Source organism: Hordeum vulgare, chromosome 7H (genome assembly GCF_904849725.1).
Source record: "Hordeum vulgare subsp. vulgare chromosome 7H, MorexV3_pseudomolecules_assembly, whole genome shotgun sequence".
Classification (NCBI taxonomy): domain Eukaryota; kingdom Viridiplantae; phylum Streptophyta; class Magnoliopsida; order Poales; family Poaceae; genus Hordeum; species Hordeum vulgare.
The window spans coordinates 160,462,563-160,750,920 of NC_058524.1; the positions used below are offsets into that span (position 1 = coordinate 160,462,563).

Genomic DNA, 288,358 nt, shown 5'->3' on the forward strand with positions numbered 1-288,358 from the left:
TAGACTAAGTTCATGACAATTAAGTTCATTTAATCAAATTGAGTATGAACTCCCACTTAAATCGACATCCCTCTAGTCATCTAAGTGATACATGATCCATGTTGACTAACCCGTGCCCGATCATCACGTGAGACAGACTAGTCACCATGGTGAGCAACTTCATGCTGATCGTATTTAACCATACGACTCATGTTGACCTTTCGGTCTCTTGTATTCGAGGTCATGTCTGTACATGCTAAGCACTTCGAGTCAACCTAGGTGTTTCGCGTGTGTAAATCTGGCTTACACCCGCTGTATGCGAACATTAGAATCTATCACACCCGACCATCACGTGGTGCTTCGAGACAACGATCCTTCGCAATGGTGCACACTTAGGGGAATACGTTCTCGAAATTTTAAGAGGGATCATCTTATTATGCTACCGTCGTTCTAAGCAATAAGATGAAAAACATGATAAACATCACAATGCAATCATATAGTGACATGATATGGCCATTATCATCTTTGCTTTTTCGATCTCCATCTTCAGGCATCGCATGATAATCATTGTCACCGGCGGGACACCATGATCTCTATCATCATGATCTCCATCATTGTGTCTCCATGAAGTCGTCACGCCAACTACTACTATCACTGCTGCTATAGCTAACCGTTAGCAATGAAGTAAAAGTAGTAAGCACATGGCGTTGCATCTCATACAATAAATTAAGACAATTCCTATGGCTCCTGCCGGTTGTCATACTCATCGACATGCAAGTCGTGAAACCTATTACAATAACATGATCGTCTCATACATCATACATGCAACATCACAACTTTGGCCATATCACATCACATGTCAAACCCTGCAAAAACAAGTTAGACGTCCTCTAATTGTTGTTGCAAGTTTTACGTGGCTGATTTGGGTTTCTAGCAAGAACGCCTTCTTACCTACGTTACAGCCACAACGATGATATGCCAAAGCTATTTACCCTTCGTAAGGACCCTTTTCATCAAATCCAATCCGACTAGATTGGGAGAGACAGACACCCGCTAGCCACCTTTATGCACGGTGTGCATGTCTGTCGGTGGAACCAGTCTCACGTAAGCGTACGTGCAAGGTCGGTCCGGGCTTCTTCATCCCACAATACCGTCGGAAAAGAATAAGAGTAGTAGCGGCAAGCAATTGACAAATCATCGCCCACAACCTTTTGTGTTCTACTCGTACATAGAATCTACGCATAGAAAACCTGGTTCGGATGCCACTGTTGGGTAACGTAGCATAAATTAAAAAAATTCCTACGCATATTCAGATCTTCCTATGGAGAGACCAGCAACGAGAGAGGGGGTGAGAGCATCTTCATACCTTTGAAGATCGCTAAGCGGAAGCGTTTCTAGAACACGGTTGATGGAGTCATACTCGCGGCGATTCAGATCGCGGTGTGATTCTGATCTAGTGCCGAACCACGGCACCTCCACGTTCAACACACGTGCAACCCAATGACGTCTCCCGCACCTTGATACAACAAGGAGGAGGGAGAGGTTGGGTAAGATCTCCGGCAGCACGATGGCATGGTGTCGGTGGAGAGACGAGGTCTCCCGGCAGGGCTTCGCCAAGCACCGGTAGAGAGGAGGAGAAAGAAGAGCAGGGCTGCACCGAGGGAGAGGGAAAACTGTGTGTGAAACAACCCCAAAACCCCCACTATATATAGGAGGAGGGGAGGGGGTGCCACTCCAAGGGTTCCCACCCTAGGTGGTGCGGCAGCCCCCGAGATGGGAGGTGCGGCGGCCAGGGCAGGGGGAGGGGGTGGCGCACCCCTAGGTGGGCCTTAGGCGCACCAGCGTCTAGGGTTTCCCCCCTTCTCCACCTCCTGCACCTTGGGCTGAGTGTGGGGGGGCGCACCAGCCCACCTAGGGGCTGGTTCCCTCCCGCACTTGGCCCATCTAGCCTCCCGGGGTCGTGGCCCCCTTCCGGTGGACCCCCGGGGCCACTTCCGGTGGTCCCGGTGGTCCCGGTACGTTACCGGTGACGCCCGAAACACTTCCGGTGTCTAAAACCATCCGTCCTATATATCAATCTTTACCTCCAGACCATTTTGGAGCTCCTCGTGACGTCCGGGATCTCATCCGGGACACCGAACATCCTTCGGTAACCTTGTATAACAATTCCCTATAACCCTAGCGTCATCGAACCTTAAGTGTGTAGACCCTACAGGTTCGGGAGACAGACAGACATGACCGAGACACCTCTCCGGCCAATAACCATCAGCGGGGTCTGGATACCCATAGTGGCTCTCACTTGCTCCACGATGATCTCATCGGATGAACCACGATGTCAAGGATTCAATCAATCCTGTATACAATTCCCTTTGTCTGTCGGTAAAGAACTTGCCCGAGATTCGATCGTCGGTATACCTATACCTTGTTCAATATCATTACCGGTAAGTTTCTTTACTCGTTTCGTAGCATGTCATCGTGTGACTAACTCCTTAGTCACATTGAGCTCATGATGATGTTCTATCGAGTGGGCCCAGAGATACCTCTCCGTCACGCGGAGTGACAAATCCCGATCTCGATTCGTACCAACCCAACAGACACTTTCAGAGGTACCCGTAGTGCACCTTTATAGTCACCTAGTTACGTTGTGACGTTTGATACACCCAAAGTACTCCTACGGTATCCGGGAGTTGCACAATCTCATGGTCGAAGGAAAAGACACTTGACATTAGAAAAGCTTTAGCATATGAACAATACGATCTAGTGCTACGCTTAGGATTGGGTCTTGTCCATCACATCATTCTCTCAATGATGTGATCCCGTTATCAATGACATCCAATGCCCATGATCAGGAAACCAGGATCATCTATTGATCAACGAGCTAGCCAACTAGAGTCTTTCTAGGGACACATTGTGATCTATTTATTGACACATGTATTACTGATTCCTGTTAATACAATTATAGCATGAACAATAGACGATTATCATGAACAAGGAAATATGATAATAACCATTTTATTATTGCCTCTAGGGAATATTTCCAACAAATTCATGTTGGCATCCAAGACAAACCATTATAAGCTCCTAGCTAATTAAGCATGGCATCAGAAACTATGATCTCTAAGTTTTCATTGCAAACATGTTTCTCTCACAACAAAGCTGAATCGGGAACGATGAGCTAGTCATAGTTACAAAAACAAAATAGATTGAGTTCATACTAGCTTTTCCAGGCTCAGTCACTTCATCATATATCGTCATTATTGCCTTTCACTTGGACGACCGAATGATGTGAACAATAATAAGAGTGCTCGTGCATTGGACTAAGCTGGAATCTGCAAGCAAACACAAAGGAGAATACAAAGTCATATGGCTCTTTTAACAGATAAACATATATGCATGCGGGAGCCACTAAACATTGTAACCATGGTCTTCTACCTTGACCCCAAGAAAAAGAAAACTATTTACACGGGAAAGCTCCCAACAAGCAAAAGAAGAACAAGAAATCTTTTTGGGTTTTCTCAAACTAGACAAACACACGAGAAGAAAGCGAGAAAAAAAAATAAACTAGCATGGATGATACAGTGGCAAAGTGTGAACACCGACTATCAAAGTGAAAGTGTGAGCATGAATATAAAGTCAGTGAGAAACACGTACTTCCCCAAGCTCAGGCTTTTGGCCTAAGTTGGTCTACTCGCATGGCTGGTCCGGGCGATATCCAAAATCATAATGGGGGTTGTACGGGAGTGCGGCAGCTACCGCCTGAATAGCTGCCTCACGGAGGCGAGCAACCTTTGCCTCCCTCTCATACTCCTCTGCCTCTCCTCTGGTTATGTAATATCTCCATTTTACCTGAAAGTCAAAGAAGGCAGGAGTAGGAAGGGTAATATGGAAGACACGATGTCGGTTAAATATAAGCCGGTATAGGAGGGATTCATTATCCCTCTCAAGGAACTGATAGCGTGTCATTGCGGCACGATCAAGGAAGCTGTATGGAGCGGGGGATCTCCTTCGCGGATGGGTACTCCAAGAAAATTTGCTATGCGAGTGGCATAGATCCCACCAAAGAAATCCCCTTCATTAGTATTATTATTCAGCCTCCTTGCTATTATAGCTCCCATGTTGAAACTTCTATCACCCGTTACTGCGCTCTTGAGAATACTAAAGTCAGGTGCGCAGAGGTGACAATGCTCGATCTTGCCGTTAATGCATCTACCTATGAAGAGGGAAAAGTAATGCAAGGCAGGAAAATGAATGCTCCCCATGGTAGCCTGCGTAATATCTCTAGTTTCTCCAATAGTTATACTAGTGAAAAAAATCTCTAACCGAAGATTTAGGAGGATCATTGAGACTACCCCAATCAGGTATCTTGCAAATTCTATTGAAATCCTCTAAATCCATGGTATACGATTTGTCATAGAGATCAAACAATACAGATGTGTCACGACCAGCTAAAAATTTGAATCTACGAACAAAAGAGGCAGTGAGAGTAGTGTACTATTCACATTTATCGGAGATTAATTCTTCAAGTCCAACATTGTGAACAAGTGTATCAAACCCGTCTTTGAAACCTGCATTAATCATGAATTCATCAGAAGGCCATTCACATGGTTGTACCTGTGCGTTCCTTGGTTGGTAAGGATCGGGCTCCCGAATCGCGAGACGGGGACCCCTCTTGCTTGAGGAACCACCATGATAGTTTCTCCTGAACATCTTCCTTTTCTGAAATTTTCAGTGACTCAAAGGAAAAGTGAACAAGGCTCAACTAAACTCATAGCAACTACTCCTTCAAGTGCATATAGGCCATATCACGCATCAAAACTACATGGGACATGGAAAGTGACACTACCTTTGTTGTAATCAATAACATCCCCTGCAGTGTTTAAAAAGGGTCTTCCAAGGATGACCGCCATGGCATCATCCTCGAGAATATCCATAATAACAAAGTCTGTTAAGATAGTAACGTTAGCAACAACAACAGGAACATCCTCGCAAATGCCGATAGGGAAATCAGTTGATTTGTCGGCCATTTGCAGAGAGATTTCACTGGGTATCAACTTGTCCAATTCAAGTCTACGATAAAGAGAGAGAGGCATAACACTAACACCGACTCCAAGATCACATAAAGTAGTTATAACATAGTTGCCTTTAATGGAGCAAGGTATAGTGGGCACTCCGGGATTACCTAGTTTCTTAGGAGTTCCACCCTTGAAGGTATAATTAGCGAGCATGGTGGAAATCTCAACCTTAGGTATCCTTCTCTTATTAGTCACAATATCCTTCATGTACTTAGCATACAGAGACATTTTGAGCATATCTGTCAAACACATTTGTAGAAAGACACGTCTAATCATTTCAACAAAAGCGCTCAAAATCCTCATCATCCTTTTTCTTGGATGGTTTGGGAGGAAAGGGCATGGGTTTCTGAACCCATGGTTCCCTTTCTTTACCATGCTTCCTAGCAGTGAATTCATTCTTATCGTATCTCCTATTTTTAGGTTGTGGGTTATCAATATCAACTGGTTCAATCTCCACATCCTTATCATTGCTAGGTTGAGCATCAACATGAACACCACTATCGATATTATCATTAGGCTCATGTTCATCACCAGATTGCGTTTCGGCATCAGAAACAGAGATATCATTTGGATTCTCAGGTGCAACTGTAGCAGGGTTGCTAGCATGCAAGTTCCTATCATCTTTCTTTTTCTTTCTAGGATGACTAGGTGCACCAGTGCTAACTCCTTGAGAATATTGCTCAATTCTCTTAGGATGACCTTCAGGATACAAAGGTTCCTGGGTCATTCTACCGCCTCTAGTGACGACTCTAACAGAATTGTCATTCAACTCATTGAGCAAGTCATTTTTAGCCTTAAGTACTTGTTCTACCTGAGTAGTAACCATAGAGGCATGTTTACTCAGAAGCTTAAGATCATTGACATTTCTGTCCACACAAGCACTTAAATGACTAAGCATACGAGCATTCTGTTCCAATTGTCTGCTAACATAATCATTGAAACTCTGTTGCTTGGCAACAAAGTTATCAAATTCATCCAGGCATAAGCTAGCAGGTTTATCAAAAGGAATATCACTCTCATTGAATCTACGTAGAGAATTTACCTCTACTACGTGTATCGGGTTATCAAGACTATAGATCTCTTCGATAGGTGGTAGATTTTTGACATCTTCAGATTTAATGCCTTTCTCTTTCATAGACTTCTTAGCTTCTTGCATATCTTCAGGACTGAGGAATAGAATACCACTTTTCTTAGGAGTTGGCTTAGGAGGTGGTTCGGGAATAGTCCAAGCATTCTCATTACACAAGATGTTATTCAATAGGATCTCAGCTTGTTCCACAATTCGTTCCCTAAAAACACAACCGACACAACTATCTAGGTGGTCTCTAGAAGCATCGGTTAGTCCATTATAGAATATATCAAGTATTTCATTCTTCTCAAGAGGGTGATCAGGCAAAGCATTCAACAGCTGGACAAGCCCCCCAAGCTTGTGGGAGACTCTCTTCTTCAACTTGCGCAATGTTGTATATTTCCTGCAAGGTAGCTTGCTTCTTATGGGCAGGGAAATATTTTTCGAAGAAGTAGTAGATCATATCCTGGGGGCTACGCACACAACCAGGAGCAAGAGAAGTGAACCAAGTCTTAGCATCATCCTTTAGCGAGAAAGGAAACATCTTAAGGATATAGTAGTGGCGGATCTTTTCCTCACTCGTGAATAGGGTGGCTATATCGTGCAGTTTGGTAAGATGTGCTATGCTACGGCCACAAAAGTCCTTCCTTGGCGCTAGGAATTCTTCCTATTACTTCTCTGGTTTGCGTCGGTTTTTCCCTTGAAGAGGAAAGGGTGATGCAGCACAGGAGCAGTAAGTATTTCCCTCAGTTTGAGAACCAAGGTATCGATCCAGAAGGAGGGTCTCGTCAGGTCCACAGTACCTGCGCAAACACAAACAAGCTTGCATCCAACGCTTCAAAGGGGTTGTCAATCCCTTCAAGATTGTTTGCAAAGTGAGATCTGAAGGCGGAAAGTGCAAAGAAGTAAAAAGTGTAAGGCTGAAAATATGGTGTGGAGTAGACCCGGGGGCCATAGTGTTCACTAGAGGCTTCTCTCAAAATAGCAAATATCATGGTGGGTGAACAAATTACTGTCGAGCAATTGATAGAACCGCGCAAAGTTATGACGATATCTAAGGCAATGATCACACATATAGGCATCACGTCCGAGACAAGTAGACTGATACTTTCTACATCTACTACTATTACTCCGCACATCGACTGCTATCCAGCATGCATCTAGTGTATTGAGTTCATGACGAACAGAGTAACGCCTTAAGCAAGATGACATGATGTAGAGGGATAATCTCAAACCAATGATGAAAACCCCATCTTTTTACCCTTGATGGAAACAACACAATGCCTGCCTCGCTACCCCTTCTGTCACTGGGTGAGGTCACCGCACGGTATGAACCCAAAACCAAGCACTTCTCCCATTGCAAGAATCATAGATCTAGTTGGCTAGACAAAACCCACCACTCGAAGAGAATTACAAGGATATGAAATCATGCATAAGAGAGATCAGAAGAAACTCAAATAAGATTCATAGATAATCTGATCATAAATCCACAATTCATTGGATCTCGACAAACACACCGCAAAAGAAGATTACATCGGATAGATATCCATGAAGATCATGGAGAACTTTGTATTGAAGATCCAAGAGAGAGAAGAAGCCATCTAGTTACTAGCTATGGACCCGTAGGTCTATGGTGAACTACTCACGCATCATCGAAGAGGTCATGGTGTTGATGAAGAAGCCCTCCGTGTCCGAATCCCCCCTCCGGCAGGGCACCAGAACGTGCCCCAGATGGGATTTTGCAGAGACACAAGCTTGCGGCGGCGGAAAAGTACTTCCGATGATCTCCTGATTTTTTCGGGATTTTTAGGGAATATATTGGCGCAACACCTAGGTCAAAGGGCGCTCAGGGGGCCCACAAGCCTGTGGGCCACGGCCTATCCCCCTGGCTGCGGGGTGGGGGCTTGTGGGTCCCCTGAGGCTCCCCTATCTTGACTCTCAAGCTTCCCGATCTTCTTCCGTTACGAAAAGAATCTTTTCGGGGATTTTCTTCCGTTTGGACTCTGTTTCAAAATCTCCTCTGAAAGGGGTCAAAAACATGGAAAAAACAGGAACTGACACTTGACACTGAGTTAATAAGTTAGTCCGAGAAAATATATAAAAGGCATGCAAAACATCCAAAGTTTGACAAGATAATAGCATGAAACCATCAAAAATTATAGATACGTTGGAGACGTATCAAGCATCCCCAAGCTTAACTCTTGCTCGTCCTCAAGTAGGGAAGTGATAAATAATGAATTTTTGATGTGGAATGCTACCTAGCATAGTTGTCCTTTGCAACTTCTTTCACGTGACATGAATGTTCAGATACGTAAGATTCAAAACAATAGTTTGCTATTGGCATGAAAACAGTAATACTCGAAGCAAACTAGCAAGGTAATCATGAACTTTCAAAATAACAAGGCCAATGATAGTTATCCCTACAAAATCATATAGTCTGGCTATGCTCCATCATCCTCACACAACTAATGTAAATCATGCACAACCCCGGAATTGGCCAAGTAATTGTTTTCGCACTCTTACTTTCTCAAACTTTTTATAACAATCACGCAATACATGAGCGTGAGCCATGGATATACCACTATAGGTGGAATAGAGTGTGGTGGTGGTTGTGAGACAAAAGGGAGGAGATGGTCACATTGACTCGACATATCAAAGGGCTATGGAGATGCCCATTAATAGATATCAATGTGAATGAGTAGGGATTGCCATACAGGAGATGCACTAGAGCTATAAGTATGTGAATTCTCAAAAGGAAAACTAGTGGGTGTGCATCCAACTTGCTTGCTCACGAAGACCTAGGGCAATTTTGAGGAAGCCCGTCATTGGAATATACAAGCCAAGTTATATAATGAAGATTCCCACTAGCATATGGTAGTAACAAAGCAAGAAGCTCTCAATCATGAAGAACATGGTGATATTATGAAGCACAAGTGTGGAAAAAGATAGTAGCATTGTCCATTCTCTCTTTTTCTCTTGTTTCTCTTTTTTTTCATCTGGGCACTTCGGCCTCTTTTTTTTTCTTTTTTTCTTTTTTTATTTTTGGGCTCTTTGGTCTCTTTTTTTTATTTCCTCACATGGGACAATGCTCTAATAATGATGATCATCACACTTTTATTTACTCACAACTCAAAACTCACAATGATGACTCCATAGTAAATGCCTCCGGCAGTGTACCGGGATGTGCAACGATCTAGCATGGCGTATGACGTTGAAACATCTCGCTAGCTATCTTACGATCATGCAATGGCAATATGAGAGTGACCGCACAAGTCATGAGACGGAACGATGGGAGTTGCATGGCAATATATCTCAGAATGGCTATGAAAATGCCATAGTAGGTAGGTATGGTGGCTGTTTTGAGGAAGGCATATGGTGGGTTTGTGCACCGGCGAGAATTGCGCGGCACTAGAGAGGCTAGCAATGGTGGAAGGTGAAAGTGCATCTATACCATGGACTCACATTAGTCATGAAGAACTCACATACTTGTTGCGAAAGTTTTTATTAGTAATCGAAACAAAGTGCTTAACGCATACTCGGAGGGGAAGGGTTGGTAGGTGTTAACCATCGCGCGATCCTGACCTCAACACAAAGGATGACAATCAATAAATCAATTATGCTTCGATTTCCTAACATAGCGGTTCACCATACGTGCATGCTACGGGAATCACTAACTTCAGCACAATTATTTCTAAATTCACAACACCCTACTAACATAGCTCTTAATATTACCAAATCCACGTCTCAAAACTAATTGAGATGAATCAAAACCTCTCTTTCTACTCAATGCACATGAAGATGGAGGTTTTTGCATCCTCTTTGGGTACCTATCACATTTGGGACTACTTTCATAGCATAAGACAACTACCAAATCACGCACCGCCGTGCTCTAAAGATATAAGTGAAGCACTAGAGCAAAAGTATCTAACTCAAAAGATATAGGTGAAGCACAAAGAGCAAAAGTATCTAGCTCAAAAGATATAAGTGAAGCACTATGAGCATTCTACCAAAATCACGATGAGTGCATGTCTCTCTCTGTCAAAAAATGTGTGCAACAAGGATGATTGTGACACAACAAAAGGAAAAGACTCCTAAGATACAAGACGCTCCAAGCAAAACACATATCATGTGGTGAATAAAAATATAGCTCCAAGTAATGTTACCGATGGATTGAAGACGAAAGAGGGGATGCCTTCCCGGGGCATCCCCAAGCTTAGGCTTTTTGGTGTCCTTGAATTGGCTTGGGATGCCTTGGGCTCTTTCCACTCTTTATCTCTTTGTCCATGAGAACATTACCCAAGACTTGAAAACTTCACAACACAAAACTTAAACAGAAACTCGTGATAACATTAGCACAAGAAAACAAACTACCACTTCTTTTGGCACTATAGCAAACTTGAATTCTATCTGTATTGATGTTGGGCTACTGTATTCTCACTTTTGCATGGCTAGTACCCCCCGATACTAACCATAGTTTCATCAAAACAAGCAACCAACTAAACAAAAACAGAATCTGTCAAAAACAGACCAGTCTGTAGCAATCTGTATACTTCGTATATTTCTTGTACCTCAAAAAATCTGAAAAATTACGATGGCCTGGGAAAAAGGCATATCAAGCAGCAGAAAAAAGAATCAACTCCAAATCTCTTTCTGAATAAAAATGAAAAATCATCTCGTGAGCGAAAAGTTTCTGTCTTTTTCCAGCAGGATCAAACAACCATTACCAAGACTAGTCACAAAGGTTTTGCTTGGCTCAAACACAAAAAGAAACACAAAAAACACAATCACAACATAATTATGATGGTGTGGACGCAACAAAACATAAAGAAAAAGATAAATTCATTGGGTTGCCTCCCAACAAGCGCTATTGTTTAACGCCCTTAGCTAGGCATTGATAAATCAATGATGCTCACATAAAAGGTAAGGATTGAAACACAAAAAGAGCATCATGGAGCATATGGCTAGCACATTTAAGTCTAACCCACTTCCTATGCATAGGCATTTTATAGGAAAACAGATTGTCAAGACAACCAATAGTTACAAAATGCAAGGAAGAAGAAAGAGACAAAAGCAATCTCAACATAACGAGAGGTGATTTAGTGATATGAAAGTTTCTACCACCATATTTTCCTCTCTCATAATAATTACATGTGGGATCATATTTGAATTCAACAATGTAACTATCACATAGGATATTCTTTTCATGATCCACATGCATGCAAAGTTGACGCTCTTCAAAAATAGTGGGATTATCATCAACTAAAGTCATGACTTCTCCAAACCCACTTTCAATAATATTGCAAATATCATATTCATCATGAGGCTTAAACAAATTTTCAAAATCATAAGAAAAATCATCGCCCCACTCATGATCATTGCAACAAGTAGTGGACATCGCAAAACTAGCATGCCCAAGCTTAGGGTTTTGCATATTCTTAGCATGATTGTCACTAATAGAATTTATAGTGAAACCATTGCAATCATGCTTTTCATCCAAGGAGCCTCGTGAATCACTTCATAAATTTCTTCCTCACAATTTTAAGATTCACGCATCTCAAGCAAAACTCCACAAAGATAGTCAAGTGCACTCAACTCACTAGCAATTGGATCAACATAATTGGATCTCTTAAAGATATTAGCAAGTGGAAGAGCATCCATATCACTAGATTTTCAGCAAGCGAAGATGCAAGCATATTGAAGGCACATGACACACAAGCGAACAGAAAGCAAGCGAGAGAAAAGGGCGAACGAAAAAGGCAAACGAAAAAGGCAAATTGTGAAGTGGGGGAGAGGAAAACGAGAGGCAACTGGCAAACAAAGTAAATGCAAGAGATGAGTTTGCGACACCTACTTGGATGAGTTCTTGACTTGATCTTCCTCCCCGACAACGGTGCCAGAAATTCTTCTGCTACGGCAACAAAAGTCCTTCCTTGGCGCTAGGAATTCTTCTTGTTACTTCTCTGGTTTGCGTCGGTTTTCCCTTGAAGAGGAAAGGGTGATGCAACACAGGAGAAGTAAGTATTTCCCTCAGTTTGAGGACCAAGGTATCGATCCAGAAGGAGGGTCTCGTCAAGTCGAGAGTACCTGCGCAAACACAAACAAGCTTTCACCCAACGCTTCAAAGGGGTTGTCAATCCCTTCAAGATCGTTTGCAAAGTGAGATCTGAAGGCGGAAAGTGCAAAGAAGTAAAAAGTGTAAGGCTGAAAATATGGTGTGGAGTAGACCCGGGGGCCATAGTGTTCACTAGAGGCTTCTCTCAAAATAGCAAATATCACGGTGGGTGAACAAATTACTCTCGAGCAATTGATAGATCCGCGCAAAGTTATGACGATATCTAAGGCAATGATCATACATATAGGCATCACGTCCGAGACAAGTAGACTGATACTTTCTGCATCTACTACTATTACTCCACACATCGACCGCTATCCAGCATGCATCTAGTGTATTGAGTTCATGACGAACAGAGTAACGCCTTAAGCAAGATGACATGATGTAGAGGGATATTCTCAAACCAATTATGAAAACCCCATCTTTTTACCCTTGATGGCAACAACACGATGCGTGCCTCGCTACCCCTTCTGTCACTGGGTGAGGTCACCGCACGGTATGAACCCAAAACCAAGCACTTCTCCCATTGCAAGAATCATAGATCTAGTTGGCAAGACAAAACCCACAACTCGAAGAGAATTACAAGGATATGAAATCATGCATAAGAGAGATCAGAAGAAACTCAAATAAGATTCATAGATAATCTGATCATAAATCCACAATTCATCGGATCTCGACAAACACACCGCAAAAGAAGATTACATCGGATAGATCTCCATGAAGATCATGGAGAACTTTGTATTGAAGATCCAAGAGAGAGAAGAAGCCATCTAGTTACTAGCTATGGACCCGTAGGTCTATGGTGAACTACTCACGCATCATCGGAGAGGTCATGGTGGTGATGAAGAAGCCCTCTCTGTCCGAATCCCCCCTCCGACAGGGCACCAGAACGTGCCCCAGATGGGATCTTGCGAAGACAGAAGCTTGCGGCTGCGGAAAAGTACATTCGATGATCTCCTGATTTTTTTGGGATTTTTAGGAAATATATAGGCGCAACCCCTAGGTCAGAGGGCGCTCAGGGGGCCCACAAGCCTGTGGGCTGCGGCCTACCCCCTTGTCCGTGGGGTGGGGGCTTGTGGGTCCCCTGAGGCTTCCCTGCCTTGGCTCCCAAGCTTCCCGATCTTCTTTCGTTACGAAAAAAAATATTTTTAGGGATTTTCTTCCGTTTGGACTGTGTTTCAAAATCTCCTCTGAAAGGGGTCAAAAACATGGTAAAAAGAGGAACTAACACTTGGCACTGAGTTAATAAGTTAGTCCCAGAAAATATATAACAGGCATGCAAAACATCCAAAGTTTGACAAGATAATAGCATGAAACCATCAAAAATTATAGATACGTTGGATACGTATCATGCTACAACCATTTCAGACTCATAACTGTGAAAAGGATCAGATTCGACCAGAGTGATTAACTCAGGGTCGATAGAGAATTCATAATCCTTATCGGTCACAAAGATAGGCGAAGTAGCAAACTTCGGGTCGTATTTCATACTAGCGTTCAGAGATTTTTCTTTCCACTTGCGCAGTAAGTTCTCAACATCATAGCTATCCTTACATGCAAGAAAGTCCTCAACTATCTCTCCCTCCATAACATAACCCTCATGCATATCAGGTAATTCATATCTAGGAGAGCTAGTTCTAACAGGCGAAATAGCAGGTTCTACTTCAATAATCTCATCAGTTTCAGAAGTATCATCACATCTAGCAGCAACTCTAGCAATTTGTGCATCAAGGAATGCACCTAGTGGCAAAGAGTATCAAGCAAAACATCATCACAAGCATCATTGATAGCAGAAGCAGCATCATCAAGCACAGGCGACACATCAAAATTTCTAGAAGGAGGTGGTGTCGCAAACTTACTCATAACTGAAGGTGAATCAAGTGTAGAGCCAGATGGCAGTTCCTTACCCGTCCTCGTAGTTGAGGGCAAGACTTTAGTTTTTGGATCTCTCGGATTCCTCATAGTAATCAGCAGATGTAAATCCCAAGTGACTCAGAGAATATAGCTATGCCTCCCCGGCAACGGCGCCCGAAAATAACACGTTGACGGGAGACTATACTTGACTTGATCCTCCCCGGCAACGGCGCCAGAAAATAGTCTTGATAACCCACAAGTATAGTGGATCGCAATAGTTTTCGAGGGTAGAGTATTCAACCCAAATTTATTGATTCGACACAAGGGGAAGCCAAAGAATATTATCAAGTATTAGCAGTTCAGTTGTCAATTCAACCACACCTGAAAGATATAGTATCTGGAGCAAAGTATCAATAGCAAAGTAGTGTGATAGCAACAGTAGCAACGGTAACGAGTAGCAATAGTGACAACAGTAGTGACAGAGTAACAGTAGCAGCAACGACAACAATAGCGACAACAATGACAGCAGTAGCGACAAAGTAACGTAGCAAGGACCAATAGGAAAAGCTCGTAGGCATTGGATCGGTGATGGATGATTATGTCGGATGATATTCATCATGCAACAGTTATAACACGGAGAGATACGTAACTAGCTCCAGTTCGTCAATGTAATGTCGACATGCATTTCGTATATAGTCATACGTGTTTAGGGAAAACAACTTGTATGACATCTATTGTCCATCCCTCCTATGGCAGCAGGGTCCTAATGGAAACTACAGGATATTAAGGTTCTCCTTTTAATAGAGAACCGGAACAACGCATTAGCACTTAGTGAATACATGAACTCCTCATACTATGGTCATCTCCGGGAGTTGTTCCGGCTATTGTCACTCCGGGGTTGCCGTGTCATAACACATAGTAGGTGACTACAACTTGCAAGATAGGATCAAGAACACACATATATTGATGACAACATAATAGGTTCAGATCTGAAATCATGGCACTCGGGCCCTAGTGACAAGCATTAAGCATGGCAAAGTAGTAGCAACATCAATCTCAGAACATAGTGGATACTAGGGATCAATCCCCATCAAAACTAACTCGATTACATGATGGATCTCATCCAACCCATCACCGTCCAGCAAGCCTATGATGAGATTACTCACGAACGGTGAAGAGCATCATGGAATTGGCGATGAAGGAAGGTTGGTGATGACGATGGCGACGATCTCCCCTCTCCAGAGCCCGGAACGGACTCTAGATCTTCCCTCTAGAGGAAGAACAGGAGGTGGCGGCGCCTCCCTATTGTAAAACGCGATGAACACTTCTCCTTGATTTTTTTCGGACGAAAGGGACTAAATAGAGCTGGAGTTGGAGGCGGTGGAGCTTCGTGGGCCCCACAAGCCTGCTAGGCGCGGCCAGGGGGGCCGCGCCTGGTGGGCTTGTGGGCTCCACGCTCCAGTCCTCCGGTTGATTCTTGCGCCAGTATTTTTTATATATTCCACAAAAAAATCCTTGTAAATTTCCAGGTCATTCCGAGAACTTTTATTTCTGCGCAAAAACAACACCATGGCAATTCTGCTGAAAATAGCGTTAGTCCGGGTTAGTTCCATTCAAATCATGCAAATTAGAGTACAAAACAAGGGCAAAAGAGTTTGGAAAAGTAGATACGACGGAGACGTATCAGCGACCTACTCATCTTCACCAGCGAGCATGACGACAAGCACAACCAGCGCAAGCTCGTACTGGAGGTCAACGCCATCATCCCGCCGGTCCCATAGTACTTGCACTGGTCGGACAAGCCCATCACCTGGGCCTACGAGGACCATCCGATGCCAACGCCAGGCGGCTACGTGTTGGTCTTGGATCCCACCTTTGTATCCCGACGGTGCACGTGCCGCTTCATGCGGGTGCTCATCGATGGCGGTAGCAGCATCAACATCCTCTACCGTGACACCATGGAGAATCTCAACATTCTGGTGTCCGAGCTCCTGCCGACTCGGATGGTGTTCCATGACATCGTGCCCGACCACTCTTGCTTGCCGATTGGCAAGGTCCGGCTGGATGTGTTGTTCCGCTCACCGAAGAACTTCCGTCGCGAGCCAATATGGTTCGAGGTCGTCAACCTCACCAGCTCCTACAAGGCCATTGTGGGCCGGTTGGCCCTGGACAAGTTCATGGCGGTCCCGCACTACGCCTACCTAAAGATGAAGCTGCCAGACCCGCACAGATCATAACCGTTGCCGGCAACTACAAGAAGTCAACTGAGTGTGCTCTGGCCGTCTGCAAGTTGGGACGAGTTGCTCGTCATTGTCGAGGAGCGGCGACAGATCGACCGGCTCGTGGCCCTTGCTGGCGAGCCGGCTACCATCCTCGAGCCAAAATAGAAGCAGCCGACTGCGGAGCCCCAGTTCCAGCAGGCCAGTGGCAAGGACACCAAGAAGGTCCCTCTCGACCCGGCTGACCCCACCGGTAAGTACATCCTTGTGGGGCCGGCCTCAGCGACAAATAGGAAAGCGAGCTCGTCGACTTCCTCCGTGGGAATCGGAATATCTTTGCATGGTCCCCAAAGGACATGCCAGGGGTCTCAAGGAAGTTCGCCGAGCACTTTCTCCATGTCCGGCCAGACGCAAAACCATTCAGGTAACCCGTGCGCCACTTCTCAGAGGAGAAGCGGAAAACCATCGGTGAAGAAGTTGCTCGGCTGCTGGCAGTCGGCTTCATCATGGAAGTCTTCCACCCGGACTGGTTGTCAAACCCCGTCGTGGTGCTGAAGAAGAATAAGACTTGGCACATGTGTATCGACTACACGAGCCTAAACAAGGTATGCCCCAAGGATTCATTCGTTGTGCCCTGTATCGATCAGGTGATCGACTTGACGACCGGTTGCGAGCTGTTGTCCTTCTTGGACGCCTATTCAAGCTACCACCAGATCAAGCTAAATCCAGCTGATCAGCTGAAAACAGCTTTCATCACACCCTTCGGGGTGTTTTGCTATACGATGACGTTGGGCCGAAAAACGCCGGTGCCACGTTCCAGCGCTGCATGCAGCGATGCCTATACAAGCAGCCTGGCCGCAATGTACACGTCTACGTAGACGACGTCGTGGTTAAGACCAAAGAAAGCCGCACCCTCCTGGACGATCTCAAAGAAATGTTTGCGAGCCTGCGCGAGTTCGAGATCTGGCTAAACCCGGAAAAGTGCGTATTCAGCGTACCAGCCGGCCAGCTCCTTAGTTTAGTCGTTTCTGAACGAGGGATCGAGGCAAACCCAGAGAAGATTCGGGCTATTGAGCGAATGGACCAGTCGACTGACTTGGCCGACATCCAGAAGGTCACCGGCTGCCTCGCCTCGCTCAACCGCTTCATCAGCCGACTGGGAGAGAAGGCCCTCCTACTCTACGACCTGCTCAAGAAGGAAGACAACTTCATCTAGAGCGACAAAGCCGACGGGGCCATGCGCGACCTCAAGCACGCGCTGACCACTGCGCCGATGCTGGCCGCGCCGGCAGACAAAGAGCCGATGCTGCTCTACATTACGGCAACCAGCCACGTCGTCAACATCATCATGGCCGTCAAGTGCTCGGAGCCAGGCCAAGCCCGTCCAATCCAGCGATCGGTCTACTACCTGAGCGAGGTGCTGTCCGCCTCCAAGCAAAACTACACGCACTACCAGAATATGTGCTATGGTGTATTCCTGGCGGCCCGGAAGCTCAAGCCCTACTTCCAGGAACACCCGGTCATGGTAGTAAGCACCACTCCCCTTGGGGACATAATGGGCAACCGGGACATGGATGGCCGCATCGCCAAGTGGGCCCTCCAGCTGGCCGACCACGACATCAAGTACAAGTCCCACACCACCGTCAAGTCGCAAGCCTTGGCGGACTTCCTCGTCGACTGGGCAGAAATGGAGTACCTGTCGCCGCCTCCCGACTGCACCCATTGGAGCACGCACTTCGACGGCCCGAAGATGCCCACCGGCCTTGGAGTCGGCATCATTCTCTCCTCCCCAAAGGGGACTGGCTGCAGTACGTCCTGCGGATCCACTTCCCTGCATCGAGCAACATGGTGGAATACGAAGCGCTACCCACGGCCTCCGGCTGGCCAGGGAGACCGGCGTCCGGCGCATCCTCTACTTCGGCGACTCCGACCTGGTGGTGCAACAAGTCACTCGCGAATGGGACGCCAGAGATGCAAAAATGGCTAGCTATCGCTTCCTGGTCCAGCACCTAACCAGTGGTGTTGAGGGCTGTGAGTTCCACCACATACTTCGAGCCGCCAACAAGGCCGCCGACACGCTCGCAAAGATTGGCTCCATCAGGCAGCCCATCCCAGCTGGCGTGTCCTTGGAGCACCTGCGCAAGCCCTCCATCACACCTTCTCTAGAGTACGAGTACACCTTCATTCCGGCAGACCCGGGGGCTGCCAACGCTGATTCGGGGACTACCGGCACCCCACCGGCTGGGACTCTAGTCGCCCTGCCGCCTGCCCCAGCCGGCTCGGGGTTGCCGTCCCTCCCTCGGGGCCCCTCCCGCCCGACTCGGGAATTGTGGCAGCCCGTCAGCCGCCAACTGCCCCCGCCCCAACATACCCAGCCATGACGGTCGTGTTAACGGTGGTCACGGCCCCGTCCTAGGCGCAACCTTTCCTCGAGTACCTCGAAAGTGACACCCTACCTGCCAACGAGGTCGAGGCCCGACAGATCCAAAGGCGTTCCTCCGCCTACACCATCATCAACAACGAGCTCGTCAAGCGTAGCGTGTCTGGAGTTTTCCAGCGCCACGTCGAGGCAGATAAAGGCCGCGAGATCCTCCTTGAGGTCCACCAGGGCGAGTGCGGACACCATGCTGCCTCACTCTCCCTCATGGCCAAGGCATTCCGCCATGGGTTCTAGTGGTCATCTGCTGTGAAGGACGCCAAGGAACTAGTCGACAAGTGCAAATATCCCTTTGGCACACGTAATGTATGGATCAGATTAGACAAATAACTGAGCTTATTTATGTTTCTTAGATCCAATACCCCAAAAAAGGATGTTTCATAGAGCCAATGAATGAGTGAAAGATCATTTAAAAAAGATGTGTCCATTGGTCTGTCTAAACCAAAAGTATGAAGGTCCATCAATGAAAAACATACCGGCCTCCAGTTAACCGTAATGGTTGGGCATCCCAGAAGTACATACACTACTACTTGCTAACATTAACGTTGCCAGGTAAATGAGAGTAAGAAATATGACGCACCTCCAATATCCCAACTGTACTACAGTAATGATTATAATGAATGAAACATGCAGCTGGGATGCTTTAAATGGTGCGATGCTTTCATGATTTGAATATGGCCATGGATAAACGTGCACATAAAGAATCCAATCGAGCTTGTATACTCTTGAGGCTTCTTTCCTATGAAACACTCACACATAAGCTTCGGGAACAAAAAACTAAAATCCAATAAGTATTACACTGGGAAACCTAAGTATTCATTGCTGATCGCAAGCAACACCAAAAGTTCACTCACCCCTCAAGGAATACATACATATCTACACACTTAGTAGGAGTTATGAATCATAAATTGCACCATGACACTTAGGTAGGAGTTATGAATCAGAAATTGCACCATGGCATACTAATTGGTATTAGAAAATAAGAACTCCCTTTGCTCAGCAAATTGACTATCCCTAAACAAACATGCATGTCATGTCATATTAATGAGCTATAGCCATTAAATAGACTAGCTCGTTGATCAAAGATGGTTAAGGTTTCCTAACCGTAGACATGAGTTGTCATTTGATAACGGGGTCACATCATTAGGAGAATGATGTGATGGACAAGATCCAACCGTAAGCATAGCATTTGATCATATCACCTAGTTTACTGCTACTCCTTTCTTCATGTCAAGTATCTATTCCTAAGACCATGAGATCATGCAACTCCGTGACATCATAGGAATGCCTTGTGTGCATCAAACATCACTTCATAACTAGGTGATCATAAAGGTGCTCTAAAGGTATATCCGAGGGTGTGTGTTGGGTTGGCATGGACCAAGACTGGGATTTGTCACTCCATATGATGGAGAGGTATCTATGGTCCCTCTTGGTAATACAACATCACAAGAATCTTGCAAACAATGGTACTATGGAGTTAGTCACGGGATCTTGTATTACAGAATGAGTAAAGAGACTTGTGTGTAACGAGATTGCACTAGGTATGGAGATATCGATGATTGAATCTCGGGCAAGTAACATACCGCTTGTCGGGCCCGTGGGATCAGGGGTACCCAGGCCCATCGGGTTGTGGCCCCAAGAACGACGTGCTACACAAGACTGGCTCGGCCCATCGGCAAGCCAAGCGAGCAAGACCCTCGCGAGGGCCCTTGCCTCGTGAGGCAAGAGTCTGAGGATCATCGCCAAAGACCACGAGAGGGCGCTCGCTGCGAGGCCGTGTGATGGGGATACCCTTGAGGCTCTCGCAGGGCGAGCTCGTCAAGGGAGACTTGACGAGGGTCTCATAACCTTGTGCCTTCTTGTGGGTAATGCAGGTTGCGCAAGCGGCGCAGGAGCAGTGCCAGCGGGCATGGACAGGGGGATTTCCACTTTCATGCTAAGGAAGCGGGGCCACCCGGTGGGCTCCTAAATCAACCCCCAAAGGTTTTGTCATCGGTGCACGATGACTATCGCTGGGGGCTCGGTAGGATGGAGGTCACCGCCGAGGCCGCCGGCGCATCACGAAGAAGGGCTTTTGCAAGTGAAGACCAACTTTGTCAGGGTTGAGTGCAATCCTGTCCTCTTTCAAATGGCTGTTGTGGCAACCGTTCCCGCCAATGAGTTTTCCGGGAGAAGAGAACCAATGCCAGTATAAAAGAGAGGCCCGACTTCTAGAGCAGGGGACTGATACGTCTCAAACGTATCTATAATTTTTGATGGTTTCATGCTATTATCTTGTCAACTTTGGATGTTTTATGTACCTTTTATATCTTTTTTGGGACTAACTTATTAATTCAGTGCCAAGTGCCAGTTCCTGTTTTTTCTGTGTTTTTGACTCTTTTCAGATCTAATTTTGAAACGGAGTCCAAACGGAATAAAATCCCCGAAATAAATTTTTCCAGAACGGAAGAAGATCAGGGGACTTCAGGGCCAAGGCAGGAGAGCCACAGGGGGCCCACAAGCCCTGTAGCCGCCACCAGGGGGGCGGCTACCACGCTTGTGGCCTCCCTGGAGCCCCCTGCCCTAGCTCTTTCGCTTATATATTCCCTAAAATCCAGAAAAAATCAGGGCATCCACGAAAACACTTTTCCGCCACCGCAAGCTTCCGTTTCCGCGAGATCTTATCTGGAGACCCTTCCCGGTGCCCTGCCGGAGGGGACTTTGGAGTTGGAGGGCTTCTACATCAACATCATCGCCTCTCCAATGACTCGTGAGTAGTTCACTTCAGACCTACGGGTCCGTAGTTAGTAGCTAGATGGCTTCTTCTCTCTCTTGGATCTTCAATACAAAGTTCTCATGATCTTCATGGAGATCTATCCGATGTAATCCTCTTTGGCGGTGTGTTTGTCGAGATCCGATGAATTGTGGATTTGTGATCAGATTATCTAGGATATATATTTGAGTCTTTGCTGATTTCTTATATGCATGATTTGATATCCTTGTAAGTCTCTCCGAGTCTTGGGTTTTGTTTGGCCAACTAGATCTATGATTCTTGCAATGGGAGAAGTGCTTGGTTTTAGGTTCATACCGTGCGGTGACCTTTCCCAGTGACAGAAGGGGCAGCAAGGCACGCACCGTGTTGTTGCCATCAAGGTTAACAAGATGGGCTTTTATCGTAGATATGAGATTGTCCATCTACATCATGTCATCTTGCTTAAGGCATTACTCTTTCTTTTGGACTTAATACACTAGATGCATGCTGGATAGCGGTCGACGTGTGGAGTAATAGTAGAAGATGCAGAAAGTATCGGTCTACTTGTTTTGGACGTGATGCCTATAGATATAATCATTGCCTTAGATAACGTCATGACTTTGCGCGGTTCTATCAATTGCTCGACAGTAATTCGTTCACCCAGCATCTACTTGCTTTCATGAGAGAAGCCACTAGTGAACACTACGACCCCCGGGTCTATTCACAACTAGCGTTTCCACTTTTGCTTTTTTACTTTGCTTTGTTTCTTTTTTGCTTTCAGTTCTCACTTGGCAAACAATCTATAAGGGATTGACAACCCCTTCATAGCGTTGGGTGCAAGCTCTTTGTGTTTGTGCAGGTACTTGTGACAATCCTTCACTGGATCGATACCTTGGTTCTCAAAACTGAGGGAAATACTTACCGCCGCTGTGCTACATCACCCTTTCTTCTTCGAGGGAACACCAACGCAAGGCTCCAAGGAAGTCCCTAAAGGCGTAGCCGTAGCAGAAGGATTCCTGGTGCCATTGCTGAGGAGTATCAAGACAAGAATAGTCTCCCATCAACACGCTTGTTTCTTGCGCCGTTGGAAGGTCTTTTGTTGCAGTAGCAGAAGTATTTCTGGCGCCGTTGCCGAGGAAGGAGAGATCTATCCAAGTAGGTGTCGCAAACTCATCTCTTGCATTTACCCTTTTTGCCAGTTGCCTCTTGTTTTCCTCTCCCGCACTTCACATTTGCCATTTTCATTTGCCTTCCTCCTTTGCCGTTTCCTTTTTCCTTTTTGCCGGTTTTCTTGCTTGCTTGTGTGCTTGTTTGTTTGTTGAAGTCATCATGGCTGAAAACACCAAACTTTGCGACTTCTCGAGTACCAATAATAATGATTTTATTAGTACTCCGATTGCTCCCGCCACTAGTGCGGAATTATATGAAATCAACGCAGCTTTGCTGAACCTTGTTATGAAAGAGCAATTCGCTGGCCTTCCTAGTGAAGATGCCGCATCCCATCTCAATACCTTCATTGAGCTTTGCGATATGCAAAAGAAAAGAGATGTGGATAATGACGTGATTAAGTTGAAGCTTTTTTCCTTTCTCATTGCGAGATCGCGCAAAAACTTGGTTTTCTTCTTTGCCTAAAAATAGTATCGATTCTTGGGATAAGTGCAAAGATGCTTACATATCCAAGTATTTTCTGCCGGCTAAGATTATCTCCCTATGTAACGATATCATAAATTTCAAGCAACTTGATCATGAACACGTTGCACAATCTTGGGAGAGGATGAAGTTAATGATTAGAAATTGTCCCGCTCATGGCTTGAGTTTGTGGATGATTATACAAATCTTTTATGCTGGCTTGAATTTTGCTTCTCGCAACATCTTGGACTCCGCCTCGGGTGGAACATTCATGGAAATCACGTTAGGAGACTCTACAAAACTCCTAGACAATATCATGACCAACTACTCTCAGTGGCACACTGAAAGGTCACCTGCTAGGAAAAAGGTACACGCTATAGAAGAAATTACCTCGCTTAGTGCTAAGGTGGATGATACGTGTCCATCGTATCTACTTTTCCAAACTCTTTTGCCCTTGTTTTGGAATCTAATTTGCATGATTTGAATGGAACTAACCTGGACTGACGCTGTTTTCAGCAGAATTGCTTTGGTGTTATTTTTGTGCAGAAATCAAAGTTCTTAGAACGTCCTGAAAATTTACGGGGAACATTTTTGGAAAATATAAAAAATACCTGCACAAAGATCCACCTGAGGGGGTGGGCCAGTGGGCCACAAGCCCTGCCACCGCCACCCCCTTGGTGGCGGTGGGCAAGCTTGTGGGGCCCACGTGGCTCTGCCGCCCCCAATCTCAGCTCTACTGAGAACAAGTTGAGACCCTACTGAATAACGTCTTGATCAACGATAATGCTTGGACTATTCCTGAACCACCTCCTAAGCCAACTCCGAAGAAAAGAGGTATTCTATTCCTCAGTCCCGAAGATATGCAAGAAGCAAAGAAATCTATGCAAGAGAAAGGCATTAGATCTGAAGATGTCAAAAATTTACCACCTATCAAAGAGATCCATGGTCTCGATAACCCGATACAGGTAGTATAAGTGAATTCTCTGCGTAGGTTTAATGAGAGTGATATTCCTTTTGATCAACCTGCTAGCCTATGCTTTGGTGAATTTGACAACTTTGTTGCCAAACAACAGAGTTTCAATGATTATGTTAGCAGACATTTGGAACAAAGTACTCGTATGCTTAGACATTTAAGTGCTTGTGTAGACAGAAATGTCAATGATCTGAAGCTTCTGAGTAAACATGCCTCTATGGTTACTACTCAGGTAGAACAAGTACTTAAAGCTCAGAATGACTTGCTCAATGAATTAAATTACAACTCTGTCAGAGTCATTACTAGAGGAGGCAAAATGACTCAGGAACCTTTGTATCCTGAAGGTCATCCTAAGAGAATTGATCAATATTCTCAAGGAATCAATGCTAATACACCCAGTCATCCTAAGGAGAAGAAGAAGGATGATAGAAACCTACATGCCAGTTCACCAAATACTGTCACACCTGAAGAACCTAATGATATTTCTGCGTCTGATGCAGAAACACAATCTGGTGATGAACATGAACCTGGTGACAAAATGGACAGTGATGTTCATAATAATGCTCAACCTAGCAATGATGAGGATGTGGAGATTGAACCTACGGTTAATCCTGATAACCCACAACCTAAGAGATACGATAAGAATGACTTCACCGCTAGGAAGCATGGTAAAGAAAGGGAGCCATAGGTTCAGAGACCTATGCCCTTTCCTCCCAAGCCATCCAAGAAAAAGGATGATGAGGATTTTGAGCGCTTCATTGAGATGATAAGACCCATCTTTCTGCATATGTGGTTAACTGATATGCTCAAGATGTCTCCGTATGCCAAGTACATGAAAGACATCGTGACTAATAAACGGAAGATACCAGATCTTGAGATCTCCACCATGCTTGCCAATTACACTTTCAAAGGTGGAACTCCTAAGAAACTTGGTGATCCCGGAGTGCCCACTATACCTTGCTCCATTAAAGGAAACTACGTAAGAACTGCCTTATGTGACCTTGGAGCCGGCGTTAGTGTTATGCCCCTCTCTCTTTATCGTAGACTTGAATTGGATAAGTTGGCACCCACTAAAATTTCTCTACAAATGGCCGACAAATCAACTGCTTTCCCTATCGACATTTGCGGGGATGTGCATGTTGTGGTTGCTAACACCTCTATCTTAACAAACTTTGTTATCTTGGATATTCCCGAGGACGATGCCATGGCTGTCATCCTCGGAAGACCCTTTTTAAACACTGCAGGGGCTGTTATAGATTGCAACAAAGGCAATGTCACTTTCCATGTCAACGATAATGAGCACACAGTGCACTTTCCGAAGAAACGATATCAAGTATATTGCATCAATGCTATCGAAAAGACTTCATCGATTCTTATTGGGAGCTTTGAATGCCCTATTCCTCGTGTCAAGATGAAGTATGATTTGCTTGTTGGGGAGATACATATCCCCATTGAGGTGACTTAGTGGCTATTCGAAAATTCTCTGTTCTCTCTTGCGATTCGAGAAGGTTTTGTGATGAGGACTTGATCAACCCCATTGACGGATTTCTTTCGATGACCATTAAATGGATGAATCAAAGAGTAACATACCTCTGTTTTGAGCTTTCATTTTCTGTTGCTTAGAACAAAAAGGATAGATTTAGTTTAGTTTTCCTGTTTTCTGTTTTAGCGTCCTGGAGAAAAATACCTCGAAAATAAAAGTTCTCCGATGGTCGTGAAAATTTAGTATGATTTTTTCTGGAATATTTGAAAAATATTGGGCCTGAGAGCTGGCCTGGGGCCCAGACCAGTGGGCCACAAGCCCTGCTACCGCCACCCCCTGGTGGCAGCTAGCAAGCTTGTGGGGCCCACAGGGACCCCCTCCACTCATTCCAGCCCCATCCTCTTCTTCCAGCTCCAGAAAAAATTATTTCGCAGCTCAAACCCGTGTTCTTGCTCATTTGGCTGTGCTTTTCGATCTCCTTGCTCAAAGCACCATTCTCTGAACCGTTTTGGGGAAATTACTCCTTGGTAAGTGACTCCTCCATTGGTCCAATTAGTTTTTGCTCTAGTGCTTTATCCTTCGCGTATTCTTGCTACCTTGGTGACCTTGTTTTTGAGCTAGAAAGGTTGATTTTAGCTGGTCCCAAGTAGTTTTAGCGCGTGATACGATCTCTAGGCACTAGTAGGAGTGGTTGCTACAAGTTGGGTTAATCTTTATTCACTTTTCTTTCGAAGTCTCTAAAAATTTCAGATTTTTTCAGAGCTAGAAAAAGGAAAAGATGAGGAGGTTCTTGAGAGGCTCTTCAAGCCATAACCCCAAGGAGGATGAGAAGAACCACCCCAAGTACGTAGTCCCTCGAGTCACAGAAGTTCGAGCGTGCGAGTGGCCAAGTGATGAATTTTTGCGCGCCGCCGAACTTTATGAAGACTTTTATTACTTGGTGGAGAACGCAGGTCTTACTGCGTTCGTTGCAGATAAGTGCTCACAATACCTCCTCCTCACCAAGATTTTCGTTCAAAGCTTCAACTTTTATCCGAGGAAGAATCCTCCCATGGTTGAGTTCATGATATACGATGTTCCCCAGTGCACGCCACTACAGGATTTTTGCAATGTATGCAAATTACCTTATGTTGGGGATATCCGTGACCCTCGTCCACGGGACTTGGAGGATTTCATTGGTACTATTGCTCTTGGAGAGGAGAGAGGAGTGTCTCGCGCTAGAATTGCTAGCATACATTTTCCTGTGTTTCGGTACTTCTCACTATTTGTGGGAAAATGTTTGATTGGCCATGGGGAGGCTGGATCACTTAGTTCTCCAGACCTTGCGGTTTTGCGCGAAGGCCTTTATAACGATAAGGCTTATAGCCTAGGTGCTATAGTGGCCCAGCGGTTGAACACCAACCGTTCCAAGGGTGTCGTCTATGGAGGTATCTGTGCTACCCATCTTGCCAGACACTTTGAGATACCCATTAGACTGGGAGAGGAAGGAGAGATGCTTCTCCCTGAGAAATATCTGGATTATGACAGCATGGTTCGCCATGATTTTTTGGATAGAGATGCTAGTAGACGGATGATTTATAACCTGGTATTTAGTCAGGGTACTCGAGAGGCTATTACTTTGCCTGCTCCTTCTTTGTTCGATCTTCATGCAGACAGGTACACTATTATGCCCTCGGACATCTACGCATATTGGGGCTTGGCCCAACCACATGCGCCCGTGCCCGAACCACCAGTCGAGTACTAGACGCCAGTTTATTAGTGGGAGCCAGAGGAGCTCACACAGCAGTGGCATCCACAGTCTGCTCCCGAGTACCCCGGAGCTGGTGATTTCCCACCATGGGAGTAGACCAAGCTAGGCCAAAAGCCTAAGCTTGGGGGAGTACGTGTTCTCACCGACTTTACATTCATGCTTATGCTTTCACTTTGTTAGCCGGTGTTCACACTTTGCCACTGTATTATCCATGCTAGTTTATTTTCGTTTTCTTGTTTCGTGTACTTTTGAGAAAACCCAAAAAGATTTTGCTTTCTTCTTTTGCTTGTTGGGAGCTTTCCTGTGTAAATAGTTTTCTTTTTCTTTGGGTCAAGGTAGAAGATATTGGTTACAATGTTTAGTGGTTCTTGCTTGCATACCTGTTTAGCTTTCAAAGAGCCATATTACTTTGTCTTCTCCTTTGTGTTTGCCTGCAGATTCAGCTTAGTCCAATGCTCTTATTATTGTTCACATCGTTCGATCGTGCAAGTGAAAGGCAATAATGATGATATATGATGAAGTGAATGAGATTGAAAAGCTGGTATGAACTCTATCTATTTTGTTTTTGTAAATATGACTAGCTTGTCAAACCCAGATTCAGCTTTGTTGTGAGAGAACCATGTCTGCAATGACAACTTAGAGATCATAGTTTCTGATGCCATGCTTATTTAGCTGAGAGCTTATAATGGTTTGTCTTGAATGCCAACATAGATTTTGAGATGACTATGATGTAGTATGATAGGATGGTATTATCCTTTGAATGATTCAAGTGGCTTGACTTGGCGCATGTTCATGCATGTAGTTGAAACAAAATCAACATAGCCTCTATGATGTTCATGTTCATGGTGATTTATATCTTGTTCATGCTTGCATTTAATTTTAGTCAAACTCATTGCATCTTGATGACTGTTGTCGCTCTCTAGTTGGTCGCTTCCCAGTCTTCTGCTAGCCTTCACTTGTACTAAGCGGAATACTGCTTGTGCATCCACTTCCATAAACCCAAAAGTTTTTCCATGAGATTCCACCATACCTACCTATTTGCGGTATTTACCTGCCGTTCCAAGTAAATTTGCATGTGCCACTCTCTAAACCTTCAAGAAATAATCTGTTTTGCATGCCCGAACCGCTCATGTGGTGACAGGGGGCTATTGGTATCTTCCATGCTAGGAGTGTTTTCCTCGACATGTGTTTATTCACTGTCATTCACGAGAAAGGGGCTGGTAATTGGAATGCCCAGTTCCACGCTTAAATCAAAAACATAACTATAAAACAAGACTCCCCCTGGATTGATGTTACTATGGACGGTACCCGAGGATTCGGCTAGCCGTGGAGTGTGATTGATTGGTGGTGGGGGAGTTAAGACTTTACTTTTCTGTTTGGGAACCTCCTATAGCATGAGTAGCATGGAAGATATTGAGAACTCTTGGTCATTGCGTTGACAATGAAAGCATGCCACCCAAAATTATTATCTCTGTTTTCGAAGCTTGAGCTCTGGCACCTCTGCAAATCAATGCTTCCCTCTACGAAGGGCCTGTCTATTTATTTTCCTATTGAGTCATCATCCTCTTATATAAGCACCAATTAGAGAGCACCTCTGTCATTTTTATGCTTTGCTTTTGATTGATATTGAGTATGACTATGACTGGATCTTCGTTGCTATGAATTACAATGTTTAATCAGCCCTTGATCTTTGAAAGTGCTCTGCATTTATGTTTTGCGGTCTTAGAAAGAGCTAGCGAGATACCACCTATTCATATTGCTTCATGCTTGTTTTGATTGAAGTGTTGGTATCTGAAACTCATTATTATTTGCTCGTTAGCTGATTATGCCATTGATATTAGTTTACCGTGAGACCTTTGTGTCACTTGCTTATGTGGTTAACTTGTGATCTTGCTGAAATTCTGGTTATGAGTTAGACATAGTTGCAACAACAAGATCAAACAGAGTTTGTCAAAGTTTTTCTTTCTCTCTCAGTTTGTCAACTTAGTTGCTTTAGGACAAGCAAGGTTTTAAGCTTGGGGGAGTTGATACGTCTCCATCGTATCTACTTTTCCAAAGTCTTTTGCCCTTGTTCTGGAATCTAATTTGCATGATTTGAATGGAACTAACCTGGACTGACGCTGTTTTCAGTAGAATTGTCTTGGTATTATTTTTGTGCAGAAATCAAAGTTCTCCAAACGTCCTGAAAATTTACGGGGAACATTTTTGGAAAATATGAAAAATACCTGCGCAAAGATCCACCTGAGGGGGTGGGCCAGTGGGCCACAAGCCCTACCACCGCCACCCCCTTGGTGGCGGTGGGCAAGCTTGTGGGGCCCACGTGGCTCTGCCGCCCCCAATCTCAGCTCTATAAGTTCACTTTCATCCCAGAAAAAAATAAAAAGAGACCGTCGCCATATGGAGGTGCCGCCACAACATGTTCTTCATCTGGAGGGCAGATCTGGAGTCCATTTTGGGCTCCGGAGAGGGCAAATCGTCGCCATCGCCATCATCAACCTTCTTCCCTCTCCAATTCCATGAAGCTCTTCGTCGTTCATGAGTAATCTATTCGTAGCCTCGCTGGGCGGTGATGAGTAGGATGAGATCTATCATGTAATCGAGTTAGTTTTGATGGGGATTGATCCCTAGTATCCACTATGTTCTGAGATTGATGTTGCTACTACTTTGCCATGCTTAATGCTTGTCAGTAGGGCCCGAGTGCCATGATTTCAGATCTGAAATTATTATGTTGTCACCAATATATGTGTGTTTTAGATCCGATCTTGCAAGTTGTAGTTACCTACTATGTGTTATGATCCGGCAACCCCGGAGTGACAATAACCGGAACCACTCCCGGTGATGACCATAGTTTGAGGAGTTCATGTGTTCACCAAGTGCTAAAGCGTTGGTCCGGTTCTTTATTAAAGCAGAACCTTAATATCCCGTAGTTTCCTTTTGGACCCCGCTGTCACGGGAGGGATGGACAATAGATGTCATGCAGGTTCTTTTCCATAAACACGTATGACGACACACGGAATGCATGCCTACATCACATTGACGAACGGGAGCTAGCCACATATCTCTCCGTGTTATAACTGTTGCATGATGAATATCATCCAAACAAATCGCTGACCCATTGCCTACGAGTTTGTCCTACTACTGTTGTTACTTGTCTTGCTCTGCTGCTGTTACTTGTCTTGCTCTGCTGCTGTTACTTGTCTTGCTCTGCTACTGTTACTTGTCTTGCTCTGCTGCTACTGTTGCTACTACTGTCGCTTGCTACTGTTGCTACTTGCTACTACTGTCACTACTACTGTTCCTTGCCACTGCTATTACTCGTTACACTGCTGCTACCTGCTACACTCTTGATTCGCTGGTCATTGAGGGGAACTGACAATTTCCGTCAACGAGGCAACTTGGCGCCATTGATACAATCGTTAGGAATAGTCTGCCGTCAACAAATCGTTTCTGACACCGTTGTTATCATACTACTTTGCTGGTACCACTTTGCTTGCAGATACTAATCTTTCAGGTGTGGTTGAATCCGACACATTCAGCTGCTAATACTTGAGAGTATCCTCTCACCACCTATAGGCAATCAACAAATTTGGGTCGAATACTCTACCCTCAAAAACTGCTGCGAACCCACGCGCTGGTGGGCCATCAACAACATTCTTATAGTTTCGTTGCCGAGGAGTGCTAGCAGCATTCTTCTGGTGCCGTTGTAGGGGAAAGTTTGTTGTCAAAGAATCAACATTCGTCTAGCTATTGCCAGAGAGTGCCAGTCAATGGACGAGTTGATGAATTTGGTTGCTAGTAGAAATGCTCCTTTAGATCCTAATGACATGCCAGTATCTTCCTTGATTGAGAGTAGCAACGCTAGTTTGGACGTTAATTTTGTTGGTAGGAACAATTTTGGCAACAACAATTGTTTTAGAGGATACTATGTTCCTAGGTCTTTTCCTAGTAAATCCTCTAACAATTATGGAAATTCCTACAACAACACTTATGGAAATCACAACAAATTACCCTCTGATTTAGAGAGTAATACCAAAGAGTTCATCAACTCTCAAAAGATTTTCAATGCGTCCATAGAGGAAAAACTACTAAAAATAGACGATCTGGCTAAGAGCGTTGATAGGATGTCTTGTGATACTGATGCTTTGAAAGTTAGATATGCTCCTCCCAAGGTCAACTTGGATGAAACTTTAAAAGCTATGCGTGTCTCCATGAATGAGAGCAAAGAAAGAACCGCCCAAATTCGCGCTAGGCATGAATGGTTTAAAAGGGTGCGTTCTAGTGATGCAAATCACAAAGATCTTAAAGTGCTTGGTGTGACTCCTCTTGAATCTTTGTTTTCGCGTGTCAAACCTATTGATGAAGGGGCTGGATATGAATCCACTTTGGTTGAAAAACGCCCAATGATTCGGAGTCCATCTATCTTGATGATAAAGGTGTGGAGAGTGGAGTAGAAGAAATCAAAATTTTGGGTAGTAATGAAACTCCCACTTTGGATTTCAAGGAATTCAATTATGATAGTTGCTCCTTGTTTGAATGCATTTCCTTGATGCAATCCATTGCAAACTCTCCACATGCTTATAGCCAAAGCAAAGCCTTTACCGCGCATATCGTAGATGCTATGATGAAATCTCTTGAAGAGAAGCTCGAATTAGGAGTCTCTATACCTAGAAAACTTCATGATGAGTGGGAACCTACTATGAAAATCAAGATCAAAAACTATGAATGCAATGTTTGTGTGATTTGGGTGCTAGTGTTTCCGCGATTCCAAAGTCTTTATGTGATATTCTTGGTTTTCATGAGATTGAAGAGTGTTATCTTAATTTGCATCTTGCGTATTCTACTGTCAAGAAACCCATGGGAAGGATCGATGATGTTCTTATTGTTACAAATAAGAAGTATGTACCCGTGGATTTCATTGTACTTGACAAAGATTGCAATCCTTCATGTGCCATTATTCTTGGTAGACCTTTCCTAAGGACTATTGGTGCTATCATCAATATGAAGGAAGGGAATATTAGATTTCAATTTCCTCTAAAGAAGGCCATGGAGCATTTTCCTAGAAAGAAAATAAGATTGCCTTATGAATCTATGATGAGGGCTACTTGTGGTTTGAGCACCAAGGATGACTATACGTGATTCCATCGCCTTTTGCCTAGCTAAGGGCGTTAAACAATAGCGCTTGTTGGGAGGCAACCCAACGAATCTATCCTTTTTCTTTCTGTTTTGTGTTTTCCACACTTTCATAATTCTATTATGATTGTGTTTTTTGTGTTTCTTTTTACGTTTGTGCCAAGCAAAACCGTTATGATTAGTCTTGGGGATGATCGTTTGGTCATGCTGGAAAAGACAGAAACTTTCTGCTCACGAAAAGAATTTTAATTTTTTTTTCTGTAAGAGCTTTTGAGTTGATTCTTTGTGCTGATGATTTCTATGAAAATTCTTCAGACTGTCGTAATTTTGCAGAATTTTTGAAGTACGAGAAGTATACGAAGTATACAGATTGCTACAGACTGGTCGGCTGTTAACATATTCTGTTTTTGTTGTGTTAGTTGCTTATTTTGATGAAACTATGGATAGTATCGGGGGGTATTAGCCATGGAAGGTTGAAAATACAGTAACCCAACATCAACATAATTAGAATTTAACTTTGCTAGAGTACCTAAGGAAGTGGTGGTTTGCTTTCTTATACTAATGTTATCACGAGTTTCTGTTTAAGTTTGTGTTGTGAAGTTTTGAAGTTTTGGGTGAAGTTCTTATGGACAAAAAGATAAAGAGTGGCAATAGCTCAAGCTTGGGGATGCCCAAGGCACCCCAAGATGATTCAAGGATGCCATAAAAGCCTAAGCTTGGGGATACCCCGGGAAGGCATCCCCTCTTTCGTCTTCAATCCATCGGTAACGTTACTTGGGGCTATATTTTTATTCATCACATGTTATGTGTTTTGCTTGGAGCGTCTTGTATCGTAGGAGTCTTTTATTTTTTTTGTTTCACAAACATCCTTGCTGCACACCTAGAGAGAGAGACATGCACTCACCGTGATTTTGTCGAGCTTCACTTATATCCTTTGGTAGACAATTCAGCTCATATGTGCTTCACTTATATCTTTTGAGCTAGTTGATTTTGCTTTATGTGCTTCACTTATATCTTTTAGAGCACGACGGTGCATGGCTTGGTAGTTGATCTATGCTATGAAAGTAGTCTCAAAAGGGGTAGTTATCCAAAGGGATATGAAAACTTCCATCTCCATGTGCATTGAATAGTTAGAGAAGTTTGATTCATCTCAATTAGTTTTGAGTTGTGGTTGTGGTAATATTGAAGTTATGCTAGTAAGGTGTTGTGGATCTAGAAATACTTGTGTTGAAATTATTGATTCCCGTAGCATGCACGTATGGTGAACCGCTATGTGATGAAGTCTGAGCATGATTAGTCTATTGATTGTCATCCTTTGTGTGGCGGTTGGGATCCGCGATGGTTTATACCTACCAACCCTTCCCCTAGGAGTATGCGTTGAATGCTTTGTTTGGATTACTACTAAAACTTTTGCAACAAGTATATGAGTTCTTCATGACTAATGTTGAGTCCATGGTTTAGATGCACTTTCACCTTCCACCATCACTATCTTCTTAGTGCCGTGCAACTTTCGCCGGTGCACAAAACCCACCATTAGCCTCCCTCAAAACAGCCACCATACCTAACTACTATGGCTTTTTCAAAGTGCATCATTGTCATGGTACACTACCGAATGCATTCTAGATATATTGCCATGCAACTACCACCATGACATGTGCCACCACTTCTACATTGCCATTGCATGATCGTAAGATAGCTAGCATGATGTTTCCATTAATGTCTATGCCATGCTAGATCATTGTCACGGTACACTACCGAAGGCATTCCATATAGAGTCATCATTGTTCTAAGTTTTGAGTTGTAAGTGTGATGATCATCATTGATGGAGCATTGTTCCATGTGAGGAAATAAAAGAGGCCAGCCAAGCTCATATACAAAAAGAGACCAAAGATGCCCACCAAAAAAAGAGGCCAAAGAGCCCACCAAAAAAAATGAGAGAAAAAGAGAGAAGGGACAATGCTACTATCCTTCCACACTTGTGCTTATTAAGCACCATGATCTTCATGATTGAGAGTCTCTCGTTTTGTCACCACCATATAGCTAGTGGGAAATTTTCATTATATAACTTGGCTTGTATATTCCAATGATAGGCTTCCTCAAATTAGCCTTAGGTCTTCGTGAGCAAGCAAGTTGGATGCACACCCACTAGTTTTCTTTAAGAGCTTTCACATACTCTTAGCTCTAGTGCATCATTTGTATGGCAATCCCTACTCACTCACATTGATATCTATTGATGAGCATCTCCACAGCTCATTGATATCCCTAGTTAATGTGACCATCTTCTCCTTGTTTGTCTTGCAACCTCCACCACACTCCACACCACTTATAGTGCTAAAACCATGGCTCACGCTCATGTATTGCGTGAGAGTTGAAAAGGTTTGAGAAATTAAAGGTGTGAAAACAATTACTTGGCCAATACGGGGGTTGTGCATGCTTTAAATTCGTTGTGCAAGGATGATAGAGCATAGCCAGACTATATGATTTTGTAGGGAGAACTTTCGTTTGGCCTTGTTATTTTGAAAGTTCATGATTACCTTGCTAGTTTGCTTGAATTATTATTGTCTCCACTTCAATAGCAAACTATTGTTTTGAATCTAATGGATCTGAACATTCACGTCACATAAGAGGAGTTACAAAGGACATCTATGCTAGGTAGCATGAAAGCATCAAAAATTCATTCTTTATCACTTCCCTACTCGAGGACGAGCAGGAGTTAAGCTTGGGGATGCTTGATACGTCTCAAACGTATCTATAATTTTTGATGCTTTCATGCTGTTATCTTGTCAACGTTGGATGTTTTATGTACCTTTTATATCTTTTTTGAGACTAACTTATTAATTCAGTGCCAAGTGCCATTTCCTGTTTTTTCTGTGTTTTTGACTCTTTTCAGATCTGATTTTGGAACGGAGTCCAAACGGAATAAAATCCCCGAAATAATTTTTTCCAGAACGAAAGAAGATCAGGGGACTTGAGGGCCAAGGCAGGAGAGCCACAGGGGCCCCACAAGCCCTGTAGCCGCCACCGTGGGGGGCTCCCAGGCTTGTGGACTCCCTCGAGCCCCCCCCGCCCTAGCTCTTTCGCCTATATGTTCCCTAAAATCCAGAAAAAAAAACAGGGCATCCACGAAAACACTTTTCCGCCGCCGCAAGCTTCCGTTTCCGCGAGATCTCATCTGGAGACCCTTCCCGGTGCCCTGCCGGAGGGGACTTTGGAGTTGGAGGGCTTCTACATCAACATCATCGCCTCTCCAATGACTCGTGAGTAGTTCACTTCAGATCTACGGGTCCGTAGTTAGTAGGTAGATGGCTTCTTCTCTCTCTTAGATCTTCAATACAAAGTTCTCCATGATCTTCATGGAGATCTATCCGATGTAATCCTCTTTGGCGGTGTGTTTGTCGAGATCCGATGAATTGTGGATTTGTGATCAGGTTATCTATGATATATACTTGAGTCTTTGCTGATTTCTTATATGCATGATTTGATATCCTTGTAAGTCTCTTTGAGTCTTGGGTTTTGTTTGGCCAACTAGATCTATGATTCTTGCATTGGGAGAAATGCTTGGTTTTGGGTTCATACCGCGTGGTGACCTTTCCCAGTGACAGAAGGGGCAGCAAGGCATGCATCGTGTTGTTGCCATCAAAGGTAACAAGATGGGCTTTTATCGTAGATATGAGGTTGTCCATGTACATCATGTCATCTTGCTTAAGGCGTTACTCTGTTCTTTTGGACTTAATACACTAGATGCATGCTGGATAGCGGTCGACGTGTGGAGTAATAGTAGTAGATGCAGAAAGTATCAGTCTACTTGTTTTGGACGTGATGCCTATAGATATAATCATTGCCTTAGATAACGTCACGACTTTGCGCGGTTCTATCAATTGCTCAATAGTAATTCGTTCACCCACCGTCTACTTGCTTTCATGAGAGAAGCCACTAATGAACACTACGACCCCCCGAGTCTACTCACAACTATCGTTTCCACTTTCTCTTTTACTTTGATTTGTTTCTTTTTGCTTTCAGTTCTCACTTGGCAAACAATCTATAAGGGATTGACAACCCCTTCATAGTGTTGGGTGCAAGCTCTTTGTGTTTGTGCAGGTACTTGTGAGAATCTTTCACTGGATCGATACCTTGGTTCTCAAAACTAAGGGAAATACTTACCGCTGCTGTGCTACATCACCCTTTCCGCTTCGAGGGAACACCAACGCAAGGCTCCAAGGCCACGGGGGAATCCTTTGCATATTTGCCAAGGAAGTCCCTAAAGGCGTAGCCGTAGCAGAAGGATTCCTGGTGCCATTGCTGAGGAGTATCAAGACAAGAATAGTCTCCCGTCAACACGCTTGTTTCTGGCGCCGTTGGAAGGTCTTTTGTTGCAGTAGCAGGGACTCATCGGATCCCGGTCCCTAATATCTCTGCTAGGGCAAGAACCCGCCTTTGTACCCATCTTCCACCTCAAGTTATCCAGACAAGGAGGGGTAGGGTTTATACCGCAAGGTGGCCCGAACGTGGGTAAACTGCTCGCATGCTCTTGTTCGCTTTGTCGCGCCCCCCGCCGCATCTTCACCAACTTGTGTCCATGTGGGAGATGTGAACATGCAACACGCGCTGCTCATGGCGGGCGAACTGCTTTGCCATCACCCTACAAACGGAGGGTCCGACGCCTGGGCGGACCGCATCACCGAGCTCGTCGCCGTCTCTAGGAGGGCTCTGGCGCCTTACACCCCGCTTCGGCCCTGACTTGAGAGGCACGGGGCTCAGCTAGCGTTCCGCCTCCACCAACACGCACCGACCCGCTTGGTCACCAGCTCGGGGGGCTCGAGCAGGGTCTATCGGACTTCAGGCTCTGCAAAACCCTAAGGATTCGAACACTTGGGCCTGTACGAAGGTCTCTCCCTGCTTCACCTCGCCTAACCCACTATTCGATGGAAATGATGAAGGACTCACTCGATGGCGTGGGGAACATAGAACACAATAGTTTACCCAGGTTTGGGCCGCCGCGAAGTGTAAAACCCTACTCCTAGTTTTGGTGGATTGCCTCTCACGGAGGTGGTGGATGAATTAGTATAGTGTTCTTGGGCCTCCGGAGGCCGAGCGACTAGGTGTGTTGTTCTACCATCCTAATGAACTCCCTCTCAAGTATCCTACCATCTCTATTTGTAGTGGAGGCCCGGGTCCTCTTCCCTCGTAGCTTCTGTATGAAGGGATACGACATGGACCAATTTTGAAGGGGAACAAGGGAACATGCTCCCGTGCCCAAAGGTGGTCTTTTCCTGCAAAGTAACTATTTGCGCCGCAGAGATGTGCCCGTGGATGACGTTTGCCCTACTGGTGGGAGGCTGAGGCTTTGTTGCACCAGAAGGGAAACCTTTGGGAGACGCCTTTGGAAAACCTGTACGCTCCCGCCTCCTTTGCACCAAAGAGGAAACTGTCTCGTCCTGCCATCTGCTGCTCGCCTCTCCTTTCTTGGCGTCACCCTTGACTCATGAGGCCCGATGCCTCGGAATATCCGCTGCTCCGGAGGGGTCCTGAGGAGGCCCCCTCTGGGTCTTGATGCTGCTCCTCCTCATGAGGCTTGGCGCCTCACGAGGGCCTTTCCTTGAATAGTGACGGGCCCGTTGGTTAGCTCCGGTGAGGCGGGCCCACTCTGGGCCACAAGCAGGCACGTGTGGGTACCCCAAATCCCAAAACGTGACAGTAGCACCTAGGCCTGCGGCGTGCTTTGGTTGGCTTCACGACAAAGCCTCGGGGGGCCCTCCAATGCCTATGGGCCAGGCCGACGCGCGTCACGCCTCTGGTGTCTGGTCCTCCTTGTGCTCTATCTCTGTACCCCTTTATTAGGTGCCCTTCTTGTTGCTTTGGTGCCTTATTGCTTTCCTTCTTCCACACTCGCCTCTCTTCTTAAGTCCTGCAATGGCGCCCGCCGGCAAGTAGAAGCTAGAAGGGCATGGTCCGGCCCCGTCTTTTCCGCTCCTAGACTGTACCCTTTCCAAGGACGCGGATCTCGTCCCAGTGCTTCCATGGATCGTGGCCGAGTCCAGCGAGCACGGGCGAACCCTGATTTGGCCTGGCGCCGTGGAGGAGCGGCCCGCGCCTGCGACGATATACCTCTTCTTCCTTCATAGTATTTACGATGGGCTGGTGCCGCCTTTCTCTCGATTCTTCAGCACTGTCTTGGACCACTATGGGATCCCTCTTCTTCCTTCATAGTATTTACGATGGGCTGGTGCCGCCTTTCTCTCGATTCTTCAGCACTGTCTTGGACCACTATGGGATCCAAACCCTTCATCTCCAACCCAACTCCATCTTGCTTTTGTTCGTCTTTGCCTTCTACTGTGAGGCTTTCGTTGGCGTGCAGCCTTCGGTGGCCCTCCTCCGCCACTTCTTCAGTCTGCGCCTGCACGACAGCGCCCACTTGTCGGCTTGCGTTCCTTCATGGCGACCTAGAGCAGCAACGTGCTCCTGAAGGACGGGAAGAATGTGGAGAACTTAAGGCACCGCTGGGTCCTCATGTGTCTCAAGGATGCCAACCCCCGGCTGGAAGAGCCGAAGGGGTTGCCGAAGAAGACCTCCGCATGGAGCGTGGTGAAGCTCTCCGACCCTCGGGCTGTGCTCATGCTGGAGCGCTTTTCCCGTGACATCAGCGCCAAGAGGCTGACCGGGGGAATGATAGTGAAGGAGTTCCTGGCGCAGCGCTTGGTGCCCCTCCAGGCACATTCCAGGCCCCTATGGGAGTACCGGGCTGGCGGCGACGAACTCCGGCTTCGGTTCCGGGACCTTCCGTAAGGAACTTGAGCAGGGTCTTGGCGATTCTGTTGGGCGACGACCCTGGCGACCTTCCCGAAGCCCTGGGTCCACTGTATCCTCGTGACGACCGGACCGATCTGGTCGCCGCGATGCCCATCTTCAACGAGCGGGGGCTTCTCCCGGTTGAAGGCTCCAGTCCGATGGAGGTGTCATCCGGCGACACCTTCGGTGAGGGGGCCTCGGAGAAGACCGTCGATGACCGCGCGGTGAACGTGCCCCCTCCCATCTCAATTCGTCCTTTTGCATGAGCTCGAGGATGATGGCGCCACTGATGATATCTCTGCCGGGACCCCCTTGCGCCCGACCAGGGCTTCCACGGGGATTGTGCCGACTCCGCACGCCACGCGGTTTGCATGTGTGCACGCTTCCCGGAAGTTCGGGACTGAACCTTTTCCGACGCACACCGCCTCTACCGGCGAGAGAACCAAGGAGCCGACCTCGCCTCCCTCCATGGGGAGCCCCGCTTCCTCCGCCATCGCCGGGGCGGAGAAGAGGAAGAGATGGCGGGATGTCGAAGAGTAAGTTTCCTGCCGGGGCGCACCTTGTGTGTCTATTGTCCGTGCTTGGCTGATTTATTCCGTTTTTCCTGGCGCCCAGGGATGTCGTCTCCCTGGGGGCGAAGAGGAAGAAGACTGTCATCAATTCGAAGGTGGCTCTCGACGCTTCGCCTGCCCTCGTCGGCACGTCACCATCTGCGGGCGGGGTGGAGGAGGAGGCTCGTGGGGCGGCCTCCCTGGCCTCGGTCACCAAGGCCCCCGAGCGCCCGAAGCATCCTAAGGCGATCGTGGGGATGCTGCTGCCCGATGAACAGGCCCGTGAGGATCCCCAGGCTCTGAAGGTGTTGACGCCCACAACTTTGTGAAGTCTTCGGGGTCGCTTGTTCTTCGTGGCGCTGCTCCTCCGGTGGCGCCACTTGCGCCGGTGTTGGAGGCTCCTTAGGAGGGGGTCCAGAAGGCCTCGGTGCTCCCCCAAGGCATAATGGATGCGGCCTTCACCGCCCTAAATGGTGTAGCAGTTGAGATGAGGAAGGTTGACGAAGAGGTCGTGGCCGCCTGCACCGCGGGTGGGGGGCGTTGAAGGAGGCCAAGGCGGCTATCGAGTGCCGCGAAGAAGTGGAAGCCCGCGTGAACTCCCTCCAAGGGGAACATGCCAAGATCGTTGCGCAACGCCGCTCGCAGGAGGAGGAGCTTAAGGCCCGCGAGACCAAGCTCGCCGCCGGGGAGAAGGAACTGTCCGGGAAGGCAAGCCTCCTGGACACAGAATAGGGGCACTTGGAGGAGCGGGAGAAGGATGTCACCATGAGGAAGGCTCTCCTTGAGGTCCAGGAAAAAGCTCTCGCCGCGGTCGAGGAAAGAAAGGCCGACAAGCTGGCTTGCTTCCCCGTTGTCGAGGTCGGGCTTCGCAAGGCGCTCCGCTCCCTCTGTCGGGACGAGTTTGACGAGCCTCTGGCCACCCTAGAGGACGGCTTTGCCGCGCTCGCGAAGGGGCTCGTCGTGGCACTGGAGGTTGTCGTCACGCAGATGGACAAGATCTTGGACAATGAGTGTCACGACCTCTTCTTCGCGGCTGCGACTCGCGTCTTCAGTCACCTTCATCTTCGTGACCCCGGGTTTGATCTGAGCTCCGTGATCATGCCGGTCCCTACCGAGGCCCCGACCGCACCGTGGAGGCAGTGAAGGGTCCTGTGGAGGCAATGGTGAGGAGGATCGCCCACGTCATGCCCCCTTTGTCTCCAGATACCGCTGGAGCCGATGACGGGGGAGATGATGCCAATGACGTCGACGACCAGCCCCCTGCGAAGGGGGTGACCGGTGGTGGATCCTCCTGATCCTTTACACTTGTTATCTTCCTGCAATGCACATCGTGCCTCGTGGAGGTGTTAAACTTATTTTCGTTTTTATGAACTCAGTCATGGACTATAATAATTGAATGCTTGAATGTTTCCCCCGCCTTATTCCTGTCATGTTTGCTCTGTTACTCTACGTTGGCAGGGCCCGCCCCGCACGTACCTTCCCGTGATTGAACCGACCGGAAACCAAGGACGGCCCAAAGGGGGAAGGGGCTACGAGCGCAGTTAGGCTCCCGAGTCGCGATGCTTAGGAGTCCCCCTTGACGCGCGAGCTGCCCTCACGAGGAGAACGTGGCGAAGATTCCAAAACTCCGAACACTTTCAACACTCCGAGTCGGCACGGCCCGCCCCGCTCGTACCTACCTGCGATTGAACCGACTGGAAACCAGGGACGACTCAAAGGGGGGAGGGGCTACGAGCGCAGTTAGGCCCCTTAGTCGCGATGCTCAGGGGTCCCCCTTGACGTGCGAGCGACTCTGATGCTCCTCATAAGAAACCGATGATATAAGACTCTCAAACTCCTTCGGCACTCTGCGTCTGTAGGGCCCGTCCCGTGCGTAGCTCCATGCAGTTGAACCGACCGGAAAAGGATGGCTCAAAAGGGAAAGGGTCTACGGGCGTAGTTCAGGCTCTTGAGTCGCGATGCTCTAGAGTCCCTCTTGACGTACGAGTGACTCCAGCGTTCTTACTATGGGATCCGAAATGATTTGTTGAGCGCACCGGGCTCTGCGTCGGCAGGGCCCGCCCTGCGTGTACCTTACCACGATTGAACCGCCCAAGGATGGCCCAAAGGGGGAAGGGGCTACGGGCACGGTTAGGCCCCTGAGTTACGATGCTTAGGGGTCCCCCTTGACGTGCGAGCGGCTCCGTACCTTCAGCTGTTTGCCCCACGCGCTGGGCAAGGGCGAAGTCGCGGGTGGACTGCGCTGATCTCCTTGCCGGCCGAGGATGTAGCCAATGATGGGCTGTGTTGATGCCAGCTGAGGGCGTAGTCATTGGTGGTCTGCATTGGTGCCAGCTGAGGGCATAGTCATTGGAGGACTATGTTGATTGCCCCTATCTATACCCAGCATGGAGCATAGGTCTTCCACTAGGCGTGGGATGGACCCCTTCGTGTCCTCTGGGGGCCCTGGGCGTATACAGCCTCGACTCATTATTACGTGAGAGTGTCACGGTGGGGGTGTATATGGGAGGTCGCGAGGACGCTATGGCCTCGCGAGTGTCCGTGCCCCCGAGGCATTGGGGCTTGATCTTCTCCCCAACACGGAGTGTAGGGCTGCCACTAGGCATGGGATGGACCCCTCCGCATCCTCGGGGGGCCCTGGGCGTATACAGCCTCGGCTCGTTATTACGTGAGAGTGTCACGGTGGGGGTGTATATGGGAGGTCGCGAGGATGCTATGGCCTCGCGAGTGTCCCTACCCCCGAGTCATTGGTGGACTGAGTTGACTTGCTTTGGGTCATTGGCAAACCCTGCCGACTTCTTCTTCTTTGGGAGCGAGGCTGCGTATGTGCATAGACAAAATTCGACCGGAGCCCCCAAGCGGGGGACCGACCGCCCGACAATATAACCAAGGCACAATGTTAGGATGCCAAACAGCTGGAATTGAACAACAAAACGATGCATAAATGAAAGTAGTAGCCGGGGAATGTACAGAGCTGGGGAGGCCACATGGCCCCGGGGTTGCCCTCAGACGGGGTGAACCAAGAAGTTACCTCGCAGCGGCCAACAAAAAGTCACGTGGCGGCCGAGACGCTGAAGTGCTGGAGGCTCCATTGTTGCTTGATCTCTTGCTCCGCGGTCGCGACCCTAACGGGTCCGCCGCCTCCCGAGGCTCAGGGCCTTCGCTTGGCCCGATCATCTCCTCCTCCTCCTCGCGGCGCCCCTGCAGGGGGGTACGAGCATGGCCTGCTAGAGCCTCTGGTAAGTGGCAGCCGCGTTCCCCAGCCCGAAGGGCACGAAAGTGTTGGCGCCCGGGTACTCTCACCGGTAGCCAGCCTGCGTAGGCCAGAAGGGGACGTGTGTTGCGGCTATGTTGGTTGAGGACACGTTGATGGAGATGCGGGGTCGGACAACCGTGCCGACGACGTTGACTGCGATAGGTGGTGCAGGACAGTCACCGCGTCGCATGGCCTGGGCCTCGCAAAGTTCTTGGATTGCTTTGATGACGGACTCACAAGAGCTGGTCGGACGTGCTGTGTAGCACGCCCTCGGGATGCGGTCGAATGTCGCCTCCGCCTCACTAATCAGGCTAGGGGCCTCCCTGGTGGGAGCCCCCAGCTCTGACCCAAGAGGAGCGCCAAGCATGCATCCCTATGCGATGGGGGGGGGGGGCAGGGCTCCGTCCCCGGGCACAGAGCCCGAAGCCCCGAGGCACTCTATGAGGAGGATCTCCTTCTTCTTGCGTGGGTCCTCGCGAGGCGGCTCGTCGTCTTCATCGTCCGAGCATTCCGCCGCCATCGCACGGTATGCTCGCTCAAGTGCACAGATGACATCCTTCTCGTGACAGGGAATGGTGATGATGCCGCCGCTCCCCGGAATCTTGAGGACATTGTATCCATGGTGGACCACTGCCATGAACTTGGCGAGCGTTGGGTACCCGAGGATGGCGTTGTATGGCAGGTGGATGTGCGCGACGTCAAAGACGATGACTTCAGTGTGGTAGTTTTAGCGCTCGCCGAAGGTGACGGCAGATGCATTTGCCCAATGGGTACGGTGGATCCCTCTGTTACCCCTGAGAAGGGCTTGGTCGGCATGAGCTGCTCATACGGCAGCTGGAGTTTCTCGAAGGTCTCGACTGAGAGGACGTTGAGCCGAGCTCCACTATCAATGAGGGTCTTGGTGACGAGGACGTTGCTCATGGTTGGGGTGCACATTATTGGGAGCTTGCCGGCCATGAACGAGTACCTAAGCTGGTCGCTTGGGTCGAAAGCAATGGTGGTCTGGGACCAGTTGAGTGGACGCATCGCTCAGGCCTCGGGAGGGCGGCATTCACTTCCCGGGCAAACTGCTTGAAGGCGCGGTTCGAGGCTGGGGTCTGGGAGCCGCCCAGGATGGAAGCCACTGCCCTGGCCTCCTGGAATCCCCCAGCCCCGTCGTCTTGCCTGTCTTCATCCCTCCTCCTGGGCTGTGGAGGCAACGGGGGCAGCCTGGCCTCCCGAGGGCGAGCCTCACGAGGTTGGCCGCGTCGCTGCCCCTCCTGAGGATTATCTCGCGAGCGGTCCTCCTCAGGCTAGCCACGCCAGGGGTCATCCTGAGACTGTTCACGCCACCTCTAATGCAGCTCGCGGTCATCCCAGCGGCCCACATTGCGACCTCCTCCGCACGCAGGGATTCTGTCGAACCGTCCGGGGCGCTTGTTGAAGTGTTCGGCATGAACCAAACGGAGTTATTGACATTCAGAGGTGTCATGGCCGCTGGTGCCATGGAAGATGCACGTCGGCCCTCCTCCGGATGGGCACTCTCCCCCTGGGGTATGCTTCACCTTAGGCTCAGCGGCAAGCACCGCCGGGGCCTTCGCTTCACCTGCTTAGCTTTGGCTTTCTTCTCTTTTGGGTCTGCCGCCTGGGGCCCGAGGAGCGATACGCGTCCTTCTTCCGCCTTGGCGCATTTTCTTGCCAAGTTGAACATCTCAAGTGCGATGCTTATTGAGTCGTTCATGGCGACCTCTTCCTTCATCTTGAGGTCGGTGACTCTGTCGAAGAAAGCCGAGATGACGGCCTCGTCCGACGCCTTGGGGATCTTGAGGCGCATGACCGTGAAACGTTGTATGAACTTGTGCGGGGTCTCTCCCTCCTGTTGTTTGACGTGCCGCATGTCGTTCATGGTGGGAGCGCGGTCGGGAGTACCGTGGAAGTTGGCGATGAAGCGCTCGCGCAGGCCATCCCAAAAGGCGATGGACGCCTTCGGGAGGTTGAGGAGCCACGAGAGTGCGCCGCCCTTGAGCGCCATCGAGAACCAGCACGCCATGACCTTGTCGCCTCCTCCTGCCGCCCTGATGCTCAGCGTGTAGAGTTGCAGGAACTCAACTGGGTCTTGGGTGCCATTGTAACGTGGGTGCAGGTCGAGGTTGAACTTGCAGGGCCACGCGACGGGGTAGAGCTCTGGGGCGATGGCGAAGCACCCCACCGGTCCAACGGGCACGTCACACGCGGGGGCTGCCGGGTCTTGTTGCTCCACAGGGTCTGCTTCGAGCGGGGCGCACTCTTGGCGTGGGATATGCAACGCCGGGGGCGCGCACATGTTGGCACGGGGCCAGGGGATCATTTGGCAGCTTGCTTCATCCCCGGGCCCTGCCCTGGGTTCACGAGGCTGGGCGCGGGGTCGTACTTCCTGCCCGGGCTCGGGGTACGCGACACGCCGCGGGGGTGGGGTGGCGTGTCTTGCTCCTCGTTGTTCGCCAGGGACGGCTGGGGCGGAAGCAAGCAGCAGAGCGCCACGGAGTCACCGGCAGCAGCGATGAGCTCCTCGATGTGGTGGAGCCAGTCGTCGTGGCGGTCTGGAGCGGGCCGGTAACGGAGCAAGTCGGTGGCCATGGCAAGCGTGTGGCGGCCGTGGAGCATCTCTGGCTGAGCGTGCGATGCCGACCTCGAAGGCCTGGCGAGCGACGACGTGGTGGTGTGGCCGTCGATCGACTCGGTCACCGGCTGGGAGGATCCTTGTTGCTCTTACGCTTCGGGGACGGTGGCAGCGTTCACCACGGGTGACGGTGACCGGCGCGCCGGCGGCACCGACGGGCGCGGTCTAGGCGATGCGTGTGGCGCGGCATTCTGTGCGAACCCGGCGAGCGTCAGCCATCGGAGCCGTGGAGCTTGGTGAGGGCGGAGCTTGGATGAAACCTCGCCACGCCCCTACCTGGCGCGCCAAATGTCGGATTTCGGGCTCCGCAAAACCCTAAGGATTTGAACACTCGGCGTGTAAGAAGGTCTCTCCCTGCTTCACCTCACAAAACCCCACTATTTGATGGAAACGATGAAGGACTCACTCAATGGCGTTGGAACACAGAACACAATAGTTTACCCAGGTTCGGGCCGCCGTGAAGCCTAAAACCCTACTTCTACTTTTGGTGGATTGCCTCTCACAGAGGTGGTGGATGAATTAGTACAGTGTTCTTGGGCCTCCGGAGGCCGAGCGACTAGGTGTGTTCTTCTACCGTCCGAATGAACTCCCTCTCTCAAGTATCCTACCCTCTCTATTTATAGCGGAGGCCCGGGTCCTCTTCCCTCGTAGCTTCGATGGGAAGAGATCCCACATCGGCCAATTTTGAAGGGGAACAAGGGAACATGCTCCCCTACCCAAAGGTGGTCTTCGCCTGCAAAGTAACTGTCCGCACTGCAGAGTCGGGCCCGTGGATGACGTTTGCCCTATTGGTGGGAGGCTGCGATTTTGTTGCACCAGAAGGGAAACCTTTGGGAGACGCCTTTGGAAAACCTATACGCTCCCGCCTCCTTTGCACAAAAGGGGAAACTGTCCCGTCCTGCCATCTGCTGCTCGCCTGTCCTTTCCTGGCGTCACCCTTGACTCCTGAGGCCTGGCCTTGCCTCGGAATATCCGCCGCTCCGGAGGGGTCCGGAGGAGGCCCCCTCCGGGTCTTGATGCTGCTCCTCCTCATGAGGCTTGTCCCCTCACGAGGGCCTTTCCTTGAACGGTGACGGCCCCGTTGGTTTGCTCCGGTGAGGCGGGCCCGCCCTGGGCCACACGCAGGCAGGTTTCGGTACCCCCAATCCCAGAACGCCGACAGGGTCTGCCTGGTGGTGTACTCCTGCCCCTCTGGGTCCCGATAACCGGATTTGGGCCGCTGCCGGGCCCCTGCAGAGGTGAGCCGGAAAGAGTAGGCGGGATGTTCTGCGCCTACCACAACACGCGCACCCACAACACGGAGGAGTGCCACGCGGTCAGGTCTTCCCCCAGCGAGTGCGCCAACCGACACCATGCCTGTGTCTGCGCCGACAGGACGGAGGGTGTCGCGACAAGCACCAATATCGCGGGCATCGCGCCCGCAGCCGGTGACCGCCTCCCTTTGCCATAGGAGGCCACGCCCGGCGCCCGCGTCAGGCCGAGCTCGAGGGCTCCCGCCTGGGAGCCACCTGGCTTGGTCAAGATGACGAGTGGGCGTTCAGGAACCATGTGGTGGCGCGCCCTAGCACGCACCCCCACGAGCCGGAAGTGTGGCGCCAAGCGCTAGGGACATAGGATTTCACCGCTCAGGACGCCAACAAGTCGCAGGAGATGCGGGTCGGGCATGCTTCGCGAGGTGTCGGGACCCCGCGGGCCCTTCAAGCCTCAGGGGCCGGTCGTCACCCCACCCGCGGGGGTAGACCTGTGTGGCATGCATCGTCCAGCGGCCTGATGCTCTTGCGGCAGCATGGCCACCACGTGACTTCTTTGGTAGTTTGAATCACGCAATTCCGAGTATTTTGTATCGCCCCAAGTGGATGTTTGCCTTAATCATAAGCTTTAGTGTCAAGCTACCGCCTTGTAACCGGACACTTCGGGTCGTATGGGGGATGATGGCCCTAGCGCTTGGGCCACGGGAGCGCTGCACCGACATACGTGTTTCCACACTAAGGAGCGGGAAACTTCAGAGAAGAACACTCTGGGGAGGCCCCATAGAGGCACCCATGTCTCTAGGCTGGGCGCTGCACGCGTGGAGGGAGCCCCTTCAGAATCTCCCATTCCCCCACGGCAGACGCCGCATGCCTGGGGAATGAGGGTGGGCCCCCCTCAAGTATGCACGTGTCTCCAGGCCCCGCGCCACTTGCTTGGGGACGGAGGATGGGATCTTGGAGTCAAACGCCCGGAAGAAGACCATGACACTCTTACGTAATAATGAGTGGGTTGTATACGCCCAGGACCCCCAAAGTGGAAGCCCACGATGAGCCGCATCATGGCCGCGGAGAGGGTCCCCTCCCATGACTAGTGGTAGTCCTCATGCTCCGTGCTAGGGAAGAAGACCGTGACACTCTCACGTAATAATGAGTGGGTTGTATATGCCAGCCCCCCCGAAGTGGAAGCCCATGACGAGCCGCGTCATGGCCGCGGAGGAGGGTCCCCTCCCACGCCTAGTGGCATTCCTCATGTTCTGCGTAGGGGAAGAAGACGAAGGAGACACCCTCTGGTCTGCATTTTTAGGCCGCTTTTAGTCTTTCGTGTCTTCGACTTGCGAACAAGCTCACCAGGCTAGCCCGTGTTGCATACGACAGTCGCACCTGTCCTTTTTAGGCTCGCAGACAATTTAGCTTTTAGTTTTCTGGTGAACGTCTTGGTTTCCTGGTTTAGTGGAGTTTCCTTGGTTTTCGGTCCTCTTACCACGCCTGAATGCAAGCCAGGACGCCCGAATGCAAGCGAGATAGCACGTACGGTTCGAAACAAGGTGTTTTCTTTGCAGGACTTCCCTCAAGGGCCTCGTGAGGCGAGCCCCGCTCGCACGAGCCTCTCGCACAAGCCGCTCGCGCGAAGAAGGCAAGCCCCTGAGTGTCGTGCCCCAGAAGCCCTCATACCTACTATCGGTGCACTAGATACTAGGGTCCCTTGTGCCCTAGACTTGTGCACGGGCATCGGCAACGCCCCCAACAGCAGTGTGCCGAGAAGACAGCAGGGAGGCAATCCGAGACCCACCAAGGTCGCGCCCTTCCCCAAGTGGGGCGTGGGATACAAGGGCTCCATACACAAGGCCCCAGCAAGCCCTCCTTGCCGGGAAGACTCCCAAGGCGCTGACAAGCACGCCCCGTCGGGAAGACTACCCGAAGATCAGCAAGACCCTGGCAAGCTTCCCTTGTCGAGAAGACTCGAGGCCCCCGGCAAGCCCTCCTTTCGGGGAAAGTATCAAAGCCTCCGGCAAACCTTCCCTATCCGGAAGGTGACCAAGTCACCCGAAGGAGGCACCACGCCAGCAAGCTGATATTCTCTCGCCAGGTGTCCCCACCAGTTTCTACCACAATCTGACCGCTCCAGCACACCCCTCGTGTGCTTGCACAAGGCCCAGGTGTCGATTCACTCGATTACGTGTCGCAACCACCTTGCGGCAGGTCAGGGACCAGACAAGGCATTTACTGCCCCTGACACCACCGAAGAAGTAGAGCGGTGAACACTGTTCACTCTACATCTCGTGAGCATACTATTGGTGACCACTTTGCCTATAAAAGGAGGCCCAAGGATCATTCTTAGAGGTTGGACTATTTGGGGATGAGAGACTCCCTTATCACCATCTAAGTTACTGTAGCAAAGTCAACCTACAGTAAGCTCACAATACAAACTAAGCAGGAGTAGGGTTTTACGCGCCAAGCGGCCCGAACATGGGTAAAAAGAACCTTGCCGGTGTTGATCGCTAGTTCCGCTCTCGACGCCATACCTCCCTCTCCCCGCCAAACGATCAGGGGACTCCTCGAGTTTCCCACAGGTGTTGGTTTTCGCCGACATCTTTGGCGTGCCAGGTAGGGGCATGGTGATGGTTGAGAGCTTCTTCGCGGATTCAAGCAAGTTCCGCATCAGACCTTGGAAGATTGGGCCCACCACTACGGTCTCTCAGAGCAAGGCGCAACAGTGGTCACTCTACTTCGCTAAAGGCCCCCCGACGGCTGCACGAGCGCACGCTAAGGGGGGACGGAGACCTCGAGCTCGAAGGTGCCAGACTGATGCACTGCTCCAGGACAGTGCGCTGCTGTCGAGGGTCTGCCTGGGGGCTCCGGCGAGGCCTCCTGCACATAATCCGGTCGACGAGCCTCCACGGAGGGCTGCATAGCCGTCGAGAATGCACCTATAGGCCCTGGAACCCACTCACGCACTCCACCCGAACGCTTTCCCCCTGGAAGCACCACGTCTTCGCCAAAGGTACGCTCGGGGGGCTCCGTGAGCACGGCCAAGAAAACAGGAAAAGGAGTTATACTCCGGCAACCCCCCCTTCTATACGACAGTCAAGAAACTGTCCGCAAATACCTTGCTGGAGGGGAGGTTGCCGGAAGAGTATAGTCTCTTGCTTGCCGGGGATCTGAGGCCCCGGCAAAACACCCAAGCGCCAGAGAGAGAAGTGCCGCGGCATGACAGATAAGTGATAAGTATTTCAGATTGAGATTTCGGAGTAGATAGGTTGTTCCCTTTCTGAAAGATCCCAAACCTTGTTTGAGAAACCAACGCGTAGATGGAACCTTGTTAGGATCACTACGCCTTAGTTCTGTTTCGAACTAGTTCAATGACCTGAACAGCCACACAGTGCCTTCACACTGTTTCAAACCTGTTTAATAGTCCAAGTGGCTACATAGCACCTTATTTTGCCTCAAGCCGTGCTCGACGATCTAATGGTTGCACTGAGTGCGGCAAGGAGCCTTGTCGGTAACTACCCCTCAAGCGAACTGCTAAGGATCAATTCCTCAAAGCACTAGCGGCAGGACAAGTCATGTCGGCAAGCGTCCGAAAGCCGCAAAAGGCATATCTTACAAGGAGAAGGATGATAAGCAAAGGAAAGAAAATTTCATTCATTTGTTTCAAACAAACGCAGACATACTACAAGAATGGTTTTTGCTACTCTAACCTATTGCACTATCTCTTGGCGATGAACGCGTTTGCCGGACAGAAGTTCAGGAAGACAAAAAGCGGCAAGGCCCCCGATGCAGCCAGTGCTGGCCCATCCTGGACCAGCATTGTGCAGCCGAGAACGGGGCCCAAAGGGACGGCGGGAATGAAGACCAGGCGTTCCCGCAGCATGCGGCATCGTCGGTTCTTCCGGCTCATCAGCCCGGGCCGAGGAGGAGGAAGACCGCAGATTGACGGTGATGGTTCGACCAACGGTCAGATCCTCGGACCCAGGCTTAGACTACCGAGGGCCTAACTCGTACTCGCCTTAGGTACCATCCGACCCGTCCTCATCGCTCCCGTACGAGGAAGGGCTGTCAGTCCCGCTTGAGCTCTCTTCACAGCAGCCGAGGCACGCACCCGAGGTCCCGTAAATCTTGTCGGAGAGCAGGTTGTCTGCCATCATCTTGAAGAGAAGAACGTTCCCATCCTAGAGGTTATGGGCACGGGCGAAGCTCTTCAACCTGCGGCCGAGGAACAGGAGCCGAGGTCCCGGCTACTCCACGGCCACGAGGACCGCGACATTGCCGCAGCCGTGCACCTGAAGCCGCAACATCGGGGCTTCTCTTCGCTCATCGCCTTGGGGAAGGCGATGGGGAGTTGAAGGCGGGTCCGGATGCGACTTTGCAGCCTCACAAGAAACTCCAACGGAGTCCTTTCAACCTGAGTCCCCGCGGGAACAAACACAGGAGAAGGCAGAGATCCTGGAGTAGCACTCCGCCTCCCTCGGCCATTGCCTCCACGGCGACTGCGGCTCCTCGCCCCTCTGCCACCATGGAAGCTCGTTCCGCCCTTCGCAGCTGCACCCCCTAAAGTTGTGGCGCTCCAGCACACCCCTCGTGCCAGCGCAAGGCCGAGGTGTCGATTCACCCGGGTACATGTCGCAACCACCATGTGGCAGGTCAAGGAACAGACAAGGCATTTACTTCCCCTGACACCACCGAAGAAGTAGAGCGGTGAACACTATTCACTGTACATCCCGTGAGCACACTGTTGGTGACCCCTTTGCCTATAAAAGGAGGCACAAGGCTCATTCTTAGAGGTTGGAACATTTGGGGATCAGAGACTCCCTAATCACCATCTAAGTTATTGTGGAAAAATCAACCTACAGTAAGCCCACAATACAAACTAAGCAGGAGCAGGGTTTTACGTGCCAAGCGGGCCGAACCTGGGTAAAAATAACCTTGCCGTTGTTGATCGCTAGTTCCGCTCTCGATGCCATACCTCCCGCTCCCTGCCAAACAATCAAGGGACTCCTCGAGTTTCCCATAGGTGTAGGTTTTCCCCGACATCTTTGGCGCGCCAGGTAGGGGGATGGAGAGGGCTGAGAGCTTCTTCGCGGATTCAAGCAAGTTCCCCGTCAGATCTTGGGAGGTGGAGCACACCACTGCGGACCCTCGAAGGAGGACGCAACAGTGGTTGCTCTACTTCACCACGGCCTCCTGGCGCGTGCGCGAACGCCCCGCTAGGAGGGCGGAGGCCTCGAGCCCGAAGGCACCAGGCAGACGCACTGCTCCAGGACAGTGAGCCGTTATTGAGGGTGTGCCTGGGGGCTTCGACGAGGCCTCAGGCGTATACTCCGACCGACCCACCTCCACGGAGAGGTGCATAACCGTCGAGAATGCACCTATGGGCCTCAGAACCCAGGCGCCCACTCCAGTCGGACACTTTCCCCCCGAAAGCATCGCGTCCTCACCAAAGGTGCGCTCGGGGGCTCCGCCAGCACAGCCAGACAAAACAGGAAAAGGAGTTATGCTCCGGCAACCCCCCTTCTATACGACATTCGAGAAACTGTCGGCAAATACCATTACCGGAGGGGAGGTTACCGGAAGAGTATAGTCTACTGCTTATCGGGGATCTGAGACCCCGAAAAAAGACCCAAGCGTCACGGGGAGAAGTATCGTGACATGACAGATAAGTGATAAATATTTCAGATTGAGATTTCAGAGTAGATATGTTGTTCCTTTTCTGGAAGAGAAACCTGTGTGTAGATGGAACCTTGTCAGGATCAGTGCACCTTACTTCTGTTTCGAACTAGTTCAACGACCTGAATGGCCACAGAGCGCGTTCTCACTATTTCGAACCGGTTCAACAGTCTAAGTGGCTACATAGCACCTTATTTCGCCTCGAGCCACGCTCGAAGATCTAATGGTTGCACTGAATGCGGCAAGGAGCCTTACCGATAACGACCCCTCAAGTGAACTACTAAGGATCCGTTCCTCAAAGTACTAGCAGCAGGACCAGTCACCCCGGCAAGCTTCTGGAAAACGCAAAAGGCATATCATACAAGCGGAAGAATCAGATGCAAATGAAACAACATTTCATTCATTTGTTTGAAACAAACTCAGACATATTACATGAATGATTTTTGCTACTCTAACCTATTACACTGTCTTTTGGCGAGGGACATGCTCCCCAGACAGAGGTTAAGGAAGACAAAAAGGCGGAGCTCGCGGCATGGTCAGGGCTAGCTCCCCCGGGACCAGCACTATGCCGACGAGAACGGCACCAGCCCCGACAAGCACTTCCCTGCCCTTTCTGGCTTAATGCCAGAGGGTAGGGCACAGGAAGTAGTGAAGGATCCGGAGCCAGCGAGCGCGCCCCCTCCCGAGACCTGAGAGCCAGCCCCCGCCCCGGTGAGGTGGCCCAAGTAGGGGGGCCGGAGAAGTTAGATCTTGTGGAGGTGCCTCCTCCTCGAACACGAGGCACCGACGCCAGCTCCAGCAAGATAACCTCGCTGGGCGGGGGAGAGGCGTGAGCGGGCCTCGATAGCAGGGCCGACGGTCAGTCGGAGCTCGGGGAGTCGTACTCCAACCTGACCCCTCGAGATCCTAACGTGCGAAGAGCGCCACTGCCGCCTATGTCCTCCTTGTCGCTATCGCTCGAGGAGGGACATTTGCGCCGCTCGAGCTCTCTTCGCAACATCCAAGATGCACACCTGAGCACCCGTAAAACTTGACGGATAGCATATTATCCTCCGCTAAATTGAAGCAGAGGATATGCCCATCCTCGAGGCTGTGGGCGCGGGCGAAGGCTTTCCAGCCCCGCCCGAGCAGCATGGAGTGGCGCTTCGGGTACTCCACGTGCACTTGCATAGCGTTGTGGGATCAGCCGTATGCCCGCAACCACAAGATAGGGGGCTTGGCAGCCTCCACCGCCCTAGCAAAAGGGTGAGGGACATGCAAATGGCCCCGTGGGATGCCGTGCAACTCCAGGACGAACTCCAGCGCCGTCCCGTCCGAGTGCCCGCCATGCCAAGGAGAAGGCGGAGATGCTTGAATAGCACTCCGCCTCCCTCGGCCACGGCCTCCGCGGAGACCGCGGCTCCTCGCCCCTCCGCCACCACGGACGCTCGTGCCGCCCTCCGCAGCTGCACCCCTGAAGCTGTGGCATGATCCGAGTGGGATCCCCTTGCTGCCCTGTCGGCCGATGGTGGCCTCCCTCGTCCCCTAGCCATGGTTAGGGGCGAGCGCCACCTGGAGCTAAGAAAGAGTCTACAAGATGCAAGCTAGGAGTGTGATACGTCCATTTTGCATCATGCTTTCATGTTGATATTTATCGCTTTATGGGCTGTTATTACACTTCACGGTACAATACTTATGCCTTTTCTCTCTTATTTTATAAGGTTTACATGAAGAGGGAGAATGCCGGCAGCTGGAATTCTGGCCTAAAAAAGGAGCAAGTTTGAGATAACTATTCCGCACAACTCCAAAAGCCGTGAAAATCAACGAGTAATTATTTTGGAATTTATAAAAAATACTGGGCAAAAGAAGTACCAGAGGGGAGCCACCAGGAGGCCACAAGCCTGCTAGGCGCGGCCTACCCCCTGGCCGCGCCTAGGGGGCTTGTGGGCTCCCTGTTGGCCCTCTGGCTCCCCTCTTTTGCTATAAGTACGGTTTCGTTCCAGAAAAAATTAGGAGGAGGCTTTCGGGAGGAGACGCCGCCGCCACGAGGCGGAACTTGAGCATAACCAATCTAGAGCTCCGGCAGGGTCGTCTTGCCGGGGAAAGTTCCCTCCCGGAGGGGGAAATCGTCGCATCATCATCACCAACACTCCTCTCATCGGAGAGGATTCATCACCATCAACATCTTCATCAGCACCATCTCATATCGAAACCCTAGTTCATCGCTTGTAACCAATCTCCGTCTCGCGACTCCGATTGGTACTTGTAAGGTTGCTAGTAGTGTTAATTACTCTTTGTAGTTGATGCTAGTTGGATTACTCGGTGGAAGATTATATGTTCAGATCCTTGATGCTATTCACTACCTCTCTGGTCATGAATATGATTGTGCTTTGTGAGTAGTCACTTTTGTTCCTGAGGACATGGGATAAGTCTTGCTATAAGTAGTCATGTGAATTTGGTATTCGTTCGATATTTTGATCCATTGTATGTTGTTTTTCCTCTAGTGGTGTTATGTGAACGTCGACTACATAATACTTCACCATTATTTGGGCCTATAGGAAGGCAGTGGGAAGTAATAAGTAGATGATGGATTGCTAGAGTGACAGAAACTTAAACCCTAGTTTATGTGTTGCTTCGTAAGGGGTTGATTTGGATCCACTAGTTTAATGCTATAGTTAGACTTTGTCTTAATTCTTCTTTCGTAGTTGCGGATGCTTGCGGGAGGGGTTAATCATAAGTGGGATGTTAGTCCAAGTAAGGGCAGCACCCAAGCACCGGTCCACCCACATATCAAACTATGAAAGTAGCGAACGCGAATCATATGAACATGATGAAAACTAGCTTGACAGAAATTCCTATGTATCCTCGGGAGCGTTTTACCTCCTATAAGAGTTTGTCCAGGCTTGTCCCTTGCTACAAAAGGGATTGGGCCATCTTGCTGCACCTTTGTTGCTATCGCTACTTGTTACTTGCTACTTGCTATGAATCATCTTATCACACAACTATCTGTTACCGATAATTTCAGTGCTTGCAGAGGATACCTTGCTGAAAACCACTTGTTAGATCCTTCTGCTCCTCGTTGGGTTCTACACTCTTACTTATCGAATGGACTACGATAGATCCCCTACACTTGTGCGTCATCAAGACTCTTTTCTGGCGCCGTTGCCGGGGAGTGAAGCGCCTTTGGTAAGTGGAATTTGGTAAGGAAACATTTATATAGTGTGCTGAAATTTATAGTCACTTGTCACTATGGAAACTAATACTTTGAGGAGCTTGTTCAGGGTATCTTCTCCTGGAACGGAAGCACAAGGAGTTGCTCCTCAAGCTTCTGCACCTACTGAAAATATTTGTTATGAAATCCCTTCGGGTATGCTAGAGAAACTGTTGGCTAATCCTTTTACAGGAGATGGAACATCACATCCCGACTTGCATCCAATCTATGTAGATGAAGTTTGTGGTTTATTTAAGCTTGCAGGTTTGCCCGAGGATGAGGTCAATAAGAAGGTCTTTCCCTAATCTTTTGGGGATAAAGCATTGACATGGTATAGGCTATGTGATGATACTGGATCATGGAACTACAACCGATTGAAATTAGAATTGCATCAAAAGTTTTATCCTATGCATCTGGTACATCGTGATCGTAATTATATTTATAATTTTTGGCCTTGTGACAGAGAAAGTATCACTCAAGCTTGGGGGAGGCTTAAATCAATGTTATATTCATGCCCCAACCATGAGCTCTCGAGATAAATTATCATTCATAACTTCTATGCTCGGCTTCCTCATGATAATTGCACTATGCTTGACACCCCCTGAGCAAATTAGAGTTGAACCTAGCATTGCTATTATCAAAGATCTCCTGTCCGACAATGTTGATGGCCATGATATTCACTTCTGTGAAGATGCTGCTAGAATTGCTAAACCTCATGCTAGAGACAAACATAGGCCTGTTGTTGGCACGCCTGCTGTTTCTATTAAGATAGGAGATCATTGTTATCATGGTTTGTGTGACGTGGGTGCTAGTGTTAGTGCAATACGTCAATATTTATATGATGAAATTAAAGACGAGATTGCACCTGTCGAGATGGAACCTATTGATGTCACTATTCAGCTTGCCAATAGAGATACTATCTGTCCTTTGGGAATTGTTAGATATGTTGAAGTCTCGTGTGGTAAAACTAAGTATCCTGCTGATTTTCTAGTTCTTGCTACCACACAAGATATCTTTTGTCCCATCATATTTGGTAGACCTTTTCTCAATACTGTCAATGCTCATATTGATTGTGAGAAGCAAACTGTCACTGTTGGCTTTGAAGGTGTGTCACATGAGTTCAATTTCTCCAAGTTTGGTAGACAACCTCATGAAAAAGAGTTGCCTAGTAAGGATGAAATTATTTCTCTAGCTTCTATTGTTGTGCCTCCTACTGATCCTTTAGAGCAGTACTTGCTTGAGCATGAAAATGATATGCATATGGATGAAAGGAATGAGATAGATAGAGTTATCTTTGAACAACATCCTATCCTTAAGAATAATTTGCCTGTTGAACTGCTTGGAGATCCACCCCCACCAAAGGGTGATCCTGTGTTTGAGCTTAAACAGTTGCCTGATACTCTTAAGTATGCTTATCTTGATGAAAAAGAGATATATCCTGTTATTATTAGTGCTAGCCTTTGAGAGCATGAAGAAAAGAAATTATTGAAAACTCCGAGGAAGCACCGTGCTGCTATTGGATATACTCTTCATGATCTTAAGGGAATTAGTCCCACTCTATGCCAGCACAAAATTAAAACCGATCCTGATTCCAAACCAGTTGTTGATCATCAACGGAGATTAAATCCTAAGATGAAAGAGGTAGTAAGATAAGAAATACTAAAGCTCCTGGAAGCATGTATTATCTATCCTGTTGCTCATAGTGATTTGGTAAGTCCGGTGCATTACGTCCCTAAGAAGGGAGGTATTATCGTTGTCCCTAATGATAAGGATGAATTGATCCCACAGAGGATTATTACTGGCTATAGGATGGTTATTGATTTTAGGAAATTGAATAAAGCCACCAGGAAAGATCATTACCCCTTGACTTTTATTGACCAAATGCTAGAAAGATTGTCTAAACACACACACTTCTGCTTTCTGGATGGTTATTCTGGTTTCTCCCAAATACCTGTTGCACAATCTGACCAGGAGAAAACCACTTTTACCAGCCCTTTCGGTACCTTTTCTTACAGACGTATGCCGTTTGGCTTATGTAATGCACCTGCTACCTTTCAAAGATGCATGATGGCTATATTCTATGACTTTTGTGAAAAGATTGTTGAGGTTTTCATGGATGACTTCTCTGTTTATGGGTCTTCTTTTGATGATTTCCTCAGCAACCTTGATCGGGTTTTGCAGAGATTTAAAGACACCAACCTTGTCGTGAATTGGGAGAAGTGCCACTTTATGGTTAATGAAGGCATCGTCTTAGGACATAAAATTTCTGAAAGAGGTATTGAAGTCGATAAGGCTAAAGTCGATGCGATTGAGAAAATGCCATGCCCTACAGATATCAAAGGTATAAGAAGTTTCCTTGGTCAGGTTGGTTTCTATAGAAGGTTCATTAAGGACTTTTCTAGGATTTCTAGGCCTCTTACCAATCTCTTGCAAAAGGATATTCCTTTTGTTTTTGACGATGATTGTGAGGAAGCCTTCGAAATACTTAAGAAGGCCTTGATAACTGCACCTATTGTTCAACCACCTGATTGGAGCTTACCTTTTGAAATTATGTGTGATGCTAGTGATTATGCTGTGGGTGCTGTCCTTGGACCAAGAGTTGATAAGATGTTGAATGTTATTCACTATGCTAGTAAAACTCTAGACAGTGCCCAAAGAAACTATGCTACTACGGAAAAGGAATTTTTAGCAGTCGTGTTTGCATGTGAAAAGTTCAGATCTTACATAGTTGATTCCAAGGTTACTATTCACACTGATCATGCTGCTATTAAGTACCTCATGGAAAATAAAGATGCTAAACCTAGACTCATCAGATGGGTTCTCTTGCTAAAAGAATTTGATTTGCATGTTGTTGATAGGAAGGGTGCTGAGAACCCCATAGCAGATAACTTTTCTAGGTTGGAGAATGTTCTTGATGAGCAATTGAATGTCATCAATGCTTCACGTACTACACCATGGTATGCTGATTATGCAAATTATATCGTTGCCAAATATATACCACCTAGTTTCACATACCAGCAAAAGAAGAAATTATTCTTTGATTTGAGACATTACTTTTGGGATGATCCTCACCTTTATAAGGAAGGAGTAGATGGTGTTATTAGACGTTGTGTACCTGAGCATGAACAGGGACAAATCCTACAGAAGTGTCACTCCGAGGCTTATGGAGGACACCATGCGGGAGATAGAACTGCACACAAGGTATTGCAATCAGGTTTCTATTGGCCCACTCTCTTCAAGGATGCCCGTAAGTTTGTCTTGTCTTGTGAAGAATGTCAAAGAATAGGTAATACCAGTAAATGCCTATGAATTATTCACTTGTCATTGAACCATTTGATGTTTGGGGTTTTGATTATATGGGACCTTTTCCAAAGTCCAACACGTATACTCATATCCTAGTTGATGTTGATTACGTTACTAAGTGGGTAGAAGCTATCCCAACTAGTAGTGCTGATCACAACACCTCTATTAGGATGCTTAAAGAAGTTATTTTCCCTAGATTTGGAGTCCCTAGATATCTAATGACTGATGGTGGTTCACATTTCATTCATGGTGCTTTCCATAAAACGCTTGCTAAGTACGATGTCAATCATAGAATTGCATCTCCCTATCATCCTCAGTCCAGTGGTCAAGTAGAGCTAAGCAATAGAGAGATTAAACTAATTCTGCAAAAGACTGTTAATAGGTCTAGAAAGAATTGGTCTAAGAAGCTTGATGATGCATTATGGGCTTATAGAACTGCTTATAAGAATCCCATGGGCATGTCTCCGTACAAAAAGGTTTACGGTAAAGCATGTCATTTATCTCTTGAGCTAGAACATAAGGCTTATTGGGCAATCAAAGAGCTCAACTTTGATTTCAAACTTGCTGGTGAGAAGAGGTTATTTGATATTAGCTCACTCGATGAACTCAGGCATATGAGAATGCCAAGTTGTTCAAAGAAAAAGTTAAGAGGTGGTATGATAAAAGGATACAAAAATGTGAGTTCAATGTAGGTGATTATGTCTTGCTATACAATTCTCGTTTACGTTTTTTTGCAGGCAAGCTTCTCTCCAAGTGGGAAGGTCCTTACATTGTTGAGGAAGTATATCGTTTCGGTGCCATCAAGATCAACAACACGGAAGGTAATTTTCTGAGAGTGATAAATGGGCAAAGAATCAAGCATTATATCTCAGGTACTCCCATAAATGTTAAAAGCAATATTATCAATACCATAACTCCGGAGGAGTACATAAGGGATATTTATCAGCCTGTTTCAGACTCCGAAAACAAAGAGGTATGTGATTCGGTAAGTAAACCGACTCCAAAACTTTTCTAGTAGGAATTTTTCTCTGTTTTGGAATTTTTAGAAAAATAGAAAAAATTTAAAGTAGTCCGGAAAGCGCACGAGGAGGCCTACCCCCTGGCCGTGCCTAGGTGGCTTGTGGGAACCTCGTGTGCCTCCCAGACCCCATTTTCTTGCGGAGTACTCCTTCTGGTCGGGAAAAATTCATTATATGTTCTCCCGAAAGGTCTGACCCTCGTATGCGCAAATATCCTGCGTTTTTGTTTCGAGCCTGTTTCTGCCGCAGATTTAGAGCAAGATGTCTTCTCAAGATTCAGAGGGGGAGAGCTATGTGGCCGATTACCTTGCTAACCCCAAGGTCTATGGGGATTTGGATCATTATGGTTGGACCACTGATGAGGAAGAAGATTATGATCCCAAGGGAAAGGAAGGAACAAGTTCCAATGAAGAGGAGTCTCCTCTACCCCAATCTGGAAACACACATGTGGGGTTCAAGAAGTCAAGCCTCCCTGACTCAAGGAAGAAGCCTAATATTTTGTTTATCCCTTCTCGTATTTTGTAGGAGAGTAAGCAAGAATTATGCCAAAGGGTGTTGAGGCTTGAAGAGGAAATTAACTATCTGAAGGATCAGAATTTTGTGCTCAAGAGGAAATTAAACAGGTTCAAGACCTCTACAACAACTCCACCACCATCACCTTCAAAGGAAGACAACTAAGCACGGGTAGGGGCAATCCCCTTGGCTTGTGCCAAGCTTGGGGGAGTTGCCCCGGTATCGTATCACCATCACATCTTTTGCCTTTACCTTTTTCTTAGTTCGTTCCTATTAGGTTTTATCTTTTTCTAGTAGAATAAAGTTCTTAGTGTTCTAGGCTTGAGTTTTGCTTTGTGTCACTCTCAATGTATTCGAGCTCGTGACTTATATAATAAAGAGTGTTTTAGTTGAGGGCCTTGCCTCATGCCATGATCTGAAGAACAAAAGCATGAAAGATCATGTAATGATCTTATGGGAAGTGATGGCTTCACATATAAAAGAATGTTGATTGAAACTTGTTGTGGGGGACAAACGTAGACCTTGGTCATTGTTGCAATTAATAGGAAGTAATAAAGAAGGAGAGGTTCACATATAAATATATCATCTTTGACACCGTTTATGAATGTGAATGCTCATTAAACTATTACATGCTTAGAAGTAGATGTTGGACAAGGAAGACAATAATGAATTATGTTTGCTTGGTTCCGAACAATGTTATATGACTAGAGATCCCTTAGCATATGACGATTTCTTCCACCTCATATCAGCCCAAACTTCCGCACTAAGTAGAGATACTACTTGTGCATCCATAAACCTTCAACCTAGTTTTGCCATGAGAGTCCACCATACCTACCTATGGATTGAAGAAGATCCCTCAAGTAAGTTGTCATCGGTGCAAGCAATAAGAATTGCTCCCTAAATATGTTTGATCTATTAGTGTGTGGAAAATAAGCTTTGTATGAACCTGTGATGAGGAAGACATAAAGCGACAGACTGCATAATAAAGTTCTTTATCACATGAGGCAATATAAAGTGACGTCCCTCCACATTAAGAGATCACACATCCAAACCTCAAAAGCGCATGACAACCTCTGCTTCCCTCTGGGAAGGGCCTATCTTGTACCTTTACTTTTTGTCCTTAAAAGACTCATGGTGATCGACACCAATCCCTTATTTTGCCTTTATCTTGGCTAACGTCATATGCTAGGGAAAGATCTATATTCATATGTCAACTTGGAAGTAAGTATTCATGAATTATTATTGTTGACATTACTCTTGAGGTAAGTAGTTGGGACGCGAAACTATAAGCCCCTATCTTTCTGTGTGTCCAACTGAAACTTTGATTTCATGAGTACCACGTTAGTTTTAGCAATTGTAGAAGAGGAAGGATGATTGAGTATGTGGATTTATTTTACAAACTCTTATTTGACTCCTTCCGACGTTATGATAAATTGCAATTGCTTCAATGACTAAAGGCTATTGGTTGTTAATTCTCAATAAGATTCTTGATCCATACTTTACTTTGTGAAGGAATTATCACTTTAGCATAAGATATTATATGATGATATTGATGTTCTGATTATGATCATGATGCATGTATGTCCATATCTTGTTTTGTCGACACCTCTATCTCTAACATGTGAGCATATTTATTGATCTCGGCTTTCGCTTGAGGACAAGCGAGGTCTAAGTTTGGGGGAGTTGATACGTCCATTTTGCATCATGCTTTCATGTTGATATTTATCGCTTTATGGGCTGTTATTACACTTCACGGTACAATACTTATGCCTTTTCTCTCTTATTTTATAAGGTTTACATGAAGAGGGAGAATGCCGGCAGCTGGAATTCTGGCCTGAAAAATGAGCAAGTTTGAGATACCTATTGTGCGCAACTCCAAAAGCAGTGAAAATCAACGAGGAATCATTTTGGAATTTATCAAAAATTATGGGCAAAAGAAGTACCAGAGGGGAGACACCAGGAGGCCACAGGCCTGCTAGGCACAACCTACCCCCCTGGCCGCGCCTAGGGGGCTTGTGGGCTCCCTGTTGGCCCTCTAGCTCCCCTCTTTTGCTATAAGGAGGGTTTTGTTCCAGAAAAAATCAGGAGTAGGCTTTCGGGAGGAGACGCCGCCGCCACGAGGCGGAACATGAGCAGAACCAATCTAGAGCTCCGGTAGGGTCGTCCTGCGGGGAAACTTCCCTCCCGGAGGGGGAAATCGTCGCCATCGTCATCAGCAACACGCCTTTCATCGGAGAGGACTCATCACCATCTAAATCTTCATCAGCACCATCTCATCTCCAAACCCTAGTTCATCGCTAGTAACCAATCTCCATCTCGCGACTCTGATTGGTACTTGTAAGGTTGCTAGTAGTGTTAATTACTCTTTGTAGTTGATGCTAGTTGGATTACTCGGTGGAAGATTATATGTTCAGATCCTTGATGCTATTCACTACCTCTTTGGTCATGAATATGATTATGCTTTGTGAGTAGTCACTTTTGTTCCTGAGGACATGGGATAAGTCTTGCTATAAGTAGTCATGTGAATTTGGTATTCGTTCGATATTTTGATGCGTTGTATGTTGTTTTTCCTCTAGTGCTGTTATGTCAACGTCGACTACATAACACTTCACCATTATTTGGGCCTAGAGGAAGGCATTGGGAAGTAATAAGTAGATGATGGGTTGCTAGAGTGACAAAAGCTTAAACCCTAGTTTATGCGTTGCTTCGTAAGGGGCTCATTTGGATCCACTAGTTTAATGCTATGGTTAGACTTTGTCTTAATTCTTCTTTCATAGTTGCGGATGCTTGCGGGAAGGGTTAATCATAAGTGGGATGTTTGTCCAAGTAAGGGCAGCACCCAAGCACCGGTCCACCCACATATCAAACTATCAAAGTAGCGAACGCGAATCATATGAACATGCTAAAAACTAGCTTGATAGAAATTCCCATGTGTCCTCGGGAGCGCTTTACCTCCTATAAGAGTTTGTCCAGGCTTGTCCCTTGCTACAAAAGGGATTGTTCCATCTTGCTGCACCTTTGTTGCTATCGCTACTTGTTATTTGCTACTTGCTACGAATCATCTTATCACACAACTATCTGTTACCGATAATTTCAGTGCTTGTAGAGAATACCTTGTTGAAAACCACTTGTCAGATCCTTCTGCTCCTCGTTGGGTTCGACACTCTTATTTATCGAAAGGACTACGATAGATGCCCTACACTTGTGGGTCATCAGAGTGGTGGATGTTCCAGGAGCTGATGGATGAGAAAAACCCCCTTGCAAACGCCCAAATTTATAAAGCAAGGCGCAGGGGGCTAGCTCCTCTCACTCTAGAAACTGCCGCCCATCTCGCCCTGTGACCCGTGATCACGGGCGAACAGGGAAACGCCCTGTTGCACTATTCCATGCGGGGGCGGGCCCTGCCACGACTGCGGACATTATGGCCATGAACGCCACTTGCCTAACCTTTACAACACATGCCTCACACATGGTAGTAATGCGTCGGGAGGTGGGGAGGCTATTATGCGCCCACTTCTCCACCTCGCGCGTTCAATGCGCGACGTGGAGAAGGGCCGCCTGCAACGGCTCCAAGACTACAAAGTTCCCTGCTAGGGAAGCCCGTGCACTACTTTGGGCCTGGCCTAGCTACGCCCCACATGCATGCATGGCCCAGGCCGAGGGGCTCATGTCGGTGCACTAGAGATTGGGGTCCCTTTTGCCCCAGACTTGTGCACGGGCATCGACAACGCCCCCGGCAGCAGTGTGCCGTGAATACAGCAGGGAGGCAAGCCGAGACCCGCCAAGGTCACGCCCTTACCTCGCCAAGCGAGGCGTGGGATACAAGGACAACAAACACAAGGCCCCGGCAAACCCTCCTTGCCGGGAAAACTCCCAAGGCCCCGGTAGGCATGCTCCGCCGGGAAGACTACCCGAAGATCAGGAAGACCCCCGCAAGCTTCCCTTGCTAGGAAGACTCGAGGCCCCCGGAAATCCCTCCTTGCCGGAAAAGTATCCAAGCCTCTGGCAATCCTTCCTTGCCGGGATGTGACCAAGTCACCCGAAGGAGGCACCAGGCCAGCAAGCTCATGTTCGCTGGCCAGGTGTCCCCACCAGTTTCTACCACAATCCGACCGCTCCAGCACACCCCTCGTGTGCCAGCACAAGGCCCACGTGTCGATTCACCCGAGTACGTGTCGCAACCACCTTGCGGCAGGTCAGGGACCAGACAAGGCATTTACTACACCTCACACCACCGAAGAAGTAGAGCGGTGAACATTGTTCACTTTACATCGCGTGAGCACACTGTTGGTGACCCCTTTGCCTATAAAAGGAGGCCCAAGGCTCATTCTTAGAGGTTGGACTATTTGGGGATCAGAGACTCCCTAATCACCATCTAAGTTACTCTAGCAAAATCAACCTACAATAAGCCCGAAATACAAACTAAGCAGGAGTAGGGTTTTACGCGCCAAGCGGCCCAAACCCGGGTAAAAAGAACCTTGTCGGTGTTGATCGCTAGTTCCGCCCCCGACGCCATACCTCCCTCTCCCCGCCAAACGATTAAGGGACTCCTCAAGTTTCCCATAGGTGTTGGTTTTCCCCGATGCCTACGCTCGGGGGCTCGGCCTTAACGCCACGAAGCGTCGGGATGACCAGGGAAGAGGAGCAAGCTCAACAGGGAGTACCAAGGAGAAGTTTATTTTCTACCCAAAATAGCGTTCAAATCTATTTGAGACGTGAGGACATAACTACTTTTACACGCCCCCACGGGGACAACATGTTGCACTACAGGAAAAATAAGGCGACACAAAAGAAGTATGGTCGGGCTCCCGAAGCACCACCGCCATGCGGGTGGGGCAGGGACCTCATGAGGGCATTAGCCATGCGGGGCTCGCACAAGCAACCATCATCGTGGGATTTACGGCGCATCTATGGGGCCGCATCGAGAGGCTACCACTGAGGGCTTCGTGGGGGAGGAAGCCAAGGGAACGAGAGGCTAGACGATGCTCGAGGATGTCCGACTCCGAGGAGCGGGTCCTGGTCCGCGGGCCCACCCTCACGCGCTACATCTTAACGGGGCTTTCAGCCGCTTCACCAAGACCTCCGGTCGCGGCCCCCTCATGCGGGGGATAAGCGTGAGCTGAAAAGCATTAGAAGTCTAGAGCAGGGCGCCTCGCGGCAGGGATTCGTGATCAAGGCATGGCACGGAGCAACAGCCTAGCCACGCGGGGCAATCTTACGGAAGAAGGAAGGTGCAGAAGGACGATGCAAGTCAAGGAGGGAAATAATGGCAGGCTCTGCAAGCAGGATTAATGTCAGCTCGTTCTCGGTAATCCCTGAGGCATTGCAGGAAGAGGAAGAGACCCGCGATCTGCCAGGCGCCACACATCGAGCCTGGACCGCACGCGATTGGGCCCGGCATCTCTTCGCCCCCTCCCATTGGGTGGTGTCGTGCACAACACGGGCCCGGGGCTACTGTTAGGCCCCTGGGACCGGGGGTACCCAGGCCCGTGTGCGTGCTGCCCCAGGCACGACGCACTACACAAGACTAGCTCGGCCCATCGGCAAGCCAAATTGGGAAGACCCTCGTGAGGGCCCTTGCCTCTCAAGGCAAGCATCTGAGGATCATCGCCAAGGACCACGAGAGTGTCCTCACTGCGAGGACGCATCTTGGGGCCACCCTGAGGATCTCGCGGGGGAGCTTGTCAAGGGAAACTTGACGAGGGTCTCATAACCCTGTGCATTATCGTGGGTGACGCAGGTTGCGCACGCGGCGCACGAGCAATGCCAGCGGGCATGGATAGGGGGATCTCCACTTCTGTGCTAAGGAAGCAGGGACAGCTGGTGGGCTCCCAAAGCAACCCCAAAGGTTTCCTGCTCGGTGCAAGAGGACTACGGTTCGGGGCTCGATAGGATAGAGGTCACCCCCGATCCCACCAGTGCGTCATGAAGAAGGGCTTTTGTAGGCCAAGACCACCTTTGTTAGGACAGACTGCAGTCCTATCCCCTCTCAAATGGCCGTTGTCACAACCATTCTCGCCAATGTGTTTTCGGGGCAAAGAGGACCAAGGCCAGTATAAGATAGAGGCCCGACCTCTGTAGTAGGGGACTCATCGGATCCCTATCCCCAGTATCTCCACTAGGGCAAGAACCCGCCTTTGTACCCATCTTCCACCGCAAGTTACCGAAACAAGCAGGAGTAGGGTTTTACACCGCAAGGTGGCCCAAACCTGGGTAAACTGCTCGTGTGCTCTTGTTTGCTTTCCTTAGTTCGAGCCACCAGAGGGTTGCCGTGGAGTTGGGAGATAGTAAGAGAGTGAGCGCACCCTAGAGTTTGAACATTTTCTTGGGTCTATGGAGCCCCGACTCCGACACTGCTGGACAAAGGGGACTGAGTATGTGATTGATTGAATCCTTAGCATTGTGGTTCGATCGATAAATACCTTCGTGGAATATGTAGGAACAAATATGGGCATCCAGGTCCCGGTATTGGTTATTGACCGGAGAGGTGTCTCGTTCATGTCCACATGATTCTTGAACCCGTAGGGTCCGCATGCTTAACGTTCGGTGACAATATAATATTATTGGGTTATGTATGTTTGTGAACGATTGTTTTTCGGAGTCCTGGATGAGATCCCGGACATCATGAGGAGCTTCGGAGGTAAATATCTATATATGGGAAGTCATATTTTCACTACTGGAATTTTTTTGGGTTTTGCGAGTATTGTACCGGGAAGCTTCTAGAAGGTTTGAGAAACTTCCGGAGGAGTTCGAAAGTCCACCAAGTGTCCTACCACGTCCCAAGGGTTTGCATGAGCTATGGGGAGATGCCGTGACCTTATTGGGCTAGGCGCACAAGTCCCTTAAGGCCCATGCGGTAGGGAAAGGTGGAAAGCCCACCTTTGTATGGAAGGGAAGGAGGAGGACCAGGATTCCACCTCCTGCACCTTGGGTGCGCCACTAGGGCTTGGAGGGGCTTTCGACCATGCCCCTACACCTATATATAGAGGAGAGAGGGGGGGTTCCCCAAGAGGATACACCAAGCCCTTGGCACCCCTCCCTCTCCCGGTACTTCGTAGCTCCTCCGTCCTTGTTCCACTAGCTCTTGGCGAAACATGCTGAACTAGCTCCGCCACCACCTCCACCACGCCGTTGTTCTCGATGAGAACCCATCTACTACTCGTCCCTGACTCGCTGGATCGACAAGGCGGAGACGTCACCGAGATGCACATGTGCTGAACGCAGAGGTGTCGTTCGTTCGGTGCTTGATCGAGATGGATTACAATTGGGTCATGAAGAGTACGACTGCATCGATGCGTAATATACAATTCTGCTTAACGGTCTACAAGGGTACATAGAGACACTCTCCCCCTCTCATTGTGATGCATCTCCATGGATAGATCTTGTGTGCGTGTAGGAATTTTTTTGTTTCCCATGCAACGTTCCCCAACACATGTTTCCACCCATGTTGGGTAAAAGTACCCCTCGTCGTGTCCTCCAAGTGTGTAGACACCTTCGTAAACAGGTCTCGATTCTACACATGTTGTAGAGACGACCATAAATAGAGCATATCGGTACATGTGTAGATAACCTACACAAGAGAAGTACTTTTATCGTTAAATACCTTATCATTTCTACATAGCCAAAGCGACCAAATAATGACAAGTGGTCCCACCATGAGAAGAATTCTAAACTTGTGATCTATCCCACGTAACCACTTGCCAAATATATTAGTAACACTACGTGGAGGATACAAGCTAGAAGCTACTTGGATGACTGACCATATAGAACGAGCTAATTTGCAACAGAAAACCAAGTGTTTTATTGTTTTTTCATGATGACAAAAAACATATTGCTACTCTTAATAAGGTTGTCCTTTGTATGAATGACTCCTCAACAAAGATACCATGTGAATATTTTATTCTTAAGCAGTATCTTCATCTTCCAAATCATCTTAGTATTATCAAATGACACATCTGACTAGATCAGAGCACTATACATAGAGTCCACCATGAATTTACCATTCACATGTAGGTTCCAATGAAATTCATCGGCTCATTGCGACAGTTCTACTATGGATAGTTTTAGTAACAAAGTGTTCCACGATACAAGTGTGGGACCAATTAAATCTCTTTTGAATGTCACATTAGGCAGAAAGGATTCCACAACCATGGTGATAGTATCACCCTTGTGACGTACAATATTGTATTGAGCCGGATATTGTTCTAAGAGTGTAGCATTGCCTAGCCATTTATCCTCCCAAAACCTAATTTCCGATCCGCCTTTAATAGCGAAGGATCCATAGTGTAAGAAGTGTTTCTTCATAGCCATTAGACCAGCCGAAAAGTGTGAGCCCCCAGGATTCCAATATACCTCTGAACATACCTTTGAGCCCACGTATTTTCTTCTTATAAGTGTATTCCATACACCATTTTCTATAGCAGTTTAAATAGCCATTTGCCAAGGAGGGCAATCTTTTTAACCTCAAGGTCATGAATACTTAGACCTCCTTGGTCTTTGGGACAGAAAACCACACTCCATTTAGCCAGTCGATATTTCTTTTTCTCACTATCTCCCTACCAAAAGAATCTTGATCAGAAATAATCCAATCTATGTAAGACGCCTTTATGTAGTTGGAAGAAAGAAATCATATATAGTACCATATTACTTAGCACTAAATTTATGAGGAGCAATCTTCCACCCACAGATGGCAATTTACCTTACCAACTGCTTAACCTTTTTTGTAGTCTCTCCTCAACATGTTTTCATTCAGCATTTGTGAGTATCCCATAAAGTATCGGTATCCCCAAATAACTGATCGAAAACTAGCCTAACCCAGATCCAAACAAGTCAGCATATAGGTGGGCCTAGTCTTGGGCCTCGCCAAAACAAAATAATTCATTTTTATGGAAATTTATTTTTAGAACTGAGAATTGCTCGAATGCTGATAGAATTAATTCCAGATTCCTCGCTTTCTCTAGGTCATGCTCCATAAAGAGAACTGTATCATCGGCATATTGCAGGATGGAAAGTAAATGAACCAAAATATGATTAACTACCCTGTCAATTTGACCATGAGCCTTTGCGTGCTCAATCATGATAGCTAACATGTCAACCATTATATTAAATAACATGGGCGATAATGAGTCACCTTGTGTGAATCCCTTCTTCGTTTGGAAGTAATACCACTGTCATCATTGACGTTCATGGCCACAATACCTCCGGAAATGAAGCTATGGATCAGAGCGCGCCATTCTACACAGAAGCTTTTCATTCCAAGATTTTTTTGAAGAAAAGACCACTTGAATTTATCATAAGCTTTCTCGAAATCAATTTTGAGGACTACCCCATTCAACTTCTTCCGATGTAGTTCATGAACCGTTTCATGAAGGACTACCACCCCATATAGGATGTTCCTACCATTCATGAAAGTTGTCCGGGAAGGGCGTACCATATGATCAACCACCAAATTTAGCCTCATCATCGCAACTTTCATGAAGATTTTAAAACTAACATTAAGGCGGAAGATAGGTCTATATTGTTGTATCCTTTCTACCGCATGAACCTTCGATAATAAAACTATCTCACCGAAGTATAGGCGAAACAATTCTAGTTGTCCGACATGGAGGTGGTCAAAAAAATCTAGAAGGTCTGGTTCGATAACCTCCCAGAAGCTTTGATAGAACTGAGCTGGCAAACCGTCTAGACACGGGGCTTTGTTGTGTTCCATTAGGAAAAATGCCTTCTTTACCTCTTCCTCAGAGGAAGGAGCAGTGAGAAGGTTATTTTCCTCAATAGAAACCTGGGAAATATTGTCTATTCGGGACTCAACCATCGATAAGTTACCCTCTTCTCGAGCCCCAAACAGACTTTTTTAATAATTTCTAATATACGATTTAAGTTGCTCATGACCTTCAATCGTACTTTCTTCCGGTGTCTCCCATTGGCTACACCATGGAAGTATCTGAATCGCCTTTGGGAATAAATTGAGAGTTTGAATGTTGGTACCATTTGAGTTCCTCTTCTCTCCGAAGTCGATCTATCTGTGTATTCAATTAACTCTTGATTTCAATTTCGTCTTCAGATAGCGGCCGCACCTCTACCGGAGCTTCTAAATACTCTATAATAGTTGTCAGTCAAATCTTCTCATTTTTTTAGGATACCCACAGTATGCCTAGCCCAACCACTCATGAATTTATGTATTGCACGTATTTTGTTATTCCATTTGTGCATTGGAGTAATCCCGACAACAGGTTTCTCCAACACCTCCTTACCATATCATGAAAGCCATCACGAAGCAGCCAACCAAGTTCGAACTTCAACTTGTATCTACTTTGTGGTCGTGGCTAACTAGTGGTTATAAGGATGGGGGCATGGTTTTAGAGAGCCTCGACACGAGGTAATGGCTCTCTCGACACGAGGTCATGCACGCACGAAAACCATAGGGAATTTAGATTCCCATCCGGTATCCATTAGCACATGATCTAATTTCTCGTACGTTGGTTCGAGAAGACTGTTCGTCCAAGTGAGCTGTCTTCGAGTCCTCAAAACCTCTCACAAATCAAGACTGTCTATAATAACATAAAAAGCCAATGATTATCAAAACTACCCCGATTTTTCTTGTTTGGGAATCTTAGGAAATTTAAATCACAACCTATTAAAATAGGATAGGGGTTATCTTTCGCGAGCTTCACCAACTCCCGAAGAAAGTCGATCTTGAATTTGTGAGGATTTGTTTAAGGTTTTGTGTTATCGATGTAATCTCGGATGAGATTCTGAACTTTGTTGGTTAAATTTCAGCGGAAACGTTATCCCTCAAAATAAAAACAAAAAAACACCTACGTAAACTTTCGTAGCAAACTCTACACTAGTGCAGAAAAGCCTAGATATAGCATGGCAAAAAAGGCTTTGCTCGCGTGTTACCCCTACGTCACGAATATCGCGCCATTGTTAAAAAATACTGGTGGCGGTGGGTCCTACTTTAGTAGTATTCTACGAGCTGATGGCGTGTCACGTAGGCAACGCCACCACTATAATCGTTCGCCTAGTGGCGTTGAATGTACATTGCACGCCAGGAATATTGTGTACATCCAAAAAACTCCCAGCATGTAACATTTACCATTAGCATTGCACACGAGGAACTAGTCTAATAAAACAATGCATTCCAGTTAATAATAAGTGCCAAGCTCACAAGTAGGTATTAATGACAATCCTCACAAACACGAACATATTTAACAAGGAGTTCATTTCGCACGAGAAAACTATATATAACATACTTAAAGGAGGTCGATAATGATAATCATCCTTAAGTCATGGCATGGGGTGTTCGTGATAGTGACTAAGACGGCTTGTCCAACACGGAGATTCTTGCGAGTGAGGAAGTTGCTCCACCCAGACGCACTAAAGATAGTGCACCCGTCCGTGTGCACTACATAAGCACAGGTGGTGACGGAGCCCCTTGTAGTTAGGCGTAGGCCAGCAATGCCTAGTTCATCCGGCTCTATGCCACAGCTCACACATAGAATCTTAGGTAATTTCTGGAAAAAAAACATGATGATCATGTAACATTACTACACTATAAGCATATCATCATATTAATATATGTACTAAGCATATCATCAAATTCTACATTCAGCATATCATCACATTAATAAATACTAAGGATATCAGATTACTATAGTAATAAGTAGCATACCATGACATGACGGTTAACCATCGTCCATGTTAGGCAAGCCACGAATGGCATCCTGACGTAGGCATCATGACGGGGTTGTACATTAGGGGGAGGCCTATAGACGTGCTTTGCAAGGCCCACCTAAGGCCCTGTATGGACATCATTGTCCTACAAGTCACCGATGTAGTCACGACCTCACTCGGGACAACATTCCCTCACTCGGCTTACATGAAGTCATTTGGATCGCCTTATGTTAGTCCGACGCACCTTGGCACTCGGACCACAACAAGACGATGGCACCAAAGAGGCTGCAATGGCTAAGGACTTAAACTATCACATGAAGTGCAGTGAAGACCTGCGTTACCAGTAATGCCATAAATTATAGCTACCATTTCTAGTAACCCCCTTATTTATTAGCATTAACTGCCTTCTAATGAAGCTTAGCCGGTCGTGGCACACTCTATATAAGCCACTCACAGGCTCCTACTTAAGGGTTCAACATCGTGTAATATAAGATACCCCATAAGAAAACATCAGCCTCAGGGCTCGAGATGTAGGGCTGTTACCACTCCCAAGTGGACCCCGACCTCGTACATCCGAGTGTATCCACTTTGCTTAGTTAGGCTTCGCCCCTTCGTTCGTACCCCTGGTACTAATGTCAGGGTCATTCCCATGACAGCTGGCACCCACCATGGGGCTGCGCATTTAGCAAATCCGATGTTGTTGGATTTTTTACCTTTTCCATCAACATGATGACACTCGGCGGAGAGATCATTGCTACTTCTTGAGCTTGCGTTGGTTTTCCCTTGAAGAGGAAAGGGTGATGTAGCGAAGTAGATAAGTATTTCCCTCAGTTTGTTGAGAACCAAGGTATCAATCGAGTAGGAGGAACAAGAAGGCCCCAATCGTAGTACCTACACGAATAATCAAACTCTTGCACCCAACGCTAAAAAGGGGTTGCCAATCCCTTCGGAGTTGTTTGCAAGGATGAGATCTGATAGAGATAGATATAAAAGATTGTGGAAACAAAAGTAAATAAATTGTAGCAAGATATTTTTGGTATTTTTGGTTTATCGATCTGAAAGTATAATATGGAAAATAGACCCGAGGGCCGTAGGTTTCACTAGAGGCTTCTCTCATAAAGGAAAATAATGCGGTGGCTGAAGAAATTACTGTCGAGCAATTGATAGAAAAGCAAATAATTATGAAGATATCCAAGTCAATGATTATGCATATAGGCATCACGTCCGTGTCAAGTAGACCGAAACGATTTTGCATCTACTACTATTACTCCACACATCGACCGACTCCTACCTGCATCTAGAGTATTAAGTTCATGAAGAACAGAGTAATGCATTAAGTAAGATGACATGATGTAGAGGGATAAACTCGAGCGATATGATGAAAAAACCCATCTTTTTATCCTTGATGGCAACAATACAATACGTGCCTCGCTACCCCTACTATGTCACTGGGTGAGGACACTGCAAGATTGAACCCAAAACTAAGCACTTCTCCCATTGGAAGAATTACCAATCTAGTTGGCCAAACCAAGCCAATAACTCGAAGAGACTTGCTAATATATGATATCATGCATATAAGAATTCAAAAGAGATTCAAATAATATTCATAGATAATCAGAACATAAACTCACAATTCATCGGATCTCGGCAAACACACCGCAAAAGAGTATTACATCAGATAGATCTCCATGGAGATCATGAAGAACATGGTATTGAAGATGAAAGAGAGAGAAGAAGCCATCTAGCTACTAGCTATGGACCCATATTTCTATGGTGAACTACTCACGCATCATCGGAGGGGCAATGGAGTTAATGTACATGCCCTCCGTGATCAATTCCCTCTCTGACAGATTACCAGAAAAGGCTCCCACATTGGATCTCACGGGAACAGAGGCTCCTGGCGGCGGAAAAGTATTTTTGTGGCTCTGTTTTGCAATGGGGGGATATTTGGGAATTTATAGGCCGAAGAACAGAGACTCCTGGCAGGTGCCCTGCTCCCTACTCCAAGTCTTCTGCATTTCTTCTGGTCCAAGAAATATCATTCCGGAGATTTTATTTCGTTTGGACTCCGTTTAATATCCCTTATCTGCAATACTCAAAAACATGGAAAAAACAGACACTTTCACTAGGCTCTAGATTAATAGGTTAGTCTCAAAAATAATATAAAACAACATATTAATGCATATAAAACATCCAAAATAGATAATATAATAGCATGGAACAATAAAAAATTATAGATATGTTGGAAACATGTCCATCCTCTTCTGTCCCCTCAGCTTCATCATCGACGACTCAACGTGGTTGCAGGATGTGCCACTGGATACCACCACCCTCCCTACTCGAGGTACGTCGCATTAGAACGCATTTACGCACGGAGTCCTCATCCGACAGCCATCGATGTCGTACCACTTGGTGCCCCCACTCCCCGCTGCAGCTCATCGCAAGCGCTCCGGGCGCTCGTGGTTGTAGCGATGGATCAAACACGCCATGGCCCACGAGGCCATCTCGGGCACGTGGCTATGCTCAGTTCTGATGAGCCCATCGTCAGTCTTTTTCCGTCATAGGGCAACAAATCACAAGGCGACTCTGACTGCGAAAGATGTGCAGGCTCCGCTGAGGTTTTGATGGCCAACACGAACAGAGGAGGCGACCCCGGTTTCACCATGGAGAACTCTCCCGAGTGTGATGGTGGAGAGCGTCGCCGCAGCGACGGCAACCACCATGTTCTGCAGCCACTCACAGAGCAGTAGCAGGAGGAACTTCGGCGGAGGAGCAAACACGCTCTCCTCACTCCCATCACCGGGAACACCCCGGAAGAGATCATGATGGAGAACGCGCACCTGGCCAATCTGGATGAGCGCAAGCGACTCGAGCGACTCCAGCAGTCACTCGACGCTCGGGCCGTGAGGGAACAACCAAGTTCCAGCCGCATCCATCATCACTTATTCATGAACAACCGCCCGTGGCACATGGAGGTGATGGAGATGCCTTTGTTGAACCTGGCCACTGCCACTTGGATCACTGATTCCATTCAGCCGAGTGACACAGCGGTCGGGGAAGGCATCCGACAGATCCAAGCTCTGTTGAAGACTGCCTTGCAGCCGAATCGTGTGGTGTTGCAATCGTGGAATTGCATCCACAACAGGTCCGTCCAGGCGGACACAGTGCAGTCGGATCATAGCCCGCACAAGCTGGGAAGACACCGTAGGTCTCCTCCTCTTCCGAGAGGCCCACATGGGGACCGGAGGCGGGATCGTCAGGTCCGAAGCAGAACACCTCCTCCGAGGAGTGGTTCACTCGGCCGCCGACCGCATGACCGCAAGCCAAGCCCCAATCGCCATTGGGGTAATGGGGACGACAGCTATCAGGCCCCTTAGTTCAATGCAAGGTCTATAATCACGCAGAACGTGGTTGACCGGTCACGAGCTGGCTGAGGGGGTATCTGGCCTTGAATGCTTCAGCCGACACATCCGAGAGACGAACATCCCCTACAATTACCAATTGGCCACATGGACCGGCAAGTTCAACAGTGAGTCCAAACCAGATACCTGGCTGGAGGACTACCGAGTGGCCTTCTAGATAGGTGGCAGCGACAATGTCGCAATGAAGCATCTGCCCCTTATGTTAGAGGGGTCGGCGAGGGCGTCGCTCAATCAGCTTCCCCCAGTAACATCCATAGCTGGGGTAACCTTGCCCGAGTGTTCGTCAAGACCTTGGAGGGCTCCTACAAGCGTCTAGGCGGTTTGACAGAGCTGCAACGCTGTGTACAGAAGATCAAAGAGACTCTTAGGGAATACATCCAGTGGTGGACCACACTGCACAACACGGTAGAGAATGTCACCGAGCATCAGGCCGTGTGCACTTTCAAAGCAGGCACTCGGTATCGGGAGCTCATCCTCAAGTTTGGTATATCGGGGGATCTGTCCCTCAGTCAGGCCATGGAAATCGCCAATCGATATGCGAATGGAAAAGAAGAAGACAACCTCCTCAGTGGTGAAGGCCGAGCTAGCGAAGCCCCCAGTCGGGCAACGGAGGGAAAAACAGATGTGAAAGGGCAAACCATGAGGCAAAGCCGAAGTAGTTGGTGTCCCAGGGAAGAGCCAAAACAAGCCCAAGAAGAAGAAAAAAGATTGGGCAGGCAAGAAGAAGGCCGAGTCCAAGAGCAGCCTTTTGGACCAGCCGTGTCTAATTCACGCTAGGAGGGATGAAGACGGGGAGACCATCCCCATCAAGCACACGGCTCGAGATTGCCGCCTGCTCCAGAAGGAGATGGGCGGAGAACCCTCCGGGGACAAATAAGATGAGGACAACCAAGAGGATGCCTCCTGGTATCCGAACATCGAGGGGATCCTCATGATGTTTGCTGATGCCGAGAGCAAGAGTCGATTGAAAGTTATCAATCAAGAAGTGAACATGGCGGCCCTGGCTGTCACGATACCTCGATTGGGCGAAGACACCCATCACATTTGACCAATTGGATCACCCGGCCAAAATTGCCACCCCTGGGAGGCAGACATTGGTGGTCGATCCAGCGGTCAATAGGTTCCGACTGCGGAAAGTCCTCATGGATGGTGGCACTAGCCTTAACATCATATATGTTGATACTCTCAAAGCTATGGACATTCCGTTGTCCCGGCTGAGCAACAGGATCATGCAGTTTCATGGGGTCATCCCTAGAAAGAAGGCCGAATCACTCGGCCAGATCACCCTGAATGTCGTATTCGGCGGCGAGAAGAATTACCGAAAGGAGAGGTTGACCTTCGAAGTGGTCGACTTTCGAAGCGCCTATCACGCCATCCTTGGTAGGCCCGTCTATGCACATTTCATGGCCCGAACATGTTACGTGTATCTTAAGCTTAAGATGCCAGGGCCGAAAGGCGTGCTCACAGTGACTGGCAGTTGGAAGGTCACCGAGGAGTGCCTCCAACAAGGTTCTAGGATCGCCAATGAGTAGGTCCTCGCTGCCGGGCTCAATGGGTACAAGAAGGCGGTGGATTCCGCTGACCTGCTCAAGTCGAAACAGCCGGTGACTGAGTCCTCCTTTCAATCGGCAGGTGAGACAAAGCAAGTCAACATCCATCCCACTGATACAAGTGCTTCTCCGACGAAAATTTCCACTTCACTCAGATAGAAATAGGAAGCCGAGCTCATCTAGTTCCTCCATGAGAACTGGGATATCTTCGCATGAAAGCTGTCTGACATGCGGGGGGTCCCAGGGAACTGGCTAAGCACCGCCTCTGAGTGGACCCAAAGGTCAAGCCCGTCAAGGAACACCTGCACTGCTCCTCCGTGGAGAAGTGTAAGGCGATTGGCGAGGAGATCGCCCGGCTCCTAGCTGTCGAGATCATCTGTGAGGTTTACCATTCCGAGTGGTTGGCGAATGTGGTCATGGTGCCAAAGAAGAAAAATTCACTCCAAATGTGTATCGACTTCAAGCATCTCAATCATGCCTGCCCAAAGGACCACTTCCCACTACCTCGCATATATCAAATAGTAGATTCGACTGCCAGATGTGAACGCCCGTCGTTCCTAGATGCATACTCAAGGTACCACGAGATACGAATGTATGGGCCTGATGAAATAAAAACGGCCTTCATCACCCCGTTCAAGTGTTTTTGCTACATCACGATGCCATTTGGCCTCAAGATTAGAATGTTGGGGCGACTTTCCAGCGCATGATCCAAAAGTGCTTACAAGAACAGATCATCGGGAATGTCGAAGCGTACACGGACGGCATCGTGGTCAAGTCCAGGAAAGGTTTTGTCCTTCTGGCCGACCTCGCCGAAACCTTTGCGATCCTCCGATGCTTCGGGATTAAGCTCAGTCCAGCACCTTTGGTGTTCCGACTGGAAAGCTACTCGGTTTCCTCATTTCTGAACAGGGTATCAATGCCAATCCCGTCAAGATTGGTTCCATCGTCCAAATGAGCCGACTGGAGCGCATCCATGATGTGCAAAGGCTTTCGGGTTGCCTCGCAGCCTTGAGCCGCTTCCTCTCAAGACTTGGCGAGAAGGCTCTACCTCTTTATCGATTGATGAAGAAATCCGACAGATTCGAGTGAAAGAACGAGGCGCAGGTCGCATTCAACTAACTTGAAGCTCTGCTTTCCACGTAGCCGGTGTTAGCCGCTCCGAGCAGCCAGGAGCCCTTGCTCCTGTACATTGCTGCCACTAGCCAACTGGTTAGCACCGTACTCACTGTAGAGCATGAGGAAGCGGGCAAAGTGCACAAGGTTCAAAGGCCCATTTACTACATCTTCGAGGTACTAACCCCCTCAAAGCAAAGGTATCCGCACTACTAGAAGCTGGTTTATGGGATCTACCTGATAGTAAAGAAGGTAGTCCACTATTTCCAAGTTCACTGGGTCACTGTCATCAGTGATGCCCCCTGGTTGAAATCCTTCACAATCGGGACGCTACTGGTCGAGTGGCCAAATGGGCGATTGAGCTCCTCCCACTTGACATCAAATTTTAAGCCAAGAAGGCAATCAAGTCTCAGGCCTTGGTAGACTTCCTGGACGAGTGGATAGAGCAAGAGAAACCGGCTCCGGGCATCCCCGAGCATTGGACCATGTTCTTCGATGGATAAAAAATGCTTCATTGGCTCAGGGGCTGGGGTGGTTCTCGTTTCCCCAGGGGAGACCAAGTGAACTATGTGCTTCGATTCATCCAACAACGAGGCCGAGTACGAGGCCCTCCTGTACGGGCTCCGCATGGCCATCTCACTCGGCATTCCCGTTTGATGGTCTATGGTGACTCTAATATCATTGTCAATCAAGTAATGAAGTAATGGGACATTCAAAGCACAACAATGACACTCTACTCCAGCGCAGTCACGAAACTGGAGAGTTTTTTGAAGGGTTGGAACTACACGTCATGCCCCGAGCCAAGAATCAAGCGGCTGATGACTTGGCACAAATCATTTCCACTCAGAAGGTCGTTCCGAAGGGTGTGTTCCTCGAAAATTTACGCGCCACCTTAGTCAAGGAAGATCCCTTCATCGAAGAGCCCCCACAAGCAATCGGTCCGTATAATCCGATTGAGATCAACGTCTTGGTCATGGTCAATCTCGTCCACGAGGTGTTGGTCATCACGCCAAAATGAACACAATCTTATCTAGCTTACTTGCTCCAGCAAGAGCTCCCCGAAGATGAAGAGGAAGCCCGCCAAATCGTTTGGCAGTCTAAAGCTTTCGAAGTCTTTGGATACAAATTATACAAGAAGAGTTTTACATGAGTCACTCAAAAATGCATTTCCCCACAGGAAGGACTACAGATCGTGCACGAGATCCACTCGGGAACCTGTGGACATCATGCGTCCTCTCGGACCCTGGTGGCCAAGGCTTTCCGAGCAGGTTTTTATTGGCCCCGAGCCAATGAGGCAGGAAAAGACTTGGTCGATCATGGGGTTGTACATTAGGGGTAGGCCTACGGACCTGGCTCCTTAGGCCTACCTAGGACCCCTTACGGACACCAGTGTCCTTAAAGTCACTTGTACAACCTCCACCCCACTCGATTCAGCAATCGTCACTCTACCTGCCTGGAGTCACTCCGACCACCTTGTGTCAGTCGGACGCATCTTGGCACTCGGACCGCAGCAAGGTGAAGGCACCAAAGAGGCTACAACGGCTAAGGACTTAAGCCATCACATGAAGTGCAGGGAAGACTCATGTTACAAGTAACGCCAAGGGTTAAAGCTGTTGTTTCTAGTAACTTCCCTTTTTATTAGCAATAATTGCCTTGTAATGAAGCTCGGTCGGTCGTGGCAGCAACTATATAAGCCACTCCCGGGCTCCAGCTCAAGGTTTCAACACTTTGTAATCTTTGGCACCCCCATAAGAAAACATCACCCTCAAGGCTCAAGACGTAGGACTGTTACCCTTCCGAGTGGGGCTTGAACTCGTACATCTGCTGCGCCTAGTTAGACTTCTCCCCGTCGTTCGTACCCATAGGTACTATTGTCAGGGTCATTCCCACGATAGTTGGAGCCCACCGTGGGGTTGCGCGTCTAGAAAATCTGGCTAAGTTGGAGATTTATCGCATTTTTGTCAACATGATGACACTCGGCGGAGAGATCCTCTTCGATTCCCTCAGCTTCATTGTCGACTACTCGGCGTGGCTGCAGGATGCGCCACTGGACACCGACGCCCTCCCCGCACGAGGTACGTCGCATTTTAGCGCAATCATGCACGGAGTCCTGATCCCACAACCATCGGTGTCTTATCACTCGGCACCCCCACGTCCCACTGCTGTTCGCCGCAAGCGCTCTAGGCGCTCGCGGATGCAGCAGTGGATCAAACACGCCATGGCCAACCAGGCCATCTCCGGACAGGTGGCCATGCTCAGGTCTAATGAGCCTGTCGTCAACCTCTTCCCTTCGTTGAACGAGGAGTCACTCGGCGACTCCGGCTGCAACAACAGCAAGGGTGCAACTGAGATCCTGATGGCCGACACCAACCGGGGAGGCAACACTCGTTACACCGCGTAGAATTCTCCCGAGCATGACGGCGGAGAGCGTCGCCACGATGACGACAACCACCACATTTCGCAGCCACTCATCAAGTAGCAGCGGGAGGAACTCTAGCAGAGGAGCGATCAAGTCCTCCACACCACCATCACCGGGAACACCCCAGAGGAAACCGCGCTGGAGAACGCGTGACTGGCCAATCTGGCCGAGCACGAGCGCTTCGAGCGACTCCAACGTTCGCTCGATGCTCGGGCCGCGAGGGACCAACTGAGCTCCAGTCGCAGTCACAGCTAGTCGTTTCCAAACAACCGCCCGCGACATATCGAGGTGATGCGGACTCCTCTGCTGAACCTGGATGTCGTCACTCAAATCGTTGATTCCATTCAACCGAGTGACAACACGGTCGGGGAAGGCATTCGGCAGATTCAGGCTCTGCTGAAGATGGGCATGCAGCAAAATTTCATAGTGTCCCAATCACGGCAGCGCATTCACAGCAAGTCCGTCCAGGTGGATACCATGCACTCAGCTCATAGCCCGCACATGCACAGACGACGCCAAAGGTCTCCTCCTCCTCTGAGAGGCCCACAAGGAGACAGGAGGGAGGGTCATCGGGACTGAAGCAGGTCACCCCCTTAGGGGAATGGCTCACTCGGTCGTCGTCCTCACGACCGTAGGCCAAGCCCCAATCAACGTCGGGTAATGAGGGTGGTGATGACCCACAAGTATAGGGGATCAACCGTAGTCCTTTCGATAAGTAAGAGTGTCGAACCCAACGAGGAGCAGAAGTCTCTCATAAACGGTTTTCCGCAAGATAATAACTGCAAGCACTGAAAGTAGCCGTAACAAGTGATGGTGTAGTAAGGTGAAACATAGCAAGCGAAAGGTAACATGTAAAAAGTAGTAGCAACAGTGCAGAAAGTGGCCCAATCCCTTTTGTAGCAAGCGACAAGCCTGAACAAAGTCTTATAGGAGGAAAAACGCTCCCGAGGAGACACGGGAATTTCTGTCATGCTAGTTTCATCATGTTCATATGATTCACGTTTGTTACTTTGATAGTTTGATATGTGGGTGGACCGGCGCTTGGGTACTGCCCTTACTTGGACAAGTGTCCCACTTATGATTAACCTCTCTCGCAAGCATCCGCAACTACAAAAGAAGAATTAAGACAACGTCTAACCATAGCATTAAACTAGTGGATCCAAATCAGCCCCTTACGAAGCAGCGCATAGACTGGGCTTTAAGCTTCTGTCACTCCAGCAACCCATCATCTACTTACTACTCCCCAATGCCTTCCTCTAGGCCCAAATATGGTGAACTGTTATGTAGTCGACGTTCACATAACACCACTAGAGGAAAAGACAACATACATCATATCAAAATACTGAACGAATATCAAATTCACATGACTATTATCATCATGACTTATCCCATGTCCTCGGGAACAAAAGTAACTACTCACAAAGCATAATCATAATCATGATCAGAGGTGTAATGAATAGCATCAAGGATCTGAACATAAACTCTTCCACCAAGTAATCCAACTAGCATCAACTACAAAGAGTAATCAACACTACTAGCAACCGTACAAGTAACAATCGGAGTCGTGAGACGGAGATTGATTACAAGAGATGAACTAGGGATTGGAGAGGAGATGGTGCTGATGAAGATGCCTCCCCTCCGATGAGAGGAGTGTTGGTGATGACGATGGTGACGATTTCCCCCTCCGAGAGGGATGTTTCCCCGACAGGATCGTCCTGTCGGATCTCTAGATTGGATCTGCTCAAGTTCCGCCTCGTGGCGGCGGCGAAACCACGAAAAAGCTCCCGAATGATTTTTTCTCGCACGGAACCCTTCATATAGCAAAAGAGGGGGCTAGTGGGCCGTCAGGGAGCCCACAAGCTTGCCCTCCGCCACCAGGGGGGTGGCGGTGGCATGGCTTGTGGCGCCCTGGCAGGCCCCCTCTGGTACTTCTTTCGACGAGTATTTTTTATATAATCCCAAAAAAATCGACGTAACTTTTCAGGGCATTTGGAGATGTGCAGAATAGTGGACTAAGATTTGCTCCTTTTCAAGTCCAGAATTCCTGCTGCCTGAATTCTCCCTCTTCAAATAAACCTTGGAAAATAAGAGAGAAAAGGCATAAATATGGTACCACAAAGTAATAAAACAGCCCATAAAGCAATAAATATCAACATGAAAGCATGATGCAAAATGGACGTATCAGGCGGCCACTACCGGGCCCCCGACTTCAACGCTCGGTCTATTATCATGCACCACGTGATTGATCGATCGCGAGCTGGCTAGGGAGTGTCTGGCCTCGAGTGCTTTGGCCGAAATATCCTCCAACTACCGGCTCACCACGGGGATCGATAAATTCAAAGGCGAGTCGAAGCCAGAGAGCCTGTTGGAAGACTACAGCATCCACAGCTGGGGCGATCTCGTCTGAGTGTTCGTCAAGACCTTCGAGGGCATGTACAAGTGCCCACGCGGCCTGACGGAGCTGCAACATTGTCTCCAGAAGAGCAACAAGACTCTCAGGGAGTACATCCAATGATGGACCACACTCCACAACACCGTTGAGAACGTCACCAAGCACCAGGCGGTGTGCGCTTTCAAAGCGGGTACTTGGTATCGATAGCTCATCGTCAAGTTTGGCTGATCAGGGGACCTATCCCTCGGTAGGGCCATGGAGATCGCCAATCGGTACTCGAATGGAGAAGAAGGAGACCGACTCCGCCGCGGCAAAGGCCGAGCCAGCAAAACCCCTCAGTCGGACAAAGCTGGGAAGAAGCAGAAGCGAAGAGGTAATCCGTTAGGTAAATCCAAAGTAGTTGTTGTCCCAGGCAGGGCCAAAATAAATCCAAAAATAAGAGGACTGGGCTGGCCAAAAGAGAGCCGAGTCAAAGAGCAGCTTATTGGACCAGCCATGTCCAATTCATTCTCGCAAAGACGAGGAGGGGGAGACTATTCCCTCCGAGCACACAACTCACGACTGTCGTTTGCTCCGGACAGAGAGCCCTCTGGGGACAAGGAGGATGAGGATGATCCTGCGGATGCCTCCAGGTATCCCAACATTCAGGCGGCCCTCATGATCTATGTGGACATCGAGAGAAAGTGCCAATTGAAAGTTATCAATCGGGAGGTGAACATGGCAGCCCCGGTTGTCACAAAGTACCTCAACTAGGCAAAGACGCTCGTCACCTTCGATCAGTCGGACCACCCCGCCAACATAGCCACCCCCGGGAGGCAGGTGTTGGTGGTCGATCCCGTAGTCAACGGGTTCCGACTGCGGAAAGTTCTCATGGACGAAGGCAGCGGACTCAACATCATCTACGTGGACACTCTCAAGAACATGGACATCCCGTTGTCATGGCTGAGCAAGAGTAACATGCAGTTCCACGGGGTCATCCCCGGGAATAAAGCCAAGTCACTCGGCCAGATCATTCCGAGCGTCGTATTCGGCAGCGAGATATTTTTTCGCAAGGAGAGGTTTACCTTCGAAGTGGTCGATTTTTTGCAGCGCCTATCACGCCATCCTGGGTAGGCCCACCTACGCACGTCTCATGGCACGCCCATGTTATGTATATCTTAAACTTAAGATGACAGGGCCGAAAGGCGTGATCACGGTGACTGGCATTCAGAAGGTTGCTGAAGAGTGCCTCCAGCAAGGCTCTAGGATCGCCAACGAGCAAGCCCTCGCAGCCGAGCTTGATGGGTACAAGAAGGCGGTGGACGTTGCAGATCTTATCAAGTCGAAGCGGGCAGCTACTGAATCCGCCTTTCAGTCGGCCGGCAAGAGGAAGCAGGTTCACGTCCACCCAACCGATCTGAATGCTGCTACGACCAACATCTCCACCTCACTCGGAGAGAAATAGGAAGCCAAGCTCATCCAGTTCCTCCATGAGAACTGGGACATCTACGCATGGAAGCCGTCTCACATGCCAAGGGTTCCCAGGGAGTTGGCTGAGCATCGCCTCCGAGTGGATCTGAAGTTCAAGCCCGTCAAGGAACACCTGCGCCACTCCTTCTTGGAGAAGCGTAGGGCAATCGGCGAGGAAATCGCTCGGCTCTGAGCTGCTGAGTTCATCCGCGAGGTCTACCACTCCGAGTGGTTCGCGAACGTGGTCCTGGTGCCAAAGAAGAACAATTCACTCCGAATGTGTATTGACTTCAAGCACCTCAATCGGGCCTGCCCGAAGGACGACTTCTCTCTGCCTCGCATAGATCAAATCATAGATTCCACTCCTGGATGTGAATGTCTGTCGTTCCTGGATGCATACTCCGGGTACCACTAGATCCAAGTGTATGGACCTAATGAAATAAAGACAGCCTTCATCACGATGCCAAGCTAGATCCGTGCGACTGTTGTGTTGTCTCACTATCTGAACGCCAGCTACCGTATGATTATATCCTTCGTTGAGGAGTTGTCTCGTGTCCAAGCGGCACTTGCTGCCGCGACTTCAGTGCCACCTTCACCTCAACCTATCTTTCCACCTCTATATCCACCACCAGTTCCACCTCCACCCAGGTCCGATATTCCTTCTAGCTCTACGGTGCCACCAGGCTCTTCGTCTAGCAGCCGTCGTGAGACTCCCATGGAGTAGGCCTCACTCCTAGCCACTCCAACTGCTCCGATGCTGAGGCGTCATGCTCCTTCTTCCCCGGAAGGAGAACCGTCCCAGCAGCGTCGTCGTGTTTCCTTGGATCCGGAGGATAAGATCCATATCATCAGTTCTGACTCCGACTCAGGATCAGATGACGAGGAGTCTTCAGTCTATCAGTGTTCGTGCCATCCGCGCCACTAGGGTAGAGGCTGGAGTTGTTGAGCATGCATCTTTGCATATGTCAACTGCCATATGAGCAGTCTAACCATGATATTCCCCCTATTTGCTTGCCATGTATAATGTTCGGTTATCTTGTATAATTATGTTGTTTGCTTATTCGCTTCTCTCGCGTACTCTCTTCTGGTGTTTTATGACTATGCTTCCCTTATGAATGTTGCTCATTGATTCGGTATTTTGCAATGGGAACAAATTTAGGATGAAGAGAAGTTATAGCCAAGGCAGTGATGGAACCCCCATCCGTCGATCCGCCAGACAGGCAGGACAACAACCAAAAGATTTGCCACCTCCACCACCCCAAGCACTGACCACTGATCATATTAGGAGAATGTTTGAGGAAAAGAGGAACCAGGATCTTATGGAATTCCTGAAAAGCATGTAGGCTATGGTGGTTCAGAATCACAACCATAATGGGACACGTTCCAAGTTGTCTGACTTTCAGCGCACTATGCCACCCAACTTTGGTCAAGCTGTGGATCCTATAGAAGCTGACGACTGGCTGAGGACCATTGAAAAGAAGCTAGACATAGCCCGTTGCGAGGAATCAGATAAGGTTCCTTTTGCCACTCACTACTTAGAAGGGCCAGCAGCTATATGGTGGGATAACACAAAGGCAACATGGCCCTCTGGAGAAGATATTTCCTGGCAAAAGTTCAAGGAGGCATTCCGCAAATATCATATCCCTACAAGCATAATGAAGGTGAAGCAAAGGGAGTTCATTTCTCTTACAAAAGGAAATATGTCTGTGGCGGAGTATGTGAACAAATTCAACAATCTGGCACGGTACTCTACCTATGACGTATCCACTGAGGAAAGGAAGATAGATCGGTTCCTAGGAGGACAGAATCACACTCTACGTTGTCAGCTCTGTATGCTGGATTTTCCGGACTTTCAAACCTTAGTGAACAAGCCTTTCATAGCCGAACGGGAGCATAAGACCGGATATGATGACCGCAAGCGGAAGTTTGAACCCAAGAAGGACAATAGGGAACAGATTGTGCAGAAGCCACGTACATGGCAGTCAGGCCCATCTGAATACAAGCCTACCTGGAGCAATGGGAACAACAACAATAAGACAGTGAATTAGAACAATACCTTCGGCAGACAGCCGGTGCTAGAGGATTGTCACCGCAATAACACTTGCTTCACTTGCGGCCAAAGTGGACACTACTCCAAGCAGTGCCCCGCCAACAATGGGAAGACATCCTTTGACGTCCAGACATAGGTCAACACCATTGGATGTCGCCCTAACATAACTTTAGCCATGGACGCATCCATCATATCTCCGCCGAGGAAGCCTGCGAAGCTCCAGAAGTTGTCCTCGGTATGTTCTCTATTAACGACATACCCGTAGTAATTTTATTTGATTTTGGGGCTTCCCACTCGTTTATTTCGCGGAGTTTTGCCACCTTGCACAAATTTTCTTCTTCGATTTTGGACAAGATCATGGTGGTACAATCCCTTGGCTCCCTGCTCAGAACAAATCTCATATACAAAGATCTGGAAATTTTGATACATGGAGTTAAGTTTCCAGCTGCACTCATTGCTATTGAATCTTTGGGATTGAATGTAATACTGGGGATGGACTAGTTGACACCCCATCAGGTGTGGATCAACTGTGCCACCAGAAAAGTGATGTTGGTTAACCCGGCAGGACAAACAATCCAATTTCTTGCCAGTAAGATGATGTCAAGGAAAGGAACGGCATACCAGGCTAACGACACGGATATGAACTTGATTCCGGTAGTATGCGAATTTCTGGATGTATCTCCCAAGGAATTACCAGGAATGCCACCTGACCAGGAATTGGAGTTTGCAATCGAAGTAGTCCCTGGTACCGCTCCAATTTACAAGAAATACTACCGTATGCCAGGTCCAGAGTTGGCAAAACTAAAGCAACAGTTGGACGAATTGTTGCAAAAAGGGTATATTCGCCCAAGCATCTCGCCCTGGGGATCACCGGTACTATTTGTCTAGAAGAAGGATGGAAGTCTGCGAATGTGCATAGACTATCGTCAGCTGAATGAGGTCACTATCAAGAATAAGTACCTGCTCCCTCGCATTGTCGAATTGTTCGACCAGTTAAATGGAGCACGGGTATTCTCCAAGATTGACCTCAGAATCGGGTATCATCAGATGAAAATCAGAAAGGAAGATATACCCAAGACAGCTTTCACCACCCGATATGGACTGTATGAGTTTATGGTCATGTCATTTGGACTGACAAATACTCCATCCTATTTCATGAGCATGATGAACAAGGTTTTCATGGATTTCTTGGACAAATTTGGGGTGGTGTTCTTCGATGATATCCTGATATATTCCAAGAATGAAGAGGAGCACAAGCAACACCTGTGTGCTATCTTGGAAAGGTTAAGAACCCATCGGTTGTACGCCAAGTTCAGTAAGTGCGAATTTTGGCTAAAAGAGGTGGGATTTCTGGGGCACATCCTGTCCGAACAAGGTGTAGCCGTCGACCCCAGCAAGGTAACAACAATATTAAATTGGAAGACACCGGTCTTGGTGACCAAAGTCTGTAGCTTCCTGGGATTTGCAGGCTACTACCGTCGTTTCATGGAAGGCTTCTCCAAAATAGCTAAGCCGCTGACGGAATTGCTCAAGAAAAATGAAAGATCCGTCTGGACGAAAGAGTGTGACAACGGTTTTCTGGAGCTGAAGACAAGGCTAACGACAACACATGTCCTAGTCCTTCCAAACATCCACAAGAGCTTTGATATTTACTATGATGCCTACAAACGAGGAATCGGCTCCGTACTAATGTAGGAAGGAAGGGTTGTAGCGTATGCATCCCGACAGCTACGACCTCATGAAGAAAACTACCCCACGCATGACTTGGAATTAGCAGCCATAGTTCATGCATTGAAGATTTGGAGGCGTTACCTTATCGGACAACGTTGCGAAATATACACGGACCATAAAAGTCTCAAGTATATTTTCACCCAACCTGACCTGAATCTCAAGCAGCGAAGATGGCTTGAACTAGTCAAGGACTATGACATTGGGATTAACTATCATCCGGGTAAAGCTAATGTAGTCGCGGACGCTCTTAGCAAAAAGCCAGGCACTGTGAATGCACGAATGGGAAGTATGAATCCAAGGCTACAAGAAGAATTCACCGACCTCAACATGGTGCTATGTGTGCCCAACTACCCCGGATACGTTGGAAATTACCCCCACCCTTGTGGAATAAATTAAGAAGGCCCAAGAGCTAGATGAAGGGATCAAAAAAATCAAGGAGTTGATTCCGAAAGGGAAGGCCAAGTCCTTCCGCGTAGATGACCAAGGCATCTTATGGTTTGAGAAACGGATATGTGTGCCCGACCAGAATAACCTGAGGCAGCAAATACTTAGGGAAGCCCATGATTCCGCATACTCGATCCACCCGGGAGGCACAAAGATGTACCAAAATTTGAGAGAGACGTTTTAGTGGCCAGGAATGCGAAGGGACATAGCATACTATGTCACCTGTTGTGACATCTGCAACAAGGTCAAAGCGGAACACGAGAAACCCGCTAGGCTACTACAACCTTTACCGGTTCCCTAGTGGAAGTGAGACGACATATGCATGGACTTCATTGTTGGACTACCCAAGTCAGCAAGAGGCAATGATGCTATCTGGGTCGTTGTGGATACACTCACGAAAGTAGCCCACTTTATCCCGGTAAAGACCACTTTCAACTCAAATCAGCTGGCACAACTTCACATCTCCCAGATAGTCAGCCTTCATGGAGTACCCAAGTCTATCACCTCAGATAGAGGCTCCCTATTCACCTCGACATTCTGGGTACGACTACATCAAGCTTTGGGAACCATGCTGAAGCATAGCACGGCGTACCATCCACAGACCGATGGACAGACAGAGAGAGTGAACCAGATACTGGAGGTTATGCTTCGGTCATGTGCTCTTACCCATGGACCCAAATGGCAAGATAGCCTACCCTATGCAGAATTCTCCTACAACAACAGCTACCAGACGAGTTTGAAGATGTCACCGTTTGAGGCACTATACGGGCAAAAGTGCCGCACCCCATTGAACTGGTCCCAAACAAGAGATAGTTGTATCTTTGGCACGGTCTTGATGCTGGAGGATGAGAGACAGGTCAAGGACATTCAGGAGCGCCTTCGGGCAGCCAAGTCCTGTCAAAAGAGCTACTATGACCCAAAACACCGAGAAGTGACTTTTGAGCCAAGAGAATATGCGTACCTCCGAGTAACCCCCATGAAAGGAGTAAAGAGGTTTCATACGCGGGGAAAGCTTGCACCAAGATATATCGGTCCCTTTCGAGTGATCGCTAGAAGCGGCAGAGTGACATATCAGTTAGAATTACCATCAGAGTTATCAGATGTGCACGATGTCTTCCACATCTCACAGTTAAGGAAGTGCATTGCACCACCGATTAAGCAGGCATATACGAGTGAGCTAGAACTAGCTAAGGATCTGACCTATGAAGAGAAACCTGTCAAGATCTTGGATGAGATGGAGAGGACTACTAGGAGTAAGGTACTCAAGTTTTATAAGGTACTATGGGAGGACCATATTGAGGAAGAGGCTACCTGGGAAAGAGAACATTTCTTGAGATCCGCATATCCATACTTGTTCCCTATGCAACCGAATCTCGAGGACGAGATTCATCCTAAGGGGGGTAGGTTTGTGACACCCTGATTTTTCACAACTTTTTCTTTCCAAAACCTTTTGGGTTTTACGTGCAAACCTCGTTGCTTCAAAAAAAATCAACTGATCTGGATTTGTGAATCTTTGAATCTTTTTCCAAGTAACCCAAAACCCTCATCATCTTGCCAAAACTTTTCTATACCTCTCCTGAATCAATTTTCAATATTTAGTCTTTTCCAATAAGCTCTTTTCTTTAGTTGGGGAATTATGGCATCACTAAGGGTTGTGAAGCAACCTATAGTTTGGATGATCAATAAATTCCCAAACTTTTTCCACACCTTCTTATCATCATATGGTTCCAAGATCTCCAAAAATATTCCATTGCCCAATGCAAAATTTTGCCCATAATAATTATTTCTTCTCTCGCCAGAATTGCCCCATTGTGAAGCAACCCCATTATTCCTATCCCAGAAAATTCCCAATAAATTCCCCCAAGCTCCTAGGGATCCTATATAGCCGCAATATCCAAAGATATCATCTCGTCCAGTACAAATTTTGAGCAGTAGGACCCTGTCAAGTTTCTGCTGATTTTGAACCTTTGTGAAGGAAGTACCAGCTAGGGGTGCACAATTGATCTAAAAAATTTATGGCATGTGTGCACTACCAAATAACTTCCCTCCACCAAGTTTCATCCTTAGCGGAGCATTCATGAGAGAGCCTCAAGCTCATTTCGATTCTGGACCAGAATGGTTGTTTCCAAAGGAGCTATGTCCAAATCTCCTTCAAATATCTCTAAAATTTGCCAGTTTGTAGCCCTTCCAAGGTAGATAACCCTAGACATATCCACCAGCTCCATCTCTATCTCATTTCCACCCCAGAACCTCCTCAAGATTGCTGGCAAAAGTTGTATCTGAGGCTACACTTCACAGAAGGGTGAATCTAGCCGAGCCAGTGGACTAGGTTGGCTAAGTGGACGAGGGTGGATGCTATTGACAAGGTGTGCCAGCATGCGTGGCCTCCTAGTGGCCACACCCGTGGTGAGCACGGGGCTAGCATGCCAGAGCATGCGCTCTGCGTGGCGCCCGCATCAAATCTGCTCACCCGAGCCGTCGTTCATTGTCCCCTTGTCCTTGGTGCCGACATCCTCTCTAGTGAATCTGTGGTGTGTGCCGAACCCTCTGAGTCGCCGGAGAAGGCCGCCGTCACTTCCGGCCAAGCTTCACCACGGGCAGAATAGTTGGCTTCGGCCACTTTGGTCGTCCAGAGTCATTAATGGCGTCGGACCCGCCAGTCGCTCCCCTGCCCTCCTCCATCACCTCACCTCCACGCCACGACGGCCAGCTCACCGTCCTTGCTCCAGTGGCAGGCCCGAGCCTCGCCGCTTCGGGAGAGATCGGCAGCGCTCGTTGCTGGCCTATTTAAGGCCCTGCTCAGCCTCTCCGAGCACGGCAACTCTCCTCCTCCACCTCCAATTGTCCTCCGAGGAGCGAGCCACGGCCAAGAGGCCCTCTGGCCTCGAGTCTCACCGGAGCTCCGCCGCCTGTAGCCACTTCGTCGCCAACATCCTATCACACCCTGTTTTCACTTCCAACTTTCTCTGTAATGCAAAAATCTGAGCTTGTGAATTTTTTTTCAAAACTTATGTTGTGAGTGCCATGATTGTCATTGTATGCTTGTGTTCTTGATCATGTGATTATAAAAACCATATTTCACAAGACTGAATTGTTTCCAAAAATCTTTTCTGATTTCAGATCAAGGTAAAACCCTACTTTGAGTTGCACTACATGCCCTTGATGGCAAGGAGTGTTCTTACCCATAGTTGGTGATTTGATTCTAGTACTATTTTGGTACTCCAGAACCACAAAATAATTATTTTGTGAATTATTTTTCTAATTTAATTGCATGTCCATTTTTTAGGCCAGAAATGGTATTCCTATATGGAAAAATACTTTTCTGCCTTAGAAAAATCTGTTTAAATTTGGAGATGATCACAAGGACATATATTTTCCATACATAAGATTTTTAACCCCTATTTATATTATTATTATTTGAGTAAAATCCTAAAAACCAGTCCTGTCTATTTTGACCTTTTGAAATATTTCCAAATGAAATATTCCCATATAAATCCTAGAAAATTCTAGTGGTATCCCTAAGTCATATTTGGTGTCCACATAAAGTATCACCTTGATCCAAGGTGATTAAGGACCCCAAATAACTACAAAACCCCTTTTGTCCAGATTGAAGTTAGAGCAACTCTACATAGCAAAGTTTGTCCAATGATGTTGAAACTTTGCATGAGTGCCTAATACCTCAAATGAGGGTTCCGCACCAAAAATGGGATTTGTGGGACTTGGTTTGCCCACACTCTCTTTGGAAGGAACATATCTGGTCAAATGGTGAAGTTTTCAAGTTTACAAAGCTAAACCTCTCCAATGGAGCTCAAACTTGGTGAAACCCCATGTTTTAGCACCAAACCCAATCCTGTTAAGTTGTAGAACCTGTGGTGGGGTGCAACCACCCCAAACCACTGTCGAGCACTGATGTTTGTTGTGTATCCACGGCAACGGCGCCAGAAACACGTGTGTCGACGGCACCAGGAATCCTTCAGCTGCGGCTATGCCTTAAGGGACTTCCTGGGCAAGCATGCAAAGGATTTCCCTCGTAGCCTTGGAGCCTTGCGTTAGTGTTCCCTTGAAGCGGAAAGGGTGATGTAGCACAGTAACGGTAAGTATCTCCCTCAGTTTGAGAACCAAGGTATCAATCCGGTGGAGGAGTATCTCAAGATCCTGCACAAAATAAACACAAAAGCTTGCACCCAACGCTATGAAGGGGTTGTCAATCCCTTATAGATTGTTTGCCAAGTGAGAACTGAAAGCAACAAAGTAACAAAGCAAAGTAAAAGCAGAGGTGTAAACGATGGATGTGAATAGACCCGGGGGCCGTAGTGTTTACTAGTGGCTTCTCTCATGAAAGCAAGTAGACGATGGGTGAACAAATTACTGTCGAGCAATTGATAGAACCGCGCAAAGTCGTGACGATATCTATGCAATGATTATATCTATAGGCATCACGTCCAAAACAAGTAGACCGATACTTTCTGCATCTACTATTATTACTCCACACGTCGACCGCTATCCAGCATGCATCTAGTGTATTAAGTCCATAAGAATAGAGTAACGCCTTAAGCAAGATGACATGATGTAGAGGGATAATCTCAAACCAATGATAAAAACCCCATCTTTTTACCCTTGATGGCAACTACTTGATGTGTGCCTTGCTGCCCCTACTATCACTGGGAAAGGTCACTGCACGGTAGAACCCAAAACCAAGCACTTCTCCCATTGCAAGAATCATAGATCTACTTCGCCAAACAAAACCCAAGACTCGGAGAGACTTACAAGGATATCAAATCATGCATATAAGAAATCAGCAAAGACTCAAATATATATCATAGATAATCTGATCACAAATCCAAAATTCGTCAGATCTCGACAAAAACACCACCAAAGAAGATTACATCGGATAGATCACCATGAAGATCATGGAGAACTTTGTATTGAAGATCCAAGAGAGAGAAGAAGCCATCTAGCTACTAAGTAGGGACTCGTAGGTCTGAAGTGAACTACTCACGAATCATTGGAGGGGCGATGATGATGATGAAGAAGCCCTCCAACTCCAAAGTCCCCTCCGGTAGGGCGCCGGGAAGGGTCTCCAGATGAGGTCTCGCGGAAATGGAAGCTTGCGGCAACGGAAAAGTATTTTCGAGGCTCCCCTGATTTTTTGCGGAATATTTGGGAATTTATAGGCCAAAGACCTAGGTCAGGGGGCGGCCAGGGAGGCCACAAGCCTGCCCACCGCCGCCTCCCCCCTGGTGGCGGAGTGGGGGCTTCTGGGCTCCCTAGAGCTCACTTGGCCTGGCCCAAAGGGCCCCTGATCTTCTTCCGTTCGGGAAAAAATCATTTCAGGGTTTTTCTTCCGTTTGGACTCCGTTCCAAAATCAGATCTGAAAAGAGTCAAAAACACGGAAAAACAGGAACTGGCACTTGGCACTGAATTAATAACTTAGTCCCCAAAAAGATATAAAAGGTACATAAAACAACCAAAGAAGACAAGATAACAGCGTGAAACCATCAAAAATTATATATACGTTTGAGACGTATCAAGCACCTTCTGATAGATGGGTAAAAGCCCCTCTAACGATAACAAAACCCAACCTCTTTGCCCCAAACTCTTAGATTAGGTGGCCAGTATCAATGCCCAGCCCAGTCAACTGGCCCCTCTCTGGTCCAAAGTAGAAATACCAAAATCTCCAATCTAATCTTGAGCTCAAAGCTGACAGCACCTATTTCTCTTGTCTCCCTTGACCAGCCGAAGCTCCCACGGGACTTCAACAGCTAGCCTCATCCCAGCCAGTGCCGAGGACATGCTAGACACGTCCAAAGCACCCCCAGAGCGCACCAGCATGCTATGGCATGCCAAAACTATGCTCTGGGCGCGCTACAGAGAACTCCAAGGTGGGGGCGATGCCCTCGGCCAGTTCCAGCCTCCCCCGAGGTGTCCAACTTCTTCCTCGACAACCCCTCTGCATCAGGCGACCTTCAAGCCCCCTCCTCTCCCGCGCTAGAGCTTGTGCGACACGTGCCCGCGCGCACTAGTACCGGCTAGAGTTGCGCGGCCACTGATGCTCGACTCCCCTCTCTCTCCCTCCATTGCAGTTGGTTCTGGCAGTCCAAAACCATGTCCTCAGACCGTGGTTTCGACCCCAGATCCTCTCTGCACCCCCATGCGCGCCACCGTGAGTCACTGGCGCTCCTGAGTCGGGTCACCGTCGCGGGCCTATAAATAGCCCTCCCCCTCGCTCCAGCACCCTTCAGACAGCATCGCAGCAACCTCTAGAACCTCCCTAGCCACCTCGGCAAGCCAGCAGAACCCCGGTGCTCGAGATCGACCTAGGCCCCTCCGCCTCGAAGCTCCAGTCGATCTCCGGCTACACGACAGCTCCTGCGTCCCTCTGCCCACCAAACCACTCCCCTTGACCTCAGGGAGCTTTCCCCCAACTTTCCCAAGCAAATTTGTACCCCTAGCTACCCCCTCGACCTTCGCCCGAAACTCCCCTGCCATGGCCTCCACGTCGCCGGTGAACCTGAGCCTCCCTGTCGTTGTTCCGACCACCAACAGGTAGGCGACGACGAGCCGGACCCATTTCCGTCTTCGTTGGGACCCGAGGACATCGGTAGCCAGGCCGGCATGCTCCTCCTCCTTTCTGGACACAGGTACGAGACGACCCCGACACGTGAGCCCCACCTATCGGTGGCCCAGCTCTCTCTCCCGCGCTGCCCCGCAACCGTTGACCGCAGGGGCCCGCACGTCAGGTTCAAACCTAACGGTGCACGCGCCTGGGCAGGCTAGCTGGCTGGCCTTTAGGCCGGCCCAGTCCCAGGCCAAGCCAGGCCAGGGGCTGTAGCCCTTTTTCTTTATTTTAAAAACTGGATTTTCAAAGATTTTTATGAAAAGATTTAACCAGCGTAAAAAATAATTTTTCCACTGTTATTCTTCTAAAAAATATGTAGTATTTAATAGAACCACTGCTTGAATTTTTGCAGCAACTATTCTGTTTTATAATAATAAAAAGGATTAAATTGGAATAGTTTTGCTTCTGTTTAGTCGATTTTAAAAATATTCTTTCATTGAAATCAGACGCAAATATTTTTTAAATAACAACTTAGATTTATTAGAAATAACCAACATTTTTAAAATGAGTTTGTGATCTATTTTGGAGTGAGCTATTTCTTATTTATTCTTTTGACGGCAATAGAAAACCCGTGTGATGAGGGAATCAGAGCGGAAAACCTCGAACACCCGGATACCTAGCTGACCAAGGCAAGCAGCCCTTTGACCATGACTAAGCATATGTTATATTGCATGATAGTATAGCAAGTATTTTCGTTGCATATGATCATAAGTGTCGATAAATCATTGATGTGATGTTACCGAAGGCTCCTCCGGAGCACATGCATTGAGCTTGATCCTACCACCTATGAGGATCATGCTAGTATCTCGTTTTGTTGAGATTAATATTGTCTCTTTCTTCTTCCTTGCATATGGTACTTATTGGATGTCTTGACAATTTGTTTTCCTATAAAATGCCTATGCATAGGAAGTATGTTAGACTTAGATGTGATTTTCACATGCTTTGTGATGCTCTCGTTGTGCTTCAATTCTTGTCTTTTGTGTGAGCATCATTGAATTATCAATGCCTAGCTAAGGGCGTTAAACAATAGCGCTTGTTGGGAGGTAACCCAATGAATTTATATTTGCTTTTTTACTTTCTGTTTTGTTGCGTCCACACCATCATAATTCTTTTATGATTGTGTATTTTGTGTTTCTTTTTGTGTTTGAGCCAAGTAAAACCTTTATGACTAGTTTTGGTGATGGTTGTTTGATCGTGCTGAAAAAGACAGAAACTTTTTGCTCACGAAATTATTTTTCATTCCTATCCAGAAAGAGATTTTGAGTTGATTCTTTTTTCTGCTGGTTGATATGACAATTTCCTAAATTGTCGTAATTGTTTCAAAAAAATTGAGATACCAGAAGTATACGAAGTATACAGATTGCTACAGACTGGTGTGTTTTTGACAGATTCTGTTTTTGTTGTGTTGATTGCTTATTTTGATGAAACTATGGATATTATCGGGGGTAATAGCCATGGAAAAGTGAGAATACAGTAATATGACACCAATATAAATAGAAATAAAGTTTGCTACAGTACCTAAAGAGGTGGTAGTTTGTTTTCTTGTGCTAATGATATCACGAGTTTCTGTTTAAGTTTTGTGTTGTGAAGTTTCCAAGTTTTGGGTGATGTTCTCATGGACGATGAGATAAAGAGTGGAAAGAGCTCAAGCTTGGCGATGCCCAAGGCATCCCAAGACAAATTCAAGGACACCAAAAAGCCTAAGCTTTGGGATGCCCCGGGAAGGCATCCCCTCTTTCGTCTTCAATCCATCGGTAACGTTACTTGGAGCTATATTTTTATTCACCACATGATATGTGTTTCGCTTGGAGCGTCGTGTATTATAGGATTTTTTTTATTTTTGTTGTGTCACAATCATCCTTGCTGCACACCTTTTGAGAGAGACATGCACTCATCGTAAATTTGCTAGAATACTCATTGAGCTTCGCTTATATCTTTTGAGTTAGGCAATTTAGCTCGCATGTGCTTCACTTATATCTTTTGAGCTAGAAAGTTTTCTCTAGTGCTTCACTTAGATCTTTTTAGAGCACGGCAGTGACATATTTTGGAGAAATAAGAACTCTCGATCTTCACTTATATCTTTTTGAGAGTGCTCTCTCTGAGTAACTTGGTATTTGGTTTGTGTTATGAAAGTAGTCCTAAAAGTTGAAAGGCATCCAAAGAGGATACAATAAAAACTTCCATATTCATGTGCATTGATTAGTTAGAGAAGTTTGATTCCTCTCAATTAGTTTTGAGACATGGATTTGGTAATATTAGAGTTATGTTAGTAGGGTGTTGTGAATCTAGAAATACTTGTGTTGCAGTTAGTGATTCCCGTAGCATGCATGTATGGTGAACCGCTATGTTAGGAAGTCGGAGCATAATTGATTTATTGATTGTCATCCTTTGTGTTGCGGTCGGGATCGCGCGATGGTTAACACCAACCAACCCTTCCCCTGGGAGTATGCTTTTAGCATTTTGTTTCAATTACTAATAAAACTTTCGCAATAAGTATATGAGTTCTTCATGACTAATGTGAGTCCATGGTATAGATGCACTTTCACCTTCCACCATTGCTAGCTTCTCTAGTGTCGCGCAACTTTCGCTGGTGCACAAACCCACCATATACCTTCCTCAAAACAGCCACCATACCTACCTATCATGGCCTTTTCGTAGCCATTCTGAGATACATTGCCATGCAACTCCCACCGTTCTGTCTCATGACTTGTGTCGTCACTTTCAGATTGCCATTGCATGATCGTAAGATAGCTAGTGAGATGTTTCAACGTCATACGCTAAGCTAGACCATTGCACATCCCGGTACACTGCCGGAGGCATTTCCTATAGAGTCATCATTGTTCTAAGCATTGAGCTGTAAATAAATAAAAGTGTGATGATCATAATTATTAGAGCATTGTCCCATGTGAGGAAATAAAAAATAGAAAGAGGCCAAAGAGCCCAAACAAAAAATGAGAGAAAAAGAGAGAAGGGACAATGTTACTATCTTTTTCACACTTGTGCTTCATAATAGCACCACGTTCTTCATGATTGAGAGTCTCTTGTTTTGACACTTCCATATACTAGTGGGAATCTTCATTATATAACTTGGCTTGTATATTCCAATGACGGGCTTCCTCAAAATTGCCCTAGGTCTTCGTCAGCAAGCAAGTTGGATGCACACCCACTAGTTCTCCTTTTGAGCTTTCACACACTTATAGCTCTAAGTGCATCCGTTGCATGGTAATCCCATTGACATTGATATCTATTGATGGGCATCTCCATAGCCCATTGATACGCCGAGTTGATGTGACCATCTCTTCCTTTTTGCCTCACAACCTCCACCAAACTCTGTTTCATCTATAGTGCTATATACATGGCTCAGGCTCATGTATTGTGTGAGAGTTGAAAAGGTTTGAGAAAGTAAGAGTGCGAAAACAATTACTTGGCCAATACCGGGGTTGTGCATGATTTAAATTCGTTGTGTGGGGATGATGGAGCATAGCCAAACTATATGATTTTGTAGGGATAACTTTCTTTGGCCTTGTTATTTCGAAAGTTCATGATCACCTTACTAGTTTGCTTGAAGTATTATTGTTTTCATGTCAATAGAAAAATATTGTTTTGAATCTTACGGATCTGAACATTCATGTCACATGAAAGAAGTTACAAAGGACAAACATGTTAGGTAGCATTCCACATCAAAAATTCAGTCTTTATCACTACCCTACTCGAGGACGAGCAGGAGTTAAGCTTGGGGATGCTTGATACGTCTCCAACGTATCTATAATTTTTGATGCTTCCATGCTATTATCTTGTCAAACTTTGGATGTTTTGTATGCATTTTATATCTTTTTGGGACTAACCTATTAACCCAGTGCCAAGTGCCAGTTCCTGTTTTTTCCGGGTTTTTGACCTTTTTCAGAGGAGAATATTAAATGGAGTCCAAACGGAATAAAACCTTCGAAAAGATTTTTTCCGGAACAGAAGATACGCAGGGAGCTTGGGAACCAAGGCAAAGGGCACCAGGGGAGGCCACAAACCCCCTAGCCGTAGCCTGGGGGCGCGCCTAGCAAGCTTGTGGCCCCCCGTGGCTCCTATGCCCTACTTCTTCCGCCTATAAATCCCCGAAAAATCTGAAACCACGAGAGGGAGCCATTAAAATACTTTTCTGCCGCTGCAAGCTTCTGTCTCCGCAAGATCCCATCTGGGGCACGTTCTGGTGCCCTGCCAGAGTGGGGATTCGGACACGGAGGTTTTCTTCATCAACACCATTGCCTCTACGATGATGCGTGAGTAGTTCACCAGAGACCTTCGGGTCCATAGCTAGTAGATAGATGGCTTCTTCTCTCTCTTAGATCTTCAATACAAAGTTCTCCATGATCTTCATGGAGATCTATCCGATGCAATCCTCTTTTGCGGTGTGTTCGTCCAGATCCAGTGAATTGTGGATTTATGATCAGATTATCTATGAATCTTATTTGAGTTTCTTCTGATCTCTTATATGCATGATTTCATATCCTTGTAATTCTCTTCGAGTTGTGGGTTTCGTTTGGCCAACTTGATCTACAGTTCTTCAATGGGAGAAGTGCTTGGTTTTGGGTTCATACCGTGCGGTGTCCTCACCCATGACAGAAGGGGTAGCGAGGCACGCATCATGTTGTTGCCATCAAGGGTAAAAAGATGGGGTTTATATCTATTGCATGAATTTATCCCTCTACATCATGTCATCTTGCTTAAGGCGTTACTCTGTTTGTTATGAACTCAATACACTAGATTCATGTTGGATAGCGGTCGATGTGTGGAGTAATAGTAGTAGATGCTGAAAGTATCGGTCTACTTGTCTCGGACGTGATGCCTATATGTATGATCATTGCCTTAGATATCGTCATGACTTTTTGCGGTTCTATCAATTGCTCGACAGTAATTCATTCACCCACCGTAATATTTGCTATCATGAGAGAAGCCTCTAGTGAACACTATGGCCCCCGGGTCTACTTCACATCATATTTTCAGCCCTACACTTTTACTTTGTTGCACTTTCCGCCTTCAGATCTCACCTTGCAATCAATCGTGAAGGGATTGACAACCCCTTTGTAGTGTTGGGTGCAAGTTTGCTGTTTTTGCGCACGTACTTCGGAGACTTGGCTTGATTCTCCTACTCGATTGATACCTTGGTTCTCAAACTGAGGGAAATACTTACTGCTACTGTGCTGCATCACCCTTTCCTCTTCAAGGGAAAAACCAATGCAAGCTCAAGAGGTAGCAAACCCCGATCATTCGGGCAATCAATGAATATGACCCAATCATCCTTCCCTCAATGCAAGTGGAGATCCGTCCCCGCTCGCCGATTGAGCATGCAGAGTTCAGAGCTCTCGTACACCCGACGCATGGAATCTATCTTTCCGAGAGATAGTCTATCACCGCCGACTGCGGGCATACCCGTGTGACTGCACAGTCGGAATTTGTCACTCTGGAATCCATGAAGGTTTGTCGAGATTCCGAATGACGCAGCCTCGAGCTCCAGCCCAAGAATCTATGGAGACGTCGAAGGAAGTCATTCACTCGGTCTGCAAAACCTCAACTAATTCAGGGGCTACTGATGGGGTTGTACCTTAGGGGTAGGCCTACGAACCTGCCTCCTTAGGCCTACCTAGGACCCCTTACGGACACGAGTGTCCTTAAAGTCACCGGTACATCCTCGACGTCACTCGGTTCAGCAATCGTCACTCGGCCTGCCTGGAGTCACTCAAACCACCTTGTGTGAGTCGGGCGCATCCTGGCACTCGGACCACAACAAGGTGAAGGCACCGAAGAGGCTCCAACGGCTAAGCACTTAATCCATCACATGAAGTGGAGTGAAGACTCGTGTTACCAGTAACGTCGAGGGTAAAAGCTGTCGTTTCTAGTAAATTCCCTCTTTATTAGAATTAATTGCCTTGTAATGAAGCTCGGTCGGTCATGGTAGCAACTATATAAGCCACTCCCGGGCACCAGCTCAGGGGTTCAACACTTTGTAATCTTTGGCACCCCCATAAGAAAACACCAGCCTCAGGGCTCGAGACGTAGAGCTATTACCACTTCTGAGTGGGACCTGAACTCGTACATCTGAGTGCATCCACTACGCCTAGTTAGACTTTGCCCCTTTGTTCGTACTCCTAGGTACTATTGTCAGGGTCATTCCCACGACAGTCAATCTGTGTGTTGGATGACAGTTCTATAAGAATCAACCGCACAAGCCTGCATCCATGCTGAAAACGATTCCACTCACTTGGCCATTCGCCATGTGGGGCCTCGACATGGTCGGCCCCTTGCGCATCGGGACGAGTGGATTCACCCATCTGCTAGTTGCAGTGCATAAGTTCACCAAGTGGGTCGAAGCTAAACCCATCAAAAGCTTGGATGCTACGACTACCATCAGCTTCATTCAGCAAATCATCTTCAGATTTGGAGTCCCTCATGGCATCATCGCCGACAACGGAACTAACTTCGACTCGGGGGAATTCCGCGAGATTTGTCATTCCCAAAGCACTCGGGTTAATTACGCCTCTATGGCTCACCCGCAGTCGAATGGGCAAGGGGAACGGGTGAATGGTGTGATACTTCAGGGATTGAAACCCCGACTGAAGAGAGATCTCAAATATGCTGCATGCGCATTGGTAGAAGAGCTACCATCTGTCTTGTGGGGTATGCGAACGACTCAAATTCGTTCAACTAAGTGTACCCCATTCTTCACGGTGTACGGGTCGGAAGCCTTCGTGTCGACTGACTTACATCACAACTCTCCCCGAGTGGAGTAGTACAACGAAGCTGAAGTCGAAGCAGCACACCAACATAGTTTGGATCTCCTAGAGGAAGAGAGAGAGGTGGCCCTCATTCAGTCCACATTATACTAGCAAGACCTACGATGCTACCATGACAAGCAAGTCAGGGGCCGATCGTCTCAAGAAGGGGATTTTGTCCTCTGACTGGACAACAAAACCCCTACAAACTGGCACCTCCGTTGCAAGGGCCATACACCATCTCCAAAGTCCTGCACAATGGAGCTTATCGGGTGTACAACCTCGAGGGCAACATGGAAGAGCCTAGGACCTGAAACAAAGACCTGCTCCGCAAGTTCTACACGTAGAACTTTCCTTTTTTCACTCCTGTAGTGAATTCGAATGGTTAGAAGAATAAAGTGTTTTATTTCTTAAATTATCCACAAATATTCGCTACAATGAAACACGCCCCCAGCGGGTGTAGCTGCGAATCACCTTTCGCTTAAGGTAAAACCTGCCCCGAGTGCGGACAACCTCCATGCTCGGGTGCTTAGCCTCGAACCAGCTTTCATCTAAGTTAAAATGGTTCCGAATGGGTACATGATCATCATTCGGATACCAAGATGGACATGACCATCGACAAGTTCGCAAGAACCATTGTGTCATCTTGGTAGCGAACCTGTTTTCGCCTAAGTTAAACCCTTCCCTCAGTGAGGAAAGCCCTCACGCTCAAGGGCTTAGCTTCGAACCAGCTTTCGCCTATGTTAAAGCGGTTCCGAATGAAGGCAAGACCTTCATTCGGATGCCAAGATGGACAGAACATCCATCTCTTGGTAGTGAACTTGTTTTCGCCTAAGGTAAACCCTTTCCCGAGTGGGGACAACCTCCACGCTCGGGGATTAGCTGTGAACCAGCCTTCGCCTAAGTTAAAGCGGTTTTGAATGAAGGAAAGATCTTCATTCGAACACTAAGATGAACAAAGCAATCATCCCTTAGCAGCAAATCCGTTTTCGCCTAGGGTAAAACGATGTCGAGTGAGGACAACTTCCACACCCGGGGGCTTAGCTACAAACCATCCTTTGCCTAAATCAAAAATGATCCCGAGTGAGGACAACTTCCACACTCGGGGGCATTTGTTGTGAACCAGCCTTCGCCTAAGTCAAAAATGATCCCACGTGAGGACAACTTCCACATTCGGGGGCTTAGCTGCGAACCAGCCTTCATCTAAGTCAAAAACGATCCAGAGTGAGGAAAACTTCCACACTCGGGGGCTTAGCTATGAACCAGCCTTCGCCTAAGTCAAAAATGATTCCGAGTGAGGAAAACTTCCACACTGGAGGGCTTAGATGTGAACGAACCTTCGCCTAAGTCAAAAACAAACCCGAGTGAGGACAACTTACACACTCGGGGGCATTAGCTACGAACCAGCCTTCACCTAAGTCAAAAACGATCCCGAGTGAGGACAACTTCCACACTTGGGGGCTTAGCTGCGAACGAGCCTTCGCCTAAGTCAAACATGATACCGAGTGAGGAGAACTTCCACATTCGAGGGCATTAGCTGCGAACGAGCCTTCGCCTAATTCAAAAACGACCCCGAGTGAGGTCAACTTCCACACTCGGGGACTTAGTTGTGAACCAACCTTCACCTAAGTCAAAAACGATCCCGAGTGAGGACAACTTCCACAATTGGGGGCTTAGCTGTGAACCAGCCTTCGCCTGAGTGAAAAACGATGCCGAGTGAGGACAAGTTCCACACTCGGGGGCTTAGCTGCGGACCAGCCTTCGCCTAAGTCAGAAACGATCCCGAGAGAGGACAACTTCCACACTCGGGGGCTTAGCTGCAAACCAGCCTTCGCCTTAGTCAAAAACAATCCCGAGTGAGGACAACTTCTACACTCGGGTGCTTAGCTGTGAACCAGCCTTCGCTTAAGAAAAAACAATCCCGAGTGAAGACAACTTCCACGGTCGGGGGCTTAGCTACGAACCAGCCTTCACCTAAGTCAAAAACGATCCCGAGTGAGGACAACTTCCAGACTCGGGGGCATTAGCTGCGAACCAGCCTTCGCCTAAGTTAAAAACGATACCGAGTGAGTAGAACTTCCACACTCGAGGGCATTAGCTGCAAACGATCCTTCTCCTGAGTCAAAAACGATCCCGAGTGAAGAGAACTTCCACACTCGGGGGCTTAGCTGCGAACCAGCCTTCACCTAAGTCAAAAATGATGCCCAGTGAGGACAACTTCCACACTCGGGGCCTTAGCTGCGAACCAGCCTTCGCCTAAGTCAAAAATGATGCCCAGTGAGGACAACTTCCACACTTGGGGCTCAGTTGCGAATCAGCCTTCGCCTAAGTCAAAAACGATCCCAGGTGAGGACAACTTCCACACTCAGGGGCATTAGCTGCGAACCAGCCTTTTTCTAAGTCAAAAACGATCCCGGGTGAGGACAACTTCCACACTCGGGGGCTTAACTACAAACTAGCCTTCGCCTAAGTCAAAAACGACCCCGAGTGAGGACAACTTCCACACTGGGGGCATAGCTGCGAACCAGCCTTCGTCTAAGTCAAAAATGATCCCAGGTGAGGACAACTTCCACACTCGGGGGATTAGTTGAGAACCAGCCTTCGCCTAAGTCAAAAACGATCCCGAGTGAGGACAAGTTCCACACTCGGGGGCTTAGCTGCAAACCAGCGTTCCCCTAAGTCAAAAATAATCCCGACTGTGGATAACCTCCACACGCGGGGACTCAGATGCGAACCAGCTTTCGATCGAGTAAAAGAGACCAAGCAAACAAGATCCAAACTCGAATACAGATAAACAGAATCAAGTTTAGCAAAAGGCGTGCATAGGAGAGAGCCCAAGGCCCGCTCAAAGTTTGGGGTTACATAAAACCACTCGGCATCTGATACGTCTCCAAAGTATCTATAATTTTTGATGGTTTCATGCTATTATCTTGTGAGACTTTGGATGTTTTGCATGCCTTTTATATATTTTTTGGGACTAACTTATTAACTCCGTGCCAAGTGTCAGTTCCTTTTTTTCCATGTTTTTGACCCCTTTCAAAGGAGATTTTGAAACGGAGTCCAAACGGAATAAAATACCCGAAAAGAATTATTCCGTAACGGAAGAAGATCAGTAGACTTGAGAGCCAAGGCAGGGGGCCACGGGCCCCACAAGCCCTCACCCTGCGGCCAGGGGGGAGGCCGTGGCCCACAGGCTTGTGGGCCCCCTGGACGCTGATGACCCACAAGTATAGGGGATCAATCGTAGTCCTTTCGATAAGTAAGAGTGTCGAACCCAACGAGGAGCAGAAGGCTCTGATAAACGGATTTCAGCAAGGTAATAACTGCAAGCACTGAATGTAGCGGTAACAAGTGATTGTGTAGCGAGGTGAAACGTAGCAAGCAAAGAGTAACAAGTAACAAGTAGTAGCAACGGTGCAGCAAGTGGCCCAATCTCTTTTGCAGCAAGGGACAAGCCTGAACAAAGTCTTATAGGAGGAAAAACGCTTCCGAGGACACACGGGAATTTCTGTCATGCTAGTTTCATCATGTTCATATGATTCGCGTTCGTTACTTTGATAGTTTGATATGTGGGTGTACCGGCGCTTGGGTACTGCCCTTACTTGGAAAAGCATCCCACTTATGATTAACCTGTCTCGCAAGCATCCGCAACTACAAAAGAAGAATTAAGACAAAGTCTAACCATAGCATTAAACTAGTGGATCCAAATCAGCCCCTCACGAAGCAACGCATAGACTGGGGTTTAAGCTTTTGTCACTCCAGCAACCCATCATCTACTTACTACTTCCCAATGCCTTCCTCTAGGCCCAAATATGGTGAAGTGTTATGTAGTCGACGTTCACATAACACCACTAGAGGAAAAACAACATACATCATATCAAAATACCGAACGAATATCAAATTCACATGACTATTATCAGCATGACTTATCCCATGTCCTGAGGAACAAAAGTAACTACTCACAAAACATAATCATAATCATGATCAGAGGTGTAATGAATAGCATCAAGGATCTGAACATAAACTCTTCCACCAAGTAATCCAACTAGCATCAACTACAAAGAGTAATCAACACTACTAGCAACCTTACAAGTACCAATCGGAGTTGCGAGACGAAGATTGGTTACAAGAGATGAACTAGGGATTGGAGAGGAGATGGTGCTGATGAAGATGTTTATGAAGATGCCTCCCCTCCGACGAGAGGAGTGTTGGTGATGACGATGGCGACGATTTCCCCCTCCGGGAGGGAAGTTTCCCTGGCAGGATCGTCCTGCCGGAGCTCTAGATTGGATCTGCTCAAGTTCCGCCTCGTGGCGGCGGCGAAACCACGAAAAAGCTCCCTATTGATTTTTTCCAGACCAGGATGCTTCATATAGCAAAAGAGGGGGGCTAGTGGGCTGCCAGGTAGCCCACAAGCCTGCCCTGCGCCACCAGGGGGTGGTGGCGGTGGGCAAGCTTGTGGAGCCCTGGTGGGCCCCCTCCGGTAGTTCTTTCGCCCAGTATTTTTTATATATTCTAGAAAAACTCAACGTAAATTTTCAAGGCGTTTGGAGATGTGCAGAATAGTGGACTAGGATTTTCTCCTTTTTCCAGTCCGGAATTCCAGCTGCCTGAATTCTCCCTCTTCAAATAATCCTTGCAAAATAAGAGAGAAAAGGCATAAATATGGTACCACAAGTAATATAACAGCCCAAAAAGCAATAAATGTCAACATGAAAGCATGATGCAAAATGGACGTATCAACTCCCCCAAGCTTAGACCTCGCTTGTCCTCAAGCGAAAACCAAGTTCCATAAACATGTCCACATGTTGAGGGACGAAGGTGTCGATAAAACATAATACGAACATGAGGGCATCATGATCACACATAGAACAGCAATAAATCATAAAGATTCTTATGGGAAAGTAACAATTCCTTCACAAAGCAAAGCATGAAGCAAAAAACCTTACCGAGAAGTAACCAACAATAGTCCATAGTCATCGAAGCAATTGCAATTTATCACAACGTCAGAAAGAGTCAAATAAGAGCTTGTAAGGCAAACCCACATACTCAATCATCTCTTTTGTTTTCCACAATTGTTACAACTCACGTGGTACTCATGGTGTCAAAGTTTCAGCTGGACACAGAGGAAGATAGGGGCTTATAGTTTTGCCTCCCAACGGTTTACCTCAAGGGTAAAGTCAACAACAATAAAGCATGAGTACTCAACTCCAAGTTGATATATGAATATAGATCTTTCCCAAACATGTAACGGTAGCCAAGACAAAGGCAAAAAGGGAATTGGTGAAGATCACCATGACTCTTACAAGGGTAAAAAGTAAAGGTACAAGATAGGCCCTTCGCAGGGGGAAGCAGAGGTTGTCATGCGCTTTTGAGGTTTGAATGTGTGTCCTCTTAGTGCGGAGGAACGTCACTTTATATTGCCTCCTGTGATAAAGAACTTTATTATGCAGTGTGTCGCTTTTATGTCTTCCTCACCACAGGTTCGTACAAAGCTTATTTTCCACACACTAATAGATCATACATATTAGAGAGCAATTTTTATTGCTTGCACCGATGACAACTTACTTGAAGGATCTTATTCAATCCATATGTAGGTATGGTGGACTCTCATGGCAAAACTGGTTGGAGGTTTATGGATGCACAAGTAGTATCTCTACTTGGTGCGGGAGTTTTGGCTAATATGAGGTGGAAGCAATCGTCACATGCTAAGGGATCTCTAATCATATAACATTGTTTGGAACCAAGAAAACACAATTCATTATGTTGTCTTCCTTGTCCAACATCTACTCCTAGGCATGTAATAGTTTGGTGAGTGCTCACAATTGTAAAAAGTGTCTAGGCTGATATATTTATATGTGAACATATCTTTCCTTATTACTTCTTATTAATTGCAACAATGACTAAGGTCTATGTTGATTTATTCTCAACAAGTTTCAATCATCATACGTGTCATAAGTGAAGTTATCACTTTCCATAAGATCGTCTCATGATCTTTCATGCTATCGTTCTTTTCATACTTTTGATCATGGCACAAAGCAAAGCCCTTGACTAAGAAACTCTTTATTATATATCTCGTAAGCTCGAATACATCGGGGGAGAGACAAAAGCAAAAGACTCAAACTAAAAACTAAAGACTTATTCCTCTAAGAGAAGAAATAAAAACTGAAAAGGAAAGAACTAAAACAAAGGTAAAAGCAAAAGATATAAAGGTGATACGATACCAGGGCAACTCCCCCAAGCTTGGCAGAAGCCAAGGGGATTGCCCATACCAATGCTTAGTTGTCTTCCGTTGGTGGTGATGGCGGTGTTGTTGGAGCAGTCTTGAGCTTGTCTAATTTCCACTTGAGCAAAAAGTTCTGCTCCCTTAGATCGTCATTTTCCTCCTCAAGTTTCAAAACTATATGGCAAAGCTCCTGCTTACTCTCGTGCAAGAAACGAGAAGGGATAAACAAGGTCTTAGGTTTCTTCCTATGGTCAGGGAGGCTTGACTTCTTGAACTCCACATGGGTATTTGCAGGTTGAGGTAGAGGAGCCTCCTCTTCATCGGGACTCGTTTGCTCCTTCCCTTTGGGCTCATAGTCCTCTTCCTCATGAATGGTCCAGCCATATGGTTCCAAGTCCCCATAGACCTTGGGGTTAGCAAGGTAGTCAGCCACATAGCTCTCTCCCTCTGAATCTTGAGAAGACATCTTGACCTAGATCTGCGGCAAAACAAGCTCAAAACGAAAACAGAGGAAAACTGCGCGATACGGAGATCAAAACCTTCGGGCGACTATATATTGATTTTTTCTGGGCCAGAAGGAGTCCTCCGCAAGAAAACGGAGTCCGGGAGGCACACGAGGTGCCCACAAGCTTGCCCACCGCCACCAGGGGGTAGGGGCGGTGGCAGGGCTTGTGGCCGCCTCGTTCGCTCTCCGGACTGCTTTTTATTTTTCTAATCTTCCAAAAATTCCAAAACGGAAGAAATTTCATATTGGAAAAGTATCGGAGTCCAATTTCTTCCCAAAACAGATACATCTTCGTTTTCAAGGTCTGAAATAGGCTGATAAACATCCCTTATGTACTCCTCTGGAGTTATGACATTGATGATATTGGTCTCAACATTTATGGGAGTACCAGAGATGTAATGCTTGATTCTTTGCCCATTTACCACTCTAGGAAAATTTCCTTCCGTGTTATTGATTTTGATGGCACCGGAACGATATACTTCCTCGACAACATAGGGACTGTCGTGGGTATAAGTCTGACAGTAGATGTGTAGGGTACGAAAGGATGGTAGAACCTTAGCTACGGCGAGGTTGTATGAGTTCAGGCCCCTCTACGGTGGAGGTAAAATCCCTACGTCTCAGTGCTCTTGGGAGCTTGATGTCGAGTGGAATATGGATTACAGTGAATTGCTAACCCGTGCACCAGTGGGGAAGGGCGACTTATATAGAGTGCGTTGCCCTTCACAACAGTTCGGTGCACAGGGGTGGAGTAGTGGCGATTAAATGTCTACGTTACACGTAACGTATGCCTTAAATGCTAATAAAGGTACATGAAAACGTATGACCGTTGCCCTCCAGGGGGTTACGATGTACAGAGTGGAATCCAGTCGGTAAGTTTGATACGCTTTGAATGCTCATCTCCGACTGGATGATGGAGGAATCGTCACCGACTGGATGATGGGAAGTCCTTAATTCAGTCGGAACTGACTAAGGGCCTTGTCCCTTATGAAGGGTAGTCCTTGGGTAGGAAGTATAGGGCAGGCCTATGACCCTACCCTAGGACTATAACCCCATCATTAGTCCCCGAATGGATCGGGGTTGGAACGACGAAGCGATGCTTGGGGTACTGATCCGACTGGTATGGATGCGACTTTGGCGTTGTTTGCCTCGATCCATTTTATCCTCTTGACCAATGATCCGAGTGGATATATCTGTGAAACGAATCGTCAGAGATCGAGTGCTTCCGTGGAATCTTTTGACGTGACTGGTCAACTGACAGCGGCGGATTTTCTGGGATCCTCAAATTTCGGTTGCCGCGCACTCAGCGGGGATGCCGACATCGTCATCGAGTAGTATCTGTCGCCTCGATTTCCGCGTCTTCATCTCCACCACTAATATCGCAGCAACCGGTCGGGGGATAAGATTTCGGGGCCACCTGCTAGTGACCCAGTCGAAACCTTATTTAAACCTCTCCAGCGAGGCTTTCTCGTTGCACTCGCCTGATAACTCGCACTCGCCCCGCTTCTCCCGTGGCTTCGTGCGCACCCCAAGCTCCTTCCTTCTTCTCCTCCTCCGCGGATCTGCAGCCTCCACCATGACGAAGGGGTAGACGAGCAAGCTCGAGGCACGGAAGAAGAAGAAGACGGCGGCTCCCGCTCAACGGCGACAGCGGGCACTGCCGACGGGTTGGATCCAGGGGATTTCCTCCCCTCCACGGTGATGAAGAGCGACATGCTGGAGCTGGTGGAGCAAGGCCTGATCGAGAACAAGACGTGGAGGCTGCCGGCGGAGGGCGAGACGGAGCCGGCGCCCCAGGAGGGGGAGCGCGTCTTGCTGCTCAGTCACGTGTACCGTGGCTTCTCTCTGCCTCCTCATCCCTTCTTCAGAGATATAATGAACCACTTCGGGGCGCAGCTCCACCATTTTCCTCCCAATGCAATAGCTCATCTCTCTGCTTTCGTCGTTCTTTGCGAGTGTTTTACCGGTTGTCCTCCTCATTGGGGGCTCTTTAAGCACATCTTCTCCGCTAGATCCCAAACCATCAAAAGACTTAGCCAGTCGGACGACAAAACTCATCTCCTCCAGCTCTGCGGAGGCTTAGGATTCCAGAAGAAAAGCAAAAGTAGCTATCCCGCTCTTCAGTTGTCTGAATCCGTTAGGAACTGGCAGTCGACTTGGTTCTACTGCCAGGACGTCACTTGTCCAAATGCTGCAACTGGACTGCCACCTTTTAGCCTAGACCGACCGGCTCCGCCTAGGCAGCTTGCGCTCACGAAGATGGAAAAGATCCAGATTCAGCCTCTGGTCGACGCGTTGGTAGATGTCGTCCGCAAGGGAGTCACCGGCATAGATTTGCTGGAGATTTTTCTGGGTCGGCGTATCCAGCCTTTGCAAGCTCGACACCACGCCATGTGGCACTACACGGGCCCTGAGGACTCCACTCGGACTCAACCCGAGTGCGTGACCGGGGAGGTTGTGACGGTGTGGGTCTGCAGCATCACAGGCGCTTGCGATAACCCCAGAGGAGCCCGGCGAGTGAAGCCCTTCCACGCGGACAATCCTCCTCCGAATGAGGTGAGTATAACTTGTCGAGTGCTCACAATTGTCTTAGATTTATCGCTTTTTCTTGTATCACTGTCTGACGTCTGATGTTATCGACTGTATCTCGTGCAGGCGTGGACCAACTGGTTTTCTCCCGTCTCGAACGGGAATTCGGCTGAGGAAGAGGAAGGCAGCCAGGAGGGCAGCGTGGAGAGCGTCGAGTATGTCTCCGACAGTGGGGAGACGGAGGAGGAGTCCGAAGAGGAAGAGGGGGAAGATGAGGAACAGAACTCGCCACCCCCACCACCAGAGCCTCGAACTAAGCGCCGTCACGAACCCATGACCCCATCGGCTCCTCCAGCGTCCCCGAGTGCCCCGCCAGCTCCTCCTGTGGTTCCGAGTGCCTTGCCAGCTACTCTCGTGGTTCCGAGTGCTCGGAGCACAAAGAGGACCAGGGACTCTGCTGCTGAGCCCACGGGCCAGCCTTCTAAGGTGGCCAAACCGAGTGGATCTAAGCCTCGGAAGGCTTTGCCGCGGATGAGGATCGCCGTTCTCGTTGCCTCAGCGTGAGTGTATTGTTCTCCTATCTTCTTCTAGTATCTGATTGAACTCATGCTTATTGGTCGAGTGAATTTTACTCGACAGAGCTGCCACCACCGCCACTTCTCTGCCACGCCAGGAAGACGATCCCATGGATACGGACAATGTTGCCACATCCCAGCAAGGTACGTCGTGGCGACTCCGAGAGCTTACATTATTGTTTCACGAATTCTGTCTTTGATCTTGCCCTTTTTCCTATCACATCCCTGACACCTTAAGCAAGTTAGTCTTGTGCTCATGTCTTCCTTGCATTTGCATCCAAGAATTTTCAACAAAAACAAGAAAGTGGCAAACGAAAAGCTCAAAACCCTAGCCACTACTTTAAATAAAGGAAATCTCAAACTAGTTAAAATCAATGAACCCAAAATGGCCTCAAGAAATGTTCAAACTTTCTGATAAATCATGAAAGTAAATGAGCATTGGAGAAAACTATTTTCTTGACACTTTAAGCATTTTAAATAAATGCAAAAGCTACTGGTTTCAAGTTTTAAATTTGAAATCAGAAACTTTAAATTTTCAAAAATGTTGAAAACTTTAGAAATAGTTGGAAATATTCCAACAAATATTCTAGGGTGCTTAACATAGCTTTTACAATTTATTTGGGAGTTGAAATAAATAGAAAATCAGTGAAATAGCAAAACAGAAACAAAAATAGAAAAAAAAGGGAAAAGAAGTTACCTGTCGCTCACCTGGCCCGGCCCATCTCAACTCCTGTCGTCTCCCTCCCCCGCCAGTGGGCAGCAGGAGGTGGCCGCCGCGTTCTCCGGCGCGGCCACCCACCTGTGCGCCTGCCTGGCCGCTGCCTCGCGCTGGCAAGGCCGGGGATAAGCTCCCCGAGCCCGTGGCTATCCATTCCCAACGCTAGTTCTTCCCCTCCTCTCGGATCTCTCCTCCCTCCTTCTGCCACCATTGGAGCCCGAGCAGAGCTCGAGCTCGTCGTCGTTCTAGCCGACCTCCCTTCCTTCTGAGCCGCGCATTAGCTCCGTCGCAACCCCCTGAAGCTTCCTAGCCACGAGCCCGACGCCCAGATGCAGTGAATCGACGCGCAGCAGTCGTCTTCTTCCTCGGGTCATCGAAGGTCGCCGCCGACGTTCTCCCTCTCCAGGCCGTCCCCGAGCAAGCTAGCGCCACCACTGCACTCCCCGTGAGCATGCGGTCATTTCCCCTAAGATCTCCCCGTCGATCCCCTTCTCTAGGCCTAGTTTCGCCAGAGCCCGACAAGATCCGCCGCTGCAGCTCGTCGCCGGTAGCCCTCCGGTGATCAGCTCGTCCTTCCGAGGGCACCAGCAGCTTCAGGCCGTCGCGTAGATGTTGTAGGAACTAAGAACCGTGCGTAGTTCCCTCTGTATCGATGACCTCGATGACGCCCGAACCTTGGCCGCCGCCAAGCTCGTCGCCGGCGTCATCTCCGGCCAGTTCAGCCCCATCTAAGTGCAGAAATGGAGCTGCGGGAGATGTGTCGTTCTTCTGGTGCTCTCCGCGCAGGGTTTGGCCCCCTGTGCGCCGTTTCCGAGCCCCTCCGCCGTTCTGGTGGTCGCCGGAGGCTCCCCCCCGCGAGGACGACCTCGCCGCCGGTGGATCTCGGCTGGCCTGAGCCACTGACTGGTGGGGCCAGCCTCTGGCAAGATTAAAGATAATAAAAATAAATCAGATAAGTTAATAACTCACTGACATGTGGGACCAGTAAGTTTAATCAACTAATTAAGTTTAAACCTAATCTAAAATTGACCAGAGAGACTGACCAGTGGGTCCCACTGGTCAGGTTTGACTTTCAACGGCCAGATGGACATGCTGATGTCATGCTGATGCAATAAAAGTATTTTCCAGTATAAAAATAATTCCAGAAATGTTTAAAACTTCAAAAATTAATAGAAATTAATCTGTAACTCCAATGAAAATAATTTATATATGAAAAAGTATCAGAAAAATTCAGGGAATCAAAATATGCTATTTTCAATCATGTTTGAAAAAGTTACAGAACCCTAACATGTAGAATAATAAATAAGTCAATCCTTATAATTACTTTATAAATGGAATTTGGAAAATATTGAAATTTCATTATGCTTGACATGATCAAACATTGTTATAATAACAAACCAGTACCTTAACATGACATCTCATGCATGCTAACATCAAGTTGATCTGAGCATCAGGTCGAATCAATTAAATCGGTATCCGAGAATACCTCGTTTGAATTGATATTTGAATTCAATTCAAATCAACTTCAAACCTAATACATGTTGATTATAATAGCATATCACTTTGCATTCTCATGCCATGCTCATGCATCATCTTGCTTGCATATGATTGTTATTCATTGTTGCCATTCATTTCGGTAGGCTCCGCACCCCCGGATTCCACCGAATATCCGTCTGACGGATATTGTCCCTCCTCTGAGCAACAAGGCAAGCAACCCTTTTGATCATTCCGATAATTCCCATGTTCTTGCTCCTGCACTTATTTATTGCATTAGGATCAAATGCCTCAACTGCTTTTGCCACGTTAGTTGAACCCACCTCCTTTGCATGACCTAACCTTGTCACAGTAAATAGCCGAACCTTGCAACCTAGCATACCTGGTAGTTTCTTGAGCTATGATGTGCCTTATCCTGCTATGCATGCTATGCTTAGAGTTGTGTATGGTCTGTCATCTGGGAGATGAACAAAATTGTGAGAATGTGTTCGGTAAGCAAAGGTTGTGTGTTGAACCTGACTTGGTAAAGGTACCGGTGAAAGGCTGTGTAGGAGTACATGGCGGGTTGTTTCATTGGAACCGTCCATAGGAACTGAGTTCCGTGTATGTAATCCAAGACTAGATACTACCACACGTTGGGATACTTAATTGACCCTCTCGACTTATTAATCGCTTAGTACTCGGTCCAGGAGTTGCAAGTAGTTTCTGGTGTTTATAGTAATGCTGGAGGCCGTGCATGGTGCTGACCTGAGAGGTGGGCCGTGATGCGGTAGGCAATGGCACGGTGTACCAAGTGGCACCCGGATGGTGGGCTTGGGAACCCTGCGCACATCGTTTGGGGCCGTGGCGGAAACCTCGGCCGGACTTCCGTACGGGTTACTCTCAGATAGGCGATAAACCTGGACTAGGTACTAGTGTGGTTAACGGTCGTGGCCGACTCCCTCGCTAAGCTTCCGTTTGAAGGTTGCCGAGGTGCATGACGTGCACATGGCGTTAAGTGGCGAGAGCGTGTGTGACGAAGTACACCCCTGCAGGGTTATGAACTATTCGAATAGTCGCGTCCGCGGATATGGACTACTTGGAGACATATGTTGTTCATAGATAACTTCAACGGCTACTCATAAAATTGCCAAGATAAGCGTGAGTGTCGTGGACGGCATTTCCGTATGGAGACGGAATGATTCCACGGTAGTGTATTGTTGTGGTGCTAGTGGACTCGTGTGCGAGAAATCAAGTTGTCAAAATTAGTTAAAAATGCAAGTTGTCTAGCCATGAGTCAAATGCTGGCTTTCTGCATGAAACCCCACAATACCCTTTTTGATACCTTGCATGAGTAGTTAGTTATCCTAAAGTCTTGCTGAGTACCTTTGTACTCATGTTTGCTTAAAAAAATGTTGCAGAGGTTGCTAATGACCCTAATGGAGGGTTCTTCGTAGACATCGACGACGACGAGTAGCTGGTGTCCCAGCTACGACCTGGCCCTACGTTGGATATGTAGTATAGTCAGGCCATGTGCCTTCTAGTTGACCTGTCTGTACTCAGACCCTTAATGTGTAATATTATGTGTGTGGCTCTTCCGAGCCTCTTAAATAAAGGTTGTATGTTTATGGTTATGTTGTGATGCCATCGATGTATCTATACATATCGGTATGCCATGCGTACGTGTGTCGTACTTGATATGTATGGGGTTTGATTACTTAGTCGTGAACTTTAGTAGCACTCCTTACAAGGAAATGCCCCTTTGTGATCCAATGAGCCTTGGTAGATCGCTACTGCTCCGGACACATTGGTTGACCGGCATGTGTCCTTCTTAGCTGTTGTGTCTGTCCCCTTTGAGGAAATGCCACGCGATGTAATGGAGTCCTTGTAGCTTGCTACGACTCGTCTACATTCGCTGATGACCGACACCTGCTTTGTTGGGTCATGTATGCCTGTCCTTGTGCGGTACTGCCACTTTGGTTTATGAATAGACATGTCGATCCGGGTTCTTTGACATTGGAATGCTAGCGACACTATTGCATACGTGAGTCAAAAGACGCAAACGGTCCCGGCTAAGGTAAGGCTGCAGCCGTGGAGTTAACCGTGCGTGAGACCGCAAAGGGATGCGATGTGTCACACGCTGGATTCCTATGGCTTAGGATCGGGGTCCCGACAGCGTTGGTATCAGAGCCTGATTGACTGTAGGATTACTAAGCCAAACTGTTCGAAGTTGAGTCTAGAATTGCTTTAGTTATATATAAGGGAATTGTTTGTGGAAGGGAACGTAAGACTCTTGTTCTCTTCTCAAGTTATTCTATTCTGGTCATCCTCGTCTTTTCTGCGGGAATTATGGACTAGGTTACTCATCTTCTTCTAGGCTCGTGTTTTTGATCGGTAGATCATAGGACTACGGGTCAAGAGATAGTGGGTTTCTTCTTTCCTAGGAAAAAGGAAGTAAGTTTGATGATCGGAGAGTTGAACTTGATAGTTGAGTGGTTACGCTATTCCATTTTTGGGTTGTCTCAAAATTTGTTTTTGAGCATTTACAGCCGTTATGCTGCCCAATTTTTCATTCGGAGCTCTAATGCTTTTGCATTACTCTCTATTTATAGATGTCTGGCCGTCCTTCTCGTCAGGTGGTACGTCTGACCAGGTGCATTGATGTGCCGGGTCATACGGCCATGCTGGTCAGGGTGATGTCGGTGTGCGGTTACCGCTGGTACCCCGAGTACACAGTGGAGGAGCAGTACCGAGACTTCAACCAGAGCCAGTACATCTGCACTGTTAGGGTATTTCCAGACTACCCTGGAGCTGAGAAGCCAATCCATTGGTCCTATGGGTTGGGAGTCACTGTTGACATGGCAGTACAAGATGCTGCCTATTCAATGCTGACCATTATGAGAGCGAGACATGCACTGCTGCAGAATTCAGAGTTCTGCTATGTTCCGGCCTCTCAGCCTGGTGAAGAGGGATACCTCAGTGGGGTCTATTTTGATTCTTCTATGCAGGATCCACTACTGCAGTCCACTGTTGAGATGCTAGAGAACAGAGACAGGGATGCTCGTGCTCTCCGCATGGAGCTTTATGCTACCCGTGCCCGTTTGTGGACGGCTTTGACGCAGCTGGCACCGGTAGTCCAGATAGGGTATGGAGAGATGGAGATGCTGATCCCTGTTAGGGCCCATCTTCTGGCCCACGTTGACTGGCCAGCTATAGGAGGAGTCACACCTCTTCGGGGACCCCTCTTACCACCAGTCAGGGGACCAAGGCCACATCCGTGTCCTTATGGATCCCAGGGATCTCAGGCTAGAGTGTTTCCTGATCCGCAGGTTGAGCTTCCAGGTCATGGAGGTAATCTCTATGAGATGTTCAATGCGGATGCCTGAGCTGTGAGCGGAAGGATAGTATGGTTGTAGCCGTACGTTCACAGTCCTGCGTGAATTGTGAAGTATGCCAGTAATGTGAAATGAATTCCGGAGGCCTAGATAAATAATGTATAGGAAGCTTGTAAGCCTCTGATGAGTAGTTTCATAATTTCAGTAGTTTACTCTTCGAGTAAGTTTGTACTGAACTATGTAAGGGTGTGTATGAACCATGGTGTATATATAGCAGTTGCTTGTTACCATGTTGTTCGGATATTCATTTCCGCATTCCGTGTGTTCAGTACATTCTTAATCCATAGCTAGTATTGATATGATATTGGTCTAAGCTATGATTTTGTTTGTCAGGATGGTGTTCACCGGGTTGAACCGTGCCCCTGGTCATGAGCAAGGCGAGGGTAGTCAAGCGTCGCAGGAAGACCTGCCTCATCCGCCCTCTCTGGCGGAAGTGATGCTTGAGGCAGAGAGAAACAAAAGGGAGACCAATCGACTGTTAGAGCGTATTGAGCAGAATACGGCTCGACAGCCTAGGAATGCCGCAGTGTCCCTCAATGACTTTGTGAAGCTGAATCCTCCAAAGTTTCATCATTCCGTCGATCCCCTCGACGCTGATGACTGGCTGTGCAGCATCTCACGCAAGATTCGCTCTGCGAATGTGTCTGAGGCCGACAAGGTGACCTTTGTGGCATATTTCCTGGAAGGACCCGCCAATCTGTGGTGGGAGAATTTTGAAGCTATGCGTCCCGCTGAACCAGTAGCCACATGGGCAGACTTCAGTGCAGCTTTTCGTCTGCACCATATTCCAGAGGGCCTGATGGACAGAAAGAGAGAGGAGTTCTGTGCCTTCACTCAGGGCAAGTTGTCTGTGGATGCCTATAGCCGCGAGTTCGGTAACCTCGCCGGCTATGCAACAGAGGAGGTGTCTACTGACGCCAAGAAGCAAGCAAGATTCCGTAAGGGTCTGAGCCCTGAGCTTCGTCGTGATCTGCGCCTCCATGAGTGTGCAAGCTTTCAAGCCCTGGTCAACAAAGCGATCAGTGCCGAGACTGGTCATACTGACTTCGAGGCCACAAGGAAGCACCCCCGTGACTTTGGCTCATCTTCTGGTTCCGCGTTTCCAAAACGCAGGCTGTGGGTTCCATACAGTTCTCTACCGCCAAGATACACTCCGAGGCCATCCTACATGGCGCCTCAAACGAATCAGGCCAACCCTCCAGCAAAAGCTTATGGTGGTCCAGCTAGCAATGCTGCACCACGTGCCAACCAAGTGATATGCTAAAGTGTGGAGAACCAGGGCACTATTCCCGTGAGTGTCCTCAGAATGTGGGTGCCAAGCAACCCGGAAAGTCCGTCGGGCAAGCCAAGTCAGGCAAAGCTTACTATGTGAATCCAACTCCTGCACGTGGCCGTGTGAACTATGTGTCAGCAGAAGAAGCTGTAGAGGATCCCGACGTAATGCTGGGTACGCTTCTTGTTAATCATCACCCAGCATCCGTTCTCTTTGACACTGGGTCTTCTCATTCCTTCATCTCAGAAAGTTATGCACAGTTGCATAACATGTCTTTTTGTGATATGCCAATCCCATTTGTTGTCCAAACCCCTGGTAGTAAATGGCAAACCTCTAGGATAACCTCTGACAATGAAATTCTAGTAGACAGGCTAGTTTTTCTAGCCTCATTGATAGCCTTGAAATTTTCGGATATTAATATCATCTTGGGCATGGACTGGATGTCAGCTCACTATGCCAAGATTGATACTCATTCTAGAAATGTCCAGCTTACCCATCCCTCGGGTGAGATAGTAAATGTCTCTACTCGAGTTGCCAAATGTCAACTCTATTCCTTAAATGCCAACCTTCTTCCGGAACTTGAAGACATTCCGGTAGTCCGTGACTTCCCGGATGTTTTTCCAGAGGAGCTGCTAGGAATTCCACCTGACAGAGATGTAGAGTTTGTGATAGATCTTGTTCCGGGAACTGTCCCAATAGCCAGAAGACCTTATAAGATGGCACCCCTGGAGCTAGCCGAACTTAAGAAGCAACTAGATGAGGCCTTGAACAAAGGTTTCATTCGTCCTAGCTCTTCTCCTTGGGCTTGCCCCGTCCTCTTCGTCAAGAAGAAACACGGAACGGATCGGATGGTTGTAGATTACCGACCACTTAATCTGGTCACCATAAAGAACAAGTATCCGCTCCCCAGGATCAACGATCTGTACGATCAGCTCGCTGGGTCCTCAGTCTTCTCCAAAATGGATTTGAGGTTGGGATACCATCAAATCAAGATCAAGAACGGGGACATTCCAAAAACGGCTTTTGTTACTCGTTATGGCCAATACGAGTACACCGTCATGTCCTTCGGTTTGACCAATGCCCCAGCCACCTTCTCTCGACTGATGAATTCAATCTTCATGGAGTATTTGGATAAATTCATCGTGGTATACCTCGATGATATTCTCATCTACTCGAAGAATGAACAGGAACATGCCGAGCATCTAAGGCTGGTATTGATGAAACTTCGAGAGCATCGCCTTTATGCCAAGTTTTCAAAATGTGAATTTTGGTTACCAGAAGTGACCTATCTGGGTCACGTAATCTCTGGTAAGGGTATTGCTGTCAATCCCGAGAGAGTTCAAGCTGTCCTTGATTGGACTCAACCTGAATCGGTTAAGCAAGTTAGGAGTTTTCTTGGTCTAGCGAGCTATTGTCGCCGCTTCGTCGAGAATTTCTCCAAGGTTGCAAAGCCTCTAACTGAACTCCTCAAGAAAGATAAAAAGTTCGAGTGGACACCACAGTGTGAGCATAGTTTTCAGGAACTAAAAAGACGCCTGACTTCCGCACATGTGTTGCTACCACCAGATTTTTCTAAGGACTTTGTTATCTACTGCGACGCCTCGCGACAAGGATTAGGTTGCATTCTCATGCAAGATCGTCATGTGATCGCATACGCGTCTCGACATTTGCGTCCACATGAGGATAATTATCCCACACATGACCTTGAGCTTGCAGCTGTGGTCCATGCACTAAAAACCTGGCAACATTACCTTCTGGGTAATCGTTGCGAAATATTCACTGATCACCAAAGTCTGAAATATATCTTCACCCAGCCGGATTTGAATCTCAGGCAAAGATGGTGGGTTGAGTTGATCTCGGATTACGACTTAGGGATAACTTACACCCCGGGGAAGGCCAATGTTATGGCCGATGCACTAAGTCGTAAATCTTATTGTAACAATTTGATGCTACAACAAGGTCAACCACATCTCCATGAGGACTTTCGGAAGTTGAATCTTCATATTGTTCCTCAAGGATTCCTTTCTACCCTGGTGGCGAAGCCTACTCTTAGGGATCAAATCATAGCCGTGCAGGCCTATGATAAGGGTATATCCCGGATCAAGGAGAATATTGCTAGCGGCAACGCTAGGGATTTCTCCATCAATGAGAAAGGTGTTGTGTTCTTTCAGAACCGTTTAGTGGTTCCCAAGAGCAAACGTCTGCGGCAATTGATCCTTAAGGAGGCTCATGATTCTCCTCTCACCATTCATCCCGGTAGTACTAAGATATATCAGGACCTACGCCAGAGGTTCTGGTGGACTAGGATGAAGAGAGAAATTGTTGAGTTCGTTGCTAACTGCGACGTTTGTCGTCGAGTTAAGGCAGAACATCAAAGGCCTGCTGGCACCCTTCAACCTCTAGCTATTCGTGAATGGAAATGGGATAAAGTTACCATGGATTTCATTACCGGATTTCCCAAGACCAAGAAAGGAAATAATGCTATCTTTGTGGTCATTGACCGTCTTTCCAAAGTGGCTCATTTTCTTCCTGTTCGTGAGAGTATAACAGCTAGTCAGCTAGCAGAATTATATATCTCTCGAATAGTGTCTCTTCATGGTGTTCCCCTGGAGATTAACTCGGACCGTGGGAGTATCTTTACTTCTCGCTTCTGGGAAAGTTTTCAGAATGCCATGGGGACTCACTTATCTTTTAGCACTGCTTTCCATCCCCAATCAAGTGGTCAAGTGGAAAGAGTGAATCAAATCCTAGAAGATATGCTCAAAGCTTGTGTTATATCGTTCGGTATGAATTGGGAGAAGTGCCTTCCATTTGCCGAATTCGCTTATAACAATAGTTATCAATCAAGCTTGGGCAAAGCCCCTTTTGAAGTTCTCTATGGACGAAGATGTCGAACACCTCTTAATTGGTCAGAAACCGGAGAGAGGCAACTCTTTGGCCCGGATATGATCCAGGATGCAGAAGAGCAGGTTCGCATTATTCGTGAAAAGTTGAAAACAGCCCAATCTCGTCAAAAGAGCCAATATGATCGTCATCATAAGGCTGTGACCTTTGAAGTTGACGAGAAGGCTTACCTTCGGGTTACACCTTTGAAGGGTACCCATCTTTTCGGTATCAAGGGCAAGTTGGCTCCTTGTTACATCGGTCCTTTTCGCATTCTTGCCAAACGAGGAGAAGTTGCCTACCAGTTGGAACTTCCTCCGCATCTTTCCAAGGTTCATGATGTCTTCCACGTCTCGCAACTCAGGCGTTGCTTTTCGGATCCTATCCGTGAAGTGGACCACGAAACGCTTGATCTCCAAGATAACCTTTCATACCGAGAATACCCCGTGCGTATTCTTGATCAAGCTGAGCGTACCACTCGACGTCGAAACCTCAAGTTTCTTAAAGTTCAATGGTTAAATCATTCTGAAAAGGAGGCAACTTGGGAAAGAGAGGATCGTCTCGGACTTGAGTATACTGCGTTATTCCCGACGACTTCTAAATCTCGGGACGAGATTCTTTTGAGTGGGGGTGAGTTGTCACATCCCTGACACCTTAAGCAAGTTAGTCTTGTGCTCATGTCTTCCTTGCATTTGCATCTAAGAATTTTCAACAAGAACAAGAAAGTGGCAAAGGAAAAACTCAAAACCCTAGCCACTACTTTAAATAAAGCAAATCTCAAACTAGTTAAAATCAATGAACCCAAAATGGCCTCAAGAAATGTTCAAACTTTCTGATAAATCATGAAAGTAAATGAGCATTGGAGAAAACTATTTTCTTGATACTTTAAGCATTTTAAATAAATGCAAAAGCTACTGGTTTCAAGTTTTAAATTTGAAATCAGAAACTTTAAATTTTCAAAAATGTTGAAAACTTTGGAAATAGTCGGAAATATTCCAACAAATATTCTAGGGTGCTTAACATAGCTTCTACAATCTATTTGGGAGTTGAAATAAATAGAAAATCAGTGAAATAGCAAAACAGAAACAAAAACAGAAAAAAAGGGAAAACAAGTTACCTGTCGCTCACCTGGCCCGGCCCATCTCAACTCCTGTCGTCTCCCTCCCCCGCCAGTGAGCAGCAGGAGGTGGCCGCCGCGTTCTCCGGCGCGGCCACGCACCTGTGCGCCTGCCTAGCCACTGCCTCGCGCTGGCAAGGCCGGGGATAAGCTCCCCGAGCCCGTGGCTATCCATTCCCAGCGCTAGTTCTTCCCCTCCTCTCGGATCTCTCCTCCCTCCTTCTGCCGCCATTGGAGCCCGAGCAGAGCTCGAGCTCGTCGTCGTTCTAGCCGACCTCCCTTCCTTCTGAGCCGCGCATTAGCTCCGTCGCAACCCCCTGAAGCTTCCTAGCCACGAGCCCGACGCCCAGATGCAGTGAATCGACGCGCAGCAGTCGTCTTCTTCCTCGGGTCACCGAAGGTCGCCGCCGACGTTCTCCCTCTCCAGGTCGTCCCCAAGCAAGCTAGCGCCACCACTGCACTCCCCGTGAGCATGCGGTCATTTCCCCTAAGATCTCCCCGTCGATCCCCTTCTCTAGGCCTAGTTTCGCCGGAGCCCGACAAGATCCGCCGCTGCAGCTCGTCGCCGGTAGCCCTCCGGTGATCAGCTCGTCCTTCCGAGGGCACCAGCAGCTTCAGGCCGTCGCGTAGATGTTGTAGGAACTAAGAATGGTGCGTAGTTCCCTCTGTATCGATGACCTCGATGACGCCCGAACCTTGGCCGCTGCCAAGCTCGTCGCCGGCGTCATCTCTGGCCAGTTCAGCCCCATCTAAGTGCAGAAATGGAGCTGTGGGAGATGTGTCGTTCTTCTGGTGCTCTCCGCACAGCGTTTGGCCCCCTGTGCACCGTTTCCGAGCCCCTCCGCCGTTCTGGTGGTCGCCGGAGGCTCCCCGCCGGCGAGGACGACCTCGCCGCCGGTGGATCTCGGCTGGCCTGAGCCACTGACTGGTGGGGCCAGCCTCTGGCAAGATTAAAGATAATAAAAATAAATCAGATAAGTTAATAAGTCACTGACATGTGGGACCAGTAAGTTTAATCAACTAATTAAGTTTAAACTTAATCTAAAATTGACCAGTGGTCAGGTTTGACTTTCAACGGCCAGATGGACCTACTGATGTCATGCTGATGCAATAAAAGTATTTTCCAGTATAAAAATAATTCCAGAAATGTTTAAAACTTCAAAAATTCATAGAAATTAATCTGTAACTCCAATGAAAATAATTTATATATGAAAAAGTATCAGAAAAAATCAAGGAATCAGAATATGCTATTTTCAATCATGTTTGAAAAAGTTACAGAACCCTAACATGTAGAATAATGAATAAGTCAATCCTTATAATTACTTTATAAATGGAATTTGGAAAATATTTAAATTTCATTATGCTTGACATGATCAAACATTGTTATAATAACAAACCAGTACCATAACATGACATCTCATGCATGCTAACATCAAGTTGATCTGAGCATCAGGTCGAATCAATTAAATCGGTATCCGAGAATACCTCGTTTGAATTGATATTTGAATTCAATTCAAATCAACTTCAAACCTAATACATGTTGATTATAATAGCATATCACTTTGCATTCTCATGCCATGCTCATGCATCATCTTGCTTGCATATGATTGTTATTGATTGTTGCCATTCATTTCGGTAGGCTCCGCACCCCAGGATTCCACCGAATATCCGTCTGACGGATATTGTCCCTCCTCTGAGCAACAAGGCAAGCAACCCTTTTGATCATTCCGATAATTCCCATGTTCTTGCTCCTGCACTTATTTATTGCATTAGGATCAAATGCTTCAACTGCTTTTGCCACGTTAGTTGAACCCACCTCCTTTGCATGACCTAACCTTGTCACAGTAAATAGCCGAACCTTGCAACCTAGCATACCTGGTAGTTGCTTGAGCTATGATGTGCCTTATCCTGCTATGCATGCTATGCTTAGAGTTGTGTATGGTCTGTCATCTGGGAGATAAACAGAATTGTGAGAATGTGTTCGGTAAGCAAAGGTTGTGTGTCGAACCTGACTTGGTAAAGGTACCGGTGAAAGGCTGTGTAGGAGTTCATGGCGGGTTGTTTCATTGGAACCGTCCATAGGAACTGAGTTCCGTGTATGTAATCCAAGACTAGATACTACCACACGTTGGGATACTTAATTGACCCTCTCGACTTATTAATCGCTTAGTACTCGGTCCAGGAGTTGCAAGTAGTTTCTGGTGTTTATAGTAATGCTGGAGGCCGTGCATGGTGCTGACCTGAGAGGTGGGCCGTGATGCGGTAGGCAATGGCATGGTGTACCAAGTGGCACCCGGATGGTGGGCTTGGGAACCCTGCGCACATCGTTTGGGGCCGTGGCGGAAACCTCGGCCGGACTTCCGTACGGGTTACTCTCAGATAGGCGATAAACCTAGACTAGGTACTAGTGTGGTTAACGGTCGTGGCCGACTCCCTCGCTAGGCTTCCGTTTGAAGGTTGCCGAGGTGCATGACGTGCACATGGCGTTAAGTGGCGAGAGCGTGTGTGACGAAGTACACCCCTGCAGGGTTATGAACTATTCGAATAGTCGCGTCCGCGGATATGGACTACTTGGAGACATATGTTGTTCATAGATAACTTCAACGGCTACTCATAAAATTGCCAAGATAAGCGTGAGTGTCGTGGACGGCATTTCCGTATGGAGACGGAATGATTCCACGGTAGTGTATTGTTGTGGTGCTAGTGGACTCGTGTGCGAGAAATCAAGTTGTGGTGCTAATGACCCTAATGGAGGGTTCTTCGTAGACATCGACGACGACGAGTAGCTGGTGTCCCAGCTACGACCTGGCCCTACGTTGGATCTATAGTATAGTCAGGCCATGTGCCTTCTAGTTGACCTGTCTGTACTCAGACAGTTTAAACTCTTTCGCTGGCTTGTAACTGAATGACTGCTATTACGGGTCGTGAGACCCTTAATGTGTAATATTATGTATGTGGCTCTTCCGAGCCTCTTAAATAAAGGTTGTATGTTTATGGTTATGTTGTGATGCCATCGATGTATCTATACATATCGGTATGCCATGCGTACGTGTGTCGTACTTGATATGTATGGGGTTCGATTACTTAGTCGTGAACTTTAGTAGCACTCCTTACAAGGAAATGCCCCTTTGTGATCCAATGAGCCTTGGTAGATCGCTACTGCTCCGGACACATTGGTTGACCGGCATGTGTCCTTCTTAGCTGCTGTGTTTGTCCCCTGTGGGGAAATGTCACGCGGTGTAATGGAGTCCTTGTAGCTTGCTACGACTCGTCTACATTCGCTGATGACTGACACCTGCTTTGTTGGGTCATGTATGCCTATCCTTGTGCGGTACTGCCACTTTGGTTTATGACTAGACATGTTGATCCGGGTTCTTTGACATTGGAATGCTAGCGACACTATTGCATACGTGAGTCAAAAGACGCAAACGGTCCCGGCTAAGGTAAGGCTGCAGCCGTGGAGTTAACCGTGCGTGAGACCGCAAAGGGATGTGATGTGTTACAGGGTGGATTCCTAAGGCTTAGGATCGGGGTCCCTACATTTCCTGTGATGTCACGTCGTTCGGTTGGGCTTCCTTCAGAGCTGATTCATGTGGAGGAGGACGAACAGAAGAGGTCCGAGCAAGCTGCGGTGCCTGTCCTTGAGGCTGTTCCATCTGCTACTACTCCCGCCATGGACGCGCCGCCAACCGAGACGATGTCGTCGACTGAAACGGCGCTCATCGCTGCTGAACCAACTGGAGCAGGACTTGGGATGCCCAAGGAGTCTCTTGTGGTGCCAGGTCCATCGACCATCCAGTACGACGCCCAACGCCTCCCGGAAGATCAGGTGGGAGCTGCCAAGGGGGCCATGGTGCAGGCGGAGTTGATGGCGGGTGATGCCAAGAGTGCGTACGACTCCATCGCGTCTGTGTACAAGCGAAGCTTGGAACTCCGAGACGATATCCGAGTAAGTGGGCTAGTAGGTATTTACTTTCCTCTTGTAACCCAGTGGGTGTTTAAGCAATATACTCGGATGCAGTATGATTATTTTGCAGTGGGTTCACTCTTAGTGAACCCAGTGGGTGTAGTCCCCGAGACTTCTGTCGAGTGCTTGCACCGGCAGTTGTCTTTATATACATTTTCTTTAACTTGATCAGATCAAAACTAATCTGTTTGAATGTTACCGGTGGGGGCACTCCGAGTGCACCTACTGGAAGTAGTCCCCGAGAGTAATTTTACTCAGGTCGGGTAGTAGTAGCCTCATAGGCTTGTTTTTGTTATTTAGCTCAATAGGGCGGACCTGTTTGAGCTTCATGGCAGTGGGGTCACTCTTAGTGAACCCACTGGGTGTAGTACCCGAGGCCGCTGTCGACTGCTTGCGTCGGCAGGGGTCTGAAGAACTTCGAGCTTTATTGTTTTCCTTGTTGAATTTGTCTGATCTTCTCTTCGCGCTGATTTGCAGAAGACTTGCGAGATGGTATCAGCGTACAACGCTCTGAAGGCTGAAAAGATTTAGCTTGCTGTGGAACTGGAGGCAGCTGTTCATGACTTGGCTGGTGTGAAGGGCGCTCTGGCTGAACGAGAGAAGTCCTTGGAAGAGTCCCGTGAGGCAAACAAGGCATTGGTGGCCGAAATGGATAAAATGGGGAAACAAAGAACAGAGCTGATGGGACAGATGAAGGTGATGAACAGGCGGTGCATATCACAGGAGAAGTACGTCAGTGACTGGGCAAGGAAGATGATTGCGCTTCTCGGTGGTAAGTTCTGTTTTTCCGAGTGCTTCTTGACTTTGTATTTCATGATGCGCTTACTGTCTGCTCGTCTTGTCTTTGCAGATTTTTGTATGGACGCTGAGGCTGAAGCAGCTGACATTGAGCGGTCGGTTGTTCCGAACGTTCCACTCGGCGAGGACGCCAATCGAGACATGCTCCGAGCGCACATTCGCCTTGGCAAAGTGGGACCTTTTATCGGTCATCTGAGAGAGGTCATCGGCCGAATCGACAAGGAGCTGTGGCCTGAAGACGAGTCCCGGCAGGAGATGAAAGGGTTGATGACTCGGCTGGAGGACGTCCCGAACCGAGTGCAGGCGTGGAAGAAGTCTGCTGCTTGCTGTGGTGCGGACGTGGCGATGTCACTGGTCCGAGTGCACTGCAAGGAGGCTCGCGAAGAGAAGCTGAAGGCGTTGCAAGTTGCCAACACCAAGAAGCTTCGATTCGAAGATTTCATGGAGACCTTCCTTGAGAGCGCCACTCACATCGCAAACGGGATCGACCTCGACACTTTCGTGGAGCCTGCCAGTCCCAGTGCCAGTCCTGACGACGCTTGAAAAAACTTTACCTCGGTATGCCGAGTGGTAGTTGTATCAAACTTTGGCCACTGATGTTGGCCGTCACATTCGTGGTTCGGTGTGGATAAGCTTGATCTACACCGAACTGACTATCTTTAAACCAACTTTGAATTGGAACCGAATATTTTGCTATTCCTTTGCCAAATAATTGTTGACACGATTTTGGCTCGTGGTTTTTGTTTGGCGTTTCTTGGTGAAGCCAGTGGCAAACATGCGGAGCATGTAGTTGTCAGTTTTCTTGACATCTGCATGAGCCTCAATGAGGGTCTGCTAAGTCTCCGAGTGGATCTCTAGGATACAGTCGAAGGCAATTGTTTACTTAGGCGATTCGTGATCGCAGCTAAGTCTTCGAGCGCGACTGTAAGGTCGTACTCGGAGCGAGTTGCTACTCATGTAATTGTCAGTTCTCTTGACATCTACATGAGCCTTGATGAGGGTCTGCTACTCATGTAATTGTCAGTTGTCTTGACATCTACATGAGCCCCAATGAGGGTAGTTGCTAACCTCCGAGTGAGAAAGTTTGTACTTAGGCGATTCTGGATCGCAGGTAAGTCCCCGAGTGCGACGGTTAGTGCACACTCGGAGAAAGTTTGTACTTAGACGATTCTGGATCGCAGCTAAGTCCCCGAGTGCGACGTTCAGTGCACACTCAGAGAAAGTTTGTACTTAGACGATTCTGGATCGCAGCTAAGTCTCCGAGTGCGACGGTTAGTGCACACTCGGAGAAAGTTTGTACTTAGGCGATTCTTGATCGCAGCTAAGTCTCCGAGTGTGACGTTTAGTGCACACTCGGAGAAAGTTTGTACTTAGGCGATTCTTGATCGCAGCTAAGTCCCCGAGTGCGACGTTTAGTGCACACTCGGAGAAAGTTTGTACTTAGGCGATTCTGGATCGCAGCTAAGTCTCCGAGTGCGACGTTTAGTGCACACTCGGAGAAAGTTTGTACTTAGGCGATTCTGGATCGCAGCTAAGTCCCCGAGTGCGACGTTTAGTGCACACTCGGAGAAAGTTTGTACTTAGGCGATTCTTGATCGCAGCTAAGTCCCCGAGTGCGACGTTTAGTGCACACTCGGAGAAAGTTTGGACTTAGGCGATTCTTGATCGCAGCTAAGTCCCAGAGTGCGACGTTTAGTGCACACTCGGAGAAAGTTCGTACTTAGGCGATTCTGGATCGCAGCTAAATCTCCGAGTGCGACGGTTAGTGCACACTCGGAGAAAGTTTGTACTTAGGCGATTCTTGATCGCAGCTAAGTCTCCGAGTGCGACGTTTAGTGCACACTCGAAGAAAGTTTGTACTTAGGCGATTCTTGATCGCAGCTAAGTCCCCGAGTACGACGTTTAGTGCACACTCGGAGAAAGTTTGTACTTAGGCGATTCTGGATTGCAGCTAAGTCTCCAAGTGCGGCGTTTAGTGCACACTCGGAGAAAGTTTGTACTTAGGCGATTCTGGATTGCAGCTAAGTCCCCGAGTGCGACGTTTAGTGCACAGTCGGAGAAAGTTTGTACTTAGGCGATTCTTGATCGCAGCTAAGTCCCCGAGTGCGACGTTTAGTGCACACTCGGAGAAAGTTTGTACTTAGGCGATTCTTGATCGCAGCTAAGTCCCCGAGTGCGGCGTTTAGTGCACACTCGGAGAAAGTTTGTACTTAGGCGATTCTGGATCAGAGCTAAGTCTCCGAGTGCGACATTTAGTGCACACTCGGAGAAAGTTTGTACTTAGGCGATTCTGGATCGCAGCTAAGTCCTCGAGTGCGACGTTTAGTGCACACTCGAAGAAAGTTTGTACTTAGGCGATTCTGGATCGCAGCTAAGTCCCCGAGTGCGACGTTTAGTGCACACGCGGAGAAAGTTTTTTTTTTAGACCGGAGGCTGCGAACGCGTAAGAATTTTGCATCTGCAAAAACTCAATCTGCTTTGTATTACTTCAACGATACTTGTTCTTTACATTACTTCAATCGACGGTCACGTGTAGAAGCGCTTCAAGAGATCTCCGTTCCATGCTCTCGGCTCGTCCGTTTCCCTATCGAGGTTGTAGAGTCGATATGCTCCGTTGTTTAGCACCTTGGAGATGATGAAGGGTCCTTCCCAGGCGGGAGCCAACTTGTGAGGTCTCTGCTGATCCACTCGGAGCACCAGGTCGCCTGCTTGGAATGTACGACTCCTGACGTGTCGCGCGTGAAAGCGCCGCAGATCTTGTTGATAAATGGTTGAGCGAGTCAGTGCCATCTCGCGCTCCTCCTCTAGAAGATCCACTCCGTCTTGCCTTGCTTGCTCTGCTTCAGCTTCGGAGAAGAGTTCAACTCGTGGAGCGTTGTGAAGCAAGTCACTCGAAAGGACTGCCTCTGCTCCGTAAACGAGGAAGAACGGGGATCACCCTGTAGATCTATTTGGGGTTGTGCGGAGACCCCACAGCACCGAAGGCAGCTCGGTGACCCATGCGCCGGTAGCATGTCCCACTTCTCGCAGGAGTCGAGGCTTCAAACCTTGCAGAATAAGTCCATTCGCCCGCTCTGCTTGCCCGTTTGTTTGGGGATGTGCCATAGATGCAAAATCCACTCGGATACCTTGCCCTGTACATAAACCTTTGAATCTGTCCGAGTCAAAGTTTGTGCCATTGTCAGTGATTATGCTGTGCGGTACCCCGAATCTGGAGATGATGTCCCTGACAAACTTGATGGCTGTAAGGGCGTCGAGCTTCTTGATGGGCTTGGCTTCAATCCACTTTGTGAACTTGTCGACTGCCACCAACAGATGTGTGAATCCCCCTTGGCCTGTCCTAAATGGACCGACTGTATCTAATCCCCACACTGCAAACGGCCAAACAAGAGGGATTGTCTTCAACGCAGATGTTGGCTTGTGGGACTTGTTAGAGTAGAACTGACAGCCTTCGCATCGTTCGACCATATCCTTTGCCATTTCATTCGCCTGCAACCAGAAGAAACCGGCTCTGAATGCTTTGGCGACGATTGCCCTTGAGGAGGCGTGATGACTGCAGGTTCCCGAGTGAATTTCTTCCAGGATTAACTGTCCCTCCTCAAGGGAGATGCATCGTTGAAGGACGCCTGAAACGCTTTCCTTGTACAACTGGCCATCAATGACAGTGAACGACTTTGACCTGCGGACGATCTGTCTAGCTTGGACTTCATCTTCTGGTAATTCTTGCCTCAGGATGTATGCAAAGAACGGCACAGTCCAATCGGGGATGATAGCAAGAATCTCCATGATCAAATCAACCACAGCAGGGACTTCGACTTCAGTCGGATCTGTCGAGCTCTTTGGTTGTACTAGTTCCTCTGTGAAAGGATCTTCTTTAACTGACGGAAGGTGAAGGTGCTCGAGGCAGACGTCACTCGGGACTGGTCTCCGAGTTGATCCAAGTTTCGCCAATTCATCAGTTGCTTGGTTTTTCAGTCGCGGAACATGGTGGAGTTCCAGACCTTCAAACTTTTTCTCGAGCTTCCTCATTGCGTTGCAGTATGTGGTCATGGTGGGGTTCCTTACGTCCCACTCCTTCATCACTTGATTAACTACCACATCTGAATCGCCGTAGACCATCAGGCGACGGACGCCGAGTGCGATGGCCATGCGCAATCCATAAAGGAGAGCCTCATACTCTGCCTCATTGTTGGAGGAATCGAAGTGTATCTGCAACACATACTTGAGTTTGTCACCCTTTGGCGATATGATCACAACGCCACCGCCGGAGCCATTCAACATCTTGGACCCATCGAAGAACATTGTCCAATGAGCCGACTAGATGTGGGTCGGTTGCTGTTGTTCTACCCATTCTGGTATGAAGTCAGCCAGAGCTTGAGACTTTATAGCTTTCTTGGCCTCGAACTTGATGTCGCAGTATAACATCTCCATCGCCCACTTCGCCACTCGGCCCGATGCGTCCCGATTGTGGAGGATTTCCGACAACGGAGCATCAGAAACGACAGACACCGAGTGGTCTTGGAAATAATGAGCCACCTTCTTCGCGGTCATGTAAATCCCGTAGATAAGTTTTTGATAGTGGGGATACCTCTGCTTGGAAGGGGTCAAGACTTTGGAGACATAATACACTGGCCGCTCAACCTTGTATGCTTTGCCTTCTTCTTCGCGTTCGACTGTGAGAACAGTGCAGACGACTTGATTTGTAGCCGCGATGTACAGAAGAAGGGGTTCTTTACTGAGCGGAGCAGTAAGAACCGGCTGGGTGGAAAGTAGGACTTTGAGGTCATCGAATGAGATTTGGGCTTCGTCTGTCCACTCGAAAGTATCTGATTTCTTCATGAGTCAGTACAGAGGAAGTGCCTTCTCGTTGAGTCGACTGATAAACCTGCTCAAAGCCACTAGGCAACCTGTGAGCCTTTGAACATCGTGTATTCTGACCGGCCGCTCCATTCGGACGATGGTCCCGATCTTTTCGGGGTTGACATCGATCCCTCGTTTGGAAACGAAGAAACCGAGTAACTTTCCGCTGGGAACACCGAATGAACACTTGGCTGGGTTGAGCTTGATATCGTACCTACGAAGGTTGGCAAATGTTTCTACCAAGTCAGTCAGCAGGTCGGAACCTTTGTGTGACTTGACTACGATATCATCCATATATGCCTCCACATTTCGACCGATCTGGTCAAGGAGGCATTTTTGGATCCTGCATTCTTCAAACCAAATGGCATAGTGATGTAGCTGAAGCACCCGAATGGGGGTGATGAAGGCTGTTTTTAATTCATCGGGGCCATACAGACGGATCTGATGATAGCCTGAGTAGGCATCAAGGAATTACAAACGCTCGCAACCCGCAGTCGAATCGACAATTTGATCGATGCGGGGGAGCGGGAAATGGTCTTTCGGGCAGACCTTATTGAGATGCTTGAAGTCGATGCACATTCGGAGAGACTTGTCCTTCTTGGGCACCATGACAACATTGGTGAGCCACTCGGAGTGGTGTACCTCGCGAATGAAGTTGTCTGCCAAGAGCTTAGCCACCTCTTCTCCGATTGCCTTCCTCTTGTGCGCGGCGGACCAACACAGGCGTTCTCGGACAGGCCGAGCAGCAGGATCCACATGCAGTCGGTGCTCAGCCAACTCCCTGGGTACACCTGGCATGTCAGCGGGCTTCCATGCGAAAATGTCCCAGTTCTCACGGAGGAATTGGATGAGCTCGGCTTCCTATTTAGGATCGAGGGTGGTGGATATGTTCGTCGGGGCAGCGGCGTCGTCTGTCGGGTGGATGTTGACCTTCTTCGTTTCTCCCGCCGACTGGAATGTGGATTTCGAAGCTGGCTTCTTCGAACGCATCAAGTCAGTGGGGTCGACTGTCTTCTTGTACTCGGCAAGCTCGAGGACAGCCATCTGCTGATCGGCGATCCTCGATCCCTGTTGCAGACACTCCTCGGCCCGCTGCCGATTGCCTGTGATAGTGATCACACCATTTGGGCCTGGCATCTTCAGCTTCAGGTACACGTAACACGGATGGGCCATGAAACGCGCATACGTCGAGCGGCCCAAAATCGCGTGGTACGCACTTTGGAAGTCCACCACCTCGAACGTCAGTTTTTCCTTGCGGAAGTTCTTGTCAGAGCCGAAGACGACGTCCAACGCGATCTGGCCGAGTGACTTGGCCTTTCGTCCAGGGACGACTCCATGGAACTGCATGCTGCTCTCACTAAGTTTGGACATCGGAATGCCCATCCCCTGGAGAGTGTCAGCATACAAGATGTTCAAGCCACTGCCGCCGTCCATGAGGACTTTGCGCAGTCGGACTCCTTCCACCACCGGGTCGACGACCAGGGCCTGCCTCCCTGGGGTGGGTACGTGTGCTGGATGATCCGACTGGTCAAAGGTGATTGCATTCTGAGACCATTTGAGGAACGTGGGGTTGGTCGGGGTAGCCATGTTCACCTCCCTGTTCACCAACTTCAGTCGACTCTTGATTTCAACGTCAGCAAAAATCATCAGTGTGGCATGGACTTGGGGGAACGGATCCTCCTTGTCCTCCTCATCCTGTTCATTGTCCTTTTCACTCGGCTGCCCTTCGCGGAACCCCTGGATCAGGAGGCGACATTGCCGAGTGGTATGCTTCGGAAATATGGCGTTGTCCTCTTCATCCATCTTCGTGTGGATTGGACATGGCTGGTCCAGGATGTGGTTTCCGAACTGCTTCTTCTTGGGGGTGAACTGAGCCTTCCCCTTGCCCTTGAACTTGGCATTGGTAACGGCTGCGGCCTCTGCCTGCGGAGTGGACGGAGCTTTCTGCTTCTGCTTCCGAGTGTTGTTCCCATCTCCATCGGCGACTGCTTTATGCTTGCCGCTACGAATGCGGTCCTCTTCTTCGCCATTTTCATAGCGTGCCGCTATCTCCATCATCTTGCTCATGGAGATGTCGCCTGTTCGACCGAACTTCAGGTGCAGATCTCTGTACCACACGCCTGCCTTGAAGGCGCAGACTGCTTGCTGCTCTGTGACGTTCTCCACCGTGTGGTAGAGGGTTGTCCAACGCTGGATGAAATCGCGCAGGGGCTCATTCTGCTTCTGGACACAGTGCTGGAGCTCCACGAGACCGGCGGGGCGTTTGCACGTCCCCTCGAAGGTCCTGATGAAGACTCGGGCCAGATCTGCCCAACTGTAGATGCTTGAAGGAGCCAACTAGTTCAGCCACGCTCGTGCCGAGCCGTCGAGCATCAGGGGGAGATGTTTCATGCGACCTGGTCGTCTCCACCGCCGATCTGGATTGCGACTTGGTAGTTGTCCAGCCACATTTCTGGCTTGGATTCTCCTGTAAACTTGCTGATTCCCGTCGCCAATCGGAAGTTGGGAGGGATGTCAGCCGAACGGATGGCTCGACTAAAACACTCGGGGCCAGAGACAATGGTCCTGCTTCCACTCGGACGGTCTATATCATGACCATTGCGGTGGGCCCGGCCCCTGTCGACCCTCCTCTGGGCGATATATCCTCTTGCCTCGGGCCTTGGATCATAAGTTTCACCGACCGAACGCTGATCATCATGATGTCGGGGCCCGTAGGGCCCACGCCGCGGAGGGGTGCGTGAACGGCGACGATCTTCGGGATTCATGGAACGGCTGCCTCCCCTGTGTCGCTGATGAGAACCGGGGCCGTGAACTGACCGATGCGTGTTCGCGCGAACAGAACTATTGTGGATCCTATTGTGTGACTAGGAGACCGCCGAATTTTGCTGCTGCGCCATGTGCAGCAGGGCACGGATCTGCTCGATCCCTCTGCCAGCCTCTGAATCAGTCGGCTGGAGGGAATCGGCTATCTTGGTAGCGGCAGCCAGGTTGAGGACGGGTGTGCGGAACACCTCCACGTTGCTCTGACGAGTGCGCCGACTGGCAGAACGGCGGGGCTGACAGCGAGCGCCGGATGTTTCGCCGACCTCGTGCTCGTTCCGGCCGGTTTGGCGGGGACTTTCATGGGAGTTGGTCATGTGCACTTCGGCTGCAGGCCCGCGACCCAAGTACTCGGAAGGAAACTCAGTCGGAACTGAGTCCGAGCGCTGGGACGGCGGCACAACTACAACCGACTCGAGGACCGCCACTTGTGAAGATGCGCTCTGGCGCGCTTGGGCGTGTTGCACCCAACGCTGGAGCCGCGGACGGCGAGGCCGCTTGTTGCGGCGCGTGACGGGGGCAAAGGTCGACACCGGAGCCGACTGCTGGAGAAGAAGGATGCCGCGGGTGCCGGCACGGAAGTGCGTAGCCCCGCGACTGGGGAGCGCCTCGACTTCGAGAGGAGCATCCCGAAGCCATGTCGAATCGTCGACGATGAAGGAGAGAGCGCCGAAAAGGATCTCATGACCCATGCACAAATCTCCACCGGACGACATGATGAAAAGATGTAGTCGCAAACTCGCCGAAAGTCGCTTAGACGCCTGCCCCACGGTGGGCGCCAACTGTCGTGGGTATAAGTCTGACAGTAGATGTGTAGGGTACGAAAGGATGGGCAGAGCCTTAGCTACGGCGAGGTTGTATGAGTTCAGGCCCCTCTACGGAGGAGGTAAAAGCCCTACGTCTCAGTGCTCTTGGGAGCTTGATGTCGAGTGGAATATGGATTACAGTGAATTGCTAACCCCTGCACCAGTGGGGAAGGGCGACTTATATAGAGTGCGCTGCCCTTCACAACGGTTCGGTGCACAGGGGTGGAGTAGTGGCGATTAAATGTCTACGTTACAGGTAATGTATGCCTTAAATGCTAATAAAGGTACATGAAAACGTATGACTGTTGCCCTCCAGGGGGGTGACGATGTACATAGTGGAATCCAGTCGGTAAGTTTGATACGCTCCGAATGCTCATCTCCGACTGGATGATGGAGGAATCGTCACCGACTAGATGATGGGAAGTCCTTAATTCAGTCGGAACTGACTAAGGGCCTTGTCCCTTATGAAGGGTAGTCCTTGGGTAGGACCTATAGGGCAGGCCTATGACCCTACCCTAGGACTATAACCCCATCAGGGACCTTCCCATTTAGAGAGAAGCTTGCCTGCAAAGAATCTCAAACGAGAATTGTATAGCAAGACATAATCACCTACATTGAACTCTCGTTTCTGTATTCGTTTGTCGTGCCATCTCTTAACCTTTTCCTTGAACAACCTGGCATTCTCATATGCCTAGGCTCTCCATTCATCTAACGAGCTGATATCAAACAACCGCTTCTCACCGGCAAGTTTGAAATCAAAGTTGAGCTCTTTGATTGCCCAATAAGCTTTGTGTTCCAGCTCAAGAGGTAAATGACAGGCCTTACCGTAAACCATTTTATACGGTGACATGCCCATGGGATTCTTATAAGCAGTCCTATAAGCCCATAGTGCATCGTCAAGTTTGCTAGACCAGTTCTTTCGAGATCTATTGACGGTCTTTTGTAGGATCAACTTGATCTCCTTATTACTCAACTCAACTTGACCACTAGACTAAGGATGATAAGGAGATGCAACTCTATGGTTGACATCATACTTAGCTAGCATCTTGCGGAAAACACCATGAATGAAGTGTGAACCGCCATCAGTCATCAAGTATCTAGGGACTCCAAATCTTGGGAATATGACTTCTTTAAGTATCTTAATAGAGGTGTGGTGATCAGCATTTTTAGTGGGGGTAGCTTCTACCCACTTAGTAACGTAATCCACAGCAACTAAGATGTGAGTGTACCCATAGGAACTCGGGAAGGGTCCCATATAATCAAAGCCCCAGACATCAAATGGTTCAATGACAAGTGAATAGTTCATAGGCATTTCCTGACGCTTAATGATGTTCCCTATCCTTGAAGAGAGTGGGCCAATAGAAACCTGATTGCAATACCTTATGGGCAGTTCTATCTCCAGCATGGTGTCCTCCATAGGCTTCGGAATGACACTTCTGCAGGATCTGTCCCTGTTCATGTTCAGGCACACAACGTCTAATAACACCATCTACTCCTTCCTTATAAAGGTGAGGATCATCCCAAAAGTAGTGTCTCAAATCAAAGAAGAATTTCTTCTTTTGCTGATAGGTGAAACTGGGTGGTATGTATTTGGCTACGATATAGTTTGCATAATCGGCATACCACGATGCACTAAGTGAAGTGCGGATGACATTTAATGTCTCATCAGGAAAGCTGTCATCAATAGGTAGTGGGTCATCAAGGACATTCTCTAGCCTAGACAAGTTATCTGCTACAGGGTTATCAGCACCCTTTCGGTCAACGACGTGCAAATCAAATTCATGTAGCAGGAGAACCCATCTGATCAACCTAGGCTTAGCTTCCTTCTTCTCCATGAGGTACTTAATAGCAGCATGATCAGAGTGAATAGTGACTTTGGAGCAACTATGTAAGATCTGAACTTTTCACATGCAAACACGACTGCTAAAAGTTCCTTCTCTGTAGTGGCATAGTTTCTTTGGGCACTGTCTAAAGTTTCACTAGCGTAGTGAATGACATTCAACTTCTTGTCAACTCTTTGTCCTAGAACGGCACCAACAGCATAATCACTAGCGTCACACATGATTTCAAAGAACAAGTTCCAGTCAGGTGGTTGAACAATAGGTGCGGTTATCAAAGCCTTCTTAAGTATTTCAAAGGCTTCCTCACAATCCTCATCAAAAAACAAAAGGAGCATCCTTCTGCAAGAGGTTGGTAAGAGGCCTAGAAATCTTAGGAAACTCTTTAATGGACCTTCTATAGAAACCGGCATGACCTAAGAAACTTCGTATACCTTTGATATCTGTGGGGCAAGGCATTTTTTCAATTGCATCAATCTTAGCCTTATCAACTTCAATGCCTCTCTCAGAAATTTTGTGTCCTAAGACGATACCTTCATTAACCACAAAGTGGCACTTCTCCCAATTCAAGACGAGGTTGGTTTCTTCGCATCTCTGTAAAACTCGATCAAGGTTGCTGAGGCAATCATCAAAGGAAGACCCTAAACGGAGAAGTCATCCATGAAAACCTCGACAATCTTTTCACAAAAGTCAGAGAATATAGCCATCATACATCTTTGGAAGGTGGCAGGTGCATTGCATAAGCCAAAAGGCATACGTCTATAGGCAAAGGTACCGAAAGGGCAAGTGAAAGTGGTTTTCTCTTGATCAGATTGTGCAACAGGTATCTGCGAGAAACCTGAATAACCGTCTAGAAAGCAGAAGTGTGTGTGTGTTTTGATAGCCTTTCTAGCATTTGGTCGGTGAACGACAAAGGATAATGATCTTTCCAGGTTGCCTTGTTCAGTTTCCGGAAGTCTATCACCATTCTATAGCCGGTAATAATCCTTTGTGGGATTAGTTCATCCTTATCATTAGGAACGAGGTGATACCTCCCTTCTTAGGTACGCAATGTACTGGACTTACCCAATCACTATGAGCAACAGGATAAATGATTCCTGCTTCCAGAAGCTTTAATATTTCTTTTCTAACGACCTCTTTCATCTTAGGTTTTAATCTCCTTTGATGATCAACAACTGGCTTAAAGTCAGGATCGGTTTTAATCTTGTGCTGAGATAGAGTAGGACTAATACCCTTAAGATCATCAAGAGTATATCCAATAGCAGCGCGATGCTTCCTCGGAGTTTTTGGTAACTTCTTCTCTTCACACTCTGAGAAGAGAGCACTAATAATGACAGGATATATCTCCTTCTCATCAAGATAGGCATACTTAAGAGTATCAGGCAACTATTTAAGCTCGAACACAGGATCACCCTTTGGTGGGGGAGGATCCCCAAGCAGTTCAACACGCAGATTATTCTTGAGAATAGGATATTGTTCTAAGACAATTTTATCTATCTCATCTCTTTCCTCCATATGCATATCATTTTCATGCTCAAGAAGATATTGCTCTAAAGGATCCGTAGGAGGTACGGCAATAGAGGCAAGAGCAATGATGTCATCTCTACCAGACGACTCTCTTTCATGGGGTTGTCTTCCAAACGTGGAGAAGTTAAATTCATGAGACACACCCTCGAAACTTACTGTGACAGTCTGCTTAATGCAATCAATGTGAGCATTGACAGTGTTGAGAAAGGGTCTACCAAATATGATGGGACAAAAACTATCTTGTGCAGTACTAAGGACGAGGAAATCAGTAGGATACTTCGTCTTACCACACAGGACTTCTACGTCTCTTACAATTCCCAGAGGGCGGATAGTGTCTCTATTAGCTAGCGTAATAGTGACATCAATGGGTTCTAACTCAGCAGGTGCAATCTCATCTTTGATTTCATCATATAGAGAACGGGGTATTGCACTAACACTAGCTCCCATATCACATAAACCATGGTAACAGTGATCTCCTATCTTAACAGAAACAACGGGCAGGCCAACTACAGGTCTGTGTTTGTCTTCCACGTGAGGTTTAGCAATTCTAGCGGAGTCCTCACAGAATTTGATAACATGCCCGTCTATGTCTTCGGCTAAGAGATCTTTGATAATGGCAACACTAGGTTCAACTCTAATCTCCTCAGGGGGTGCAAGTGGTCTAATCTAACCCCTACGTATCATGGTTGGAGCTTTAGAATAATCCTTTATCCTAGCATGGTATGGTGGTTTCTCAGTGTAAGCACAAGGAACAACAGGATCACTAAAAGCTATGATTTTCTCCTCAACTAGATTGGTTTTGGCTATGTTTCTTTCTATAGGAGGATGATATTTAAACCACTTCTCTTTGGGAAGATCAACATGAGCAGCAAAAGATTCACATAGAGAAGCTACTATCTCAGATTCAAGTCCATACTTAGCGCTAAAATCTCTAGAAGTGTTTGTCTCAACCAAAGATTTAACGCGATCAAACTGGAAATTCATACCTGACTCCTTACCTTCCTCCAGCTCCCAATCTTTAGAGTTGCGTTTGATTCTCTCCAATAAATTCCACTTGTGATCAATATCCTTCTTCATAAAAGAACAGGCACAAGAAATGTCAAGCATGGTACGATCTTCATGAGAAAGCCGAGCATAAAATTTTTGAGTGATGATTTCTCTCGAGAGCTCATGATTGGGGCATGAATATAGCATTGATTTAAGCCTCCCCCAAGATTGAGCTATGCTTTCCCTGTAACGAGGCCAAAAGTTATAAATAAAGTTTCGATCACGATGTACTAAATGCATAGGATAGAACTTTTGATGAAATTCCAATTTCAACGGATTGTAGCCCCATGACCCTGTATCATCACATAGCCTATACCATGTCAACGCCTTATCCTTCAAAGATAAAGGAAAGACTTTCTTCTTTACCTCATCCTCGGGCAAACCTGCAAGCTTAAATAAACCACAAACTTCATCTACATAGATTAGATGCAAGTCTGGATGTGAAGATCCATCTCCTGTGAAAGGATTAGCCAACAGTTTCTCTAGCATACCTGAAGGAATTTCATAAAAGATATTTTTAGTAGGTACCTCAGGTTGAGGAGCAACTCCTCGTGCTTCTGTTCGTGGTGAAGATACCCCGAAAAAACTCCTCAAAGGAATAATTTCCATAGTGACAAGTGACAATAAATTTCAGCACAATATATAGATGTTTCCTTACCAATTTCCACTTACCAAAGGCGCTTCACTCCCCGGAAACGGCGCCAGAAAAGAGTCTTGATGACCCACAAGTATAAGGGATCAATCGTAGTCCTTCCGATAAGTAAGAGTGTCGAACCCAACGAGGAGCAGAAGGCTCTGATAAACGGATTTCAGCAAGGTAATAACTGCAAGCACTGAAAGTAGCGGTAACAAGTGATTGTGTAGCGAGGTGAAACGTAGCAAGCAAATAGTAACAAGTAACAAGTAGTAGCAACAGTGCAGAAAGTGGCCCAATCCCTTTTGCAGCAAGGGACAAGCCTGAACAAAGTCTTATAGGAGGAAAAACGCTCCCGAGGACACACGGGAGTTTCTGTCATGCTAGTTTCATCATGTTCATAAGATTCGCGTTCGTTACTTTGATAGTTTGATATGTGGGTGGACCGGCGCTTGGGTACTGCCCTTACTTGGACAAGCATCCCACTTATGATTAACCTCTCTCGCAAGCATCCGCAACTACAAAAGAAGAATTAAGACAAAGTCTAACCATAGCATTAAACTAGTGGATCCAAATCGGCCCCTAACGAAGCAACGCATAGACTGGGGTTTAATCTTATGTCACTCCAGCAACCCATCATCTACTTACTACTTCCCAATGCCTTCCTCTAGGCCCAAATATGGTGAAGTGTTATGTAGTTGACGTTCACATAACACCACTAGAGGAAAAACAACATACATCATATCAAAATACCGAACGAATATCAAATTCACATGACTATTATCAGCATGACTTATCCCATGTCCTCAGGAACAAAAGTAACTACTCACAAAACATAATCATAATCATGATCAGAGGTGTAATGAATAGCATCAAGGATCTGAACATAAACTCTTCCACCAAGTAATCCAACTAGCATCAACTACAAAGAGTAATCAACACTACTAGCAACCTTACAAGTACCAATCGGAGTTGCGAGACGAAGATTGGTTACAAGAGATGAACTAGGGATTGGAGAGGAGATGGTGCTCATGAAGATGTTGATGAAGATGTCTCCCCTCCGACGAGAGGAGTGTTGGTGATGACGATGGCGACGATTTCCCCCTCCGGGAGGGAAGTTTCCCCGGCAGGATCGTCCTGCCGGAGCTCTAGATTGGATTTGCTCAAGTTCCGCCTCGTGGAGGCGGCGACAACACGAAAAAGCTCTATATTGATTTTTTTTTCAGACCAGGACGCTTCATATAGAAAAAGAGGGGGGCTAGTGGGCCGTCAGGCAGCCCACAAGCCTGCCCTGCGCCACCAGGGAGTGGTGGCGGTGGGCAAGCTTGTGGAGCCCTGGTGGGCCCCCTCCGGTAGTTTTTTCGCCCACTATTTTTTATATATTCCAGAAAAATCCACGTAAATTTTTAGGGCATTTGGAGATGTGCAGAATAGTGGACTAGGATTTGCTCCTTTTCCAGTCCAGAATTCCAGCTGCCTGAATTCTCCCTCTTCAAATAATCCTTGCAAAATAAGAGAGAAAAGGAATAAATATGGTACCACAAGTAATATAACAGCCCAAAAAGTAATAAATATCAACATGAAAGCATGATGCAAAATGGACGTATCAGACACCCTCTGCCCTAAGGGTTGCGCCTATATATTCCCTAAAAATCTCAAAAAATCTTGAGATCATCGAAAGTACTTTTCCGCCGCCGCAAGCTTCTGTCTCCGCAAGATCCCATCTGGGGCACGTTCTGGTGCCCTGTCAGAGGGGAGATTCGGACACGGAGGGCTTCTTCATCAACACCATGACCTCTCTGATGATGCGTGAGTAGTTCACCATAGACCTATGGGTCCATAGCTAGTAACTAGATTGCTTCTTCTCTCTCTTGGATCTTCAATACAAAGTTCTCCATGATCTTCATGGAGATCTATCCGATGTAATCTTCTTTTGCGGTGTGTTTGTCGAGATCCAATGAATTGTGGATTTATGATCTGATTATCTATGAATCTTATTTGAGTTTCTTCTGATATCTCTTATGCATGACTTCATATCCTTGCAATTATCTTCGAGTTGTGGGTTTTGTCTAGCCAACTAGATCTATGATTCTCGAAATGGGAGAAGTGCTTGGTTTTGGGTTCATACCATGCGGTGACCTAACCGAGTGACAGAAGGGGTAGCGAGGCACCCATCGTGTTGTTGCCATCAAGGGTAAAAAGATGGGGTTTTCATCATTGGTTTGAGATTATCCCTCTACAGCATGGCATCTTGCTTAGAGTGTTACTCTGTTCGTCATGAACTCAATACACTAGATGCATGCTGGATAGCGGTCGATGTGTGGAGTAATAGTAGTAGATGCATAAAGTATCGGTCTACTTGTCTCGGACGTGATGCTTATATGTATGATCATTGCCTTAGATGTCGTCATGACTTTGCGCGGTTCTATCAATTGCTCGACAGTAATTTTCTCACCCACCGTGATATTTGCTATTTTTAGAGAAGCCTCTAGTGAACACTATGGCCCCCGGGGTCTACTCCACACCATATTTTCAGCCTTATACTTTTTATTTCGCTGCACTTTCCGCCTTCAGATCTCACTTTGCAAACAATCTTGAAGGGATTGACAACCCCTTTGAAGTGTTGGGTGCAAGCTTGTTTGTGTTTGCGCAGGTACTCTCGACTTGACAAGACCCTCCTTCTGGATCGATACCTTGGTTCTCAAACTGAGGGAAATACTTACTGCTCCTGTACTGCATCACCCTTTCCTCTTCAAGGGAAATACCAACGCAAGCCGAGTCTCCGTCAACTTTTCAATTTCTGGCGTTGTTGTCTGTTGCCGTAGCAGAAGGATTTCTGGCGCCGTCGCCGGGGAGGAAGATCAAGTCAAGAACTCATCCAAGTAGGTGTCGCAAACTCATCTCTTGCATTTACTTTGTTTGCCAGTTGCCTCCCATTTTCCTCTCCCCCACTTCACCAATTTGCCTTTTTCGTTTGCCTTTTTTCGTTTGCCTTTTTCGTTCGCCCTTTTCTCTCGCTTGCTTTCTATTCGCTTGTGTGCCATGTGCCTTCAATATGCTTGCATCTTCGCTTGCTGGAAATCTAGTGATATGGATCCTCATCCACTTGCTAATCTCCTTAAGAGATCCAATTATGTTGATCCAATTTCTAGTGAATTGAGTGCACTTGACTATCTTTATGGAGTTTTGCTTGAGATGCGTGAATCTGAAAATTGTGAGGAAGAAATTTTTGAAGTGATTCTTGAGGGCTCCTTGGATGAAAAGCATGATTGCAATGGTTTCACTATAAATTTTATTAGTGACAATCATGCTAAAAATATGCAAAACCCTAAGCTTGGGGATGCTAGTTTTGCTATGTCCACTACTTGTTGCAATGATCGTGAGTGGGGCGATGATTTTTCTTATGATCTGGAAAATTTGTTTAAGCCTCATGATGAATATGATATTTGCAATATTATTGAAAGTGGGTTTGGAGAAGTCATGACTTTAGTTGATGATAATCCCACTATTTTTGAAGAGCGTCAACTTTGCATGCATGTGGATCATGAAAAGAATATCCTATGTGATAGTTACATTGTTGAATTCGAATATGATTCCACATGTAATTATTATGAGAGAGGAAAATATGGTGGTAGAAACGTTCATATCACTAAATTACCTCTCGTTATGTTGAGATTGCTATTGTCTCTTTCTTCTTCCTTGCATTTGGTAACTATTGGTTGTCTTGCCAATTTGTTTTCCTATAAAATGCATATGCAAAGAAGTATGTTAGACTTAGATATGTTTGTCACATGTTTCATGGTGCTCTCTTCGTGTCCGATTGCTATCTTTTATGTGAGCATCATTGAATTATCAATGCCTAGCTAATGGCGTTAAACAATAGCGCTTGTTGGGAGGCAACCCAATGAATTTATCTTTTTCTTTCTATTTTGTTGCGTCCACACCATCATAATTCTGTTGTGATTGTGTTTTTTGTGTTTCTTTTTGTGTTTGAGCCAAGCAAAACCTTTATGATTAGTCTTGGTAATGGTTGTTCGATCCTGCTGGAAAAAGACAAAAACTTTTCGCTCACGAGATAATTTTTCATTTTTATTCAGAAAGAGCTTTTGAGTTGATTCTTTTTGCTTCTGGTTGATATGCCTTTTTCCCAGACAGTCGTAGTTTTTCACAAGTTTTGAGGTACCATAAGTATACGAAGTATACAGATTGCTACAGACTAATATGTTTTTGATAGATTCTGTTTTTGTTGAGTTGGTTGCTTGTTTTGATGAAACTATGGTTAGTATCGGGGGGTACTAGCCATGGAAAAGTGAGAATACAGTAGCCCAACACCAATATAGATAGAATTCAAGTTTGCTAAAGTACCAAAAGAAGTGGTAGTTTGTTTTCTTGTGCTAATGTTATCACGAGTTTTTGTTTAAGTTTTGTGTTGTGAAGTTCTCAAGTTTTGGGTGATGTTCTCATGGACAAAGAGATAAGGAGTGGAAAGAGCTCAAGCTTGGGGATGCCCAAGGCATCCCAAGCCAAATTCAAGGACACCAAAAAGCCTAAGCTTGGGGATGCCCCGGGAAGGCATCCCCTCTTTCGTCTTCAATCCATCGGTAACATTACTTGCAGCTATATTTTTATTCACCACATGATATGTGTTTTGCTTGGAGCGTCTTGTATCTTAGGAGTATTTTCTTTTTGTTGTGTCACAATCATCCTTGCTGCACACCTTTTTGAGAGAGATAGACATGCACTCATCATGATTTTTGCTAGAATGCTCATAGTGCTTCACTTATATCTTTTGAGCTAGATACTTTTGATCTTTGTGCTTCACTTATATCTTTTAGAGCACGGCGGTGCGTGATTTCGTTGTTGGCTTATGCTATTAAAGTAGTCCCAAATGTGATAGGTACCCAAATAGGATGCAAAAACCTCCATCTTCATGTGCATTGAGTAGAAAGAGAAGTTTGATTCCTCTCAATTAGTTTTGAGACGTGGATTTGGTAATGTTAAGAGCTATGTTAGTAGGGTGTTGTGAATCTAGAAATACTTGTGTTGAAGTTAGTGATTCCCGTAGCATGCACGTATGGTGAACCGCTATGTTAGGAAGTCGGAGCATAATTTATCTATTGATTGTCATCCTTTGTGTTGAGGTTGGGATCGCGCGATGGTTAACACCTACCAACCCTTCCCCTAGGAGTATGCATTTAGCACTTTGTTTCGATTACTAATAAAAACTTTCGCAACAAGTATGTGAGTTCTTCATGACTAATGTGAGTCCATGGTATAGATGCACTTTCACCTTCCACCATTGCTAGCCTCTCTAGTGCCACGCAATTCTCGCCGGTGCACAAACCCACCATATGCCTTCCTCAGAAGAGCCACCATACCTACCTACTATGGCATTTTCATAGCCATTCCGAGATATATTGCCATGCAACTCCCACCGTTCCGTCTCATGACTTGTGCCGTCACTCTCATATTGCCATTGCATGATCGTAAGATAGCTAGCGAGATGTTTCAATGTCATACGCCATGCTAGATCGTTGCACATTCCGGTACACTGCCGGAGGCATTTCCTATAGAGTCATCATCATTTTGAGCTGTGAGTAAATAAAAGTGTGATGATCATCATTATTAGAGCATTGTCCCATGTGAGGAATAAAAAAAGGGAGGCAAAGAGCCCAAAAATAAATAAATAATAAAAAATAGAAAAAAGAGAAAAGAAAAAAAGAGGCCTAAGAGCCCAAATAAAAAAAGAGAGAAAAAGAGAAAAGGGACAATGCTACTATGTTTTTCCACACTTGTGCTCCATAATAGCACCATGTTCTTCATGATTGAGAGCTTCTTGCTTTGTCACTACCATATGCTAGTGGGAATCTTCATTATATAACTTGGCTTGTATATTCCAATGATGGGCTTCCTCAAAATTGCCCTAGGTCTTCGTGAGCAAGCAAGTTGGATGCACACCCACTAGTTCTCCTTTTGAGCTTTCACATACTTATAGCTCTAGTGCATCTCTTGTATGGCAATCCCTACTCATTGACATTGATATCTATTAATGGGCATCGCCATAGCCTTTTGATACGCCGAGTCAATGTGACCATCTCCTCCTTTTTGTATCACAACCATCACCACACTCTATTCCATTTATAGTGCTATATCCATGGCTCGTGCTCATGTATTGCGTGATAGTTATAAGAAGTTTGAGAAAGTAAGAGTGCGGAAACAATTACTTGGCCAATATCGGGGTTGTGCATGATTTACATTAGTTGTGTGAGGATGACGGAGCATAGCCAGACTATATGATTTTGTAGGGATAACTTTCCTTGGCCTTGTTATTTTGAAAGTTTATGATTACCTTGCTAGTTTGCTTGAAGTATTATTGTTTTCATGTCAATAGCAAACTATTGTTTTGAATCTTACGAATATGAACATTCATGCCACGTGAAAGAAGTTGCAAATGACAACTATGCTATGTAGCATTCCACATCAAAAATTCATTCTTTATCACTTCCCTACTCGAGTACGAGCACGAGTTAAGCTTGGGGATGCTTGATACGTCTCCAATGTATCTATAATTTGTGATGGTTTCATGCTATTATCTTGTCAGACTTTGGATGTTTTGCATGCCTTTTATATTTTTTTGGGAATAACTTATTAACTCAGTGCCAAGTGCCAGTTCCTGTTTTTTCCATGTTTTTGACCCCTTTCAGAGGAGATTTTGAAACAGAGTCCAAACGGAATAAAATCCCCGAAAAGAATTTTTCCGTAACAGAAGAAGATCACGAGACTTGAGAGCCAAGGCAGGGGGGCCACAGGGGCCCACAAGCCCTCACCCCGCGGCCAGGGGGGAGCTCGTGGCCCATAGGCTTGTGGGCCCCCTGGACGCCCTCTGCCCTAGGGGTTGCGCCTATATATTCCCTAAAAATCCCAAAAAAATCAGGAGATCATCGAAAGTACTTTTCCGCCGCCGCAAGCTTCTTTCTTTGCAAGATCCCATCTAGGGCACGTTCAGGTGCCCTGCCTGAGGGGAGAATAGGACACGGAGGGCTTCTTCATCAACACCATGACCTCTCCGATGATGCGTGAGTAGTTCACCATAGACCTACGGGTCCATAGCTAGTAACTAGATGGCTTCTTCTCTCTCTTGGATCTTCAATACAAAGTTCTCCATGATCTTCATGGAGATCTATCCGATGTAATCTTCTTTTGCGGTGTGTTTGTCGAGGTCCGATGAATTGTGGATTTATGATCAGATTATCTATGAATCTTATTTGAGTTTCTTCTGATCTCTCTTATGCATGATTTCATATCCTTGTAATTCTCTTCGAGTTGTGGGTTTTCTCTGGCCAACTAGATCTATGATTCTTGCAATGGGAGAAGTGCTTGGTTTTGGGTTCATACCGTGCGGTGACCTCACCAAGTGACAGAAGGCATAGCGAGGCACGCATCGTGTTGTTGCCATCAAGGGTAAAAAGATGGGGGTTTCACCATTGGTTTGAGATTATCCCTCTACATCATGTCATCTTGCTTAAAGCGTTACTCTATTCGTCGTGAACTCAATACACTAGATGCATGTTGGACAGCGGTCGATGTGTGGAGTAATAGTAGTAGATGCAGAAAGTATCGGTCTACTTGTCTCGGACGTGATGCCTATATGTATGATCATTGACTTAGATATTGTCATGACTTTGCACGGTTCTATCAATTGCTCGACAGTAATTTGTTCACCCACCGTGATATTTGCTATTTTGAGATAAGCCTCTAGTGAACACTATGGCCCCCAGGGTCTACTCCACACCATATTTTCAGCCTTATACTTTTTACTTCGTTGCACTTTCCGCCTTTAGATCTCACTTTGCAAACAATCTTGAAGGGATTGACAACCCCTTTGAAGCATTGGGTGCAAGCTTGTTTGTGTTTGCGCAGGTACTCTGGACTTGACGAGACCCTCCTTCTGGATCGATACCTTGGTTCTCAAACTGAGGGAAATACTTGTTGCTCCTGTGCTGCATCACCCTTTCCTCTTCAAGGGAAAAACCAACGCAAGCCCAGTCTCCGTCAACGTGTCAATTTCTGGCGTTGTTGTCTGTTGCCGTAGAAGCATCCCGAGGCAACTTGAAACTTAAATGTTCTTCCTCTGAGCATCACTCGGAGGCCAAAGATTCCACTGCTTCCACGAAGGTGTCAAGGTTGGTTCCTTCCGCAATCCGAGTGGCAGCTGTCATAAACATCTTCATGAAGTCTTCGAACTTGGCGCTTTTCATGTTGACGAATCGGAGACTCGTTAGCTTCTCTTCATCCACTCCCTTACAATGGATGCGGACGAACGAAAGGGCAATGTCGGCTCCGGCCCTTGTCGATGACTTTTTCCAGGATTTGAGCTCATTGGGGATGTCCTTCACATGGTTCACGATGGTCTGGCATCCTTTAGGGGCACATGTCAGGGGCTTTCTCTTGGTCTATCTCCCCAAGGGCCGACTAGAGCCCTTTGAAATAGGCCAATACATAGTCGACGCGAGCCTCCAGTCTGAGGAGAGCCAGGACAATGTTGTCCTTCAGAAGCCCCCTCTTGGGATCAAGCTCTTTCTCTATTCGTGTCGTCTCTTCTTTGGCATCAGCAGAGAAGGCTGGATTCAGTGAGAAAACAAAAGGATGAGAAACATCACTCGGAAGTTGCAAAGTGTCTATGGGGGAGCATTTGGACGCTTAACATACCTTTAAGCTTATCACAATGTTCCACGTTGAAGTCTGTAATGAACTTCTCCAGCTCAACTTTCTTGGCAGCAACCTTCTCAAATTTGGACTCCCACTTGGCATAGTGCCTCTTCAGCTCAGCAAGCTCCGCGGCACATTTCTCCTCACCAGCCTTCAGAAGCCGATTCTCTTCTTCGAGTGACCCGACCGTCCTAAGCTTGGTTTCGACCGTCTGGGTCTTCTGCTTGGCTTCCTTCCAAGACGACGCAAGCTCCTCATTCCTCTTCTTGAGGGAATCCTTCATGGTAACTAGAGAAATGGAATTCTTCAGCCTCTCAAAAAGGCGATCTCACAAGACAGCCTCAGTCGGATAGGAAAAACAACCGAAGCACGAACCAGTCGGGCAGTGAAAGCTTACCTTCAACTGTGCATTTCTCTTGCTCCAGTCGCTTATTCTTGGCTTTTTCTATATCAAGGCTCAGTCGGAGTTCCTACAACTCTTTCTCCACAGCATCATCATGGCCCCTGGGCCCACAAGCAATCTTCCATCAACAAACAGAAGTAAATAAGAATACAATATCATAACTCTAAGACTACGGTCGGCTGCTTCAGTCGACGGTAATCTCGGGGACTACACCCAGTGGGTGCACACAGCACGCCCCCACTGGAGATATAGAGGAGATAAAATGGCTCTGCACCCTACCAGCCTCTATCAAACACAAAGGAAACTGAGACTACCACCTATTGCTTCAGTCGACGGTAGTCTCGGGGACTACACCCAGTCGGTGCACTCAGTCCCTCCCCCCCCCCCACTGGAGGGATAGGGGAGAGAAAAGCGCTCCACGCCCTACTAGCCTCTATCCAATAGATAAGGAAACTCATACTACCACCGACTGCTTCAGTCGATGGTAGCCTCCGGGACTACACCCAGTGGGTGCGCTGAGGGTGCCCCCACTGAAAGCCAACACCCAGTGGGTGTGCCTCCGAGCATACCCACTCGGGACTAGATTCAGAAACAAGTATGAAACAAATGCGTATGTGAAGGACTCACCCGAATGTTCTTTGCCATGGCTTCACTCGCGTCGTATGCCTCCTTCAACTGACCATCCATCATGTCCAGCTGGGCAAAGGCCTCCTTGAACACCCCCTCCCGATCCTCCAGGGTATGGTGTAGCTGGAAGATGTTGCGGCCTTTGGGGCGAGGCGATAGAGCGGTCAATGGATCTAGTCTGAGTGACACTCTAGTCGAGGTGGTCTCCTGCACCATGGGAGTCTTGTCCTTGACAATCACTTGGTTGGGAGTCGCAGCCTGCTTCGACACTTCTCCAACTGCATAAGGGACATCAGGATCGAGTTCAATCACATTTCGCGGCTCTACACATGTTCACAAGGCATTCGAAAGGCCACTCATGTGGCTAAACCCCGAGTCCTGAATGAATCATTGGAAAAGTTCAAGGGTCACCTTTGGATGAAGTGACATCAACATCGGCCTTCCCTTTGTTAGAGGTCTTGGGTTCCAACGAAGCAGTCGAGGTATAGGTCGTGCAACAGAAACAACAAAAAATCCAATCAACACACGGTAGACATTGCTCAAGCTGGGATGGATCATTCGGCGGGAACTTACGCTGAAGCCATAGGCACGTCAACTTTGATGGACGGTAGAACGACCTTCCGGGGTTTGGAACTCATGATCTTAGGTTGCTTGGCAACCTCCTCCGACGGCGCCTCGGGCTTGCTCCGACCCCATTTGGAACTGCGAGTCGGCATCACCAACGCACTTGGCTTCACCACCATCGGAGTCCTGAAGGTTCCAGCACGGACTCCAGGGTCCTGGCGCGCCTTGGAACGGGTCTCGGGCGGAGCATCGTCGGATGGAGAAGATTCCGCCTTGTCCCCATGTTCTTCACCGCTCTCTTTCGTCTTCTCGTCATCACCGTCCTCATCTTCGTCATCCTTCGATCCCTCCGCATGCTCAGTGTCTTAGTGCTCAGTGTTGCTCTCCACATCGATGGGTGTGCGGTCAACCGCCAGAACAGAACTGGCCATCCATGTAAAAGCTTGTCGAATGACAAAATTACAAATAGGCACTAAAGCAACAAAGAAGTTCACTCGGCCCAGATGCTCGATGGCTTACCTCATTCGGCGGCACCTCCATCGAGAAAGGAGGCACCAACCTGGTGCCCTTGATATTGTCCCTCACTGGTGTGGTGGCCTTGAGTTATTTTCCAACGCCTACGACCCAATCTCCTCAGGGTGAACACGGGTTGGATCACTCGGCCCCTCATACTTCCACATTGGATGGGCTCTGGCCTGGAGGGGTGGAATCCTACGCTGAAAGAAGACTTCCAGGAAGTCCATTCCATTCACACCCTTCTGCAAGAGAGCAACTAACACTATCACCAAGATATCTACATCAGTCTTCTCCTCCTTGGACATGGTCAAGGAAGGAGCCGACTGGATTCTATCAACCGTATAGGGCGGAAGGCCAAAATGACCCTCGCCAACTGGGACGTCTTGGCAGTAGAACCAAGAATCTTGCCAGTTCTTCACCGAATCTGGAAAGTTCATCTGGGGAAGCTACTTTTGCCCCTAAGGTGTATGCCTAAACCTACATAGAGTTGGACCACATTGGTCTCCCCCACCCCCACCCCCCTCCCACCCCCCGATGAAGAGAATTTCTTCATGGTCATCACCCGACACGTGAACAAGAGCTTGAACAAACCCCAGTGTGGATAGCACCCGAGGAAGTTCTCGCAGAAGGATACAAACGCAGCTAAATATGAGACAACGTTGGGGGCAAGATGGTGAAGTTGCGCAACGAAGAAGTCAATAAACGCTCGGAAAAAGGGGTGCGGAGGCTAAGAAAAACCTATCTCTATGTGGGTGATGAGAAGCACTCGCTTGTTGTCCCAGGGGGGCGGGCTCCTGCTCGCCGTCGTTGGGTAGTCACCACCTCCCTGGAGCAATCAGGCCTTCTCTCTCCACCTCCCGCAACTGCCCCTCTGAGACTCGGGATGACATCCAGTCACCCTGCATCCAACCCCGCGGGGGAACACTGACGCTCGAAGAGGATCCACGCGATCCCTTCTTGTCCCACTCGGCCTTCGCCGTTGCTCCCTTCACCATGTCGCGCGGCAGAGGAGTCGAGGTAGGGAGTCGTCGGGGATGGCAGGCGGCTCTTGGTCTCGATGGCGAGAAGTGGAAGTGGGCATCGAAATGGACCGGATCTGAAGCTTGGTTTCCTCTCTTGTCCAACTCACGCTTTAAATACCCAATGGGAAGATGCCCCATCGAGTACTTCGCCAGCCCGAGGAAGATCCACATAATCCCGAGGATGGTGCGCACTGTAGCATGACAGCGACATCGCGCCGCTCCACTACCTCCACTAACCACATCATCGATGCATCCTTAGCTCGTGTGCGCTTCGTCAATTCAAAAGGTGGCAGAAAAACCGCTCCCCCTCATATCCCGAGTGGATTGCATATCCATGGCGTGTGACGAGGCAACCGAACGTTCTCCTCGCTTGTCCCTCCACGGGACCCCCGGTCACTTGGGTAACATAAGAAAGCGACTAGATCGCCCTTACCTCGATGCGCGTGGGATCTGTCCCATCTCACCGATTGGACATTCGGAGCTCTGATCTCATGATTTGTCTGATTCATTGAATCTATCTTTCTGAAAGATAGTCGTTCACTGCCGACTACAAACATACCAGTATGCTCGAGCATTCGGAATTCGTCGCTCTTGAATCCGTAGTGGTTTGTTGAGAGTCTGGATGACGCAGCCTCGAGCTGCAACCTTAGCGTCTCCGAAGCACCAAGGACACCTAAGGAGGTCATTCACTCGGTCTACGATACCTCAACCGATTCAGGGGCTGCAAATGGGGTTGTACATTAGGGGTAGGCCTACGGACCTGCTTCGCAAGGCCCACCTAAGGCTCCGTATGGACATAAGTGTCCTACAAGTCATCGGTGTAGTCATGACCTCACTCGATACAAAGTTCCCTCACTCGGCTTACGTGAATTCATTCGGATCGCCTTATGTCAGTCGGACGCATCCTGGCACTTGGACCACAGCAAGACGATGGTACCGAAGAGGCTGCAATGACTAAGGACTTAAACTATCACGTGAAATACAGTTAAGACCCGCGTTACCAGTAACGCCATAAGTTATAGCTGTCGTTTCTAGTAACCCCCATATTTATTAGCATTAACTCGCCTTGTAATGAAGCTCGGTCGGTTGTGGCGCACTCTATATAAGCCACTCTGAGGCTCCTGCTCAAGGGTTCAGGATCCTGTAATATCAGATACCCCATAAGAAAACATCAGCCTCAGGGATCGAGAAATAGGGTTGTTACTATAATGCCCCAAGTGTGTAGCTTACCATATTTGGAACCTACTTCATGTGGGTCCAACTTGTCATTGATATGAGAGCTTCTATGTGTTATGATTTCATGTGTCTCCTTTTTTATTCTTCCTTTGCATGCATGCATTCCCTATCATTACATGTGTGATGCCTTGTGTTCTTTGTGTTGGTGTGATCCATGATGGTGTGCATGTGATATGAGATGCTCTTGATAGTTTGTGTGAGAGTTGGAGTGGTGCATTGCTAGTAGTAAGACTATGTGGTGGTAATAGGTTTAAAAAAAAACCTTCCCTCTTCCTTTTGTAACAAGTCCAAGTTTCACTTGAGCCTACCCTGTTTTTAAAATGCCGAGGGTTTAGGATATTTCTGTGGTGAATTTGAGATGTGTATTGCTGTTTTGAATAGGTGTGCAAGTGGTGCAAATATTCACAAAACAGTTCAAACAATTCCTGTTTTGTAAATATTTAGTTGCCCCAAATATTCCTTTTATAATTTATTCAAATAGCTCACATTTTTTCATGACCAGGGATGTGCTTGTTTTATTTTTGGCTTTTATAGATTTGTCTGTGCATTCTTTTCTTCTCTGTTTTTTCCTGTAATTGGAAAGGCCCCAGGGATTTAATTCCTTCTTATGTGGTGCCTCAGGTGGACTTCCTCCCCCCTGGCAGCCCATCTCTCCTCTCCCCGTGCTCTAGAGCCCACCTGGCACGACCCTCCTCCTACCTGACGCCGTTCCACCCCCGCGCCTGCTTTGCGTCCTGCTACAGAGAGAGAGAGAGAGAGAGAGAGAGATGTCGTGAGGGCACAGACGTCGAGGCCCCCATAAAACATGGGCGTCTGTGCCCCCTCTTCCCTAGGGTTCCTCATCTCCCATCCGCCGCCGTCACTCCTTCCTCCATCTCCATCCATCTCTCCTTCTCCCCCTCAAGTAAGTCTCTGTAGCATCTAGCCAAGAGAGAGAGGAAGTTCCCGCCGGCGTCTACCCCTGCGTTCGACATTGTCCGGCACCACCGCCATGTCCAGGGGCTCGGGAGAGCGCCCCACGCTCCATTCCCGACCTTGGTGAGGCATGGGAACAACCACGTCGACGGCCCGCTCAACGCCACCGTCGTATTCCCGGCGGTCTCGCGACCTGTACCACTACTTTGGTTCGACGGGACTTCTTCAGGTCTTCTTCACCTCCGATCCGGCTTCTTCCCCTTCAGATCGCCCTCTTCTTCCTTCCCCAAGGTGAGCCGGCCTTCTCCTCCCCTCTCCCTCGAGTAGATCCGGCGAGATGACTCGCAGTGCGTCCCTGTCCCGAGCAGCAGCAGGCTTGTGTGCATGGGTGTGCTTGGGTGTGTGCTCGTGTAGTAGCAGAGCAGGGCATGGGCTAGCACCGCGGAGTAGATGTGCAGTAGTCGTAGATGGTATTCCCTCCTCGCGGTGTAGCAACAGTACCAAGAGCGCTCCGGTGATTCCCTGTCGCCGGCGACTCTGCGTGCAGAGCAGAGCACTATGTGCTCGTGGTAGTATACCTTGCTGTAGTCCCCTTCTCTGTCGAGATCCCGTGCATAGTCTAGTGGTAGAGCAGTGCTTGTGTTGTTGACAGGTCGTGGGTTCGATCCCCCCCTCGACCCCTTTTTGCTTTACTTCGGTACAGTGTAGTTTCAGCAGAGGCAGAGCAGTTTAACCTGCTAGGCTGCCCTTCTCTGTCAAGCTGGTGCAGGTTAGCAGGGTGGTAGTGTTGCAGTGTGGGTAGCAGGAGGTTCAGGGTTTGATCCCTCTTCCCCCTCCTTTTATTTTCTTTTGTTGTGTTTTATTTTTTTTCTTGTGCTGCTTTTCTTTTGTCTTGTTGTAATTGTTGTTGTGGGAAGCTTTACTCCATGAGAGTATTTTTTCACCCCTCAAAGGGAAAACAACATGTGTTCCCTAGTGAATTTGCTTCTATATATGGTGGCATGTGTGGTGTTGTATGTGTAGGCATTGTAGTGAAGAGTATGTGTGATTCTTCTTCCTTATGTGCTTTGTGAGTGTGTAACTTGTGAGTTGTGCACTAAGCCTAGTGTGGTGCATAGTGATCTTGCTAGTTTGAGAATATATGTTGGTGTAGGTTGCTTGCAAGAGGATATGCATGTGGTTCAAAGTCATATGCATGTGTGTGTGATTGCACTAGGAGTGCATGTGTAGCTATATCATGTGTAGGAGTGCATGTGTAGGATTGGGTGCATGAAGATATATGTTGCTAGATCATGTGTGTAGATGGGGTATCCATGTGGTGCAAGTGAGTAGCAATGTGGGTGTTTTCCCCATGAGCATGTTAGATGTGATGCATGTGAGTGTGTGGTGGTGTGCCAAGGCACATGGGCATGAGGTCTACCCCTCATGTGCCCCATTGATGTTGTGGTCATGTGCAAGAGCTTGTATAGGTGTAGATCTAGTGAATAGCACATGCGATGATGCACTATTCACTATATGTGATTCTATGTAGTTTTTCTTTTCTAGTTTGTGCCCATTTGTTCTATACAAGTGCATAGGTATTATATATGCTTTTGGGGTAGAATCATCCAAGGAATCCCTTGGTGAAGTCAATTTTGCCTTTGGAATATTTTCTGGAAATGAAATAATTTGTTCTATGTTTGGAGCTTGGTTCCATGAGATGTGGTGAGCCCAAGAGTTTGATTCTTGGTTGTGGTAGTTAAGGGTGACCCCCTCTACCCCATATTGGTTTTGTTTCATGCTTAGGAATTCATATGTGCAAGTGGTGCTTAGTCAAAGTAGGCATGTGGCTGAAATTCCAGATTAGTGAAAATCTGAGATTTTCACCAAGTCTGAGAATCTGTTTATATTTTCTTCTCCTGTTGATGAGCTTGTGCAGGTCCATGTATTGTGATTCAGCCTTAGCTTTCAACTGGAAAGTTGAAGCTTATGTGTTTGTATAGCTCTCTGTAAATTTTCATTCCATTTGGAGTCCTGTAGATATTGTTTTGGGTGCTGTCAAAATGCTTCAGAGCATAAACAGCTAGTGAGAATCTGGAACTTTCACTAAGTCCCTGAAATCTGATATTTTTGTCCAAGTTAGCAGCTCTGTAACTTTCTGTGTGAAACTCCTTTGCATTTTCTTTTTGCTAGTGCTTGTAGTACTCTTGGATAGCTACTACCACATATCTTATTTGGCATGTTTGGGTGGTTGTAGGTGCTTTGCATGTAGCTCTCAAAAGGCTATGATGTTGTTTATGGCAGATTGTGTAGTTTTGGTATTTTGATGATTGTGAGTGCATAGTTGATGTTGTGGTGATATTCTTTGCACCACCCCATCCATATTTGTTTGTTTTATGTCTTAGCAACCTGGAAATACCAGAGTTATGCCATTCGAGTGTGTGGTGATGTATTTGGCACGTAGCACATCATTTCTTGTTTCATTGTTTCCCGTTGATCCGTAGCTCCGTTTGTAATGTTCTTTATATGCTTTTGCATCGTTTTCACGTGACGCATCTGATCATGTCATTATCATGCATGTCAAGATAGCTTAGGGTGCAGTTCTGTCCAGGAACATGTATTTACTTCTCATGCTTGTGCTAGTGAGTAGAATAGGGATGCATGCTCATGTTCATCTCATGCATCATGTGCTTGTTGCATCTTGAGGTGCTGTTGTTCATTGGATGCTATTTTTATGTTGGGTAGCACTAGGATCGGAGAACGAGTACGTGGATTCGGGAGAGTACGTGCAGGACGAACAAGAGCAGTTCCAAGCTGAGGATATCACAGGCAAGATGATATGACCTTGATTCCATCTCTAGTCTTGTTATGCTAGATTACGTTTCCTTTGTCATATGCTCACTGCCTACCACTGAAATAATTGCCTCCTGAATTGCCATGAAACCCAAACACTTATCCCTTCCTAGCAAATCTTGAATGGCTAAGTAGGCTTTGCTCAGCTACTAATGTTAGCGTTGCTAGTTGCAGGTGCCTTGTCTCATGTGTTAGCATGAGTTTGATATCATTATGCTAAATCTGATATTTAATTAATGCACCTATATACTTGGTAAATAACGGAAGGCCTAGCCTTTTGCCGGGTTTTGTTCCGTTATTGCCGCCATAGTTACCGGCTACCGGTGTTTGATTCCATAATGATCGCTCCTAACACGTTCGGGGTTGTTATGGGGACCCCCTCGATAAATCGCGTAGTGTTAAGACCTGTCCGGCAGGACCCAACCTTGGTGTTAATTTGCTAATCACTTAATAATAATCTGCATAGGGAATGGCCTCCTCGAGGAATTTAATCAACAACCCGGGCCAGTGCTCCTCATGAGTGTTGGTCCAAACTAGAGCATTGTGCGGGGCCAACTCAGGGCAACTTGAGAGATTTCTATCAGGCCACTGTACGCGTCGCTCATCCGTCCTGTCCTGAGACTGAGATACGCGGCTCTTATCGGCGTCGTCGACACGACGGGAGGTCCTGCTAGTCTTGTCTTACCTTACCGATATATCTTGCGTATAGGAATCCCGATGAAGCTATGGTTCTCCCCAGAGTTGAGGTTTTCCTCTAAGGAATCCGACGAGATCACGAGATTCGTGATAGAGGATTACTTTGCGGCCCGTGTACGTTTGTGATGGACTAGTTGGAGCACCCCTGCAGGGTTTAATATTTCAGAAAGCCGTGCCCGCGGTTATGTGGCAACTTGGAATATTTGTTAACATCCGGTTATAGACAACTTAAACATAACTCTAATAAATTGCCAACTGTGTGCGTAACCGTGATTATCCCCTTCGAAGACCTCCCTTCGGTCGGGAACACGGCGGGGTTATGATTGACGTAAGTAGGTGTTCAGGATCACTTAGTGATCATCTATCATCGACTGCTAGAATAGACCACCTTCAATACTTGTTCTACGTAAGTTAGCCACCATATATTCTTAGGATGCTGCAACCTAAACACTCCACCTTTCCAACCCAATAACTTCACTAGGTCTGGCACCGAGGTCATAGATTGCTGAGTCCCCGTGGCTCACAGATTCCTTCACAACACCAACAGGTTCAGATACCCCCGAGATAGGTGATCCCGACGACACGCGGCTGGCATGGCAGTACGATGAGGAGAACGACCGCCTGTACGTGAACTATCCAGAAGACTGAGGCGTGGTCGTGATCATGGGCAAGCATGCAGGGTAGCATAGCCATTTCTCATGTTTTGTAGTCCGTAGCGGAACTACTTTGTTTGGATGCGTGATGTAACTCTGATATATTTATGAGATAACAGTTGAATCCCTTATTGTCATTCCTCTATTATTATGTATGTGCTATGTTACCATGTTTGCGAAACGCTTAGATGCGCTTCTTTCCAAATTCGGGGCCTCGTTCCCAAATCGGAAAGGACCGCATCTTAGTCGTTACAGTTACCCTCCCGAGTGGGGCCCGAACTCGTACATCCAAGTGTATCCACTACGCTTAGTTAGGCTTCGCCCCTCCGTTCGTACCCTTCGTACTATTGTCAGGGTCATTCCCACGACACATCACGTGGCGGAAGTTTTTCCCAAAGCGTGTCAGTTGGGCAAAGAATGTTTCATCAAGTTGCTCATCATCTTCTTCCTCATAGTTGAGATAGATAATAGCAGGCCTTGGAGTTTATGTTCTGGAGGAGAAGCTGATCAATTCACCCCCACTGAGATGCATGCGGGTGATGAAACGACCCCATTCATCTCCTTCAATCTGGGTGATATTCCGTCCCTTATTGACCTCCATAGTGTAGGGCCCCCAGGAGCGTCGAAGATGACAGTGTCTCCAGAGAGCTCACTGAAATCCAATTCCACATTGCAAGGAACCATCTATGTAAGAAAAAACCAAAAACAAACACACAATGAATTAGTGGAAATAGCAACAAAAACAAGAGCACAAACTACTAGAAAATTCATAATTTCTTACCACGAGAGGAACAAAACACGGCTGGAAGTAAATGTCGAACAACGTGGCAGTTGCAAGGCTAGTTGCGCACCTTGACTTGAACAGTCGACATGATGGTGGTTGCGCCATTCTACACAATACATATTAAAAACTAAGTATATAATCAGATTATAGACTAATGAACCGACAGATGTAACATGTATAATTCTACACTAGTGACATGTATACACAAATAAACAAAATCCACGAAGGGAGACAAATAAACAAATTATACTCAAAATGCTACATTAGGAGTTCATTTTATTTATTCCTGTGTCATTCTAGACTACACTATCAAATTAAGTTGAACTAGAATAATTAACATTCTAGACATTCAAAACATTTCTACTCAAAATGCACTATTAAATTGGATTTTACATCAGATTATCATTCAAAATTATAAACAAAAACAATTCATGGAATCAAATTTTGATTCTACATCACAAAGTAATACATTATATATATGTGCTAAAATATCTACACAAAGCAATCCTAAATCGACATATAGATGAATCTCATGCATATGGAAGGAGATGCAACAGGAGGAGATGGTGGTTGACTAGGATGGGCTTTTGCTGATGTGAGCCTAAAATGCAACGCCATAGCTAATAAAAGCCCAAATAGAAAACAGGCTACTACCTCCGTCATGGTTTAGAAGGTACAGTTAAATTTACATGCATTTTCACAATAGACAAGGTTTCAGGCACATTGCATTCACTCCTAGCATCTAATTAGTACTCTGTTGTACTACTTCTATATGCATGCGTAGTGAATGCTATTTTTTAACTCATTTCACAACCAATCAATAACCACTAGGTTCTAGAAAATTTCCATGCACGCCTTCTAAACCGTGACGGATGGAATAATTAAGTTCAATGAAAGATCAAACATAATTAAATACTCAAAATTAGAACTGTTTACAATAATCATGTCCAAAATGTAAAATAAATTGTTTGTTATTTTCTAACCAGCATATATAATTTTTAAATACTTAAAATATTAGTTTAAGTGAAAATATAATGTTTGGTGTATAATAATATGGCACGTCAACACTAATTAATTATCTACGGCATGCATAGAAACTCAACGCCACCACTATATTTCAGATGACGAGTACAGGTGGGCCAACAGATTCGTGGCATGGCCACAAGTATCCATGTCAGCACTGACCGTTTACAACTGATGTACCAATTTAGCCGACGACAACGCTATTTCAAAAAAATAGTGCTGACGTTGTATGAAAATGATGCGCCACCAACAAGAGTTGTGTCTAGTCATTTCTCCACTAATGCTATGTGGGCATGTTCGAATCCTCTCCACTCCACAACCGCAGCTCCCGGAGCGGAGGGAGTGGCAACACAATTGCACGGAGTTGCACAAACCGAGCTCCTCGTGCGGAGTGGAGTTATGAGACCTAGAGAGATTCCGAACATGCACTAGGAGCAACTCCAACGAGGTGATCCATTTCGTCTGCAACTGTCCGTTTTGGATCCGTGCGGACAAAAGTGATGGCCCAACGCGCGGACCCATTGCCAAAACGCGTCTGCTTCGCGTCCGCGTCAAGCCATTTCCGGCTCAAATTTGGGGCTGAAATGTGTGGTGCGCGTCCTCTCGGTGTCCGCCACAACTACCCGCGGTCAACATAATCAATGATGGCCGCCCTCCACGGGCCCACGCGTCAGCGACCGCGATCAACCTTTTTTATTTCGAGCGTGCGGTGGGGTTCGGCCTCATATGCTTCTAGACCCCGTCCCCATCTCACCACCTCTCTGCTCCTTCGTCGGCAACCAAACCCTAGCTAGCATCCATGGCCGGCTTCTCCACCTAAAACAAGGGTAAGTCCCCCGTCGTTCGTCCCCGCACGCACCCCCCGTCGGCATCTTCCCGTCAGCTCGTCATCGTATCAGCGTCCCGATGCACCAAGCACGGTGACACTGGGAGCACCGCATCCCGCTGTCGTATCCATACGTGACCCTTCCGCATTGTATTTTATATTTTTTATGTTTAATTAATGTAATGGGGACGCGTGGACTCTCGTCGACTATCGTAGTCGGCTTTAATGTTTAATTAATGTTTGTTTCCATTTTTAAAAATGATTGCATATTTTTTTCACGCGTCGCCAAATTACGTTGGGCCAGTGTTAGGCGCATGCGTCGATCCAAATGTGAAAGCGGATGTTCGTGTCCGCTAGAACTATCCAAACGGACAAAAAACAGATAAATCCACGCAGGTAGCGGCAACACTATTGCAAGGAGTTGCACAAACTGAGAGCATCTCCAACAGCCGCGCTTCACGCCGCGTTCAAAAAATGTGTTTGCCGCGCGCGCTTCGGCTGGTTTAGCGCGGGGATAGGCGCTAGCTCCAACGGCCGCGCTATAATGCAGCGCGCGCGCACCGCTCCAGCAGCGCCCAAAAATACAGCGCGCAGCATGCACAAACCACATATACATTTCAAAAAATAGAAGCAAAAATGATCAAATAAACAAAATAAATCAATAATAAATAGTCATTACAACTCAAACAAATAGTTTATCGTTCAATACAACAAATAATGCAATAAACACAACCAATAGTTCATGAACAATACAATGTCGAATGCAGAAATCATGCTCTTTCTCGTCCATGCCATGCCCACCACTCTTTAATCAGATCCTTCTGAAGTTCATTGTGCGTTGCGGGACGCCGAATGGCATGATAGGAGGCAACAAAACGGGCTACCCTTTCAGCCCTCCGTCGCACTTGCACGGGATGTCCCAAAAGCTCATACTGTGATTAGTCTAAATCTTGGCCACGCTCATTCTCGATGATCATGTTGTGCATGACCACACAAGCGTGCATGATGTACCAAAGCATTTTTTGATCCCAAAATCTAGCCGGTCCTCTCACAATAGCAAATTGGGATTGCAAAATCCCAAATGCTCTCTCCACATCTTTTCTAGCCGCCGCCTGAGCATTGTGGAAATCAAGATTTTTCTTACCTTCCGGCTTTTTCAACGGCTTCACGAAGGTTTGCCACTTTGGATAGATGTCATCCGCTAGATAATTGTCATAGTTGTACGTACGGCCATTTGCTACAAACTGCACCGGTGGCAACTCACCATCTGCAATCGTATTCATCAGTGGTGACCGGTTGACAACATTGATATCATTCAAAGATCCAGGCATTCCAAAGAATGCATGCCAAATCCAAGTCTCCTGATCGGCCACCGCTTCAAGGATTATAGTGGAACCCTTTCTTTGGCCGTGGAATTGCCCATGTCATGCCTTTGGACAATTCTTCCAACTCCAATGCATGCAATCTATTGAGCCAAGCATGCCAGGAAAGCCGCGAGCCTTGTTCATCGCCAATAGCCTTGCGACGTCTTCAGCAGTGGGAGATCTCAAATACTCCTCGCCAAACACTTGCACAATTTCCATTGCAAAGCGCTTGACACACATGATGGCTTGGCTCTCACCCATAGCCAAGTGATCATCAACTAGATCAGCCGGGATACCGTATGACAACATACGCAAAGCGGCTGTCACCTTCAGAAAGGTGCTATGCCCGAGCTCTCCGGTGGCATTCCTCCTTTGCTGGAAAAACTGGTCATGGCTCGCTAGTTTCTCTGCAATGCGCTTGAACAAGTCGGTGCTCATCCTAAACGGCGACGAAAATACGACTCCGGGTATGTGGGATTCTCCACGAAATAGTTCTTCATCAATCTGTTATGGGCATCAATCCTATCTCTCCTAATTTTCTCCCGATCCATAACCGAACCATCGTGCTTCGTTTTTTTATTGATATGCATAGCTAGGATCAGTGCAAGATCCTCCTCCTCTTCCATATCAAATTCTTCTTCGGAAGAATCATACGACGAACTCATCTACAATGTTCAATACTATACTATAAAAACTACAATTCAAAACATGCACCAAATTCATAAGTTTGAGCAATACATACCTTGTAGGCGTTTTGTCGAACACCTTGCGGGCGCTCTGCGGCAGCGAGCGCTTGGGCGTTGTTCCTCGGACGACGGAGGCGCACGAGGGCCGGCGGGACTAGGAGGGGGTGGGGCGGAAGTGCGGCAGCGCGACAGCACGGGGAGGCCGAGGAAGCGCTTGAACGGATGTCGGGGGACGCGGTCGGCGACGGCAGCGGAGATAGCCGGGGAAGCGCCTGGATGGTCGCCGGAGGGCGCGGGCGGCGACGGCGGCGCGGGGATAGGCCGGGGAAGCGCCTGAACGGTCGCCGGGGGGCGTGAGCGGCGGTGACGGCGCGGCCGGATGGGGGTGGAAGTGGGGAGCGAGCGCCGTTTTTGCGTTTCGGCCAGCGCGCTGAACTGCATATGCCGCGCGCGCCGTGTTGCGCGGGTGCCAAAACGGGCTATTTTGCAGCGCAGCGCTAGTTTAACGCGGCTGTTGAAGATGCTATGAGCTCCTCGCGTGGAGCGGTTTTATGAGACTGGAGAGATTCCGAACATGCACTAAGTCTAGCAAAGCTCCCGACGCGCCTCCCTGCATCCGGCAGCATCCAACAACGGCAATTGCGCCTCTCTGCTCCTTCATCGGTGACCAAATCCTAGCCAGCATCCATGGCCGGCTTCTCCGCCCAAAACAAGGGTAAGTCCCCCGTCGTCCATCCCCGCACGCTCCCCCCGTCGGCATCTTCCCGTCAGCTCGTCATCGTATCAGCGTCCCGATGCATCAAGCACAGTGGCACTGGGAGCACCACATCCCGCTGTCGTACCCATACGTGACCCTCCCGCATTGTATTTTATATTTTTTATGTTTAATTAATGTAATGGGACGCATGGATTCTCGTCGGCTATCGTAATCGGCTTTAATGTTTAATTAATGTTTGTTTTCATTTTTTAAAATGGTTGCATATTTTTTCCGTGCGTCGTCAAATTACGATGGGCCAGCGTTAGGGGCATGCGTCGATCCAAACGTGAAAGCGGATGTTCGTATCGGCCGGACCGATTTAAACGGACAAAAAAACAGATAAATCCACGCAGGTAGCGGCAACACAATTGCAAGGAGTTGCACAAACTGAGCTCCTCGCGCGGAGCGGTTTTATGAGACCTCGAGAGATTCCGAACATGCACTAAGTCTAGCAAAGCTCCCGACGCGCCTCCCTGCGTCCGGCAGCACCCAACAACGGCAGTTGCGTGGACGGCGAGCACAGCACCGCACACGAACGGCGAACCTGCCGCTGCCGAGCCACACAACACGCCATTCGCGCGCGGATCGCCGGATGTCACGCCCGGGATTATATTCTCCGGTGCCGGACGTACCATGCGATCGCACAGCTCACATCGACAACTTTTCTGTTTGGCGTCGCCGTCAATGAAACGCCTTCTGTTCAACGTGTGAGATGGAGAGTGCGCAGAATAGGCAGTCCATTTCCCGTCGAGCCGAGCCGACGACGCCTATAAGTACCTCACCTGATCGCATTCTCACTCCCAAGTACTACAAGCTCTCGACCTCTCACCTAGCGCACAACCATGGCGCGCTTCCTCGTCGCCCTGCTCGCCGCCACCGTGGTCGCGGTAATGGCCGAAGAAGCCACCGAGCAACGCCTGCATCTTCTTTGTTCTGGCAGACTGCACCTAGCTAGTACATTTTGCATGAGAGAGATCAATCGATTACAAACTGGTACTAACGGCCTGTTTCGTCTCAGGTTCAGGCTGGCGAGCAGCTGGGCCACGCGGCGCCGGCAACGGCGGAGGTGTTCTGGCGCGCCGTGCTGCCGCACTCGCCATTGCCCGACGCCGTCCTCCGTCTCCTCAAACAACCCGCAGCAGGTCCGTTTTGTATGCACGTTCCTCGTCGCCTTCCATTAACTGTATTCTCTCAAGTCTCGAGTTTGTTTGATCACCAAACACAAAAATGCATGCACGCGTGGGTGTTGAACTGCAAACAGACGCCACCGGCTTCGTCGTGAGAGACGCCGAGGACAGGCCCCCCTTCGACTACCGTGATTACAGCCGCTCCGAGTCCGATGATGAACCGAGCAAACGCACCGGCGCCACTTCCGGGGCGCGGGACTTAGATTACGACGACTACTACAGCGCCGCCGACAAACTCCGTGGCGCCGCCGCCGCTGAATACAAGGAGCCGAGCAGCAGCCTCGCTGGAAGCGGGGCGTCCACGGCTAGGGGCGGCAAGGCGGAGACGACGACGGTGTTCTTCCACGAGGAGGCGGTGCGCGTCGGCAAGAGGCTCCCATTCAACTTCCCGCCGGCGGCGCCCGCTGCTCTCGGTTTCCTGCCGCGCGAGATCGCCGATTCGGTCCCGTTCTCGACGGCCGCGCTGCCCCGCGTTCTCTCGGCATTCGGCATCGCGTCGGACTCCGCCACGGTGGCCAGCATGGAAGCGACGCTGCGCGCCTGCGAGTCGCCGACCATCGCCGGGGAGTCCAAGTTCTGCGCGACTTCGCTGGAGGCCCTGGTGGAGCGCGCCATGGGGGTGCTGGGGACCCGCGACATCAGGCCGGTGACGTCGACGTTGCCCCGCGCCGGCGCCCCGCTGCAGACGTACACGGTCCGCGCCGTGCGGCCGGTGGAGGGCGGCCCTGTCTTCGTGGGGTGCCACGACGAGGCCTACCCGTACACCGTGTACCGGTGCCACACCACCGGCCCGTCAAGGGCGTACATGGTGGAGATGGAAGGCGCGCGCGGCGGCGACGCGGTCACCATCGCCGCCGTGTGCCACACCGACACGTCCCTGTGGAACCCGGAGCACGTCTCGTTCAAGCTCCTCGGCACCAAGCCTGGCGGCACGCCGGTCTGCCACCTCATGCCGTACGGGCACATAATCTGGGCCAAGAACGTGAAGCGCTCGACGGCGTGAGCGTCCCGGCCAACTCTGCTGTCTCGCCGGAACTAAGATCGATGTACTGCTACTAGTACTATCTGTTTTCCACCTACGTATTCTGTTGTTCTTACCACCAGATGGTCACCAGAGCAGCGCTTGTAATAAAAGAACAGCTTCTGCAGAGCTGTGTTTATTTACATCTGAAATTCGTATTCAACGGCCTACATGAAACTCTGTACTTTTGCATGTTACCATGCCAAGAAATGGCTTCGTGGGCTGGTGAAGTGTGCCAATATGTAGTAGTACTAGTTTTGTTCATTTTCAAATTAAGCAAGACAACGTGTCAATACAGAGAAGGATACAGATGGCTGTTCGAATCCTATTTTTGTAAAAGGAATATGGCAGGACCCTGCCATTTGGCTAAAGAACAAAGTGACATTCTGTAGAAGAAACAGAAAGAATTTTTTCTAAGGAATATGGCAAAAAATATCTGGCTTTTGATTGGAAGGAAAACAGAAAGCGTTCTTCCAATGGTTTTGAAATTAGGTAAAGAAACAAATATAGCAAATAATGTCGTTTTCACACATTAAGATCTTTTACAAAATAGGTGGCTATCATGCCTTGCCACTCACAGATTAGAATTTCATCGTCATTGGTCCTTAACACTTCGTAGATATGGTTTGCAGTATCTATCTGAATAAGTGTAGCAGTTGACCAGAATCTACTAAGAGAACATCTCCAGTTGAACAACCAAGCTACATTTACTACGGAAAAACGGCATCAACCTCTACTAAAAACAACTGTAGTTGATCAAAATCACCTCATTAAACTGCGCATCTCATGGGTGAAACTCATGCACATACTTTTAGCAATACAGATACAGAAGGCCGTTGATATAGCAACCATCCATCAATCGATCTTCACAGACGCGAAGAGGTAGTGCACAAAGGATATTGAGGTCAAGAAGCCGATGGTTCCAGTGGCGAGCATGATCGCGAATGCCATGAGGAATGAGTAGCCGATGTAGAGCATTGCAGAGACAGGCCCGCTCAGGCTTCTGAGATCAAAGACCAAGTAGTTGATGGAGTAGAGGAACACGTAGAGAGCAACTGAGCCCGAAGCAAAAAAAGCCTTCCACCACCACCTCCAGTCCTCAACACAGAGATTCATGTATGTAAGGACAACAGATACCTCGGCGCAAACAATGACAAGCATCAGCAGGACAATCAGCAGGAAGCCAAACACATAGTAAAACCTTCCAAGCCAGATGCTCGACAGAATGAAGAACAGCTCAATAAACAGGGTTCCAAATGGCAGCGTGCCTGCTCCAAGGACCAGAAGCCATGATGGATATTTCCGTGCAGGGATCTCTCTAGGAATCTGGTTGGTGCGAACAGGGAATTCAATTTGATCTGCTCTTGTACCAAGGAAGCCACCGACAAGTGTTAACGGCACAGAGATACAGAACCACAGAGCCAGAAGGGTGAAAAATAATGATATAGGTAAAGCTCCAGTGCTCCTGCTTCCCCACAACACGAAGTTTAAGATAGTAAGGACCGTAAACATGACACCAGGGAAAAAGCAAGCAGTTAACCATGACAGTGATCTCCATCCTTCAGACGTTCCTTTAATAGTCCTCCATAGCCGAACACTGACATACCCAGCTACAATACCAAGGAATAGATAGAGAATAATCATTCCAGTTAGAAGCATTCCTCTTGAAGCTGGAGACATGAACCCAAGCGTGGAAAAAACAATCGTTACAATTGACATGCCCAGAATTTGAACTCCATCACCAATCATGATGCATAACAGCTTCGGGCAAGTTGGCTCTCTGAACACATCTCCAACAACAAGCTTCCACCCAGATAGCTCCTCATTCATCTGTGCTTGCGCTTCCTTGTCGAGCTCTTCATATGTGGTGAGATCCCTCCTGACAGTTCTCAGGAATATAATAAAGACAATTCCTGCCAAGAACAAGATGACCATGAGGGAGTTCATTATAGAGAACCAGTGGACCTTGGCACCAGCCTCCATCTTCAGATAAGCATCCCACCTAGATGGCCACCTGATGTCACTCTTCACAAACTCTACATCATAGGTAAACGTGATCCTCTCCTGTTGCCTGATCACTTGGGACATTCGAAGCTCCACCGGGCAGCTCACAGGTTCAATGTTGTCATGCATGTTAAGCTTAGAGAAATCCTCGGGGTCACGCTTCACACTGCAAGGCACAACCTCAAAACCAACAATCTGATACCCAGACATCCCCTTCTTGTCCATCTCGGAAATGACAGCAGATCCTTCTTCTCCAGTACCAATGATTTCTACATTTGTTCCTTCGTACTCATGGACCAAGACCTTAAATTTTAAATGGTTGATGATATAATCATCAGCACTACCAGCAGGAGTGTAACCAACAGGAAAGCCAGTCCACTGTACTGTGATACCATTCTGCTCAGCGAAACGCATGACAGGCAGATTGTCCAGCATCATGTTCACCTGATAAAGATCACGGGCTCGCTGCTTGAGAAGCTTTGCATCATTCTCATTAAGCCCTTTTGTGGTGCAGAGGAAGAGGGACTCATTGACATTCACACGGAACCGGTAGGGTGAGTTGTCGATCTGGTCACCCATGAGAAGCTCGCCCAGGTTCTCGGCGCTCTTCTTGATGCCGCCAGGTGGAAGACAGTATGGCAGACTGTAGTAGCTGAACGGCATCTCGGTCTCAATGGACGTGAGTGAATTAACCTTTGCCCATATATCCTCACCTTGTGAGTATGTGTGCATGTAGCTGCCAGGCAAGTAGAATGCATTGCCAGGAGACAAAGTGACTAACAGCACAGCCAACAATAACAGAGCCGGACAACAAGAACTGTGCAGCGCCCCAGCCATCTGAAGCACAAACTCTGACAAACGATCTAGAACATGTGTGAGCTATACCCTGCAAACAAAAACATTTAATTGATCACGACAATGCACAAAATGCATCCATTGCTATATTGAGATAAATCATTTATCTGGACAAAAACATCTGAAAGTTGTAATGCTAACTGCAGAAAACTAGTCATTTCCTAGAGCAAGATCATGCAAAATCCATCCATTCCCTCACAATCTGGAACAATTACATCTACAGTAGTTAACATTAAATCCCCTCAGATAAACAATAATTGACTACGTTAAGTAACTAACGCAGTAAAGCCAAACTAGAACAGTGATTTCTAAATATAGAAGCGCAAGCAGCCACTCACTGGGAGCAAAATACTGCAAAAGGTTACTAAGAAACCCTAAAATACAACCGATCTTGCCTCTAACCAGACGAACAATTCCTTCCTTACGCGCCTAAAATTGGGAAGCGCTCTGCAACCATGAAACACTTCACAGTTCACACATCGATAACAGAGCAGGCACTACAGCCCCCATGACCACGTAGTACCTACGACGAAAAACCCCGTAGATCTACAGAAAAGCGCCTAAGGAACTCGGAGATCTAGAGCAAGCAGCCGCGGGGGAACGAAATCCAGACGCTAGGCTGCAGCCCCGCGCTGCTGGTAGAGCTAGGGACGCGAATAGAAGGAGCAGGAACGGATGGAAGCGTCGAGAAGGTTCTAGAACTGCGGAGGAAGGGTACCTGACGGTGGCGCACGGGGAAGCAGCGAGGGCGGAGCTGGCGAACGGGATGGGTGGATCCGGGGAGGGGGAAATACGGGGACGAGGGCACGGAAAAAGTGGGCAAAGGGGGGTCGAGATATTTTTGGCGATGTTGGCTGGGCTGCTGCTGCATAGGATTTTCGTTTCCTGGCCGTTTCGATCGAAGAAGAAAAACTCCCCTGAAAATCTCGCACACAAAAAAAAAAAAAGACTTGTATTGGCATATATCTTCTCTCCTATGTCCTATGTGAAAAGAACTTAGGCTCTGTTTATAAGCAATGTATTTTTAGAACCTCGGTATTTCAATACTAAGGTTTTTTATACTGATGACCATAAATATTGTAGTTTATGAAACAACAGTTTTCTTAAGTATTGTGAAAACAATGACGTGTTTGGGAATCAAAGCATACAATGTTGTAACTAAATCTGAAAATGATTTCATACTTGAATCATATATGTACATGTATCTTTCAAAATCACATTTGAACCATACTCGTTAATGTCATTTTCAGCCCAACCAAAACTGAATCCACTATTTTTATCATCCAAACCAATTTAAACCCAATACATAACTATGGATTTAAACCCAATACATAACTACCGGATTGCTTCAATGCACATATGATTGCAAAAATTGACATGTTATAAAGCAAATGAGATAGAAAAGGCATAAGTGCATCTACAACAGTTTGGGAAGAAAGTTATCCTTAAGATACAATCAGCACACAACAAAGGCAAGACAATGCTCACGGCTGTAAAGCTCATTCACAAGTGTCTTAAAGCCAATTGCTTAGCTAAAACACAATCAAACAATTCCGATTTGCATGTGATGTATCCCATAATATGAAACTACATAGTGCATCGCATGCACGCGGATCAAAGATACTCGTTGTCGGCGTGTCGTTCGTTATTGCATATAACCAATGCCCATAGACTGGTTTGAACTCATAGTTTATAGCCGCTAATAACCAAGTTGTTTAAACCCATAACCAATTATACTTAAACTGGTTTATTCATATACCCAAACCAAAATCAAACTAAAAAAGTCTCAACCCAATAACACGTGAACCAATTAAATCGGAAGTAAGAACCGAACCGTTTCGCCCAGTTTTTCAATAACCATTCTCAGGTTTAGTTGTAATAGGCCACCGCTAAGACAAGTGCTTTATTGTGTTTCTCGGTTTTTTAAAAAGAGGTGTGAACCACTTTTTTAATACATCAAAAATAATATAGTTTTGTGGATAATTTAGTTTATAATACTATATTCATAAAGATTCAACTGGTGTAGCCCCAAGGGCCGGCTCACTAGCGTGTGATGGGTCGGGTCTTCAATTTGGACCTCATGATCTGTGAAACAACTGAATGTTGTAGCCCCCAAGTGTCGGATTGTCTTCCGTGCAGCAACCTGGGACTTTAGAAATTTTGATCTGAGTAGTGTAGCCCCCCAGTGCCGGGTCGATTGCTTGCGGCGACTCAAGACTTACACGTTTTTCTCCTTTGAAAATAGAACATCATATGATGTAGCCCCCAAGGGCCAGGTCATTATGTAATAATGAGCTGGGACTTTGTAGATCTATTTAGGTAAACTTGAGCAGCAATGTGTAGCCCCCAAGGACCGGTCATTATAAAAATGATGAGCCGGTTCATTCTTGAATCCATACTTGAATAAAGAGCGATATGTAACCCCGCACGACCGGTTTATCTCCTTGAGATAGTTAGGACTGTTGATGATGTGATGCTTTGAGAGAGCAGTTTGCATTAGCCCCCAAGTGTCATGGTGCATGCTTGCAGCGACATGGGACTTCCATACTTTGATGTAATCTCAATTTGAATAATGTATCCCCTAAGTGTCGGGTTGTGTGCCTGCAGCAACTCGGGACTATTCCTTCCATTGTAGAATAAAATCAAATCCACTATGTGAACTTATGATGCCTTTGTGATGCAAGAAATCCTTGACCGTGCTTGCAATGTAACCCTGCAAATATATGTTTGAGAAATCCATAAGTGTTGTAGTTTACTACAGAGCACAAGTTGAGGAAATCCAAGAGCCGGTCAATTAGAAAACCCGACATTATATGTGATAGGGCAGCTCTTTGAAAAATAATCAATTCTTCCAAGATGGCTTCAAAACCCCAATCACTTGACACTGGTTATGATAAACCATGATAAAAAAATCCAGCCATATTGGCTATCAAAGATTTATTTTCTCCTTGAGAAGTTTGTGCTTTGACCCGGTTTGAAGACCGACGTGATATGTATGTATGATGCATGATGCAATGCAGGATGATGCAGGTATATGATAGAATAGTTCTGGTTTTCTCAGAAAAGGTAACACCATAGTATGACATCAAGTTATTTTGAATAAGCCGGCTTAGTGAGACACGGTAGGGAGACGAGCTTGCAAGCCTCTAGTCATACCATAAGGTAGGTTTTTGCAATAACCTTTTATAATTTAGACTGGCGGATCAGCTCGAGTTAGGCTTCAGTGAAGCGGGTTCCATGAATGTAGCGACCCGACTCAAAACGAGTCAAGCCTCTGTGTTTCTGTGCCATCCCTGGATCAGTATGCTGGCACACACAGTACATCAATGTATATATCAAAGTGCAATCACATGTAAAAAGCGTAAAACTGATATATACCTTAAATATTTCAGCGCAAGCAGTCAAGGGAGTGGAGTCCCAATAAACACCAACGGCAAGTTGAGTGTAGACCGTAACCCTGAATCGTACTCTTACTCGTCGAAGAAAAATATCTGCAACATAAGACGTTGCAGCCGTGTAGGTCAGCATATTGAATATGCCGGCAAGTCACATATGAGAGGGGGGAAATATAATCATCTATCTCTACATGCATATATGGCAGGTGGTGTTGTAAGTTTTAGCGTAAAGCAAATTTTCTCCTACAACAAGAGGGGCTAAAAGCAAGATATTACTACGCTGTTGGTTGTTAATGAGATGGTTCCGCCAACCAGTTCTCATACCCAGGTTATCAATAATACCCACATCAAATATATATAATGGTGTTGAGAATTCTAGATAACTTCAGTTCCTTTGGCTCAAGTTGTCCATGACCGTGGACACAGCTAATCGATTAGGTTTGAGTACTCTGCAGAGTTTTGCACACGTTCCCCACAAGATTTGATCGCCTCCGTGTATGTCCTCGCACTTCAGGGTGTTTGAAGACCGGATGATCAAAACATGGTCTTTCAACGGGTCCCTCTGAATCCCTGTCGGTGCCCATCCATTCCTACCGTTCTTCTACATCTGCTAGCACCGCCTGTCCAGAGTCGCCGCGTTGTCCAACCAAGCCAGAGCCCATAATGACTTGTGGCTGTGCAGGTAAGCCTTGGGTCTTGAAAATATCCGTCCGTCTCTTTGAGCCTGGGTGAAGCTTTCTGCAAGATGTCATGGCCGTCTCCAGCATCCCGGGTCATCCACTGGTTTCTCCAGGGAGCCGATCAACCGTCCTTCACCCAGAGTTGCATTGCATCACGAGGTCTTGAAAAGTCTTGACTTAACCGGTCTTGGTTATTAAATTATTCTCGCATCACTCCTGGTAAACTCTCAACCAGAATCCCATCTACTCAAGCATAGCAATATGAAATTTGTCGTCCCGGGGCCAAGTATCGGGGTTGTTGTGTGCCTACCACATCATACTACAATCTATACTAGAATTTCCAAGTACCTACTCAGCATGCAATTGGGCATAGGATGGTAGAACTACGATGCATAAAACATAGGTGATAGTATGATCAAAGTGACTTGCCTGGTATTACTTGATGAAGATAGTCGCTCTCAAAATCCTGATAATTCTACTCGCCACACTCCGAGCAATCTATCGTAAATGAATAGCATTCAATAAACATTCATGCCAAAAAGGAAGAACCAAGAGAATATAAGAACAAAGCATGTCTTGGTACAAAATAACAACGTACTAAGGTTTAATAAAAAGGTCCTAAGTGTGTTGTAAAGTGAAGGTGCATGAATGAGATCAAAAGAGTTAATGGACGATGAACTATTGCTATATAAGCTCGACTTTCATACACTACGGGAGATGATCAAAAATATTGGGAGAACAACATGAATGTTGTTTGACAAATAGTATAAGACATAAGAATTTATTTGTAGAAAGAATTTCTTGAAATGGAGCACTACAAGCAAGTTATAGCGAATTGAAGTATGAATTAAATTTGCATTAAAAAGGTCAAGAGAAGTTGAACTGAAGTACGATGGTTATGTACAAAAATATATGACATGAGTGTTTAGGGGTGAAATGAATCAATTGAAAAGGTGGTACGATTTGCAAGATAAGATCAAATGAATGTTCGAATACAAATTTGAATCGCTCAAATTTGTAAGGTTCAAAGGTCGAAACTAATGATGCTATTGGATATAGTAGATCAATATGAGCGTGTAGAAAAAATAATTACTAGATTTGAAATAGCGGATCAAAAGATACAAATACTTCAATATAACATTGAATCGGCTTAGAACGATGTGAACACTTTTGGGCACTAATAGATAAATCTGATTTGATCAAAATTATAAGTTGAAAAGTTAAAACTAATGATACAAACGGGAAGATTACTTTGATACGAATCCGACGCAATTGGATTCATCTAAAACGGAGCTATGGATAAAAAGATATGATCAAAAGAAGTTTGAATATGAATATGAACAAATTTCGAAATTTGAAAATTTCAAAAATTTGATATGATAGGTTTACAGGATAGGTGGGATCAAGACAAAACTCTAGGCTTTGGTTTCATCTAATTCGGATAAACGAGTAAAAAGTTATGACTATTGGAAAAATCAGGGGCAAGCTGTTTTACGGAATAAAAGTGTTACGTCTAAAAGAATTCTAGTACTAATGTGGAAATACGAAGACTAATTAATATATCTAATTACTCTACCGTATACTAGTATAGGAATACTAATCTAAAAATAATAAACTACGGGAGTATAAAAAAAATACGAAGAGAAATACCTTTAGAATGCAGAGTAAGAATTAATTCCAATGAGGAGACGACTTCGAGAAATCCCGCCGAAGAGAAGAAAACATATTTTTATTTAATAAATCTAGTTAAACCAAAAGATTGATTTAACCCGAAATAGATGATTTTTGGATGCTCCTATGGATCTATATTTATAGGTGGAAGGGAGGTCTAATGGTCCATAGATAGGCAATGTGGGACTAAACATATACGTAATGTAGGCAAACTAGAAAATAAAAAGAAGAAGTGCCGCATGGACCATGGATTCGGCCAACCACATGAGTAGTACGGCCAGGCGCGGCCTTTTTTTTTTTGCGAACGAACATTTTTTTAAAAAACAGAGAACAAAAACATATAAATGAAAAAGAGAGAATATTTTATATACACATATTATATATCAAAATTTTCAGAATAAAATTTTCTAAAACATGTACATATTTTCAAAACCAAAAATAATACTTTTTTAAAAAAATATTTTTTTGCAATAACTTTAAAATGAAAAGGAATTTGAATTTCAAATAAATTGCAAATACTTAAAATTTGAATCGAGACATAGTCTCTGATTTTGGAGGGTCATTTTCCTCCTCTCGTTTGAATTTTTTTTAATCAAAGGGTTTTGAAAATATTCAAACTCAAAATTAAAAAGGATTCAAAATAGAAAATTTTGGGAAAGTCATTTTATTCCCTCTCATTTTTTTGAGAAGTTTCAAATTCCACTCAAGTTTCAATCACTCAAACAAACAAACAATCAATCTAATAATTATATTAACATTCCAAAATTTATAATTTTGGGATGTTACAATGAACCCATGATTTGTCTAATTTCCATATGATGGCTCTCACACGACACCTCAATGTTTTAACCTTGGTAAGTTCAGGGTCCACAATGGATTGACTCGACAAGAGTACACGTGGCCAATAAGGGGAGTCACTCAAACATATAGTCCAGTATAACCATCGTGATGCGGTAATTTTTCGCAAACCAAGAGGGTGAGAAAGCTAAACTCAACGAGTTGGAAGCCCCCAAGTTACCTATGATCAGGAAAAAGCCAAGCATAGGATTGCAGAAGACAATGCTATTACTGCTAAACAATCGGGGGACTAGTAGCCCCCAGATAAGTCGGCTTGATAATCCTCACCATCATTGGCGCCTATGTTTGAACCATGCATCATGGCAACTGGTCCTCTTTGGCTTGTAACACCTATGTTTGGATGGTGCGTCATGGAAGCTCATCCTCTTTGGTATTGTTTAGCGTCCATGTTTGAATGGCCACATCATGGCGTCTCATCCTCTTGGGCGACTTTTAATCACCCACCAATGAGGCAGGGCACCCATGTTTGAACGGTCGCATTACGGCGGCTCGTCCGCTTGGGCGATTTTAAATCTTTTCGCCAATGAAGCAGTAGCTCCCGGGACCGGCTTAACTTTCCCATAATGACCAGGGGTGAAAATACGTGGATGTCGCCTAGAGGGGATGAATAGGCGCTTTAAAATAATTATGGTTTAGGCTTGAACAAATGCGGAATGAAACTAACGTTTAATTTGTCAAGCACAAAACCTAAAACAACTAGGCTCACCTATGTGCACAAACAACTTATGCTAAGCAAGATAAACAACTAAGTGATAGCAAGATATATGACAAGAAATAATATGACTATCACAAAGTAAAGTGCATAAGTAAAGGGTTCGGGAAAGAGATAACTGAGGCACGCGGAGACGATGATGTATCCCCAAGATCACACCCTTGCGGATGCTAATCTCAGTTTGGAGCGGTCTCGAGGCACAATGCTCCCCAAGATGCCACTAAGGCCACCGTAATCTCCTCATGCCCTTGCACAATGCAAGATGTCGTGATTCCACTAAGGGACCCTTGAGGGCGGTCACCGAACCCGTACAAACAAGGTTTGGGCAATCTTCACAACTTAATTGGAGGCTCCCAACAACATAACGAAGCTTCACCACAATGGCATATGGCTTCGAGGTGACCACAAATGCTTGGGTCAATCTCCACAACTTAATTGGAGACCCCGACGCTTGCCCGGAGCTTTACACCACAATGACTGAGCTCCGAGGCACCACCAAGCTTCTAGGATGCCAAATCATCCACGAAGAACAATCTCTAGGGGTACCAAGTACCCAAGGGTAATAAGCTTCTCAACTTCTCACTTCCACGTATCACCATGGAGAACTCAAACCGGTGCAACTAATGCAATGGCAAGAACACACGAAGTGGTCAAGTCCCTCACACTCAAATCCCTCCACAACAACAAAAGCTATGGAGAAATATGATAGGAAGAACAAGGAGCTCACAAAGAACTCCAAGATCAAGATCCATGGGGTCCCCCTCACATAGAGGAGAAAGTGATTGGTGGAGATGTGGATCTAGATCTCCTCTCTCTTTTTCCTCAAGAACTAGCAGGAATCATTGGAGGGACCAAGAGTTAGCAAGATCTAAGAAGGTCAACAATGGGGGAAGAACACGAGCTCAACGGATGGATAAGATCCAATGGGGAAGAAGACCCCCTTTATATAGTGGGGGAAAGAATCCAGTCGTTACCCCCACTCACAGCCCGAGCAGAGCGGTACTACCGTTGCTAGGAGCGGTACTACCGCACGGTATGTTCACCAACCATCGTAGTAAAAAAAACTACTATTGTACCAACCACTCCTGAGGCAAAAGGATGCGCAAAAACTCTTACGGAGTGGTAGTAAAAAAACTACTACCGCCCACAGAGCGGTAGTAAAAAACTACTACCGCTCCAAGAGCGGTACTACCACTAGCACGTGCGGTACTATCCCTGGCCACTGAAACTGACATAACTTTCGCATACAAACTCCGAATCGAGCAAACTCAACCTTGTTGAATTCAGCATGACAAGAGCTATCCAAAAAAATATGAAAATTCCAATGATATAGAGATGTGATACCTCTTTGAATGAAGAACTTGCAAAAACTTCCAACATCAAAAACATCATAGAAGATGCATATGGACTCCGTTTTCGATGAACTCGAGCTTGTCATGAAGATGACCATAAGATCTAAAACTCACAAGGAGAAACACCAAACAAGAATCAAGATATGATGCAAGGATGCAAATGGTTCAAGCTCTCAACGAACGATACGATCAAGCTACTCACTTGAGTGCCCCCCTTGACAGTACGACAAACTATCCTACAATAGAAAAAACTATCAAGGGCAAACCTATACCTTGCACCTAGTACTCTTGAGCTAGATGATGATGATCTTGGATTTCTCAAGATGAACCACCTGCTGGGGAACGTTGCATGGGAAACAAAAAAATTCCTACGGACACGAAGACCTATCATGGTGATGTCCATCTACGAGTGGACACTGCGTACCCTTGTAGATCGCTCAGCGGGAAGCGTTAAGAAACGCGGTTGATGTAGTGGAACGTCTTCACGTCCCTCGAACCGTCCCACAAACCGTCCTGCAATCCGTCCCACGATCCGTTCCGATCTAGCCCCGAACGGACGACGCCTCCGCGTTCAGCACACGTACAGCTCGACGATGATCTCGTCCTTCTTGATCCAGCAAGCAAGACGGAGAAGTAGATGAGTTCTCCGACAGCGTGACGGTGCTCCGGTGGTGGTGATGATCTACTCCTGCAGGGCTCCGCCCGAGCTCCGCAGAAATCCGATCTAGAGGTAAAACTATGTGGAATAGCCTTGAGTTGCACCTGGCAAAGTTGTGTCTCAAAAAGCCCTAAACCACCACTATATATAGGAGGAAGGGGGAGGGGATAGCCTTGAGGCACAAGGCCTCAAGGTGCGCCGGCCTCCAGGAGGAGGAGGAGGACTCCTCCAATTCAGTTTGGGAAGGAGGAGTCCTCCTCTTCCTTCGCACCTCCCTCTTTCCTTTTTCTTTTTCTTTTTTTTGTATTTTCTTATGTGGCGCCATAGCCCTCTTGGGATAACTCCACCAGCCCAATAAGGACTTGTGGTGCCACCCTAGGGCCTTGGGATCAGTCCCGGGTGGGTGGGCCCCTCCCGGTAAGCACCCGGAACCCATTCGTCACTCCCGGTACACTGTCGGAATTGCCCGAAACTTTCCGGTGACCAAATGAAACCATCCTATATATCAATCTTCGTTTCCGGACCATTTCGGAAACCCTCGTGAAGTCCGTGATCTCATCCAGGACTCTGAACAACATTCGGTAACCACACATATAACTCAACTATACTAAAACATCATCGAACCTTGAGTGTGCAGACCGTGTGGGTTCGAGAACTATGTAGACATGACCCGAGACACTCCTCGGTCAATATCCAATAGCGGGACCTGGATGCCCATATTGGATCCTACATATTCTCCGAAGATCTTATCGGTTGAACCTCTGTGCCAAGGATTCATATAATCCCGTATGTCATTCCCTTTGTCCTTTGGTACGTTACTTGCCCGAGATTCGATCGTCGGTATACGCATACCTATTTCAATCTCGTTATCGGCAAGTCTCTTTACTCGTTCCTTAATACAAGATCTCGTGACTTACACTTAGTCACATTGCTTGCAAGGCTTGTATGTGATGTTGTATTACTGAGTGGGCCCCGAGATACCTCTCCGTCACACGAAGTGACAAATCCCAGTCTTGATCCATACTAACTCAACGGACACCTTCAGAGATACCTGTAGAGCACCTTTATAGTCACCCAGTTACGTTGTGATGTTTGATACACACAAGGTATTCCTCCGGTGCCAGTGAGTTATACGATCTCATGGTCATAGGAATAAATACTTGACACGCAGAAAACAATAGCAATAAAATGACACGATCAATATGCTATGTTCATAGTTTGGGTCTAGTCTATCACATGATTCTCCTAATGATGTGATCCAGTTATCAAGTGACAACACTTGCACATAGCCAGAAAACCTTGACTATCCTTGATCAACTGGTTAGCCAACTAGAGGCTTGCTAGGGACATTGTTTTGTCTATGTATCCACACATGTACTATGTTTTCATTCAATACAATTATAGCATGGATAATAAACGATTATCATGAACAAAAAAAATATAATAATAACTAATTTATTATTGCCTCTAGGGCATATTTCCGACAGTCTCCCACTTGCACTAGAGTCAATAATGTAGTTCACATCACTATGTGATTTTAACGAATTCAACACCCATATAATTCTGGGGTTTGGTCACGTCTTGCTTGTGAGAGAGGTTTTAGTCAATGGTCTTGAGCCTTTCAAATCCGTGTGAGCTTTACAAATCTTTATGTCATCTTATAGATGCTGCTACTACGTGCTATTCGGAAATACTCCAAATATCTACTCTACTATACGAATCCATTTTACTACTCAGAGTTTATACGGATTAGTGTCAAAGCTTGCATTGACGTAACCATTTACGACGAACTCTTTAATCACCTCCATAATCGAGAAAAATTCCTTAGTCCACTAGTTACTAAGGATAACTTTGACCGCAGTTTTAGTAATTCAATCCTGGATCACCTTTTGTACCCCTTGATAGACTCATGGCAAGGCACACATCAGGTGCGGTACACAGCTTGGCATACTTTAGAGCCTACGGCTGAGGCATAGGGGACGACCTTCGTCCTTTCTCTTCCTTCTGTCGTGGTCGGGCTTTTCAGTCTTACTCAAATTCACACCTTACAACACAGCCAAGAACTCCTTCTTTGCTGATCTATTTTGAACTCCTTCAAAAACTTGTCAAGGCATGCATTTCATTGCAAGTTCTATTAAGCGTTTAGATCTATCTCTATAGATCTTGATGCTCAATGTTCAAGTAGCTCTATCCAGGTCTTCCTTTGAAAACTCCTTTCAAACAACCCTTTATGCTTTACAGAAATTCTACATTACTTCTGATCTACAATATGTCAACCACATATACTTATCATAAATTCTATAGTGCTCCCACTCACTTCTTTGGAAATACAAGTTTCTCATAAACCTTGTACAAACCAAAAAGCTTTGATCATCTCATCAAAGCGTATATTCCAACTTCGAGATGCTTGCACCAGTCCATAGAAGGATCGCTGGAGCTTGTATACTTGTTAGCATCCTTAGGATCGACAAAACCTTCTGGTTGTATCATACAACCTTTCCTCAAGGAAACCGTCAAGGAAACAATGTTTTGATATCCTATGTGCAATATTTCATAAATAATGCAGCAACTACTAACATAATTCCAACAGACTTTTAGCATCGCTACGAGTGAGAAAGTCTCATCATAGTCAACTCTTTGAACTTGTCAGAAACATCCTTGCGACAAGTCAAGCTTTTCTTAATGGTGACTTTTCACCATCATCGTCTGTCTTCTCTTTAAAGATCCATCTTTACTTAACAGTCCTACGACCATCAAGTAGTTCTTCCAAAGTCTACACTTTATTTTCATACATGGATCCTCTCTCGGATTTCATGGCCTCCAACCATTTGTTAGAATCCGGTCCCACCATCGCTTCTCCATAGCTCGTAGGTTCATTGTTGTTCAATAACATGACCTCCAAGACAAGGTTACCGAACCACTCTCTAGCAGTACGCGACCCTATCGACCTACGAGGTTTGTAGTAACTTGATCCGAAGCTCAATGATCACCATCATCAGTTTCCACTTCAATTGGTGTAGGCGCCACAGGAACAACTTCCTGCGCCCTGCTACATACTGTTTGAAGTGACGGTTCACTAACCTCATCAAGTTTCACCACCCTCCCACTCAATTCTTTCGAGAGAAACCTTTCCTCGACAAAGGACCGTTTCTAGAAACAAACACTTCGCTTCCGGATCTGAGATAGGAGATGTACCCAGGTGTTTTGGATATCCTATGAAGATGCATTTTATCCGCTTTGGGTTCGAGCTTATCAGACAGAAACTTTTTCACATAAGCATCGCAACACCAAACTTTTAAGAAACGACAGCTTAGGTTTCTCCAAACCATAGTGGGGACTGTGTAATCTCAACGGAAATACGCGGTGCCCTATTTAAAGTGAATGCGGTTGTCTCCAATGCATAACCCATAAACGATAATGGTAATTCGATAAGAGACATGATACGTCTCCAACGTATCTATAATTTTTGATGGTTCCATGCTATTATCTTGTCAACTTTGGATGTTTTGTATGCATTTTATATATTTTTTGGGACTAACCTATTAACTCAGTGCCAAGAGCCAGTTCCTGTTTTTTTCCGTGTTTTTGACCCTTTTCACAGAAGAATATTAAACGGAGTCCAAACGGAATAAAATCTTCAGAATGATTTTTTTCGTAACAGAAGATACGCAGGGAACTAGAGAACCAAGGCAAAGGATCCCGAGGGAGGCCACAAGCCCCCTAGCCGTGGCCTGGGGGCGCCTACCAGGCTTGTGCCCCCCCGTGGCTCCTTTGCCCTACTTCTTCCGCCTATAAATTCCCTAAAAATCTGAAACCACCAGAGAGAGCCACGAAAATACTTTTCCGCCGCCGCAAGCTTCTGTCTCCACAAGATCCCATCTGGGGACCGTTCTGGTGCCCTGCCGGAGGGGGGATTCGGACATGGAGGGCTTCTTCATCAACACCATTGCCTCTCCGATGATGCGTGAGTAGTTCACCACAAACCTTCGGGTCCATAGCTAGTAGCTAGATGGCTTCTTCTCTCTCTTGGATCTTCAATACAAAGTTCTCCATGATCTTCATGGAGATCTATCCGATGTAATCTTCTTTTGCGGTATGTTTGTCAAGATCCGATGAATTGTGGATTTATGATCTGATTATCTATGAATATTATTTGAGTTTCCTCTAATCTCTTATATGCATGATTTCGTATCCTTGTAATTCTCTTCGAGTTGTGGGTTTCGTTTGGCCAACTTGATCTATAATTCTTGCAATGGGAGAAGTGCTTGGTTTTGGGTTCATACCATGCGGTTTCCTCACCCAGTGACAGAAGGGGTAGTGAGGCAAGCATCGTGTTGTTGCCATCAAGGGTAAAAAGATGGGGTTTATATCAAATGCATGGATTTATCCCTCTACATCATGTCATCTTGCTTAAGGCGTTACTCTTTTTGTTATGAACTCAATACACTAGATGCATGCTGGATAGCGGTCGATGTGTGGAGTAATAGTAGTAGATGCATAAAGTATCAGTCTACTTGTCTCGGACGTGATGCCTATATGTATGATCATTGCCTTAGATATCATCATGACTTTGCGCGGTTCTATCAATTGCTCAACAGTAATTCGTTCACCCACCGTAATACTTTTTATCATGAGAGAAGCCTCTAGTGAACACTATGGCCCCCGGGTCTACTTCACATCATATTTTCAGCTCTACACTTTTACTTTGTTGCTCTTTCCACCTTCAGATCATCATGACTTTGCGCGGTTCTATCAATTGCTCAACAATAATTCGTTCACCCACCGTAATACTTTTTATCATGAGAGAAGCCTCTAGTGAACACTATGGCCCCCGGGTCTACTTCACATCATATTTTCAGCTCTACACTTTTACTTTGTTGCTCTTTCCACCTTCAGATCTCACCTTGCAATTAATCGTGAAGGGATTGACAACCCCTTTATAGCGTTGGGTGCAAGTTTGTTTGTTTTTGCGTAGGTACATTGGTGACTTGCCTTGATATTCCTACTGGATTGATACCTTGGTTCTCAAACTGAGGGAAATACTTACTGCTACTGTGCTGCATCACCCTTTCCTCTTCAGGGGAAAAACCAACGCAAGCTCATGAGGTAGCAAGAAGAATTTCTGGCGCCATTGCCGCGGAGTATCAAGTCAAGAATAGTCTTCCTTCAACGTGTCAATTTTTGGCGCTGGGGACTATTCTAAGGGAAGCTTATCCAAGTAACTGTCGCAAACTCATCTCTTGCATTTACTTTTTTGCCTTTTGCCTCTCGTTTTCCTCTCCCCCACTGATGAAAAACAAAAAATTACAAAAATATTTGCCTTTTTCGTTCGCCCTTTTCTTTCGCTTACTTTCTGTTCGCTTGTGTGCTTGTATGCTTTATGAAGTCACCATGACTGAAAACACCAAATTGTGTGACTTCTCGAATACTAATAATAATGATTTTATTAGTACTCCGATTTCTCCCTCCACTAGTGCGGAATCATATGAAATCAATGCTGCTTTGCTGAATCTTGTTATGAAAGAGCAATTTTCCAGCCTTCCTAGTGAAGATGCCGCATCCCATCTTAATACCTTCATTGATTTATGCGATATGCAAAAGAAGAAAGATGTGGATAATGATGTGATTAAATTGAAGCTATTTCCGTTCTCATGACGAGATCGAGCAAAAACTTGGTTTTCACCTTTGCCCAAAAATAGTATTGATTCTTGGAACAAGTGTAAAGATGCTTATATATCCAAGTATTTTCCACTGGCTAAGATTATCTCTCTCCGTAATGATATCATGAATTTTAAGCAACTAGATCATGAACATGTTGCACAATCTTGGGAGAGAATGAAATTGATGATTAGAAATTGTCATGCTCATGGCTTGAGTCTTTGGATGATTATACAAATCTTTTATGCTGGTTTGAATTTTCCTTCTAGAAATATCTTGGATTCCGCCTCCGGTGGAACTCTCATGGAAATCACATTAGGAGAAGCTACAAAACTCCTAGACAATATCATAAAAAATATTCTCAATGGCACACTGAAAGGTCACCTACTAGTAAAAAAGTGCATGCTATAGAAGAAATTAACTCTTTGAGTGCTAAGATGGATGAGTTAATGAAATTGTTTGCTAGTAAAGGTGCTCCTTTAGATACAAATGATATGCCCTTGTCTTCCTTGATTGAGAATAGCAACGAAAGCTTGGATGTTAATTTTGTTGGTAGGAATAATTTTGGCAACAATAATGCTTTTAGAGGTAACTTTATTCCTAGGCCTTTTCCTAGTAATCCCTCTAATAACTTTGGCAATTACTACAACAATGCTTATGGAAATTACAATAAATTACTTTCTGATCTTGAGAGTAATATTAAAGAGTTTATCAACTCGCAAAAGATTTTCAATGCGTCCATAGAAGAAAAACTGCTCAAAATTGATGACTTGGCTAGGACCGTTGATAGAATATCTCTTGATATTGATGCTTTGAAATGGAGATGTGCTCCTCCCAAGATTAATATGGATGAAACTTTGAAATCTATGCGTGTTTCCATGAATGAGAGTATAGAAAGGACCGCCCAAATTCGTGCTAGACATGAATGGCTTAAAAGGCGTGTTCTCGTGATGAGAATCACGAAGATCTTAAAGTGCTTGGTGTGACTCCCATTGAATCCTTGTTTTCTAATGTCAATCCTAATGATGATGGGGCTGGATATAAATCCACTTTGGTTGAGAAACGCCCCAATGGTTCGGAGTCTATCTATCTTGATGCTAAAAGCACTGAAAGTGGAGTAGAGGATATCAAAACTTTGAGTAGTGATGAAATTACTACTTTGGATTTCAAGGAATTAAATTATGATAGTTGCTCTTTGATTGAATGTATTTCCTTGATGCAATCCATGCTAAACTCTCCACACGCTTATAGCCAAAATAAGGCCTTTACCGATCATATCGTTAACGCTATGATGAAATCTCTTAAAGAGAAACTTGAGTTGGAAGTTTCTATCCCTTTAAAACTTCATTATGAGTGGGAACCTACTATCAAAATCAAGATTAAAACTATGAATGCACTGCTTTGTGTGATTTGGGTGCTAGTGTTTCCGCTATTCCAAAGTCTTTATGTGATGTTCTAGGCTTTAATGAGATTGATGAGTGCTCTCTTAATTTGCATCTTGCAGATTCTACTGTTAAGAACCCTATGGGAAGGATCAATGATGTTCTTATTATTGCAAATAGGAACTATGTACCCGTAGATTTCATTGTGCTTGATATTGATTGCAATCTGACATGTCCCATCATTCTTGGTTGACCTTTCCTTAAGACTATTGGTGCTATCATCGATATGAAGGAAGGGAATATTAGATTTCAATTTCCTTTAAAGAAGGGCATGGAACACTTTCCTAGAAAGAAAATAAGTTTGCCTTATGAATCCATGACGAGGTCTACTTATGGTTTGAGCACCAAAGCCGACGATACTTGATTCTATCGCCTTATGCCTAGCTAAGGGCGTTAAACAATAGCGCTTGTTGGGAGGCAACCCAATGAATTTATCTTTGCTTTTTGCTTTCTGTTTTGTTGTGTCCACACCATCATAATTCTGTTATGATTGTGCCTTTTGTGTTTCTTTTTGTGTTTGTGCCAAGTAAAACCTTTATGACTAGTTTTGGTGATGGTTGTTTGATCTTGCTGAAAAAGACAAAAACTTTGCGCTCACGAAATTATTTTTAATTCCTATCCAGAAAGAGCTTTTGAGTTGATTCTTTTTGCTGCTGGTTGATATGCCAATTTCCCTAATTGTAATAATTGTTCAGAATTTTTGAGATACCATAAGCATACGAAGTATACAGATTTCTACAGACTGCTCTGTTTTTGACAGATTCTGTTTTTTTGTTGTGTTGATTGCTTATTTTGATGAAACTATGGATAGTATCGGGGGGTACTAGCCATGGAATAGTGAGAATACAGTAATATAACATCAATATAGATAGAAATCAAGTTTTCTACCGTACCTAAAGAGTTGGTAGTTTGTTTTCTTGTGCTAATAATATCACGAGTTTCTGTTTAAGTTTTGTGTTGTGAAGTTTTCAAGTTTTGGGTGATGTTCTCATGGACAATGGGATAAAGAGTGGAAAGATATCAATCTTGGGGATGCCCAAGGCATCCCAAGCCAAATTCAAGGACACCAAAAAGCCTAAGCTCGGGGATGCCCCGGGAAGGCATCCCCTCTTTCGTCTTCAATCCATCGGTAACGTTACTTGGAGCTATATTTTTATTCACCACATGATATGTGTTTTGCTTGGAGCATCGTGTATTATAGGAGTCTTTTATTTTGTTGTGTCACAATCATCCTTGATGCACACCTTTTTGAGAGAGACATGCACGCATCATGAATTTGCTAGAATACTCATTGAGCTTCACTTATATCTTTTGAGTTAGGCAATTTAGCTCGCATGTGCCTCACTTATATCTTTTGAGCTAGATAAATTTGCTCTAGTGCTTCACTTAGATCTTTTTAGAGCACGGCGGTGTCATATTTTGGAGAAATAAGAACTCTGGATCTTCACTTATATCTTTTTGAGAGTGCTCTCTCTGAGTAACTTGGTAGTGGGCTTGTGCTATGAAAGTAGTCCTAAAGATGATAGGCATCCAAAGAGGATATAATAAAAACTTCCATATTCATGTGCATCGATTAGTAAAGAGAAGTTTGATTCCTCTCAATTAGTTTTGAGACATGGATTTGGTAATATTAGAGTTATGTTAGTAGGGTGTTGTGAATCTAGAAATACTTGTGTTGAAGTTAGTGATTCCCGTAGCATGCACGTATGGTGAACCGCTATGTTAGGAAGTCGGAGCATAATCGATTTATTGATTGTCATCCTTTGTGTTGCGGTCAGGATTGCGTGATGGTTAACACCTACCAACCCTTCCCCTAGGAGTATGCGTTTAGCACTTTGTTTCAATTACTAATAAAACTTTCGCAATAAGTATATGAGTTCTTCATGACTAATGTGAGTCCATGGTATAGATGCACTTTCACCTTCCACCATTGCTAGCCTCTCTAGTGCCGCGCAACTTTTGTCGGTGCACAAACCCACCATATACCTTCCTCAAAACAGCCACCATACCTACCTATTATAGCATTTTCATAGCCATTCCGAGATATATTGCCATGCAACTCCCACCGTTCCGTCTCATGACTTGTGCCGTCACTTCCATATTGCCATTGCATGATCGTAAGATAGCTAGCGAGATGTTTCAACGTCATACGCTAAGCTAGATTTTTGCACATCCCGGTACACTATCGGAGGGATTTCCTTTAGAGTCATTATTGCTCTAAGTATTGAGTTGTGAGTAAATAAAAATGTGATGATCATCATTATTAGAGCATTGTCACATGTGAGGAAAAAAAGAGGCCAAAGATGCCCACCAAAAAAAATATGAAAAGAGGCCAAAGATCCCAAACAAAAAAAAGAGAGAAAAAGAGAGAAGGGACAATGCTACTATCTTTTTCCACACTCCTGCTTCACAATAGCATCATGTTCTTCATGATAGAGAGTCTCTTGTTTTGACACTTCCATATACTAGTGGGAATTTTCATTATATAACTGGGCTTGTATATTCCAATGATGGGCTTCCTCCAAATTGCCCTAGGTCTTCATGGGCAAGCAAGTTGGGTGCAAACCCACTAGTTCTCCTTTTGAGCTTTCACACACTTATAGCTCTAAGTGCATCCGTTGCATGGTAATCCCTACTCATTCACATTGATATCTATTGATGGGCATCTCCATAGCCTGTTGATACGCCGATTCGATGTGACCATCTCCTCATTTTTGCCTCACAACCTCCACCACACTCTAGTCCACCTATAATGCTATATCCATGGTTCACGCTCATGTATTGCGTGAGAGTTGAAAAAGTTTGAGAAAGTAAGAGTGCGAAAACAATTACTTGGCCAATACCGGGGTTGTGCATGATTTAAATTCGTTGTGTGGGGATGATGGAGCATAGCGAGACTATATGATTTTGTAGGGATAACTTTCTTTGGCCTTGTTATTTCGAAAGTTCATGATCACCTTGCTAGTTTGCTTGAAGTATTATTGTTTTCATGTCAATAGGAAACTATTATTTTGAATCTTACAGATCTGAACATTCATGTCACAAGAAAGAAGTTACAAAGGACAAATATGTTAGGTAGCATTCCACATCAAAAATTCAGTCTTTATCACTTCCCTACTCGAGACGAGCAGGAGTTAAGCTTGGGGATGCTTGATACGTCTCCAACGTATCTATAATTTTTTATGGTTCCATGCTATTATCTTGTCAACTTTGGATGTTTTTATGCATTTTATATCTTTTTTGGGACTAACCTATTAACTCAGTGCCAAGTGCCAGTTCCTGTTTTTTCAGTGTTTTTGACCCTTTTCAGAGAAGAATATTAAACGGAGTCCAAACGGAATAAAATCTTCGGAATGATTATTTTTGTAACAGAAGATACACAAGGAACTTGAGAACAAAGGCAAAGGATCCCGAGGGAGGCCACAAGCCCCCTAGCCGTGGCCTGGGTGGCGCCTACGAAGCTTGTGGGCCCCCCGTGGCTCCTTTGTCCTACCTCTTCTGCCTATAAATTCCCTAAAAAACTAAAACCACCAGAGAGAGCCACGAAAATACTTTTCCGCCGCCGCAAGCTTCTGTCTCTGCAAGATCCCATCTCGGGACCGTTCCGGTGCCCTGCCGGAGGGGGATTCGGACATGGAGGGCTTCTTCATCAACACCATTGCCTCTCCGATGATGTGTGAGTAGTTCACCAGAGACCTTCGGGTCCATAGCTAGTAGCTAGATGGCTTCTTCTCTCTCTTGTATCTTCAATACAAAGTTCTCCATGATCTTCATGGAGATCTATCCGATGTAATATTCTTTTGTGGTGTGTTTGTCAAGATCCGATGAATTGTGGATTTATGATCAGATTATCTATGAATATTATTTGAGTTTCCTCTTATCTCTTATATGCATGATTTCTTATCCTTGTAATTCTCTTCGAGTTGTGGGTTTCGTTTGGCCAACTTGATCTATAATTCTTGCAATGGGAGAAGTGTTTGGTTTTGGGTTCGTACCGTGCGGTGTCCTCACCCAGTGACAGAAGGGGTAGCGAGGCACGCCTCGTGTTGTTGCCATCAAGGGTAAAAAGATGGGGTTTATATCTATTGCATGAATTTATCTCTCTACATCATGTCATCTTTGTTAAGGCGTTACTCTGTTTGTTATGAACTCAATACACTAGATGCATGCTAGATAGCGGTCGATGTGTGGAGTAATAGTAGTAGATGCAGAAAGTATCGGTCTACTTGCCTCGGACGTGATGCCTATATGTATGATCATTGCCTTAGATATCATCATGACTTTGTGCGTTCTACCAATTGCTCGACAGTAATTCGTTCACCCATCGTAATACTTCCTATCATGAGAGAAGCCCCTAGTGAACACTATGGCCCCGGGGTCTACTTCACATCATATTTTCAGCTCTACACTTTTACTTTGTTGCTCTTTCCACCTTCAGATCTCACCTTGCAATTAATCGTGAAGGGATTGACAACCCCTTTATAGCGTTGGGTGTAAGTTTTTTTGTTTTTGTGCAGGTACATTGGTGACTTGCCTTGATACTCCTACTGGATTGATACCTTGGTTCTCAAACTGAGGGAAATACTTACTGCTACTGTGCTGCATCACCCTTTCCTCTTCAAGGGAAAAACCAACGCAAGCTCAAGAGGTATCAAGACATCATAGTATGAACCATATCAAATAGGTCGCGGCTATGACGTTCGGACACACCATCACGCTATGGTGTTCTAGGTGGCATGAATTGCGAAACAATTTCCACGTTGTATTAACTGTGTACCAAAACTCGCAACTCAGATATTCATCTCTATGATCATATCGTAGATAGTTTATCCTCTTGTCACGACGATCTTCACTCTGAAATAGCTTTGAACTTTTCAATTATTTCAGACTTGTGATTCATCAAGTAAATACTACTGTATCTACTCAAATAGTCAGTGAAGTAAGAACATAACGGTATCCACTGCGTGCCTCAGAACTCATTGGACTGCACACATCAAAAATGTATTGCATCCAACAAGTTATTTTCTTGTTCCATGTGGTATGATTTTGCATGTCTCAAGTGATTCAAAATCAAGTGAGTCCGAACGATCCATCTGCATGGAGTTTATTCATGCGTTTATACCAACAGGTTTGGTTTGCATGTCTCAAACGTTTCAAAAATGAGTGAGTACAAAGATCCATCAACATGGAGCTTCTTCATGCATTTTACACCAACATGACTCAAGCGACAGTGCCACAAGTAAGTGGTACTATCATTATTACTTTGTATCTTTTGGCACCAATATTATGAACATGTGTAACACTACGATCGAGATTCAATAAACCATTGAAGGTAATTATTCAAGCAAATAGAATAACCATTATTCTCTTTAAATGAATAATCGTATTGCAATAAACACGATCCAATCATGTTCATCCTCAATGCAAACACCAAATAGCAATTGTTTAGGTTTAACACCAATCCCGAAGGTAGAGGGAGCGTGCGATGTTTGATCACATCAACCTTGGAAACACTTCCAACACTTATCGTCACCTCGCCTTTAGCTAGTCTCCGTTTATTCCCTAGCTTTTATTTCGAGTTACTAATCACTTAGCAATCGAACCGGTATATAATACCCTCGTGCTACTAGGAGTACTAGTAAAGTACACATCAATATCATGTATATCAAATATACTTCTGTTGACTTCGCCAGCCTTCTCATCTACCAAGTATCTAGGGTAGCTCCGCCTTAGTGACCGTTCCCCTCATAACAAAAGCACTTAGTCTCGGGTTTGGGTTCAATCTTGGGTTTCTTCATTAGAGCAGCAACTAGTTTGCCGTTTCATGAAGTATCCTTTCTAGCCGTTGCCCTTCTTGAAACTAGTGGTTTTACTAACCATCAATAGTTGATGCTCCTTCTTGATTTCTACTTTTGCAGTGTCAAATATTGCGAATTGCTCAAGGATCATCATATCTATCCTTGATATGTTATAGTTCATCACGAAGTTCCAGTAGCTTAGTGGAAGTGAGTTTGGAGAACCATCACTATCTCATCTGAAAGATTAACTCCCACTTGATTCAAGCGATTGTTGTACTCAGACAATCTGAGTACATGCTCAACGATTGAGCTTTTCTACTTTACTTTGTAGACGAAGAATCTTGTGAGAGGTCTCACACCTCTCAACAAGGGCACGAGCATGAAATGTCAATTTCATCTCTTAGAACATCTCTTATGTTCCGTGACGTTTCAAAACGTCTTCGGCGCCTTGCTTCTAAGCCATTAAGTATTACACACTAAACTATCACGTAGTCATCAAAACGTGTATGTCACATGTTCGCAACATCCACAGACGACGCTCAAGTTGCAGCACACCGAGTGGTGCATTAAGGACATAAGCCTTCTGCGCAACAATGAGGACAATCTTCAGTTTTACGGACTCAGTCCGCAAAGTTGCTACTATCATCTTTCAACTAAATTTTCTCTAGGAACATATAAAAAATAGTAGAGCTATAGCGCAAGCTACATCATAATTCGCAAAGACCTTTTGACTATGTTAATGATAATTAGAGTTTAACTAATCAAATTACTTAATAAACTCTCACTCAAAAAGTACATTCCTCTAGTCATTTGAGTGGTACATGATCCAAATCCACTAACTCAACTTCGATCATCACGTGAGTTGAGTATAGCTTCAGTGGTAAGCATCTCTATGCTAATCATATCAACTATACGATTCATGCTCGACCTTTCAGTCTCTTGTGTTTCGAGGCCATGTCTGCACATGCTAGGCTCGTCAAGTTTAACCCGAGTGTTCCGCATGTGCAACTGTTTTGCATCCGTTGTATGTGAACGTTGAGTCTATCACACCCGATCATCACGTGGTGTCTCGAAATGACGAACTGTCACAACGGTGCACAGTCGGGGAGAACACAATTTCATCTTGAAATTTTAGTGATAGATCACCTTATAATGCTACCGTCGTTCTAAGAAAAATAAGGTGCATAAAAGGGTTAACATCACATGCAATTCATAAGCGACATGATATGGCCATCATCTTGTGCTTCTTGATCTCCATCACTTAAGCACCGACATGATCTTCTTGTCACCGGCGCCACACCATGATCTCCATCATCATTATCTCCATCAACGTGTCGCTGATGTCAATTGTTCTTCCCCTTTGCAACGGCACCAGAAGAAAGCTGTTAGAACTCTCCGGCAATCGAAACTAGAAGAATGTTGTTGACGCCCACCAACGCGTGGGATCGTAGCAGTTTTGGAGGGTAGAGTATTCGACCCAAATTTGTTGATTCGCACGATGGGAGGTGAGAGAATACTCTCAAGTATTAGCAGCTGAATTTATCAGATTCAACCACACCTCATAGATTAGTATCTGCAAGCAAAGTAGAAACAACAAAGTAGCGAGTAACGGCAGTGTAACGAGCAATAGCAACGGCAAGGAAAAGCAGTAGTGACAACAGTAGCAAGTAGCAACAGTAGCAGGCAACAGTAGTAGCAACAGTAGCAGCAGAGCAAGACAAGTAACAGCAGTAGCAACAATAGTAGCATCAGCAGAGCAAGACAAACTCGTAGGCAATGGGTCGGTGATTTGTTTGGATGATATTCATCATGCAACAACTATAACACGGAGAGATATGTGGCTAGCTCCCGTTCGTCAATGTGATGTAGGCATGCATTCCGTGTGTCGTCATACGTGCTTAGGGAAAAGAACTTGCATGACATCTATTGTCCATCCCTCCCGTGGCAGCGGGGTCCAAAAGGAAACTACGGGATATTAAGGTTCTCCTTTTAATAAAGAACCGGACCAACGCATTAGCACTTGGTGAACACATGAACTCCTCAAACTATGGTCATCACCGGGAGTGGTTCCGGTTATTGTCACTCCGGGGTTGCCGGATCATAACACATAGTAGGTAACTACAACTTGCAAGATCGGATCTAAAACACACACATATTGGTGACAACATAATAATTTCAGATCTGAAATCATGGCACTCGGGCCCTAGTGACAAGCATTAAGCATGGCAAAGTAGTAGCTACATCAATCTCAGAACATAGTGGATACTAGGGATCAATCCCCATCAAAACTAACTCGATTACATGATAGATCTCATCCTACTCATCACCGCCCAGCGAGCCTATGAATAGATTACTCACGAACGACGAAGAGCTTCATGGAATTGGAGAGGGAAGAAGGTTGATGATGACGATGGCGACGATTTCCCCTCTCCGGAGCCCAAGACGGACTCCAGATCTGCCTCCAGATGAAGAACAGGTGGTGGCAGCGCTTCCGTATTGCAAACGCGGCGAAAACTTCTCTTTTTTATTTTTTCTGGGACGAAAGTGGACTTATAGACCTGAGGTTGGGGGCGGCAGAGCCGTGTGGGCCCCACAAGCCTGCCCACTGCCACCACGGGGGGTGGTGTCGGAGCCAGGGCTTGTGGCCCACTGGCCCACCCCCTCAGGTGGAACTTGGCGCAGATATTTTTTATATTTTCCAAAACTGCTCCCCGTAGATTTTCAGGACGTTTGGAGAACATTGTTTTCTGCACAAAAATAACACCAAGGCAATTCTGCTGAAAACAACGTCAATCCAGGTTAGTTCCATTCAAATCATGCAAATTAGAGTCCAAAACTAGGGCAAAAGAGTTTGGAAAAGTAGATACGATGGAGACGTATCAACTCCCCCAAGCTTAAAACCTTGCTTGTCCTCAAGCAACTCAGTTGACAAACTGAGAGAGAAAGAAAAACTTTGACAAACTCTGTTTGATCTTATTGTTGCAACTATGTCTAACTCATAACCAGAATTTCAGCAAGAACACAAGTTAACCACATAAGCAAATGACACAAAGGTCTCACGGTAAACTAATATCAATGCCATAATCAGCTAACGAGCAAATAATAATGAGTTTCAAATACCAACACTTCAATCAAAACAAGCATGAAGCAATATGAATAGGTGGTATCTCGCTAGCTCTTTATGAGACCGCAAAACATAAATGCAGAGCACTTTCAAAGATCAAGGGCTGACTAAACATTGTAATTCATAGCAACGAAGATCCAGTCATGGTCATACTCAATATCAATCAAAAGCAAAGCATAAAAATGACAGAGGTGCTCTCTAATTGGTGCTTATATAAGAGGAGGATGACTCAACAGGAAAATAAATAGACAGGCCGTTCACAGAGGGAAGCATTGATTTGCACAGGTGCCAGAGCTCAAGCTTTGAAAACAGAGATAATAATTTTGGGTGGCATGCTTTCATTGTCAACGCAATGACCAAGAGTTCTCAATATCTTCCATGCTACTCATGCTATAGGCGGTTCCCAAACAGAAAAGTAAAGTTTTAACTCCCCCACCACCAATCAATCACACTCCACGGCTAGCAGAATCCTCGGGTACCGTCCATACTAACATTAATCCGGGGGGAGTCTTGTTGTACAGTTATGTTTTCGATTTAAGCGTGGAACTGGGCATTCCAATTACCGACCCCTTTCTCGTGAATGACAGTGAATAAACACATGTCGAGGATAACACTCCTAGCATGGAAGATACCAATAGCCCCCTGTCACCACATGAGCGGCTCGGGCATGCAAAACAGATTATTTCTTGAAGGTTTAGAGAGTGGCACATGCAAATTTACTTGGAACGGCAGGTAAATACCGCAAATAGATAGGTATGGTGGACTCTCATGGAAAAACTTTTGGGTTTCTGTAGGTGGATGCACAAGCAGTATTCCGCTTAGTACAAGTGAAGGCCAACAAAAGACTAGGAAGCGACCAACTAGAGAGTGAAGCAGTCATCAAGATGCAATGAGTTTGACTAACATTGAATGCAAGCATGAACAGGATATAAATCACCATGAACACGAACATCATAGAGGCTATGTTAATTTTATTTCAACTACATGCACGAACATGCGCCAAGTCAAGCCACTTGAAACATTCAAAGGAGAATACCATCCTATCATACTACATCATAGTCATCTCAAAATCTATGTTGGCATTCAAGACAAACCATTATAAACACTCAGGTAAATAAGCATGGATCAGAAACTATGATCTCTAAGTTGTCATTGCAAACATGGTTCTCTCACAACAAAGCTGAATCTGGGTTGACAAGCTAGTCATATTTACAAAAACAAAATAGATAGAGTTCATACCAACTTTTCAGTCTCAGTCACTTCATCAAATATCATCATTATTGCCTTTCATTTGCACGATCGAACGATGTGAACAATAATAAGAGTGCTCGTGCATTGGACTAAGCTGAATATGTAGGCAAACACAAAGGAGAAGACAAAGTAATATGGCTCTTTGAAAGCTAAACAGGTAAGCATGTAAGAACCAATAAACATTGTAACCAATATCTTCTACCTTGACCCAAAGAAAAAGAAAACTATTTACACGGGAAAGCTCCCAACGAGCAAAAGAAGAAAGAAAAATCTTTTTGGGTTTTCTCAAAAGGACACAAAACAAGAAAACAAGAAAACGAAAATAAACTAGCATGGATAATACAGTGGCAAAGTGTGAACACCGGCTAACAAAGTGAAAGCATAAGCGTGAATGTAAAGTCGGTGAGAACACGTACTCCCCCAAGATTAGGCTTTTGGCCTAGCTTGGTCTACTCCCATGGATGGTCCTGGCGAAACCCAAAATCATAATGGGTGTTATACGGGATCGCTGCAGCCACTGCCTCACAAAGTCGAGCAACAATCGCCTCCCTCTCATACTCCTCTGCCTCTCCTATGGTTATGTAGTATCTTCGTTTTACCTGAAAGTCAAAGAAAGCAGGAGCAGGAAGGGTAATATGGAAAACACGCCGCCGGTTAAATATCAAGCGGTATAGGAGGGATCCATGATCTCTCTCAAGGAACTAGTAGCGTGTTAGAGAGACACGATCAAGGTAGGCTGTACGGAGAGGAGGGTCTTCTGGACGGATGGATACTCCAAGAAAATTTGCTAAGCATGTAGCATAAACTCCACCAAAGAAATGCCCCTCACTGGCATTTTTATTCAGCCTCCTTGCTATTATAGCTCCCATATTGAAGCTCCTGTCGCCTGTTACTGCGCTCTTAAGGATACTAAGGTCGGAAGCGCATAGGTGACAATGTGCCCCCTTGCCGTTAATGCACCTACCTACGAAGAGGGCAAGGTAGTGCAAGGCAGGGAAATGTATGCTTCCTATGGTGGCTTGCGTGATATCTCTGGTTTCTCCAACAGTTATACTGGAGACAAAATCTCTGACCGAAGACTTAGAAGGATCATTAATACTACCCCCATCGGGTATCTTGCAAATCCTATTGAAATCCTCCAAATCCACGGTATAGGACTTATCGTACATATCAAACAGTATGGATGAGTCACGGCCAATTGAAAATTTAAATCTACGCACGAAAGAGGCAGTGAGCATAGCATACTGTTCACATTTATCTGAGAGGAATTCTTCTAACCCGGCATTGCGGACAAGTGTATCAAACTCATCCTTGAAACCTGCTTCGATCATGAACTCATGGGAAGGCCATTCACATGGTTGTACCGGTGCGTCCCTTAGTTGAAAAGGTTCGGGCTCCCGAAAACAGAGACGAGGACCCTTCTTACTTGAGGAACCATCATGAAACTTCCTCCTGAACATAATTTCCTTTTGCTGAAATTTTTGAAGTTCAAGAGAAAAGTGAATAAAGACCCACCACACCTTGTTGCAACTACTCCTACTAGTGCCTAGAGACCGTATCACGCGTTAAAACTACTTGGAACCAGCTAAAATCAACATTTCTAGCTCAAGAACAGGGTCACCAAGGTAGCAAGAATACGCGAAGGATAAAGCACCAGAACAAAAACTAATTGGACCAATGGAGGAGTCACTTACCAAGGAGTAATTTCCCCAAAACGGTTCAGAGAATGGTGCTTTGAGCAAGGAGATCGAAAATCACAGCCAAATGAGCAAGAACACGGGTTTGAGCTGCAAAACAATTTTTTCTGGAGGTGGAAGAAGAGGCTGAGAGCTGGAATGAGTGGAGGGGGTGCATGTGGGCCCCACAAGCTTGCACTCCGCCACCACGGGGGTAGGTGGCGGTGGTAGGGCTTGTGGCCCACTGGTCTGGCCCCCAGGCCAGCTCTCAGGCCCAAAAAATTTCAAAAATTCTAGAAAAATCATACTAAATTTTCAGGACCATCGGAGAACTTCTATTTTCGAGGTATTTTTCTCCGGGACGCTAAAACAGAAAACAGGAAAAACTAAACTAATTCTATAATTTTTCTTCTAAGCAAAAGAAAATGAAAGCTTAAAACAGAGGTATGTGACTCTTTGATTCATCCGTTTCGTGGTCATCAGAAGAAATCCGTCAATGGGATTGATCAAGTCCTCATGACAAAACCTTCTCGAATCGTAAGAGAGAACGAAGAATTTTCAAATAGCCACTAAGTCACCTCAATGGGGATATGTATCTCCCCAACAAGCAAATCATACTTCATCTTGACACGAGGAGTAGGGCATTCAAAGCTCCCAATGAGAATCGATGAAGTCTTTTCGATAACATTGATGCAATGTACTTGATATCGTTTCTTCTAAAGTGCACGGTGTGCTCATTACCGTTAACTTGGAAAGTGACATTGCCTTTGTTGCAATCTATAACAGCCCCTGCAGTGTTTCAAAAGGGTCTTCCGAGGATGACAGCCATAGCATCGTCCTCGGGAATATCCAAGATAACAAAGTCTGTTAAGATAGTGGTGTTAGCAACCACAACAGGCACATCCTCGCAAATGCCAATAGGGAAAGCAGTTGATTTGTCGGCCATCTGCAGAGAAATTTCAGTGGGTGTCAACTTATCCAACTCAAGTCGACGATAGAGAGAGAGAGAGAGCGGCATAACACTAACACCTGCTCCAAGGTCACATAAGGCAGTTCTTACGTAGTTTCCTTTAATGGAGCAAGGTATAGTGGGCACTCCGGGATCACCAAGTTTCTTAGGAGTTCCACCTTTAGAAGTGTAATTGGCAAGCATGGTGGAGATCTCAAGATCTGGTATCTTCCGTTTATTAGTCACGATATCTTTCATGTACTTGGCATACGGAGACATCTTGAGCATATCAGTTAACGGCATCTGCAGAAAGATGGGTCTTATCATGTCAACGAAGCGCTCAAAATCCTCATCATCCTTTTTCTTGGATGGCTTAGGAAGAAAGGGCATAGATCTCTGAACCCATGGCTCCCTTTCTTTACCATGCTTCTTAGCAGTGAAGTCATTCTTATCGTATCTCTTTGGTTGTGGGTTATCAGGATTAACTGTAGGTTCAATCTCCACATCCTCATCATTGCTAGGTTGAGCATTATTATGAACATCACTGTCCATATTGTCACCAGGTTCATGTTCATCACTAGATTGTGTATCTGCATCAGACGTAGAAATATCATTAGGTTCTTCAGGTGTGATCGTATTTGGTGAACTGGCATGTAGGTTTCTGTCATCCTTCTTCTTCTCCTTAGGATGACTGGGTGTATCAGCATTGATTCCTTGAGAATCTTGATCAATTCTTTTAGGATGACCTTCAGGATACAAAGGTTCCTGAGTCATTTTGCCTCCTCTAGTAATGACTCTGACAGAGTTGTTATTTAATTCGTTGAGCAGGTCATTCTGAGCTTTAAGTACTTGTTCTACCTGAGTAGTAATCATAGAGGCATGTTTACTCAGAAGCTTCAGACCGTTGACATTTCTGTCTACACAAGCACTTAAATGGCTAAGCATACGAGTACTTTGTTCCAAATGTCTGCTAACTTAATCATTGAAACTCTGTTGTTTGGCAACAAAGTTGTCAAATTCATCAAAGCATAGGCTAGCAGGTTTATCAAAAGGAATATCACTCTCATCAAACCTACGCAAAGAATTTACTTCTACTACTTGTATCGGGTTATCGAGACCATGGATCTCTTCGATAGGTGGTATATTTTTGATATCTTCAGATCTAATGCCTTTCTCTTGCATAGATTTCTTGGCTTCTTGCATATCTTCGGGACTGAGGAATAGAATACCTCTTTTCTTAGGAGTTGGCTTAGGAGGTGGTTCGGGAATTGTCCAAGCATTATCGTTGATCAAGATGTTATTCAGTAGGGTCTCAGCTTGTTCTACAGTTCGTTCCCTAAAAACACAACCGACACAACTATCTAGGTGGTCTCTAGAGGCATCGGTAAGTCCGTTATCGAGGATATCGAGTATCTCGTTCTTCTTAAGAGGGTGATCAGGCAAATCATTCTGTAGCTGGACGAGCCTCCCCCAAGCTTGTGGAAGACTCTCTTCTTGGAGTTGAGCAAAGTTGTATATTTCCTGCAAGGCAGCTTGCTTCTTATGGGCAGGTAAATATTTCTCATAGAAGTAATAGACCATCTCCTGGGGACTACTCACACATCCAGGAGCAAGAGAGGTAAACCAGGCTTTAGCATCATCCTTTAGAGAGAAAGGAAACAACTTAAGGATATAGTAGTGGCAGATCTTCTACTCATTAGTGAAAAGGGTGGCTATATCTTGTAGTTTGGAAAGATGGGCTACGACCGTCTCAGACTCATAACCGTGCAAAGGATCAGATTCGACTAGAGAGATTATCTCAGGATCGACAAATAATTTATAATCCTTATCGGTGACAAAGATAGGTGAAGTGGCAAACTTCGGGTCGTATTTCATCTTAGCTTCCCGAGATTTTTCCTTCCACTTGAGAAGTAATTTCTCAGCGTCATAGGCATCCTTACACGCAAGAAAATCCTCAGCTAAAAGAATGTTGTTGACGCCCACCAGCGCGTGGGATCATAGCAGTTTTCGAGGGTAGAGTATTCGACCCAAATTTGTTGATTCGCACGACAGGAGGTGAGAGAATACTGTCAAGTATTAGCAGCTGAATTTATCAGATTCAACCACACCTGAAAGATTAGTATCTGCAAGCAAAGTAGTAACAGCAAAGTAGCGAGTAACGGCAGTGTAACGAGCAATAGCAACGGCAAGGAAAAGCAGTAGTGACAACAGTAGCAAGTAGCAACAGTAGCAGGCAACAGTAGTAGCAACAGTAGCAGCAGAGCAAGACAAGTAACAGCAGTAGCAACAATAGTAGCATCAGCAGAGCAAGACAAACTCGTAGGCAATGGGTCGGTGATTTGTTTGGATGATATTCATCATGCAACAACTATAACACGGAGAGATATGTGGCTAGCTCCCGTTCGTCAATGTGATGTAGGCATGCATTCCGTGTGTCGTCATACGTGCTTAGGGAAAAGAACTTGCATGACATCTATTGTCCATCCCTCCCGTGGCAGCAGGGTCCAAAAGGAAACTACGGGATATTAAGGTTCTCCTTTTAATAAAGAACCGGACCAACGCATTAGCACTTGGTGAACACATGAACTCCTCAAACTATGGTCATCACCGGGAGTGGTTCCGGTTATTGTCACTCCGGGGTTGCCGGATCATAACACATAGTAGGTAACTACAACTTGCAAGATCGGATCTAAAACACACATATATTGGTGACAACATAATAATTTCAGATCTGAAATCATGGCACTCGGGCCCTAGTGACAAGCATTAAGCATGGCAAAGTAGTAGCTACATCAATCTCAAAACATAGTGGATACTAGGGATCAATCCCCATCAAAACTAACTCGATTACATGATAGATCTCATCCTACTCATCACCGCCCAGCGAGCCTACGAATAGATTACTCACGAACGACGAAGAGCTTCATGGAATTGGAGAGGGAAGAAGGTTGATGATGACGATGGCGACGATTTCCCCTCTCCGGAGCCCAAGACGGACTCCAGATCTGCCCTCCAGATGAAGAACAGGTGGTGGCGGCGCCTCCATATCGCAAACGCGGCAAAAACTTCTCTTTTTATTTTTTCTGGGACGAAACTGAACTTATAGTCCTGAGGTTGGGGGCGTCAGAGCCGTGTGGGCCCCACAAGCCCGCCCACCGCCACCAGGGTGGTGGTGGCGGAGCCAGGGCTTGTGGCCCACTGGCCCACCCCCTCAGGTGGAACTTGGCGCAAATATTTTTTATATTTTCCAAAACTGCTCCCCGTAGATTTTCAGGACGTTTGGAGAACTTTGATTTCTGCACAAAAATAACACCAAGGCAATTCTGCTGAAAACATCATCAGTCCAGGTTAGTTCCATTCAAATCATGCAAATTAGAGTCCAAAACAAGGGCAAAAGAGTTTGGAAAAGTAGATACGATGGAGACGTATCAGTCGCCATCGAGGTTGTCGTGCTATCTATGCTATTACTACTAAAGCTACGACCTAGCAATATAGTAAACGCATATGCAAACACAAACGTTAGTTTAAAGACAACCCTATGGCTATGACCTAGCAATATAGTAAACACAAACGTTAGTTTAAACACAAACGCATCTAGCACCGAACGGACGACACCTCCGCGTTCAGCACACGTACAACTCGATGATGATCTCGGCCTTCTTGATCCAGCAAGCAAGACAGAGAAGTAGATGAGTTCTCTGGCAGCGTGACGACGCTCCGGTGGTGGTGATGATCTACTCCTGCAGGGCTCCGCCCGAGCTCCGCAGAAATCCGATCTAGAGGTAAAACTATGTGGAATAGCCTTGAGTTGCACGTGGCAAAGTTGTGTCTCAAAAAGCCCTAAACCACCATTATATATAGGAGGAAGGGGCAGGGGCTAGCCTTAAACCACCGGCCGCCAGGAGGAGGAGGACTCCTCCTGCAATTCGGTTTGGGAAGGAGGAGTCCTCCTCTTCCTTCCCACCTCCCTCTTTCCTTTTTCTTGTTCTTTTCTTTTGGTATTTTCTTATGTGGCGCCATAGCCCTCTTGGGCTGACTCCACCAGCCCAATAAGGACTTGTGGCGCCATCCTAGGGCCTTGGGCTCACTCCCGGGTGGGTGGGCCCCTCCCGGTAAACACCCGGAACCCATTCGTCACTCCCGGTACGCTCCAGAATTGCCCGAAACTTTCCGATGACCAAATGAAACCATCCTATATTTCAATCCTCATTTCCGGACCATTCCAGAAACCCTCGTGAAGTCCGTGATCTCATCCGGGACTCCGAACAACATTCGGTAACCACACATATAACTCAACTATACTAAAACATCATCGAACCTTAAGTGTGCAGACCCCGCGGGTTCGAGAACTATGTACATATGACCCGAGACACTCCTCGGTCAATATCCAAAAGCGGGACCTAGATGCCCATATTGGATCCTACATATTCTTCGAAGATCTTATCGGTTGAACCTCAGTGCCAAGGATTCATATCATCCCGTATGTCATTCCCTTTGTCCTTCGGTATGTTACTTGCTCGAGATTCGATCGTCTGTATCCGCATACCTATTTCGATGTCGTTATCGGCAAGTCTCTTTACTCGTTCCGTAATACAAGATCCCGTGACTTACACTTAGTCACATTGCTTGCAAGGCTTGTGTGTGATGTTGTATTACCGAGTGGGCCCTGCTGCCTCTTGACCTTGCGTTGGTTTTTCCCTTGAAGAGGAAAGGGTGATGCAGCACAGGAGTAGTAAGTATTTCCCTCAGTTTGAGAACCAAGGTATCAATCGAGTAGGAGAATCAAGCCAAGTGTCCAGAGTACCTGCGCAAACACAAAAGAACTTGCACCCAACGCTATAAAGGGGTTGTCAATCCCTTCAAGATTGATTGCAAAGTGAGATCTGAAGGCGGAAAGTGCAACGAAGTAAAAGTGTAAGGTTGAAAATATGATGTGAAGTAGACCCGAGGGCCATAGTGTTCACTAGAGGCTTATCTCAAAATAGAAAATATTACGGTGGGTGAACAAATTAGTGTCGAGCAATTGATAGAACTGCGCAAAGTCATGACGATATCTAAGGCAATGATCATACATATAGGCATCACGTCCGAGACAAGTAGACCGATACTTTCTGCATCTTCTACTATTACTGCACACATCGACCGCTATCCAGCATGCATCTAGTGTATTGTGTTCATGACGAACAGAGTAACGCCTTACGCAAGATGATGTGATGTAGAGGGATAAACTCAAACCAATGATGTAAACCCCATCTTTTTATCCTTGATGGCAACAACATGATGCATGCCTTGCTACCCCTTTTGTCACTAGGTGAGGTCACCGCATGGTATGAACCCAAAACCAAGCAATTCTCCCATAGCAAGAATCATAGATCAAGTTGGCCAAACAAAACCCACAACTCTAAGAGAATTACAAGGATATGAAATCATGCATATAAGAGATCAGAAGAAACTCAAATAAGATTCATAGATAATCTGATCATAAATCCACAATTCATCGGATCTCAACAAACACACCGCAAAAGAAGATTACATCGGATAGATCTCCTTGAAGATCATGGAGAACTTTGTATTGAAGATCCAAGAAAGAGAAGAAGCCATTTAGCTACTAGGTATGGACCCGAAGGTCTATGGTGAACTACTCACGCATCATCGGAGAGGTCATGGTGTTGATGAAGAAGCCCTCTGTATCCGAATCCCCCTCCGGCAGGGCACCAGAACGTGCCCCAGATGGGATCTTGCGGAGACAGAAGCTTGCGGCGGCGGAAAAGTATTTTCATGGATCTCTTGTGTAGTTTTGGATTTTTGGGAATTTATAGGCTGAAGAGGTAGGGCAGACGAATCACACGGGGCTGATACATCTCAAACGTATCTATAATTTTTTATGGTTTCACGCTGTTATCTTGTCTTCTTTGTATGTTTTATGTACCTTTTTATATCTTTTTTGGGACTAACTTATTGATTCAGTGCCAAGTGCCAGTTCCTGTTTTTCCGTGTTTTTGACTCTTTTCAGATCTGATTTTGGAACGGAGTCCAAACGGAAGAAAAACCCCAAAATGATTTTTCCGAACGGAAGAAGTCCAGGGACCCTTTGGGCCAGGCCAGGTGGGCCCTAGGGAGCCCACAAGTTTCCACCCTGCCACCAGGGGGGAGGCGGCGGTGGGCAAGCTTGTGGCTTCCCTAGCCGTCTCCTGACCTAGGTCTTGCGCCTATATATTCCCAAATATTCCGCAAAAAATTAGGGGAGCCTCGAAAATACTTTTCCGCCGCCGCAAGCTTCCGTTTCCGCGAGATCTCATCTGGAGACCCTTCCCGTCACCCTGCCGGAGGAGACTTTGGAGGTGGAGGGCTTCTTCATCATCATCATCGCCCCTCCGATGACTCGTGAGTAGTTCACTTCAGACCTACGGGTCCGTAGTTAGTAGCTAGATGGCTTCTTCTCTCTCTTGGATCTTCAACACAAAGTTCTCCATGATCTTCATGGATATCTATCCGATGTAATCTTCTTTGGCGGTGTGTTTGTCGAGATCCGATGAATTGTGGACTTGTGATCAGATTATCTATGATATATATTTGAGTCTTTGCTGATTTCTTATATGCATGACTTGATATCCTTGTAAGTATCTCCGAGTCTTGGGTTTTGTTTGGCCAACTAGATCTATGATTCTTGCAATGGGAGAAGTGCTTGGTTTCGGGTTCTGCCATGTTGTGACCTTTCCCAGTGACAGTAGGGGCAGCAAGGCACACATCAAGAAGTTGCCATCAAGGGTAAAAAGATGGGGTTTTTATCATTGGTTTGAGATTATCCCTCTACATTATGTCATCTTGCTTAAGGCGTTACTCTGTTCTTATGGACTTAATACACTAGATGCATGCTGGATAGCGGTCGACGTGTGGAGTAATAGTAGTAGATGCAGACAGTATCGGTCTACTTGTTTCGGACGTGATGCCTATAGAAATAATCATTGCATAGATATCGTCACAACTCTGCACAGTTCTATCAATTGCTCGACAGTAATTTGTTCACCCACCATCTACTTGCTTTCATGAGAGAAGCCACTAGTAAACACTATGGCCCCCGGGTCTATTCACATCCATCGTTTACACCTCCGCTTTTACTCTGCTTTGTTACTTTGTTGCTTTCAGTTCTCACTTGGCAAACAATCTATAAGGGATTGACAACCCCTTCATAGCGTTGGGAGCAAGCTTTTGTGTTTGTGCAGGATCTTGAGATACTCCTCCACTGGATTGATACCTTGGTTCTCAAACTGAGGGAAATACTTACCACCGCTGTGCTACATCACCCTTTCCGCTTCGAGGGAACACCAACGCAAGGCTCCAAGGCCACGGGGGAAATCCTTTGCATACTTGCCTAGGAAGTCCCTTAAGGCATAACCGCAGCTGAAGGATTCCTGGTGCCGTTGCCGAGGAAGATCAAGACAAGAATAATCTCCCGTCAACACACCTATTTCTGGCGCCGTTGCAAGGTCTTTTGTTGCAGTAGCAGAAGTATTTCTGGCGCCATTGCCGGGGATACACAGCTGATATCACATGTATTTCTGGCGCCGTTGCCGGGTAGGAGAAATCAAGATCTATCCAAGTAGGTCTCACAAACTCTTCTCTTGCATTTACTTTTGTTGTCAATTGCCTCTCGTTTTCCTCTCCCCCACTTCACATTTGCCGTTATCATTCGCCTTTCTCCTTCGCCATTTTCTCTTGCCCTTGCCGTTTTCCTTTGCCGGTTTCTTGCTTGCTTGTGTCTTGTTTGTTTGTTGAAGACATCATGTCTGAAAACACCAAACTTTGCGACTTCTCGAGCACTAATAATAATGATTTTATTAGTACTCCGATTGCTCCTACCGCTAGTGCGGAATCGTATGAAATCAACGCAGCTTTGCCGAATCTTGTTATGAAAGAGCAATTCTCTAGATTTCCTAGTGAAGATGCCGCATCCCATCTCAATACCTTCATTGAGCTTTGTGATATGCAAAAGAAAATAGATGTGGATAATGACGTGATTAAGTTGAATTTTTTTCCTTTCTCGTTGCGAGATCGCACAAAAACTTGGTTTTCTTCTTTGCCTAAAAAATAGTATCGATTCTTGGGATAGATGCAAAGATGCTTACATATCCAAGTATTTTCCGCCGGCTAAGATAATTTCCTTACGTAACGATATCATGAATTTCAAGCAACTTGATCATGAACACGTTGCACAATCTTGGGAGAGGATGAAGCTTATGATTAGAAATTGTCCCGCTCATGGCTTGAGTTTGTGGATGATTATACAAATCTTTTACGCTGGCTTGAATTTCGCTTCTTGCAATATCTTGGACTCCGCCTCAGGTGGAACGTTCATGGAAATCACGTTAGGAGACGCTACAAAACTCCTAGACAATATCATGACCAACTACTCTGAGTGGCACACTGAACGGTCGTGTGCTAGCAAAAAGGTGCACGCTATAGAAGAAATTAACTCGCTTAGTCCTAAGATGGACGAGTTGATGAATTTGGTTGCTAGTAGAAACGCTACCGTAGATCCTAATGACATGCCACTATCTTATTTGATTGAGAGTAGAAACACTAGTTTGGACGTGAATTTTGTTGGTAGGAACAATTTTGGCAACAACAATGCTTTTAGAGGAAACTATGTTCCTAGGACTTTTCCTAGTAACTCCTCTAACAATTATGACAATTCCTATGGCAACACTTATGGAAATCACAAAAAATTACCCTCTGATTTAGAGAGTAATATCAAAGAGTTCATCAACTCTCAAAAGATTTTCAATGCGTCCATAGAGGAAAAACTACTCAAAATAGACGATTTGGCTAAGAGCGTTGATAGGATGTCTTGTGATATTGATGCTTTGAAAGTTAGATGCGCTCCTCCCAGGATCAACTTGGATGAAACTTTGAAAGCTATGCGTATCTCCATGAATGAGAGCAAAGAAAGAACCGACCAAATTCGCGCTAGACATGAATGGTTTAAAAGGGTGCGTTCTAGTGATGCAAATCACGAAGATCTTAAAGTGCTTGGTGTGTCTCCTCTTGAATATCTGTTTTCACGTGCCAAACCTACTTATGGAGGGGCTGGATATGAATCCACTTTGGTTGAAAAACGCCCCAATGATTCGGAGTCCACCTATCTTGATGATAAAGGTGTGGAGAGTAGAGTAGAAGAAGTCAAAATTTTGGGTAGTAATGAAACTCCCACTTTGGATCTCAAGGAATTCAATTATGATAATTGCTCCTTGTTTGAATGCATTTCTTTGATGCAATCCATTGCAAACTCTCCACATGCTTATAGCCAAAGCAAAACCTTTACCGCGCATATCGTAGATGCTATGATGAAATCTCTTGAAGATAAGCTCGAAGTAGAAGTCTCGATACCTAGAAAACTTCATGATGAGTGGGAACCTACTATCAAAATCAAGATCAAAAACTATGAGTGCAATGCTTTGTGTGATTTGGGTGCTAGTGTTTCCGCGATTCCAAAGTCTTTATGTGATATTCTTGGTTTTCATGAGATTGAAGAGTGTTCTCTTAATTTGCATCTTGCGGATTCTACCATCAAGAAACCCATGGGGAGGATCGATGATGTTCTTATTGTTGCAAAAAAGAACTATGTACCCGTGGATTTCATTGTACTTGACATAGATTGCAATCCTTCATGTCCCATTATTCTTGGTAGACCTTTCCTAAGGACTATTGGTGCTATCATCGATATGAAGGAAGGGAATATTAGATTTCAATTTCCCTTAAATAAGGGCATGGAGCACTTTCCTAGAAAGAAAATAAGATTGCCTTATGAATCTATGATGAAGGCTACCTATGGTTTGAGCACCAAAGATGACTATACGTGATTCCATCACTTTCGCCTAGCTAAGGGCGTTAAACAAAAGCGCTTGTTGGGAGGCAACCCAACGAACCTATCCTTTTTCTTTCTGATTTGTGTTTTCCACACTTTCATAATTCTGTTATGATTGTGTTTTTTGTGTTTCTTTTTGCGTTTGTGCCAAGCAAAACCGTTATGATTAGTCTTGAGGATGATCATTTGGTCATGCTGGAAAAGACAGAAACTTTCTGCTCACGAAAATAATTTTCATTTTTTTTCTGTAAGAGATTTTGAGTTGATTCGTTTTGCTGATGATTTCTACGCAAATTCTTCAGACTGTCGTAATTGTTCAGAATTGTTGAAGTACCAGAGGTATACGAAACATACAGATTGCTACAGACTGGTCTGATGTTAATAGATTCTGTTTTTGTTGTGTTGGTTGCTTATTTTGATGAAATTCTGGATAGTATCGGGGGGTATTAGCCATGTAATATTGAAATTACAGTAACCCAACATCAGCACAAGTAGAATTTAAGTTTGCTACAGTACCTAAGGAAGTGGTGGTTTGCTTTCTTGTACTAATGTTATCACGAGTTTCTGTTTAAGTTTCGTGTTGTGAAGTTTTTAAGTTTTGGGTGATGTTCTTATGGACAAAAAGATAAAGAGTGGCAAGAGCTCAAGCTTGGGGATGCCGAAGGCACCCCAAGAGATTCAAGGATGTCGTAAAATCCTAAGCTTGGGGATGCCCCGGGAAGGCATCCCCTCTCTCGTCTTCAATCCATCGGTAACGTTACTTGGGGCTATATTTTTATTCACCACATGTTATGTGTTTTTGCTAGGAGCGTCTTGTATCGTAGGAGTATTTTATTTTTGTTGTGTCACAATCATCCTTGCTGCACACCTAGAGAGAGATACATGCACTCACCGTGATTTTGTCGAGCTTCACTTATATCTTTTGGTAGACAATTCTGTTGGGGAACGTCGCATGGGAAAAAAAAATTCCTACGCGCACGAAGACCTATCATGGTGATGTCCATCTACGAGAGGGGATGAGTGATCTACATACCCTTGTAGATCATACAGCAGAAGCGTTAGAGAACGCGGTTGATGTAGTGGAACGTCCTCACGTCCCTCGATCCGCCCCGCGAACAATCCCGCGATCAGTCCCACGATCTAGTACCGAACGGACGGCACCTCCGCGTTCAGCACACGTACAGCTCGACGATGATCTCGGCCTTCTTGATCCAGCAAGAGAGACGGAGAGGTAGAAGAGTTCTCCGGCAGCATGACGGCGCTCCGGAGGTTGGTGATGACCTTGTCTCAGCAGGGCTCCGCCCGAGCTCCGCAGAAACGCGATCTAGAGGAAAAACCGTGGAGGTATGTGGTCGGGCAGCCGTGAGAAAGTCGTCTCAAATCAGCCCTAATTGCTCCATATATATAGGAGGAGGGAGGGGGGCCTTGCCTTGGGGTCCAAGGACCCCCAAGGAGTCGGCTGAGCCAAGGGGGGGAGGACTCCCCCCCCCAAACCGAGTTGGACTTGGTTTGGTGGGAGGAGTCCCCCTCCCTTCCCACCTCCTTCCTTTTTTTTCTTTCCTCTTGATTTTTCTTCTCTTGGCGCATTGGGCACTTGTGGGCTGTCCCACCAGCCCACTAAGGGCTGGTGTGGCTCCCCCAATGCCTATGGGCTTCCCCGGGGTGGGTTTCCCCCCCCCCCCCGGTGAACTCCCGGAACCCATTCGTCATTCCCGGTACATTCCCGGTAACTCCGAAAACCTTCCGGTAATCAAATGAGGTCATCCTATATATCAATCTTTGTTTCCGGACCATTCCGGAAACCCTCGTGACATCTGTGATCTCATCCGGGACTCCGAACAACATTCGGTAACCAACCATATAACTCAAAATACGCATAAAACAACTTCGAACCTTAAGTGTGCAGACCCTGCGGGTTCGAGAACTATGTAGACATGACCCGAGAGACTCCTCGGTCAATATCCAATAGCGGGACCTAGATGCCCATATTGGATCCTACATATTCTACGAAGATCTTATCGTTTGAACCTCAGTGCCAAGGATTCGTATAATCCCGTATGTCATTCCCTTTGTCCTTCGGTATGTTACTTGCCCGAGATTCGATCGTCAGTATCCGCATACCTATTTCAATCTCGTTTACCGGCAAGTCTCTTTACTCGTTCCGTAATACAAGATCCCGCAACTTACACTAAGTTACATTGCTTGCAAGGCTTGTGTGTGATGTTGTATTACCGAGTGGGCCCCGAGATACCTCTCCGTCATACGGAGTGACAAATCCCAGTCTTGATCCATACTAACTCAACTAACACCTTCGGAAATACCTGTAGAGCATCTTTATAGTCACCCAGTTACGTTGCGACGTTTGATACACAGAAAGCATTCCTCCGGCGTCAGTGAGTTATATGATCTCATGGTCATAGGAATAAATACTTGACACGCAGAAAACAGTAGCAACAAAATGACACGATCAACATGCTACGTCTATTAGTTTGGGTCTAGTCCATCACGTGATTCTCCCAATGACGTGATCCAGTTATCAAGCAACAACACCTTGTTCATAATCAGAAGACACTGACTATCATTGATCAACTGGCTAGCCAACTAGAGGCATGCTAGGGACGGTGTTTTGTCTATGTATCCACACATGTAAATGAGTCTTCATTCAATACAATTATAGCATGGATAATAAACTATTATCTTGATACAGGAATTATAATAATAACTATACTTTTATTATTGCCTCTAGGGCATAATTCCAACAGTCTCCCACTTGCACTAGAGTCAATAATCTAGCCCTCACATCACCATGTGAATTACATTGTAATAAATCTCACACCCATACAGTTCTGGTGTCGATCATGTTTTGGCCGTGGAAGAGGTTTAGTCAGCGGGTCTGCTACATTCAGATCCGTGTGCACCTTGCATATATTTACGTCCTCCTCCTCGACGTAGTCGCGGATGAGGTTGAAGCGTCGTTTGATGTGTCTGGTCTTCTTGTGAAACCTTGGTTCCTTTGCTAAGGCAATGGCACCAGTGTTGTCACAGAACAAGGTTATTGGATCCAGTGCACTTGGCACCACTCCAAGATCCGTCATGAACTGCTTCATCCAGACACCCTCCTTAGCCGCCTCCGAGGCAGCCATGTACTCTGCTTCACATGTAGAATCTGCTACGACGCTTTGCTTGGAACTGCACCAGCTTACCGCACCCCCATTAAGAATAAATACGTATCCGGTCTGCGACTTAGAGTCGTCCGGATCTGTGTCAAAGCTTGCATCGACGTAACCTTTTACGGCGAGCTCTTTGTCACCTCCATACACGAGAAACATCTCCTTAGTCCTTTTCAGGTACTTTAGGATATTCTTGACCGCTGTCCAGTGATCCACTCCTGGATTACTCTGGAACCTACCTGCCATACTTATGGCCAGGCTAACATCCGGTCTAGTGCACAACATTGCATACATGATAGAACCTATGGCTGAAGCATAGGGGACGGAGCGCATATGCTCTCTATCTTTATCAGTTGCTGGGCACTGAGTCTTACTCAATCTCGTACCTTGTAAAACTGGCAAGAACCCTTTCTTGGACTGTTCCATTTTGAACCTCTTCAAAACTTTATCAAGGTATGTGCTTTGTGAAAGTCCTATCACGCGTTTTGATCTATCCCTATAGATCTTAATGCCTAGAATGTAAGCAGCTTCTCCTAGGTCCTTCATAGAGAAACTTTTATTCAAGTAACCTTTTATGCTCTCCAAAAGCTCTACGTTGTTTCCAATCAGTAATATGTCATCCACATATAATATTAGAAACGCCACAGAGCTCCCACTCACTTTCTTGTAAATACAAGATTCTCCAACCACTTGTATAAACCCAAATGCTTTGATCACCTCATCAAAACGTTTGTTCCAACTCCGAGATGCTTGCACCAGTCCATAAATGGATCGCTGGAGCTTGCACACCTTGTCAGCATTTTTAGGATCGACAAAACCTTCGGGTTGCATCATATACAACTCTTCCTTAAGGAAACCGTTAAGGAACGCCGTTTTGACATCCATCTACCAGATTTCACAATCGAAAAATGCAGCTATTGCTAACATGATTCTGACGGACTTAAGCATCGCTACGGGTGAGAAAGTCTCATCGTAGTCAACTCCTGGAACTTGTGAAAAACCCTTTGCCACAAGTCGAGCTTTATAAACGGTCACATTACCGTCAGCGTCCGTCTTCTTCTTAAAGATCCATTTGTTCTGAATAGCCTTGCGGCCCTCAGGCAGTATCTCCAAAGTCCACACTTTGTTCTCATACATGGATCCTATCTCGGATTTCATGGCTTCTAGCCATTTGTTGGAATCTGGGCCCACCATTGCTTCTTCATAATTTGCAGGTTCATTGTTGTCTAAAAACATGATTGATAAGACGGGATTACCGTACCACTCTGGAGCAGCACGTGATCTCGTCGACCTGCGTGGTTCAACAGAAACTTGAACTGGAGTTTCATGATCATCATCATTAACTTCCTCCTCAATCGGCGTCGCAATGACAGAGGTTTCCCCTTGCCCTGCGCCACCATCCAGAGGGATGAGAGGTTCGACAACCTCGTCAAGTTCTATTTTCCTCCCACTCAATTCTCTCGAGAGAAACTCCTTCTCGAGAAAAGCTCCGTTTTTAGCAACAAACACTTTGCCCTCGGATTTGAGATAGAAGGTGTACCCAACTGTCTCTTTTGGGTAACCTATGAAGACGCACTTTTCCGCTTTGGGTTCCAGCTTTTCAGGCTGAAGCTTTTTGACATAAGCATCACATCCCCAAATTTTAAGAAACGACAACTTTGGCCTTTTGCCATACCACAGTTCGTATGGTGTCGTCTCAACGGATTTTGATGGTGCCCTATTTAAAGTGAATGCAGCTGTTTCTAATGCATAACCCCAAAATGATAATGGCAAATCAGTAAGAGACATCATAGATCGCACCATCTCTAACAAAGTACGATTACGACGTTCGGACACACCATTACGCTGTGGTGTTCCAGGCGGTGTTAACTGCGAAACAATTCCACATTGTCTTAAGTGAGCACCAAACTCGAAACTCAGATATTCACCCCCACGATCAGACCGTAGGAACTTGATCTTCTTGTTACGATGATTTTCCACTTCACTCTGAAATTGCTTGAACTTTGCAAATGTTTCAGACTTGTGCTTCATCAAGTAGACATAACCATATCTACTTAAATCGTCAGTGAAGGTGAGAAAATAACGATATCCGCCGCGTGCCTCTATGCTCATTGGACCACACACATTTGTATGGATGATTTCCAACAAGTCACTTGCACGCTCCATTGTTCCGGAGAACGGAGTCTTAGTCATCTTGCCCATGAGGCATGGTTCGCACGTGTCAAGTGAATCAAAGTCAAGTGACTCCAAAAGTCCATCAACATGGAGTTTCTTCATGCGCTTTACACCAATATGACCCAAACGACAGTGCCACAAAAATATGGTGCTATCATTGTTTACTCTAACTCTTTTGGTCTCGATGTTATGTATATGCGTATCGCTATCAAGATTCAATATGAACAATCCTCTCACATTCGGTGCATGACCATAAAAGATGTTACTCATAGAAATTGAACAACCATTATTCTCAGACTTAAAAGAGTAACCGTCTCGCAATAAACAAGATCCAGATATAATGTTCATGCTCAACGCAGGCACTAAATAACAATGATTTAAGTTCATCACTAATCCCGATGGTAGCTGAAGTGACACTGTGCCGACGGCGATCGCATCAACCTTGGAACCGTTTCCTACGCGCATCGTCACTTCGTCTTTCGCCAGCCTTCGTCTATTCCGCAGTTCCTGCTTCGAGTTGCAAATGTGAGCAACAGAACCGGTATCAAATACCCAGGCACTACTATGAGAGCCGGTTAAGTACACATCAATAACATGTATATCAAATATACCTGATTTTTCTTTGCCCGCCTTCTTATCTGCCAGATACTTGGGGCAATTGCGCTTCCAGTGACCCATACCCTTGCAATAGAAGCACTCTGTTTCAGGCTTAGGTCCAGCCTTGGGTTTCTTCGGCGGATTGGCAACAGGCTTGCCGCTCTTCTTCGAATTGCCCTTTTTGCCTTTGCCGTTTCTCTTGAAACTAGTGGTCTTGCTCACCATCAACACTTGATGCTCTTTACGGAGTTCAGACTCTGCGACTTTCAGCATCGCAAACAACTCGCCGGGAGACTTGTTCATCCCTTGCATGTTGTAATTCAACACAAAGCCTTTATAGCTTGGGGGCAGTGATTGAAGGATTCTGTGAGTGATAGCTTCTTGCGGGAGTTCAATCCCTAGTTCAGCTAGACGGTTTGAGTACCCAGACATTTTGAGCACATGTTCACTGACAGACGAGTTTTCCTCCATCTTGCAAGCATAGAATTTATCGGAGGTCTCATACCTCTCGATCCGGGCGTTCTTCTGAAAGATAAACTCCAACTCCTGGAACATCTCAAATGCTCCATGACGCTCAAAGCGACGTTGAAGTCCCGGTTCTAAACCATACAAGACTGCACATTGAACTATTGAGTAGTCCTCCTTACGTGCTAACCAAGCGTTCTTAACATCCTGATCAGCCGTAGCGGGTGGTTCATCTCCTAGCGCAGCATTAAGGACATAATCCTTCTTCCCAGCTTGTAAGATTAGCTTAAGATTACGAGCCCAGTCTACAAAGTTGCTTCCATCATCTTTCAACTTAGCTTTCTCTAGGAACGTATTAAAATTCAGGATGACTGTCGTGTGAGCCATGATCTACAACACAAATATATTCAAAGTGGACTTAGACTATGTTCAAGACAATTAGAGTTCAACTTAATCAAATTATATGCTAAACTCCCACTCAAAAAGTACATCTCTCTAGTCATTTGAGTGGTTCATGATCCACTTACACTATCCCAAGTCCGATCATCACGTGAGTTGAGTATAGTTTCAGTGGTAAGCATCCCTATGCTAATCATATCAACTATATGATTCACGATCGACCTTTCGGTCTCATGTGTTCCGAGGCCATGTCTGCACATGCTAGGCTCGTCAAGCTTAACCCGAGTGTTCCGCGTGCGCAACTGTTTTGCACCCGTTGTATGTGAACGTTGAGTCTATCACACCCGATCATCACGTGGTGTCTCGAAACGATGAACTGTAGCAACGGTGCACAGTCGGGGAGAACACAATTTCGTCTTGAAATTTTAGTGAGAGATCACCTCATAATGCTACCTTCGTCCTAAGCAAAATAAGGTGCATAAAAGGATTAACATCACATGCAATTCATAAGTGACATGATATGGCCATCATCACGTGCTTCTTGATCTCCATCACCAAAGCACCGGCACGATCTTCTTGTCACCGGTGCCACACCATGATCATCCATCAACGTGTTGCCATCGGGGTTTTCGTGCTACTTATGCTATTACTACTAAAGCTACATCCTAGCAAAATAGTAAACGCATCTGCAAGCACAAACGTTAGTATAAAGACAACCCGATGGCTCCTTCCGGTTGCCGTACCATCGACATGCAAGTTGATATTTCTATTACAACATGATCATCTCATACATCCAATATATCACATCACATCGTTGGCCATATCACATCACAATCATACCCTGCAAAAACAAGTTAGACGTCCTCTAATTTTGTTGTTGCATGTTTTACGTGGTGACCAAGGGTATCTAGTAGGATCGCATCTTACTTACGCAAACACCACAACGGAGATATATGAGTTGCTATTTAACCTCATCCAAGGACCTCCTCGGTCAAATCCGATTCAACTAAAGTTGGAGAAACCGTCACTTGCCAGTCATCTTTGAGCAAAGGGGGTTACTCGTAACGATGAAACCAGTCTCTCGTAAGCGTACGAGTAATGTCGGTCCAAGCCGCTTCAATCCAACAATACCGCGGAATCAAGAAAAGACTAAGGAGGGCAGCAAAGCGCACATCACCGCCCACAAAACCTTTTGTGTTCTACTCGAGAAGACATCTACGCATGAACCTAGCTCATGATGCCACTGTTGGGGAACGTCGCATGGGAAACAAAATTTTTCCTACGCGCACGAAGACCTATCATGGTGATGTCCATCTACGAGAGGGGATGAGTGATCTACGTACCCTTGTAGATCGTACAGCAGAAGCGTTAGAGAACGTGGTTGATGTAGTGGAACGTCCTCACGTCCCTCGATCCGCCCCGCGAACAATCCCGCGATCAGTCCCACGATCTAGTACCGAACGGACGGCACCTCCGCGTTCAACACACGTACAACTCGACGATGATCTCGGCCTTCTTGATCCAGCAAGAGAGACGGAGAGGTAGAAGAGTTCTCCGGCAGCGTGACGGCGCTCCGGAGGTTGGTGATGACCTTGTCTCAGCAGGGCTCTGCCCGAGCTCCGCAGAAACGCGATCTAGAGGAAAACCCGTGGAGGTATGTGGTCGGGCAGCCGTGAGAAAGTCGTCTCAAATCAGCCCTAATTGCTCCATATATATAGGAGGAGGGAGGGGGGGCCTTGCCTTGGGGTCCAAGGACCCCCAAGGAGTCGGCCGAGCCAAGGGGGGAGGACTCCCCCCCCAAACCGAGTTGGACTTGGTTTGGTGGGAGGAGTCCCCCTCCCTTCCCACCTCCTTCCTTTTTTTTCTTTCCTCTTGATTTTTCTTCTCTTGGCGCATTGGGCACTTGTGGGCTGTCCCACCAGCCCACTAAGGGCTGGTGTGGCTCCCCCAATGCCTATGGGCTTCCCCGGGGTGGGTTGCCCCCCCGGTGAACTCCCGAAACCCATTCGTCATTCCCGGTACATTCCCGGTAACTCCGAAAACCTTCCGGTAATCAAATGAGGTCATCCTATATATCAATCTTCGTTTCCGGACCATTCCGGAAACCCTCGTGACGTCCGTGATCTCATCCGGGACTCCGAACAACATTCGGTAACCAACCATATAACTCAAAATACGCATAAAACAACGTCGAACCTTAAGTGTGCAGACCCTGCGGGTTCGAGAACTATGTAGACATGACCCGAGAGACTCCTTGGTCAATATCCAATAGCGGGACCTGGATGCCCATATTGGATCCTACATATTCTATGAAGATCTTATCGTCTGAACCTCAGTGCCAAGGATTCGTATAATCCCGTATGTCATTCCCTTTGTCCTTCGGTATGTTACTTGCCCGAGATTCGATCGTCAGTATCCGCATACCTATTTCAATCTCGTTTACCGGCAAGTCTCTTTACTCGTTCCGTCATACAAGATCCCACAACTTACACTAAGTTACATTGCTTGCAAGGCTTGTGTGTGATGTTGTATTACCGAGTGGGCTCCGAGATACCTCTCCGTCATACGGAGTGACAAATCCCAGTCTTGATCCATACTAACTCAACTAACACCTTCGAAAATACCTGTAGAGCATCTTTATAGTCACCCAGTTACGTTGCGACGTTTGATACACACAAAGCATTCCTCCGGCGTCAGTGAGTTATATGATCTCATGGTCATAGGAATAACTTCTTGACACGCAGAAAACAGTAGCAACAAAATGACACGATCAACATGCTACGTCTATTAGTTTGGGTCTAGTCCATCACGTGATTCTCCCAATGACGTGATCCAGTTATCAAGCAACAACACCTTGTTCATAATCAGAAGACACTGACTATCATTGATCAACTGGCTAGCCAACTAGAGGCATGCTAGGGACGGTGTTTTGTCTATGTATCCACACATGTAAATGAGTCTTCATTCAATACAATTATAGCATGGATAATAAACTATTATCTTGATACAGGAATTATAATAATAACTATAATTTTATTATTGCCTCTAGGGCATAATTCCAACAAATTCAACTCACATGTGCTTCACTTATATCTTTTGAGCTAGATACTTTTGCTCTATGTGCTTCACTTATATCTTTTAGAGCGCAGCGGTGCGTGGCTTGGTAGTTGATCTATGCTTTGAAAGTAGTCTCAAAAGGGGTAGTTATCCAAAGGGATACGAAAACTTCCTCCTTCATGTGCATTGAATAGTTAGAGAAGTTTGATTCATCTCAATTAGTTTTGAGTTGTGGTTATGGTAATATTGAAATCATGCTAGTAAGGTGTTGTGGATCTATTAATACTTGTGTTTAAGTTAGTGATTCCCGTAGCATGCACGTATGGTGAACCTCTATGTGATGAAATCTGAGCATGATTAGTCTATTGATTGTCATCCTTTGTGTGGCGGTCGGGATCGCGCGATGGTTTATACCTACCAACCCTTCCCCTAGGAGTATGCGTTGAATGCTTTGTTTCGATTACTAATAAAACTTTTGCAACAAGTATATGAGTTCTTCATGACTAATGTTGAGTCCATGGTTTAGATGCACTTTCACCTTCCACGATCACTATCTTCTTAGTGCCGTGCAACTTTCGCCGGTGCATAAAACCCACCATTAGCCTCCCTCAAAACAGCCACCATACCTACCTACTATGGCTTTTTCAAAGTCATTCCGAGATATATTGCCATGCAACTACCACCATGATATGTGCCACCACGTCTACATTGCCTTTGCACGATCATAAGATAGCTAGCATGATGTTTCCATTGATGTCTATGCCATGCTAGATCATTGCCACGGTACACTACCGAAGGCATTCCATACAGAGTCATAATTGCTCTAAGTTTTGAGTTGAAAGTGTGATGATCATCATTATTGGAGCATTGTCCCATGTGAGGAAATAAAAGAGGCCAAAGAAGCCCATAAAAAAGAGGCCAAAGAGCCCACCAAAAAACAGAGAAAAAGAGAGAAGGGACAACGCTACCACTTTTTCCACACTTGTGCGTTTTGAGCACCATGATCTTCATGATTGAGAGTCTCTCGTTTTGTCACCACCATATAGCTAGTGGGAAATTCTCATTATATAACTTGGCTTGTATATTCCAATGATAGGCTTTCTCAAAATTGCCTTAGGTCTTCATGAGCAAGCAAGTTGGATGCACACCCACTAGTTTTCTTTAAGAGCTTTCACATACTTGTAGCTCTAGTGCATCATTTGTGTGGAAATCCCTACTCATTCACATTGATATCTATTGATGAGCATCTCCACAGCTCATTAATATGCCTAGTTAATGTGACTTTCTTCTCCTTTTTTGTCTTGCAAACTCCACCACATTCCACACCATCTATAGTGCTATAACCATGGCTCACGCTCATGTATTGCGTGAGAGTTGAAAATGTTTGAGAAAGTAAAGGTGTGAAACAATTACTTGGCCAATACCGGGGTTGTGCATGATTTAAATTCGTTGTGCAATGATGATAGAGCATAGCCAGACTATATGCTTTTGTAGGGATAACTTTCTTTTGGCCTTGTTATTTTGAAAGTTCATGATTACTTTGCTAGTTTGCCTGAATTATTATTGTTTCCACGTCAATAGCAAACTATTGTTTTGAATCTAATGGATCTGAACATTCACGTCACATAAGAGGAATTACAAAGGACACCTATGCTAGGTAGCATGAAAGCATAAAAAATTCATTCTTATCACTTCCCTACTCGAGGACGAGCAGGAGTTAAGCTTGCGGATGCTTGATACGTCTCAAACGTATCTATAATATTTGATGGTTTCACGCTGTTATCTTGTCTTCTTTGTATGTTTTATGTACCTTTTTATATCTTTTTTGGGACTAACTTATTGATTCAGTGCCAAGTGCGAGTTCCTTTTTTTCCGTGTTTTTGACTCTTTTCAGATCTGATTTTGGAACGGAGTCCAAACGGAAGAAAAACCCCGAAATGATTTTTTCCGAATGGAAGAAGTCGAGGGAGCCTTTGGGCGAGGCCAGGTGGGCCCCAGGGATCCCACAAGCTCCCACCCCGCCACCAGGGGGGAGGGGGTGGTGGGCAAGCTTGTGGCTTCCCTCGACGCCTCCTGACTTAGGTCTTGCGCCTATATATTCCCAAATATTCCGCAAAAAATAGGGGAGCCTCGAAAATACCTTTCCGCTGCCGCAAGCTTCCGTTTCCGCGAGATCTCATCTGGAGACCCTTCCCGGCACCCTGCCGGAGGGGACTTTGGAGGTGGAGGGCTTCTTCATCATCATCATCGCCCCTCCAATGACTCGTGAGTAGTTCACTTCAGACCTACGGGTCCGTAGTTAGTAGCTAGATGGCTTCTTCTCTCTCTTGGATCTTCAACACAAAGTTCTCCATGATCTTCATGGAGATCTATCCGATGTAATCTTCTTTGGCGGTGTGTTTGTCGAGATCCGATGAATTGTGGACTTGTGATCAGATTATCTATGATATATATTTGAGTCTTTGCTGATTTCTTATATCCATGATTTGATATCCTTGTAAGTCTCTCCGAGCATTGGGTTTTGTTTGGCCAACTAGATCTATGATTCTTGCAATGGGAGAAGTGCTTGGTTTTGGGTTCTGCTATGTGGTGACCTTTCCCAGTGATCAGATTATCTATGATATATATTTGAGTCTTTGCTGATTTCTTATATCCATGATTTGATATCCTTGTAAGTCTCTCCGAGCATTGGGTTTTGTTTGGCCAACTAGATCTATGATTCTTGCAATGGGAGAAGTGCTTGGTTTTGGGTTCTGCTATGTGGTGACCTTTCCCAGTGACAGTAGGGGCAGCAAGACACACATCAAGCAGTTGCCATCAAGGGTAAAAAGATGAGGTTTTTATCATTGGTTTGAGATTATCCCTCTACATCATGTCATCTTGCTTAAGGCGTTAGTCTGTTCTTATGGACTTAATACACTAGATGCATGCTGGATAGCGGTTGACGTGTGGAGTAATAGTAGTAGATGCAGACAGTATCGGTCTACTTGTTTCGGACGTGATGCCTATAGAAATAATCATTGCATAGATATTGTCACGACTCTGCATAGTTCTATCAATTGCTCGACAGTAATTTGTTCACCCACCGTCTACGTGCTTTCATGAGAGAAGCCACTAGTAAACACTACGGCCCCCGGGTCTATTCACATCCATCATTTACACCTCCGCTTTTACTTTGCTTTGTTACTTTGTTGCTTTCAGTTCTCACTTGGCAAACAATCTATAAGGGATTGACCACCCCTTCATAGCGTTGGGAGCAAGCTTTTGTGTTTGTGCAGGATCTTGAGATACTCCTCCACTGGATTGATACCTTGGTTCTCAAACTGAGGGAAATACTTACCACCACTGTGCTACATCACCCTTTCCGCTTCGAGGGAACACCAACGCAAGGCTCCAAGGCCACGGGGGAAATCCTTTGCATACTTTCCTAGGAAGTCCCTTAAGGCGTAGCCGCAGCTGAAGGATTCCTGGTGCCGTTGCCGAGGAAGATCAAGACAAGAATAATCTCCCGTCAACACGCCTATTTCTGGCACCGTTGGAAGGTCTTTTGTTGCAGTAGCAGAAGTATTTCTCGCGCCATTGTCGGGGATACACAGCTGATATCAGGGGCCCATAAGCCTGCTAACCGTGGGCTCCCTCGCCGCGCCTAGGGGGCTTGTGGCCTCCCCTGGTGGCCTGTGCCTTGGTTCTCACGCCCCTACATATCTTCAGTTCCAGAAAAAATCTTTTCGGAAGTTTTATTCCGTTTGGACACCGTTTAAAATTCTCCTCTGAAAGGGGTCAAAAACACGGAAAAACACGAACTGGCACTTGGCATGGAGTTAATAAGTTAGTCCCAAAAAATATAAAAAAGGTATACAAAACATCCAAAGTTTGACAAGATAATAGCATGGAACCATCAAAAATTATAGATACGTTGGAGACGTATCAAGCATCCCCAAGCTTAACTCCTGCTCGTCCTCGAGTAGGGAAGTGATAAATACTAAATTTTTGATGTGGAATGCTACCTAGCATAGTTGTCCTTTGTAACTTATTTCATGTGACATGAATGTTCAGATCCATAAGATTCAAAACAATAGTTTGCTATTGACATGAAAACAATAATACCTCAAGCAAACTAGCAAGGTAATCATGAACTTTCGAAATAACAAGGCCAAAGAAAGTTATCCCTACAAAATCATATAGTATGGCTATGCTCCATCATCCTCACACAACAAATTTAAATCATGCACAACCCCGGTATTGGCCAAGTAATTGTTTTCGCACTCTTACTTTCTCAAACCTTTTTCAACTCTCACGCAATACATGAGCATGAGCCATGGATATAGCACTATAGTGGAATAGAGTGTGCTGGAGGTTGTGAGACAAAAAGGAGGAGATGGTCACATTGACTCGGCGTATCAAAGGGCTATGGATACGCCCATTAATAGATATGAATGTGAATAAGTAGGGATTTCCATACAATGGATGCACTAGAGCTATAAGTATGTGAAAGCTCAAAAGGAGAACTAGTGGGTGTGCATCCAACTTGCTTGCTCATGAAGACCTAGGGCAATTTTGAGGAAGCCCATCATTGGAATATACAAGCCAAGTTATATAATAAAGATTCCCACTAGCATATGGTGCTGACAAAACAAGAGGCTCTCAATCATGAAGAACATGGTGCTATTATGAAGCACAAGTGTGGAAAGAGATAGTAGCATTGTCCCTTCTCTCTTTTTTGGGCTCTTTGGCCTCTTTCCCTATATCTCTTTTTTTGTGGGAAACTTTGGCCTCTTTTTTTTAGTTCCTCACATGGGACAATGCTCTAATAATGGTGATCATCACACTTTTATTTACTCACGGCTCAAAGCTTAGAACGATGATGACTCTATAGGGAATGCCTTCGACAGTGTACCGGGATGTGCAACGATCTAGCTTGGCATATGACGTTGAAACATCTCGCTAGCTATCTTACGATCATGCAATGTCAATATGAGAGTGACGGCACAAGTCATGAGACGGAACGGTGGGAGTTGCATGGCAATATATCACGGAATGGCTATGAAAATGCCATAGTAGGTAGGTATGGTGGCTGTTTTGAGGAAGGCATATGGTGGGTTTGTGCACCGGCGAAAATTGCGCGGCACTAGAGAGGCTAGCAAAGGTGGAAAGTGAAAGTGCATATATACCATGGACTCACATTAGTCATGAAGAACTCACATACTTGTTGCGAAAGTTTTTATTAGTAATCGAAACAAAGTGCTAAACGCATACTCCTAAGGGAAGGGTTGGTAGGTGTTAACCATCGCGTGATCCCGACCGCAACACGAAGGATGACAATCAATAGATCAATTATGCTCCGACTTCCTAACATAGTGGTTCACCATACGTGCATGTTACGGGAATCACGAACTTCAACACAAGTATTTCTAGATTCACAACACCCTACTAACATAACTCTTAATATTACCAAATCCACGTCTCAAAACTAATTGAGAGGAATCAAACTTCTCTTTCTAGTCAATGCACATGAAGATGGAAGTTTTATTGTATCCTCTTTGGGTACCTATCACCTTTGGGACTACTTTCATAGCACAAGCCAACTACCAAGTTACGCATCGCCGTGCTCTAAAAGATCTAAGTGAAGCACATAGAGCAAAATTGTCTAGCTCAAAAGATATAAGTGAAGCACAAAGAGTATTCTAGAAAATTCATGATGAGTGCGTGTATCTCTCAAAAGGTGTGCAGCAAGGATGATTGTGACACAACAAAAAGAAAAGACTCCTACGATACAAGATGCTCCAAGTAAAACACATATCATGTGGTGAATAAAAATATAGCTCCAAGTAATGTTACCGATGTATCTAAGACGAAAGAGGGGATGCCTTCCCGGGGCATTGCCAAGCTTAGGCTTTTTGGTGTCCTTGAATTTGGCTTGGGATGCCTTGGGCATCCCCAAGCTTGAGCTCTTTCCACTCTTTATCCCTTTGTGCATGAGAACATCACCCAAAACTTGAAAACTTCACAACACAAAACTTAAACAGAAACTCGTGATATCATTAGCACAAGAAAACAAACTACCACCTCTTTAGGTACTGTAGCAATCTTGATTTCTATTTATATTGGTGTTAGATTACTATATTCTCACTTTTCCATGGCTAGTACCCCCGATACTATCCATAGTTTCATCAAAACAAGCAACCAACACAACAAAAACAGAATCTGTCAAAAACAGACTAGTCTGTAGCAATTTGTATACTTATGGTACCTCAAAAATTCTGAAAACTTATGACAGCCTGGGCAAAAGGCATATCAACCAGCAGAAAAAAGAATCAACTCAAAATATCTTTCTCGATAAAAATGAACAATAATTTCGTTAGCGAAAAGTTTCTGTCTTTTTCCAGCAAGATCAAACAACCAACACCAAACTAGTCATAAAGGTTTTGCTTGGCTCAAATACAAAAAGAAACACAAAAAAACAATCATAACAGAATTATGATGGTGTGGACGCAACAAAACAGAAAGATAAAGATAAATTCATTGGGTTGCCTCCCAACAAGCGCTATTGTTTAACACCCTTAGCTAGGCATAAGGTGATGGAATCACGTATCGTCGTCTTTCGTACTCAAACCATAAGTAGCCCTCATCATGGATTCATAAGGCAATCTTATTTTCTTTCTAGGAAAATGATCCATGCCCTTCTTTAAAGGAAATTGAAACCTAATACTCCCTTCCTTCATATCGATGATAGAACCAATAGTCCTTAGGAAAGGTATACCAAGAATGATAGGGCTTGTAGGATTGCAATCAATATCAAGCACAATGAAATCCACGGGTACATAGTTCCTATTTGCAATAATAAGAACATCATTGATCCTTCCCATGGTTTTCTTGACAGTAGAATCCGCAAGATGCAAATTAAGAGAGCACTCGTCAATCTCATTAAAGCCTAGAACATTGCATAAAGACTTTGGAATCGCGGAAACACTAGCACCCAAATCACACAAAGCATTGCATTCATAGTTTTTCATTTTGATTTTGATAGTAGGTTCCCACTCATCATGAAGCTTTCTAGGAATAGAAACTTCCAACTCAAGTTTCTCTTCAAGAGATTTTATCATAGCATTGACGATATGATCGGTAAATGCCTTGTTTTGGCTATAAGCGTGTGGAGAGTTTAGCATGGACTGCATCAAGGAAATGCATTCAATCAAGGAGAAACTATCATAATTTAATTCCTTGAAATCCAAAGTAGTAGTTTCATTACTACTCAAAGTTTTGATATCTTCTACTCCACTTTCAATGCTTTTAGCATCAAGATAGATGGACTCCGAATCATTGGGGCATTTTTCAACCAGAGTAGATTCATATCCAGCCCCATCATCATTAGGTTTGACACAAGAAAACAAGGATTCAATGGGAGTCACACCAAGCACTTTAAGATCTTCGTGATTCTTATCACGAGAGCACTCCTTTTTAAGCCATTCATGCCTAGCACGAATTTGGGCGGTTCTTTCTTTGCTCTCATTCATGGAAACACGCATATCTTTCAAAGTTTCATCCATATTGATCTTGGGAGGAGCACATCTAACTTTCAAAGCATCAATATCAATAGACATTCAATCAACGCTCCTAGCCAAATCATCAATTTTGAGTAGTTTTTCCTCTATGGATGCATTGAAAATCTTTTGCGAGTTGATAAACTCTTTGATGTTACTCTCTAGATCAGAGGGTAATTTATTGTAATTTCCATGAGTATTATTGTAGGAGTTGCCAAAGTTATTAGAGGGGTTACTAGGAAAAGGCCTAGGAACATAGTTTCCTCTAAAAGCATTGTTGTTGCCAAAATTATTCCTACCAACAAAATTAACGTCCAAGCTCGCATTGCTACTCTCAATCAAGGAAGACAAGGGCATATCATTAGGATCTAAAGGAGCATCTTTACTAGCAACCAATTTCATTAACTCATCCATCTTAGCACTCAACGAGTTAATTTCTTCTATAGCGTGCACCTTCTTACTAGTAGGTGACCTTTCAGTGTGCCACTGAGAGTAGTTTGTCATGATATTGTCTAGGAGTTTTGTGGCTTCTCCTAATGTGATTTCCATGAACGTTCCACCTGAGGCGGAGTCCAAGATATTTCTACAAGCGAAATTCAAACCAGCGTAGAAGATTTGTATAATCATCCAAAGACTCAAGCCATGAGCGGGACAATTTCTAATCATCAATTTCATTCTCTCCCAAGATTGTGAAACATGTTCATGATCAAGTTTCTTAAAATTCATGATATCATTATGGAGAGAGATAATCTTAGCCGGTGGAAAATACTTGGATATATAAGCATCTTTGCACTTGTTCCAAGAATCAATACTATTTTTGGGCAAAGATGAAAACCAAGTTTTTGCTCGATCTCTCAACGAGAACGGAAAAAGCTTCAATTTAATCACATCATTATACATATCTTTCTTCTTTTGCATATTGCAAAGCTCAATGAAGGTATTAAGATGGGATGCGACATCTTCACCAGGAAGGCCAGAGAATTGTTCTTTCATGACAAGATTCAACAAAGCAGCATTGATTTCGTATGATTCCGCAATAGTGGCGGGAGTAATCGGAGTACTAATAAGAACATTATTATTAGTATTCGAGAAGTCACAAAGTTTGGTGTTTTCAGTCATGGTGACTTCATCAAGCAAACAAGCACACAAGCGAACAGAAAGCAAGTGAGAGAAAAGGGCGAACGAAAAAGGCAATTATTTTTGTAATTTTTTGTTTTTCAGAAGTGGGGGAGAGGAAAACGAGAGGCAAAAAAGGAAATGCAAGAGATGAGTTTGCCGCACTTACTTGGATGAGCTTCACCTAGAATAATCCCCGGTGCCAGAGATTGACACGTTGACGGGAAACTATTCTTTGACTTGATTCTTCCTGGCAATGGCGCCAGAAATCCTTCTGTTGCCTCTTGAGCTTGCGTTGGTTTTTTCCTTGAAGAGGAAAGGGTGATGCAGCACATGAGCAGTAAGTATTTCCCTCAGTTTGAGAACCAAGGTATCAATCCAGTAGGAGAATCAAGCCAAGTGTCCAAAGTACCTGCGCAAACACAAACGAGCTTGCACCCAACGCTATAAAGGGGTTGTCAATCCCTTCAAGATTGATTGCAAAGTGAGATCTGAAGGCGGAAAGTGCAACGAAGTAAAAGTTTAAGGCTGAAAATATGATGTGAAGTAGACCCGGGGGCCATAGTGTTCACTAGAGGCTTCTCTCAAAATAGAAAATATTACGGTGGGTGAGCAAATTACTGTTGAGCAATTGATAGAACCGCGCAAAGTCATGACGATATCTAAGGCAATGATCATACATATAGGCATCACATCCGAGACAAGTAGACCGATACTTTCTGCATCTACTACTATTACTCCCCACATCGACCGCTATCCAGCATGCATCTAGTGTATTGAGTTCATGACGAACGGAGTAACACTTTAAGAAAGATGACATGATGTAGAGGGCTAAACTCAAACCAATGATGTAAACCCCATCTTTTTACCCTTGATGGCAACAACATGATGCGTGCCTCGCTACCCCTTCTGTCACCGAGTGAGGTCACCGCACGGTATGAACCCAAAACCAAGCATTTCTCCAATTGCAAGAATCATAGATCAAGTTGGCCATACAAAACCCACAACTCGAAGAGAATTACAAGGATATGAAATCATGCATATAAGAGATCAGAAGAAACTCAAATAAGATTCATAAATAATCTGATCATAAATCCACAATTCATCGGATCTCGACAAACACACCGCAAAAGAAGATTACATCGGATAGATCTCCATGAAGATCATGGAGAACTTTGTATTGAAGATCCAAGAGAGAGAAGAAGCCATCTAGCTACTAGTTATGGACCCGACGGTCTATGATGAACTACTCACGCATCATCAAAGAGGTCATGGTGTTGATGAAGAAGCCCTCCGTATCCGAATCCCCCCTCCGGCAGGGCACCAGAACGTGCCCCAGATGGGATCTTGCGGAGACAGAAGCTTGCGGCGGCAGAAAAGTATTTTCGTGGATCTCTTGCGCAGTTTTGGATTGTTCGGGAATTTATAGGCGGAAGAGGTAGGGCAGACGAGCCACAGGAGGCCCACAAGACTGCTAGGCGCGGGGCCCCCTGGCCGGGCCTAGGGGGCTTGTGGCCTCCCCTGGTGGCCTCTGCCTTGGTTCTCACGTCCCCTGCGTATCTTTTGTTCCGAAAAAAAATCTTTTCGGAAGTTTTATTTCGTTTGGACACCGTTTAAAATTCTCTTGTGAAAGGGGTCAAAAACACGGAAAAACAGGAACTGGCACTTCACACTGAGTTAATAAGTTAGTCCCAAAAGAGATATAAAAGGCATACAAGACATCCAAAGTTTGACAAGATAATAGAATGGAACCATAAAAAATTATAGATACGTTGGAGACGTATCAGGCCCCGAGATACCTCTCCGTCACATGGAGTGAGAAATCCCAGTCTTGATCCATACTAACTCAACGGACACCTTCGGAGATACCAGTAGAGCACCTTTATAGTCACCCAGTTACGTTGTGACGTTTGATACACACAAGGTATTCCTCCGGTGCCAGTGAATTATACGATCTCATGGTCATAGGAATAAATACTTGACACGCAGAAAACAATAGCAATAAAATGACACGATCAATATGCTACGTTCATAGTTTGGGTCTAGTCTATCACATGATTCTCCTAAAGATGTGATCCAGTTATCAAGTGACAACACTTGCCCATAGCCAGAAAACCTTGATTATCCTTGATCAACTGGCTAGCCAACTAGAGGCTTTCTAGGGACATTGTTTTGTCTATGTATCCACACATGTATCTATGTTTTCATTCGATATAATTATAGCATGGATAATAAACGATTATCATGAACAGAGAAATATAATAATAACTAATTTATTATTGCCTCTAGGGCATATTTCCAACACCACCTTTCTTGATTGCTCCCCCATACTCACTATGGGTAAGCCACTCTTCAGCACATCTTCACAGGTCCATTGCCACCACAATGGACGACAAGCTTCAATCATGATATCTTCATGATGATCCACTTGAACTTGCACACCGCAATCTTGATGACGATCACCACTTGATGTCATCCTTCATAGGTTGAATGAGATCTTCCTGTTGACGCAAACCCATGGAAACACACCTAACCCCACACAGATCTCTCACGAAGACCATGGGTTAGTACACGAAGGCGTTATGGACAATGCTTACCATACCATGGGATCACTTGATTCCTCTCGGTACATCTTGTACACTTTGTGTGTTGATCATCTTGATTTATTCTCTGCTTAGTCTTGATCAACCTTGTGTCTTTATAACCAATCTTTGGATAATACTTTGAATACCACCTTGGTCATCATATAAACTCCTTGAAACCAACATATGGACTTCAAGAAGTGCCTATGGACAAATCATTCGAATATAACTTAAGGCAACCATTAGTCTATAGGGATTGTCATCAATTACCAAAACCAAATATGGAGAAATATGCTCTAACAAGGGGTTCTTGAATTCTTCAGCTCGGTTGAATCTGTCGAGCCATGTCTGTGTAGCCCCCGAGTCTTAAGTTGACTCAAGGAGACGGCTTGAGAGTGTCCATAGATTGTGACATAAGCCGGCATAAGGTTGATGGTTCAACGATGGATTTTATCCAGACTGGAGACGACGTAGTGTGTTGATGATCTTTTGTGACGCTCACCAGATGTCTTTGGCAAATATCATGGCCAAATTGAGTGCATATCCTTCGTAGCCCATGCTTTATTCTTAGGTAGTGTGGCTCCCCCGGCTCGTCCAGGGCCATTTTCCTTTTACCTTGTCGCTTGATTTGAATTACCAGCTCAACGATGGCCGGCTCAATTTGTTGCTTCACCAGGAATGTTTCCTTCATGACAAACTATTCTGTTACTTTTGATATGCTGAAGTAGATAGTATTAGCCAATGTGTCTATCCATTGAGCAACCCAGCGCAAGTGGGAGCTGGTCCATGTTTTGATGATGTTGTGTAAGACATGAATGCCATTTTTCCTTTGCTCCAATGTTGTTGCGGGAGATGGGCCGCGGGGGAAGTTTGCGTGCGTCCATTGGGCGGCTCGTAGAGGTGAGCACTGCACCAATATGTTGATGTAGACCGAACTACGGGGGTTGTGTCTTGCGTGCGTCTGTTGGGCGGCTCGTAGAAGCGAGCACTGCACCGAGGTGTTGATGGAGAACGGGCTGCGGGGATTGCGGCTTGTGCGCATCTTTTTGGCGGCTCGTAGAAGCGAGCACTGCACCGAGGTGTTGATGGAGAACGGGCCATGGGGACGGCAGCCTATGCACGTCCGTTGGGCGGCTCATCGAAGCGAGCACTACACTGATATGTTGGTTGAATGCGAGAGTTATCTGGTGATTTGGCACGGACGCAAGAATCGGTTGTGCCGCTGTAAGCCGTTTTGATCGCGCGGACATGAGAGTTGGTCGCATTATTATAAGCCATCTTGATCGCGCGGACATGAGAATTGGCCGCGTCATTGTAAGCCGTCATGATCGGCGAGTCGGCCGCGTTGGGTTGATGTAGATCGTACCGCGGGGGCGGCGGCTTGCACACTTCCCTTGAAAGATTGGCGTGGACGGATGCTGGCGCGTGATAATATTGACGCGAGCTCTATATCCATAATATTACACCACCTTTGTAGTGAGCACTTTGTCCTACGCAGGAAAATATTGCACATAAAGTAATTATTCTCAAAAAAATAAAAACTATAATGATAGAATAAATAAGATGGGTAGCACCTGGTATTTTTCACGGATGAGTGTCAGAAAATCTTCTGACATATTTGATATAAACCAGGCCGCGGGGACGGCGGCTTGCACGCATCCGTTAGGCGGCTCCAACGAGCAGACGCGAACCCGGCATGTTGATGTGGATGCGGGGGTCGGCTGCAACGTTGTAAGCGAGTGCAGACGCAGGAGTCGCACGCGGTGTTGTGAGCCGGTGCATATTTGAGCACGGACAGTAGAGCCGGCCACGGCGTTGCAGGTCGGCGTGGTCCCACAAGTCGCATGCGGCGTTGTAAGCCGGTGCGGACGTGTGAGTCGGCCGCATGTGCGACTGCTTGCATATGTGTCCGTCGAGCAGTGTGAGACGATCAAATGTCGGTGCAGAATGATGTGTCCGCGATTTAGCGTCACTTTTGTGTTAAATAATTATCATGCGTAAAAATATTACAGACCAAAGTAACTATCCTTGCAGAAAATAATATGTGCTATATAAATGGAGCAAGCAGAAAACTGATGACTTAATTCGTTTAAATGTCTGATTGTAGACGAGCTGGCTCGAGACGAGGCCGCAGCGACGAGTTGAGCCTTGGTGACGGAGGCAGGCGTGACGGGACGAGGCCATAGCGATTTGGACGTGTTCTGGGAGCAGCAATGGCGGGAGAGGCGAGCCATGATGGAGCTATGTTGGTGAGGCGAACGCGACGGAGCGAGGATGCGACGTCGAATAGGGCCGGCTCAGGGCGAGGCCAGCCATGGCGTAGGCGGCCGTCGCGGTGTGTGTGTATGCACGCATCCATTTCTAGGACGTGGCCGGCTTGGTGAATCCCTGTCCGTGTACATCTTCAGGTTGTGGCCGAATTTGGAAATTTGTGTGTCCCTGGCCACAAGGATGTCTGATTGATGTGATTTGCCCAGCGACGACCAGGCAAACGGCAGTAGCTAGCGGGTGTTCTTGTAGTAATATGAATCAATACTTTCAATATACTCCATCTGTTCTGAAATATAAGTCTTTTAATAAATTTTATTAAAGAACTATATACAAAGCAAAATGAATGAATCTATATTCTAAAATATATGAAATCTTTTGAAAGACTTATACTCCCTCCATTCCTTTATATAAGATGTATTTGTTTTTGATAAAATTTCACTATGTAAGGTGCATTTTTTGTAAATCCTTGTAATTTGCCTATTAGCCCTCTAGAAAAAGGAAAATATCTCTCTCACGATTGCGTGTATCTTTAACTGTATCAGAAAAAAGAAACTATCTCTTCCTCGATTGCGTATATCTTTTATTTTTCTAGACTCATTGATTTACTTGTCATTAACCAAAAATTTTGTCAAGGATAAATTTGTTATAACACTTCTATTATTATGTGCCTTGCTCATCGTGCCCAAAACTATACACCTTACATAAAAAAAATAGAGGAAGTATTTAAAAACGAAGGAAGTATGTATTAATACTTATCCATCAAATCCAACTTGAGTCGCTCATGCATGTTGTTGCCTCACCTTTTTCTTCTCCCTTTTTCTATTTCATCCCGACGTGGCTAGTGAGTAGCTCAACAGCAACAAGGAAACTCCACATGACTTGATCCTGTACGCGGACAGGAAAACGTGGCCACGATGGAAATAGAGTAGCGGAACAACGGCTGCCTTTAGATGATTAATGTGGCGCAGTAGATTGGGAAACACTTTGTATCTATACTTTGATAAGACTTTAGTGTCAGATCATTCGAGTGATGGAAATAGAAAAATCAGACACGTAACATTTGGCCGTTTTTTTTTTCTAATCGTCTGTTTCCACTCACGCCCGTAACCTCGAGCTCAACCCAGCTTGGTCGCCTCGCCATATCCCTTTTCCGCTCCGCCCCGCCACTCCTCGTTCTTTCCTCATCGTCGACCATCTGACCAGCTCCGCCCCCACCCTCACCCCCGCTCCTCCTTCTCTTCTCATCGTTGGACAGCCCGGACACCCCATCCTACACTCCACCAATGCTTTCCCCGGGCGAGATCGGTGATGCGCCATCCTGGCAATAGAGATTTGAGTCCTCCCTCCTCAACGCCAATTCATGGATCAGAAGTTACAAATCAGCTGCCGAAGTAGCATCGGACGGCCAGAGAACCAACAGCGGATTACAACCCTCCTCACCCACCCTACATTCAACGCGCCCATGTCGAAATCGACATATTGCACTTCTTCCATCGCTTGAGGTCCACCCCGCAAGAGTGCCAACAAAATAGCCATCACAACTCGACTACCACATCATTCGCCCAGCCCATCTCCCCATCTGACCAAGGGTTTGATTCATCTCTCTTGATACTATACATTCATGCATTGCTTGTTAATTTTGGCCTAATTGTTTTATGAAATTTGTGTGGTCTCTTTGTGTATACTTTGGTTTCTTTCGTATACATGGGCATGAAATTGGGATGTACATTCCATATTTACTATATCATCCATAATTTTCTGTGAAATTAGTATGTACATCGTATAAATAACAATACTAGTTTTTGTCCCAGTTTTGAATTTCCCTGCTTCCAAGTTACACTACTGATGTATCTAGTGCCATTTATTGGTGCTTCTACAATGTTATATTATTGCTTCGTTTGGCTAGATAAAATCTTTCATGGAAGAACATCAAATTTGTTTGTGTGATCTCTTTGTGTGGATATTTTAGTTTATTACTCTTTGTCTCGGGCCGTGAAATTATGACCTATATCCTGTAGTACGTCACTATATTATCAACAAATTTCTATGAAATTCGTATGTATAACATCATACAAATATGCCTCCCCCGGTTGGTGTCGATAAAAAAAAATCACTATCAGTTTTTCATTGTTTTGAGTGGCACTACTTATGTACCCAGTGTTATTTTTTCGTGATTCTACAATGTAATAATATTGCTTTGTTTAGCTAGATAATTGCTCACAGATGGATGAAGAGCAAATCCGTTAAATATATATATGTCCACGACACAACAGATGGATCCCCATGTTGGCCGTGAGCATATTGTCTCATTATCAACGTTTTGTTCTATATATGCTTCCAACCAGGATGTGTAATGTTGAGTTACCATATTTTCATGCTTCCCACATTTTCTCTTATTGTGTTTCACAAATAAGTTTCTTAATTCTATTGCCTTGCTTCCATACATCTGTTTTTAGCAACCATCTTCATGTCTTTTTTCATTCCCTCTATGACCGTTTCTTCATATTTGCTAACATACTGCATTTCTTACATTTTGAGTGGACATGCGACAATAAATCACGCTGAAGCAGAGGGTATGCTCAAGGGTACGCACATCACCTCCATTGGCGCCATCCACCGCGCCGCCCATGTTCCTCCAACAACACCGCCCCTGATTTGATTCTTCGTGTCATGCTTTAAACCCACCTGCACCGGCCCCACTCCTCGATGTTTCAATTTCCAATGTTCTATGCTTTCCCATAAAATCAGTCATACCGAGATAGCATATTTTCTTGTTTCATGCATATGGGGTTCCTATATCACACTTTGTGTGTTTTTTTGGTTTGTGGATTGCTTCCATACTCCATGTCTTACTTTAGAAATTTTGTTCTTGCCATTGGTATCACCATTGAAACATGCCATGCTCTCATATTATAGTACAAATATTTCTTGGTATAGGTCATTTTCTTTCAATTTTTTTTAAAAATGCTCTAATTTAGTCGCATAATTTTAACCTAAATGTTATATTCTTCATTGCTAATGTGCATATAGTACCATTTTTTGCTTCCTACCTTTGATACCGATGCATCATCCCTAACTTATAAATGCCTCTAGCAGTTGTGTGCTGGCTTCGGGGCTGATAGGTGTTGAAAAGGCAGGTATATATATGGCGGCGAAGCATTGAAAAGCATGTAGATACATGGATATACCTCATAATGAACATGGCCACACACTCATGAAGGGAAGCAGGTCTCTAGTCTTTAGGAAACATACAATATGGAAGCATTGTACTCCTTATTGAAAAAATGGAAGCATCGTACTATTGGCGACTTGAAGAAAATATGTTTTATAACCGGACGGGGCAAGGAAACAAATTTATGTTCGGTTAGGAGTAAATTAGTTTTGCGATGGAAGCACTTTTATGGTGGATGGTAGCAAAGTTTGTCTTGTGTTGGAAACATAATGAAAATATATATTTGACTCAAAATTTTCTGCATGGAAACAAATTCTTGGATGCAAAATTTTAGTATTAGATTGGAGTAAAGTTCTTGGACACAATTGTTTTAGGTCCAAGCAATTTTCAATTGCAATAGAAGCAAATTGTGTTGTTCATGGAAGCAAATTTTTATTCTATTCGGAACAAAAGTAAGATGTTCACTCGACATAGATTTCATTGCATCAAAGCGATAAAGAATTTTATATTAGAACCCTTTTTTGTTCAATATAGTTTTTCCAAGATAAACAAGTACTATGTCGAGATGAGACATTTTGACATTGTCGAGCGATGGAAGCAAAAGCACCATGGTAACTCTGTTCTAGGAAGCAAGGCTCCCAGAAGTTAATGGATAGGCATGTGTTTTGAAGCAGTTACACCAATCAGGAAATAAAAGATCAACGTTAGCCTATCAATCCTCCTTACAGATCCAACGTTCATTAGCTACTAATCCTAGGGCTATGCAGTGGTCTTACGGGACGCTAGGCATCAGTAGTGTGATGCCTAGTGGTTCCCCAGTAGATTTGACCGGGGTAGTATTGGTAGTAATCCTTCACAGCTACCTCCAACATCACGTGCATCCAATCCCGAATGGAAACATCCTTGCTAGACGCATGGAGTTGGCAAGAGGTCGTGAGACGCTCGTTTTATCAGGAAGTGATGTGAAGCCGAGCGGGGCACGATGGCGGTGGCTGTAGAGTGCCGTCCAGGGGTGCAGTAGACCAGGGCACGAGGCGAAGTAGAGCCGGTGCCAGCACAGGGCGTGGATGTGGTCGGTCGTACGGTGGATAAGAAACATCACCGAGTGGAAGCCGACCTTGGGCGCAGTAATAACAAGGTCGCTTGAGGCGATGCCTGGTCGAGGCGAGATGCGGATGGCGGCTGGTACGACGCGTGGGGATGGCGCCTCATGGCACGCGCGACGGAGTGGTGGCGAGGCAAGGCGCGGCGCAGGCGGAGGCTCGCCGACTCAAACGCGGTGTGGTAGCGTGAGTCCGGGGCGGCCTATAATTCATCCCTTCTTTTTGTTGTTTTCTGGTAGCCTTTGTCCGGTGTTCATGGATTGATGTTATTGGTGAACGTTGCATGGAAAACAAACAAAAAATCTACACACACGCAAGACCTATCCATGGTGATGATCATCTACGAGAGGGGAGATCGGATCCACATACCCTTGTAGATCGCTATGCGAAAAACGTTAAGAAACGCGGTTGATGTAGTCGAACGTCTTCGCGATCCGAATCGAAGCATCCCACGAACTCCGTCCCGCGACCTCCACGTTCAGCACACGTGCAACTCGATGACGATCTCCGCCTTCTTGATCGAGCAAGATAGACGAAGAGGTATCTGAATTCTCCGACAGCACGACGGCGTGGCGTCGGCGTGGCGTTGATGGTGGTGGAGCTACTCTGATAGGGCTTCATTGTACCATAACGAACTAGCTACGGGGTGCCACGAAGTGGTGGAGGGAGAGAGGGCTGTGCTATGGCTTGAGGTGCCAAAAGCCTCTCTCACCTCCACTATATATAGGAGGGAGGGGAGGGGTGGCGCCCTAGGGCAAAGCCGTAGGGTTCGACCAGTGCAAGAGGAGGAGGAGGAGTTGTAGCGACGCGACCTGAAACGGCCAAGTCTCTGGTGTTTCTGTACCATCCCAAGATCATGCTGGTACACACACAGTACATCAATGAATATATCGAGAGTTCAATAACACAACTTTATTAATCGAATCTCATATTGAGTACTTTATTACAATAATGATTACAATAAAGTGGATGAAGGCCAACTCATGAGATAACTAAACGAAGACTAGCGGAAGCTTCAAAAGTAGTAGAGTCCATCTGACTCCAGGGCATATCGCCGAGTGTAGACCGTGACCTCACTCCTGGTCGGAAACGTACTCTGCAACATGACACGTTGCAACCGTGTTGGTCAGCATATGGAATATGCCGGCAAGTCACAAAAGAGAGAGGTGAAAAAGTATCATCTATACTACATGCATATATGGCAGGTGGGGCTTGTAAGTTATTTTTTAGCGGAAAACAAAGTTTTCTCCTACAACAAGAGAGGGCTAAAATCAAAATATTACTACATGGTTGGTTGTTAATGAGATGGTTCCACCAACCAATTCTCATACCCAAGTTGTCAATAATACCCACATCATTAATATTATTTGTGTTGAGAATTCCAGATAGTTTCAGTTCCTTCGGCTCAAGTCGTCCATGACCGTGGACACCGCTAATCGATTAGGTTTGGGTACTTTGTAGAGTTTTGCACACGTTCCCCACAAGATTTGATCGCCTCCGTTGGAGTCCTCGCACTTCAGGGTGTTTGAGAACCGGATGATCAAAACATGGTCTTTCAACGGGTTCCTCTTAGCCTTTGTCGGTGCCCATCCAATCCTACCGTTCTTCTACATCTCGTAGCACCGCCCGTCCAGAGTCACCACGTTGTCCAACCAAGCCAGAGCCCATAATGACTTGTGGCTGTGCAGGTAAGCCTTGGGTCTTGAAGCATCCATCCATCTCTTCGCGCCTGGGTGAAGCTTTCCGAAAGATGTCATGGCGCTTCTCCATGCATCCGGGTCCTCCGCTGGTTTATCCCAGGGAGCCCATCTGAACCATCCTTCACCCAGAGGTGTATTGCATCACGAGGTCTCGAAAAGTCTTGTAATATCTTACCTTGATTATTATATTCTCACAACACTCGTGATAAACACTCAACCTTAACCCCGTCTACTAAAAGCATAGCAAAAAAATAAAATTCATCGTCCCGAGCCAAGTAACAAGGGTGATGGGCGCCTACCACATGATACTACATCAAGATCCAAATTTCCAAGTACCTACTTTGCATGCAATTGGGTGAAGAAGGTAGAGCTACAATGCATATAGAACATAGGTAAAAACATGATTAACGTGACTTGCCTTGTTGACGATTGTCGAACTCGAGCGCGTCTAAATAACAAGCTTCGCACTCCGGATAATCTAACGAAGCAAACAGTTTCACACAATAAGCATCACAATAGCAAGTGATCAAAATAGAGCTATAAACAAAAGTAGCTATATCATAAAAGAGTAAGATTGTCTTACAAGAACCAAAACAGAATCCGTTTTTCATAAAATAATGAGTTAAAATATGCCAAAAATTCTGAAATTTGACCCACTAATAAATAAGATCACTAGTGATCAGTAGCAAAAAGAGTCAATTAAAGATCTATTTTTAAACTCAAGATATAAGCAAAACAAGATTTAAACCAAATCTATTTAAATTCAAATTTTACCTTTCCAAACATGGACAAATCATATATCTACAGAAACTACATAAAATTTGTGAACCAATTCAAAAAAGAATCACCTCATTTGGATTTATAGAATAAAAGTTGTAGGCATTCTAAAATCAGGTTCAAATCTGTTTCACGAATTAAAAACAGAAAAGAGTAAAAAAAATGACGTGGCATATCCTGATTGGCTGTGGGGTGTGCACATTTTAGGCTATCTAGAGGTCGGCCGCAATATAAGAAAACCTTTCTGTTTTATAATTTGACTAACCGGAAAACCGCTGGTCTATGTCAATTACCCGAAGGGGTATGTTGGGTCTAATCTAACCCATCCAAAAGAGATATAACATTGGAAGAAGAGATAAGAGAAAAAAGTGTTGGAAATATGCCCTAGAGGCAATAATAAATTAGTTATTATTATATTTCTTAGTTCATGATAATCGTTTATTATCCATGCTATAATTGTATTGATTGGAAACACAATACTTGTGTGGATACATAGACAAAACACTGTCCCTAGTAAGCCTCTAGTTGACTAGCTCGTTGATCAAAGATGGTCAAGGTTTCCTGGCCATAGGCAAGTGTTGTCACTTGATAACGGGATCACATCATTAGGAGAATCATGTGATGGACTAGACCCAAACTAATAGACGTAGCATGTTGATCGTGTCATTTTGTTGCTACTGTTTTCTGCGTGCCAAGTATTTATTCCTATGACCATGAGATCATATAACTCACTAACACCGGAGGAATGCTTTATGTGTATCAAACGTCGCAACGTAACTGGGTGACTATAAAGATGCTCTACAGGTATCTCCGAAGGTGTTAGTTGAGTTAGTATGGATCAAGACTGGGATTTGTCACTCCGTGTGACGGAGAGGTATCTCGGGGCCCACTCGGTAATACAACATCAAACACAAGCCTTGCAAGCAATGTAACTTAGTGTAAGTTACGGGATCTTGTATTACGGAACGAGTAAAGAGACTTGCCGGTAAACGAGATTGAAATAGGTATGCGGATACTAACGATCGAATCTCGGGCAAGTAACATACCGAAGGACAAAGGGAATGACATACGGGATTATATGAATCCTTGGCACTGAGGTTCAAACGATAAGATCTTCGTAGAATATGTAGGATCCAATATGGGCATCCAGGTCCCGCTATTGGATATTGACCGAGGAGTCTCTCGGGTCATGTCTACATAGTTCTCGAACCCGCAGGGTCTGCACACTTAAGGTTCGACGTTGTTTTATGCGTATTTGAGTTATATGGTTGGTTACCGAATATTGTTCGGAGTTCCGGATGAGATCACGGACGTCACGAGGGTTTCCGGAATGGTCCGGAAACGAAGATTGATATATAGGATGACCTCATTTGGTTACCGGAAGGTTTCCGTGCATTACCGGAAAAGTTTCGGGCTCATCGGTAGTGTACCGGGAGTGCCGGGAGGGGTGCCGGGGACCATCGGGAGGGGTGTCACGCCCCAAGGGGTCTCATGGGCTATGGGAAGAGATAAACCAGCCCCTAGTGGGCTGGAATAAGTTCCCACTAAGGCCCATAAGGTTTGAGAAGGAAAAAACACAAGGTGGAAAGAGTTTCCAAGTGGGAAGGTGGAATCCTACTCCAAGTAGGATTGGAGTAGGACTCCTCCACCTCCAATTTCGGCCAAACCTTTAGGTTTTGAGGCTGCCTCCTCCCCTCCCTCCCACCTATATATACGGAGGTATTAGGGCTGATTTCAGACGACTTTTCCACGGCAGCCCGACCACATACCTCCATAGTTTTTCCTCTAGATCGCGTTTCTGCGGAGCTCGGGCGGAGCCCTGCTGAGACGAGATCATCACCAACCTCCGGAGCGCCGTCACGCTGCCGGAGAACTCTTCTACCTCTCCGTCTCTCTTGCTGGATCAAGAAGGCCGAGATCATCGTCGAGCTGTACGTGTGCTGAACGCGGAGGTGCCGTCCATTCGGTACTAGATCGTGGGACTGATCGCGGGATTGTTCGCGGGGCGGATCGAGGGACGTGAGGACGTTCCACTACATCAACCGCGATCTCTAATCGCTTCTGCTGTACGATCTACAAGGGTACGTAGATCACTCATCCCCTCTCGTAGATGGACATCACCATGATAGGTCTTCGTGCGCGTAGGAAAATTTTTGTTTCCCATGCGACGTTCCCCAACAGTGGCATCATGAGCTAGGTTCATGCGTAGATGTCTTCTCGAGTAGAACACAAAAGGTTTTGTGGGCGGTGATGTGCGTTTTGCTGCCCTCCTTAGTCTTTTCTTGATTCCGCGGTATTGTTGGATTGAAGTGGCTTGGACCGACATTACTCGTACGCTTACGAGAGACTGGTTTCATCGTGACGAGTAACCCCCTTTGCTCAAAGATGACTGGCAAGTGACGGTTTCTCCAACTTTAGTTGAACCGGATTTGACCGAGGAGGTCCTTGGATGAGGTTAAATAGCAACTCATATATCTCCGTTGTGGTGTTTGCGTAAGTAAGATGCGATCCTACTAGATACCCTTGGTCACCACGTAAAAACATGCAACAACAAAATTAGAGGACGTCTAACTTGTTTTTGCAGGGTATGATTGTGATGTGATATGGCCAATGATGTGATGTGATATATTGGATGTATGAGATGATCATGTTGTAATAGAAATATCGACTTGCACGTCGATGGTACGGCAACCGGCAGGAGCCATAGGGTTGTCTTTATACTAACATATGTGCTTGCAGATGCGTTTACTATTTTGCTAGGATGTAGCTTTAGTAGTAATAGCATAAGTAGCACGACAACCCCGATGGCAACACGTTGATGGATGATCATGGTGTGGCGCCGGTGACAAGAAGATCGTGCCGGTGCTTTGGTGATGGAGATCAAGAAGCACGTGATGATGGCCATATCATGTCACTTATGAATTGCATGTGATGTTAATCCTTTTATGCACCTTATTTTGCTTAGAACGACGGTAGCATTATGAGGTGATCTCTCACTGAAATTTCAAGACGAAATTGTGTTCTCCCCGACTGTGCACCGTTGCGACAGTTCTTCGTTTCGAGACACCACGTGATGATCGGGTGTGATAGACTCAACGTTCACATACAACGGGTGCAAAACAGTTGCACACGTGGAACACTCGGGTTAAGCTTGACGAGCCTAGCATGTGCAGACATGGCCTCGGAACACATGAGACCGAAAGGTCGAGCATGAATCGTATAGTTGATATGATTAGCATAGAGATGCTTACCACTGAAACTATTCTCGACTCACGTGATGATCGGACTTGAGATAGTGGATTTGGATCATGCACCACTCAAATGACTAGAGAGATGTACTTTTTGAGTGGGAGTTCTTAAGTAATATGATTAATTGAACTAATTATCATGAACATAGTCTAATGGTCTTTGCGAATTACGATGTAGCTTGCGCTATAGCTCTACTGTTTTTATATGTTCCTAGAGAAAATTTAGTTGAAAGTTGATAGTAGCAAACTTTGCAGACTAAGTCTGTAAAACCGAGGATTGTCCTCGTTGCTACGCAGAAGGCTTATGTCCTTAATGCACCACTCATAGTGCTACACCTCGAGCGTCGTCTGTGGATGCTATGAACATCCGACATACACGTTTCTGATGACTACACGATAGTTTAGTGCAAAATACTTAATGGCTTAGAAGCAAGGTGCCGAAAACGTTTTAAAACTTCACGGAACATAAGTGATGTTCTACAGAGATGAAATTGTGATTTCATGCTTGTGCCCTTGTTAAGAGGTACGAGACCTCCAACAAGATTCTTTGTCCACAAAGTAAAGGAGAAAAGCTCAATCGTTGAGCGTGTGCTCAGATTGTCTGAGTACGACAATCACTTGAATCAAGTGGGAGTTAATCTTCCGGATGAGATAGTGATGGCTCTCCAAAGTCACTGCCACCAAGCTGTGAGAGCTTCGTGATGAACTATAACATATCAAGGATAGATACAATGATCCTTGAGCGGTTCGCAATGTTTGACACTGTGAAAGTAGAAATCAAGAAGGAGCATCAATAGTTGATGGTTTGTAAAACCACTAAGTTTCAAGAAAGGCAAGGGCTAGAAGGGATACTTCGTGAAACGGCAAAACAGTTGCTGCACTAATGAAGAGACCCAAGATTAAACCCAAACCCGAGACTAAGTGCTTCTATAATGAGGGGAACAGTCACTGAGGCGGAGCAACTCTAGATACTTGGTAGATAAGAAGGCTGGCAAAAGTCGAAAGAAGTATATTTGATATACATGATGTTGATGTGTACTTTACTAGTACTCCTAATAGCATGAGGGTATTGGATACCGGTTCGGTTGCTAAGTGATTAGTAACACGAAATGAAAGCTATGGCATAAATGGAGACTAGCTAAAGGCGAGGTGACGATACGTGTTGGAAGTGTTTCCAAGGTTGATATGATCAAACGTCGCACGCTCCCTCTACCATCGGGATTGGTGTTAAACCTAAATAATTGTTATTTGGTGCTTGCATGAACATGATTGGATCGTGTTTATTGCAATACGATTATTCATTTAAAGAGAATAATGGTTACTCTATTTTCTTGAATAATCACCTTCAATGGTTTATTGAATCTCGATCGTAGTGTTACACATGTTCATGATATTGGTGCCAAAAGATACGAGGTAATGATGATAGTACCACTTACTTGTGGCACTGCCGCTTGAGTCATGTTGGTATAAATTGCATGAAGAGGCTCCACGCTAATGGATCTTTATACTCACTTGATTTTGAATCACTAGTGACGTGCAAATCATGCCACATGAGCAAGGCCTTGTTTTCATTGAGATGAAATAAGATAGTAACTTGTTGGAAGTAATACATTTTGATGTATGCAGTCCAATGAGTGCTGAGGCACGCAGTGGATATCATTATGTTCTTACTTCAATGACGATTTGAGTAGATACTAGAGTATTTACTTAATGAATCACAAGTCTGAAATATTGAAAAGTTCAATTCTGTTTCGGAGTGAAGTTCGTCGTAACAAGAGGATAAACTATCTACGATATGATCATAGAAATGAATATCTGAGTTACAAGTTTTGGTACGCAGTTAAGACAATGTGGAAATTGTTTCGCAGTTCATGCCACCTGGAACATCATAGTGTGATGATGTGTCTGAACGTCATAGCCATGCACTATTTGGTATGGTGAATGCTATGATGTCTCTTATCGAATTACCACTATCGTTTATGGGTTATGCATTAGAGACAACCGCATTCACTTTAAATAGGGCACCGCGTATTTCCGTTGAGATGACACAGTATAGATTGAGGTTTAGAGAAATCTAAACTGTCGTTTCTTGAAAGTTTGGGGCTTCGACACTTATGTGAAAAAGTTTCAGTCTGATAAGCTCGAACCCAAAGCGGAAAAATGCATCTTCATATGATATCCAAAACAGTTGGGTACATCTCCTATCTCAGATTCGAAAGCAAAGTGTTTGTTTCTACAAACGGATCCTTTCTCGAGGAAAAGTTTCTCTCGAAAGAATTGAGTGGGAGGGTGGTAGAACTTGATGAGGTTATTGGACCATCACTTCAACCAGTGTGTAGCAGGGCGCAGGAAGTTGTTCATGTGGCGCCTACACCAATTGAAGTGAAAGCTGATGATGGTGATCATCGAGCATCGGATCAAGTTACTACAAGCCTCGTAGGTTGACAAGGTCGCGTACTACTAGAGAGTGGTACGGTAACCCTGTCTTGGAGGTCATGTTGTTGAGCAACAGTGAACCTGCGAGTTATGGAGAAAGCAATGGTGGGCCCGGATTCCGACAAATGGCTGGAAGCCATGAAATCCGAGAGAGGATCCATGTATGAAAACAAAGTGTAGACTTTGGAAGAACTACTTGATGGTCATAGGACTATTGAGTAAAGATGGATCTTTAAAAGGAAGACAGACGATGATGGTGATAAGTCACTATTAAGGAAAGCTCGACTTGTCGCAAAGATGTTTTCGACAAGATCAAACAGTTGACTATGATGAGACTTTCTCACTCGTAGCGATGCTAAAGGTCTGTTAGAATTATGTTAGTTGTTGATGCATTATTTATGAAATATTGCACGTAGGATGTCAAAACATTGTTTTCTCGACGGTTTCCTTGAGCAAACATTGTATGTGATACAACGAGAAGGTTTTGTCGATCCTAAAGATACTAGCAAGTATGCAAGCTCCAGTGATCCTTCAATGGACTGGTGCAAGCATCTCGGAGTTGGAATATACACTTTGATGAGATGATCAAAGATTTTGGGTGTGTACAAGGTTTATGAGAAACTTGTATTTCCAAAGAAGTGAGTAGGAGCACTATAGAATTTCTGATAGGTATATGTGGTTGACATATTGTGGATCAGAAGTAACGTAGAATTTCTGTAAAGCATACAAGATTGTTTGAAAGAAGTTTTCAAAGGAGTACCTGGATTACGCTACTTGAACATTGAGCATCAAAGATCTATGGAGATAGATCGAAAACGCTTAATAGAAGTTTCAACAAGATGCATGCCTTGACAAGATTTTGAAAGAGTTCAAAATAGATCAGCAAAGAAGGAGTTCTTGGTTGCGTTGTGAGGTGTGAATTTGACTAAGACTCAAAACCCGACCACGGCAGAATAAAGAGAATAGACGAAGGTCGTCTTCTATGCCTTAGCCGTAGAATCTAAAGTATGCCATGCTGTATACCGCACCTAATGTGTGCCTTGACTCAAAGTCTGTTGAGGGTACAGAGAGTGATCCATGATTGAATCACTAGCAGCGGTCAAAATTTATCCTTAGAAACTAATGGACTAAGGAATTTTTCTTGATTATGGAGGTGGTTGAAGAGTTCGTCGTAAAGGGTTACGTCGATGTAAGCTTTGACACTAATCCGAATAACTATGAGTAGTGAAACGGATTCGTATAGTAGAGTAGATATTTGGAGCATTTCCGAATAGCATGTAGTAGCAGCATCTATAAGATGACATAAAGATTTGTAAAGAACGCACGGATCTGAAAGTTTCAGAACCGTTGACTAAAACCTCTCTCACGAGCAAGACGTGATCAGACCCCATAACTATATGGGTGTTGGATTCGTTGGACTCACATGGTGATGTGAACTAGATTATTGACTCTAGTGCAAGTGGGAGACTGTTGGAAATATGCCCTAGAGGCAATAATAAATTAGTTATTATTATATTTCTTAGTTCATGATAATCGTTTATTATCCATGCTATAATTGTATTGATTGGAAACACAATACTTGTGTGGATACATAGACAAAACACTGTCCCTAGTAAGCCTCTAGTTGACTAGCTCGTTGATCAAAGATGGTCAAGGTTTCCTGGCCATCGGCAAGTGTTGTCACTTGATAACGGGATCACATCATTAGGAGAATCATGTGATGGACTAGACCCAAACTAATAGACGTAGCATGTTGATCGTGTCATTTTGTTGCTACTGTTTTCTGCGTGCCAAGTATTTATTCCTATGACCATGAGATCATATAACTCACTAACACCGGAGGAATGCTTTGTGTGTATCAAACGTCGCAACGTAACTGGGTGACTATAAAGATGCTCTACAGGTATCTCCGAAGGTGTTAGTTGAGTTAGTATGGATCAAGACTGGGATTTGTCACTCCGTGTGACGGAGAGGTATCTCGGGGCCCACTCGGTAATACAACATCAAACACAAGCCTTGCAAGCAATGTAACTTAGTGTAAGTTACGGGATCTTGTATTACGGAACGAGTAAAGAGACTTGCCGGTAAACGAGATTGAAATAGGTATGCGGATACTAACGATCGAATCTCGGGCAAGTAACATACCGAAGGACAAAGGGAATGACATACGGGATTATATGAATCCTTGGCACTGAGGTTCAAACGATAAGATCTTCGTAGAATATGTAGGATCCAATATGGGCATCCAGGTCCCGCTATTGGATATTAACCGAGGAGTCTCTCGTGTCATGTCTACATAGTTCTCGAACCCGCAGGGTCTGCACACTTAAGGTTCGACGTTGTTTTATGCGTATTTGAGTTATATGGTTGGTTACCGAATATTGTTCGGAGTCCCGGATGAGATCACGGACGTCACGAGGGTTTCCGGAATGGTCCGGAAACGAAGATTTATATATAGGATGACCTCATTTGGTTACCGGAAGGTTTCCGTTTATTACCGGAAAAGTTTCGGGCTCATCGGTAGTGTACCGGGAGTGCCGGGAGGGGTGCCGGGGACCATCGGGAGGGGTGTCACGCCCCAAGGGGTCTCATGGGCTATGGGAAGAGATAAACCAGCCCCTAGTGGGCTGGAATAAGTTCCCACTAAGGCCCATAAGGTTTGAGAAGGAAAAAACACAAGGTGGAAAGAGTTTCCAAGTGGGAAGGTGGAATCCTACTCGAAGTAGGATTGGAGTAGGACTCCTCCACCTCCAATTTCGGCCAAACCTTTAGGTTTTGAGGCTGCCTCCTCCCCTCCCTCCCACCTATATATACGGAGGTATTAGGGCTGATTTGAGACGACTTTTCCACGGCAGCCCGACCACATACCTCCATAGTTTTTCCTCTAGATCGCGTTTCTGCGGAGCTCGGGCGGAGCCCTGCTGAGACGAGATCATCACCAACCTCCGGAGCGCCGTCACGCTGCCGGAGAACTCTTCTACCTCTCCGTCTCTCTTGCTGGATCAAGAAGGCCGAGATCATCGTCGAGCTGTACGTGTGCTGAACGCGGAGGTGCCGTCCATTCGGTACTAGATCGTGGGACTGATCGCGGGATTGTTCGCGGGGCGGATCGAGGGACGTGAGGACGTTCCACTACATCAACCGCGATCTCTAATCGCTTCTGCTATACGATCTACAAGGGTACCTAGATCACTCATCCCCTCTCGTAGATGGACATCACCATGATAGGTCTTCGTGCGCGTAGGAAAATTTTTGTTTCCCATGCGACGTTCCCCAACAAAAAGGGCATCTTACCGTTCCAGGGAAGAATAACGATGAGCTTCCTGTAGCAGCCGACGTGAAAGGTGAAGGCCGGCGGTGCTCTGGGAAGGAATGGCGGTGGGGAAGGGTGGAACCGGCAGAGGAGGGAGCGGCCGGGGCTCCAGGGGCGTCGGGCGGCTCCTGGGCGACGGGGAAGGGGCGCCTTGGCGAGCTCCTGGCTCGTGTAAACTCGGTACAGGCAGGGGAGACGGTGGGCTATGGGGTGGTGGTGTTAGGCGAGGGCACGGGAATTTTTTAGGGGAACGGAACGAGGGGATCATGGGGGTTCTTATAGGGTGGTGGGAGGTGCGGGGAGGCAGTATATCTCGCGAAATCCGGAGAGGAACCTTCCTGTGAGGTGCCTGCCATGGCCACAGAAGGAAAGCGCTGGAGGTAGAAGAAGGTAGGAATCGGGCCAGATCTAATCTCTTAATGGGCCCGGGATACAATTCCTACAATAAAAGATTTGTTTCCTATTAACTTAAAACAGGAAAGAGAGCTATAAAAGGAATTAAATCATTTCTCGAAAAATACAAGTATTATATATCAAAAATCTCAGAAAAATATTTCCCACCACGTGGACATTTTAGTTTTCACAAAATAAAAACTTATATATTTTTTAAAATCTAATAAAATCCAAATTTTGTCTTTAAAAATTTGTGGCACTATTTTCTTCTGACTTATATTTATTTTGGGGTGTCATGTTACCTCCTCTCTTTCTTGCTTGGCAAGCATATTGTGAGGAACAACCTTGTAGTTCAAAAATTGTGCCAAAATAATATTCAAACTAAAACCAAAGGGAAATTCGAATGTCACAATTGTAAAACATTCCAAATAGGAAATTTGGGATGTTACAAACCTACCCACCTTAAGACGAATCTCGCCCTCGAGATTCGGGTTGGCTAGAAAATAGGTGCGGGTGGTCTCGACGAAGATCTTCTTCCCGTTCCCAGGTGGCTTCTTCCTCGGTGTGATGGCTCCATAAGACCTTGCAAAACTTGATGATCTTGCTGCGGGTAACTTTGTTGGTAGTCTCGAGAATCTTGACGGGCTTCTCCTGATAAGTCAGATCACTGTCAAGCTATATGGCCTCTAGAGGCATCGTGTCTCTCAATGGAATATCAGCCATCTCAGCATGGCATTTCTTGAACTGGGAAACATGGAAAACATCATGAACTCCGGACAATCCTTCCGACAATTCCACCTTGTATGCAACTTCCCCTCTACGTTCAAGAATTTTGTAGGGGCCAATGAATTTGGGTGCTAACTTTCCTTTTACACCAAATCTCTTGATTCCTCGAAGTGGGGACACACGAAGGTATGCTCGGTCTCCCACTTTGTATGTTAGTTCCTTGCTTTTGCTATGAGCATAACTCTTCTGTCTGGACTGAGCTATCTTGAGTCGGTCACGAATTAGCTTGAACTTCTCTTCAGAATCTCGGATAAGGTCGGGACCAAAAAGTTTTCGGTCTCCAACACCATCCCACATCAATGGTGTTCTGCACCTCCTTCCGTACACAGCTTCGAAAGGGGCCATTTTCAGACTGGTCTGATAGCTGTTGTTGTATGAGAACTCGGCGTAAGGAAAATTGTCGTCCTAGCTAGACCCATAGTCTAGTGCGCAAGCTCTCAACATGTCCTCCAGAATCCGATTGACTCTCTCGGTCTGTCCATCGGTCTGAGGGTGAAAAGTTGTACTGAATTCCAATCTCGTTCCTAAGGTTTCGTGTAGTTGGTGCCAAAACTTAGACGTGAATTGGGTTCCTCTATCTGACACGATACTCCTCGGAACTCCATGCAGACATACGATCCTGGTCATATATATCTTGGCCAGCTTAGCACTCGTGTAGGTAGTCTTCACGGGAATGAAGTGAGCTACCTTGGTCAAACAATCGACCACTACCCAGATAGAATCATAACCTGAACGGGTCCTGGGTAATCCTGTGATGAAGTCCATACCAAGCTTCTCCCATTTCCACTCGGGTATCGGCAAAGGTTGAAGCAATCCTGCTGGCTTCTGATGCTCGGCCTTTACTCACTGACAAACATCGCATATTGCTACAAACTCGGAAATACCCTTCTTCATTCCTGTCCACCAGAAACTTTCCTTTAAGTACACATACATCTTGGTGTTGCCTGGATGTATCGAGTACGGGGAATCGTGGGCTTCCTGAAGTATCAACTTCCTGAGTTCAGGATCATTGGGCACATAGATACGGTCCTTGATGACCCACAAGTATAGGGGATCAATCGTAGTCCTTTCTATAAGTAAGAGTGTCGCACCCAACGAGGAGAAGAAGGCTCTGATAAACGGTTTTCAGCAAGGTAATAACTGCAAGCACTGAAAGTAGCGGTAACAAGTGATGGTGTAGTGAGGTGAAACGTAGCAAGCGAAAAGTAACAAGTAACAAGTAGTAGCAACTGTGCAACAAAGTGGCCCAATCCCTTTTGTATCAAGGTACAAGCCTCAACAATGTCTTATAAGAGGAAAAACGCTCCCGGGGACACACGGGAATTTCTGTCATGCTAGTTTCATCATGTTCATATGATTCACGTTCGTTACTTTGATAGTTTGATATGTGGATGGACCGGCGCTTGGGTACTGCCCTTACTTGGACAAGCATCCCACTTATGATTAACCCCTCTCGCAAGCATCCGCAACTACGAAAGAAGAATTAAGACAACGTCTAACCATAACATTAAACTAGTGGATCCAAATCAGCCCCTTATGAAGCAACGCATAGGCTGGGGTTTAAGCTTCTGTCACTCTAGCAACCATCATCTACTTACTACTCCCCAATGTCTTCCTCTAGGCCCAAATATGGTGAAGTGTTTGTAGTCGACGTTCACATAACACCACTAGAGGAAAATACAACATACATCATATCAAAATACCGAACGAATACCAAATTCACATGACTATTATTAGCATGACTTATCCCATGTCCTCAGGAACAAAAGTAACTACTCACAAAGCATAATCAGAATCATGATCAGAGGTGTAATAAATAGCATCAAGGATCTGAACATAAACTCTTCCACCAAGTAATCCAACTAGCATCAACTACAAAGAGTAATCAACACTACTAGCAACCTTACAAGTACCAATCGGAGTCGCGAGGCGGAGATTGGTTACAAGAGATGAACTAGGGTTTGGAGAGGAGATGGTGCTGATGAAGACGTTGATGGAGATGACTCCCTCCGACGAGAGGAGTGTTGGTGATGACGATGGCGACGATTTCCCCCTCTGGGAGGGAAGTTTCCCCAGCAGGATCGTCCTGCCGGAGCTCTAGATTGGATCTGCTCAAGTTCCGCCTCGTGGCGGCGGAGAAACCATGAAAAAGCTCCGTCCTGATTTTTTTCTGGACGAAACCCTTCATATAGCAAAAGAGGGGGGCCAGTGGGCCACCAGGGTGCCCACAAGCCCTATTGCCGTGGCCAGGGGGTAGGCCACTGCAAGCAGGCTTGTGGACCCCTGGTTGCTCCCCTCTCACACTTCTTTCGCCCAGTATTTTTTATATGTTCCCAAAAAAATCCACGTTGATTTTCAGGGCATTTGGAGTTGCGCAGAATAGAGGACTCAGACTTGCTCCTTTTCCAGTCCAGAATTCCTGCTGCCGGTATTCTCCCTCTTCAAATGAACCTTGCAAAATAAGAGAGAAAAGGCATAAGTAAGGTTCCACAAAGTATAATAACCGTACATAAAGCGATAAATATCAACATGAAAGCATGATGCAAAATGGACATATCAACTCCCCCAAGCTTAGACCTCGCTTGTCCTCAAGCGAAAACCAAGACCCAAAACATGTCCACATGTTTAGGGATGAAGGTGTCGATAAAACATAATATGGACATGAGGGCATCATGATCACACATAGAACAACAATACATCATAACGATTCTTATGTGAAAGTAAAAATTCCTTCACAAAGCAAAGTATGAAACAAAAACCTTACCGAGAAGTAGCCAACAACAGTCCATAGTCATTGAAGCAATTGCAATTTGTCATAACATCAGAAAGAGTCAAATAAGAACTTGTAAAGCAAATCCACATACTCAATCATCTCTTTTGTTTTCCACAATTGTTACAACTCACGTGGTACTCCTGGTATCGAAGTTTCAGTTGGACACAGAGAAAGATAGGGGCTTATAGTTTTGCCTCCCAACCATTTACCTCAAGGGTGAAGTCAACAATAATAAAGCATAAGTATTCAACTCCAAGTTTATATATGAATATAGATGTTTCCCAAGCATATGACGTTCACCAAGAAAAAGGCTAAAATAAGGAATTGGTGAAGATCACCATGACTCTTACAAGGACAAAAAGTAAAGGTACAAGATAGGCCATTCGCAGAGGGAAGCAGAGGTTGTCATGCACTTTTGAGGTTTGTATGCGTGTCCTCTTAGTGCGGAGGAACGTCACTTTATATTGCCTCCCGTGATAAAGAACTTTATTATGCAGTCTGTCGCTTTTATGTCTTCCTCATCACAGGTTCGTACAAAGCTTATTTTCCACACACTAATAGATCATACATATTAGAGAGCAATTTTTATTGCTTGCACCGATGACAACTTACTTGAGGGATCTTATTCAATCCATAGGTACGTATGGTGGACACTCATGGCAAAATTGGGTTGAAGGTTTATGGTGCACAAGTAGTATCTCTACTTGGTGCGGGAGTTTTGGCTAATATGAGGTGGAAGGAATCGTCACATGCTAAGGGATCTCTAATCATGTAACATTGTTGTGAACCAAGCAAACACAATTCATTATGTTGTCTTCCTTGTCCAACATCTACTTCTAAGCATGTAATAGTTTGGTGAGTGCTCACAATTATAGATGGTGTCTAAGATGATATATTTATATGTGATCCTCTCTTTCCATATTACTTCTTATTAATTGCAACAATGACTGGCGTCTATGTTGATCTACTCTCAACAAGTTTCAATCATCATACTTGTTATATGTGAAGCTATCACTTTCCATAGGATCATCTCATGATCTTTCATGCTATCGTTCTTTTCATATTTATGATCATGGCACAAAACGAAGCCCTTGACTAAGATACTCTTTTTTGTATAGCTCGCAAGATCAAATACATCGGGGGATACACAAGGCAAAAGACTCAAACTGAAACACTAAAGACTTATTGCACTAAGAGAAGAAATAAAACTGAAAAGGAAAGAACTAAAACAAAGGTAAAAGAAAAAGATATAAAGATGATACGATACCAGGGCAATTCCCCCAAGATTGGCATAAGCCAAGGGAGTTGCCCATACCAATGCTTAGTTGTCTTCCTTTGGTGGTGATGGTGGTGTTGTTGTTGCTTTTGATTCCAAGAGAGCTATCAATCTTTGATTTATACCTTTGAGATCTACGACATGGTTTTCCAGCAAAACAACTTCACGAGAAAGGGAAATATTACAAGCACGGGTTGTTTCACAAAACCTCAAGAGTTCAATCAAGGATGGAGACAACACGTGGAGGAAGGGTTGGAGAAAATCTACTCCTTCAACGTCTTCAATCTTGAACATAGGTTGAACTTCCTCCCTGGCTTCCGTTACTTCTACTCTTTTCAGATCAGTATCTACTTCTTCATGATCTTGAGGGAGATTATTCTCCCCAACAGATTCTTGAGACATCTTTACTCTAAATTTGCGGCAGAAACAGTCTCGAAACGAAAACACAGGAAAACTGTGCGATACGGAGATCAAAACCCTCGGGCGTATATATAATGATTTTTTCTGGACCAGAAGGAGTGCTCCGCAAGAAGACGGAGTCCGGGAGGTACACGAGGTGCCCATAAGCCCTGTTGCCGCGACCAGGGGGTAGGCCACGACAACCAAGCTTGTGGCCGCCTCGTGCGCTCTCCAGACTGCTTTTTTATTTTTCTAATTTTCCATAAATTCCAAAACGGAGAAAATTTCCTATTGGAAAAGTTTCGGAGTCCAATTACTTACCGAAACACATACCTCTTCGTTTTCAGGGTCTGAAACAGGCTGATAAATATCCCTTATGTACTCCTCTGGAGTTATGATATTGATGATATTGGTCTCAACATTTATGGGAGTACCAGAGATGTAATGCTTGATTCTTTGCCCATTTACCACTCTAGGAAAATTACCTTCTGTGTTATTGATTTTGATAGCACCAGAGCGATATACTTCCTCGACAACGTAGGGACCTTCCCATTTAGAGAGAAGCTTGCCTGCGAAGAATCTTAAACGAGAATTGTATAGCAGGACATAATCACCTACATTGAACTCTCGTTTTTGTATTCTTTTGTCGTGCCATCTCTTAACCTTTTCCTTGAACAACTTGGCATTCTCATATGCGTGGGCCCTCCATTCATCTAATGAGCTGATATCAAACAACCGCTTCTCACCGGCAAGTTTGAAATCGAAGTTGAGCTCTTTGATTGCCCAATAAGCTTTGTGTTCCAGCTCAAGAGGTAAATGACAGGCCTTACCGTAAACCATTTTATATGGCGACATGCCCATGGGATTCTTATAAGCAGTCCTATAAGCCCATAGTGCATCGTCAAGTTTGCTAGACCAATTCTTTCGAGATCTATTGACGGTCTTTTGTAAGATCAATTTGATCTCCCTATTAGTCAACTCCACTTGACCACTAGACTGAGGATGATAAGGAGATGCACCTCTATGGTTGACATCATACTTAGCGAGCATCTTGCGGAAAACACCATGAATGAAGTGTGAACCGCCATCAGTCATCAGATATCTAGGGACTCCAAATCTTGGGAAAATGACCTCTTTAAGCATCTTAATAGAGGTGTGGTGATCAGCATTTTTAGTGGGGATAGATTCTACCCACTTAGTGACATAATCCACAGAAACTAAGATGTGAGTATACCCATTGGAATTCGGGAAAGGTCCCATATAATCAAAGCCCCAGACATCAAATGGTTCAATGACAAGTGAATAGTTCATAGGCATTTCCTGGCGCTTACTGATATTCCCTATTCTTTGGCATTCGTCACAAGACAAGACAAACTTACGGGCATCTTTGAAGAGAGTGGGCCAATAGAAACCTGATTGCAATACATTATGAGCAGTTCTGTCTCCAGCATGGTGTCCTCCGTAGGCCTCAGAATGACACTTCTACAGGATCTGTCCTTGTTCATGTTCAGGCACACAACGTCTAATAACACCATCTACTCCTTCCTTATAAAGGTGAGGATCATCCCAGAAGTAGTGTCTCAAATCAAAGAAGAATTTCTTGTTTTGATGGTTGGTGAAACTGGGTGGTATGTATTTGGCTACGATATAGTTTGCGTAATCAGCATACCATGGTGCACTATGTGAAGTGCGGATGACATTCAATTGCTCATGAGGAAAGCTGTCATCAATCGCTCGTGGGTCATCAAGGACATTCTCTAGCCTAGACAAGTTATCTGCTACAGGGTTATCGGCACCCTTTCGGTCAACAACGTGCAAATCAAATTCCTGTAGCAGGAGAACCCATCTGATTAGCCTAGACTTAGCATCCATCTTCTCCATAAGGTACTTAATAGCAGCATGATCAAAGTGTATAGTGACTTTGGAGTCAACTATATAAGATCTGAACTTTTCACAAGGAAACACAACTGCTAAAAACTCCTTCTCCATTGAGGCATAGTTTCTTTGGGCAATGTCTAGAGTTTTACTAGCGTAGTGAATGACATTCAACTTCTTGTCAACTCTTTGTCCTAGAACAGCACCAACAACATAATCACTAGCATCGCACATGATTTCAAAGGGCAAGTTCCAATCAGGTGGCTGAACAATAGGTGCGGTTATCAAGGCCTTCTTAAGTATTTCGAAAGCTTCCTCACAATCCTCATCAAAAACAAAAGGAACATCCTTCTACAAGAGGTTGATAAGAGGCCTAGAAATCTTAGAGAAGTCTTTAATGAACCTTCTATAGAAGCCAGCATGACCTAGGAAACTTCGTATACCTCTGATATCTGTGGGGCAAGGCATTTTCTCAATTGCATCAACCTTAGCCTTATCAACTTCAATGCCTTTCTTAGAGATTCTGTGTCCTAAGACGATGCCTTCATTAAAAATGAAGTGGCACTTCTCCCAGTTCAAGACGAGGTTGGTATATTTGCATCTCTGTAAAACTCGATCAAGGTTGCTGAGGCAATCGTCAAAGGAAGAACCGTAAACGAAGAAATCATCCATGAAAACCTCAACAATCTTTTCACAAAAGTCAGAGAATATTGTCGTCATACATCTTTGAAAGGTGGCAGGTGCATTGCACATGCCAAAAGGCATACGTCTATAAGCAAAGGTACGGAAGGGGCAAGTGAAAGTGGTTTTCTCCTGATCAGATTGTGCAATAGGTATTTGCGAGAAACCTGAATAACCGTCTAGAAAGCAGAAGTGTGTGTGTTTAGATAGCCTTTCTAGCATTTGGTCGATAAACGACAAAGGATAATGGTCTTTCCTCGTTGCCTTGTTCAGTTTCCGGAAGTCTATCACCATCCTATAGCCAGTAATAATCCTGTGTGGGATTAGTTCATTCTTATCATTAGGAACGATGGTGATACCTCCCTTCTTAGGTGAGCAATATACTGGGCTTACCCAATCACTATGAACAACAGGATAAATGATACCTGCCTCCAGAAGCTTTAATATTTCTTTTCTCACGACCTATTTCATCCTCTGATTTAGTCTCCGTTGATGATCAGCAACTGGCTTAGAATCAGGATCGGTTTTAATCTTGTGCTGACATAGAGTGGGACTAATACCCTTTAGATCATCAAGAGTATATCCAATAGCAGCACGATGCTTCCTCAAAGTTTTTAATAACTTCTTCTCTTCGTGATTCGAGAGGTGAGCACTAATAATAACAGGATATATCTCCTTCTCATCAAGATAGGCATACTTAAGAGTATCTGGTAACTATTTTAGCTCGAACACAGGATCACCCTTTGGTGGGGGAGGATCCCCAAGCAGTTCAACAGGCAGATTATTCTTGAGAATAGGATATTGTTCTAAGACAATTTTATCTATCTCATCTCTTTCATCCATATGCATATCATTTTCATGCTCAAGAAGATATTGCTCTAAAGGATCCGTAGGAGGTATGGCAGTAGAGGCAAGAGCAATGATTTCATCCCTACCAGACGACTCTTTTTCATGTGGTTGTCTTCCAAACTTGGAGAAGTTAAATTCATGAGACACACCCTCGAAACTAACAGTGACAGTCTGTTTAATGCAATCAATGTGAGCATTGACAGTGTTGAGGAAGGGTCTAGCAAATATGATGGGGCATAAGCTATCTTGTGCAGTAGCAAGGACGAGGAAATCAGTAGGATACTTTGTCTTACCACACAGGACTTCTACGTCCCTCACAATTCCCAGAGGGCAGATAGTGTCTCTATTAGCTAGCGTAATAGTGACATCAATGGGTTCTAACTCAGCAGGTGCAATCTCATATTTGATTTCATCATATAGGGACCGGGGTATTGCACTAACACTAGCACCCATATCATATAAACCATGATAACAGTGATCCCCTATCTTGACAGAAACAACGGGCAGGCCAACTACAAGTCCGTATTTGTCTTTCGCGTGAGGCTTAGCAATTCTAGCGGAGTCCTCATAGAATTTGATAACATGCCTGTCTTTGTCTTCGGCTAAGAGATCTTTGATAATAGCAACACTGGGTTCAACTCTAATTTCCTCAGGGGGTGCAAGTGGTCTAATGTAACCCCTACGTATCACAGTTGGAGCTTTAGAATAATCCTTTTTCCTAGCAGGGTAAGGTGGTTTCTCAGCGTAGGCATAAGGAACAATAGGATCACTAAAGGCAATGACTTTATCTTCAACTAGATTGGGTTTAACTATGTTGACTTCTATAGGAGGATGATACTTAAACCACTTTTCTTTGGGAAGATCAACATGAGCAGCAAAAGATTCACATAGAGAAGCTACTATCTCAGAGTCAAGTCCAGACTTAGCGCTAAAATATCTAGAAGTGTTTGTTTCAACAAAAGATTTATGCAATCAAACTAGAAATTCATACCTGAGTCCTTACCTTCTTCAAGCTCCCAATCTTCAGAGTTACGTTTGATTCTTTCCAATAAATTCGACTTGTGGTCAATATCCTTCTTCATAAAAGAACCGGTACAATAAGTGTCAAGCATGGTACGATCTTCATGAGAAAGCCGAGCATAAAAGTTTTGAGTGATAATTTCTCTCGAGAGCTCATGATTGGGGCATGAATATAGCATTGATTTAAGCCTCCCCCAAGCTTGAGCTATGCTTTCCCTGTCATGAGGCCAAAAGTTATAGATATAATTCCGATCACGATGTACTAAATGCATAGGATAAAACTTTTGATGAAATTCCAATTTCAACCGATTGTAGTCCCATGATCCAATATCATCACATAGCCTATACCATGTCAATGACTTATCCTTTAAAGATAAAGGAAAGACTTTCTTCTTTACCTCATCCTCGGGCAAACCTGCAAGCTTAAATAAACTACAAACTTCATCTACATAGATCAGATGCAAGTCTGGATGTGATGATCCATCTTGTGTAAAAGGATTAGCCAACAGTTTCTCAAGCATACCCGAAGGAATTTCATAAAAGATATTTTCAGTAGGTACCTCAGGTTGAGGAACAACTCCTCGTGCTTCCGTTCGTGGTGAAGATACCCCGAACAAACTCCTGAAAGGAACAATTTCCATAGTGACAAGTGACAATAAATTTCAGCACAATATATGAATGTTTCCTTACCAAATTCCACTTACCAAAGGCGCTTCCCTCCCCGGCAACGGCGCCAGAAAAGAGTCTTGATGACCCACAAGTATAGGGGATCAATCGTAGTCCTTTCGATAAGTAAGAGTGTCGAACCCAACAAGGAGAAGAAGGCTCTGATAAACGGTTTTCAGCAAGGTAATAACTGTAAGCATTGAAAGTAGCGGTAACAAGTGATGGTGTAGTGAGGTGAAATGTAGCAAGCGAAAAGTAACAAGTAACAAGTAATAGAAACGGTGCAGCAAAGTGGCCCAATCCCTTTTGTAGCAAGGGACAAGCCTGAGCAAAGTCTTAGAAGAGGAAAAACGTTCCCGAGGACACACGGGAATTTCTGTCATGCTAGTTTCATCATGTTCATATGATCCGCGTTCATTACTTTGATAGTTTGATATGTGGGTGGATCGGCGCTTGGGTACTGCCCTTACTTGGACAAGCATCCCACTTATGATTAACCCCTCTCGCAAGCATCCGAAACTACGAAAGAAGAATTAAGACAACGTCTAACCATAGCATTAAACTAGTGGATCCAAATCAGCCCCTTACGAAGCAACGCATAGACTGGGGTTTAAGCTTCTGTCACTCTAGCAACCCATCATCTACTTACTACTCCCCGATGCCTTCCTCTAGGCCCAAATATGGTGAAGTTTTATGTAGACGACGTTCACATAACACCACTAGAGGAAAAGACAATATACAACATATAAAATACCAAACGAATACCAAATTCACATGAGTATTATTAGCGTGACTTATCCCATGTCCTCAGGAACAAAAGTAACTACTCACAAAGCATAATAATAATCATGATCAGAGGTGTAACGAATAGCATCAAGGATCTGAACATAAACTCTTCCACCAAGTAATCCAACTAGCATTAACTACAAAGAATAATCAACACTACTAGCAACCTTACAAGTATGAATCGGAGTCGCGAGACAGAGATTGGTTATAAGAGATGAACTAGGGTTTGGAGAGGAGATGGTGCTGATGATGATGTTGATGGAGATGACTCCCCTCCGACGAGAGGAGTGTTGGTGATGACAATGGCGACGATTTGCCCCTCCGGGAGGGAAGTTTCCCCGACAGGATCGTCCTGTCGGAGCTCTAGATTGGATCTGCTCAAGTTCCGCCTCGTGGCGGCGGAGAAACCACGAAAAAGCTCCACCCTGTTTTTTTTCCGGACGAAACCCTTCATATAGCAAAAGAGGGGGCCAGTGGGCCACCAGGGTGCCCACAAGCCCCATTGCCGCGACCAGGGGGGTAGGCCGCGACAACCAGGCTTGTGGGCCCCTGGTTGCTCCCCTCTGACACTTCTTTCGCCCAGTATTTTTTATATATTCCCGAAAAAATCCACGTTGATTTTCAGGGCATTTGGAGTTGCGCAAAATAGAGGACTCAGACTTGCTCCTTTTCTAGTCCAGAATTCTAGCTACCGGTATTCTCCCTCTTCAAATAAACCTTGCAAAATAAGAGAGAAAAGGCATAAGTAAGGTTCCACAAAGTATAATAACGGTCCATAAAATGATAAATATCAACATGAAAGCATGATGCAAAATGGACGTATCAGTCCTCAAACCATATGGTTTTGTGTTCATCCTCACGAAAACCTTTAGCCTTCCCGTCATTCATTCTTTGCTTTATCTCAGCTATCTCCTTGTCTGACTTCTGTGCTCCGCGGATTTGTTCGGTCAAGGTGGACTGAATCTCTAGCATGGCTACAAATCCTCTTGGAACTATCTCCAACTTGAGCTCTCTGAGATCTTCGGCTAACTCTTGGGGTAATCCTCCCTCTATGGGCGTGTTCACATAACTCTTACGGCTCAAGGCATTCGCTACAACATTTTCTTTCCCTGGGTGATAATGTAATCTCATGTCACAGTCCTTGATCAACTCTAGCCATCTCCTCCGTCTGAGGTTCAACTCCTTCTGCATGAAAATATATTTCAGGATCTTATGATCAGTGTAAATATCACAGCTATTTCTGATAAGGAAATGTCTCCAGGTCTTGAGAGCGTGCACTATGGCTGCTAACTCCAAATCATGTGTGGCATAGTTCAACTCATGAGTCCTTGACGTGATGTGTCACAATACACCCGAAAGTCCTTCCGATTGTTCGGCAATATCAGCACTGGGGCTGTAACCAAACGTTTCTTCAACTCTTGGAAACTGGCTTCACATTCCTCGGTCCAATTATACTTGGACTCCTTCTTCAACAACTCTATTATGGGCTTAGCAATCTTTGAGAAGTTCTCGATAAACCTCTAGTAATATCCGGCAAGTCCGAGAAAACTGCGGATCTCCTTCACTGAGGTGGGTGCTAACCATTCGGTAACTGCTGCAACCTTGGCTGGATCCACTCCTATTCCGTCTCCTGAAATGATGTATCCGAGGAATCCGTCTTCCTTCAACCAAAATTCACATTTACTGAACCTCGCATACAACTGATGCTCTCGAAGCTTCTCCAAAACTAACCGCAAGTGTTCCTTGTGTTCTTCCTCGTTCTTCGAGAATATCAGTATGTCATCGATGAACACCACAACAAACTTGTCCAGATATTCCATAAATTCCTTGTTCATCATACTCAAAAATATGCCGCAGCATTAGTCAATCCAAATGACATGATTGTGTACTCATATAGACCATACCTCGTGGTGAAGGCTGTCTTGGGTATATCTTGTTCACGGATTTTCAACTGATGATACCCTGATCGAAGATCGATCTTGGATAACACTCTGGCTCCAACTAACTGGTCAAACAAATCATTGATCATCGGCAAGGGATACTTGTTCTTGATGGTCGCCTCATTCAATGCACGATAATCAACTACCATTCTCAAGGATTTATCCTTCTTCTCAACCAAGAAAACTGGGGCTCCCCAAGGTGACGAACTTGGGCGAATATACCCTTTGTCCAGTAACTCCTTGCTACGTCAACAAAAGTCGTTCCCCGACAGTGGTGCCAGAGATCCTTCTGTCGTCTCTTGAGCTTGCGTTGGTTTTTCCCTTGAAGAGGAAAGGGTGATGCAGCACAGGAGCAGTAAGTATTTCCCTCAGTTTGAGAACCAAGGTATCAATCCAGTAGGAGAATCTTGTCAAGTCCAGAGTACCTGCACAAACACAAAGAGCTTGCACCCAACGCTATAAAGGGGTTATCAATCCCTTCAAGATTGTTTGCAAAGTGAGATATGAAGGCGGAAAGTGCAACGAAGTAAAAAGTGTAAGGCTGAAAATATGGTGTGGAGTAGACCCGGGGGCCATAGTGTTCACTAGAGGCTTCTCTCAAAATAGAAAATATCACGGTGGGTAAACAAATTACTGTCGAGCAATTGATAGAACCGCGCAAAGTCATGACGATATCTAAGGCAATGATCATACATATAGGCATCACGTCCGAGACAAGTAGACCGATACTTTCTGCATCTACTACTATTACTCCACAGATTGACCGCTATCCAGCATGCATCTAGTGTATTGAATTCATGACGAACAGAGTAACGCCTTAAGCAAGATGACATGATGTAGAGGGATAATCTCAAACCAATGATGAAAATCCCATCTTTTTACCCTTGATGGCAACAACATGATGCGTGCCTCCCTACCCCTTCTGTCACTGGGTGAGGTCACCGCACGGTATGAACCCAAAACCAAGCACTTCTCCCATTGCAAGAAACATAGATCTAGTTGGCCAAACAAAACCCACAACTCGAAGAGAATTACAAGGATATGAAATCATGCATAAGAGAGATCAGAAGAAACTCAAATAAGATTCATAGATAATCTGATCATAAATCCGCAATTCATCGGATCTCGACAAACACACCGCAAAAGAAGATTACATCGGATAGATCTCCATGAAGATCATGGAGAACTTTGTGTTGAAGATCCAAGAGAGAGAAGAAGCCATCTAGTTACTAGCTATGGACCCGTAGGTCTATGGTGAACTACTCACGCATCATCGGAGAGGTCATGGTGTTGATGAGGAAGCCCTCCATATCCGAACCCCCCTACGACAGGGCACCAGAACGTGCCCCAGATGGGATCTTGCGGAGACAGAAGCTTGCGGCGGCGGAAAAGTACTTTCGATGATCTCCTAATTTTTTATGGAATATTTGGGGATATATAGACGCAAAACATAGGGCAAAGGAGGTCCAGGGGGCCCACAAGCCTGAGGGCCGCAGCCTCCCCACTGGCCACGGGGTGGGGGCTTGTGGGGCCCCTGGGGCCCCCCGCCTTGGCTCTAAAGTCTCCTGATCTTCTTCCGTTACGGAAAAAATCTTTTCGGGGATTTTATTCCGTTTGGACTCCGTTTCAAATTCTCCTCTGAAAGGGGTCAAAAACATGGAAAAACAGGAACTGGCACTTGGCACTGAGTTAATAAGTTAGTCCCAAAAAATATATAAAAGGCATGCAAAACATCCAAAGTTTGACAAGATAATAGCATGAAACCATCAAAAATTATAGATACGTTGGAGACGTATCAAGCATCCCCAAGCTTAACTCCTGCTCTACCTCGAGTAGGGAAGTGATAAAGAATGAATTTTTGATGTGGAATGCTACCTAGAATAGTTGTCCTTTGCAACTTCTTTCACGTGACATGAATGTTCAGATCCGTAAGATTCAAAACAATAGTTTGCTATTGACATGAAAACAATAATACTTCAAGCAAACTAACAAGGTAATCATGAACTTTCAAAATAACAAGGCCAATGAAAGTAATCCCTACAAAATCATATAGTCTGGCTATGCCACATCATCCTCACACAACAATGTAAATCATGCACAACCCCGGTATTGGCCAAGTAATTGTTTTCACACTCTTACTTTCTCAAACTTTTTATAACTATCACGCAATACATGAGCGTGAGCCATGGATATAGCACTATAGGTGGAATAGAGTGTGGTGGTGGTTGTGAGACAAAAAAAGGAGGAGATGGTCACATTGACTCGGCGTATCAAAGGGCTATGGAGATGCCCATTAATAGATATCAATGTGAATGAGTAGGGATTTCCATACAATGGATGCACTAGAGCTGTAAGTATGTGAAGGCTCAAAACGAGAACTAGTGGGTGTGCATCCAACTTGCTTGCTCACGAAGACCTAGGGCAATTCTGAGGAAGCCCATCATTGGAATATACAAGCCAAGTTTTATAAGGAAGATTCCCACTAGCATATGGTAGTGACAAAGCAAGAAGCTCTCAATCATGAAGAACATGGTGCTATTATGAAGCACAAGTGTGGAAAAAGATAGTAGCATTGTCCCTTCTCTCTTTTTCTCTTTTTTTCATTTCGGCTCTTAGGCCTCTTTTTTTAATCTTTTTTTGGCTCTTTGGCCTCTTTTTTTTCCTCACATGGGACAATGCTCTAATAATGATGATCATTACACTTTTATTTACTCACAGCTTCAAAGCTCAAAATGATGATGACTCTATAGGAAATGCCTCCGGCATTGTACCGGGATGTGCAACGATCTAGCATGGCGTATGACGTTGGAAACATCTCGCTAGCTATCTTACGATCATGCAATTGAAATATGAGAGTGACGGCACAAATCATGCGATGGAACGGTGGGAGTTGCATGGCAATATATCTCGGAATGGCTATGAAAATGCCATAGTAGGTAGGTATGGTGGTTGTTTTGAGGAAGGCATATGGTGGGTTTGTGTACCGGCGAGAATTGCGCGGCACTAGAGAGGCTAGCAATGGTGGAAGGTGAAAGTGCATCTATACCATGGACTCACATTAGTCATGAAGAACTCACATACTTGTTGCGGAAGTTTTTGTTAGTAATCGAAACAAAGTGCTAAACGCATACTCCTAGGGGAAGGGTTGGTAGGTGTTAACCATCGCGCGATCCCGACCTCAACACAAAGGATGACAATCAATAGATCAATTATGCCCCGACTTCCTAACATAGCGGTTCACCATACGTGCATGCTACGGGAATCACTAACTTCAACACAAGTATTTCTAGATTCACAACACCCTACTAACATAGCTCTTAATATTACCGAATCCACGTCTCAAAACTAATTGAGAGGAATAAAGACTTCTCTTTCTACTCAATGCACATGAAGATGGAGGTTTTTGTATCCTCCTTGGGTACCCTATCACCTTTGGGACTACTTTCATAGCATAGTCCAACTACCAAGTCACGCACCGCCGTGCTCTAAAATATATAAGTGAAGCACATAGAGCAAAATTATCTAGCTCAAAAGATATAAGTGAAGCACTATGAGCATTCTAGAAAAATCACGATGAGTGCATGTCTCTCTCTCTCTCAAAAAGGTGTGCAGCAAGGATGATTGTGACACAACAAAAAGGAAATACTCCAAAGATACAAGACACTCCAAGCAAAATACATATCATGTGGTGAATAAAAATATAGCCCCAAGTAATGTTACCGATGGATTGAAGACGAAAGAGGGGATGCCTTCCCGGGGCATCCCCAAGCTTAGCCTTTTTGGTTTCCTTGAATTTTGCTTGGGATGCCTTGGGCATCCCCAAGCTTGAGCTCTTTCCACTCCTTATCTCATCGTCCATGAGAACATCACCCAAAACTTGAAAACTTCACAACACAAAACTTAAACAGAAACTCGTGATAACATTAGCACAAGAAAACGAACCACCACTTCTTTTGGTACTGTAGCAAACTTGAATTCCATCTATATTGGTGTTTGGATACTGTATTCTCACTTTTCCATGGCTAGTACCCCCCGATACTAACCATAGTTTCATCAAAACAAGCAACCAACTCAACAAAAACAGAATCTGTCAAAAACAGACCAGTCAGTAGCAATCTGTTTACTTCCTATACTTCTCGTACCTCAAAAAATCTGAAGAATTACGACTGCGTGGACAAAAGGCATATCAACCAGCAGCAAAAAGAATCAACTCAAAAGATCTTTCTGAATAAAAATGAAAAATCATCTTGTGAGCGAAAGGTTTCTGTCTTTTTCCAGCAGGATCAAACAACCATCACCAAGACTAGTCATAAAGGTTTTGCTTGGCTCAAACACAAAAAGAAACACAAAAACACAATCACAACAAAATTATGATGGTGTGGATGCAAGAAAACAGAAAGAAAAAGATAAATCTATTGGGTTGCCTCCCAACAAGCGCTATTGTTTAACGCCCTTAGCTAGGCATAAAAGCGATAGAATCATGTAACGTCGTCTTTGGTGCTCAAACCATAAGTGGCCCTCATCATGGATTCATAAGGCAATCTTATTTTATTTCTAGGAAAGTGTTCCATGCCCTTCCTTAAAGGAAATTGAAATCTAATATTCCCTTCCTTCATATCGATGATAGCACCGATAATCCTTAGGAAAGGTCTACCAAGCATAATAGGGCATGTAGGATTGCAATCAATGTCAAGAACAATGAAACCCACGCGTACATAGTTCCTATTTGCAATAATAAGAACACCATTGATCCTTCCCATGGGTTTCTTGACAGTAGAATCAGCAAGATGCAAATTAAGAGAACACTCTTCAATCTCATTAAAACCCAGAACATCACATAAAGACTTTGGAATCGCAGAAACACTAGCACCCAAATCACACAAAGCATTGCATTCATAGTTTTTGATTTTGATTTTGATAGTAGGTTCCCACTCATCATGAAGCTTTCTAGGGATAGAGACTTCCAATTCAAGTTTCTCTTCAAGAGATTTTATCATAGCTTCGACGATATGACCGGTAAAGGCCTTGTTTTGGCTACAAGCGTGTGGAGAGTTTAACATGGATTGCATCAAAGAAATGCATTCAATCAAGGAGAAACTATCATAATTGAATTCCTTGAAATCCACGGTAGTAATTTCATTACTACTCAAAGTTTGAACATCTTCTACTCCACTTTCGATGCTTTTAGCATCAAGATAGATGGACTCCGAATCATTGGGGCACTTTTCAATCAAAGTGGATTCATATACAGCCCCATAATCATTAGGTTTGACACAAGAAAACAAAGATTCAATGGGAGTCACACCAAGCACTTTTAGATCTTCGTGATTCTCATCACGAGAACACGCCTTTTTAAGCCATTCATGTCTAGCACGAATTTGGGCGGTTCTTTCTTGGCTCTCAATCATGGAAACACACATAGCTTTCAAAGTTTCATCCATGTTGATTTTGGGAGGAGCACATCTAACTTTCAAAGCATCAACATCACTAGACATTCTATCAACGCTCTTAGCCAAATCATCAATTTTGAGTAGCTTTTCCTCTATGGACGCATTGAAAATCTTTTGAGAGTTGATGAATTCTTTGATATTACTCTCTAGACCAGAGGGTAATCTATTGTAATTTCCATGAGTATTGTTGTAGGAGTTCCCAAAATTATTAGAGGAGTTACTAGGAAAAGGCCTAGGAACATAGTTTCCTCTAAAAGCATTGTTGTTGCCAAAGTTATTCCCACCAACAAAATTAACGTCCAAGCTAGGGTTGCTACTCTCAGTCAAAGAAAACAAGGGCATATCAATAGGATCTAAAGGAGAACTTCTACTGGCAACCAAATTCATTAACTCGTCCATCTTAGCACTCAACGAGTTAATTTCTTCTATAGCGTGTACCTTCTTACTAGTAGGTGACCTTTCAGTGTGCCACTGAGAGTAGTTCGTCATGATGTTTTCTAGGAGCTTTGTGGCTTCCCCTAACGTGATTTCCATGAATATTCCACCTGAGGCGGAGTCCAAGATATTTCTAGAAGCGAAATTCAAGCCAACGTAAAAGATTTGAATAATCATCCAAAGACTCAAGCCATGAGCGGGACAATTTCTAATCATTAATTTCATTCTCTCCCAAGATTGTGCAACATGTTCATGATCAAGTTGTTTGAAATTCATGATATCATTACGGAGAGAGATGATCTTAGCTGACGGAAAATACTTGGATATATAAGCATCTTTGCACTTATCCCAAGAATCGATACTATTTTTGGGCAAAGAAGAAAACCAAGTTTTTGCGCGATCTCGCAACGAGAAAGGAAAAAGCTTCAATTTAATCACGTCGTTATCCACATCTTTCTTATTTTGCATATCGCAAATCTCAATGAAGGTATTGAGATGGGATGCGGCATCTTCACTAGGAAGGCCGAAGAATTGCTCTTTCATAACAAGATTCAACAAAGCGGCATTGATTTCGTATGACTCCGCACTAGTGGCTGGAGCAATCGGAGTACTAATAAAACCATTATTATTAATATTCGAGAAGTCACAAAGTTTGGTGTTTTCATTCATGGTGACTTCGGCAAGCAAGCAAGCACACGAGCGAACAAAGAGCAAGCGAGAAAAAAGGCAAACGAAAAGGCAAACAAGAAAGGCAAATTGGTGAAGTGGGGGAGAGGAAAACGAGAGGCAACTCGCAAACAAAGTAAATGCAAGAGATGAGTTTGCGACACCTACTTGGATGAGTTCCTGACTTGATCCTCCCCGGCAACGGTGCCAGAAATCCTTCTGCTATGTCAACAAAAGTCGTTCCTCGGCAGTGGTGCGAGATATCCTTCTGTCGTCTCTTGAGCTTGCGTTGGATTTTCCCTTGAAGAGGAAAGGGTGAAGCAGCACAAGAGTAGTAAGTATTTCCCTGAGTTTGAGAACCAAGGTATCAATCCGGTAGGAGAATCTCGTCAAGTCTAAAGTACCTGCACAAACACAAAGAGCTTGCACCCAACACTATAAAGGGGTTGTCAATCCCTTCAAGATTGTTTGCAAAGTGAGATCTGAAGGCGGAAAGTGCAACGAAGTAAAAAGTGTAAGGCTGAAAATATGGTGTGGAGTAGACCTGGGGGCCATAGTGTTCACTAGAGGCTTCTCTCAAAATAGAAAATATCACGGTGGGTAAACAAATTACTGTCGAGCAATTGATAGAACCGCGCAAAGTCATGACGATATCTAAGGCAATGATCATACATATAAGCATCACGTCCGAGACAAGTAGACCGATACTTTCTGCATCTACTACTATTACTCCACACATCGACCGCTATCGAGCATGCATCTAGTTTATTGTGTTCATGACGAACAGAGTAACGCCTTAAGCAAGATGACATGATGTAGAGGGATAATCTCAAACCAATGATGAAACCCCCGTCTTTTTACCATTGATGGCAACAACACGACGCGTGCCTCGCTACCCCTTTGTCACTGGGTGAGGTCACCACACGGTATGAACCCAAAACCAAGCACTTCTCCCATTGCAAGAATCATAGATCTAGTTGGCCAAACAAAACCCACAACTCGAAGAGAGTTACAAGGATATGAAATCATGCATAAGAGAGATCAGAAGAAACTCAAATAAGATTCATAGATAATCTGATCATAAATCCACAACTCATCAGATCTCGACAAACACACCGCAAAAGAAGATTACATCGGATAGATCTCAATGAAGATCATGGAGAACTTTGTATTGAAGATCCAAGAGAGAGAAGAAGCCATCTAGTTACTAGCTATGGACCAGTAGGTCTATGGTGAACTACTCACGCATCATCGGACAGGTCATGGTGTTGATGAAGAAGCCCTGCGTATCCAAATCCCCCCTCCGGCAGGGCACCAGAATGGGCCCCAGATTGGATCTTGCGGAGACAGAAGCTTGCGGCGGCGGAAAAGTACTTCCGATGATCTCCTGATTTTTTGTGGAATTTTTGGGGATATATAGGCGCAAAACCTAGGGCAAAGGAGGTCCAAGGGGCCCATAAGCCTGAAGGTCGCGGCCTCCCCCTTGGCCACGGGGTGGGGGCTTGTGGGGCCCCTCGCGCCCCCTGCCTTGGCTCTCAAGTCTCCTGATCTTCTTCCGTTACGGAAAAAATATTTTCGGGGATTTTATTCCGTTTGGACTCCGTTTCAAATTCTCCTCTGAAAGGGGTCAAAAACATGGAAAAACAGGAACTAACGCTTGGCACTGAGTTAATAAGTTAGTCCCAAATATATATATATATATATATATATATATATAAGGCATGCAAAACATCCAAAGTTTGACAAGGTAATAGCATGAAACCATCAAAAATTATTGATACATTGGAGACGTATCACTCCTTGGTCTGCTTCTTGATTTCTTCTAAATTATTTGCGGGCATCCGATATGGTCTCTTGGATATTGGGGTTGTCCGTGGTAATAGCTCAATCAAAAACTCAATCTCCCTATCCGGTGGCATGCCTGGCAATTCCTCCGGGAATACATCTGGAAAGTCTTGTACGAATGGCACTTCCTCCTAGACAACTCCCGTGAGGGAATTCACCCGTGTACTCTGTGATGGATGTTGGGAAACGTACTTAATCCATTTTTGCTCGGGGATGGTGAGCAAAATAGACTTAAGGGCACAATAAATGTTTCCTTCATACTTGGTCAACCAATGCATACCTAGGATTACATCCAATCCTTGTGACTCTAATGCAATGAGGTCGGTGGGAAATTTATGGTTTACGATGTTGAGGCTCAAAGCATGGCATCCTATCCTGGCTGTCATCATGCCTCGTGGGGAACTGACTTTAATGGGATGACTAAAGGTTTTAGTTGGTAAACTATACTTTTCCACAACTACCCTTGATATGAATGAATGTGTTTCTCCAAAATCAAAAAGTACCAGTACTGGACGTGAATTTAGCAAAAACTTACCAACCACTGTATCGGGGTGATCATAGACCTCTTCAACATCAATGTGGTTCACCTGAGCTCGGGGAAAAGGATTGGGCTTCCTTGTTGCTAAGTTGCCATTGCCGTTTCCATTTCCCTGCTTGTTCTGGGGACAATCAGTGGCATAGTGCCCCGTCTTCTGGCACTTGAATCAGGTGATATGGTTCAGATCCTTCTGAGTTGGAGTGGGATGGTGCTGAGTGCCATTACCTCCATTACCATTCTTGAAATTGCCGCCGTTGCGGTCATTCCCATTTCCTCCATGGTTGTGGCCTCCATGGTTGTGCACTGGATGGTTATGTTGGATGTGTCCTCCAAACTTACCGGATCTTGCTCCGGTATTCCTTGGATAGTGGGTGTAATGAGGCTTCTGCTGAACTCCAGAATTGAACTTCCCATGTCCATACTTCTGTTTGTGGTTCTCCATCTGTTGCTGTTTCCCCTCCAAGATGAGGGCCTTATCTACCAGCTCCTGGTAGTTGTTGAAGTTGGCTACAGTCAGCTGAATGCTCAACTCATCGTTGAGTCCTTCCATGAACTTTTCCTGCTTGGCCGCATCATCGGCCACATCTCCAGGTGCATCTCGGGCAAGCATGCTAAATTCATCAACATACTGAGCCACAGAGCGAGTTCCCTGGCGTAAGTTGCGAAACTCACTCTTCTTCAGACTCATGGCTCCAGCTGAGACATGAGCGGTGCGGAAGGCTTGCTTGAACTGCTCCCAAGTCACACCAGCAATTGGTAGGTGGTGGTGTAGTTCTCCCACCATGCAGCTGTGGGGCCTTCAAGTTGATGCGCGGTAAAATGCACCTTCTCAGCTTCAGTACAACCAACAGTGATTAGTTCCCTCTCCATCTTGCGGAGCCAATCGTCTGCCACAATGGGCTCAACGCTGCCGGAGAAAGTCGGAGGGTTCAACCTCAAAAAGCGGGTGAGATTGTCGGCCTGGGGTGGATGATGGTTGTTGTTATTGTTCTGGTTCTGAATGATCAACTGCATCAGGGCATTCTGTTGTTGGATCAACTGAGTGAGTTCTGGTGGGAAGTTGGAAGCAGGGTCACGTATCGGAGGCATCTGGTGTTTGTAGAGGGATGGGATTAGCATAGAACAAGGGTCTAAAGAGAAAAATACACTACCCATATGACATGCAACAAACAATTTTCACACCACACATTTATTCATTAATCACCTCAAAAGGTTCAAACACACGGATACAAGTTTGCGATATCCTAAACATCGGCCTAAACGTTTAAGGATAAGAAAATTGGTGGACTTGTCTATCTGTCCTCCTCAGAAAAGCATGGTGGTGGGTCCGTCGGTAGAGCTTGCTTCGTAGTCCTCCTCATTGCTGATCAAGGGGCTACGTCTCCTTCAGGGCGAAGGTTTTCGCCCATGTCCAATTCTTCTTCCAGATATGCGACACGAGCCTTCAGCTTCTCGATCCTCTCCAGGAAGTCCTTCACCTCCAATTCGTGCTCGTAGTGGGATTCTCGAGCTTCGTCTTCGAGGTCGAGTTCGCGGAGCGACAATTTCTTGATCTTCCTTGTGTCCTGGATTACACGAAGCTCCAGAGTCCCGATGTGTGTCTCCAAGGTCTGGGCATAGGACAGGATAGCGTCTTTAGTCTTGGTCGTGATGATGTCTCCATCTTCTCCTCTCCGGGAGACCGTGAACAGGTCCGGTGAAATGGGACAACCTCTGTACACCTCCTTGATATGTCCAAGTCCACAGTGAACCACTATGTCCCTTCCGAGAATCCAGCTGGATGCGATGAACTTGAAGTCCACAGGTTCTATGCGCGGCTCGAAAGTTCTTTCGGGGATGTGCACCTCAATCCTGTAGCATGTATGTGCCGGGTAAGACGAGGTAGGCTTCCCGGTGATGGTTGGCAGAGCAATGCTTAAGTCCTTGGTGACCTGCATCAGCTCCTTTCCGAAGGGCATTGTTGCGTCGGGCTGGCAAAACTCCATGACCTTAGCGGCGATGAAGGTGGCCATCTAGAAAATATTGGAAGATCGGAGAGAAGTCAGAAATGAGCAGAAGAGAAATATAGAATATTTAAAGATATAATAAAATATTTTTCTTCCTTAGGCTTTTCCAATCCTAGAGGTTATGTCCTACGGTCAGCGTGTGCTCTGATACCATATCTGTAGCGACCCGACCTGAAACGACCAAGTCTCTGGTGTTTCTGTACCATCCCAAGATCATGCTGGTACACACACAATACATCAATGTATATATCGAGAGTTCAATCACACAGCTTTATTAATCGAATCTCATATTGAGTACTTTATTACAATAATGATTACAATAAAGTGGCTGAAGGCCAACTCATGAGGTAACTAAACGAAGACTAGCGGAAGCTTCAAAAGTAGTAGAGTCCATCTGACTCGAGGGCATATCACCAAGCGTAGACCGTGACCTCACTCCTGGTCGTAAAAGTACTCTACAACATGACACGTTGCAGCCGTGTAGGTCAGCATATGGAATATGCCGACAAGTCACAAAAGAGAGAGGTGAAAAAGTATCATCTATACTACATGCATATATGGCAGGTGGGGCTTGTAATTTTTTTAGCGGAAAGCAAAGTTTTCTCCTACAACAGGAGAGGGCTAAAAGCAAAATATTACTACATGGTTGGTTGTTAATGAGATGGTTCCACCAACCAATTCTCATACCCAAGTTGTCAATAATACCCACATCATTAATATTATTTGTGTTGAGAATTCCAGATAGTTTCAGTTCCTTCGGATCAAGTCGTCCATGACCGTGGACACGGCTAATCGATTAGGTTTGGGTACTCTGCAGAGTTTTGCACACGTTCCCCACATGATTTGATCGCCTCCGTTGGAGTCCTCGCACTTCAGGGTGTTTGAGAACCAGATGATCAAAACATGGTCTTTCAACGGGTTCCTCTGAGCCTCTGTCGGTGCCCATCCAATCATGCCGTTCTTCTACATCTCATAGCACCACCCGTCCAAATTCACCTTGTTGTCCAACCAAGCCAGAGCCCATAATGACTTGTGGCTGTGCAGGTAAGCCTTGGGTCTTGAAGCATCCATCCATCTCTTCGCGCCTGGGTGAAGCTTTCCGAAAGATGTCATGACGCTTCTCCATGCATCCCGGGTCCTCCGCTGGTTTATCCCAGGGAGCCCATCTGAACCGTCCTTCACCTAGAGGTGTATTGCATCACGAGGTCTCGAAAAGTATTGTAATATCTGGTCTTGATTATTATATTCTCACAACACTCGTGATAAACACTCAACCATAACCCCGTCTACTAAAAGCATAGCAAAAAAATAAAATTCATCATCCCGGGCCAAGTAACAAGGGTGATGGGTGCCTACCACATGATACTACATCAAGATCCAAATTTCCAAGTACCTACTTTGCATGCAATTGGGTGAAGAAGGTAGAGCTACAATGCATATAAAACATAGGTAAAAACATGATTAACGTGACTTGCCTTGTTGACGATTGTCGAACTCGAGCGCGTCTAGATAACAAGCTTCGCACTCCGGATAATCTAACGAAGCAAAAAATTTCATACAATAAGCATCACAATAGCAAGTGATCAAAATAAAGCAATAAACAAAAGTAGCTATATCATAAAAGAGTAAAATTGTCTTACAAGAACCAAAACAGAATCTGTTTTGCATAAAATAACGAGTTAACATATTCCAAAAATTCTGTAATTTTACCCACTAATAAATAAGATCATTAGTGATCAGTAGAAAAAAGAATCAATTAAAAATCTATTTTTAAACTCAAGATATAAGAAAAACAAGATTTAAAGCAAATCTATTTAAATTCAAATTTTACATTTCCAAACATTGACAAATCATATATCTACATAAACTACATAAAATTTGTGATCCAATTCAAAAAGTATCACCTCATTTTGATTTATAGAATAAAAGTTGTAGGCATTCTAAAATCAGGTTCAAATCTGTTTCAGGAATTAAAAACAAAAAAGTGTAAAAAAAAAGTGTCGTCGCAGATCCTGATTGGCTGTGGGGTGTGCACGTTTTAGGCTATCTAGAGGTCGGCCGCAATATAAGAAAACCTTTTGGTTTTATAATTTGACTAACCGGAAAACCGCTGGTCTATGTCAATTATCCAAAGGGGTATGTTGGATCTAATCTAACCCATCCAAAAGAGATCTAACGGTGGGAGAAGAGATAAGAGAAAAAATGGCATCTTACCGTTCCAGGGAAGAATAACGAGGACCTTCCTGTAGTAGCCGACGTGAAAGGTGAAGGCCGGCGGTGCTGTGGGGAAGGAACGGCGGCGGGGAAGGGCGGAACCGGCAGAGGAGGGAGCGCCCAGGGCTCCAGGGGCATCGGGCGGCTCCTGGGCGACGGGGGTGGGGCGCCGTGACGAGCTTCTGGCTCCTGTGAGCTCGGTACAGGCAGGGGAGACGGCGGGCTATGGGGTGGTGGTGTCGGGCGAGGGGACAAGAATTTTTCGAGGGGAACGTAACGAGGGGATCATGGGGGTTCTTAGAGGGGTGGTGGGAGGTGCGGAGAGGCAGTATATCTCGCGAAATCCGGGGAGGAACCTTCCTGTGAGGTGCCTGCCATGGCCATGGAAGGAAATCGCTCGAGGTAGAAGAAGGTAGGAATCGGGCCAGATCTAATCTCTTAATGGGCCCGGGATACAATTCCTAAAATAAAAGATTTGTTTCCTATTAACTTAAAACAGGAAAGAGAGCTATAAAAGGAATTAAATTATTTCCCGAAAAATACAAGTATTATATATCAAAAATCTCACAAATATATTTCCCACCACGTGGATATTTTAGTTTTCACAAAATAAAAATTTATATTTTTTTAATTCCAATAAAATCCAAATTTTGTCTTTAAAAATTTGTGGCACTATTTTCTTCTTAGCTACTATTTTCCCGAAAAATACAAGTATTACATAGATGCTTAGCTACTATTGTAAAACATTCCAAATAGGAAATTTGGGATATTACACGAGTCCTCCTCCAATACAACTTGGAAGGAAGAGTCCTCATCCAGAATTCGGTGGGCGAAATAGGCCTCTTTGGGCTGGCGAGCAGCCCACTACGGGCTGGTGCGCCACCCTTCAGCCTCCTTGGTTCTCTCCCGGGTGGGTGTCCCCTCGCGGTGGAACTCCAGAACACATTCTTCACTCACGGTACTTTCTATATATCAATCTTCGTCTCCAGACCATTCCGAAAACCCTCGTGATGTCCGGACCATTCTGAAAACCCTCGTTACATTCGGGATCTCATTAGGGACTACGAACAACATTCATTTACCAGCATCAATAATTCAACTATACCGAAACGTCACCAAACCTTAAGTGTGCACACCTTGCGGATTTGAGAACTATGTAGACATGACCGAGACACTCTCGAGTCAATATACAATAGCGGGACCTGTATGCCCATATTGGATCCTACACATTCCATGAAGATTTTTATCGGTTGAACCTCTATGTCAAGGATTCAGTTAATTTCATATAGCATTCCCTTTGTCCTTCGGTATGTTACTTGCTCGAGATTCGATCGTCGGTATCTCCATACCTATTTCAATCTCGTTACCGGCAAGTCTCTATACTCGTTCCGTAATACAAAATCCCATGACTAACTCCTTAGTCACATTGCTTGCAAGGCTTGTTGTAATGTTGTATTACCGAGTGCCCCGAGATACGTCTCCGTCATACGGAGTGAGAAATCCCAGTCTTGATCCATGCTAACTCAACAGACACCTTTGGAGATACCTGTAGAGCACCTTTATAGTCACCCAGTTACATTGCGATATTTGATACACACAAGGTATTCCTCCGGTGTAAGTGAGTTACATGATCTCATGGTTATAGGAATGTATACTTGACATGCAGAAAACAGTAACAATAAAATAACACGATCACATGCTATGTTCATAGTTTGGGTCTTGTCCATCACATCATTCTCCTAATGATGTGATCTCGTTATCAAGTGAAAATACTTGTCTATGGCCACGAAACCTTGAACATCTTTGATCAACGAGCTAGTCAACTAGAGGCTCACTAGGCACAGTGTGTTGTCTATGTATCCACACATGATTTGAGTTTCCAATCAATACAATTCTAGCATGGATAATAAAAAATTAGCATGAACAAGGAAATATAATAATAGCAATTTATTATTGCCTCTAGGGCATATTTCCAATAGTCTCCCGCTTGCACTAGAGTCAATAATCTAGTTTAGATCACTATGTGATTGTAATGAATCTAACACCCATACAGTTGTGGGGTTTGATCATGTCTTGATTGTGAGAGAGGTTTTTAGTCAACGGGTCTGAAACATTCAGATCCGTGTGTTCTTTTACAAATCTCTTTGTCATACTGTAGATGCTTCTACCATGCTTCACTTGGAACAATTCCAAATGACTGCTACTATATGAATTCGGTTTACTACTCAAAGTCATCCGGATTAGTGTCAAAGCTTGCATCGACGTAACCCTTTACGACGAACTCTTTTACCACCTCCATAATCGAGAAAAAAAATCCTTCGTCCACTAGTTACAAATGACAACTTTGATCGCTGTCCAGTGATCCATTCCTGGATCACTCTTGTACCCCTTGACTGATTCATGGCAAGGCACACATCAGGTGTGGTACACAGCATGTCATACTTTAGAGCCTACGGCTAATGCATAGGTGATGACCTTCGTCCTTTATCTTTCTTCTGCCATGGTCGGGTATCGAGTCTTACTCAAATTCACACCTTACAATACAGTCAAGAACTCCTTCTTTGGCTGGTCTGTTTTGAACTCCTTCAAAATCTTGTCACGGTATGTATTCATTTGAAAGTTCTATTAAGCGTTTTGATCTATCTCTATATATCTTGACGCTCAATGTTCAACTAGCTCAATCCAGGTTTTTCCTTGAAAAACACTTTTCAAACAACCCTATATGATTTCCAGAAATTCTATATCATTTGCGATCAACAATATGTCAACCACATATACTCATCAAAAATTCTATAGTGCTCCCACTCACTTTCTTGGAAATACAAGTTTCTCATAAACTATGTATGTCGTGGTTTTGTCACGATAGATGTCCTCGTGAAAGGACTTAGTGATGGAACAATTGCACCTTGGTGGCGACTCAAAGGGGTTGAGCGGAAGCGAAACTGGGATTTACCCAGGTTCGGCCCCTCCAATGGAGGTAAAAGCCTAGGTCCTGCTTTGTGTATATTGATGGTGAAATCGATTACAACGAGGGCGTAACTCACGTGACCTAGCTCTCAATGGATTGATACTTAACCTATCTTCCCTAGGGACTCGCCTTTATATACACGTCGAGTGTGGGGACCCCGACATACGAGTCGAGATCGCCGTGCTCAGTGATCCCAGAGATCAATGCTCACCGAACACAGATACCGAATAAGAGAGTCTTACATCCAAATACCGATTATTACAACACAAGACCAAATGGTCAGGTTCACAAGGCAGGGCCTAAGGCCAAATCACTCAAATACAACTAGAAGCGGAAATCATAGGGGCTAAGCGGGTGCCCATGCAATCAAGCCTACACCAACAAGCATTCTGACTTGGAAGCGTCCTAGTTCGAGAGGTATCTCCGAAGACATACTCATCTCCAAACTCATGTCCTTCCATGTCTGGTCAATAACATAACCAGTTGCAAGCCAATGAGTACGTTGAATGTACTCGCAAACAGCCCATGACATGAACAATGAAAGTGAAGGATAACAATAATATGCATCTTTTTTGGAACTTCTCTTGGTGGGATGATCATGAATATGCATTAAATTAAAGAATTACTTGTGAAGAACAGGTTACAGATATCAATATATCTGTCAAGGGCTGAACCATCAGGGCTCACCCTATATGCCAAGTCACCAAACTTGGTCATATCATTATTTTCATAACACTTTTTTCCTTACCACACACACACACACACTTGGGTTATGCGGAAATAACTGGATGTAGTTTCAACAGGATTACCCAACTGTCCTTGACCATGGACACAGCTATTCAAATAGTTTTACACTCTGAAGAGGAAGTACGCTGGACCCACGAGATCCGAGGAAACTTCTGTGTCATCCACGACTCACGGTATATAACATACCCGAGGTAAGTACCCGATCAATGCCTTTCCCCTAACGATACTAGACAAAGAGGTCCACTCGATTGGTACCCATCCCACATGTTATACGTCTTACGAGCACCAACTCTGGACAGTATCAACCATGCAGAGACCAACGGTGTGCCTGGAAGTCATAAAAATGGCATAGTCGTCCTACCTGGCACGACCCCATCACGAGAGTGACCACACATCACACCCGCCACTAGTAATGTGGCTCTTTGCTAGCACCGACCAGAGTAATTAACATAGCCCCGTCCCATAAGGGGTAACGTGGTTGTACTGGTAAGGTTGGGATGGTCGACACATCATAAATCTAATCCCATTTCCGAAACCATACTCACACAAATACCGGGTGCACCACTTCACCAAAAGTGGCCACCTAACTCATCATCACCCTCGGGCATTAGTTGCACCTGACGGGGTTTTCATAAACCTTTGATTTATGTCAACAACATGCTCATGCTATTATTCTAGTGTTACTTGTCATCGTGACCCATCGTGATAATAGAGCCATCGGTAAAAATCACCTTAGTGCTTTACCGGTACTTATGATCATATGCAACGGAAATACTTGCTATCTTAACATGCAGTATAACATATGCTCAGTCATGGTCAAAGGGCTGCTTGCCTTGGTGAGCTAGGTATCCGGGGTCTTCGAGGTCTTCTGCTCCGATTCCCTCGTCACACGGATTTTCTATCCTCGATAAAACAATAAATAAGAAATAGCTCACACAGAAACAGATCACAAAGTCATTTTCAAAATGTTCTTTATTACTGATAAATCTAAGTTGTCATTTTGAAAAATATTTGCCTCAATTTCTCTTGAAGGAACATTTTTAAAATTAGTCAAACAGAAGCAAAACTATTCCAATTTAGTCCTTTTTATTATTGTAAAACAGAATAGTTGTAGAAAAATTCACCCAATCATATTATTAAATACTACATATTTTTAGAAAAATAACAGTGGAAAAATTATATTTTTACACTGGTTAAATGTTTTTATAAAAATCTTGGAAATCAGGTTTTAAAAATAAAAGAAAACGGGCTAAGTTCGTGGCCTGGCTCAGCCTGGAACTGGGCTGGCCCATGGCGAGCCAACAACCTACCCAGGCGCGCGTGCCGTCATGTTTGAACCTGACATGCGGGGCCCTGTGGTCTGTGGCTGTGGACAGCGCGGGGGAGGACGCTGGTCCACCGACAGGTGGGGCACACCTGTCGGGGTCGTCTCCTACCTCTGGCCAGAGAGGAGGAGGAGCACGCCGGCGAGGCTGCCGATGCTCTCAAGCCCCAACAAGGACTGGAATGGGTTTGCCATGATGTCGCCTACCTGCTGGTGGTCGGAACAATATCGAAGAGGCAGGGGTTCGCCGGTGACGAGGAGGCCGTTACGGAGGAGTTTCTGGAGGTGGTTGATACGTCCATTTTGCATCATGCTTTCATGTTGATATTTATCGCTTTTTGGGTTGTTATTACACTTCACGGTACAATACGTATGCCTTTTCTCTCTTATTTTGCAAGGTTTACATGAAGAGGGAGAATGTCGGCAGCTACAATTCTGGCCTGAAAAAGGAGCAAGTTTGAGATACCTATTCTGCACAACTCCAAAAGCCGTGAAAATCAACGTGGATTTTTTTGGGATTTATAAAAAATACTGGGCCGAAGAAGTGCCAGAGGGGCGCCAGCAGGAGGCCACAAGCCTGCTTGGCGTGGCCTCCCCCAGACGCGCCTAGGGGGCTTGTGGGCTCCCACTTGGCCCTCTGGCTCTCCCCTTTTGCTACAAGAAGGGTTTTGTTCCAGAAAAAATCAAGACGAGGCTTTTTGGAGGATTCGCCGCAGCCACGAGGCGGAACTTGAGCAGAACCAATCTAGAGCTCCGGCAGGACGATCCTGCCGGGGAAAACTACCCTCCCGAAGGGGGAAATCATCGCCATCGTCCTCACCAACACTCCTCTCATCGGAGGGGACTCATCACCATCAACATCTTCATCAACACCATCTCATCTCCAAACCCTAGTTCATCTCTTGTAACCAATCTCCGTCTCACGACTCCAATTGGTACTTGTAAGGTTGCTAGTAGTGTTAATTACTCTTTGTAGTTGATGCTAGTGGGATTAATTGGTGGAAGATTATATGATTAGATCCTTTATGCTATTCATTACCTCTCTAGTCATGAATATGATTATGCTTTGTGAGTAGTTACTTTTGTTCCTCGGGACATGGGATAAGTCTTGCTATAAGTAGTCATGTGAATTTGGTATTCGTTCGATAATTTGATGTGGTGTATGTTGTTTTTCCTCTAGTGGTGTTATGTGAACGTCGACTACATAACACTTCACAATTATTTGGGCCTAGAGGAAGGCATTGGGAAGTAGTAAGTAGATGATGGGTTGCTAGAGTGACAGAAGCTTAAACCCTAGTTTATGCGTTGCTTCGTAAGGGGCTCATTTGGATCCACTAGTTTAATGCTATGGTTAGACTTTGTCTTAATTCCTCTTCCGTAGTTGCAGATGCTTGCAAGAGGGGTTAATCATAAGTGGGATGCTTGTCCAAGTAAGGGCAGTACCCAAGCGCCGGTCCACCCACATATCAAACTATCAAAGTAGGGAACGCGTATCATATGAACATGATGAAAACTAGCTTGACAGAAATTCCCATGTGTCCTCGGGAGTGCTTTACCTCCTATAAGACTTTGTCAAGGCTTGTCCCTTGCTACAAAAGGGATTGGGCCACTTTGCTGCACTGTTGTTACTTTTGTTACTTGCTACTTGCTACGAATCATCTCACTACACAAGTACTTGTTACCGATAATTTCAGTGCTTGCAGATATTACCTTGCTGAAAACCACTTGTCAGATCCTTCTCCTACTCGTTGGGTTCAACACTCTTACCTATCGAAAGGACTATGATAGAACCCCTATACTTGTGGGTCATCAAGACTCTTTTCTGGCGCCGTTGCCGGGGAGTGAAGCGCCTTTGGTAAGTGGAACTTGGTAAGGAAACATTTATATAGTGTGCTGAAATTTATTGTCACTTGTCACTATGGAAACTAATCCTTTGAGGGGCTTGTTTAGGGTATCTTCACCTCAAACGGAAGCACAAAGAGTTGCTCCTCAACCTGCTGCACCTACTGAAAATATTTTCTATGAATTTCCATCGGGTATGCTTGAGAAACTGCTGGCTAATACTTTTACACGAGATGGAACATCGCATCCAAACTTGCATCTAATCTATGTAGATGAAGTTTGTGGTTTATTTAAGCTTGCAGATTTGCCCGAGGATGAGGTCAAGAAGAAGGTCTTTCCCTTATGTTTGAGGTATAAGGAGTTGACATGGTATATGCCATGTGATGATACTGAATCATGGAACTACAATCGGTTGAAATTGGAATTTCATAAAAAGTAATATCCTATGCATCTAGTACATCGTGATCGGAATTATATTTAAATTTTTTGGCCTCCTGACAGAGAAAGCATCGCTCAAGCTTGGGTGAGGCTTAAATCAATGTTATATTCATGCCCCAACCATGAGCTCTCGAGAGAAATTATCATTCAGAACTTCTATGCTCAACTTTCTCATGATGATCGCACCATGCTTGACACTTCTTGTATCGGTTCTTTTATGAAGAGAGATATTGACTTCAGATGGAATTTATTGGAGAGAATTAAATGCAACTCTGAACATTGGGAGCTTGATGAAGGTAAGGAGTCAGGTATGAATTTCAAGTTTGATTGCGTTAAATCCTTTGTTGAAACAAATACTTTTTGTGATTTTAACGCTAAGTATGGACTTGACTTTGAGATAGTAGCTTCATTGTGTGAATCATTTGCTGCTCATACTGATCTCCCTAAAGAGAAGTGGTTTAAATATCATCCTCCCTTAGAAGTTAATGTAGTTAAACCCAATCCAGTTGAAGAGAAAGTCATTGCCTATAATGATCCTATTGTTCCGAGTGCTTACATTGAGAAACCACCTTTCCCTGTTAGGATAAAGGATCATTCTAAAGCTTCAACTGTGATATGTAGAGGCTACATTAGAACACCTACACCCCTTGAGCTAATTAGAGTTGAACCTAGCATTTCTATTATCAAAGATCTCCTGTCCGACAATGTTGAAGGCCATAATATTCACTTCTGTGAAGATGCTGCTAGAATCTCTAAACCACACGCTAGAGACAAACATAGGCCTATTGTTGTCACGCCTGTTGTTTCTGTTAAGATAAGAGATCATTGTTATCATGGTTTATGTGACGTGGGTGCTAGTGTTAGTGCAATACCTCAATCCTTATATGATGAAATCAAAAACGAGATTACACCTGTTGAGATAGAGCCTATTGATGTCACTATTCAGCTTGCCAATAGAGATACTATCTGCCCTGTGGGAATTGTTAGGGATGTTGAAGTCTTGTGTGGTAAAACAAAGTATCCTGCTGATTTCCTTGTTCTTGCTACCACCCAAGATAGCTTTTGTCCCATCATATTTGGAGACCTTTTCTCAATACTGTCAATGCTCATATTGACTGTGAGAAGCAAACTGTCACTGTTGGCTTTGAAGGTGTGTCACACGAGTTCAATTTCTCCAAGTTTGGTATACAACCTCATGAAAAAGAGTTGCCTAGTAAGGATGAAACTATTGCCTTAGCTTCTATTGCCGTGCCTCCTACTGATCCCTTAGAGCAATACTTGCTTGAGCATGAAAATGATATGCATATGGATGAAAGGGGTGAGATAGATAGAGTTGTCTTAGAACAATATCCTATCCTTAAGAACAATCTGCCTGTTGAACTGCTTGGGGATCCACCCCCACCAAAGGGTGATCCTGTGTTCGAGCTTAAACAATTGCCATATACTCTTAAGTTTGCTTATCTTGATGAAAAAGAGATATATCATGTTACAATTAGTGCTAGCCTCTCAGAGCCTGAAGAAAAGAAGTTACTAAAAACTCTGAGGAAGCACCGTGATGCTATTGGATATACTCTTGATGATCTTAAGGGCATTAGTCCCACTCGATGCCAACACTAGATTAAAACCAATCCTGATTCCAAGCCAGTTGCTGATCATCAACGGAGATTAAATCCTAAGATGAAAGAGGTAGTAAGAACAGAAATACTAAAGCTCCTGGAAGCGGGTATTATCTATCCTGTTGCCCATAGTGATTGGGTGAGTCCGGTGCATTGCGTCCCTAAGAAGGGAGGCATTACCGTTGTCCCTAATGATAAGGATGATTTGATCCCACAGAGGATTATTACTGGCTATAGGATGGTGATTGATTTTAGGAAATTGAATAAGGCCACTAGGAAAGATCATTACCCTTTGCCTTTTATCGACCAAATGCTAGAAAGACTGTCTAAACACACACACTTCTGCTTTCTAGACGGTTATTCTGGTTTCTCCCAAATACCTGTTGCACAATTTAATCAGGAGAAAACCACTTTCACCTGCCCTTTCGGTACCTTTGCTTATAAACGTATGCCTTTTGGCTTATGTAATGCACCTGTCACCTTTCAAAGATGTATGATTGCTATATTCCCTGACTTTTGTGAAAAGATTGTTGAGGTTTTCATGGATGACTTCTCCGTTTACGGGTCTTCTTTTGATGATTGCCTCAGCAACCTTGATCGAGTCTTGCAGAGATGTAAATATAGCAATCTTGTCTTGAATTGGGAGAAGTGCCACTTTATGGTTAATGAAGGCATTGTCTTAGGACATAAGTTTCTGAAAGAGGTATTGAAGTTGATAAGGCTAAGGTTGATGCAATCGAGAAAATGCCATACCCCACAGATATCAAGGGTATAAGAAGTTTCCTTGGTCATGCTGATTTCTATAGGAGGTTCATTAAAGACTTCTCTAAGATTTCTAGGCCTCTTACCAAACTCTTGCAAAAGGATATTCCTTTTGTTTTTGACGATGATTGTGAGGAAGCCTTCGAAATACTTAAGAAGGCCTTGATAACTGCACCTATTGTTCAACCACCTGATTGGAACTTACCTTTTGAAATCATGTGTGATGCTAGTGATTATGCTATTGGTGCTGTCCTAGGGCAAAGAGTTGATAAGAAGTTGAATGTTATTCATTATGCTAGTAAAACTCTAGACAGTGCCCAAAGAAACTATGCTACTGCTGAAAAGGAATTTTTAGCAGTCGTGTTTGCATGTGAAAAGTTCAGGTCTTACATAGTTGATTCCAAAGTCACTATTCACACTGATCACGCTGCTATTAAGTACCTCATGGAGAAGAAAGACGCCAAACCTAGACTTATCAGATGGGTTCTCTTGCTACAAGAATTTGATTTGCATGTTGTCGACAAGAAGGGTGCTGATAACCCACTAGCAGATAACTTGTCTAGGTTGGAGAATGTTCTTGATGACCCACAACCTATTGATGATAGCTTTCCTGATGAGCAACTGAATGTCATCAATACTTCACCTAGTGCACCGTGGTATGCTGATTATGCAAACTATATCGTCGCCAAATATATACCACCTAGTTTCACATACCAGCAAAAGAAGAAATTCTTCTTTGACTTGAGACATTACTTTTGGGATGATCCTCACCTTTATAAGGAAGGAGTAGATGGTGTTATTAGGCGTTGTGTACCTGAACATGAACAAGGACATATCCTATAGAAGTGTCACTCCGAGGCCTACGGAGGACACCATGCGGGAGATAGAACTGCACACAAGGTATTGCAATCAGGTTTCTATTGGCCCACTCTCTTCAAGGATGCCCGTAAGTTTGTCTTGTCTTGTGACGAATGTCAAAGAATAGGTAATATCAGTAAATGTCAGGAGGTGCCTATGAACTATTCATTTGTCATTGAACCATTTGATGTCTGGGGCTTTGATTATATGGGACCTTTTCCAAAATCCAACGGGTATACTCATATCCTTGTTGTTGTTGATTACGTCACTAAGTGGGTAGAAATTATCCCAACTAGTAGTGCTGATCACAACACCTCTATTAGGATGCTTAAAGAAGTTATTTTCCCTAGATTTGGAGTCCCTATATATCTAATGACCGACGGTGGTTCACATTGCATTCATGGCGCTTTCCGTAAAATGCTTGCTAAGTACGATGTCAACCATAGAATAGCATCTCCCTATCACCCTCAGTCCAGTGGTCAAGTAGAGCTAAGCAATAGAGAGATTAAACTAATTCTGCAAAAGACTGTCAATAGGTCTAGAAAGAATTGGTCTAAGAAGCTTGATGATGCACTGTGGGCTTATAGAACTGCCTATAAGAATCCCATGGGCATGTCTCCGTACAAAATGGTGTACGGTAAAGCATGTCATTTACCTCTTGAGCTAGAGCATAAAGCTTATTGGGCAATCAAAGAGCTCAACTTTGATTTCAAACTTGTTGGTGAGAAGAGGTTATTTGATATTAGCTCGCTTGACGAGTGGAGAACTCGGGCATATGAAAATGCCAAGTTGTTCAAAGAAAAGGTTAAGAGGTGGCATGATAAAAGGATACATAAGCGTGAGTTCAATGTAGGTGATTATGTCTTGCTATATAATTCTCGTTTAAGATTTTTTGCTCGCAAGCTTCTCTCTAAATGGGAAGGTCCTTACATTGTTGAGGAAGTATATCGTTCTGGTGCTATCAAGATCAACAACACGGAAGGTAATTGTCCAAGAGTGGTAAATGGGCAGAGAATCAAGCATTATATCTCAGGTACTCCCATAAATGTTGGAAGCAATATTATCAATACCATAACTCCGGAGGAGTACCTAAGGGATATTTATCAGCCTATTTCAGACTCCGAAGACGAAGACGTATGTGATTAAGCAAGTAAAAAGACTCCAAAACTTTTCCAGTAGGAATTTTTCTCCGTTTTGGAATTTTTGAAAAAATAGAAAATTTTGAAGCATCCGGAAAGCGCACGAGGAGGCGACAAGCCTGCCAGGCGTGGGCCACCCCCTGGCTGCACCTGGGGGGCTTGTGGCCACCTCGTGTGCCTCCCGGACTCCGTTTTCTTGCGGAGTACTCCTTCTGGTTGGAAAAAAAATCATTATCTATTCTCCCAAAAGGTCTGACCCTCGTATCACGCAAATTTCCTCTGTTTTCGTTTCGAGCTTGTTTTCTGCCGCAGATTTAGAGCAAGATGTCGTCTCAGGAATCTGTGGGGGAGAACAATCTCCCTCAAGTCTATGGAGAAGTAAATGCTGATCTGAAAAGAATGGGGTGATGGAGGCCAGGGAAGGGCTACCTAAAGAAACCAAGGGCAAAACTAAGGAGAAGAATCACGCGTGGGATGAAGCACAATCTGTGTTCAACAAGGAAGAAGTTGAAGAAGTGGATTTCCTTCAACCCTACCTCCACCTACTGTCTCCATCCTTGATTGAACTCTTGAGGTTTTGTGAAACAACTCGTGCTCGCAATATTTATCTCACTCGTGAAGTTGTTTTGATGGAGAAACATATCACAGATCTCCAAGGTATAAATCAAAGATTGATGGCCCTCTTGGAATCAAAGGACAAAACAACTCCACCACCATCACCTCCAAAGGAAGACAACTAAGCATGGATATGGGCAATCCCCTTGGCTTGTGCCAAGCTTGGGGGAGTTGCCCCGGTATCATATCACCATCACATCTTTTGCCTTTACCTTTGTTTTAGTTTGTTCCTTTTCAGTTTTCTCTTTCTCTAGTAGAATAAAGATCTTAGTGTTTTAGGCTTGAGTTTTGCTTTGTGTCACCCCCGATGTATTCGAGCTCGTGAGCCATATAGTAAAGATTGTCTTAGTTAAGGGTCTTGCCTCATGCCATGATCAAAAGAATGAGAAAAGAACAAAAGCATGAAACATCATGCAATGATCTTATGTGAAGTGATAGCTTCACATATAAAAAGAATGATGATTGAAACTTGTTGAGGGTAGACAAACGTAGACCTTGGTCATTGTTGCAATTAATAGGAAGTGATAAGGAAGGAGAGGTTCACATATAAATATATCATCTTTAACACCATCTATGATTGTGAACACCCACTAAACTATTGCATGCTTAGACGTAGATGTTGGACAAGGAACACAACATAATGAATTGTGTTTGCTTGGTTCCGAACAATGTTATATGACTAGAGATCCCTTAGCATGTGACGATTGCTTCCACCTCATATTAGCCAAAACTCCCGCACCAAGTAGAGATACTACTTGTGCATCCATAAACGTTCAACTCAGTTTTCCCATGAGAGTCCACCATACCTACCTATGGATTGAATAAGATCCCTCAAGTAAGTTGTCATCGGTGCAAGCAATAAAAATTGCTCCCTAATATGTATGATCTATTAGTGTGTGCAAAATAATTTTTGTACGAACCTCTGATGAGGAAGACATAAAAGCGACAGACTGCATAATAAAGTTCTTTATCATAGGAGGCAATATAAGGTGACGTTCCTTCACACTAGGAGGACACACATCCAAACCTCAAAAGTGCATGACAACCTCTGCTTCCCTCTGCGAAGGGCCTATCTTGTACCTTTACTTTTTGCCCTTGAAAGAGTCATGGTGATCTACACCAATTCGTTATTTCGCCTTTATCTTGGCTAACGTCATATGCTAGGGAAAGATCTATATTCATATGTCAACTTGGAACTAAGTATTCATGAATTCTTATTGTTGACATTACCCTTGAGGTAAATGGTTGGGTGGCGAAATCATAAGCCCCTATCTTTCTCTGTGTACGACTGAAACTTTGATCTCATGAGTACCACGTGAGTTGTAGCAATTGTAGAG

The 288,358-nt window shown here is 45.6% G+C and overlaps 2 protein-coding genes and 1 pseudogene across 2 annotated transcripts; 1 reads left to right on the forward strand and 2 right to left on the reverse strand.

Moving 5' to 3' along the window:
• Positions 1–71,863: 71,863 nt before the first annotated feature.
• Positions 71,864–159,997, reverse strand: LOC123407619 (annotated as a pseudogene).
• Positions 159,998–165,637: 5,640 nt separating this feature from the next.
• On the forward strand, positions 165,638–167,187 carry LOC123412850 (protein RAFTIN 1A). Its single transcript, XM_045105795.1, has 3 exons — positions 165,638–165,723; positions 165,855–165,978; positions 166,098–167,187. Exons 1-3 carry the CDS (start codon positions 165,679–165,681, stop codon positions 167,024–167,026), a joined length of 1,098 nt encoding a protein of 365 aa, XP_044961730.1. The 5' UTR covers positions 165,638–165,678; the 3' UTR covers positions 167,027–167,187.
• A 364-nt stretch (positions 167,188–167,551) lies between these two features.
• LOC123412849 (transmembrane 9 superfamily member 12-like) lies at positions 167,552–170,751 on the reverse strand. Its single transcript, XM_045105794.1, has 2 exons — positions 170,622–170,751; positions 167,552–169,934 (listed from the first exon to the last, which is right to left on the reverse strand). The coding sequence occupies exon 2, from the start codon at positions 169,883–169,885 to the stop codon at positions 167,900–167,902; it is 1,986 nt and encodes a 661-aa protein (XP_044961729.1). The 5' UTR covers positions 169,886–169,934; positions 170,622–170,751; the 3' UTR covers positions 167,552–167,899.
• Between the last annotated feature and the right edge of the window lie 117,607 nt (positions 170,752–288,358).

Excerpts from the sequence above, each read along its gene's own strand:
- LOC123412850 (XM_045105795.1), top strand. The coding sequence starts at position 165,679 with ATGGCGCGCTTCCTCGTCGCCCTGCTCGCCGCCACCGTGGTCGCG. Across the intron at positions 165,724-165,854 it reads TCGCCGCCACCGTGGTCGCG|GTTCAGGCTGGCGAGCAGCT; the intron begins GTAATGGCCGAA and ends GTTTCGTCTCAG. Across the intron at positions 165,979-166,097 it reads CCTCAAACAACCCGCAGCAG|ACGCCACCGGCTTCGTCGTG; the intron begins GTCCGTTTTGTA and ends AACTGCAAACAG.
- LOC123412849 (XM_045105794.1), bottom strand. The coding sequence starts at position 169,885 with ATGGCTGGGGCGCTGCACAGTTCTTGTTGTCCGGCTCTGTTATTGTTG.